A 251,077-nucleotide genomic window follows, 5' to 3' on the forward strand; every position below is an offset into this window, starting at 1 on the left:
AAATTTTGAGAAATTGGGAGCTACGATGAGTGTGAAGATACATTTTCTACATAGCCACATTGACAGATTCCCTGAGAACCTTGGTGATTTTAGTGAAGAACAGGGAGAAAGGTTCCATCAGGGTATAAGTATAATGGAAGAAAGGTACCAGGGACGGAGGGATTGCCACATGATGGCCGACTACTGTTGGAGCTTACAGAGGGATTGTCCTAAAAATCAATACAGCAGGAAATCGTATAGAAAACGTTTCACATAGTTTGTTACTTCATTGAGTACATATTTTTTAATTATTATGATCATAGGCCTATATAAATTTATTTTTATAATAATGATTGTAATCACAAAAATAAATATTAAATTGTTGTTGGAAGTTCATTTATATGTATGTCTTATGTTTCCGCCATTTTGGTTTAGTTGCATTTATTTCATAAATTAGAGCCAATTCAGGAAATATATTATTATATCATTATTCAGAAGCATGAAATTGACCTAAATTAGCTCTCAAACACTGTGCCGCAATTTCACTGTTCCCCAGTGTAATCTATCCTCAATACATTTCATGATTTAAGACAGTAGACGCAATAAGTTGAAAACTATATATATATGTATATATACGCACACACATATACATAGCCTATATAATAGTAATCAATTTATATCCTTGTACTTGTTTTATTTTTTTATCTTCATTATTTTGTATTGTGTATTGTATATCTTTATTGAATGTATTGTATTGTATAATTGTATTAGTTAAGTTTATTACTATGAATGAGTACAATGCCAGATTTATATAACGCTGTAATTGGTCATCTGCCTCTTGTGCTCTCAATAAATAAATAAATAAAGCACAACAATGCCCAAGCCGGGATTCGAACGCGGGACCCCTGGCGTCGTAGAACGCTGTGCTAACCACACCTCCACGGAGGTCGGCCATGAACATATCGTTTGAGAATGGAAACAACAGAAGCAGCGCTGTTGCCATTTCGCATTTTACTCCTAACTTTCTCCATATCTTATTAAAGAGGTTCGTTTTACACAATGTTCGTGTACAGATTAGTGAAACATTTGTTAATTCTTGTAGCCTATGGGGCTTGCATGACTGTTGGTTTCAGCACGAGGTTGGGAACAAATATTCTTTCTCGGGTATCTATGCATAGTTTTCAGACAGATCCGATACGGAAAAATCAGTGGATTCAGGCGGTAAAGCGAAAAGACTGGCCACAAACACAAGGAAATAGGCCCTATAGTCGACACTACATCACCGGAGCAAATCAAATGAAAATATTTTACGTGTTTCGAAAATTATAATTGTCTAACGAACATGTGTTGACTACGATATTTAAAAATTGGAACTGTTTGTAATCATTCAGAATTGCAAAAATTATAATTTTAAGTTAATTTAATGTAATCAATGTAAACTTTATTAGTAAAATTTTTACTAACTTCTAAAGTATTTTCTTGGACGACACTTGCAAAAGTAAATAATAAAATACAATAACTGTGCATTTCAGTATTGTAACTGTTGTGCTGGATATGCACTCGGCTTGTAGATCGAATAACATTAATAAATAAATAATAATAAATCTCGAATAAGATTTGTTTATTTAATTAGTTTAGTAATTATTTATTGTATAATAACATTTATAACAGTTGTAATTATTATTATTATTTCTACTTTTATTACTGGCCTTTACCCCCTACAAAAATTTCTGATGACGCTATCTCTAAGCCATATGATAAAATTAAAGGGGCTGTGTTTGACTACACAATGTCGAAAATTATACATTTTACTGTTGTGAAATTGAAGTATTTCAATGTTTATAATTTATGTAAGCTTTAATTCAACCTGCAGAAGTCTTAACACGAAACTGTTAGTAGAAGATCAACATTGTCTTGGAAAATAATACTTTTTTCCCGTAAATCTTCATCCAAAGGATCCGGGAAATTGCCAATCTTTTCTAGGTACCTTTGTTTCTCTGTATCACTCAAACATTTCAAGTGATCCATTTTGTATCCAATCTTTTGTAATAAAATAAGCTCGGTGACGATCTGATTCCACTTGTTAGATTGGAAAATTGCCCAAACCGGAAGTTCTTTCCCCGCCATCTATAATCGAATTGTGTGATCGATATTTTTTGTTTACTCAGGAATAACTCCCATAGCTTATCCGTAGTGTAGATTTCAACTTGGGGCTGACAACGCCGCATTATTTCTACTAGAAGGGTCAACGCTCTGCAGGCGCGGGAAGGGAAACAGCTTAGGCTAAACGCGGTTCAGAAATCCGGTTGTAACTGTCGATCATGCAACCCAACTTTCTTACCTGTTGTGCAGTGTTGCGCATCTTCAAGGAACACGACACGGAAATCTATCTTTCGATCTGTTCGAAAATGAAAGGCAAGCGTTGTTTCAGTACATTTTTCAGTACACTATTGTGCACAGTGGCAGCGATTAGGAAGAGCGTGTGAGGGGGAGGGGGCAGTTGGTTTCCACACTTTTTTGTCACTTTCGCCCGTGCACTATGGCTTACTACCCAGTCACCGCTACTGATTGTGCAGTCTCTTGGTTGAACCTTCGCAAGGAGCCATATCTATTCATTAATTACGATCGCCAATTGTACAGGAACAAAGGTCCCTTTTATTCTGTGTGCAATGCTTCTTCTTCTTACACATTCACACCATTGTAAATATACAATAGCCGAAGTATCGAAAATATATATCCCCTAATGTTCAATGATAAGATGATAAGACTTGACTTCAACGAATGAAATTCAGGCCTGCATCTTTTGGACACTGACTGAGCCCCTGTCGCCCGTCGAAAGGGGCTTTCATGAGGGCCATGGGGGCTCAGCGAGAGTCCAGGCTTTTCATCTCCTCAGCAGGAATCCGTTTCGAGAGTCTAACTCCGGTGGCAGTGTTCAGGGACATGTTCACACGCAAGTTTCAATGTTCCATCCCTACCGGTAGCCACTGATCATATCTTCCCATATTCGAAGAGGAACAAAGTGGAGACAATGAATATTGATTCTATGCAGATCGTTTTGTTTCAGTAGTAGCTTCAGTTATATGCTTTCAAATATGTTCTATGGTTACATGTTATATTTGTGGGGCCTCTTCGATGGCGTAGTGGCCACAATATCCGGCTTTCCTTTTCGGATGCAACGGATAATCCGAATATCTGGATAGAACAGATGTGATTACGGGTTTGTAGATTGATTGATTGATTGATTGAGTTGATGTTTTAAGTCCACTTTATGCACAGGCTAATTGGGACTGGACCTAGAGTTTAAAGTGGGATCCGAACCACTATGTGCCTCCAATGGGTATCGAACCCGGGACCCCTTGATTACAAGGCGACGACGCTAACACAGCTCCATCGCGGAGGGCCCAGCTTTGTAGAAAATCGGGACTGGACCTATTTTCAAGCGAGATGAGAACCAGTGTGAAATGTGCCTTCGCTGAGAAATTCTAACGGACGCATTGATTACAATGTAACAGTGTTACCACTAAGCCACAGCAGTGTCAGAAGTTACGGTAAAATTTGCAATATTTTACCGTTAAATTCCAACAGTCTGCCTGCTAATTTAAAAAACAACAGCTTTTTTTTTAAATTTTAGTATGAATTTTTATTACGATAAGGATAGAAAATAATTATAAATTACGTAGACCACAAATGTATTTTTAACAACAGAATCATTAAAATTACATGAATTTGAGCGTTAATACTTTAAAAACGACCTTCGTCATTTTTGACGAGTTGGATGGCAGCGGAAATTGACTTTATTAAAACCGTTATTTTTTCCAGTCAACATTTTTTTACAGTGTGAACAAGTCCTGGTTTTACGTTATCAAAACTATACATTGGCATTAGCTCTATCAAATTGTCTTTGATTTGAGCTTACGTTTCTCAAATTACTCTGTGATTTTAGGCTTGTTTGCATTATATTAATTTTCAAACCCATTCCATAGGTTTACTTTTCAAAACTATTCCATGGGTTCTTACTTTTCAATACTTCTTTAAGTTTTCAAAACAGTTTTTGTTTTACTTTAGACTTTCAAAAACTATTCTTTAGTTTCACTTTTTCAAAATTATTCCTTTATTCACATTTTCAAAACTGTTTTTTAAGCTTATACCTATACAAAGAAGAAACTATTCCATGGGTTCTTACTTTTCAATACTTCTTTAAGTTTTCAAAACAGTTTTTGTTTTACTTTAGACTTTCAGAAACTATTCTTTAGTTTCACTTTTTCAAAATTATTCCTTTATTCACATTTTCAAAACTGTTTTTTAAGCTTATACCTATACAAAGAAGAAGGTATTCCGTATGTGCGACATAAACGCAGACATACGCATCGACACGAACACAGCATACATGCCTAGCCAACATAATTAAACTATTCAACAAGATGGCGAATAATGAAATAGGATCAGTGGCGGTGATTAGGGAGGCCGAGGGGGTCAGTTGCCCCCCTTTTTGCCACCGCACTATGCTAAATCTTATCTAACAAGGTAAAGTAAACTGTTCTTGCCACTCCCCCCCCCCCCCCAATTTTGGCACCTTGCCTCCCTAGATTTGAAACCAAATCGCCGCCACTGAATAGGATATACAAAGATAAATCTTGCATGTATACAGAACAAAAGAATATCATATTGTTAATTTAACATATCTCGTGGAATTTATAAGTTCGTACGAGTTGGTAATATTTTGTACATAAAATAATTGTATGCGATTGTTTCAGAAAGAAGCATTTCGGACTTCAAAACTGTAAATTTTCAGCCATAAACTTCACACATGGTCTCGGAAAATATTCTGTTGAAACATGCTTTATATCAAAGTATGATATCTAGTGAACGATAGAACTTGTGTGTCAGACAGCTTGACCACTCTCTAAGACCAAGGCGAAATTTCTAAAACTTCAAAGCTAGAAATCGAATGACGTTCAAAGATGTTTTTTATATTTGGATACATGTTTGATAAATAAATGTGAAGTTTTTAACTGTCTCTATGTATCCAAAAACTCTAATGTAATATTATTATATGTTATTAAGTGCGTAATTTAAGCCGCAGAGAAGAATACGTCACAGAAACATGTAAAAGTATATTTACTTAAAAGTGAGTTCTGAATTTTTCCTGTTTTGTATTAAATTGCAACTCTTATGTCATAAAGAAAAAAATAGATATCCTGAAATACAAAATCATAAGTTTGAAAGTTAAACTGCATTAATTTTTAAAGCGAAGCTGAGAAAACAAAAATTGTGGGAGTTCCTTCCCCCATATCCACATAAAAAGTAATACATCTTTGAATACAGTATCGCTTTTATCCTTAGTTTATGCAAGAACGAGATTTGATTAGGATACTAGATACCTGGATTTTTCATAAAAACTTCACCTGGGCAAAATTTAATCGGTCATAATTACAGGAATTCCAAGTTTTGGTTCGGTTGCATTGCTTATTCAACACGAAGAGAAAAGTGGTGTCCTTTTCGTAAAACTCTCGCTTCTGAGTTACAGAGCGAAGAGGCAGCGACGAAACTTGTAATTAGTACTAAGGGCTTAATGAGGGACAATAGGGTGGGGGAACCATACCCTCATGGACCTCCACGGACCAGTGTGGGAGGCCGAGTTTGTTTCAATGAGCGCGGAATAAGTAGTAATTGTGACAACGAAGTTATCCTATAGCAATCGTTAAGCGAATAGATGGAAGGCTTCGCGGACGAGAGGTCCCGACTCAGTGCTCTGTTGGATGGTGATCGGCGCTGTCAGCCGCGTCAACGCCACGATCGAATCGGGATTGGACCTCTTCTACGTGCGAGCAAAACATGTGGATTTCCTTGTGGTTGGCGGCGAGGATGGGAATAGGATGAATGTTGCTGCCCTGCGCTTGTATTTGCGATCCGGATTGGAGATAAGGACGAAATTAGGATAAAACTTCTTGTCTACTCTTGTATTTGGGTTCTGGTTGGGGATAAGGACGAGCATAGGATAAAAGTTGCTTCTTTACTCTTGTATGTGCGTTCTGGTTGGAGATAAGGACGAGAATAGAATAAAAGTTGCTTCTCTGCTCCTGCATGTGCCCTCTGGTTGGAGATAAGGATGAGAATAGGATAAAAGTTGCATCTCTACTCTTGTATGTGCGTTCTGGTTGGAGATAAGGACGAGAATGGGATAAAAGTTGCTTCTCTACTCTTGCATGTGCGTTCCGGTTGGAGATAAGGACGAGAATAGGATAAAAGTTGCTTCTCTACTCTTGCATGTGCGTTCCGGTTGGAGATAAGGACGAGAATAGGATAAAAGTCGCTTCTCAACTCTTGCATGTGCGTTCTGGTTGAAGATAAGGACGAGAATAAGACAAAAGTTACTTCTCTACTCTTGTATGTGCGTTCTGGTTGGAGATAAGAACGAATTTAGGATAAAACTTTGCTCTTGTAAGTGCGTTCTGGTTGAAGATAAGGACGAGAATAGGATAAAAGTTGCTTCTCTACTCTTGTATGTGCGTTCTGGATGAAGATAAGGACGAATTTAGGATAAAACTTTGCTCTTCCATTATTGTATTTAGTTCTGGACAGATTTGAGAAAGGGATGAAAAGTTGTTCGTCTACTCTTGTAATTGAGTTCGGGTTGGAGATAAGACAGAAATAGAATAAATGCTACTCCTCTTCTCTTTATATTTAGTTCTTGTTGGCGTTATGAACGGAAATAAGATATTAGTTTATCTTCCATTCTTGTGTTTGTGTGTTGTTTGTGTGTCCTACTGTTGTAGAAATTGCTTGTTGGGGCGTAATGACCAGAATGATATAAAAATTACGGTTTCGCAGTTGGTGAAAGTCACAAGTTTCAAGATGGGTCTATTGAGACTGGTAGTTTGATACAGGAAGGATAATATTGACAATTTTACACTGGAAAGTATCGAATGGTCTTGTCGCTGAGGACCGTATTGACAAATATCCGCCATTTTTATTGGTCGGCATCGACAGAGGAAGCAATGAGGCGTATCCAAATAGGTGCCCGTTCTTCACGGCGCACGGGCGATGCGAGTTCAACGCGTGCGCCTGACGACGGGCAGAGACCATTGGAGTTCGCGGCGACGGGTGCGGCCCCATCTGTCGCGTTCATTGGCCACGAACCCCCTTGTCCCCCTCCGTGGGCCGTCCCCCCGTATGAATTCGATCAAAACCGCTGGAGCAGTGCACCGACACATTCAATCTCCTTTAGAAGATTAACCCGAATTGAGGCAAGGGGTAATTCAGCGCATTAGGACCTCGCGTTTAGTCGCAATCAAGCCAATCAACCGTTGCTGATTGCGCGTGACCTTCTCTTTCGCCGAGAGGACAAGAGGGGGACGAGAAAAAACAGGGGGCCCGGGAGGAAAACATCCAAACTGGAAGGTCCGTACGATGATTCCCTTTTTTCGGATTTCTCTGGGAACGGAGGGTCCGCGGTTTTGACGGCGAGGGCGCAGGCCGAATCCCGAGGGAACTTCCACTCCATCCAAGTCATGTTGGGACTCCAGCACTCTTCGGACATGCTGCTTCCGGGCAACCAGAACCTTTCCGTGCCAATCTTGGTGAAGAACCAGGACACCGAGCATGCGGACATTGGTTCGCTGACACCGGACCAAAAGCGGAAAGTCGAGGAGCACCTCCAGGAGCACCAGCAGCCGCCACCGGCACCACAAGGTAAGTTCTCGTTCAGTTTTTTCCAACTCGTCCGAATTAATTGTGGATGTCGTTGATCCTAGGCGCGTCAATTGCCAACAATTAGATGTATTCTCGTCCCCCCTCCCTCTCTGTCCCCTCTTTCCCCGCTCTTGTCCCTTTTCATCTTGCGAGGGGGACCTCTCGTTTTACTAATACACCCAATTTAGTCACTTCGCTCTCGTTAAACTTCAGATGATACAATTGCATCTATTTAACTTTCATTGCCTCAATTCGAAATTGTCCACTGCCAGTTCATCGCCATGTAGGGTCCGTGTTGGTACTCGAGTTTTCTTCAGAAGAATTTGCTTTTGACTTGTGAATCGTCTGTGCTCACTTAGGGAATGCTGTGAATTATTGTTTTGGTACGTGTGGTTTAACTTGAGTAGTAATGAGAGTGCGAAGTGATTGGTTTCTTTGAGGAAGTGTGGAGCTGAACTACAGCTCATGCCGCTTGTAAGTAAGAAGTAAATGATCTACAAGCATTTAACATTCACGGTGGCTATGAGTTAAAGCATTATCTAAAAGTAACGGCTCTAGGACATTTAGTAGGACGGAAAAGTAATGATATGATGAAATTGGTGACATGATACTCACAAAGAACACTCATGCCCAGGCCGGGATTCGGACCCGAGACCCCGATAGGACTGATGAGGCTTACCATGAAGAGGTGACGTGCAATTTTGAATCACTGTTATTTTCATTTAATATGGAAACCATATGCTATACTTACAAACGCTTCGACATCGATTTTCTCTCTCAATGGATGTGTCCTGCCTTCCCTCTCCCCTCTCTCTATCTACCATTTATTAGTGTTTCAATCCTTTCTATTCTCTCTGGCACTTCTTTCTTTCTCTTTCGGCCGGCCTCCGTGGCTATCATAGCGTGCTACGATGTCAGGGGGTTCCTGGATTCGAATCCCGGACTTGGCATGGCTGTGAGCATGAACGTCCGGAAGGGGGAGGGCAAATGGGGCCACGCCCCCTAGAGAAAATTAATGTTACCATAAAAGTATATATTTCATACATATATAGATTCATTTCAGCCTCAGTAGTTAATTATTGGACGGTGTTGCAGGAACATTATAACTTCAATCTGAAGAAGTGTTTTTTTTATTATTATTTTTATTTAGTGGGGACATTATTATGGCCGGGATTCAAACCTGAAATCCTTGGCGTCGTAGCGCGCTGTGCTAACCACTCCGCCACGAAGATGTGCAATTTGTGTACGAACAGAGCGCGATTCCGTCGACTTCTGTGTTCACATGTCGATCGATGTCTTTTTCTGGCCTCTCCGCTGACGCAGTGGTAGCTTGTTCATCTTGTAATCAAGGGGTCCCGTGTTCGATACCCGGTAGAGGCATATAGTGGTTCGGATTCCACTTTAAACTGTAGGTCCACTCCCTGGACTTTATAAACACCAACTCAACCAATCAATCAATCGATCGATTTTGAGTTCGCAATTAAAAATCTGTGTGATATTCTTCCAATGTTTTCTTGTTCCCTTCACTTCATAACACACTACTTTATTCTCTCCACGTTTCACTAGCGTCTATCTATTCCTTCAAGAGCAATCTATTTCTCCATCAGTTCTATTCCGTTGCTTTTCTCAGCCTAGTTGAAGTTATGGAGAGGAACACTTGATAAGATAAACAAAATAACATATGGGAGTACCCAGAAACTTTTCCTGGGGGTAAGCAAACTTTCTTTTTGCCAGGGAAACAAACAAATACTTTTTCCTGAGAGCAAACATTTTTACAGGAATGGTAAAGCTTTATTTTGAATTATTTGAAAAGGGAATGATATTTATTATACTTTCCACACGTAAAAGCACAATGGACAGAATGATTTTTTTTACCAAATACGGTAAGTGCCCCCTTGTCCACCTATGATACACCCTGACATTATTGCCTTAAACGAGATTCAACTGCTGACCTCATATCACCTTCTCTTATAAATCACATCCTTTGTGCAAGTTTGTGTTTAATTATTCTTGATTTTACTCTTTCAATTATTACATCACTTTTGTTATAATTACTTTTGGCATATTAATGTAATACACATGGGCAGATCCAGAACATTTCCTAGGGAGGAGCACAGATGATGAATATTTGAAATATAATGTGTAGATGATACCAAACGCTCCTATAGATTATTGGGCCCCGGGCGAGAACAGATTTTTGCACCCAATCCACCGAATTCGACATTCTCTTCCCTACTTGAGACAAGTCTTATTTTACTATTTTGCATACGTTTTCAATATTTCCACGCTAACTGTTCCCCGACCCCATAAGGAATCCGTATAACCAAAAAGATGTTAACGTTATCTCAAGAGGGGCAACACCTCTACAATAAAAGCTATATCAAAGTTTACAAAGGCAAAATTGACCTTTGACAAAAGATTCGAAGTGCGCACTGTTTGTTTCTTGTTGTTTAAGACCACTTTATGCACAGATAGGCTAATCCGGACTTGACCTACAGTTTAAGGTGGGATCCGAAATATAATGTGCCTCCACCGGGTATCGAACCCGGGACACTTTGATTACAAGGCGCCGACGGATTGTTTCTCTGTTCTTCTGAGCATGGCCGTATTTAGAGGGGGGGTTTCTAGGGTTCAACCCCCCCCCCCTCCGAAACTTCTGACATGTTGGATTAATGGAAGTTCAGAAACCAAAATCTGTAACAAATTTTCAATTTTTTTTCGAAGCATCACGAAAATACATTGAGACAATGTTGAAACGATCGAGCTAGAATTTTCATACATTTGGAATTCTGAAACTTGAGTGAAACAGGATTTATTCTCAGAATCGTAGCCCACCCGCGACCCCTCCATTATCACTTCTGCTGTCATCTTTCCAGTGTTGCTCCTGCGTCACAAGGAATATAGACTGAAGATTCCCTTATGATTGTCCCAAAATTCCATTTCCAGCTTTTAAATTCCCTGTCCGATAAAGTCAAAAATCCCCCTTGATAGGAGTTCAAACCTAGGATCTCCAGTTTCGTAGCGCATTACGTTCGCGATTGAGGTTACAATTCATGCACCAGGATAAGTTTTTAAAAAGAATAACTGGTTCCACACTTTTCAAAATTCCAAAAATTTAATTTTAAAGTCAAACAACAAAAACTTTATGACTTAAATTTCCATCTAACTTTTAAAGCTTTTCTCTTGAAGGTATCTAAAGTTTAATGACGAAGTATAATAATTGTGCATTTCAGTACACATTGTATGAAACGTAAAAAAAAAAAAAAAAGAAACTTGTGTTGGATATTCACTCATCTGCTGGATTGAGTAAGCCCCCTCAAGGATATAACAATAATATAATAATTATTATTATTAGTATTATTATTATGGAATGAAATTGTTTTATTATTATGAAATTTTAATTGTTATTGTACAATTATTGTTATTATTTATATTATTCAAATTTCTGGCGACGCCCATGGGAACAATTATGAATGAACCCCCCCCCGAAATTTTTTCCTGCCTACGGCCATGCTTCTGAGTAATTTACAACGTGCTACTAGACCGTGTATTGAGGACAGTTATGACGACACAATAGCAGTGTCTCTGAAAGAACAGCACTTTACTTCATTTTCCATTGTACAGTGGGATTCATGAGTATTACCTCGCAAATTGTCCATCACCATGTTCGTGCACTTTATTTGACCCAAAAAGAGCTTCAAGAATTAAAAAAAAACTCAAAACAAGCTGTTGACAAGTTCTGCACCAGGACACATAAAAATCCATCGCTTAAAAACTCATAGGATGTAAGATAAAAATTAATGAAAATGGTCATGGACAATTTGCACGGTAATACTCATGGATCCCACTGTACTAGATTATATCTGTGTCGGTGTTAAAATAATAATGCTAATAACATGACCCAATAAAAATATCTGACTGTCCTTCACTTTCAGGGGTGGTGACCTCTGGAGCACGAATGTTTCGCAGCAGATACCAAATGTTTTCAAAGACCGATTGATAGATAGATTTTGTTTATTTTCCTTAGCTTTTCTACCACTTTTGGCAAATCGCTGAGGTAAGAACGACTGAAGATATGATGAAATTGGTTAAGGGACACTCATAAACAACACCCATGCCTAGGCCGGGATTCGAACCCACGGACCCATATCGTCGTAACGCGCTGGGCTAACCACTACGCCACGGAGGTCGGCAATGTTTTCAAGACTCAGTGGCGTATGCTGAGTCCAAAACCTGGACTACCTCACTATGACACGTGATCCTAGGTTATGGAGGAAGAAAGAAGTCTAGGCTCGCGTAACCCCTGATGTAAGTGGTTAGACACACCCATTTCGGTCGTTTTTGACGTCTTCAAGGAAGCCACGTTGCCATCCCAACGGCAGGCAGGTTGCAAACTTCTAAGAAGTCAGGTTGCCAACTCCTAAGAATTTAGGTTGCCAACTTCAGAATCGCCATTATCTTCTTATAGAAATTAGGTTTATTCACAGTTTCTAATAGATTTTTCTTCTTTATTTAACCAAGTCAGGCTTCGCAGATGGTATAGCTAGCCTAGAATATACGCTCCTGTCAAGACTGATACTATTATTTTGTATTTGCATGTTCCTTATTTACCGTCGCTTTTCTGCCACCCTTTTTCTAATCGCGACGATGAAGATGAATTGTGATTATGAAATGACATTATGTTCAGGGCAGTGTTTGACAGGGAGTGAGGGGGAATCCCCTGAGGTTGCTATTTTTTGTAATTTAAAGGGGGAAATATATAAATATCTATAATGTATATGATATCCCAAATATTGAAGAGTAGTTACTGGAATTAGGCCCCCACGAAATTTTTCAAGGTACCACAATGATTATATTTATTTTCCTCTGCTGCAGTAAGAACGCTAAAATGGTGCTTTCTTTGTTGCAGTTCCTGTGGAACCATCTCCAAAGAAATCGGATTCGAAGAAGAAAAATGACAACAATGGTGTTAAAAAGAAGAAAACGAGGTAAGTGTAACTTTTAGCAGAGGTCGTGATTCCTTTCCCTCAGTGTTTGGAATCTTTGATTTGTGAACCTAACCTTACAGTTGGATATATATTGTTATCTTTTTATAGAAAATGTTGCTTAACTATTTAGTATAAAAAAAAAACTATTGATAGTGTCTTTTAATAATAATGTACTAAAAATGTAAGTTTATGTACAGTACATATATAGATATGGGAAAAACTGCTTAGCGGTAATCCCAAGTAAAATGTAAATAAATAAAGTGGGGGTGATTAGGGGGCAGTTACCCCCACTTTTTGCCCCCGCACAATTGCCTATTGATGCTAAGCCTTGTCTACCAAGAAAAGTAAACTGCCCTTGCACCCCGCCCCGTTTTAGCACCCAAACGCCGCTACTGACTATAAGGTATTTATCGCTCCATAGCCTGAAGCTCTATAACCCTATAGACAGTGACAAATGGGAAGAGTAAATATAAACCATCTCCAATTTTTGTCGTCTAAAATACAGTAGTTCCCTGTAGAATATTCTAAAAGTAAAAATATAAACCTTATAAGAAGCTATAGTGTGAAATCTACACCCGGGAGAACTGCAAAATATCGTTTAGAAATCTTGTTAATTTGCACGTCTGTAGAGAAAATTTACGCAAAGTGACCAGAATCACATAAATTCCCAGTTGGTAGTCACCCTGACACATGACGACAAGAACAGAAACATTTAAAGTTTCTAATATTTGCTATTCCGTGTTGTGTCGAAAAGGCAATTAAATCATGAACTGAATAGTACTTAGTACAGTGGGATCCATGAGAATTACCTTGCAAATTGTCCATCACCATGTTCGTGCACTTTATTTGACCCAATAACAGGTTCAAGAATTAAAAGAAAACTCAAAACAAGCTGTTGACAACTTCTTCACCAGCATACATAAAAATCCATCGCTTAAAAACACATAGGATGTAAGAGAAAAATTAATGAAAATAGTCATGGACAATTTGCACGGTAATACTCATGGATCCCACTGTACCACTGGAACCGCAAAGTGCTGCATCATAAATCAACTCCATGACCTTGGCCTTTCTGACGATTCCTGAAAGACAAGAATTTGTGTTCGTTAAGAAAATCCTATCCAGAGGTTCAGCTTTCTGGATCCACAGCTCCCTAAACGAGAAAATACATAATTATGCTAATGCAATTAGCTTACGTAAAACCTAATTCAATTTATGCTACTGCAATTAGCTTACGTAAATCTAATGAGACATGTTAAGTCATGCATGTTTTATTTTTAACATTTGTGGCAATTACATGTTCGTTAATTATTATCTGAATTAATTTCGAGTAATTTGCGTGTGGAATCTTGCGTGATACAAAATTGAATTGATTTTACGAATATTTTCTTGTGGGATTCAACGACAAAAAAGGAAAACGGAAGATTTTCGATATGGCATTATTGAGCGTGTATAGCCAAGATACAGCCCTTGCATGTCTACAGCACTAAACAGGAATAACACCTAGACGAGATTGGACAGACATGACTCGTGACAGAGAAAACATTCTTGTTCTCGGTTTTGTCGCGAATTGAACAATTTCTCTCTCCGATTCAAAGAGTCTCAATCTCGTCTGGACATAGAAAAATTTTAAAAAATGTTCATTAAAGTTTACTAAAAACATATGTTTTACACATTAAACAAAATGTTTGTTTCATCGGAAAATAAACACACAATATTGTATTGGCAATAGTTTCAAGTTTATTTTGTCATCACAGACATAGGCGTAGCAAGGGGTGGGCGAAGTGAGTGACCGCCCGCGGCCTCGCATCCCATGAGGCTTATACACAAAAAATATTGCAATAAATAGTTGTGAGAAAAATGTATGGAAAATGGTAAATTTTGTGGGCGATAAAACTACAACATTTTGTTTATATGAGGCTATAAATTCTAGTTAAATGTATGAATACGTCAAATATTTAGTATTTTAAATAAACCTGTAGCAATCTGATTTTTGAAGCCAAGCCGCTATAAATGAGTTATGAATAAGATAATTTCTCGTTGTATCGAATCTGTGATTGTTGTTCGTTTTATGCATTTTAATATACAGTGCCAGATTACCAAGTCCCTCGACAACGGATCAAAATTATAATGATCTGATCTTGAAAGAAAACTACAATCAGTTTTTTTTAAAATTGTTTCCAAAAGATAGAAAAAATGAATGAACTCAAAGAAACGAAAACTTTACATCAAAGGCTCTATAGAGAAAAATACTGTATTAGTCCTAATATTAATACGTAATCGGTAATTTTATTATTATAATTATTGAAGTTGGATAATATTTTGCTGACATATGCCTGAAGATTTTGTATAGATTCACATTGAGATTTCAAATTTAAAGAATGGATGGCGGCCTCACATTCTAATCTCGCCCAGGCAGGACCTGGCGATATGTAGCTACGCCAATGATCCCAGATATCTAGAAACAGCAAAAGAAAACAACGCGAAAATGTACGTGATTGCAAGGAATTCTAAACAGATGTAATTTTTGAAAACTTGCAATATCATAGCGGTTTTTCTAAAGGAGAGCAATTATCGAAAACTACTTGGCTCGCATCGTCCAAAGACCATCTCTATAAAATCGTTGCATTCGCCTTATTGAAAGCTTTTCCTGCTGTATAAATGAAATTCGGTACACTGTACATAAAGTGACAGAGCAAAACTCTTACGTAATCGCTTTACAAACCAGTGTGGAAAGGGAAAAAGGAACAGCACACATATTTGCCTCACCAAAATGTCTCATTTGCGATGCACCCTTCCGCGGTTCTGCTTGGTGTGACGCTGCTGTTTATGCATGAAATCAGCCAGATGACACAGGGGGCAGATGAAGCAATGCAAGGCATATCATTGCCCTCGCGGGAGGCGCAGAATGAATTGCAATTGTTCCGCCAATAAAAGGGTTGTCCAATGCCTTAAACGCTTGCTCATCTATCTCTATATCAAGGCTATCATCGTATTGGAAATTCCTAATTCTCGTTAGCGTGTTTAAAACGCCAAGTGCTGACATCTACCAGCAGAAGATGAACGCACAAACCGGAAATAGAAAGGATGGCATGACGTAATAAAAGGTAGGCCAATGCAGATAATCAGTGGTCACGGATAGATGACGTCACGTGGTGGATTTTTTGACAAATAATAGTATTGTAATTTTAATAGTTTTTTTATGCAATCAATTTCCCGCATAAGCGTTAACTTACCGTACGTGGAATTTACCTTGTTACCGATACGGTTTACTACAAATCGAGAAGAGAACTAGGCAGTGAGACCAGACCAAGATTATGCGACTTCAAGCAGACGGAACATGTCTCCTTGATTAGAAGTTATTTCTCGCTGGGTGGTTGCGTATATTCAGGATAAAATTACGTTCCTCGAGTTAGAGTGCCAGGCAAATTATGGAAGTCCTATGCTAAAAACTTGTAATTCATCTTGTAATTTTGTGCGGTATACAAACAACATCTGATTTGAATTGTTAAGCTCCAGTTTTTATCCTGTGGTTTACAACTATCATCATTCGTGATCATGGCCGTATTTAGAAGGGGGGTTTCTAGGGTTCAACCCCCCCCCCAAACTTCTGACATGTTGGATTAATGGAAGTTCAGAAACCAAAATCTGTAACAAATTTTCAATTTTTTTTCGAAGCATCACAAAAATACAAGGAGACAATGTTGAAACGATCGAGCTAGAATTTTCATACATTTGGAATTCTGAAAGTTAAGTGAAACAGGATTTATTCTTGGAATCGTAACCAACCCGCGACCCCTCCATTATCACTTCTGCTGTCCTCTTTCCCTTATGATTGTCCCAAAATTCGATTTCCAGCTTTTAAATTTCCTGTCCCATAAAGTTGAAAATCCCCCCTTGATAGGAGTTCAAACCTAGGATCTCCAGTTTCGTAGCGCTACGTTCGCGATTGAGGTTACAATCCATGCACCAGGCTAAGTTTTTAAAAATAATAACTGCTTCCACACTTTTCAAAATTCCAAAAATGTAATTTTAAAGTTAAACAACAAAAACTTTACGACTGAAATTTCCATCTAACTTTTAAAGCTTTTTCTTGAAGGTGTCTAAAGTTTAATGACGAAGTATAATAATTGTGCATTTCAGTACACACTGTATGAAACGTAAAAAAACAAAAAGAAACTTGTGCTGGATATTCACTCATCTGCTGGATTGAGTAAGCCCCCCTTAAGGATATAACAATAATATAATAACAATTATTATTAGTATTATTATGGAATAAAATTGTTTTATTATTATGAAATTTTAATAATTATTGTACAATTATTGTTATTATTTCTATTATTCAAATTTCTGGCGACGCCCATGGGAACAATTGTGAATGAACTCCCCCCCCGAAACTTTTTCCTGCCTACGGCCGTGTTCGTGATCCACACATTTTTGCAAGTATAAGTACGCCCCACTTGATTTTTCAGCAAAGATGCTCAAGCAGTCTCTTTATCAAATAATTACTTACAAGTACAAATAAGAACAATTCCACAGCACAAGCATTTACTGCATGACTAAGTACGTAATGGAAACACAATTGCTTCCCCATTCTACTATGTAATTCCATAAATCGCATATGTTGTTTTAATTAAATGTCAAGTCATAGAACCATATGTGGCCAGCATGCGAGCTTTTTTTTATATCCTAAGCTCAGTGTGGGTGGAAACTGCCCCCGAACGCCACCTGGTGCTTGAAAGGGGGATCGAAGGGGTGAACGAAGCCTCAATTCTAAACACGTGTCCATTAGCACCTTGTCACACATTCCATCTTGGCCATCATCTATTTTGATCGAAATGACAGCAAAATTGTGTCGCCTGTTGTCCTCATTTTTTTCTTTTGCGATGACTAAACGCAAGCCAACACCAGATCAGTGATGCGTATCATGTTTTGTACTGAAGCCTCGTTCTCTATAAACACGACTTGTTCATTTATCCTCAAAACATCTGATCAGTGATAGACAGATGCCACATTTAGGTTTTCCCGAAAACGTGATCTTGATACTCGTGAAATATGGATTTAATTGCGATGTAGAAACTTTATAGCCGCCCTCCGTGGCGGAGTTGTTAACTCAGCGTGCTACAACACCAGGGGTTCCGGCTTGGAAAAGCGGCCTAGGTATGGGTGTTCCCTTGAGTGTCCCAATTCCATCTGATCATCACTCATCCGGTATTTAGGTGTATGTAAACGTGACTGCCTCAGAAAATTGTCCGCCTCCCTCCTTCCTTTTCTGACCCTGATAAAGGTCGGGACTCGAATCAGGAACCTCCAGGGAGAGATCGAAAATCAACCACTTAGGCCACATTATAAAAGCAACAGTGAAGTATCAATACAGACAAGGAAGATGTCTACTTAACAAATTTCACTTTGATGAGATGTAAATAGACTAAAGTGTATTCATAAATTTAAAAAAGTTTACTTTGGTGTGATGGAAAAAAATATGGAATTTTTAAAACACACAATTCAATTGATTGATTGATTTGATTTATTTTACTTCGCTTTTCTCCCACTTTTGGCTAATTGCGAAGATGAGGATGAGTGATGACATGATGATATTGATCACAAACACCCGTGCCAAGACCGGGATTCGAACCCAGGAGTCCTGGCGTCAGGATGTGCACCAGCACCAGGGCTAGCGCGATGTGCACAGGACCAGCACACAATTCAACTGCTGAGTATTTGGTAAAAGAATGAACTATATTCGCAAAGATTGGGTTCTGCTGACCAAAAAAGAGATAGACTCCCCCTGTCTAAGAAACCCTATGTCAAAGTTGCCTGCCTTCCTGCATAGCGGGGACAAGTTAGGCCACTTAGGTGGCTCCAAAAAGATAATTTCACTTCATCTTGCTCAAAGAGCTGACCAAAGGTTCTCTCGTCTCCATTGTCCTCCTGTTTATAGGTCGTGCCAGAATCTAAAATCTAAGGAATACTTATGGGGTGGCAGAGCCTATTATGAGGATTGAGATGTTTATACCTAGTCTGGTCATAAATACTGTTACAAACTTTCGGCTTGGACTGTACATCCGGTAGTCAGGCTCATGGACCATGCTTGTGCTGAAGTTCACTCCTGACCATTGTGTGTTCAGCTGTGAAAGAGCAAGCGTGTATCTTCTTGTGCTTAGCATGGAGTGGGGCGCATATGAAAACAGGTAGCCGTAATTGCTCTGCATATGGTTGGGAAGTCATTCACTCAGATTTTCCATCCCCTAAAAATCCCGAAGACCAGCAAAAGGTTTGTGTATCAGACAATCTAGAGATTCACTGATACTGGTAGCATGAAAGATCGCCCAAGAGTTGGTCGACTTCACACCGTATGAACAGCTGCGGCTGTTAAAGCAGTGATGGCTCGTATCCGCCAAAAACCCATCCGGAAGCAAGTGATGATGGCACAGGAGCTGAACATTTCACAACAATCAATGTTCAGGGTACTTAATGAAGACCTTGCAATTGGAGCTTACCGATGGAGTACTGGAAATTTCCTAACGACACAAGTGAAGAAGCAGAGGGAACTGAAATCGAGACGGCTCATGCAGCGGTACGTTGCCAATGGGCATTTCAGGATTCTCTTCACTGATAAGAAATTGTTCACCACTGAATAAAGTTTTAACCGCCAAAATGAAAGGGTGTATATTTCAAACTCTCGAGAAGTTTGTGAGAGAGTTCCCAAAAATCAGAGATTCCACCAGTCCCCCTCAGTCATGGTTTGGTGGGGGGGGGGGGGAGCTATGAGAGTTCCACCAGGCCTCATTTTTGAGAAAAGGGCTTAAAAGCCGTGCGAAAGTGTATGTAGAAAGTGTCCTGGACCCTCTCGTGACACTGTTGAACGAAACAATGTTTCACAATGAATCCTGGATGTTCAAGAAATATTCTGCTCCAGGTCATGAGGCAAGGATTACGCGATGGTGACTGGAGACCAATGTACTCGATTTCATCTCCACTTTTGATTGGCCATCTGATAGCCATGATCTCAGTACCTTGGACTATAAACTGTGCCCAGAGCTAGAGGGGACTGTCTGCAAGAAGAGGCACCCTCTAATTGAAAGTTAAAAGCGCTACTTGATAGCAGCAGGGGCGGACTTTCCCATCAAGACCATCCGTGCTGCAATAGATGCCTGGCCAGGGAGACTTCGAGCCTGTGTGAGGGCGTAAAGTGCACATTTTGAAAACTGATTGGTGCTATTTGTGTGTAATATATGTAAGTGTAACATACTAAAAGAGCATTTAAAAATCTGAAACTACATTCAATTTATTCACAAAATAGTGTGTAACAGTATTTATGGCCAGACTAGGTATATTCGAAAGACGACAATACAATATTTGTATTTTTCCTTATACATAGTGGACAAACTTACTATTACTACTTGTTTGCAGTAAAGTCACACTTATGCTTATATGATTGATAACTATTCGCAACAGCTTTTTGTCTTGCACACATAATACATTAAAAGTATATTGTTAATACTTCATATCTATCTAAACATGTGTGTAATGAGAGCTCCCATACAGCTGAATGGTTAGCATTCCTGTCATGTGAGCAGCTAAAGTAGAACCAAGAACATTAGTACTTGAGCGTGAAAGGAAGATATGAAATATTTATCTTAAAGGAGGTGGGAGTTCCAAGATTTTGGTGTTGAATTGTGGAGCTACTTGAAAACAGGAAGTCCTTGAAGGGCTGTTGCACCAATGAGTTTAGTTTGTATGTGTGTACGTGCATAATGAAATAATAGCTCTATTGACTTCTGAGCAAAGTGCTTTGTAGGAATAGGGCCAGTGCTAGAAGAGCAAGAGAGAATGGAGAAAATTTCCATGAAACATTCCCAAGCTACGATAATTTGTATTGTCATCCCTCCTACTACTATGTTGATTCCATGTTGATCCATACAAGCATTCCCCACCTATCCTCAAACTTCACCAAGCATTTCCCCAGCTAGGAATTCCCACTTCTAGCACTGGATAGGGCTGTTAACCCCACCCTAACCTGGAGGAATCCCCCCCCCCCCAGAGCAAGTGGTTGTTTAAAATGCAGCATTTTTTCACCATGTCACACTGCCATTCAAGAGCCTTTCTGTAATTTATAGAGAATGAACCTACCCATGGTCATCTTGGCTCCCGTGGTGGAGTGGTTAGCACATCGTTCTACAATGTCAGGGGTCCCGGGTTCGAATCCTGGCCTGGGCATGGATATTTGTGAGTGTCCATTCATCAATTTCATCCCATCATCACTCATCCCCATCTTCGCAAATTAGCCAAAAGTGGCACAAGAAGCGAAGTAAAATAAAGCAAATCAATCAACCATGGTCATCTTCAGATCCTGATAACACTACCATGTTGGTAAGGGACATATCTGTACATTGCTCCTTGTCGGTCGTGATCCCTTGTCCCCTCCCTGGAATGCAGATGCTGCACTCTTGCATTGACGTGTGCCAGATCAGCAGTTGTGCACGTGGCGGCAACGACCCTAAAGAACAAGCGAGAAGAAAGCCAATATTCAAATACAAATATCACACTCCAAAATTTTAATTTTATCTCTTCTTTCTTAATGAATGAATAGCAATCAGTGTGAGCGCAGGATGCGGCTTTCTTTTGGGCTCCCTGCTCTGGTATTCCAGACTGGGTTCAGGACTTGTGAGTTGGGTTCTGTGGGTTTGATGAAGAAAATAATCTTGTATATCAAACCGCTCTGGAATGCCGGAACGGAATCCACTGCGACTCCGAGATTATGCATGCCTGTCTCACTGCCCGGGAAACGTTATTGAGAATGTTATTGAAGATGTTCTTCATGATGTTGTTAAAAATAATATTGTTAATACTGTCCTACCATGTAAACATAAGAGTCGAAATTAGAAACAGTACAATAATGGAAAATGTTATATTCACACTATTCACAATTGGTTTAGAAAAAAAAATGTGTACATGTAATGTAATGTCATGTCCTCAGTTCTGGATTCCAGAACAGAAATAATATCACATAAAGTATTGTATACATCAATTATATCATGTATATATTCCTTGTATAGCATTACAATTCATTATGATACCTATTTTAAAATGCAATCAAATAGTAATAAATAGAGGAAATAAAGTTGGGGGAACTGTCAAATTTGGAGCAACTGACGTTCTGGTATATTTTTAGGAACCAGGACAATAAGACCATACCCTCGAATGTAGGTGGGAGGAGCCGGGCTTACTTTGGAGGTTCGCCCTTATTACATGTATTGAATAGCTGTAATATGTGTATATTTTGTTGCTTATAGTTGATAATTGTCTAAATTATATGATAATGCAAATTCAATATGTAATGTAATGTAATAATGTAATAAAGGGAATTATTATTATCTGGTGATTATATGCTATCTGCCACTGCCATTATCTAAGGCTTGTTCCAGAGGGCCCATTTTTAGAGGATAAAAATTGTGTATAGTCTTATCGACTTATTGAAAATATAGTTCATTATTTGCATGTTTATTAAAAGTTTACACAACCCCTATTGAATATTATATATACAGTCAATTTTATTTTTAAAGTGGCTTCTGTTGTTCCGGCCATGTTCGAAAGTTGCAAGACAGTACTTGAAGCGAGTATGGTCTTGAAGTCGTGGACTGGAAGTGAAGATCTTTCGAACTGAACTTCGACTGCAGTGCCAAATACAATCAGTAGATATAACCAAGGACACATTTTAAATACTTGTTTTTCACCACAGAAATCACATAGCATTTGTAAATGCTCTAATACATACATTTCCACACATTAGAAGAACTGCAACAAACAACTTGCTGGCTTTCTACCTCCACGATTTCAAACAAATGAACAGCAAGTCCACTTGTCACGTGACCGAGTCTCCAAATTCGTGTGCTCTGCCCTGTGGTCTCGATTCCTCGTGAACTTGACGTTTTCTAACTGTACTAAGTGAGGTCACTTCCGTCAAGACCATACTCCAAGTATGTACTTTGTACGTTTCGGACAGAGCCTCTGTTTCTGGTTATTATCATTATCCATCTTTTCTCAAACTTACATTAAAGAGATATGTACAACCTTACATGGCTAATCACTGTACGCTAAAGTTCAGACAAACCCGAACAAAAGATCACAATAAAAATCAAAATTTAGTGTACTATTTTGGTAACCTCAATTTATGATTGGTCCCGCACAGTTACCATGCGGTCTAAGGCATCATGCTTTGTGCTCCGGCTACGGGACGAGTGCACGCTCTAGTCTCCCCAGGGAATCATAACAACTTTTCTCCTGAGATTTCGGCCTGTGCATGGGACTGGTGGCCATCCACCATCGTGAGGAAATTGGGAAGCTACGAATGAATAACATAATCCTATCATGAAAAACCTACGACGACGATTAGGGGTTCGTCGTGCTGACCATATGTCACCCTGTAACTGGTTGGATGAGTGAGTAGAATCATGTGGGAGTGAGGCTAGTGATCAGTCGGTAGGCCCAGACCCTCATTGAGCTGTTGTGCCATGCCACGGGTTATTTAAGATTGAATTCGACATGTCAGCATACACATATATACTCGTATAAAATGTACTAATGATTGTATCTTTTATGTACAGAACTACATTCACTGCATACCAGTTGGAAGAACTGGAAAGAGCATTCGAGAGAGCTCCCTACCCAGATGTTTTCGCGAGAGAAGAACTGGCTCTCAAACTTCAACTTAGCGAGTCCAGAGTCCAAGTCTGGTTTCAAAACCGGAGGGCAAAGTGGAGGAAGAGGGAGCCACCACGAAAAACCAATTACATGACTGCAGGTACGTTGTGTAATTATCATAATTTCCATTCTTTGTAATGTATAATAGTACCATAAAAAGAATTCAAAGGGTTGGTTTTCTGTGCAGTTAGAACAAGCAAGTAACATAGATCATCTTAATTTTAAGGTAATGTGACTGTATTCGGTCACCAAATATATTTTCACTGAATGGTCATTGAAAAAGTATTTAGAAGTAGGATAGTGTTTGAAGCGGTGTCTCCCCCAGTATGATACTAATTTCATAGTGTACTACTGGGTGTGCAAATTTAAGTGTTTGATTTGAGGGTGCCACCCATTGTTGAATTTGTGCACTGGTGCTGCAGAATATTTTTTTTTTTCAAGACTTGGGATCTGATGCTGGAGCTCGTGGATATTAAATTTATTTTACACTTTCCCTCACTTACTTTCTTTCTAGCTTTCTCTCTTGGTGGGTCAGTACCCAAACCCATTAAGTGGTTCACTTTCAATCTTGTCACCGAAGTTCCGAGATTCAAACCCTGGTTTTGGCGAGTGCCTCTTTATCAGTTTCATATAAACATTGCACGAAATCACACTCTGTCCCCACATTTCGGGCAAACAGATCATCAGATCCTGCGGCTGTGTTGAAAAGATACTGGGTAAGCACTGAGCATATGATCTTTGTCAAAGTGATTCAAGGTATGTTTATCATGATCATTTGAAGAATGTGTATCTATAAAATATTGCAACTTTCTCGCTGTAAGAAGACTTCTCATATGCTTTCATTAACACATGTGAATCTATTTGCCCGACTTCATGCCGTGTCTTCCTAAAGTGCACTGGGAGATGATGACATGAAGTTCAATATCATCCATTAACAAAAAAAATAGCAATACCAATAAATTTATTTTTCACTCACTCACTTCAGAGAGTGTAAAACTGTGTATAACATTATCTTTTACTGACTGCAGAATGCCACACCCAGAATTCAGTTGATGAAAAGATCTTTCCATAGAGAAATGCTTATGTTCTGTCTGGTTTCATAGCTACAATGCATGGTTGTTTGTTTAAATTCTCTGAAACTACAGTTCAGAGTGCAGAATCACTGCAGATTGGTAAGGGAGGAAGCGCAGACAGACAGCATGCATACTATATATATATAATGTCAATAAATATCTGTCAATTATTAAATAATTAAATTATATTATAAAATATGTGGCCGCGGTGGCTCAGTCGGTAACGTGTCTGACTACCATGCTAAAGGTCCCGGGTTCGATCCCTGGCCGGTTCAAATCCGGGAACTTTTCTAACGATGGAAGCGGCCCCGGCGCCCACCCAGCATCGAATAACATGGGTACCTGGGGGAAACCCTGGGGGGTAAAGGCGGTCAGGGGCGTGATGCTGATCACATCACCCCCACTCACGACCGGATCAAGAAAGTGTGGGGCGTTACCCCCACACCCCCTATACGCCTTCATGGCGTGGTGCTAAGCACAGGGGAGCACTTTACCTTTATATTATAAAATATATAATATATGGACTGCCCTTCATTCAAAATTCGAATGCAAATTCAAGATGTTAATATACTACCAAATGCTATGAACAGTGATTTGCATGACTAGGGGAGGGACAAAAGTTAACAAACATAAAGAAGATAACAGTTTCCTATCTAAAATTCACATCTAAATGCTATTATGTGTTTTATTTATATACATTGTGGTAGCTGACGTAAGGCGATGAAAAATGGAGAAGAAATAACAAGTCGGACTTAATTTCTGTGTTCTAGAGATTGCTGTGTTCAGTGTCCTTAGAGTCGATTGATTGAGTTGGTGTTTTGAGTCCACTTTATGCACAGTAAGGCTAGTTGGGACTGGACCTACAGTTTAAAAGTGGGATCCGAACCACTATGTGCCTCCACCAGGTGTTGAACCTGGGACCCTTTGCTTATAAGGAAACGACACTATTACTGTGCCATCGGGGAGGCCCAGTGTCCTTAGAGATGGGACTCTTTGTTGTTCATTCTTTGTGTGTGTTATTGATCAAGTATATTCGACTTCAAAACTGTTTATCTTTGTTGCTAGAACAAAAACTCCCCCCACAGGAAAAGTTTGGTGGGGGAATACCCTCTGTCCCCCCTGGGATTTCACACCCTGACTACAGCAATTCAGTACCTATGTGAGGCAAGAACAGGGATACGTGTACTGAAGACACTGATGTCAAAATTAAACATTAGTCAATTTGTTAGATTTGATTGTTATTTAGTATCTGCCACTTTTGGCAGAAAATGATGATGTGGATGATGAGTGATGACATGATGGAATTGATGAAGGGACACTCACAAAGAACATTATGCCCAAGCTAGGATTTGATGCCAGGACCCTGGTGTAGTAGTATGCTGTGTTAATTACACAGGTACAGAGGTCTGCTAAACATTGGTCAACATGGTCACATGCAATTTAATAGCAACAAATACTGGAATGAAGTATTGCATATATTCCAGTGTAAAATGCAATTGTTCATTTGATTGTGCATACACAATTTTAGGCAGAATAAAAATACATGAATCTAGTGAGTATCACCACAATGCTACTGCCAACACTGCAGCAACTGGAGTAGTAGAAAAAGATAGAAATGATTCAAGGTGAAGACTAAAACCTTGATCTTGAGCTGCCTCTAATCGCATTACAGACTCTTATTTGCATCCTGGTACTATCACTTTTAGTAATTTACCTGACAGATATAAATGTCACTGGCAATCATGAATATCTGGAATGTGGTTGAAATATACAAGATAAAAATAGTTTTTCAAGTGTATTGTGGCATTAAAACAACCCAAGTAACCAAAAGTGGTTAGTCCAACGTTGGGTCAACCGTACTGAAAATGGTTGGCAAAATGTAAGAACATACTGTTGGGCAATGGTAATTTTGACCATGCTTCCAATGTTGGCCCAACGCATGGTTTTTACATTGGGCCAACATATGGATTTTATGTTGGACCAAAGTACTGAAAACAAAAGAATGGATAGGTTTGTGTTCTGATATATACATAATTTATTGTGAAACCAAATATAAACAATAGTACAAATTATTTATGAAAATAAAAAAATAAAAAATACAGCACTTTCTCAGTCATATGACATTATTGTTTTCAAGGCACCATACCTTCAAGTGGTAGCACAAAAACTTTCAGGGGTTTACTTAGTTTTCCACCTTTCATGGAATTTAGTCTGCACATAACATTGCTCAACCACCTTCACAAGAATACCTGTATGAATGTTCTTGTTCTGCTACAGCTAAACAGACAAACAATAAGCAATTCCCAACACGTCTTTCATCCATGGTGGCGGACAAAGGACTGGCAAGTGATTGCAAGTTAAAAATAGCTTCTACTTTCATTAAAAATATATTATATTTCTGGTATGTGCTGTGACTGAAATATTTGAAAAGAAATACTGTTACATGTTATTCATTTTACACTCTAAAATTTACAGCAAACTCTCGAAAGTTGTCTTAGCATGAGAAAGTTGTTCTTAAAACTGATTTTGACTCACTTTTTCATGGTTGGGCAAACGTTGGCAACCACCGTTGGTCCAACGTAACGTCAACCTTTCCCACGTAAAAACTGACATTGACCCAACAGTTGTGGTTACTGGGGAAGGTCTGAAAGACCTATGTTGTCTACATGGCATGAAAGTTTATTGTTGTACAATTATGCCATGTCTGATAAATATTTTGTTGTTGCACATTGATACCATGTCTGATCCTCCTTTAAGATAAATGTTTTGTTGGTGTAGAGAAGGATGTATAAGTATTACGAAGCAAATTGTTCATCATCATGTTTATTCTATTTCTCTTACATAATGCGAGTTCTAAGAACTGAATCAAAATGCCAAACAAGTTGCTGACAATCTCTGCACCAGCATACAAAAAATCTATTCCTTAAAAACACGTAGGATACAAGAGAAAATTAAAATAGTCATGAACAATTTGCAAAGCAATACTTGTGCATCCCACTGTACAGTGATATCATGTGTGATTCTAACTTTTAAGATAAATATTTCTTATCTTCCTTTCAGGCTCAAGTACTAATGCTCTTGGTTCTACTTTTAATGCATTAAACCCACTGAACACATTCAATCCAGCAACGGATTCCTGGGCATATTCGAGCTCCTCGTATGATCCATCTCACTTGAACCTTATTAACCCCAATTCATACACATTCTCAAGCAACCCAAGTTCAGGATACTCTTACCCCATGCTCTCGCAGCCGATGACCATCAACGACTCCCTTTTCAATAACACAATGAGACCGACCGACTACCAAACAAACAACCCGATGCGGGAATTCCAGCAACCGGCAAACACAATGAAGAATATGGAGTACAGCCCAATAAGTCCCGGACCGGACAAGCTGGATGACGTAAGCACACTCCTGAGTGCAGTGAAGAGGGAACCCACGGAGTATGACAACGGAAGACCGAAAGAAAAAGAGCAGCAGTCATTTGTCACCCTGCCGCCCTTTCTCAACTGAGTTAGCTCAATTGGCTGCCATGTCCCCTCTTCGCACTTCCGGTTGCAGGTGTTGCGTTAGGAAAAACCAACCCCCTGATGCTTCTAATTTGTAACGTTACCTTCATATAGTGGAACCACATGCAAAAGAATCTGCATAGACTCGCGACTCCTGTGCATCGTACTCCCACGTGAAGGAGAGGGGCAGTGTGGAGCATGCTTCCTTATGGCCCGAGATGAACATATGAAGGGGAAGATGCATGAAGGATTTTTGGCTCAAGGTCCTTTTGTTTGTGGTCACTCTATACTTCATACTGTGGAAATAGACCATGTTCATCAGCAATTGTGACAAGTAGGAAGAATTCATGTCCTTGATATTCTGGAGTATTGCATATATTATAATTTTAAGAGTTTTGTGCACTGAAATTTTCACGTTATTTTACATTCAGTTATCATTAAAAAGAACTGCCAGTTTCGTGCAATTTTGCGACGCATTCCAACTACATCATATGTAAATTCTTGAAAACAGAAAAGTGATTGGATGAAGACAACAGACTATAAAATCTGCACATCTACTATTAGAAAATTAAAAAAATTATCTATTTTGTGCGACTGAAATTAAAACATGTTCAGAAAGTTTCAAAGTGGAATATACGGTATGCGCCAATATACAGTACTGAAACTCGCGCACCTCCAACATGCACGTGCGTTTGTCAATGGGGCATAGCTCCAGCCACTCGTGTTCTCAGTAGTAAAAAGGAAGTTATAACTCGCTAATAGTGTGTATGTTAGTGTTTCTTTCAGGATAAATAAACTCACAGATGACAACAATTTACTGTTCGTCTTTTAATTTCAGTACTGTATATTTTGGCACATACTGTATATAGGCAGGTACAGGTTTTGAGGTAGATAGGATTAAGTACCTCTTGCACTGTCAGTTTTACGAGATATAATTGAGAACAAGTAAACATTTACATGGGAAAATATAATGTGCGAGGCTGTTAAAATTATATTATAATTAGTTTATCTCGCACCGAAAAGCAATAAATATAGATCCACATGATGCCACCTGCTGACACCTTTTGGACACATCTGCATGTATTCTAGCTTGGGAAAGTTTTGAACAGGGCCCAGTCAACTTGGAAGACATTTAACATATTGGTTCCTGGTGAAGAAGCAAATGACGACATGTTATTTCTTCACCCCAATTTTCAGGAAGGAGGGGTAAGGATGAAGAAATGCATCCTGGTAATACTCGTTGTTTGTGTTCAGCATTTATCAAACAAAATCCCATTACTATTAGTTTGGCGACAGGCAGTTGTTCTCTAGTTTTGTAGGGCAAAAAAAGGCTCAACCACCTTCCTAGTTGATGTGGGATCTAACAATGACCTTCAACATCTCTGATTGACTTCATTATTATTTGCTAATTGATACGCTAGCTACTTTAAAAATGGTAGCCAACACTAAAAATTGCTCATGTACTTCAAATTAAAAATGCAGATAAAACAAATTCTTCCATATTGTATTCTATTTTGACTAATTTAGGGAAATTTCAATCAGAAGTAACAAGAAACACATATCACTTAGAAATGATATTCGATTGGTGAAATCCTCAAATGACATATGACATGTGATGCTTCTGTATAAATTCTCCAACATTTTTTACCCCTTTAGTCTAACCATGACAATGAGAATGAATGACAATTAGATGAATTTGCCTGGCTGGGACTCAAACATATATCCTTCAGCTCAAGATTGTGAGACAAATCACAACAACATTGGCAATGTTTACTTTGGCTGAACATGAAGCATTTCTAAATATGATAAGTTGATTTAAATATATCAAGAAGAAGAATCATCGTTAAAAGGAGAAAAGCAAGAGAACAAATTATTTTCAAATCTGGTCCAAATTTTAAAACAACAACTTTGTTTTCACTTTATCATAACTCTACACTGAAGTAAAAAGTTCTAAGACTTAGGAATGTTTAATTCAATAAAATTATGTCCGAAAAATAATAACTTGCTTCTCAGTTAGTATTCTCTCTCATATTACATCATCTCAATTCAATACTAGCTGCATAATTAATTTTTTCATTAAAATTGCTGGTCTAGTATGCAGGAAGTGTTTGACATTGATTAAAAAAAAAAAAGTATTTTGGGTGTATTTGCATACACACACCAAATGTTGTAAATAGTTGTTTTTCTTAAATGAAAAAAATGTATTTTGTTGTAAACTTTGAAGTACTTTAACTTTCCAATTGTGTATTTTGTTTGTGTAAATGAACAGGAGTGCATAAGTTAGAATCAATTTTGATTACGTACACTATTCAATCCTTGACATGGAAAATTTCTTAAGGGTTGTGTATAAAGATCATACTTATGCACGTTACTGTATCTTCTGGTGTAAATGACTATTTTTATTAAATGCTATCTTGGCATTCCCGTGCCTTACTTGTGTGTGCCTCAAATATATATGAAATATATTCCTAGTTCGTTTTACTTGAAATGCATATATAAATTTTTAAAATTCAGAAATTAATAACTCGAAATATTCTGTCATTCATCACGAAGGAATTTTGAGTAAGTGATGAGCTGATATCATTTTGAAACATAGTTGATATTCTTACTGAATCATTATAACACCATTAAGCCTTGTTTCCATGATATGAAAAAACTCAATATGCTGACCACGGCAGAAATTTAAAACATAAACTATGTTTTAAAACAAAATAAATTTCTAACTTGGTCAGCATATTGAGTTTTTTGAATCATTATGATACCTATACTTGAATATTGCAGGGGGAAAATGATATTGACATTGACCAATAACAATATAAGTATTAGTACAGGCCTGTTTGAAATACAACATTTGAAGTGCGCAAGTGCCTAACTAGTCGGAAAATAACTTATTAAAAAATAAAAATTGTGTCATGATAGAATTTTCAAATTTCTTACGATTCACGGAATATAGCAATTGATTTAATTACTTCAAATAACTTATTATTATGAAGTATTCAGTTCATTGTGCATCTATATTAACAAAATATGTATTTCTAGCTAACTAGGACTGGACAAGGCAGAAACTTAAAAAATTACAAACATGTATTATGTATAATAATAATGGTTGTTGTAAATATAACTCTTCATATACTCTTTCACAAAATTTTATCTTTTGTGGTGTGAAATGAAAACCCAAATTCTTTAAAACAACAAAAATTTCATTCTGTTCACAATGTTTTTGCAATTCTTATTGATCATTTGTTACTATGTATGAACAATATATCATGTTAAACCATAAACTGAACTTCCATGACATTTGTATATTTTCAGTGACAGATGAAAGTTTGCATTTTATATTTACTGTTTTTTTGTGATACTCTTAGTGAACAATATATATTTTATACTTAAAATACTTCTGCCATTTTATTTAACCTTTGGGGCCTGTTCCGAAAGTTACACGAGTTTAACGCGTTAAACGAGTTATGGTAATTGGCCGTCCCATAAGTGCTTCCGTGCATTTCGTGAGGTTTGTTATGCTGTCCATAAAGTAGCTTTCCGTGCACGGGCCAGGAGGCTGGTTTGTTCGGTGAGAATCAATCGTCTGCTGGTTGCAGACTACGTGTGTGCATGATGCACTAGTTCGGAGAATGTATTATAATTTTAACAGAGAGCGATATGAAGCAACATACACAAGATGAGTGTGTCTTAACTGTTCTTACAATGCGATTAAAATGAGTAACAGTGTCCGCAGTAGAGTTTATTTCTGCCAGGACATGCCATCCGATGAAGGCCATGTGGAAACTTTCTCTAAACAAAATGCTGTGCCTGCTCTTTCGTCCCATATGTCTGTAAATTAACTGGTTTCACCATATTCATGAGACTTTTGTTAAGACTTTTGGAACGCACCATTAGGAGGTTTTCAGCCATGCATTTTTCAAATGTGCAGTTATGTACAAATATAAATCGTAAAGGAGAACTAATGATTGCAGAGTTTTGAGACTTTTTGTGGGGGAGATTATCATGCTCTTGTGGGAAGTGAAACTAGTTCATCCTTCATCCAAATAAGGATATATAGTTAGAAGATGAAGATAAAATAAAATTTTCCCAGATATATTCACTTGGCAAGTTGAAATGGTCCACCTAAATCTAAATACATTTGTGCGCATGCGGGACATCAATATTTTACTTCCTGTGGAAGTCCCAGAATAAATCAAACATCAATTCTATATGACAAACAATTTTGTATATATCATATAATACGAGGTGGGGCGTAAGTTATGGCAACTACATTTTTTCTCAAAGTTAAACGGTATTACTCTAATATGATCGTATATCCCTGAAAACATGACATCCATAGTATGTGGACATGCCACTAGATGGCAGTGTGATGAACAGATATTGCACAAAGGGCAGTGGTAATTGTTGTCAACCGCTGATCAGCGGTATGAACAGTGTTCATATACCAAAATAGCTGTTCTTGGGGATAGAACTGTCTTAGAATGCCACAGGGTGCTGTTGGAAACTGAGGGAATAGTGTCCTACCATAGCTTGCACCTATTTTGTTCTTGTGATACTTATGTATAATTTCAGATTTTTAAACACACGTGGAACAATGTTAAACTATCCCACACCTGATACACATGATCTGCATTGTTCACACATTCCATATAATACACTGCTCCTTACCATTTGTATATTTTGATCTTCTCGCAGGTACTACATTCTTGCGAAAAAAAAAAAATTGTTGCCATGACTAATGCCCCAACCCTCATATTTGAAAAGCCTGTGCTTTCAAATTCAAATTGATTTCATAGCATGTGCACACACACACACACACACAGGGTGTTTCCGTGATCTTGATTCAAACTTGCAGGGTGGATGGATACTGACCGAAGTACAAATATGAGATAAGGATTGCAAGAAGTTCTGTCGCATCTGCTGTAACATCCCTAGATTCAATCTGACGATATCACAGGCAGCAAGGATTCTTGCCAGGAAGGGATACAAGGGGTCTCCCTCGGCTCAACACCCAATCGTCAATCGTTTGAGTGAAGTGACCTGTTGGCAAAAATCCTTGCTATGTCGTCACTGGGGCCGCCATTTTGAATTACTGTAACGTTTTCGTCAGAGTGCAACGATACACTGTAGTAATGTCCATATTAAATCTACAAGCCACATCTTTCAGCTGTCTTATTCCACTGTCATATAAAGCCTCAAATAGTTTTGGCTCATAACTTTTTAATTGTGCGTTTCCGCACCAGGGGTCCTTATCTCATATTGGTACCTGAGTCAGTCTCCATACATGCTGAAAGTTTGAATCAAGGTCACGGAAACACCCTATATATAATACACACATTGACAAAGTTTGAAACTTACAATACAAATATGCATTGAAATTGAAGTATGTCACTCCCCCATATACAAAAAAAGAAATGAAATAGGAAGAGCTGTTCCAGAAAAAATGATGAGAACCTTGGAACCACATGCCCAGCATTTAAAGGTTAATCACATTGTAATATCAATCTAGTAACTATCATTTCCAATTGTAATGCATTTTAATGTGTTGAATAAAGCATAACTCACATAACATGGCATATTTCCAGACAGGCAATGTTAACTTTGACACGTACCTTTACTTTCCTCAAGCTTTCACATCATGTAGCTTGCTCAGTGGACAATGTTGAAACATGATAAAACATAAAAGGTAGGTTAGGTGAGTCTCAAAATAGATAGCACTTGGTCTATCATGATGTTCACTCTTCCATGTCTGGTTGGCAACTGATCTTCAACCAATATGACTGCCAAGTTAGCAAGTGGTTAAAGATGGCAGCACTTCCTGGTAGGCATTTGTTTCCAAAGAGGAACATGTCATGTTTTTTTCCTGATGTGCTGGATTGCCTCCTGATGTACTTTTTGTCAACCTTAATCTAATGAACCAGAATGTTCATTTAAATTTCTGTTATTTTAGGAAATAAATCCTTCCTCATATTGAGGTCCACAGGTGTTAGAACTTTTAATGAATTTGTCTCAAATAAATCTGACGTTTGTTTCATTCCTTTGATGTCGAGTTTATGATCTTGGATTTTTGTACTGCTGTTTCTCTTACTTTGTCATGTGTATTTCTTTCTACAGGTGCAAAAATATACTTCTGAATTATTTAGTGGGCAGTCTCAAATTTTCAGACTGGCATGCCACTGAACCAAAAATGCATATTTCAGCCATACCACCAATTAATGTTATGGGGTTTTCAATTGTAAGATTTAAAAAAGCATGATTATTAGGGACTGGATTTTAAAGGAAATTCCTTTTTCTATCTTTCAATACACATCATGGAATAAATAACAACAGTGTTGATAATAATTATCTTCCACATAGTTTTGATTTCCCTTTTTTTAAGGGCACATTCACTTTCTCCTCTTCTATAAATATTTTTTCCTTACTGGTCTCTTTATTGACTAGTTTTCAGCCTACATTCACTTTTTTTCCTTTTTTTAAAAAAAAAATCTTCCTTGGTCCATTTATTGACAAGAAATTTAATATTTTGTGCAACAAACAAACAAAATATTCCACAATTGTCTATTTGTTGCAGCTTTGAGTAAAGAAAGAACAAGCACCATCCATCTTACCTTCCCTCCATGTGTGTTGGGAGTACGTTGCAGCGATTATTGCAACAATATGATCTGGGCTTAAGCAATAACAAACGCAATGTAAGGAGCACGCCTGTTGAGTTGAAAGTGTACTTATCTCCTAGATGTAGACTTTTATTGTGAAGATTTTTAGAATAGTTTTAACTTTACTGTGTGACAATGATGACAGTATTGAGTGTCAGTGAAATGGCGAACCCAGGTACAAATGGCAGCAAGCTATGGAATGTGGTAAGTTGTTTCAAGGAAGATTTCATCGAAACAGATGGTAAGATTATTTGCAGTATTTTACCTTTAAAAAAAACGGAAATGGAAAATGACTATAGTTTATTTTTCATTCCCTTTTTTTTTTGTCCTTTTTAGAGTAAATTTTTCCCTTTAAAATCTGGTCTCTAATGATTATATTGCCTAATACCAGTAACTAATGATTCTTACTGTGGTTTCAATCATGATTGTTTTATAATTTCTAATACATTGTCTAATTTATATTCTTTGCTCTTTACAAATATGTTATGTACAGGGTGGTCCAATGTGCTGTTAACCCCAGGTTGTTATCACAGTGTAACTAATCAAATTTGTTCTCTGGCTTCAGATGGCTGACACAAGTGACTATAGTGTGGACGAATGGTGAGCAACGTGTGTATGGACACATGAATGTCCACAGACCGGTAAAACAATAAGGGAAATTCAATATGGCTTCACTGCAAGATTTAACAAAGAAGACCAACCAACACTGCATCAATCTCACACAGAACATGCAGACAAATTGTTTGTGTCAAAAAAATGATGGAAGTCATACTCACCTTCTGGATTGCTAATTTCGTAAATTGTTCTGCAGGGAGGTAACAAGTCATTTGGACCACCCTGTATGTGTCAAAATCTCAACAAATAATAAAAAAGTCTGAATCTCAATATATGCATTTTTTACAATGGTCTTTAATGTAACTGGAGTTACTTTTTAACTTATGTTAAAGGGTATGTTATGACAACATTACAAACATTGCAGAGCAGAGAGAAAGAGGCACTTGCCCTCTCCCCAAAGGTTTCAGGTTTATTAAAATTTAAGGGATTATTGTTAACCTCCTTGGACTTGAGGTTCATATTATTCTTCCCCAAAGTTGAGCCACAAGTTACGCTGCTAATTACATAAAACTGTGACATCTCTTAGAGTTTGAATTTGGGGAATATACCATTGTCTCAGTGCTCTAGGAAATTAGATAAAAAGCAATAATCCTGTTCTGATAGTTGATCAACTTGCAGTTCTACTATTTACATTTTACTTATCTATTCAAGCTATGGTGGAGTGGTTAGCACAACTTGCAATGATGCCAAGGTTCCAGGTTTGAATCCCAGCTTGGGCATGGGTGTTCCTTCATCAATTTCATAACATCATCACTCAACTTCATCTTCACAATTAGCCAAAAGGTGGAAGAAATGAGAAGTAAAAGACACCAAATTAATCAATCAAACTTACAGTTTATCTCGGCCAGTGCTTATCAACTGCCAGGCCGTGGTCCAGAAATGGATCCTGGCATCAATTATAGTGGGCTGCAAGAGGTTCACCTGAAATTTGCCTCTACAACCTGGAAACATGGCCATTCTTTCATTGACGGTTCACCATCAATAAAGAAGAATTTATTTCTAGCTGAGAAACCCAAGCTGCTGACAGGGGACTGTCACTCGTGTAGCCTCAAATTTGAAGAACATATGTGGGAGCATTCTTGAGTTAGGGCCCAAGCTGGCAATTGCCTAGAAAGATGGCCTTTCGATCGAGTTTCCACTGTGGTAACAGAAAATACTGTCTCGACAGTGGTGGTAAGAGATCAAACGATCTAACCGGAAGATGCATTGCTTCCTGCTTCAAACTTTTAGAGCTTGATGGATGGGCTTCATGGTGAATTTAGTTTGCACAGCAATTTTCATTAATACATATATTGTAGTGTAATATTCTGATTAACTGGATTTTTTTTGGAATCCAAAACAGAACATGCCAAAAAATCAGAACTTACCAAATTGATTTAATGATATGGGCAAGAGAAAACTAAAAGATTCCATTAGATCCAATCGTTTTCAACTAATATAAACCAAATTTTATATATGACAACAAGCCTCGACATAATCAAACCAATATTATCTATGACTTTGCCATAATTTATTTATTAAGATTAAATTTCAAGTGTTCATATTAATTAACATATAAAGTTAAAAAGAAGTCATTCATGAGCAAGGCTCATCAAATTTAAAAAAACGAATTTACTGGGCTACGGGTCCAAGAAGGTTGAGAACCTTGACCTTGGCTTAACAACTATTTTTCTGAATATATCAATGAAGGAAATGGAAGTAAGGTGTCTTAATTTACTAAAAAATATCAACACGAATTACAAATTCATATTATTCTATATTCAAGTTATTCATACTTAAAAATAGTTTCTGTATTTACAACTGAGATTTTCTACATCATGCTATAAATAATCACACCATACAGAGTGAACAGAAACTATAGGGACAAACTTTAGGAGGTGATTCCTGACAGGTAAAGGAACAAAAGAGTTCATATCAACATATGTCCGGAAACGCATATTTGCCAAGGTAAATGTCACTGAAGAACGGTTCAGCATCAATGTTTGGGCAGGGATTATTGGCACTCACCTACTTGTTCTTCCACAATGCCTTAACGGACAGACGTATCTTGAATTCCTGCAGAACACATTGCCTCTCTTGCTTTGGCAGGTAATGTGGTACGACAGGTAATGTGGCTGATGCATGATGGAACAGCAGCCTACTTTTGCATTATTGTTCAACACCTCAACAACATCCTCCCCAGAAGATGGATTTGACGAGGAGGCCCTGTGGCATGGCCCACTTGATCACCGGACTTAAACCCCCTTGATTTTTACTTGTGGGGGCATTTGAAATGTGTTGCATATACTGAGTGAGTTCCTGATGTGCAGACCCTTGAACAGCGTGTCCATGTAGCATATGATGCTATTCGGTGCAGCCTGGAACATTTGAAAGAGGGAGGCAATCCATGATGCAACGTGTGCATTGCATCCCATGGAGGCCACTTTGAACACCTGTTGTAACAAGGATGAAAGTCATGCCATGTAATGTGTACCGGTACTAATTGCTTTATTGTAGACTCACCGTTCATTTCCGGACATATGTTGATTTGAACTTTTTTGTTCCTTTACCTGTCAGGAATCACCTCCTGAAGTTTGTCCCTATAGTTTCTGTTCATCCTATATAGTATAAATATATTAACAATACTACAAGTTAGAGAAGCAACAAATAGCAACATGCTATGTAATATATAATATTCTTACCTTACAGTGTATCAAAAAAAAATATGTTGAATGCAGGAATTCTGTGAAATTTCTAGAGGTTAATACTAATTTACTCACACTCTACTTTATACCCTTACAATCACACAAAAGAAATAGAAAGTGCATTTTGAAAAAAAAATTGATAATGATCAGCTGCAGATGGCAGATTAAACTGTGCCCATGCCTTCGCAATAGGCAATTGTTCTAACTGAATACATGGGAATTTTGATACTAAAGGGTGCGGCAGAAATAGTTAGACGATGTTTTTTTGCAAAATTATTGCTTTAATGAACTTTTATTAAAAAAACATTTATATGCCAAGAATTTACATACAAAAGCATTACATATGGTAATTACTTCTTGAAAATTATTTCACTGAGGTGTGCACCATGGGTAATCAAACAGATCTCTGCACATCGCCTCAGCGCACTCACAGCTCGTTGCACCATGTTGAGTGGGATTTGTTGGATTGCAAGTTGAATTGAGTCATGCAAATCCTGTAATGTTGCAGGTTTATTTGCATACACTACTTGCTTCAAGTAACCCCATAGGAAGAAGTCACATGTCGATAGATACGGCGAGCTGGCAGGCCAAGGAACATTGCCGCGACGAGAGATAACTCTTCCAGGAAACATCCTCCCAAGAAAGTTGATTGAAGCATTTGTCTTGTTGAAACCACACCCATGTAAGGCGACGCCGTCTCAGTTCTGGGAGAACGAAGTTTTCGAGCATGGCCACATATCAAGCGCACGTGACAGTTACAGTGTCACCATCCTCGTTCTCGAAAAAGTATGGTCCAATAATTCCATCAAAAGAGACACCACACCATACTGTTACTTTAGGGCTATGAAGGGGCACTTCATGCAGCAACCTTGGATTTTTGTTTGCCCAGTAACGGCAATTATGCTTATTCACACAACCATTAATGTGGAAATGAGCCTCGTCTGACATGATTAACCTGTGCAGAAAGTTAGGGTTCTCATTAGTCATTTGTAACACCCAATTACAGAAGTGAACGCGTTCATTGAAATCTTGAGGGAGTAACTTGTGAATCATCTTAATTGTGAATGGGTGGAAGTGTAGGTCCTGGTGTAATATTCGCCGCACACTCCTATCTGAAATGCCAAGTGACACCGCATGCCTACGAGCTGAATGCCTCGGACTTTGTTCCAATGCCTCTCGAACCATCTCTATGTTTCCTGGTGTCCTCACTGTACGATGACGACCTGGGGATTTCTTTGATGTTGCAGACGCCGAAGCTCGGAAATTCTTCACCCAATTAAGAATAGTTTGTCGTGTCGGTACTTGCCCATTTCTACCAATGTTAAAATGACGCCTGAACTTACGCTGCGTAATTGTTGCAGAGTCTTTGTTCTTCAAAAAACACTCCACAGCGAAAGCACGATGTTCGTTCAGCCAACGCTCCATGTCTACTGATGGAAGGATTACGTAATACTTAAAATACGGCGCATGCGCAATGAACATTCGACCAAAACTACATGCATACAAAATGCTTTGAACCACTTTACAAAACAAAACCAACAATGAACACTTTATTTATCGGGATACATTTCTATGTTCATTTTACATCGTCTAACTATTTCTGCCACACCCTTTATATTAAATCACTTGTTTATTTTGATTTTAACCTACGAAATGATTTCAGAAGATCATAGTTAATAATGAACGCTTTAAAACTAGAATTACAAAAGATAGGATCATCAGTAACAAGAGAAAATATCAGAACTCCAAAAAAGGTAATATTAGCTGTTTGTTGCTTGCAATATTCACAATTTAAACACTTTACATTCAAAAGGTAGTCTGCTTATAATTGATTTTTGCAAGAACTCCAAGGGGACCCTAAAAAATTCGAATTGTCCAAAATTTCAATTAACAAAAACATAAAATCATTAAAGACGATTTCGAGGAAAATGAACTACTGTTCAAATTTATTTTGATTTTAACCTACGAAATGATTTCAGAAGATCATAGTTAATAATGAACGCTTTAAAACTAGAATTACAAAAGATAGGATCATCAGTAACAAGAGAAAATATCAGAACTCCAAAAAAAGGTAATATTAGCTGTTTGTTGCTTGCAATATTCACAATTTAAACACTTTACATTCAAAAGGTAGTCTGTTTATAATTGATTTTTGCAAGAACTCCAAGGGGACCCTAAAAAATTCGAATTGTCCAAAATTTCAATTAACAAAAACATAAAATCATTAAAGACGATTTCGAGGAAAATGAACTACTGTTCAAATTATCCAAGTTCGAATTAAAGAGAGTGCACTGTATTACTTATCAACATAAAAAGAGGGGTCTCTGCCGAAAGGACTAAAATGTCAACCTCAGCTTTAAGTAGTACACACTGGGCTGCATTTTTTGTAGGCTAACGAGGGTCTGGAGAACTTAATATGTTTCTAGATAAAGAAATAACCTCAGTTAAAGAGAATAGTGAAAATAAAAACTGTACCAGATGGAAAAATTGAGTGCAAAATATATAAACCAGCAGGTCAGAATGTTATCTCTTCATATTCTGCCACTTATTCTAAGGGAGATTTCATACCGAAGCAACATGGCACATGTTGCTTGAAGATTTCACCAATCAAATGCAGGCTTGTGCAGCCTGTCATGCTACTATGGTGTCAACTGTTGGCTAGTTCCCAACCAACATGTGTTGCGTGTCATTTCACTTTGAAATCTCCCTAAAGAAAAAATAGTTCGAGTTTTTCAAAATTTAAAAAAATATACGTGGGTACGATACTTTTTAAATGATTTTTTGGACATTTCCCTACCAACCGCTAGTACACATGACCAGCATTGTAAATGCATTTTTTCAGTTCCATATGGTGTCCTCTTCTATTTGTATATTTCGAATTTTTGCACTGGTCCTGCATTCTCACAAAAAAAAGAAGTTGCCATGACTTTTGCCCCAACCCTCGTATATAGCTACGTATTTTGCATTTCTCTATGGCACTATTGGTAAGCACCTCTGTAAGGTATCGCGATACAACCGTTTACCCATGCTTCATGGGAAGACTAGATTCCACATCAGAGTATGTAACCTTATCAATCACTGACCACACACCATCACCTGAAAAATGATGCTCCCTTTCAATGAAATACAAGCACAACGTCAGGATGTAATCAGACTTCTCCCATCTATCGAACGGTTGTAGTTCCTCCTTGTTGGGCAATTTGTCTAAATGCTGCATTACTTTAGCCTTTGGGTACAAGACTATATGTAAGTTTTCAAGCATTTGTTTTCGACTAAAGCCCTGTTCTAACAAAAACAACAAAGTCTCCTTGACAAACAGAATGGGTATGTTGCACCAATATGGATGTTTCAAAAAAATATTCCGCACATCCTTTTTTGGAGCGATCAAGGTGGATGCAACCAAATGAACAATGTCGCTGCCTCTCGTCTTTTCGCCACCATCGTTCACAAACCTTTCGAAAATGGCCTGAGGTGCAGAGAGAACATGAAGTGTGGCACCCTTCATGTGAATGTTTTTCAGATACTGCAAACGAATGTTCGCTTGATTGTGATGGAACACTAGCCTCAGCACACGAGGGTGGTTGAGGTAAATGGTCAACTCCGGAGTCTTTTTCAGCACGTTCAAACGTTCCCTGACGCTGTCGCTCGCGAGCGTGAAGACCTGCAGGCATTTCTGTATGGCTTCGTTGGAAATTCCGAACTCCTTCAGGTACTGAGTTGTCTTCACCAAAGTCTCGGTTGGGGACATGATGAGCTTTGGAAAGGCCTGAAGGATGTCCCGGGTCTTCACACCTCCAATTGACTTAATGGTTTTCAGGGTGTTTTGAGTGTTCTCAGGATGGCTGTGTAAAAGGTATCCATGTTTCCTAATCTGAAAGAGGAAAAAAATGCTATAAAAAAAGCTGTTTTCATGCATAGATTCAATATATACACATACACACAAATAATACAAGGTGCATTTCAAAAGTCATGGCTGACTGGTGTTTGCCTCTCTGTAACAGTGATTGATTGATTTTGATATTATGGGCATATTAGCACATACTATTTTTGCCCATCACACAATACAGGGACAAGCCACTTAACTAAAACAAAATTGAGGACAGCCCCCCGATCAGACAATAAAATAAAATATGTCCATTAAAATTTCCTCCCTCAATTCTTAAAACTAATTTGTTCATCATTAGTTAACAAGAACTAAAACTACCGTTTCCGACAATAAAATCTCCTTACCTATTATAAGCTGAGTTGTAAAGGAGCACACAGAAGGACAAACTAAGGGGTGTCTCAGAAATATTTTCCTTTTTAAAATTATTAAAATAAATACTTAAAATTTCTGTATAAAGATAAATTTATTACCAAAAGAAAGCTTAAACATTGAATTTTTATTTGTGGAAAAGAGTATTGGACAAATGGTGATCAATCATGTTTCACATTCAATTATCCTTGAACTTCAGTTTTTGATTACTCGCCGTAGTGAGGATCCTCACTAACAGATCGGCCCACACGGTCAACGTTTCTGTTCGATCTTTATGACCTTGGACGTCCCGGTGGTTTACTCGTCATAGTGCTTCAGTGTCTTCAAACTTTCTCACCAAATATTTAATGAAATTTGCACTTGGGACGTCTCTCATTCCTGCCGGTACAAACGACGCACAACAATATAAGAATCTTTATTTTTATAAAACGCACGAACACAAAAAGCATGTTGTTGGCCCGTAAAGCGCTCCATGGCAACTAAATTTTAACAATGTTGCCAATAGTTTGCACTCTATCTCATTTCTCCGTAATGTGCGAATTGCCCCAGAGGGCAGATGCAAAAACGAAAATATTTCTGAGACACCCTTTATTACAATAACCAGAGTATGTGGTCACTTGTCAGATCATGTAAGATACTTCAAGTTTCGCACAATCTATATATTATTACAAAATCGGTCAGGCTTGATGTTCAACTAATTTTGCAATAATACTAAGTTCAGCAATCTTTCACTTCAGCCTGCCTTTTCAGCAATGAAAAATGTTAAAGAACTCAAAATTTAAAATTACTCTGTAGGTACAGTCCCGGGCGAATTAATCGGAACACAGCAATTACATCCAAAAAAAAATACATTTATTGTCTTACAACATAGAATACTTCAAATTTTTTCAAACACATTTGTACGTACATATATTCATTTTTCACATAAGGTACAAACAGATAATCATTTATAATAGTTAATATGTCCTCCTTGTTGTTTTATAACCTCCATTACACGTTTTGGCATAGATTCTACAAGCTTTGAACATATTGCATTAAGTTCATTGTCATGGAACCAAAAACGAACAAGAGACTCAATCACTGCTTGCTTTGTGGAACGGTTCAGTTTTGATATTCGTCGTTTGCAAATAGCCCACAAATTCTCAATTGGATTTAGATCCTGAGAGTTCCTTGGCCACTTTACCACTCAAATATTGTTGTCGCTCATAAAATTCTGTACTTTTTTGGCAGTACAGACAAGAAGCAAAATCTTGCTGGAAAATGCAGTCACCATTTGGAAACTTCTCATGGAGCACTGGAATAATTTTTCTTCTCAGAACATGTATGTATTTGTCAGCATTCATCATACCATCAATTGGCATTAATGATCCTGGTCCTTCATGCATGAAGAATCCCCAAAACATCTTCTTGTCAGGGTGTTTTATGGTTTGTTGCAGATGTGCTGACGTTACAGCTTCATTACTCGACCGACGCACGTATTGAACCCTCTGTCCCTGGACCTCAAAATGTGTTTCATCTGAGAAGACAACTTTCTTCCACTCGTCTGCTGTCCAATTTCGATGAGCACGGACCCACGAGAGACGTTTCTTGCGCATTGCAGCCGAAAGAAATTGTTTTTTTCACTGGTTTCCTGGCTTTCCGTCCAGCTGCAAGAAGTCTACGTCGTACATTGGAAACGTCCAAATGCACTCCTTTGTCCCTCAATTCCCATGTCAATTCCACTGCAGTTAAAGCTGGGTTTTGTTTACTTTTCCTGAGAAGAAATAGGTCATCATATGGCGGTCTTCTTCTTCCTCCCACATTGCCCATTTTTATTAGGTGAAATGGAACCAGTTTGTCTGTATTGCTTGATAATTCGATTTACGGTAGCTACAGCAACAGAGAATTTTGCAGCTATCTCCCTTTGATTGATAGACGTATTTTGTGATAAAGTCACAATCGCAGAACGTTTCCTAGGTGTTGTATCCATTGGCAGAATCTCACACACCTCCACCACAATTACCCTACTGATTATATGGAACAAAATACACTTACGAACGCATAGATATGTACACAAACGCAAAGGATCAACGCACGAGATGCCTGACAGTGTCAACAATGCTCAAGTTAATGCACAGAAAACGCGGGAGATAAAATTAGCCACCGTGTGTATATTGCTGCCACCTACTGGGAAAGTGCTGACAATTCAGACAAAAAGGAGCTTGTTCCGATTAATTCGCACAGTACTTTAACTTCTCACCGGCATAATACTATTAGAACTGTTGATCTGAGATGTACGCTAACCACTTTTAAATCAATAAACATGCTTCATCAATTAATACTACACTCGTTTGCATAGTAAAATCATAAAGACAAGACTAATGTAACAATGATTAAACAAATAGTGACTTCACACCAAAAAGCAGATTTTAGTAATCTTATCATCAAACGTTACTCTCATATTTTTACCTATATTTATTTATAATGTTACATGACCATGTACTGTTATAAAACAAAAGACAACATGACTCCATATAGGATCATCCTGGCTGTGGATCCGGGTACCAGAAACTTGATAGCCTGCAAGAAGCAGTAATGGGAGAGTACTAAGGAGAAGAGAGGTTGACTTTAGGGTGAACTAAATACCCCTCTGTAACAGTGAGTAATGATGGCTGCCAGAATTATCAATCCCGCTAGTTTGGAAATACGGTCCAATGATTGTAGGAAAAGTTCAGCAATGGTGTCATGAACGGAAGGCGATACAAATGTTCACAATGAAGAGGGTAGTGTTCGGGCTGATATCCTTATTGAGCAAGTGGATGCAAAAGTGCAACTAAATTGTTACTTCGCAATTATTGTTCTTGCCATAGAATTTCCAGAAATTTCACATTCTGAATTGTTACTGACACAGCGCACTATAGGGAACTGTACACAAAACTGAAGTGTTGAAAATGACAGAACTTCCAGGCAACACAACTTTATGTACAAGCATAATGCTTGTTCTGGGGTACCAGAAGTACTTGAAAAATAAGGGTAAAAAAATGAAGTAGATATGTGCATGTTTGTAACCACTAGTACACTTTTGTTACACTTCTTATATTATTTTTCATAACAAATCAGGCTTTAATTTTGAAATGCACCTCACATGCCCAAACAAACTGAACAACTACATGAAATATGGTACGAAAACTTACTGCAAAGTTATGTGCCAATGTCCTCAACTAAGGACAGAACCTGTGTCTCTTGCATTTCATTACAATACTCTACCACTGAGTTAGCAAGACAACCTCTGGCCTCACAAGTTTATAACTTATGGAGGAATCTGAGTCATGGAAATTGCGGGGACACCAGAACTTGGTTTGGTAGTGCAGTGGGATAGAGTACGGACACAAGGGCCTTGCTGAAGGCTGTTAACTGACGTCATTTAATAAATCTTGTCGAAGTTTAACAAAGTCTAACCATTTCGGTTCATCTTGAATAAGGATAGGGCCAGGACCACCAAATGTAGGGGACCAATTTTAAAGAAAATTACACACTGATGACAAAAGAATATCAGCATGTAAGACAAGTGACATCTACTAAAACAGCCTGAAATCAAAAAACACAAATATGAGCAAAAATGGTCATATGTGAGGAAGAGTCAAATGAAATTCTTAAAAGTCCATCAAAATTTATAGGACAGATTGTATACTGCTCAAATTTAGATGAGGTATAAACTTTTTTTTAAATGACCTCAAAGATGCAACACAGCTCAAGTGAGCTTCAAAACAGCCATCTTTGTCATTTTAAAGATGGCGCCTCCTACACACACTGGGAGCAGTGAAGAGCACTATATTCTTGTTCTCTGGAAGGATGGAACAAAAGTCGGTCCATTTTGTAAATGTTGCAGCAGATGACACAAAGTATGTATTTGAGCCAACATTAAAATTTGACTGATCCACCATAGTCGCAGATTTATTTCATCAATTAGACGTCATGGTTTTCTTGATGTTTAGGGCAAATGCCCTTTTCCCTCCATCTCAACACATTATACAATGTTAAGCCTGGTCCACACGATCGTGCCAGATGGATCAAACAAAACATTATGTGTACATGGCAACTTTGCATTTTGCATGAACTGAATGAGGTTTGACGACCGACCGAAAGACTGATGAGCTAGTTACTAGCGTTAATAATTTGCAGTAGGTATTCACATCCATACATTATTAATTATACGTATCCCCATGTTCCTGCCGTAATTTATGGAGCAAATTGACATGTGAGAATTCACCCCTCTTAAGTAACCACCCTTGAGACCACAGTGAGTGATGCGCATTTGCTTTTTCATTCTCACTGTACACTCTGAAATTATACTCCTCAATAGTGCTTCATTCATGTTTTTCTTTTCTTTTTGAGACCATTGAATAAAAGACTGAGAGAAAGCATGAATAAATAGTGTAGCTGCGTGTGTTGTGTCAGTCTTATCTGTCAAACTTACCTAATCATGCAAGACTGACGACACAACATTATGTGTGGACCAGGCTTTATTTGAACGAACATCAAACTTGACCTACCTAACCTACTCACATAAATATAGTGTTTTTCAAAATGTTTTGAATGATAAAAACTAAATATACAGTGTGTTTCAAAATGTTTTGAACAATAAAAACCAGTACCATGAGTAGAGGCACATATTTTTGGTAAATAAAAAAGCAAAATTTCGGAACAAAAACAGAGTCGATTTCGGGTTCAAAAGCAGTAAATAAAATAAAATTTCGGTGTTATAGCGGTGAATAATCACATCAAAAGTGCTATATAAAATGACATTTTGGTTTTAAAATTGTGAATATAATCCTACATTTGATTTAAAAACAGCACTTATTACACAAAATAAACTTATCTCTTCTAATAGCACATTTATGTAGTTATCAGAGTATTAAGTTTATTCCTGTGTAAAGGGGTCCATTTTTGCTTCTCAAATATTTATAGCAGAATTAATCAATTTTCCGTGAATTGCATAACTCACAGGATACTTCAGAAAGTGTTGCGTCGGTATATACACAGTAAATTTCGTGTTTAAGAGTATATTTCGCATTTTGCAGTTCATTTCACATTATTTCGTGACAAAACAGGGTAGGAAAAAGCACCTCACACCTTTCACAAACATGAAAAATGAACATTACAGCATGTTACTTCATATTTCATGTTTTCGTCAAAAACAAAATTTGCATGCCTCTAACCATGAGCAATACAACATAATCACAGATCAAATACAGAGGCTGTTCAGCGTATATTTGACCAAACGCGATTCCTTCCCTCTGCACTCAGAATGAACTCACCCCACCTCGGTCGGGTACGTTTGTCAGTGTAGTGTGTGAGCTGTGAAAGAGTGGTTGTGTTTTCTCACTGGGCCGAAAATCCCGCCCAAAACTGAGCCGCTTTTGGGAGGAGTGCGTTGTATAACTTTCCAAGTGTTTGCGTTTTCTCGCTTGGCCGAAAATGCTGCCAAAACAGTCGCTTTTGGGAAGGTTATGTTGTAGCCCTTTATGTCGCAAAGTTCAGTGTGTCAATGATCAGGAAGTAGTGTAAGAGCAAGAATTGTGACGTTAGTTTGACTTTATTCAAGAATGGGATTGGCAAGTATAAGGATTGCATGGCCCCAGCGTTCGGTTCTCCAACAAAGGGGACGAGAACACGGCCGTGCACACAAGCCACCACCAGTATGCAGGCGAAATTATGCAGAATGGCCATGCAAGAGAATCCACCAACACAAAGACAGATGGGGAATCATCTAAATATATCTTTGGAAACTGTTAACCGCACCTTGCACCTGCATATTGGTGGTGGCTTGTGTGCACGGCCGTGTTCTCGTCCCCTTTGTTGGAGAACCGAATGCTGGGGCCATGCAATCCTTATACTTGCCAATCCCATTCTTGAATAAAGTCAAACTAACGTCACAATTCTTGCCCTTACACTACTTCCTGATCATTGACACACTGAACTTTGTGACATAAAGGGCTACAACATAACCTTCCCAAAAGCGACTGTTTTGGCAGCATTTTCGGCCAAACGAGAAAACGCAAACACTTGGAAAGTTATACAACGCACTCCTCCCAAAAGCGGCTCAGTTTTGGGCGGGATTTTCGGCCCAGTGAGAAAACACAACCACTCTTTCACAGCTCACACACTACACTGACAAACGTACCCGACCAAGGTTGGGTGAGTTCATTCTGAGTGCAGAGGAAAGGAATCGCGTTTGGTCAAATATACACTGAACAGCCTCTGTATCACGTGAAATACATTCGAATGCATCCTTAAGTTTTCTTTGGAAAGGTCCCAGTAGTTATAAATTCTACCGCCAGGTGCCAGGCTGACCAGTTGTAAAATGGCTGACAGTGGTGAGGACAAAGCATTTTGCGAGAGTAGGTCGGTCGTGAGAGTGCAACGTCCGTTGTAATGATCCACCAGAAAATATCTCTATTGCATTAGCGCTGCGGTGCAAACGATTGATGCAAACAGGCTGAAACATGTCTCGAAGGAGTTAAATTACCGTGTTGGCGTGTGCAAAGTAACAAAGAGTGCTCACATTGAGCATTTGTGAGTTAACTTTGTGGAAACCATTGGCACTTAAACTTGGGACAGCTGCATTACGTATGTGTGAAATTGTATCTTATTTTGACAATCTGTGAATAAAATAAGAGTTGAAATTGTTCACATCATTTGAAACACTGTGTATAAGGAAATGAAAAATTTGTTATGTACAAAAATGCAGAAATCTGAAAAACTGTTCAGTATATGCTTATAGACATGAATGCAATTCAATCCATATTAAAATTGCACGTGTATCATGATATCACAATTACACAATAGGCCAGATACCTAAAATGATGCACATTTTACAAATTTAAAAAAAAAGAAAGAAAAATCACAGGACTGTAACACTTACCTTCTCTTTGGAAAATCCTATGTCATGTTCCAAAAGATAGAGTGTCTCGTTCATCAGCCTCAAACTCTTATGTTGCAGTCGTTTATAAGTCTTGAAGATATGATCCAATTCTTCCTCCGTAATGCCCAACCTGTATTGCAGATAGTGCCTGATTACTGCACGCTGTATCTGAAAAATTGACATCTCGTCTGGATTCGGAATTTCCTTGGCTACATTCTGCCTTACATCATCTGGTGCTTCCACACACGACAGCAAATTCTCAATCACGTTTGCATCTTCAGGTAGAAATCCATGTACCTTCAACAACCTAACATCCCTGTTGACTATCTTTGAGTACCTGTTCATAAAGCAATTAGAGAAGAAATAGGGGTTAGCCAATTCCAAATTTTTGCCTCGTCGATCACGTTTTGACATTAGGGTAACCATTACTTAATAGGGATTTCAGAGATTAGCCCTTTCCGGACTGGACTGAAAATAAAGTTTTTCCAAGGAGACATGGTTTTTTTTGCCATTTTCCAGAAAATCATACAAAATATGTTGTTATGTGTGTTTTTTTTCTGAAATCTACAACACATCATCTTTCCACAGATGTATAATATGTTACAATTTAAATACATTTTCTCGCATTTATGAATTTCTTCTGTAACAATTTTTTGAAAGTAAAAAAAACATTGTAATAAAAGCTACTGCAAACATCTTTTCAATGCATAATATAAATTGGCATCCTCCCAGCTCTGTCTAAGGCTCTAGAACATCTTATTAGTGGTCAAACCCGTGACTTCCTAGCACGAAATAACCTAATAAACCACTTTCAATCTGGGTTCCGTAGCAACCACAGCACATGCATGGCTCTCGTCAGCGTAACCGACGACATTAGGTTAGCCATGGACAATCGACAACTTACAATCCTTATTCTTCTCGATTTTACCAAAGCTTTCCAAACCATTGATCACGAAATTTTACTCGCAAAACTATCATCCCTATTCAGCTTCTCGAACTCTACGGTTAACTGGTTCCGTTCCTACCTGTCTGGACGTCAACAATGTGTCGTCGACCCACATCGAAGATCATCCTGGAAAAGCATCCCCTGTGGCGTCCCTCAAGGCACCGTACTGGGCCCCCTCCTGTTTACACTGTATATTAACAACCTCCCGTCGGTGCTTAATCACTGTAGGTATCACATCTATGCCGACGACTTTCAATTATACTTTTCTTTCCCTCCTCAAGAAATATTGAATGCAACCGAACGTCTAAACAACGACCTGAAAAAAATCAACAAGTGGTCTGTAGACCACGGCTTGCACGTCAACCTGACCAAAACCCAGTGTATGCTCGTAGGCTCCCCAAAGATTCTGAACAGAATTGACGAATTAAATCTCCCTAATCTTACGGTCAACGATAAACACTTGCCTCTCTCTACCACGGTTAAAAATCTGGGAATTACACTAAACAATAATCTTACCTGGAGAGAACACGTAAACTCCGTGTGTAAAAGAGCTTTCGGTGCACTACACTCTCTTTACTGGCTTAAAAACTTCCTCCCCGAACGTATAAAAACCAAACTTGTTCAATCTCTTGTTTTCCCTATTATTGATTACTGTGACACTGTTTACTCGGACGTTAATTGCGAGCAAGCTAAACGCCTTCAGCGAATCCAGAACGCCTGTGTCCGCTTCGTTTTCGACATAAAATATTCAGAACATTTGACACCGTATTATGCGAAGGTCGAGTGGCTGAAATTAAGTGATAAACGGATTTACCATAACCTTGTCCTACTGTACAAAGCCCTAGAAATAAAAGATCCAAAATACCTTTCCGGGCGGTTTCAATATCTTTCGGACTTTCACTCCCGCAACACCAGATCACGTGAAAAATCTCTGTTATCCATCCCTATCCACAGATCTAACTTCTACGCCAATTCGTTTACAGTTACCTCTGCAGGACACTGGAACAGACTGCCCCCCGAAATCCAAGCCTCCTCTTCAGTTGTAACATTCAAAAGACAATTAAAATTATACATGCTAAACAATTGGACCTAGATTAAATTCCCAGAAAGAAATACGTTATACATTTAGCCCACGAAATATGCTTTCTATGTAGGTACTTGTGTGTGAATGTGTGTTTGTGTGTGTGTGTGTGTGTGCATGTAGAAACTGTATTGCTTTTATTTTTAATTTCTTCTAAGCTACTTTTTTTCATTGTGTTAGTAAAATAATGAGCAATGTACGTAATTAATGGTTAATCCAGGGCTTGACTGCTCGTATTCAAACTGTATTGCTTTCATTTTTAGTTTCATTTTACTTTCACTACTTTATTTTTCTTTTATTATTTTATTTTTCATTTATTTTTTTAATTTTTTAATTGTATACAATTTACTGCAAAGAAAAAATGATCCCTGTAATTAATGGTTAAGTGGAAGAGAAGGCATTAATGCCTTAACTTCGCCATGTAAACAAAGTCGTAAATAAATAAATAAATAAAATAAATAAATAAATAAATAATTAATGAAAAATGGGATTGGAACTGTCACCAAATGTGAAATTTGAAAGACATGGTTACAACACACGTGCACAAGAGACATGGTGCGATTATAGCCAGTCGTTCATTCACAATACAGCCTATCTCCCATCTTATTGGACAGTGATCGTCCAGAAAATGTTAATCACTTGGAGATATCACACCAAAGTGACAAGCGACATGTTGCACAAGCAACAATTCCATTGGTCTTTCTTCAAATGACAGGCTACACATGTCTTTCAATGTGAAATCTCCCTATGAGTGAATAAATAAAGGTTAAAGTTGGCACAATTGTATCAGAAAGCATTGGTTCATGTAATCACAGATACCAGCTGATGCTTTTCTGGAACCATGGCACCTAGACAGGTCCACAAATTACCATGAAGCACTTTCACAGAGTATAAAAATCTTTGAAATTATGCAAAACACATTATTTTCAATAATTTTGGACCTCTGTGTTGCGTGCAAATATGGATCATGTAAATGAATGGCACGTATTTTAAGGATGTAAGGTACAATTTTGCCAAATGGTAAGGTACACAATATGAACTGTAATATTGACAACAAAAAAACAAACGAACAAACTCTGTTGAATTCTAGTGTCCTCATGTGGCAGTTGTATTAGGATTAGGACTTAGTAATACTCTTATAATACTAAAAAATATCATTGAATGTTAGGAACAGTTACCCAATCATTTTTGTGCATAGCGGCAAGTTTGAAATGCAAACACGTGAAAAACTCCCATCCAGAGAGGCTGCTGTCCCCTAAAGGTTAAATGATGGAAGTTCTGGTAATTCCAGAAATTTGGCTCAGTGGTAGAGTGCTGGAAAAGACTACGAGGGACACACACTTAGCCCACAGTCGAACCACAATCTTCTTCATTTGTAATAGCTAAGTCAGAATGAAAAAATGAGTTCTTATTGTACTTACATTATTAATATATTAGCATCCACAACAGGGAATCCACACTCTTTTAGACACAAGGTGTGCTGCTCAATAGTGACTGGAAGAATAATAAGGCACTTTGGATATTTCCGTACGCTTTCCTTATCTATGCCAAATTTCTGTAAACAAAAATTAATAATGTTTTAAAGAGCAGAAAGCTCTATTTTCTGCAAATTGTCCATGCAGCAACATTCAACCGAAGAATAAAATTGAATTTGCTAAATGTTAATTGAAGGGTCAAGGGAGAAAACAGGTAAGTCAATTTTCTGTTTTAAGTAGTGTTGTTCTCTCGATCCTAGAAGAAGAGAGGTATGGAATGAGGAAAGAATCACAACTCATTACCAATTTGCTTCTAGGATCAAAAGAACACCACTACACCACTACCTCACTTAAAACAGAAATTGACTTACTTGCTTCTAGGGATGGACGATGTCGGAAATTTGATATCGTGATATATTGTCACAGATGATATGATACGATATTTTTCCGTATTGTGATATTGCCAAATATCTTGACAATATATTGCTGACATGACATATCTCGCTAAAATATCATGACAATATATCACCGACACATTAAATATCACCAAAATATGATGATATATTGCCAACATAATATATATTGCCAAAATATCGTGACCATATATCGTATAGTTGATAATGCCTGGGCAATATTTTTTCAATATCCCGATATATCGCCCAACACTACTTGTTTCTTTTCCGGCCGACCCATATATTCTTCTACAATTCACTCTCATTAAAGTTCTCCACAATGGTTCATATGAAGAATTACTTTAAGTCCACTTGATGCACAGATAGGCTAATCAGGACTGGCCATACTGTTTAAAGTGGGATCCGAACCACTGTGCAATGTGCCTCCATGTTCACGTGAAGACTTCTTTGATTAACATATCACTAAAATGTATACAATGCACCTGTAGTTCTTTAATAAATCAACACTTTGATCAAACACACTAAAAGGGCAAAGGGTCGATGGAAAGACCAGAGTAGTGAAAATTGTGACAGATAATTATGATGACTTACATGTAAATGCAGTAATGCGTAATAATGTACATTTAAGTGCAAATCCAAGGAAAGGTGCTCAGTATACAGAATAATGTTCATAGTGGAACAGCTCATGAATTGTAACCAATTACTGTTTTAGTACTACATACAGAAAACCATTTGTTTTTGATTTTCAATGACTATCCTGAAAAAAGAAAATACAGGTTAATTATAAATGATTCATCAGGTTTTAAAGTGAAATATTTCCAAAACTATTAATATAATATGTGTGCGCTAATCATGAAACGAAAGAACACATCTGAAAGTTTAATTTCTCATATTTGTAACTTTGGCACCTGCGACAGATGGTAGCACAAACCTAGTTTCCAAAATGGCATCTATGCAGCAGAAAGCATTTTGGAATATAAGAAGTGTTTTTCCGTTGTTACCGTACAGTGTGCATTCCAGAGACAGTTTGCAACTGCACCGCCAGGTCACCAAAGCATTCTGCAATGGCTTCGACAGTTTAAGGAAACTGGCTGCCTGTGTAAAGATAGAAACCGTACCGCATACAGTTATTGCAAATAGGCAACCTCGTCAAATGATATGCATTTTGTATGGAGGACGATGGTTTTCTTGAGCTTCTGCTGTTTACTGACGAGGCGACATTCCATTTGAGTGGAGAGGTTAATTGCCATAATCATATCTGGGGTACTTAATAATCACATGCTACAGTGCAACATGAACGAGATTCCCCAAAAGTGAATGTGTTGACTGCAGTGTCTAAATCAGAGGTGTACAGTCCCTTTTTCTTCACAGAGAATGCTGTGACAGGTATGTCATTCCTCCATATGCTGCAGTTGTGGTTGTTTCCACAAGTGAAAGAGGATTTCAATAACTTCGTATGCCAACTTGATGGGGCACCGCCCCATTGACACACTGGGGTGCGTCGCTACCTGAACGAAGAACTTTCAAACTGTTGGATTGGTCGATGTGCTGAAGTGACTCGGCACCTTTCCCATGGTCTCCTAGATCTCCTGACCTAACAGTTTGTGATTTTTTTCCTTTGTGCCACCAGTACCAACAACTTTGGTTGAGCTGCAGGATCGCATTACAGCTGCATTACAAATTAGTAGGAATATGCTAGAGTGCATGTGGGGCGAACTAGACTATCGCATAGATGTGTGTAGTGTGACGAAAGGAATCCACATTGAACATTTGTGAAAGTATGAAACTTGGACAGACTCTAACTAACTAACTCTCTAGCCTTCTTAAACCCGAAGGTTCATGGCTGCAGCAACACAGGCCTTCCATCTGTCCCTATCTTGAGCAAGATCTATATACTCTTTTCCATCCCTACCAATTTCCCTTAGGTCCATCTCGACGTTGTCCCTCCATCTTCGTCTTGGCCTTCCTACAAGTCTCTTACCATCAGGTTTCCCAACAAGAATCCTGTAAACTCCTCTTTCCTCTCCCATTCGTGCCACATGGTCTGCCCACCTAAGTCTTCTTGATTTAATTATTCTAATAATGTCTGGACATGAATATAAATTATGTAGTTCTAAATTATGTAACCTTCTCCACTCACCTGTCTCCTCATCCCTTTTAGGTCCAAATATTTTCCTAAGGATCCTATTTTCAAATACTCTCAATTTATGTTCCTCTTTCAATGTAAGTGACCAAGTTTCACACCCATACAATACTACAGGCAAAATTACGGTTTTGTATATTTTAACTTTTAGTTTCTTAGATATTAAACGAGAAGACAAAAGTTTATGAAGAGAGAAGTAACATGCATTTCCTGAATTAAGCCTACTTTTTATTTCCTCTTTAATATAATTTTCATTTGTTAATATTACTCCTAAGTATTTGAATTTGGAAACTGGTTCAAACGAGTTGTTATCAATAATTAGATTTTGATTATTACCTAACACTTGGTTTTGGCCTGTAAGCATATATTTAGTTTTCTCTTTGTTAAATTCCAAACCTATCTCTTTAGCAGTTTTGAAAAATATTTTAGCATTATTCTTAATTGTATTCACATCATCTCCCAGTAAGTCTACATCATCTGCATATGCTAACAACTGAGTCACACCATTTAATTTTAGCCCTTCTTTAGTTTCTTTTACCTTCCTAACAGCATATTCTAAGGCAAAATTAAAGAGCAATGGAGATAATGCATCTCCTTGCTTTAACCCATCATGAATTGTAAATTTGTCAGACACATTAATACCCACACGAATGTTACTTTCTGTTTCACTGGTGCATTCCAAACTCGACTAATATATTATATAATTTATCTCTTTTGACCGAATCATATGCTTTTTTGAAATCAATGAATAGCTGATGGACATTTTGATTATATTCCCACTTTTTTTCAAGTGTCTGTCTGATATGAAAAATTTGATCTGTAGTTGATCTGTTGCGTTTAAATCCACATTGAAAATCACCTATAATTTCATTAGCACATGGGGTTAGTCTTGATGTGTTATATATTTTATAATGCAGACCTTTCTAACCTGATGAATCATTTATATAATACAAATGCATTTACATTTACAGTTTAAAACATATAATTTGAAAATTCTTAAGCACTTACCTCCAATGTAGCTGCAGCTTTTCTGAGGCGATCTGGATCCATCTTTTGCATAGATTTTGAGTTTTGCACAATTAAATAAGCCTGTTTATATGACACATCTGGAAGGATAATATACAGAATTACAAGGACATTCTACAAATGAACTGAATTTGAAGTACATTCCTCTGAATAAATTTTTAACAGTTACCCTTGAACTGAGCTGAAACCAATGTATTAGTATCAGAAAGTATTGGTTCTGATTTAATCACTGGTAACAACTGATATTTTTTTTCATTATATTTATTATTTTAGTCCAGAGATCTTGCAGTTCTGCAAAAATGCCACAAGTAATTAACGATCCTGGAAATTATGAATTGCATCATTTTTTTAAAATTTTACATCAACATTGTGTGGTATTCATTAGATAGCTATTTTAATATTCTGAATATCTCTTCCATAATCCAATCAACATTTTAAAGGGAAACTCTGGTAGACTCAAGTGGTATAATTGCATTGAAATACATATCCCAGGTGGACAGAATTAAAGTTCGCCTACTCAGAGCCATCTGGAGCACCGGAGCCACGGATTGCAGTGAAACTTCGTATGGAGGCTATGAAAACCATGGGAATATGAATGCAAAAAAAAAGTTCAAATTTTCACCACCAGAACCAGAAGACATGCAAAACTTTACTTTTAGTTTATGTCAATACAGAGGTGTTCAAAATGCGTACTGTCAATGTGAAGAGAAGACTAACTAACTAACTAACTCCCTAGCCTTCTTAAACCCGAAGGTTCATGGCTGCAGCAACACAGGCTTTCCATCCTTCCCTATCTTGAGCAAGTTCTATATACTCTTTTCCATCCCTACCGATTTCCCTTAGGTCCATCTCAACGTTGTCCGACTAACGTTGATTAAACCTGGCTGGTAACCCGAGAATGCTTGTTCGTAAGACAGTGTGATCAATCATTCAACAGTAGGATGTTTATTACTGTGCACCCGATTTCAGCACTACATTTCCACCTGGTGGTGAAATTTTGAACTAATTTTATTTTGTCAGCAATTCGTTTCCCCATTGTATCCAGAGCCGCTTTACGAAGTTTCAATGCAACCTGATGCTTTGAAAATGCTTCAAAGAGCTCGGAGTAGGGGAACTTTTATTATAACCACTTGATATATTTATAACTATTCTGAATGCAAGTTTTAACCATTACATTGACCCACGGCTTAGTATGAATGGGAATCGAGGAAAGTATTGGTTCAGAGTGGTAGAAGGTTAATCCTATATTATATTAAAAAAATTACCTATTGGTGAGCCCAACTTAAGAGTTCAGTATGGGGCTTATGGCGACAGTGTTGCCGCATGGTGCGCAGTAGAAGAGATCTCCAGCGCGCATCAAGCGTCTGCTGAAGTACACGCCGCAACAAAAGTTAGTGGTCAACAGGTACTGTTCAATACAAAAATGCATGACTTGGTGGGAAGCTGTTCATTCTTGCCGCTGTTGGTCCAGAATAATGACGGTCCGTGGAGGAAGATATGAAAATAACTTTTTCCGAATACATCTACTTTTCATACGTCTTGCTGTCTATTTTATCACATACGTCGGCAGTATTTTTTCTTTCATTTATACACAGAAAGACTAATCAGAACTGGACCTACAGTTTAAAGTGGGATCCGAACCACTATGTGCCTCGAACGGGTATTGACCCCGAGACCCGTTGATTACGAGGCGACGACGTTACCACTGCACCATCGGGGAGGCCTCTTTAACATTTTTCAGTGCACTGTCTTACTTGAAACAGAACCGTGTTCATTATACAGGCATACACCAAAGCAAATCGCCCCCCCCCCCCCGCTCGTCATCGGATTTTAATCGAGGGAATATAGTTCGACACCCAGTGGAGGCACATAGTGGTTCATATCTCACATAAAACCGTAGGTCCAGTCCCAATTAACATATCTGTGCATAAAATTGGATTCAAAACTCAATTAACCAATTTTTAGTAGAGGTGTGAAATAGATGAAGTTCTGTTGTATTTGTGTGAACAATGATTACAGAAAGAAAGAGAGATACGTCGGAAATATTCAATCTAAAATGCTCTTGCTTTGTGTCCATCAGTTAACGTTATTGCCTTGCAAGCAACAAGTCTCGGATTAAATTTACTTTAAGTATCTCATAAATCTATTCCCTATTTATGCATTTGCGTCAAACCTTCATTTATTATTTTAACTATCTGGAAAAGAACTGCCCGATCATTTTATTTAATATAATGCTATCATTACTTTTTATAATACTTAGTCATCCTTTGGGAAGAGCAAGTGAGCCGGGGGTCTCCCGCTAGATCTGCCAATGCATACAATACTCCTGTTTTCGGAGAATTACCCAAAATGAGAAAACGCGCACACAAATAAGAAACCACTTGACACCACGGAAGCCTATTCACAAACTTTTGCCTGGCCATTCCCCACCCCCTTCCCTCTTCCCAACACCTGTTTGCAGCGAGTGGCAACAGGCGGAAGGCTGTTATTTTTAACTCCCCAAATCGCGGTTAACACAAGAAAGGAAAGTGCCTTTTTTGAATGGTCTGAATTGTAAAAGAAGGTGTAGACCATCAAAACCTTACATTTCCTCTGCTTTTTGCATATTTATTATTTTCTCCTCGAATGTTAACGGCTTTTGTTTCTGACAGAAACACACGTTTGGGGGTGGTGATCTCAAAAGTAAAAGCCCATAACAGCCCATACTGAACTCTTAACTTGGTATCCACTATATTTCCTAATTACTCTATTACTTATATACAGAATGGTATATTTTTCTTTGACGCTATCAACATTTTGATCATACACATAGATATGTTCACCAGACTCAAATGCCAATTGAAAATTCATGGTAGTGGGTATTAGAAATGGAGTTACAAATATAAGTAGTGCCATTGCTGAGCTCCACACTCCCAGCCACACCTCAACCTTCACCTCCATAGTATTAACTGTAAACCTTTGGAACAAAAATTGAAAATAAATTACATTAATGTTTTTCCATTACTTTTGTTCATAAATCATAAAGGTAATGAACACAGTAGGCAAAATTCATGCGGTGGGCCTATCAGGCTCCACCCCCCCCCCCCTTACCCCAGATGTGTTTTCTGACATGGCATGCCAGTGACAGCATACAATTTGATGGCAATTTCTGTAATTCTTATTTAGTTGCACCTACATAAACAATAAAGGAAGTAGTGTTTCAATAACAACATGGTCTTAGCTTGAATTTTAATGATAAAAAATGTGTGGACTTCAGAGCACCCCCTCACCCTCTTCAGGTAAGTTTATTTTACATCACGAGTAAGCTACTAGAGTTAAGTTAGTCTTCACTTGCAAGTTGCATTGTGAAGAGTCAACATGTCAACCCGTTCACCAAGCTTTGACAGGTCAGACCACTAGAAATCATCACCAGGTGGCCGAACATTGGATCTGAGGATCATAGGAAGCTAAATTTCATACCAATATAATTTTAACTGCATATACTCATCATTGGTAGTTGCAACTTGTTTTGTGTGTCCAGTAATCGACACAGGTGATGAACTTGAGAGCACTCATAACAGTGTACTCATGTTGAACAAAGGACTAATAAATTTAGTCAATGTAATGATAGTGTTGGTGAAAACAGTAAAAAAAAATGAGCAACCATCAAGTAGGTTACAAGCCATTAATAAAATGGTCAAGACAACAAAGAAAGCAAGTCAGAATTGACACTCCCGTATCAAATCATAACTGACGCTCTATACCTGAATCAACTGTTTTTCACACAACCCAAGTCTGGTAGAATGTTACCAAATGTTTTCTCATACTTCTAGGCTTGCTCATTGACTTGTTTCTTGAGATCGGTGTGTTGGCTATCGGTACATGGTTGAAGATGGGAGCATTTGAAGTCGAATTATACTATTTTGGTGGCTAATTTACCCCATAACACTTACCTATTAACTCTGCCAATACATTTGGCTGGCCTCGCAACATGGCACTTGTACTTTTCTGGTGAAATTGTTGACACACAAGACATGGTAGTTTCCTTTGTAATATGGGTGCAAAAACTAATGGTTTAATGATACCTGCTCCATAGTGACAACACAACCTTTGCATCAGTCTAGTAAGCACTGAAAAGATAAATATATACATACATGTTTTATAAACAAATGCCTGCCAATCTTGAGATATAATTTACAGTCACTCATAAAACTGGAAAAAAAAACACCCATAACTTCCATAAAGAATACTAAAAAGCACTTGCCTTTTGTTTCATAGATTGGAGCGAATTTACAATACGGGAAGTATTTTCAATTGCTTTCAAATTCGGCATACTCACTAATTTTGGCCTCATAATCACGAATCTGCAGTTAAAATTTGGCGGTCATGTCTAGAAATTACAAAATAAGTCGAAAAAAGTGGATCCGTGAACGGAGTAAACACCCGTGATTTATGAAGAAAACAACTATTTTTTGCAATGATTAGCGTTTCAAAACTATGTTTATAATGACCCTTAATTTTAACTATGCTTGCCTAACCTAACCTAACCTTACCATGAATGGTTCGTGGGGCAAACATGTTTCCACCTTTACACAATTATTTTATTTGATACACATGCGACTTGATATGAAAGTTAAAAACCCAATATTCTCTTAATACAAGTTTTATGTTATACTTGCTTGAAGTTTCTGATGTACAAGTTAACCAAAAAAGTTCTTGCCATTTTTGAGCATCAGAAACAGAAAGGTATGTAGCAAATGTCACATACCGTTATTCCTCAAAGTAATCCCCATCAGCATCCAGCACCTTTTGCCAACATGCCTCCAGCTGTGCAATGCCCTGGCGATAAAACTGGGGGGGTCTCGGATGGAAAGAACTGCATGAGTGCTTGCCACAAGTCTGCCTCATTTGCAAACGATTTTCCACGAATATGGTTGTCCAGGAAATGGAAGGTGATAATCTGTTGGTTCAAGGCTAGGGAAGTACTGTGGATGGCACAGTGTCTCCCAGCCAAGTCACTGTTTGGTATCCCTGGCCACCCACACCACATGCAGCTTGGCATTGTTGTGAAGAAGCAGTACACATTTGCGATTAGCCAATGCTGGCTCCTTATGCTTCAGTGTCTGTTGCGCACATTCCAACTGCTGCGAGTAGAGGTCGCCAGTGATGATTTGGTTCATTGGTAGCAGCTCATAGTGCACCATTTCAGTTGGTGGTCCACCAAACAGAGCATGATCTTGCATGGGTGTAAAGGTGGTCTTGCAGTTTAAGGCACAGGGTCCCATGTTGACAAGTGTTTGGGAGAGTCATACAGGACTCACTTTTCATAACTGGTGAGCACTCGACAGACTTGCGGTGCCAAGAAAGCAATGAGAAACAGGCTGTTACTCATTGTTGCTTCTTGCCTTCCGACAGTGTATGAGGTACCCTCTTGCTCAACTTCAACATCTTCCCTATGTGGTGTAGGTGCAGTCTGGCTCTTTCACCGGAAACCTGGAAGTGGTTGCAAGCTCACCACACCTTAGGCTGCTGTCCTCCTGTATGGCTGCCTTCAGGGCCTCGTCATCCAGTACCTGTGGTCAGCCACTGCGGAGTTCTTCACAAAGTGAGAGATCTCCCGACCTGAACTTCTGGAACCAAATTGCTATCGGTGTGTTCATTCACAGCATTATCCCCAAAAGATTGACATATTCGGCGACTTGATTCTGCTCTGGACAAGCCCACCTTAAAGTCATAAAGCAGCCAACCCCGAACGAGCTGCTTCAATACTTCCATTTCTCTTCACCTCTGCTCAAGCTATGACTGCTATGAGTGTGCAATATGTCTGTATTGGCCAAGACCAAGGTCCCCACTCCCACCCCACCCACTTTTCCGGCACGTGGCACACATATTTTCCTATCAGTGATCAATTCGTCCCATGTGATGTTAAAAACGGCAATCAGCTTGTAATTCCGGAGCAAATGAAGAATATAGAGAGTTTCCAATTTCGTTAATTTTTGTATACTAACTAATTTGGCCTTCTAATCACGAATCTGTTGTTAAAATGCGAGGGTCACATGTGGAAATAGGGAAAAAAGCTGATATTGGTGGATTTTTTTACAGCTGTATCGCATTATTTTAGGAACAAAATTTTAACTAAGATTGCCTAATCTAACCTTACTGGAAATGATTTGTGGGGCTACCCGTGCATGGTTCATGGCAACATATATAGACGTAAGTGTACAATTTTTTCACGTGACCCCTGCATTTTAACAACAGATTCGTGATTAGAAGGCCAAATTTAGTTAGTATACCAAAAATTAACGAAATTGGGAGACATTCTCTGTATTCTTCATTCTAGCCGTAATTTCTCTAGTTATGGTTGCAATGTCATCTAACTGGTAGTTTTGATGCCATCTGACATGATACACAACAATCATAGCATTATTTATTGGCAAAACAATCCCAAAACAATTTCTCAAGTTCTTCATACTTTTCTATCAAAATGTGTGTAGTGAGTCTGAACTATTCCAACATAATTAAACATATTTTGGAGCGAATTTACAATACCGGACCCCTCCCCGATTTTTGTAATATTTCGCATACTCACTAATTGAGGCCTCCTAATCACGAATTTGAAGTAAGAATTTGGGGGTCACGTGTAGAAATTTCAAAATAAGCTAAACTGAGTGGTCTCCGATCGGAACAGAAACCTTGGATTTCTCCACGAAAACAATAGTTATTGCATTATTTTACGTAGAATGAAATTTATATATTCCTGATATTACTACGACACCAAATTTTAACTATGCTTCCCTAACCTAACTGTGAATAGTTTGTGGGGCTACTCATACATGGTTCTACGACCCCAAATTTTAACTATGTTTGCCTAACCTAACCTTACCAAGAATGGTTCGTAGTGCTATCCGTGAATAGTTTGTTGGCCTATTGCAATCACGGACCGATAAAAAAATGTTAGTTTCGTAGCACTGTAACGGCAAAACTTCCTCACTCAATTTAGCTTATTTTGAAATTTCTACACGTGACCACCAAATGTTAAATTCAAATTCGTGATTAGGAGGCCTCCATTAGTGAGTATGCGAAATATTACAAAAATCGGGGAGGGGTCCGGTATTGTAAATTCTAACCCATATTTCTTCCATTTTACAGGCAGATATGAACCCTGTACTTATCCCCGAAACTCATGTGAGCTTCATAGTGTGGAAGATATTCTGTTCTGTTTCTTTGGCCTTGTACTATGTACAAATTTTGTCCATTTTAGACATAGACTACTGTTACTAAATAAAACAAAGACTCAATGAAAATAATTACTTTTTGGCATTATAAACATATTCTTCACATTAAACTCACTGATCCAAGGTTTTTCAGGCACTTTTTGGTTATGACAGCATGTTCTGAATGTGCTCAGACTTTAGTATGCTCAATTTGACTGTCCATTATTGCAGGAAAATCAAAGCAAAATATTGAATTACCTTCCCAAGAGGCTAGCAATATGCTTTTCATATTTGGAAATGATGTGACACTCACATCTCATCTTTACTTCTCCCTTCATTATTTGCATTTAGAATTTGTATCTGTAGGTATATTTTACTGGCTTGCTTTCAACTGTATGTTCAATTTTGTCTACCTCCAGAAAATGAATGTTTTTGTTATATGCTGCATGTGTAACGTTCTTCAATGGAAAATATAAAACCACTAGGTACTACAGTATGTAACATTCTTCGAAAAAGAAGAAAAAACATCTTCGCGGATAAAAGTGAGTACTAGTTTCTCCGTATTTATATACTACCGCGTCTCTCTCTATTCCCAATTATGAATAACATTCTTATTCGTACACACGGATATTCAAAGAAAATGCTTTAATATCTGAAAGGAAATACACTCTTTTGAAATTGTTTCTTTACAATTCAATAACTTATATCATTAGGAACATAAAATGTTACCCAAATTCTGTATAACCAAGGACAATAATTAAATGAAACTGAAAGAAAAACATGCCATTTTTTGTACAACTTTTCTATTCATACACTTAATAATATAAAATAAAAAAGTATATTCAGAGCAAATTGACTGACAGTTCCAATACTTTGACGTATATCCTTAGGCTTTAATTACTGCTTGACACCTGTTCTTCATAGAATTAACCAGTTTCCGACATGTTTCAGAGCATATTTTATTCCACTCAGTTTGCACAACAGATTACAACTCTTCTTTGGACTTGACGCCTGCTGTATGGACTCGCCTCTTCAAAATTGCCCATAAATGCTCAATGAGATTTAAGTCTGGACTTTGAGCTGGTGTTTGTAGTAGTTTGGGCACATTCCAAATTAGCCAATTCATGTTAACTCACGCCTAATGCTTAATGTCATTGTCTTGTTGGAATCTGCAGATACGCAGCATTTCCATTTTTTGGGCACTCTGCTTTACATTGTTCTTCAATATGTCCAAATAGACATATGCATCCATGATACCATCAATAAACTAAATGGTACCAACACCTTTGGATGACATACAGCACCAAATCATTAATGACCCACCACCGTGTTTAACTGTTGGAACTGTGTTAATGTGATCATTGTCTTTATTTGATTTTCTCCAGACCCTATTTATCCCATCTGACCCGTATATATTAATCTTGGACTCGTCTGACCATATGACACTATCCCAAAATTCCTGATCCTTGTGGATGTGCTCTTTCGCAAATGAAAGTCTATTCCTGCAATTCACCTTATTTGCATACAGCCTCTTTCGTGCTATTCTGCCATGATATCCATGCTTCCACAAGGCATGTCGGACAGTTTGATCGGACATCATCTTGCCAGCAACATTTTCTACTAATGGTCGTAACTGAGGAACACTTAGTCGGGGGTTTTCTCGCACTCTTTTTAAAATAAAGCATTCATCACGTTTATTCAACTGTCTCTCTCTTTTGGTTTTCTCAGCACATTCTTTGTTGAACCTTCCTCTCTAAATTTGTTTACTATGGGTAAAAGTTTACTATCCTTCGGACACCTATAACTTCTTAGTTTCGCCAATTTTTGACATTTGTACTTACCTATTTGCTTCGCGGAACATTCCTTAAGGTGTATTGACATTTCTTTCATCAAAGTAATTGGAATTTTTCACATTACGACTACTTCATTCTCGTAGTCTTTTCACTTGCCTGAGCCACAACATGGCACGTACACCTTCCCACATAATCGCACGTCGTGCTTGTGTTTTGTCGATTTTCATTCGTTCTGCAGTGTTTCAACCTTCGGAACCCAAGAAATACACGTGAACAAAGCTCATCTGATCCAATGTGTATATATATATATATATATTGGCATTGTTTTACGAAGAAAATTGTAATGTTTCGTGGCGCTATCCGTGAATGGTTTTTGGGGCTATCCATCCCGGACTTGGTGGGAAATTTAAACTAAAAAATTATTACCATTTGAAATTTTTCAGTCCAAATTTCCCTCCGATTCCAGGCTCCGCCCCTGGGGTAATTGACCTAGCACCCTCGACCGCTAACGTGGCCCCGCCTCCACGGCTCTCTCTATAGAGTCCCTGTTAAAGGCATGTTAGAAATTGGCAAGAGTCAACTGCCCCCAAATGGGACCCAAACTTTTAAATTTGAAGCAATACGTTTCCAGGATACGGAAAACTTACCTGAATTTCACCACGCATCCACTATACGTCATATTAGGTATATACCCACGGCCCATTCCTTCTAATGAGTAGCTTACATTCACTGCCACATTTTCGACATTCCTTTCCTTTCTTCACGATCACATGTCCAATTAAATTAAAAAATCCACTGGATCTTCCACACCCGGTACGAATTTCACCACGCATCCACGACATGTCATGTTTCTAACTTTCGTTGCAAATACAGACAGTTCGAAACACTGGATACCCAATGAACATGAACAAAACACAATCACAATGCATGATGATGTACGAAGGTGTACGCGCCAAAGGCTATTGTCAGTCCGAGAATTAATTTTCAACAATGAACATGAATTTCCCCTTTCATACATTCCCAAATCACACAAAACACCTTCTCACAATACTACAGGAACTTATTGCGGTAAGTAGTTTCTTCTGTAGAAATGAAGAAATCTGTCTGAACAATAGTAATCTAGTACCATTAAAACTTTAATAATGTTAAGAACTTGTAACTTATAACTAAAATAGTAAACTACGTATTTTATTGTGAATGTTATACTACACCATGGTGAATGAATGTATGAGGGCCTCCACGGTGACAAGAGTGGTAACGCCGTCGCCTTGTGATCAAGGGGTCCCAGGCTCGGATACCACTTTAAACTGTACATCCAATCCCGATTAGACTATTTGTGCATAAAATGGACTCAAAACAACAAATCAATGATGAATGGAGGTATGAAAATATCATTCAAAATGAGCGGAATAAACATTATCAAAGTTCATGGCAACAAACTATGTATTTATTTAAAAAAGAAAAAAAACAATATCCAAGAAAAAGATGGAATGTTACTGTTCAATGTGTTACCAGGTGCGTCGCCTGATAATGTTGGCATGAGCACATGAACACTCATGTATATGTCTTAAATTACCGGTACCAGTTAGATAAGCCGGAGACACATTTAACTCGTTTATTTTCAGATAAAATTCATTTCTACTTACCTCATATGCATAGCGGAACATTTTTCAACTTTTGGATCACTTCTTTTTCCATGAAAAAAGCATTATTTTTAACATTATAATTATCTATTGGTCGTTGGTAATTCAGCGGGCAAATCTTTACTCACGTTGTCTATCGTCAGCTGATATGCAGTATCGTCAGCTGATGTGCAGTTTCCAAACTTATGAACCGATAAATGCCGCACAAACTATTCACAAAAGGTTTTTAAGCGAAAATTGATTCACAAACCATTCACGGAAGGTTAGGTTCAGTTAGGTTAGGCAAACATAGAAAATTGAATTGGAAAAAAAAAAACGCTCACACGTCATCTTGTAAAACTACCGCGTGGTTGTTACACTAACACTTATAAACCGAAAAATGATTGTTATTAATCCACAAACAATTCACGGAAGGTTAGGTTACGTTCAGTTAGGTTAGGCAAACAGAAAATTAAATTGGAAAAAAAAAATCCTGCTCACTCGTCATCTTGTAAAACTACCGTATGGTTGCTGCACTGACAGGAGGTTACGCAATCGAACACACGGAACATTTGATTCACGTAGTCGACGGTAATGGTGGCACGAGCTATCGTGCAACGGAGATGCATGAATGACGAAAAATATCTAACTTACAGGCCAAATAAGTTGCACGATTCGAAAAAAACAATTTCCGCAACTTCAGAAAGTCCACAAGAGCTCAATTCCATAAGTACTTTCTCGTCTTTTCTCATGTAAATTTCAAGAAATGTGTCTCCGGCTTATCTAATCGTTACCCTCTCACCTACATATTAAATGCACACACACATACGTAGCTACGCATATTTATTCGAAAAAAATACTATGTTTGATGTAAGAGTATATACACACAATTTACTTTGATACGACTTCTTTCACGTCTGATAACTTATATAGATAGTTGGTAACACTGACTACCATGGTGTTCCATGGAGGGCGTTGAACATAATTGTTGTGCATGTTGCATAGAGCTGGCAGCTATGGGGCTGTTAGCCACTATACCCGATGATGTTCACTTCGCTGTGCGAACACTGATGCAAGCTGCAGTACTTTTTACATTCAGCACCAGAGTGCAGGATATACAAGGTTAAGTCTAGGGGGACTAGAAAAGGTCTGTGCTACATGGTTGCAAACTTGAGCGAGAATTCGCTAAACCTGGCGGATTTTAAGGGAGAGAGGGACAATATCTCCTAGGTCCTTCTTGTATTACCTCAAAAATAGCGTAAATTTGGGGGGAAATTGTTGAAAATAATTTGAACTGTTATTCTCACTTTTTCATTTTGAAGATGAAGTTACAAGGGAGAGGAGTAAATCTGCATTCAGTACAAAAACATTATTGTGAACACTCGTATGCGAACCGCACGTGACGCCACTGTGTGTTACTGCACTAAAGAAAAACTTACTTTTATGATGTGTACATGCACTCAAATTTCAAGCAAGTTCTTGAACAGTCATTTGTCATTTGCATTCACTTGTTTTTTTGGTCTGTCGTCAGTGTTGCCCACCCCAACTACAGAAGCCCAATCCCATTCGTGGAATGCATTTAGAAACGTATTTATTGAGATTATATGGGCAGGGAATGTACACCGCATGTTAACGTTCATGCATCTCAATTCTTCAGGCAAATTTCATTCTATAATTTGAATTTGTAAAGGACGACCGACCGGATCGTGTTTTTTTTGTTTTTCTTTTCACACCCTGAAACAAATGAAGAGAGCGCTATGAGATGAGAATTTAAAAAACCCGATAATAACATGTGATAGAGATATTTTGATCATATGTTTGTACTTTTGTTCATATAGAAATTAACTAAATTTATTGAAATGCCTCCCAAAAAGGGCGGTGGTAAAGCAAGTGGAAAAGGGAAAGGGGGAGACGAGGAGAAAGGTTCTGGTGGGAAGGATAAAAAAGGTGGAACATCTGTAAAGGTATGTTGCAGGCTCCAAATTATAATAAGATCGAAGGAAATGTTTACCTCCTATTAAAATGCACGACAACAAGCTATGTGCGGCACATTAGTTCAATTTCTAAAAGTAGTTTACAATGTACTACTATTGTCCGTTCGCAATTGCATTTTGGTCTACCGCTATGATTGGTAACACTATGGTATAGGGATTTCATTCGTTCATTTCATTTTTTACATTCATACTTACCTATTATGCATTGCGAAACATGGTTTAAGGTGGGCTTTCGCTTTTTTCAAGAAAATAGCTTCAATTTTCCACATATCTAGTAGCCTAATTGTTGTTCGTTCCTCTCGCACAGAACGGAGAAATCTTGACTAGCCCGAACGGATTTCTTCAAATTTACAGGAGAAACTACTTACTGAAATCAGTTTCTGTAGCATTGTCGAAGTTATTCGAGGTATTTTCTTTCACGGAAACTGAAAACTTCACCATAGAATGCTGCAGAACAAGAAATTATCACTTTTTATGTAAGAAACTTGCATTTTCTGTAAACCGACAACATTTTGCCATTGTTTCCATTATCTACCTGCAGATTGCGTGAGCATCGAAAGTCACACGGTCTCGCCAGTGTTTCCAAACGTGCCTTTTTTTACAAGATTTTTTTTTCTTTTTGTTTGAACTATGCTTATCTAACCCAACCTTGTCGGAAATGGGGCTATCGTGGATGGTTTTTGGAGCTATCCGTCAATGGTTTGTGGGGCTATCGTGAATGTTTTTTTGGGGCTATCTGTCAATGGTTTGTGATGACATAATGAACACAAAAGTAGGTATTTTTCGGTTAAGAAGGTTGAAACACTGCATACCCACTCCAAATCTACAAAACTCAAGAATGATGCGCGATGATCCATGATGAGTGCACGCCATATTGTCTGTTACCCAAGTGGAACAACGAAGACAAATAATGACTCGTAATGTGAAAAGTTGACACTATTTTATGGAAAAAGGTATAACTTCACCTCAAAGAATCTTCCGCAATGCAGAATAGGTAAGTATCAATGCCAAAATGAACGAAATAAACGAGTAAGGGGTGTTCGGGCTATATCGCATAATTACCGGCGTGGTCGATGAACGGTGGGTTTGCAGTGTGGTAAGACTGCAGAATATGGGCTGCTTAGGAGGAACGCAGTTCATAATTTTTTGGTAATGTTTTGTAGTTAGTAATCGGGAAAAGTAAATTTGAAGGTGCGAAAATTTTTTTTCTTTGAAAAAAACTAGAAATACGTAACCAGGTTGGGCGCTCTTGGAAGGAAAAAGTAACATGCTGGCGCACATTCCTGCACAAATCTCGTGAAAGCAAAAAATGCCTACGTTGATAGGTAGCTAGGTTTAGTTCTCTTAGCCTGAATAATAATTTGTCATTGTATTTATGCTAATGAAACCTAACCTTGTAGGCATTCCTCGTCGAAATAATGAAAGTAACTGTGCGTAAACAATATGGATGCGAACGAATAGAGAAATGCATTGCTTTTAGTAGCAGGCAAAACATTTTTCATTGTATTTATGCTATTGAAACCCAATCTAACAGGCCTAACCTAACCTTGTAAGCATTCCTCGTCTGAAATAATGAAAGAACTGTGTGTGTGTGTGTGTGTGGAGAATCTGGAGCGACAAATCAACTCAAATTCAGCGAAACGAAGGGTCTCACTTATCGCACAACACTTGAGGAAACTTGTGTTCTGACATCATGGGGAAAAAGCATTTTTATTTTAGGCTAGCTTGGTTTAGTTCTCTTAGCCCAAAGAATAATTTTTCATTGTATTTATGCTAATGGAACCTCGTAGGCATTCCTCATCTGACGTCAGAACACAAGGTAGCAAAACTCTTGTGTGGAGAGGAAGACTCCGAAACAAATGACAGCAAATGTGCGTAAACAATATGGACGCGAATGAATGGAGAAATGCATTGCTTTTAGCAGCAGGAAAAACATTTTTTACGTGCAATAATATAATAGTAATCAGAAAAGTAACACCGGAAAATGGAAGTAGAAGGTACATACTTTCAGGGGATATAAATTTTGTTAGCCTATTTAGAAGAAAAAAGCAGCCCATGTTCTACAGTGAGACCTGCAGGGTTGCAACCTTCTTCATCGAAAAATACCTACTTTCGTGTTATTCATTTTGTATTTTTTTTTCAGGTTCGAAAACTCCACGAACCATTCATCAATAGCCCCAGAAACCATGCACACAAGGTTAGGTTAGGTTCTGTGAGGTTAGGCAAACATAGTTAAAATTGTCATGTTCTGGCAAAACAATGGCGAGTTTTGGAAACACTGACCGGTGGTTACGTCATTGACTGCACAGAACATTTGGTTCACGTAGTCAAACGTAATGGAAGCAAGAGCTTTGGTGCATTGGAGAGACATTAATGTCGAAAAATATATGATTTACCGGCCGAATAAGTTGAATGAAGGGAGAAAACATTTCCACAAGCTTTCAAAAGTCTACAGAAACTCAGTTCCGTAAGTAGTTTCTCCTGTAAATTTGAAGAAATGTGTTTTCCCTATACCATACTGTTACCCTATGATTTACTAATTTTCTCGCTGAACTTCAAATTGTTGGAAACTAATCTCTTTATTAGTCATGTCCTATCATACACACTTCCTCATACATGTTTCACAATGACTGGTCTTTCGTTGACTCTTGCGTTGGAAATGGGAGTAGTGCTGCTGGTAACAGTTCCGTATATCGGAGACACATTTCTTCATTTTTACAGAAGAAACTACTTACGGAAATGACTTTCTCTAAGGTTTCCAGTGTTCGTGGAGGTATTTTCTTTCATCGTGGAATCTATTTGACCTGGAAATCGTGTATTTTTCAAGAGAAATATCTCACCGATGCATAAGTGCCATTGCTTTCACTATGTGAACCGGATGCTGCATACGTTTGATGACGTAACCCCCTGTCAGTGTTTCCAATCCCATTTTTTTAAACTATACTTGCCTAACCTAACCTAACTTTATCGAAAATGGTTTGTGGGGCTATTCATCAACTACCCGTGCATAATGTACAATTTTCACACATGACGAACACGATAGTAGATATTTTTCGGTGAAGGTGGAAACACTGCATATCCACTACGGTAGTCAAGATGTGTCCACCATATTGTGTGTTAAGGAAGTGAGGGTAACAGTTTCATACATCGGAGACACATTTCTTCAATTTTACACAAGAAACTACTTACAGAAATGAGTTTCTCCAAGGTTTACAACGTTCGTCGAGGTATTTTCTTTCATCGTGGAATATATTTGACTGGGAAATCATGTATTTTTCTAGAGAAATATCTCACCGACGCACAATTGCCATTGCTTTCATTTGCTTGCCCTACGACAACAGGATGCTGCGTACGTTTGATGACGTAAGCCCCTGTCAGTGTTTCAAACCCCTCCCCTTTTTTTTACTATGCTTGCCTAACGTAACATAACCTTATCGGAAATGGTTCGTGGGGCTATCGGTCAGCTACCGTGCATAATGGTTCATGGGGCTATTTGTGAATGGTTTGTGGGGTTATCTGTGAATGGTTTGTGGGGCTATCCGTCAGCTACCTGTGCAATTTGCACACGTGACAAACACAATATTAGGTATTTTTTTGGTGAAGGATGTTTCAAACACTGCATGTCCACTATGGTAGTCAAGATTTGCAAGCCATATTCTGTGTTATGGAAGCGAAAAAATGAGTCAAAGAAATTACTCTCTATGTCAAAAATTGTTTTTTTTCTTCGTGTAAAAAGCATAATGGCACCTTGAACTATGTTCCGCAATACACAATTGGTAAGTACGAACCATGCGAAACACAAAATATACAATTTTAATGTGTCTCCGATCTATGAAACTGGTACCGAAGCAAGAAAAGGAATAACAAAAACTACTCTCTATGTGAAAAATTGTGTTTGTTTTCATGTAAAAAGCATAATGGCACCTTGAACTATGTTCCACAATACACAATTGGCAATTTCGAACCATGCGAAACAAAATATATGATTTTAATGTGTCTCCGATATACGGAACTGTTACTGTGCTGCCATGTGTGCAGTATCATTTTGCAGAATTGACTTCATTTATCATTATATTGTCCATCGCTTTGCATTGTTGAGGAAAATATAATTCGTCGAAATTATCCCCACACAAACAAAAAAATACACAAACTCTTAACAGCATTAAACCTAACACTCCTAATAGTTTTTCTTGTATGTTTGCATTGTAGAATTATTTTCCTGTGGTTTACGGTTATTACAAATATCTGATGAAGGGAGTGTGTTCTCCTGAAATGTCACAAAGAAAAACTGTTTTCTTATTGCCATGCCACATAAAATGTTCACATTACACAAAATATTCATAAACCATGCAAACTTGCATTCGATTTGATGCTTTTGGTGTTATAATTACCTCCTACATGCCAACAGTGTTACTATTTGTATGTTTTGAGTAGATTGGGGCCATAAAACTACCGTTGTATTTTCACACTTTCCTACCTCTCTATTATGAAACAAAACCAGACATCCTGTATGGTCACTTGTGCAAACTACATTTCACTACATTATTCCTTACAAATTAATACTTAGAATAACCTAAAGTGCATAAATTTGTTTCTTTGAACTTTAAGCTTACTTCCAGAATTGTTTCCATTATTGTAAATTGTATCTTACTCTTCGTCCTATAGTACCTATGAAAACATTACACACTTGGAATCATGGCCACTTGAACAAATTTCCAGTGCAAATAAAGGAAATAAATGTTTACAAGGTCTTTGTGAACTACCTTCAATGATTCATATATGAATCATTTCTCTTCTACTCTAGGTTATTACAAGCATAAAAACACAGTTTTTCGTTGTGACGTTTCAGGAGAACGGAACAGACATTTATTTTTAGTTTGACTAAAGATACAGTTATAACAATAGTTAAGATTTTTTTTTTAATAAAAAAGAGAATCAGTTATACAATAGATGTTGTCATTGTTACATTGTTGTAATATAGCAACATAACTGTGAAAAAACAAGCAGTCGTTTTTATTTTTATTTCAGATAAAAATTTTGATCACATTTTTATGAAAAAAAATATGATCAGGCAATTCAAAATCATCATTGCTTTCACAGAGTTTCTTGATGTTTTCTGTTATAATAGTAGTACGTGTGGACATATATGTCAAAGCCAAAGCCGCCCGATCATCGGAATCTACCTCATTTGCGAGACTTCCATACACGGACCTTCTTCCAAGAGTTAAATATAAACTTCAAGATAAATTGAAACAGTGGTGTATAGAACAATTTCAATCCACGGGCAACACATATAAATGGTTTGCAGAACATTCACAAAACAAACCTTGGTACTACTCATATAATTTTCCAAGATCAGTTATTATTTTTATAATACGTCTACGTACAGGTCATGTTCGCACTAATGATCATTTATCACAATTACATATTTCAACAAAACAAACCTGCACATGTGGAGAAGATAATCAAGATGCTACACATCTCTTTTTACAATGTCCTAATTTCGACAGAGAATGAGATGAATTATATAATGGTTTGCGTCGCCATAGAGTTCCATTCCCTACATATATTACTGCCCTGCTCACGGATCCCATTCCTCCCATCATATGGCTTCTTTATGGATATGCAAGAAGATGTAATTTGACGATCTAACAAATAGTATAAATAAATATCTATATATTTTTTTTTCATTCTTGTGAAATATAAGTGAATAGCGAACTAAATACATATTGCAAAAAAAACTCAGAAAGATGATTAAAATCGACTACCAGTTGATAGGGTCAGAAAAAGAAGAAGAGTATAATAGTAGTATTTCTTGTATGTACGTATTGCTTGCATTCTAGAATTATTTCATATATGTTAGGTTTATTGTGTAACATACATAAGGTTGAACATAATGTTAAATTGTGGAAACAAAAAATGGATGAATAATGAAAACTTTGTTTCCAATTTATTTTTACAGGCAAAAAAAATTGAAAGTTGTAAAACAAATGTAGTGTGGACTATTGTGTAACAGACCTGGATGTTCTCTACATTTGATCCTATCGTACTCAAATTTTCATACTGGTATGTTTGTGAGAAGTTAAAATATCATTAATTTACAACCATAAAAAACATATGTACTTGAATTTTATTTATTTGCATTTGCTTTGTGTTACAGAGCTGAAATTTAAAATTTTAAACTAAGAATAAATTCTCTGTTGAATGTAAAATAAATTACAATATTTTCTTTTGCCTTAAAAGGTGAGGCATATTCTGTGTGAAAAGCAGTCAAAGTCCTTGGAAGCTATGGAGAAGTTGAAAGCTGGTGTGAAGTTCCCGGAAGTAGCAGCACAGTACAGTGAGGATAAAGCAAGACAGGGGGTAAGTAGATCCAACTGTATGCCTTGATTTCTCCCCCTTGTTACCTTGTCCATTTGAGACAAATTTCCTTAATATTTGGTAATGTTGTCACATTGTAATTAAGGGGCTCCCACATTCGATCCATGGTGATGGCATGTAGTGGTTCAGATCCCACTTTAACTGTAGGTCCGGTCCCAATTAACATGTGCATAAAGTAAACTTAAAAACCTTTGAAATCAGGCACACATTTATTATTGCGTCAGTCAGGTATAAACTGGAATTTTGCTCTCATCTTTTTACACGAAAATATTGCAAAAAATACAGATTAATATTTTTTTCTGTATACATTCCACTACACTTTTGACACTGGATTGGTAATTTTGTAATGTCTGTGGCATAGAAAGACTGTGGTTGATGCCGAAACAAATTGCACAAGAAGTGCTCCAGCTCCTCATCTGTCCAAACAAATGATAACCTCAAGGGGGAGAAAGTTCAGGGCTGTATGCAGGATGTTCCAGGAGAGTAGAGTGAATTTTCACAAATTTTTCTTGTTTAGTCATTTGCTGATCTGCTTTAGTATGGTCTGCCATCAAGAATGTTTTGCTCCTCCATATTCCATACATGTTCATATCCACTTACAAACTTTTATTTAACAATAATATGTTGTGCAACTGATACTGACACTCATTGTGCTTGCTACTGACTCAATGTTTCAAAGGTGAATTTTGTAGTATGGAACGAGTCTCAGACATGCCCATTTCAAGCTGTGATTGGTCCTGAGATGCATTTGGTGGTACAGCTGTACGGAACAAATTCCAGTTTATATTTGACTGACCCATGTGTGAAGTGTGTAATAACATTTTCCATGCCAAAGAATGTTTATCTTAACAACAATCATGTGAAGTGATGTACAGTAAGGAGAAACTCTCAGAACCATAAGCTTTTATTAATAAAACAAGAGTACCTGTGCCATTTCATATGAATAGAGCCTGCTCAGACAGGAATCACCTAATTTCTCGATATTTGCTCAACAGTAAGTACTTGCGCATTTTGATATGAAAAAAAAAGATTACATCGTCAAAAATTGAGCAGGTACCTTTCACATGCTTGGGCCTCTTGTTTCTGGCGAAGTTTTTAGTTTCTCCTTACCTTTTTAATGTGTTGTGTCTGTCCTGTAGAAAAAGATATGGGTGTGCTAAAGCAGCAGAGCCTATCTGGCAAAACCTACCAATAATTTAATGCTAACACAAACATCTATGTTCAATATAAAAATTTATGAGGTGTATTCCATTTGTAGATATTTACTGAGGAATTTATCATAGTGGGGCAACACCAATTTATTTGTTGCTTCCTTGAACAAGGACTCATGTGAAGATGTTATCCGTTTTTTTGTATACAAGAAATGTGAAAATCAGCTGACTAATAACCAGATATGTGAAGCCTATGGTCAAGATACCATGAATGAATCATTGGTGAGAAAATGTATCGGACAGTAAATATCGTAAGAATAGGCCTGATTCGATGCTGTGTGTCTACCCATGGTCAGAGTATTGGCTGATTCAATAATTTGTGAAAACAAAAACTTTCACTTCCTTCCTTACAGCCAGAATACTCAAGACACCTGACGATCGGTACAGAAATGGGGTTTCCTTCTATGAGGAGTAATCAAGGCTTCCAGGTTCGGACCCTACTTAAAACTGTAGGTCCAGTCCCAATTAGCCTCTCTATGCATAAAGTGGAAAACTACTCCTATGAGAGGAGAAGGAAAAACAATTTCCTGTTTGATAAAGCCTCAATAAATATCAAAACAACAGAAAAATTATATAAGGAATGACCAATGTGATAAAAGTAAAATTCTTTGAAAATGCATTGTAGCTTTTTTTTTAATAGCCTAACAGTGACTGCTATCCAAATATTCCTTGTTTTTTGCCAATTAATTGTTATTAGATAGTATAAATGAGCAATTTTAAATTTGTTATAGTTACATATATACAAACTACAAAAAAGTCTCATTGTATTTGGCCATACTTATTAGAAAATTTGTTAAAAATTGGTTACAGGCACATTGGCACGTATTTATGTGTGCATATAGTAAAAATAGGTTTTATTTTCTAGGGAGACCTTGGATGGATGACAAGGGGTTCGATGGTGGGACCATTCCAGGATGCTGCATTTGCACTTCCTATTTCCACTGTTGCCAACCCTGTATACACAGATCCCCCTGTTAAGACAAAATTTGGTTATCATATTATAATGGTGGAAGGAAAGAAATAAACTTTTTGTACTTTTAATTATTGTATTATTAAAGTATAAATGCTGCATAAGGAAGCACATGTAAGTACTGGTAACCCGAAGAACCAACCAACATGCACAAAATCAATGTTGAATTTTAACATTAACTCCCCCATCAAAAGTTGCAAATTTCCTTACATTCAATGATTGTAAGAACAGTCTACCCCAGAGGATGCAGGAACGAGCAAAATGTACAAATTTATCCCAACACCACACAAAAGTTTCAAAACAAGAAGCCTGAGGGTTTATACACGTGTATTGTGGTGGTTGACGATGCGTTGCAAATTTAAGAAAAGGGGCGAAAATATAACGTGCAGAAGAAAACAGTCACACTGCTTACTGCATCTATTGCAAAGTAACCCAGTAATTCTTATTTTAAATGTGTTTTAGTCTCTTGGCAACATTTCCTTCTTTGCCAGTGTCCCATCGTAAGCACATTTCACATGTATATTAAAAATGGCAGAATATTGCACCAAATTATAAAATATGTATTTGAAGATATATTGAATTTGGGTAATTTTACTTATAAACCAACACACAAATACCAATAAAGTACTGATTAGTCTGTCCTATCCGTAATATATAATAAGCTTACCATAATACAGTGCCTTTTTTGGTCGAGTCACCAGCGGAACAGCGGTTAACGTGGCAGAAAGTAAGATTGTATCTGCCTGCAAACAGGATGCAATGTCTGCATAACTGGAACTGCTAGCTATGTAATGAAAGAAGCTCTTACAATTACATTGACAGAATGAAAATGAGCACAAACCTTGTTACAAGAGGTGTTGGAAATTATGTCCTTCTGTATCCACATATTTACCGCATATTTAAAAGGAAATTTTCACTAGCACGTATCAGTTCCTCTTCCAAAATTGCTTCAGTTTCCCTCCTTTCTTCTAATGTATGGTTTCAGGTTTGAAAGCTTAGTAGCTTGCCACGCACACAACATGAAAATGTCAGTTTCTTGTGCAAGGTGCAGGAGGAATTTTTGATCGTACTTCAACGATTCTTCTCATTAAGCACATGCTGTTTTACCCTTTGCTTCTTATCAAGAACAGACGCTGACGGGGCGCCGACTTGTCAAAATTATTGAGGGGGCTCTGATCACTGAAATAAATGAATGAATGACTCACTCCCTCCCTTTTTTAAAAATAAAACTTACGTCTTCGTATAGCAGTTTTTAAGCAGCTATTATATTCCTCATGCAAATGAAATGTAACATGAAAAACGTGTCTGTTTTTAGATAACAATTAAGATTTTTATTTAAAAGTAGGCTATGTATTTACATTAAGAGGCAAACATAGCAGTTTTATGCCGGCCTCGGTATCCGAGCATGTTGGGTGGTCGGCCCAACTCGCTTTGATCCGGAGGTTTCGGATTCGAGTCCCGGCGAGGGCATGGGTGTGTTTTAATGTCCGCAACAGACTTGTAAAGAAAGGACATGTGCCGGGTGCAAAGAACCTTAGTGTTGAGGTATCCATAAAAATAGCAAATATTTAACAGTTTTATTTAATTATTTACATAAATGCTAACACAAATCGCAGGCAAATAGTTTTCCTTTTTTGTTCTTGCTACAATATTTTACTTTTTAAATTTAATTTTGCAATAATAAATAAACACATAGCACGCCGTGCTTTAGCAATAATGCCTTTGATCATAGCCCTTCCCGCTTTCGCAATACAGACTTTTCATAAGCTTTCCTTGCGTACTTTACTGCAAGCCAGTGTTAAATAAACTCAAAGACTTTAGAATTATTTTCCCCTTATTCTTTGGACTAGAAGAAGAGATTTCAAGGATAACTAAATATCGTAAATATCAATATTGCCTGAAAGTCATGCTTACGACCTCAAATTGTTCAGAATTCACTAAACAACAAACATACTGGTATAATTGTCATATCACCTTGTTATTTTGAAACTCTTTTTAGTAAAAATGTTAACAATACTCATAATTATATAGTTAGTATATAGTAATAAGTCATGTGTTTTGCTGTCTCCGTTCATAGCCACCCCCCCAAAGGTGATGATTTAGCGGTCTCAGTCCCCCAAATTTGATGGTCTAGAACATTTCAAATGTGTATATAAAGTTAAGTTCATATTGCACAATTAAGAGTAAACTTTACAAGAGAAGCAAAATAATACATTAGATCCTCTTAAGCAACTAAGCAATATTATTTGAGGGTCTCTGCTCCCCATCATTAACATTGGGGGGGGGTTCAAGCCCCCCCCCCAAGCCCCATGGAGTCGGCACCTATGGACCCTGATAACCTAAATTTGTTCACAAGTATCCAAACACCGTCTCTGTGTGAAACAGGAACATCTGGAAATTCTGCTGCAAAATGTATTTTAACTTCCCTACAGTATTCAAATTTTCACAAATGAATGGCTTATTGCAGAAAGGGACCTGAGTCACTTATGCACAATTCCGAGAAAAACAAGAAAAATCGTATAATATTGATAGTGTAAGAAAGAAATGTACCGTTGTTGGCTCAAATATTCAGCATAATGAATAGTTAATTTTGCAACTCTCAATGCACCCCCCCGCAGTATGCTGCTAGAGACAGTGGAGATGAAAAAGTTGTGACTCCGGTACCTTTCTGCAATAAAATTGGAAACTGTGAGAAATAAGACGAGAAATATCCTCTTCATTTTGTTAGTCTGTTCTTCACAGACACCACACGTGTCTACCTGTGGCCTCCGGAAACGAAACGCAAAATTTTCCTTAAAATACTTGTAGTAGAAACTGTATTTTATTCTGGACATAGGGTATTTTTTTTAAAAAACAGTTCATACATCTTTTGAATCGACAGGTTTTCATGTAGGTATTTGATGTCTGCATAATGCCCACGTTTAGTTGGAAAAGACGCGATATGTCCATGCACTGCCTGCATATCCTCAGCCTTAATCATATTCCCACTTTTGCTCTGTGCGCGCATATCAGTAACTTCCGCAAACGCTTTATTCTTTTCTCTGACACATCATAAAGTCTGCAAAACGCCTCACGACAAACTTGTATTTTGCTACTTGCCAGTAGTACGTGGTACTTAAACAACTCTTCGTGTAATGTAGCATCTTCTTTGCGTGGACGATGTGTCTTAACATTTTCAACATGGATCATTCTCTGCAAATGTATATCCTATTCATCTTTACTTTGCATTCTATACAATATGTCAAAAATTGCACGTTGTTCATCTTCGTTAAATTGCTCATAACATTTTTCTGGGCACTTACACGGCGACCGCACTCTTTTCGCAGGTGTTATAACACCCTTGTAGTTCACCTACTCCTGTCCATTCACCCTTGCACTTCTAATCACATTTCTGTTATATGTTTCCGGATGTCGAATTCCTTTCCGACGCTTTCTTGGACTGTCAACGCTCACGTCACTAACACTACTATCGTCCTGCATATCTGTAATACAAGCAACAAAACCTCTAACAACAGTTGCCACCGCTCTGCACTAACACATATCACCCTCTACAGACCACGGCTACAGACGCAGTATTCTTACGGAAATCGCTCGTCACTTGTTTCAGAGTTGCCAATTTTATTTTCCACACAGTTATTTCTCTTTCTCTGTGGAAAGGGACCAGTGTCCGTCGCTACAGAGTAGCTAAGTTTATTGCAGAAAAGGACCCGAGTCAGTGACTCAGGTACCTTTCTGCATTAAAGTACACTTTTCACTGTGCATTTTCTTGGCTATAGCCTCGTGTGACTGACGTCCTTTCTGCACTAAAAGAGGAAAACAAAAAATACCATTAACTCCGATACCTCAAAAATGTGACTCAGGTCCCTTTCTGCAATAAGCTATTCAAATGTATTTTTTACTGGAGAGAGAATTAAAAAGCTGTGGGAGAAGAAAAATGTTGCCAACCATTGTATGTTAATGCAACTGTTTTTTAAAAAATAATATATACATGGATGAGTTAATAAACAGCTATACTAGAACTGGAATTTTACACTTCAAAAAGATAAATTGTGTTTACCAAGGTCAATCTTTATTTTTAACTATGCTTGAAAAATGCAAACATAATCTATACACAGGCACCAAACTTGATAACAGTCTCATACAAGTCAACCGAATATAAAATCATCACATTTACAGCAACAAAAAAAGATATAAAAAAAGAAAGTACACCAACTTTGGAATACAACATTGGCAAGAATATACTTACAGCTTGTATGCATCTATAATGCGAAATATTTGTGTGCAAAACTGAATTATTTTATAAAACAATTGTTTCTTCAAACATTTCTATAAATTGCATTGCAGAATAAAAACTTAACAATATACAGCATATTTAAGGTTTTATAACAAATATCTGTAACATTACAGCACCTCAGAAAATACTTTAATGTACAAAAATGGCTTCACCCAACACCGTTGCTTCAGATACATCTTACATTAGGCACACAGGAAGACTAGAGGTCACACTAACAAGAGAAAACTATAACTTAGGGGTTATGTTGCAACATGTGACTTAAGTGTTGCAGTTTATCTGCTTATGCTCAGTCCCATTGCATCTTTAAAATGCCGTCGTCCATCCAAGTACATCATAGCCTCTGAAAAAGAAAATACAATGCTGAATGCAGTTTATATGCTTTCTTCCAGCTTTTGCCTATACAACTAAACTATGACTACTATAGGTCTTTTCTACTGTTATGGTGGGTGCTCGATAAGCTGGCAAGGGAAGTGGGGAGCGGGGAAAATGGAGCAGACCAACCAGACAACAGTGCTGGCACCGAGAGTTACGTCGAGGGGAGGAACTACCATGCTCACCTCCTTCTACAGGCTGCTGTGTTTCTTATCGTGCTGGTCGCTCCTCTTATCACCTTATAGGGCATCTGCCTTAAGACTGCAAAAGAGCTTTAGAATGCTACAGGGAGAGTATTTCCCTCAAGCACCCAATAGTTCTAATGGACAATAGCTACAAAATTGAGAGCTCCTCACTCAACATGACATAATGTGTAAATAATGCTCGACCAGGCAAAACATTTGAAGCCCAGTAGTTCACACATAACTTCATTTGTCTGTCATAGTGGACCCTCTAATATGAAAGACGTGGTGAAATCGAAACTTAAGTGAACATAGTCATCATTTCCCTGTTAAAATGTAGTTTAGTCTATTTTACCAATACACAGTGATAAATGAAAATGAAATACATGATCGTGGGATGTAACTAAATGTACTCTTTCCTGGCTATCTCTGGAGCAGCAGAGAAGGGGGGGATCAAGTGGGCAATACGAAGCAGTACACGCTGCTGCGAAGGATGGTAACTGCAGTCACTTTTCCCCTCCATGTAATCCCATTCCCTCTCACGTGTTCATTGGTACAGCCATCTCGTATCACTACTTGCGCAGAGACTTGTTTTCGTTTGCTTGCTCCACGGATAAATGGGATATAGTATAGGTGCACATTTTTATATATACATATATGTTTCTAAGATTATTGTCACATTAAAATGATGTTTGATTATATGTTATTACTAGACCTCGGATTATTAGGTTGTAAAAAGTGTGCTTTTACGTTCCTAAAATAGGCTTTAAAAATCCTAAAATAGGTTCTAAAAATCCTAAAATAGGTTCTAAAAATTCTGAAATAAGTTCTAAAAATATTAAATTAGGCTCGAAAAATACTGGTATGGTTAAAAAAAAACTTAATGGTACAAAATTCCTGATAAGTACTGATTAGATACAATCGTTAAAAAATCACAAGAACCGTAAGAAGTTATAGTAGGTATACGTAACCAAATTTTCATTTGTATGCATCATTTTCAAAATTATCCACAAATTATTGCGATACTATATTTGTTCTATTAGCAAAAGTTACTTGTTGGCATGAAAAATGAATTAGTATGTAAAATTTGCTGCACAATATCCAGGAATTATGCAAGAATTACTGGCTCTGGAAATCATGTGTGAATTTTGGTAAAACATGAAAAAAAGATACAAGCAGATGTTTTATTGTATCTTTATCTTTTAATTATCTTTCAACGGAAACATAGTGGTGCAAATTTGAATGTTGAAACGTTATTTTGCAAGGTGTGAATGCCACAAAGGACCGAACTGACACGAAAGTGAGCAAGACCACATGGATCAGACAGAAGTTTGCACTTTGGACTATGCAGGCAGTAGAGGCAATTGGCTGCCAAAACTGGGAAAGGGGGGGGGGGCAAAAACAGTTTACTTTCTCTTAGTAGATAAGGCATAGTACGGGGGCAAAAAGTAGGAAGCAACTGCCCCCTCTAATCGCCGCCACTTGTGCACGCAACAGTGGTGTCAAACCTTTTGTTTTGTTTAGAGCTTTGAAAAACATCATATACTTGGAGGGGGAGGGAAATAGACAGAAAACATGTTTCAAACACACAAGTCATTGAATTGTTTTGTCACCAAACCGAGTAAATACCTCTGTGAGATATAAATATCCCGTAAAACCTAAAAAAAAAGATTTAATTTAGGCACATAAAACCTAAAATAGGTTCTAACAAGCAAAATAGGTTATTTTAGGTACTAAAAAACTTTGTCAGTTGTTGCATTTTGTAATGATAGTTGACATAACTTGTTAATTCTTATTTACCTGCAAAGGAAAAAATAGGTAAAAAATCTAAAATCCGAGGTCTAGTTATTACTGTATCGTATTATTTCACAGAATACGAGTATTCTTTTCCATAGTAAACTCATTTAAGTTATTTGGTATTTTGAAATGCTTAGGCAGGTCTTCAACATGGTATCCAGTGTCATATTTTACGTTTCGTTCTGTAGATATTGCATACTCTCATATATATCGTATTTGGGTCTTTCATAGTAGTGTATGAACTTATAATTGAGAATTGTAATTGCATGGAGTAATTTCCTTTCATGTAGGGGTTTTATTCTGCTTATTAGGCTCTGTAATACAGGATAACCTTGTATCATGCTCGAGGGTAGAGGACTCGAATGAATACTAGCGAGCAAAAGTTATCCCATGCAGGACTAGTGGCCACTTTTATTTACTTTTGCCTTCATAGCTAAACTAGAGCCACTTACATTTGCAGTTGTTTGATCTAACTTGGCACATGTTTGCACTTTGTATTTGGATAAATTTCTTGTTTTGACATTGATAGTATGGTACTTTATCATAGAACAAAACCTCCAAGCCTCATAAAATTATATCCTTCCGTTAAATATAAATGTGGAAATTAATCCATGTCCCTAACAAGTGAAAACACAATTATTATTCATACATTAAGAGTAAAAAAATAAACACGAATCATAATAAAAAAAAATCCATTCAAACTATACAGTATTCAATCACAAATTACACAAAGAATAAAGTTCTATGAACACAAAGTAACGAAACAAAAGAAAATGCTTCCTTTAACCATTTCTTCTTTTGACAGTAAGGGGAAAAATAAATAGTGATTTTCTTAGGCTTTTTTCACTTTTCAAGAAGTTTTAAACATTAAAAAACAGTTTGCTGCCATGCTTGCATATGCTTGTTTTGTCTTTTAAGCTTCTTGGAAAGCCTGAGAAGACCTAGGACCACTTGTAAGTACTTTTTAAAAATATTTTTACTATTGAATACTAGGGATGGACAGAATCAGAAATTTGATATTGCGATATATTGAGAAAATATCATCATAGACGATACAATACAATATATTTTCCATATCTTGATATCAGCGATATATCATCTCCATGATACATATTGCCAAAATATCGTCGTCCTAACACTATTGAATACTGAGATGTCTAATGAGGACTGGAATCAAAATTTATTCTCCTCTTATTTCTTTCCGAACTTTCAGTTTTTTCACCATGTTTTTCTTGTTAACAATAATTTCATATATTACAGGTGCAAAAATAAAAGTGTACCTAGAGTGCTTTAAACACTACCAAGTTAGGTACCCCATGTAACAGTTGGGCTGAAAAGTTCGTAGGCTAACATAGTAAAAAATATTTTTTTGGCAAAATTCGATTTTATTATTCAATATAGTTGCCTTCGAGGGCGATACAACGATTATAGCGGTCATACAATTTTTCGATGCCATTTTTATAGTACGATTTCTCTTTAGCCTCAAAATAGGCCTCAGTTTCGGCGATTACCTCTTCATCAGTGCTAAATTTCTTTCCAGCGAGCATTCTTTTAAGGTCTGCAAACAGGAAAAAGTCACTGGGGGCCAGATCTGGAGAATATGGTGGATGGGGAAGCAATTTTATTACGGTTGAATATCGCTAAACATTGCTCCGAATCATCAAAACGTTGTTGCTTTTGATCGATTGTGAGCACGCGCGGCACCCATTTTGCACACAGCTTTCGCATGTTCAAATATTCATGCACAATATGTCCAACACGTTCCTTTGATATTTTTAAAGTCTCAGCTATCTCGATCAACTTCACTTTACGATCATTTAAAATTATTTTGTGGACTTTTTTGATGTTTTCGTCGGTAACAGCCTCTTTGGGGCGTCCACTGCGTGCATCGTCTTCGATGCTCATTTCGCCTCGTTTAAATTTAGCAAACCACTTCTCAACGGTTGATTTTCCTGGTGCAGAGTCCGAATAATGTTTATCAAGCCAAGCCTTGGCTTCAACAGTATTTTTTTTCGCCAAAAAGCAATGCTTTATTAACACACGAAATTCTTTTTTTATCCATTTTTTCACAATAACAAAAGCTGCTTCACTCACAATGCTATATCTCACGAACTAATTATCCGGCAGCTGTGAAATTTATACACGTATCTTTTGAAGGTTAGTACAGTGGGATCCATGAGTATTACCGTGCAAATTGTCCATGACTATATTCATTAATTTTTATCTTATATCCTGTGTGTTTTTAAGCGATGGATTTTTAAGTATGCTGGTGCAGAAGTTGTCAACAGCTTGTTTTGAGTTTTCTTTTAATTCTTGAAGCTCTTATTGCGTCAAATAAAGTGCACGAACATGGTGATGGACAATTTGCACGGTAATACTCATGGATCCCACTGTACTAAGTAAAAATCACATGGATTTAATTCTAGTAATGCCATCTATGAGTCAGCCTACAAACTTTTCAGCCCAACTGTTACTTCTCTTCGAAATAGTGAAATTTTAAAAGCTGGTGTTTTCAATGTTTGCAAAACAAGCATTGGAATTAGGGATGTACCGAAGCGGATTACAGATGTATGAAAATCAGCAGAAATTGACACATCGGCAAAAATCCAATATTTAAACCGGTACAGATTATACTAGAGTTTTTACCTTCTAATAAGTTTTATATTCTAGTTTTGTAAGATTTATTGAAAATTTGGTTATGATTCGTCATTATTGTAGAGTTTTTGTAATAAAATTATTGCAAACTCTCATTCAGAGGATCAACTTAACTATAAATCGGAAATAAAACAGTACACTGCTGAACCAGGATCTGCTGTTGTATTGGAAATTCAAAAATGAATATTCAAACCTGAAGCAAGTGCTGAGAAAATACTTGGGCATACCTGCTGCGTCAGTATTCAGTGATTGAGTGTTCAGTGTTGCTGAACAGATTTGTGATAAGAGAAGAAGTAGGTTACTTCCTGAAGTGCTTCCAAATCTCATGTTTCTCAAGTTGAATCTGTAGAACAGGAATTCATTTTGCATTTCAAAGAACTGCTTCTGTACTAATGTTTAATCTCTTGAGAATCTATGTTCTTCTTAAAGGTTCACATAACATTTTGTAGATGCAAATGTACATTCGCATCTCTTGAGAATATATATGTATATACATATGATATGCAATAGAAATGTACATAGAAAATTTATTTTTGTCATGCTGAAAATAACATCCCATTTCTGTTTAATAATTTTATGTATCGGCATCAGTATCGGTTCCAAAAATTATCGATGAGTACATCGGCATCGGTAAATTTTCAGCTTCGTCCCTAATTGGAATCTATTTACATTACTTGGTTATATCACACTACAACCACTAGCCAACAGCTTATAAGTTTGTTTCCTACAAGAAAGGTTTAAAACAACAAATTTGTTAATAGTAAGTTGCTTATTCCACTAAGGTATATGCAGGGTGTCATTTTAATGGCACACATGGACTTCAGAAACGTATAGAGGACATCAAAACAAACACCTTTTCTCAGTAACATTTTTACCGTTGATGTGTTGTTTCGATTCTACAGTCATTCAAAAAAGCCCATTTTGCCAAATGTATGTTGGCAACCCAACATCGCATTTGTGACGTCATTTCCTGCGATGAAATAGCACACAGCAGTGTTGCAAGGATCACAGAAATGACAAACTACAAACAACATTATGTGCTGTAAAACGAAGCAAGGAGTGCGTCCAGTAGACCAACGGCAAGTGAACCAATCATACGAAAAATGGTAGAGAAACAATGTATTCAAAAGAAAGTGGTAATAATATCTGTAATATGGTAATGAAGGTGAAAAATTCATAAAATAAGAATTTTAATGTGTTGATGTGCTGAATTTCCCATTTTATTCCCGGACTTCTACATCAGGACACCCTCACATAAAATTATTTGAGTAAATCGTAACACTTACCATTGTAAGTTTTGGGAATAACTTCTGTCACAATATCAGGTGCTCTAAATGTATAATGAAATACATTTGAGGTGATTGTTTGCTCGAATCTTGGATCTGAGATTTCGGCTCTAACCATTACTTGAAAATATTCACGTTCCGTGTAAGTTACCTGCAAAATATTAAGATTTTTAAAGTAATATTCCACTTATGGTAGAATATATCATAAGTAGCATTATAAGAATGCACAGGATGTTCCAAAATTATCTTTACAACTCTGAAACACACAACACATTGAATTCCATGCTTCAAATAAGTGATATCAGAGTACACATCATGTTTCTCTTTGAATTCATGATTAACATTCATGAATTCTTATTTAGGAAGAGTTTTAAATAAGGCTTTTCAAGACAGACTGTAAACCAAGCAGATCAGGTGCTATTGGAATAAATTATCGAAAAAAAACATTGAGGCACAAAGTAGTACTTATTTCCATTCTGTGGTGAAGAGAAAGCAATGTTGAAAGAGAAACACATGGTTGTTTGTGACTTGAGAGTAAGGAAGTATTTATTTAATCGCAAGTATACAACAACGAATAGTGGATATTTGTGCATCATTGAGTGATGTGAGAAGAAATTAGACTCAACAACCAACCATCGAATATTTTTTTGTTGTTGGTCTTAAAATATATTTTAGATAAACAAAATATAAAAATCTACCTATGTATCTTTGGAAATGGTATTTTGTGTCATTACATCAAGTTCACAGTTTCTCTGGTGTCTCAGACTTCATTTGATTGATTGATTTGGTGTTTTAAGTCCACTTTACGCACAGTAATGCTAATCGGGACTGGACCTACAGTTTAAAGTGGGATCCGAACCACTATGTGCCTCCACCGGGTATCGAACCTGGGACCCCTCAGACTACATTTATAATACGAAGACAATACATCACACTTTCTTTGAGTTTCTGATAAGCAATCTTCCTTTGGAAAGAAATTATCATCTTTGTTACAGCTAATCTATTAATTTTTTCTTTCTATAAACACAGCAAACTTTAACTAAAATGTGAATATGTCACTGTTCTATCTTACAGCACAAGTTTATTTTACTTCTTATGTTCATTTGTAAATGTACAATTATAATTATTATCTATTTTTAACTTCAAATGTTACTGTTAAAGTTGATGTTTAATAATGTTTGTTTTCTCTTTATGATAAGTTGTATTACGTTAATGTGCTCTGCAACATTGTTGTTACTATCGTAACAGAGATAACAGTTGTTATGGAGTGTGATAAAAGTTTCTACCAAAAAGTGATTAGTTGCATTGTTTTGGTTATTTATGCAAATATTCAGGTAATTTAGATATGTAATCAGCCCATAGGAGTTTGGCTTCGCCTTCGCGAATTGTGAAAGATATTAATTCACTTACTATTCATTTTTCCGCAAAAGTTTTTTTTTCAGTGATCGATTTCGCCACTCGTCTGGTGGCTTCATCAGGCGTGAACTGTCTTGCTGCGGCTGGCGTGGTTCCTTCTTCTTCCATTTGTGCTTGTGGCGGAGCTAGTTGTTGCAGCACTTTCACTTTTTGTCATTCTCGTGCGGGTGTAGGACTTCCTTCTGTTGCCGCACCTCGGGGTTTTGGCGCTGCACAAGGCGGTTCCAGATCTTGTCATCTGCTTTCGCAGGGCGGTGTTTGCTCGCGTGCGCAGGCGGGCTTTTTTTGCGAACGTTTGGGAAAAATGAATAGTAAGTGTATCAGAGTTAATTACTTATCTCTGCGTATCCACCAAACTGATATCTTTAGATGCGATATTATTCAGTTAATAACTGTACACGAATTAATCATCGACGGCAATAGCACAAATTGTTGTCAATTTTTTCTTTAATAATCCTGAATGAATGCCGACCCAGCCAGAGGCAGGAAACGGCAAAGGATGATGACGATGATGAATCGTGGATGAGTGTGATTTGAGACATTTTTCAAATAAGAATATTGTTCAACATCTTTCACTTGGTTGTTTTGTCGTCTCAAGAATGCTGTTTCAATGACAACTTAATCATGTAGAGATGGTTTGACTCTCCATAAAACATAAATAAAATAAGATAGCAAAATTCTATTTTTTATGTACTGTCTTTTATATATTACTCTATTTATGCTCAAACAAATGGAGCAACCTCTCACTGGGCACTTTGTGTTCATGAATTTCTTGACAAAACCTTCCTGATGAGATAAATTGTAAAAGATGGTCACCCTGTATATCAATTGCTCTTAAACATGCACCTACAGTATTACACCTAATTGAAAAGGCCAGAGGGGCTAAAAATAAAAAAAAATAAAAAATAGAAAACAAACAGGAATTTTTATGCATATATACGTATATATACAGTCTCTAACAAAATAACTTCACCACTTAACACAATAGAATGCAGACTGTGTTTTAGGAGATATGTAGGCAATTATCCCGCTCATATTTTACTTTAGATTAATCCTGGGTCTTGTTTTATGTCTATATATGAAAAACCAGCTGATTTCAGGGCCATAATCTTGCCTTGTTTGCATGGTGAAGTGTCACTTTGGACTTTCCCCATGCCTGTACAATGGTCACAGTTACTGCACTTTAGTAATTCATAATAGTCCAGACTACCTCTCAGACAGTGCTGGAACACACGTTAGTAATCTAGCTATAGAGTGAAATCCATTACACAGATTTTCCACCCACTATTCACATGATTTCCACCAGTAAACACGACTGCACGTCAGGAACAGGCGCCAGTCATTTGCACACAAGACACCTGTTGGCAGAGAGTGGAATGAAAGACAGTAGTGTAAAATAACAAAAAAGAATCAAGGAACAATCCCAGGTGCAATTTGCCATTGTTTTGCACATTATTACAATGGCAATGTAAACATATTTCAATATTCCCCTCATTTGTAGCGGTGGTGGTTATTTTGTTACAAACTGTATATATGCATATGAAGGATATATGAGAAAAAAGAGGACATACGTTGGACACTTTGTGCTAATATTTGTGCATCCCACTATACATGTAAGATTTCTATCAATTAATCGAGTACTGATATAAAATTTGTGGATATCAATAGGGACAGCTACTCTGATATAGGTTAAATGGTAAGATCCAGATGGCCGTAATGTTTTTTTGCCACAGAAGAGAAACTACATTTCGAATTTGTTTTACAAATAAGATTGATTGACTGATATAATTGGTGGGTGCGTCGGCACATATGGCCATTTTGTACCCTTCAATGTATGCAGGGAAATACCCCCTTATCTAAAATTCTTACTTAGAAGTTTAAAACAAGGGATGTAAGAAGCCCCCCGTACAGGAATTATGTATTTATAATGAGAATATCAAAATATTAGATTTATGCAGACAATTATTCATTAGTTACACTAAATCAGATCAGCAAAATTACCCTCAATTTTACTACAAAGTCTTTATCCACTAACTAACTAACTAACTCCCTAGCCTTCTTAAACCCGAAGGTTCATGGCTGCAGCAACACAGGCCTTCCACTAACTAACTAACTAACTCCCTAGCCTTCTTAAACCCGAAGGTTCATGGCTGCAGCTACACAGGCCTTCCATCTTTCCCTATCTTGAGCAAGTTCTATATACTCTTTTCCATCCCTACCGATTTCCCTTAGGTCCATCTCAACGTTGTCCCTCCATCTTCGTCTTGGCCTTCCTACAGGTCTCTTACCATCAGGTTTCCCAACAAGAATCCAGTAAACTCCTCTTTCCTCTCCCATTCGTGCCACATGGCCTGCCCACCTAAGTCTTCTTGATTTAATCATTCTAATAATATCTGGACATGAATACAAATTATGTAGTTCTAAATTATGTAACCTTCTCCACTCACCTGTCTCCTCATCCCTTTTAGGTCCAAAGATTTTCCTAAGGATCTTATTTTCAAATACTCTCAATTTATGTTCCTCTTTCAATGTTTAATTTATGTCACTTTTCTACTAATTGGGTTAATCAAGACAAAAGTTTATCAAATGATGCAGACAAATTAATCTATCCCACTGCTATGTATTTCAAAGTTCAACTTATGTTTATTTATAAAAATACGAAATTTATAAAAAAATTCCCAAATGATGGTACATTAGGTCACATTGCATTACCTTTAATTAGCACAAGGTTAAAAGAAAAGAAACTAAAAAAAGATTGGAATATCAAACACCCAATAAAATAATTGTCACTCTTATAATTTGACACACACAGGAAATGCACTGCATCAGTGGCGAATTCTCCCATGTAATCTGGTTTACTGTCGGTAAACAAACCTTTTTTCATGGATATAGAAATTACCGGAAATTTCGAAGTTGTCGGACTTCTGTTTTTGTTTTACTTGCTTGCCTGTATTGGTGTTTACTTCTATTATATCTAATTACTATATAATAAATATATACAATAGGAATTGTTGCAGTAAGCCAGGTCAAATTTTCAGAATACGTCACTGCACTACATACAAATTCAAGTGAAAAAAGCAGGCTAGATGAGAACTCGAGACCCAGGTTCAAGTTTCACTTAAATTTCTACAAAGAATTGTCCAGTTTAAGAATCGTATTCATTAGAAAATAGAAACCTTTCTAATAAGAATCAATGTATGAAAAGTGCACAATATTCCTATATTTCACTAACCTGTGAAAACATATTAAGCATAGAACCTACTTCCACAGGATGGTTGAACTTTATGTCAGACATCTTGACTATTTGTGGGCGAATGATCTTGCTGGAAGAAAGAGTAGTTTGTAAACACAATATAAATTTACAGATGGTGATTAAAATAATGGAAACATCTTACCAACCTTGCTTAATACAGCGTGGGACGGTTGCAGTGCATGCATGTTCAGTGTTGCTGACCATAGGTGTTTCCATTATTTTGATCACCATCTCTATATGCACACACACATGAGCTTTTATTGTACCAAAACTGGACTTGTGAATTTTGGATTTGCATTCATATCAAGAATAATTTTTTTTAGAAGTATGCAGTAAATTATAAACTATTTATAGAAATATCATACTGATAACGTTATTGATAATTTTGCTGAAATTATAATTCTGTTTCTGACAGGATACTGATTAATTTGTTCCATCTCAACATTCTAATATGTCTGAAGTACACTAAAATTATAGTTTTGTAATTTTATTTTGCATCAATAAACATGGATGAGAAACTTACGAAATACGTACAAAAACAAATAAGTACCCTACTTTGGCAGGATCACAGATTCGGGGCCCCCTAATTTCACACCAAGAGAGGAAAACTCGGTATAGTTTAGCAAGTAACGGAATTGCACTATATCATTCCAAATTACAAACACAAAATTGTCTATATTGAAACAACAAGTCACAACTTCTTCCAAAAACTCCCCCCCCCCCCACCATTACATGTTGTTAATCTGAATTCCATCCCCAGGACAGGCAATCCTCTGCATGGTGAATGTGCACAGAAGCAGTAAAAGCCATAAGGATGAAATATGAAGTTCTGCTGCTCGGTTTCCTTAATGACAGAATAGTGACTGGAACGACGCACAGAACCCAATTACTTCCAGTTTTTCCAAGGTTCCAAAGTACTGACCGGACATCATTACACCAGCAATGCTGACGTGAAATTTTGTGCAAGGCACGGAATTTTACAAGAGTGATCTTCTTCATTTTTTTTACACTAGTACAAGAGCATCAATTCAGTTGGAAATGTTTTGATTACTCTTTCCCTTGTGTGTCACCAGAATGGACTTTTTTTTCACTAATGGGAACGAGAAACTTATATTTGGGCCACTCTTTACATTTCACACCCAGCCGACCTCCATGGCAGAGTGGTTAGCACAGTATGTTACGATGCAAGGAGTCCCGGATTTGAATCCTGGCCTGGGCATGGATGTTCTTTATGAGTGTCCCTTCATAATTTCATCATATCATCACTCATCCTCATCTTTACGATTAGCCAAAAGTGGCAGAAAATAAACCAAATCAATCGAGAAATTTCACATCCAAAGAACCTAAGACTCTATAAATGAGACTTTACTCCAAGAAAACTTAATCAACTTGCAGTAGTTGGCTGGACATTTTTAATAATGCATGCAGTCATGGACCAGAACTTGCTCTAGGTGCCTTGGTGTAAACTTACCTTAAGGTGAAGAGGGACAATTACACACCAAGAGCTCCCCTGTGCATGCTTAGCACCATGCCATGAAGGCATATAGGGGGTGTGGGGGTAACGCCCCACACTTTCTTGATCCGGTCATGAGTGGGTGATGTGATCAGCATCACGCCCCTGACTGCCTTTACCCCCCAGGATTCGATGCTGGGTTAGCGCCGGGGCTGCTTCCAACGTTAGAAAAGTTCCTGGTTTTGAACCAGCTGGGGATCGAACCCGGGACCTTGAGCATGGTAGTCAGATGCGTTACCGACTGAGCCATTGTGGCCACCAATTACACACCAGTTGTGCATTTATTTGAATATCGCCAGATTGGGCACTGCTATTTAAAAAAAGGGTTTAGTATGCAAGAGAGTATGAATGTCTCTCCATGTTGCAACTGGAAACTGTTTTTCAAGTTGATTAGTAAGCTAGACACGATGTTTGAAAAATATGATTAATAAGTATTTACAGAATCCCATGTATTCCTTATGGGAAATGAACTTCAACTTCAAGTTACGGCTAATCAAATGGGAGTTTTGACTTTTCCTTCTACTATGACATAGGTCAACATGTCCTTTTCTGTCCATGTACTTTTCTACGTCATTGGATGTTTGATATTCCCGAGCGAATGAATATCTCCTTGCCTCATACGGCCATCCTTGCAGTGTTGCCAAACCTGATGTGCATAAAAGAGCTAAATTTCAACATTAATAGAGCTAAAGATGACTTTCAAGGAGCTATATTAACTAAGGCTGCATAAAGTGCCTCCTAGGGTAATTTTAGGTGTCAGAGGGGCGGGGGCTCTGCTTTTACCGTTAGCTTTAAAGTGATGGCAATTTATTCTTAGTTTTCACCACCTAGGTTTGGCAGCATCACCCATCTCAATAATCCAATGATGCTCATATGAAATCGAAAATAAGGATTCTCGGATAACAATATTGTCATCTTCACCTTATGCACGGCACTGGGGAGGTAAGAGGGGGTGGGTGATGCAGCCTATATATGAATATCACATCACGTGCAAAACGTACACTCATGGCAAAAGTTGGTCTCTATGGGCTGGAGCCAGTGGTGGCATCATAGTGGAGCAGAGGAGGGGTGCCACAGTTCACAGCCAAACGAGTGCATGAAAGAGCCAGATCTGGCTCCAAAAGAGCAAAGTTGGCAACAGTGATCGGCAGCTGCCCCAACGAGAAAGACCTAGGGTAAATTGTCCCCCTCAACGAGAAAAGTGATCAAAATATAAAATGTTAGTACTTACCAAAACACATTGGCGAGAGTCCAGGCCAATTGGTATGCTTGTCGCATCAAGTACCCACCGAAAACTTTATTGTGGAGATTCTTGTTCTGCAATAAACAAGTTAGTGATAAACAAGAAAACTGATACCATCAAAAACTGTGAAAATAAGAGTGTCACTTAACATATTCGCGTATGTTTCGAATTCGTTTTTATTTTTACTCATCCGAGAATAATACACCTCTTCTTTTGAGAGCAAGAAATAGAGGAGGAGATGAAAGGAAGGGAGGGAGGGAGGGATAGAGAGGGGGCAGGGGAGAGGGAGAGGGAGAGTGAGAGAGAGAGAGAGAGAGAGAGAGAGAGAGAGATAAGGATAGTACAAAATAAAAATATCAACATATTTCAGGGTAATTCACTCTAATAAGCATACAGTTCATTTTTCATTCATGACTGACTAAGCTAGCAGACAGGTGGCGAAATCAGTCGCAAACGAAGTGTGTGGGAAAATGAACCATAAGCATATTACCTTTGTCTGCATATCTGCCAAACAGATATCTTTAGTTACAATATTTTAGGATGTCCCTTTATCTGTGGCCGTGCGGTCTAAGGAGCTGTGCTTTAGGCTCCGACTGCGGGAAGGCATGGTTTCGAGTCTGCCTGGGTTTCTCGGCCTGTGTATAGGAGTGGTGGCAACCCGTCATTGAGAGGAAATTGGGGAGCTACGAGTGAGTAGCGTAATCCGGTCTCGGAAATCTACAATGGCTGAGGGTTAAGCATGCTGACTGCACGTCACCCCATTAATGGTTGAAGATCTCCACACCTCTAGGTAGGATTGTGGAAGGGAGACTGACAGATGGGAGATAGGCCAAGGCCCTTTGAGGGTTGTCACGCCATGGGTTATTATTTCAGGGCGTCTCCAATTTCATCAAATCATAATTCCCTGACTTTTCCAGGTTTTCCAGACCTAGTCATCAGGGAAATTCATGTACTTAAACATTTGTGTAACAAGGTCACTACATTTAAGCTAAACACCACATTTAGAATCCCACTTACCCAAGTTTTTAGAATATTCACTTCATATGTTAAAAGTAATAATGAGATGGGAAATTGAACGGAAACTGATTGTTGGAGAGAGGTATCAGCAGTGAGTTTTTACATTAATACTTACCACATAGCGGGGCCTCACCGATGGCGTAGAGGTAGCATCGTTACCTTGTAATGAAGGGGTCCCGTGTTCAATACCTAGTGGAGGCACATAGTGGTTCAGATCCAACCTTAAACTGTAGGTACAGTCCCGATTAACCTTACTGTGCATAAAGTGGACTTAAATCACAAACCCAATCAATCAATCAATTACCACATACTGACTAATGGTTAGCAATCAATTTTCGTTTATTAAAAACATAACAATTACAGGATAAATAATACATACTTGCCACACAAACAAAAAACATTGCAACAAGGAAGTGGTAAATTCAAGCAGTCACTTACTGTAGTAGATTTATCCCTGTCATCATAATCAACCAACCGGTTGATAATAAGAACAAAAATTCAATAAAAGATACCAGTCATGCAATCCCTATTATTGTGAGAAGATGAACAGAAGTAGTAGACAATGTACAAAACATAGTTTCTAAAATTGTTCATTATTTGTTATATTATCAAGGTTCAATTATTTTTGTACCCCATTCCATTGGCTGTGATTTTGCTATACAGTAAGTACAGACAGAGGGAATATCACTAATCCATTCATGCACGTCACTAATTGGATGACAAGGCATTTAACTAGCTTAAAAAAAATAAAAATTCATAGTTACTCTCGCCGTTTACCCATGCTTCCCTGAATTTCTTCAGCATGACAATCAGACTGGGCAAAAAATCACATCCCGTTAACACCCTTGCAGGCAGTGGGAATTCTTTGTTTTAATTAAACAGTTGGATTCCCTGGGTCCATGCTGGTTCTGAGTCGACCATTCATCGGTGGCAGACTCCCCTGCCTGACCCTGCGCAGACTCGCCTGGTGCGGGACTGTGCAGCTGGTAGGGAGGACAAATCCTCGCAGAGCCCCAGGATGCATGTGAACCGAACCACGTTGGTTCCCAGAGCCAATCCTTGTTCCGAAGGTACAGATTCAGATTGCCAACTTCCCTTACCCACATTAGTTTATCATCAAGATGCTCTTAACCTTGGAGGCTGGATGCAGATTCGGGTTTCTATGCATCATGCCCCTTTGAGCACCTTGGTCATGGTATATGTTGCATCCTTTTTTTTTTATCGGTTCATGATTCATCCTTATCACCATGGCTAACCACAGAGAGGAAAAATATAAGTAGAAATATGAAAAAGAAAACATACCTCTGGATAACAAAATACTACATTATTCATTGCAGCACTTTCCATCCACATACAACTCTTTGGAATCACTCTTCGATGAAACGTTGGGTCCCTTAGGTCAACAGTCCTCAAGAACAAATTGTGAACCAATTTTTGTTCTTCTGCATTCGGGGAAACTTTGAACAAAGATACACTTTGCATATCTTGTCGGTGTCTTCTGTGTTCTGGAAGCGAAAAAAGGAAATTTAAGTATCATAATAAATTAACTTTACACTTACTTTGTTCTATTGAATTTCTGAAATATATTTCTATTGTTTCAAATAGTATTCCATCATGGGTAATAACAACGTTGTTAAGCAGCTGGTCATAACTTAGTTTTAATGTTTCTTCTCTTATACTTGTATTGTAAGATCTTCAGTGTAATGTCAAAATTTCTTGCAATAATAATAGTAATAAAGAATGGAAATGAAAATTTGATAAATTTACTATTTCATCAGTTTCCATTTCAAGTACTGGATATATCTATTGTGATTTTTTATAAATAATAATTGCCAGCCCAGATGTAATAGCCCAATTATATATGTTATTGAAATAATGAATGATTCTTTTATGTTTAACTCTAAATTACTTTTAGAACTATTTATAAATGTACATTAATTAGCCCTTCGTTTGCACATTGTCTCAGGGTACATGTATCTTAGTGGAATAGGAAAAATTTTATTAGCATTTTAGTAATAATATAAAATATAAACTAGATGGCCAGAGTCATCTAGTGTTTTATCGGTAACAGCAGATATAGGCATATTCGATGAATTGGTTTAATGGGGCAGGTGATCCCAGGTGGGACTGACATTATCCTTGCACAGAGTGCCTCTGGGGCTCATCCAGCTTCTAATCAATGGATATCTTCAAGGTAAAGGTGATCAGAGCATGATGCACATTACATCACCTCCAGTATGGCTGAGATCAAGAATGTGTGGAGCCCTACCTTGATGGCTCCTATGTGCTTTTATGGCAGGTGCAATGTTCAGTCTCATAGTTTTATCTGTACCAATACTTTTACCACTCTGACATATCTATAAATATCTTGTAATTTAGTGCAAAATTCTGCCATTTTCTTACTAACTTTATGAATATAAACATACGTGGGCTTTGTAAATATCATGTACTATGTTCCTTAAAGGAACAGATCAATAAATTTTGTATCAGAAAAAAATTCAGTGTAAACCTAATGAATAAATAATGGTTAGAGGCACATATTTTTGGTAAATAAAAAAGCAAAATTTCGGTACAAAAACAGTCAATTTCAGGTTCAAAAGCAGTAAATAAAATAAAATTCCGCTGTTATAGCGGTGAAAAAATGGTATATAAAATGACATTTCAGTTTTAAAATTGTGAATATAATCCTAAAATTTGATTTAAAAACTGCACTTACTACACAAAATAAACATATCCCTTCTAATAACACACTTATGTTGTTACCAGAATATTAAGTTTATTCCTGTATAAAGGGGTTAAGTTTTGCTTCTCAAATATTTACAGCAGAATTAATCAATTTTCCGTGAATTGCATAACTCACAGGATAATTCTGACTCCACAAAGTTTTGCGTTGGTAAATAAATTCCAAATTTCATGTTTAAGAGTCCATTTTGCAGTTCATTTTGCATAATTTCATGACAAAACAGAGTAGGAAAATGCACCTCACACCCTTCAGAAATGTGAAAAATTAAGATTACAATGTGTTATTTCACATTTCGTGTTTTCGTCAAAAACGAAAAATGCATGCCTCTAATAATGGTTTAATCTCCTGAAACATCGAATTTTAAAAATTAAATGTGACAGGATAAATACAGGGTGGTTCACAATGCACCATTTTGAAATGTACAAAATTCTTGATGGCTCCCAAAGTAGAGATAATGCAGGTATGACAGTGAGGGATGCCATTTGTGTCATCATTAAATGGTGGTCAGCCTCACATAGTGATGCTAAAGAGATGGCAAAATTTCAGCACCTCAATACCCCCTTCTTAACAGGTTGTGAATTTTTCCTGTACAGTATTTGTTAAACAAAGTGTTTGCCTGATGGCATAGTGGTCACATCATCATCTTGTAATCAGGGGTTCCCAGGTTCGATCACCAGCGAAGGTGCACTCAGTGTTTGGATCCAAGTTAGTCTACCTGAAGATTAACGTGGGCTTCAAACACACTGACAAAACTTTGACATGGTCACCACCAGTGGCGTAGCATGGGCATTTCAGGTGGGAACGCCAAGTCCAAAGGAAGGGTTGGCCCTTTTTTTACTTAATAGTTTACTTATAGTTGATTGAGTTGGTGTTTTAAGTCCACTTTATGCACAGTAAGGCTAATTGGGACTGGACCTACAGTTTAAAGTGGGTTCCGAACCACTATGTGCCTCCACCGGGAAGTTTACTTATGGAATTAGTCGCCATGGGTATTGTCTATTTGCCTGAAGTCAGCCGGGTTCCAATACAACATGATCCGTGTGTGTTGTAGCTAGAAAATGAGATGCCTCACTATGCAATAAATGTTTGGAACTCTTGTGTTTTATACCTTTTTATATATATATACATACATACATACACACACACACACATATATATATATATATATATATAATCAAGGAAACCTTTCGGCGTGACACAAGTAATTAAAAAACCTACCTGAATCACAAGCATTTCTAGAACAATAGTAGACGTCATTGTTGTGGGCTATCCAACTACTGATTGATTTGGTTTATTTTACTTCACTTTTCTACCACTTTTGGTTAATTGTGAATATGAATATGAGTGATGATATTGATGAAGGGACACTCACAAAGAACACTCGTGCCCAGGCTGCGATTCGAAACAGGGACCTCTGTCATCTAAGCATGCTGTGTAAAACATTGACATGGAGGTGGACGGATGATCCAACTATTGTACACTCTACTGATACTGACGTAACAGTGCCAATTAGTAATTCAGACCACTGTTTTTTGCATCTTGAGAATGCTGATAAACATTTTTAAAAAACATTGTCCAGAGACTGTTCGATGTTAAGAGTTTTGAAACGAATGCTAAAAATTTCCATTGACACAATATTAAGCAGTTACTGTTAGATACTAACGAAAAAATAATTTCAAAAATAGTTTTGCAGGTTAATTGGTAGAGCAGCCACAGGATGAACTTCTACCACAAGGACTTTACCAACTTGTTTGATAAAAACCGTATTGTTCTTTTAGTTTTTAATGCACATCGCTGTTCATGCGATAAATTACACAATGCAGTGGTCATTAATAAGTGGTATATTTGTGTTTGGTCAAGTTACGTCAGTTAATATTGCGTATTGTAGCATCACACAGCACGAGCATGAAGAAACGGGTAGAAATTCTGCCTAGAACCAATAAGATTGCCCTGTATGCTGGATCACAAGAGAGCCTTCCGAGCATGTTGTAGAGATTCAAGCATGCTTCCTGGCAGGCCGAGCCCTGTACGCCAAACCTTCTCGGCGTCCGGTAAGCAAAGACATTGAAAAAATGCTACAACGAGAGCTGTTAGTGGAGCATTGTAGGCGGATCGCGATAAATAACTATTACAATGCCATAAAGGTCAAACATATATATAATTAGTCAAGTTTTACTTTATATTTACAGCATTTTTTAAATTTTAAATCAGGAAACTCCAGGCATATGGGTATACTATAACCCTACGCTACTGGTCACCACACTTTTTTGACAAGTATAACTTTGAAGGGGTTGAAAGTTGTGTTTATCTTGCATCAACTGTTAATAATAATAATAAAGTTAGTGAAGAGATACAGAAAAGAATATTGGTAGAAAATCGAGCATACTTTGCAAATCTCACAGTATTAAAATCACATCTAATATCAAGATCAACAAAAATGAAAATATATAACACACTAATAAGACCAGTGGTAGTATATAGCTCAGAAAGTTGGAATATTAGTGCCAAAGATGCCAACAAACTACATGTATTTGGAAGAAAAATAATATGAAGAATTTATGGACCTGTCAAAGATAGAAATATCTGGAGAATATGCAATAACATGGAAATATACAATATATTAGAAAAGGAAGGTATTGTGAGATTTGTAAAATCAAATCGATTAAGATGGATTGGACGTGTTGAGAGAATGCAGGAATGAAGGATACCAAGAGCTATTCTCTGTGCCAAGATGGAAGGCAGAAGAAAAAGATTTGGCACATGATTGGGGATGACACATGGATATCATACCACGAGGGACAGTTGCACATGTCAGAAAACATGAGGGCAATGGTGTGGACTGCATTTGGCAAAGGTTATTTTAAAAAAGTGATCCTATGTTGTTTTTCCATTATTGCGAATCAAGCTCACCCATACTGAAAAACACAATGAATGTTTTAAAAATCAGCACATTTGTAATTTCATCGCATTTCAGTGATGAAAGCATCACTTTGACATCATCAACTGTCACCTTACTGCCATTTGTTTTTTCATCAAAGTTTTGTTTCAAAATGGTGGCGAAAGTTAGCTTGGTCAAGAGGTGCTAGTCTGGTTTCACGTGCCATAGGAAGCATTCCCCAGAACTTCTGAATTTGTAACTTAAGTTGCACGTGACATAAAAGCAAACATAAGTATAGGAGTTTATCACCCACACAGAGATAATTATCACTCTTCGGAAGCAATATTTACATTATGTATCTCTTTCCATTGCTTCTCTGTTGCCTCCTCAAGGTATATTGGTCGAAACTGAAGAAATTCTTGATAGATTGCACACAAAAACCTTAACGTGCTGTATTTAATTATCAAACAACACGTCTCTGTAACTTATGCATGTAAAACTCATAAAATCATACAACATACAGTGTTCTCAAGTCAGATGCTATCATAACAGAATACAATTACCTACAATTCCTAAAATCCAACCTGGGCCTCCGGTTTGGATCCTATTTTAAATTGTAGGTCCAGTCTTGATTAGCTTTACTGTGCATAAAGTGTACTTAAAACACCACCTGAATCAATAAATCAATCCATCCCTTTCATCCCCGATGAAAGAGGTGGACCGTGATGGATTTATCAATGAAATAACGAATGTGCGAAATGATCAATAAACATTGCACCAGTAAGTACTCATATACATTTGTTTTTCATTATAATAATTACACACATTTTAAAGCAAAATGAAGATTGCACCATTAGCAAGTAAAGTCTGCAAAAAGATTTTACTTACGCTCCCCTCTCTCTATCATCTTTCTGTCATTGTCGGTGACTGGGACAAGCTTGTTAACAACGGCTGGTCCTGTATTGGAGGAGTTTCTGGCAGCCATTAAGAAGGAGGCACTCACCAGCCTCCGCCACTTGTTGCCCAGGAACTGCTCCATCCAGATGGAGATCTCGAGCGAGGACTTCCCTACCCAGGACACGAAGCCGCACACACGCATATCTTGATCTGGCTGGGAGACAGAGAAAAGGGAATGTTTTAAAATCAGAATTGTATCGAAAGGAGACCTTCTTTTAAAATTTAAGACTAGACCGTGAGCATTGTGAAGGGAGGGTTGAATAGGTCAGTCAAGTTATACCCTGTCCCAACTATCTCTGGAGCAATGACACTCTTAGCATCTACAAGGGGAGGAAATCGAGTGGGCAGAGTGAAGCAGTACACGCTGCTGCAAAGGCTGGTAACTACAGTTGCTCCCCCCTGCCCTGCAATCGATTTCCCTCTCACGTGTTCATTGGTGGGGCCACCTTGCGCAGACTTGTTTTCGATCGCCTACTCCAGAGATAATGGGACAGGGTACAGTCTGTCTGCTACTTTTCAAGTAGCTTCTCAACTATCTTCACAATGCTGTGTTACCACCAAAACTCTGCAAATTATTGGAGATCAAATCTGGAATGGTTCACACCGAAGATGAGAGTGCAAACCAGTTGTCTACCCAGGAGCTCTGGTCTACTTAACCCCTTCCCTGTGTTCGGCGTAATATTACGCCCTTGGTCACTATAGCTTATTCTGTGTTGGGCATATTATTACGCCCACGGACATCTCTGACTGAAGTAACTTGTGTTGAACGGAATAATACATTTTTGTTGGTGAAACATATGTTTTCCTATTGAAGAAACAATGGCCTTTTATTTAGTCATGACTTTCAATGACGACAAAGAAGAAGAAGAAAAAGAAAAAGAAGAAAAAGAAGAAGTAGTAGTTCAGAGGAAAGTAAACTGTTTTTGTGTTATGCTGACAAAGTGCAAACGTGAGTTAGTTTGTATGCCGCGTTTAGTCAGTTGCTTTATGTACATATTTTTGGTGTTGCGTTATTTGAACTGTTGGTGATTTATTTTTTGGTTTTTGAGTTTGTGAGTTTCTAATAGTATTGTCAAACAGGATTATGAAATATTTTTTCCTTATCGCTCATACCTATTGAAGATAGTGCAATGAAACTTGGCGGATGCATTACGTATAGACCATAGTATTTTTCAAGGTACATTATAATTGGGTACCTATATCCAGGGCCAGTCCAGAGGGCCCCAAAGTTACCAAAAAAGATTTTTCGGAGGGAAATTTCCCGAATGATCCCCGATTAGTATCGAATAGGACCCCGACGCCTAACAGCACGAAGGGGAAGAAGAAGTAAGTAAGTAAGTATCAAATAGTATTGTGAAACAGGATTGCGAAATATTTTTTCCCTCATACCTATTGAAGATATTGCAGTGAAACTTGGCGGACGCATTACGTATAGACCATAGTATTTTTCAAGGTGGATTATAATCGGGTACCTTTATCCAGGGCCAATCCAGAGGGCCACAAAGTTACCAAAAGGGATTTTTCGGAGGGAAATTTCCCACATAATCCCCGATTTCCCTTTCCTCATACTTGATGTACACATGTGCGTGGTACCATTTGAAAGCCTGTTCTATTCCGAAGAGAAAGATATATGAACCATGATACTCAGATGAATTGTGCTGAAGCAGTAGCTACTTAAAAATATTACTACGCAAACTCAGAAAAAAAAATACACAGAACGGGAAACCATTTTGTCAGAAAATTTCACAGGGAAGGAGTTAAAAAATGACTCTCAGTATAATTTCAAGTTTTCAGTAGGCTGACTAACCTTCTTCATAGTAATTTCTCTCGCAGTGAAGTTCCCAGGCAGTTATGTGATTCCCAGGCAGTTATGTGATAAGCTTAATTTTGGAATTCTGTTACTCATATTGTGTAGAATGTACAGTCACAGACACTTCTGGACTGTTATGTCCACATTGAAATGCAGTGGAAATATGACTGTTCCAGAGACTAATAACTGGCATGGATTGATAAATTCTTTATCATTTGAGTGAAGAGTGAAGCTTGTTTTTGGAAAACTCAAATTTTGTGGAAAATAGCATGAAAAGTGACAAGAAAAAAATATGTGAAAAATGCCATTTTTTTTATACTGATCTATGTGTGGTGACCTTTTAAATCCAGCCCCAACAAACATGCATCAGTCAACTTCATTAGGCATTATACATTGTAAAGTTGCTTGGACAGCAGGAACAAGTGCCTCTCCAATGGTGTAATGGTAATGTTGTTGCCTTGTAATCAAGGTGTTCCAGGTTCGATACCCAGTGGAGGCACATAATGATTCGGATTCCAATTTAAACTGTAGGTCCAGTCACGATTAGCCTATCTGTGCATAAAGTGGACATAAAACAAAAATTCAAATGCAAATAGGAACAAGCATAATGCTGTACTTACCTTTCGAATAATATCAGTATCAATTTCAATTTGGTCCACCAAGATAGTGACAATTACATACGGTGTTGGCTCATCCGGAGGTTTTTTAGGGTTGAGCAGATGTCTGTGTGTAACCCACACTGGAATCAGGAGATAAATATACTTTTCACAGAAAGAATATACATTAGTAAACATAAAATTAGTGAATCTATCAACTTTTTGTTTTATAACAATGGTTTTACAAGTGTAGTAGAACTACAGTAGAACCCTGATTCATGTTTTTATATTTTTCACTTTGGTCACCTAAAAAATGTGAAATCAAGGTTCTACTATATTTTGGTTACATTTCAGGATGATGGGACTCAATGTGCTGACCACAAATCACCCAATGATAAAAGCTGCCTTGGTCCTCAACTGCCCTCTAAGGGCCAAGGTCTGCAAGAGCATTTTGAGTCTCATCGCCGCTTTCTGGCTTTTGAGACTGGAACCTGCTATTATTTTTTTTCAAGTGGCTTACCATGAAGCTGGGTCAGTGCAAAAATTTTGGGGGTTTCCACCAGGAAGCGAACCCAGGATGCTTTCACCAAAGACAAGAGTACTAACCATTTGACTATGAAGAAGTCCTTTATGGATATAAAATTCAATTATTTTGACATGTACCTGCACTTACTACCTCAAGACTTTCGCCATCCATGCGACTTCTTCCACTTGATAAACAAATACTTACCAGCATGTGTTGCCATCTTCAGACAACGGACATAGTGGCAGCCATATTGACTGAAAGCCAGTTGCCAGCCAGACAGGAAGAAGGTAACATCTTGACAGGGTAACCTCTTTTGACAGATATTTTAACCTGTTTTATACCTTTCAAAAATAATAATAATTTGGATTCAGTTCAAATCCTCCTGAAGAAGGCACATAATGTGGTGAAAGTCGTGATGTATGTCAAAATAAGTTACTTTTATATTCATAATGTTGGCATGTGCCACACACTTGGCTTTACTATGGGGTTTAGTTAGTTTGGTTCAGTTCAGGTGACCATATGCTTCCTTGTTTAGGGAGCTTTCGGACTGAAGTGATGATCGACACGTGTCACTTAAAACGAACCTTCAGAAATAAATTCAAATTTTTCACACCAGAGTTAGATGACAAACTGCACATGCTGCTTATCTCTTGTCTGCTAGCTGGACTGGGCAATTTTCTCAATAGCATGCACGCATCGTGTCACCTGTCTGTTGGTTTAAGGGGTGCCCACAGGGGGGATTCATGACGTGCTTGCATCATGGGAATTTGGGGAGGGGACAAAATCTTATAGTTTAGTTACCAATTCTATATATATTCACACGAAAATGGGGGGATTGTTTCATTTGATTGACTTGTTAGTGATTTTAGTTATGGTTATTAGTTTTTCTTCCTACCTGTGGGTGATCGCGGTAATTGGGTTGGAATGAAACCATCACTTATGCCTTTAGACTTGGTTTGAAGGGGGGAGGCATGCTGTTCACATTAATACAAGGTTAGTCAAGCAGACAAACTATAAAGAATAAGGTTGATTCGGTACCCTAACAATGGCAGTGAACCTGAGCAGTTTTGCACGTTTTATGTTAGCAAACATGCAAGTGAGCCGTGCTTTTTGTTTTTTAGTGTCTTAATTTCAACTGCAATTAAAGGATTCGAATATCGTGCATCTTTCAATTGTTGGCATCTCAGCCAGTGGTAAACTGTCTGGTGTTCCCCCCCAAATCGTTCATCAAAATCCCTCCCAAAATAATTGTTCATCATAACCCACCCCCCTCCCCACACACGCACACACAATTGTTCCGAGTCTGCTCGGAATTTCCTACATGCAGACTTCAGTTTTAGTGTTGGATGATTTCAGGCACAATTTGTTTCGCTTGTATGTCTTCCTGTGCTACGACTGACTGGATGATTGTAACATACTGTCAGCTTTCGTTGTCTAAAGGTAAAAAGGTAAAGTGTTCCCCTGTGCATAGCACCACGCCATGAAGGCATATAGAGGGTGTGGGGGTAACGCCCCACACTTTCTTGATCTGGTCGTGAGTGGGGTGATGTGATCAGCATCACGCCCCTGACCACCTTTACCCCCCAGGGTTTCCCCCAGGTACCCAAGTTATTCGACGCTGGGTGGGCGCCGGGGCCGCTTCCATCGTTAGAAAAGTTCCCGGATTTGCACCGGCCGGGGATCGAACCCGGGACCTTTAGCATGGTAGTCAGACGCGTTACCGACTGAGCCACCGCGTGATTAAAATAATGGAAACACCTTACTGTCACAGTGCACGAATGTTCAGTGTTGCAGCCCCACACAGATGTTCTGTTGCTGACCATAGGTGTTTCCATTATTTTGATCACCATCTATCTGTGTATGCGCACTGATAACCTCCGCTGCACTTAAACTTGCAGAACGATTACCAATGCAAATAAAATTGTGTAATTAATGATAATCGTTTTATTTAAAATAAATACAATACAGACGCAGAAAATCTCACTACTTCCATCCATGAAATCAAATTGTCGACATTCAAACAAAAATCAATTGCTGCATGTTTATCCAAACTATATTTGTGTGTGTGTGTGGGGGGGGTTAAGATGAACAATTATTTGGGGGGGGGGGATTTTGATGAACAATTTGGGGGGATGCATCCTCAGCCTGGGGGGGAGGGGTTGGACACCCCTTGTTGGTCTTAGATTTGTAGTGAAAGCTTCCTTGTAGACTAGAGGGGCCTGCATTGTTTGTCTCTTGTCACTTTGGTGTGAAACCCCCATGCGACATGTCACTTGTGTAAAAAAAGTTTAGACGAGTATTCCAAAATCAGAAACTCAACAGCAGTGGCACACACCCTCAACAAGTTCCTAAAATTTTGCACAACGTCCCAATTTATGGTCATTTTAGCTCTAAATTTACCCATGCAAGCCCCCCCCCCCCCTTTCTGAGATGGAAAATTCTGGACAGATTCCTGTTGAACAGTAATAAAAGAGTCTGGAAATTTCACTGTCCCTAATCTTGAACATGCCCATTCTTTCAGGTGAACATTTAGTTCAAGATATTGCAAAAAAAAAACCTAGCTAAAGGCATTTCCTATTTGTATTTTTGATAATTCATGTGACTTTTCAGACACTTTTGATTGATCATGACGATGGAGATGAGTGATGATTGGATATGTGATGAAAGGACACCCGTGGCCTGTCTGGGTCTTGAACCCAAAACCTCAGCCAACAAACCTGTCAGAAAATTTCCTTCCATTCCTAAACTTATAGAAAAGCAATTGTAGAAGTAACTCAATTTCATTACTAGAAGTAAGTGTTACTTTTGACTGTATTAGAAGTAACTTGTTATTTATGAACACTAGTTATTAGTTCAAATACGGCATATTATTCTTACCAGCAAAGTGGTCCATATCTTCCATTAACAACCCAGTCCTAATGCCTCCCATTGCAGTAACATATTTCTCTTGAAGCAGTGGATTAGAACTCAAAGGGACGATGGCCATCTCGAAGCTATCCTAGCAACAAGAAAACAGATATCACTCCTTAAGAAAATCATAACTTTAAAAAAAAAAACTTTTAAGTAAGCTTCTTTGAACTTACATATTATTACACAGTTGCAGTCTGATAATCCACAAGTTTTCCTGTTCTCAAGCTCCGTTGTGTGGAGGTTCTCCAACCCTCACCCCTTCCCTTCCTTCCAGTTAGAAGCCAAGATACCGGACCAAGGAATTCTTATGCATGGAAGTCCTTGCTTCCCTTTGGAAGAGACCAGTGAACTTTGTAAATAATCGGGCACTTGTGCACCGGAACATAGGAAATAAGAAAAATAGGAAATAAAGATCTTACCTATAGTTAAATTGAAAAGAAATTCATCTCCTTAAGCAGTCATCATGTATCGCTCAAAATGGAGCAACATAGAAATCCTGGCTTTACTGACCGTTTTTGAAAAAACTGAGAAATTACAGACTAAGATGAAAAAATTGACTTTTACCGATCATTTCCCAGCCCTGCTACAGTGTAGGACCTGGTCATAGCATGACCTCACAAACACGAATTCGTTGGCCAGCCATCCTGTAAGGGGGTTGTTAAGAATTAGAAACTGCAGTACTTCGATCCATGTTGGTCCCTTCGAGGCAGTTTTGTAATGAACCCTGGTCCTTTTCATGTAATACTGTGTTTTTTTTCTTTCAGGCGCTTCCAGTTCTAAAATAATATCAGTATTTAAGACTGTCCTCCTTGTACTATTCACTGCTGTGATGTAGTTTATTGCATGACTAGTAGTGGTAGTAGAATAATTTGACCAGTTCTGAACCCCTACTAGAACAATGTGAAGACCACGTCACAACATCCAATGCCTTTCTTGCCCAAATAATCCCTGTTGTAACTTTGTTATCCATGGTATATCAATCTCGATTTTCTTTACAGGTACCTCTCATAGATATCAATTTTTTTATGACCCCAAACCAGAGATACTTGGGCACAAATTTTGAAAAAATTAAAATTCAGCATTAACTAATAGAGGAAATTAGTAGCAGAGCTCAAATATTTTCTACTAAAATTTTGAATGTACAGAGTCCGGTGGAATGAATAGCCTGATTTGAGTCACGTAGTACGGCATCACTGTTGCGCCTTCGCAAAGACGTGTGTGCGCGCTGCATTGAGGAAGGACTGCCATTTGTAAGTATGGCCTTGTGGAGTTCGGAACATCGAGCATTCGCCGTTGAGGCGTATTTAAAAAATAACGAGTCTCCAATCACCGTGCAGCGGCTCTTTCATCGCCATTTCCATGTGGGCCGACATCAGAACATCCCAGATCATAGGACGATTGTACGGTGGGCGCAACAATTCAGGACTACTGCATCGTGCGCAAAAAAGAAAAGCCCGGGGCGACCAAAAAGACAACGGACCCAGGCGCGAGTGGAGGAGGCCCGTCAAACACTGATCCGAAGTCCTCGGCGTTCTGCTGCCAGAAATGCCTTAGCGCTAGGAATGTCAGATCGTTTCCCTGCGGCGCATCATCCATGAAGACCTCCACTTCCACCCCTACAAAATGCAGGTCGCACATAAACTAACCAAACAAGATAAACATGCCCAACGAACTTTTGTGTTCCGTTGCTTGGAACTTTTAGCAGCCGAGCCGCAGATGCGAAACAACATACTGATGTCGGATGAGGCTCATTTTGATCTGCACGGTGGTGTCAATAAACAGAATTACAGATACTGGGCGCTATTTAATCCTCGTTGGCTGCATGAGCAACCCCTGCACAGTGAACGTGTGACGGTGCGGTGCGGCATCGTTTGGCATCATCGGTCCATATTTTTTTGAGGATCATCATGGACGTGCGGTAACGGTTAATAGCGATCGCTATGTCCAAATGTTACATGACGTCCTCCTTCCAAGGGTGACCAGAGACATATGGTTCCAACAGGATGGAGCAACAGCCCACACGGCCCGCCGGTCCATGACTGTCTTGCGGCTCCATTTTCCTCGTCGATTAATTTCCCGATTTGGGGACATTCATTGGCCATCACGGTCGCCCGATTTCATTGCCCCTGACTTCTTCTTGTGGGGTTACCTGAAGTACGCTACACGTTCTCATACCGTGGCTGAACTGAAGGCAAGGATACGTACAGCTGTGGAGGCGATCCCATTGGACATGCTGGATCGGGTGATGCGAGCTTTTGTTCGCCGCCTGGAAGAATGCGCTGAACGTGATGGCGACCATCTGTCAGGCGTTATCTTCAAAACCAAGTAAAATGGCATATATGGTATGTAATGGCATCTATTATTCTTTGTTTTCAATGTGTGTTTCAATAAATTATTCGATTTGTTTAGACGTTCTATCCTTTTTATATCCTACTATTCATTCTGCCGGACCCTGTATGTGTTTCCTCTAAAAAAAATTAAAGCTCTGATATTATGTAGCTTCCCTGCTACAAAAATCCTAAACTTGGATTTTTGTTGAAAATTGAATATCAGTTTTGCCTTAGAGATTGTGAAAAAAGTACGAAACGTAAAATAAAGCTTTAAACGTACTGAAAACAATTGTTTCTTGCTACAGTTTTCTATCATTTTTCTTAGCTGAGTTATCATAATTATCACAACTGTCTGCAAAGGCCAAATATGACAGAAGTCATGTAACAAAAAATGGTCACCATTTTTAAACAAACAAAATAAAGTTTTAGGAAAATAATGCCTGTTTTGAATTACTTTTGCATAGGGGTTAGAACAACAAAAATATGATTTATTTTTTTTAAAAGATGATCAAGCAACCAGTGCTGTGCCATTCGGTATGGACTGACCCACATTCATTCTGGACAAAAAAAATGTGGTCCTAGTACAATTTCTGTGAGCTAAAAGTGGATAAACATCATAGTAATGCTTCTCCCATGTATTCAACATTTCTAACAATATTATACGTACTCATATTAGTGATAATTTGTGAGTGTTTGTCATGGGCCATTTGTCAAAAATATAACTGTGTACTAGTGGAAACAATGGCTCATACATTGAATACTGAAACCTGTGATATTTTTAAGATGAACAATATTACTTTCTGATTTTTTAATATTACATTGAACATGTATTGATCATGCTGTGTAACAATTTTCAGTGTGGTAAAACCTGGGATTTCCTATCAAACAATTACTTGAAGTGGAGTGTCTTTTTCATCACAAGATATTATCTTCTTTAAAGATTTTTCTACCTTATGAGCAGCTAAGAGTGATAGCACAGATATTTTCTGTTGGGACTGTCCTTCTCCTCTCCAACAATACTTAAATCAACACAATACCCCATATAGTTCCCGAGATATGACATGTTTTGTGTCACATGGTGGGTTCGTTCATCCATCGAATTTGTGAAAAATCTTCAAATTTTCGAAAATTTGTAACTTTCAACATATTTGTTGGACAAGTCTAATATTACATATTTGTCATATTGGATCAAGTATCTATCAGTAAAAATAATTGGAAGCAAATCCATGACAATGAAGCAACCTGCTCTGGGGAGTTCACGTGTATTGACCCATATACAGATGATACAGATATCCAGATAGTACAGATTTGATGAAGTGTTTGTAAAAAATCCATACAGTGAAATACAAACATGGAGAATAAAATAATATGTAAATAGATGGTAAAACAAATAAACAATAAAACGGTTGAGATATCTGGACATTTCTGATAATCTGGATAAATCAGATAATGTGAATATCCAGATAATCCAGAGAACGGATTTCAGAATATCTGATATCCGGATATCTGATTATCCACTTTTTTCTAGAGAAAAAAACTCCCTTACCTTATAGAACAACTCTCATATATAGATCAAAGTTCCCAAAATATATAATGTAATATAATATTTTCCATAACAATACAATATATTTTTCTCTTGTAGCAGTACATCCAACACAGGTAAAGAATTCAACGATTTACATCTGTGAATCTCATAATGTTGCTGACTAACCTTTGGTGTCCTAGTAGGCAACTCGTTCTGGGTCTCTGGCAAATACTGAAGTAAATGAGTCTTCTCTTGTGGAAATGGCTGGTAGCCTCTCTTCACTCCCATAAATTCACTCATTTTCAATTTTACTGTGAAAGAAGAAACTCATGTTATAAAATCCGTCAAATATTGATGTGCCCTAAGTTCAAACTGTTCAAAATTGTGTGTGGAATTACTAAGCAATATTCTTCTCCAGATTAGGGTTGGCTCGGTGGCAGAGAGTGTTATTCACCGAAGATATGGTTCAAGTCCTGTTCTTTATGAGTGACCCTTCATCAATTTAATTTAATCATCACTCATCCTCATCACTATGATTAGCCAATGAGACAGAAAAGTAGCATTAAATTACAAAAAATGACAACCTCAGATCAGGACGCCCACACATTTTTATGAAACAAATTCACTGATTTTTATGGATTTTGTTTTTAAAAATTACACAACATCAATGTTAGCTTAATAATAAAGAAGTGCTAATCAGAAAACCTGACTTCTAACCACAGCATTTGGATTCTAAAAAGACTAATTATTTCCACAAAACTAATGTCAACTTACGACAACTTTTTACGTCAATTTCGCTTAAGAGCAGTACACGTATGTTCTTGCACTATAAATTCCACACTGCTCAAATGAGAATTTTACAATCCACGAAACCTGATGGCTTATTTCAAGACTTGTATATTTTATAACTGCAAGTGCTATGCCATACATGCATTACGTAAACAAAATCAGAGATCTCTTTTATAGTAACCCTATTTGCCGACCTCTGTGGCAGAGTGGTTAGCACAGCATGGTACAATGCCAGGGGTTCCAGGTTCGAATACCAGCCTGGGCATGGGTGTTCTTCATGAATCACCACTCATCCTCATCATTGCGATTAGCCAAAAGTGACAGAAAAGTGATGCTAAATAACAAATATCAAATCAAGTCTTATTCCATATTAGTACAGTTCTCCAACACAAAAATACAAGGTCAGCCCATAAAGAAACTGAACTGTCAAAAAAAAAAAAGAACCCAACCAATTAAAAAGGTAACATATTCTGGAAACACTGCAAAGTATATCAAAACGTCCAATCAGTGCATGTTTCAACCTGTTACAGGCAGTCGGTGTCGGGGCAAGCGTGCATCAGATGTAGGTCGTGTGCAGGCGGCATACAAAATACGTGCACCAAGATGGAACAACGTAACAACATAAAGTTTTGTTACAAATTGGGCAAATCGTTTACAAAAATGTTACAGATGATACGGGCAGTGTATGGTGATGCAGCATTATCAAGAACCGAGGTGTATGAGTGGTACTATCGTTTCAAAGGAGGACGTGAAAGTGTCGAGGATGAACCAAGATCACGATGCCCTTCAACGTCAAGGAATGACGACAATGCACTGGTGAGAGGTGATAGACGTTTAACCACGCAGCAACTGTTAGACATGCTTCATATCAGCAAAGAAAGCTGTAGGTTAATTTTAACCAGGGACCTGCAAATGAGGAAAGTGTGCGATTCTGGCCAATGGTTGCTGTTACACGATAATGCTCGGCCTCATACCACATTGTCTGTACAACAATACCTTGATAAGCATTCAGTGACAGTGATCAGTCACCCTCCATATTCTCCGGACTTATCGCCTGCTAATTTTTTCCATTATCCCAAGCTTAAGATGGCTATGAAAGGATGAAAATTTGATGACATCGCAGACAGTAAATTTAATGTTACGCGTATTTTGCGAACACTTACTGTCAATGACTATCAACAGTGTTTCCAAGACCTGTGTTTGGTTTTTTTTTTTATGGGTGGACCTTGTATTATTGAGAAAGATATTTCTGCTACGCTCAAATCCAGCCAAGCAGTGACCATCATGAATACATTGTACAGTATTGCAGAATACTCACACTCGCTCATCGTCTGGGGTGGGATTTCTGGTGGTATCTCGGCAGAGCTCCCTGACCTTAGGACCTGAGTGCCCCCAGCAACTAGATGATTCAACCTTACAACTTCTTCCAACCCCTTGCTGTAAAACAAAAACAGATTCAAAATATTCAACTAGTAAGCTTCCATTCACTTTCAATGTATGACAGGGCCTCCCCCATGGTGCAGTGGTAGCATCTTTGCCTTGTAATCAAGGGGTCCCGGGTTCGATACCCGGTGGAGGCACAAGTGGTTCGTATCCCACTTTAAACTGTAGGTCCAGTCCTGATTAGCCTTACTGTGCATAAAGTGGACTTAAAACAGCAACTCAACTCAATGTATGACAATTTACTGAATTCTCTTCCTATAATTTCCAGATGACCATCTATTGTAAAAGCTACAAAATAGTATAATTTATAAACAACATTAAATATACATTTTACACCCACCCAGCCAGTGATGATGACGATCAAAGATTGTTACATAAAATTAAAAGGAGAGAGAGAAAACTGTATAAAACGTACACATCTATGTGTATTTCACATCAAAATTTTGATTTTGGTGCACATCAAAATTTTGATTTTGGTGCACATAAAATCTATTCATGATAAAAGTTGTGCAAATTACTCTCAAATTTAATATAAATATATTAATAACTTACATTTTGCGAGTATCTATGTTGCTCCTGCGATGTTTCGGGATGCAACTGTTCCCTTCCTCAGGCTGTTCACGTTTAGGTTATATATAATTCATAACCACGTCGACCTCTCCATAGGTACAGGATATGGGATTGGTAAAAGGTGTGTGGCTATTCACAGTTTTAAAGTTTTAACATTCCAAGGAGCAGTTTCTAATCGGGGAAACAGCATGGTACTATGACATGCACCTGTAATGGGTTTTAGATTTTTATTGTTTTTTAACCACACACCTTTTACCAATCCCATATCCTGTACCTATGGAGAGGTCGACGTGGTTATGAATTATATATACCCTAAACGTGAACAGCCTGAGGAAGGGAGCAGTTGCATCCCGAAATGTCGCAGGAGCAACATAGATACTCGCAAAACGTAAGTTATTAATATATTTATATATAAAATCTATACCCACCTATTTTTTCTATGAAATTTGGCACTTTTTTGGACAAAGCATCTCAAGAAGGTTACTGCCACCAGGAAAGAGATAGAAAGTGGGTTTGTACCTAAGTTCAGTCTGTCTTAAAATAAACAATTAACACTTTACATTGATAGCCTTATAACTTGGTACACACAGATTGAAATATATAGAAATAATAATTACCTTGTGATGCAACAGCCCTTGAGGGTCATGGTCTACCTACCAACTGCCGGACTCACTCCCATGTGTCTCACACGTCTCAGAGGTGGGTGACCATCCAAGCAGTTACGGGATGTTGTGTGTTCAGGATGATGAACCCCCGGTCGCTGTTGTACGTATCCATGACTGGGTTACGCTACTCATTCGTAGCTCCCAAATTTCCTCACGATGGTGGGTGGCCACCGGTCCCATACACTGGCCAAAATCGCAGGATAAAGTTGTTACGCTTCCTCCCCAGGAAACTCAAACCAGTGTGCATCCTGTATCCCAACCCCAAAGCCTGACACCTTCGACTGCAGAACACACACAATATGCACCGTGTTTCAAAAAGAATATACATATTACAAAGTATTATTTTGTCCAAACTATCGATCGCTGCACCCCGGCTCGGCTATTAGAGAAACGAATACATAGTCTAGTTTATATAATAGCCGGTTGATGTCAGTTGTGTTCTGTTTTGCTTGGTAACCGTCAGTTGTTTGAAATGGCTGCTCCGCAGCAGAAATCATTTTGTGTTCTCGAGTTTGCGAAGTGCAATTCCGTGATTACAGTGCAAAGACGTTTCAGGTTGAGGTACCAAATTGATCCTCCGAATGGATGGAACATTCGCAGATGGTATCGACAGTTTGTAGATACAGGATGTGTATGTAAAGGAAAGAGTCCTGGTCGCCCTCGTGTTCCTGAAGAAAATGTTGCACGAATTCAAACTGCTTTCCAACGTAGCCCTTCAAAATCAACTCGCCGTGCCAGTCGGGAGTTACAACTTCCTACAACAACAATTTGGCGTGTTTTGAGACGTCGGCTAGTTATGAAGCCGTACAAGGTCCAGCTGTTACAAGCTCTGCATCCTGATGACAAACGCAAACGTGTGGCATTTTGTAACGAGATTCTTGATGCTATTGACAATGACAACACTTTCGTACAACGCATCATGTTTAGTGATGAAGCTGCGTTTCATGTCAATGGTCAGGTAAACAAACATAATGTTCGCATTTGGGGCCTACAGAACCCACATGCATTCATTGAACATGTACGAGATTCGCCCAAAGTGAATGTGTTTTGCGCGATATCCCGATCATCTGTTTACGGCCCATTCTTCTTTGATGGAAACACGGTTAACGGTTAGCAGTATCTCTCTATGTTACAAAACTGGTTGTTTCCGAGGCTGCAAGAAGACAACTTCATTTTTCAACAAGACGGGGCATCCCCTCACTGGAGTCACCAAGTGCGTGATTATCTGAATGAAACTCTACCGAACCGTTGGATTGGTCGTCAAGGAGCTGGCGACTTAGCATGTATCAGCTGGGCTCCACAGTCACCGGATTTGACACCCTGTGACTTCTTCCTGTGGGGTTTCATTAAAGACAATGTTTATGTACCACCACTCCCACAGAACCTGGAAGAGTTGAAGAAGCAGATCCGTACTGCCGTAACATCAGTGACGAAGGACATGCTTGCCCGAGTATGGGAGGAATTTGAGTATCGATGTGATATTGTTCATGTCATTGCTGGAGGACATATTGAACATCTGTAATCTGAACTTGAGAGGTTCGTAAGTATGTGTGTCAAGTTTCATCTTCGTATGTCTTAAAGTTTAATAAATATATGCATGCGAAATATGTATATTCTTTTTGAAACACGCTGCATACTGTGTAGACATTTCAGTGCAGACTTGACCAAGACTCTAAACTGAGTATCTGGCACACAGTGTCATTGTTCTACCAGACAATTCCACAAAGGTGTAACAGCGACAGCGTAAAATCAGGGCTGGCTCGGTAGCTCAGTTGGTATGAGAGAGACTAAGGTTCGAGTCCTGTTCAAGTCTGCATTTTTGCTGAAATTTCTATGTTTTATATTGATTACATATTGGATTCTTTGCACCATTTCTTTATGTTTGATGATAGTTAGGTTCAGCACTCAAGTTCGGTCTTCTTCCAAAAATAAATATTTATTATTATATTGCTCACATTTTAACATGAAAAGTTACACAAAAAAATTGAACACAAGAAGACACTTTCAAGTCTGATTTTCCACAATATTGAAATGATTAAATAGACAAGATTGAACTTACCACTTGGGTATCAAGATTCTTCTCCATGGTACCCTGGCAGTGGCTGAAGACATCCTTCAGGCGTATTTTAAGATTACTTCAGCAATTATACCTAAAATAACAAACCTAATTCTGGAAGATTGTAACTATGAATTATGGAACAAAACAGATGTACATATATTTTTAAAAAAATTAATGTGCACAATACGAAATTAAGAATTTCATTGTAGAGTCAAATGTTGCATTTGACCCTCTGTACCCCCTGGAGAATGTGAAATATTTTGCGCGGTTTATGAAGATTTTTATTGTTCCTGAACATTTTCAGTTGATTTTAGCTCTCAGAAATGTGTTCTTGTGAAGTAAAGTATTTCTGTTACCTTACCATGTAGCACAACTGCACGAAGGCTTTGCGCAAGTGAATATAGCACCCAAAACGACTTTCTACAACAGCAGCTATAAATTTACGTAGTTGGGTTAGGATTGTTAGGTTTGATACTCATAGTTATTTTTGACGTGTTCTTTCGCTATTTTAATGTGCATACAAACAGTTTTTACTAATAAAAAGTGGTGAAAATACTCTGAAATTGCAGTTTTTAACTTCCATGGGCCATTCTTTGGCATCAAATATCTCCGTTATTTGTGCTTTTCTAAAGCTGGAACCACTTTTACATTACGTAAAACATTGAAATATGTCGATTAAAGGAAAATTTGATGTAATTCTCGAAGGGATACAGTGGGTAAACGACCCCGTCAAATCTACCTTTTTTTATTACAATTGTCAGACTAAGTAACAGGGTCTAATATGTTGAACGTACATGCGGTATTTACAAAATCAATTTAGTAATGGATGTATCTCTTCCATACATGTAAAAACTGTAGATATAAAATATTTTAATTAACTATAAAAAACCTTGAAATCAAAGTGAATACCATGTAGTAAAAAACTGTATGAATATAAGTGTTCATGAATTTGCAAATAAGACCCCCTGAAACTTACTTCATACTAATTAAAAACAGTATCCATGTCACCAATTATAATAATTAAACACCACAGCTTCTGTGTACTTACATATAAAACCGTATTTTAAAATTACATTTCAATTACTAGCATGGCAATATCAATAGCAGTTCTGCATGTTTAACAATTTCTGCAATTTATATTAGTATTAAGTACAGGTACAGACAAATATAGGGTGTGCAGTTACCGTAGTATCTGAAAATTTTTACCTGGCACCTGAATTTTCAAATTTAGTTTAAAAAAATATTTTATTGATATTTTGAGTTCCCTTATAGAAGTTTCCATTTCTTTTTTTAAAAAATAATGAGTACAGTATTATCTTTTTGTTATTTGTTTTTTCCTGTATTTTGGTGGAAAATCAAATACACACATACAATGCAGTTTCATAAGGATGACTGCGAGTTGACTGGTTGCTGTTTGGGTAAGTGTCTCTTAAAAATCAATTTCATTAATGCAATCATGTATTAATTAATAAGTTAGATGTTTTTAATGTATATTTATTTTAGTTGAATTCATGGTTTTCATAGCCTGTACTTGCAAAAGAAAATGGGGGGGAGTGGCAGAGAAAAGAAAGAAAGAATCTTATAGTTTTGTCAACACCTGATTAAGAAGTGCTTGGTTTTTTTTATTAGAATACTGGAAATGATTGTGGAAGTAGTCCTGAAGCTTGGAAAACTAATGAACGCAGTCAAAAGCTTCACTAGGTATTATTTACCACAAAAAATAGGATTTGAAAAGTTGCTTACACGAGCATTTGCACTTTTCCTCAAACAGCCATTCTTGGTTAATGGGTATCTAAGACACGAAGTCCTGATGGATTTTCAGATGAGGGTTTCTTCCTTGAGACCAGATATTAGGTGTTGGAAAGTGTCAGGTGTTGCAAGCATTTAGGGACATTACTTTAATGCTAAAAGCTCTGGTAACAGTTTCATACATTGGAGACACATTTCTTCAATTTTACACAAGAAACTACTTACGGAAATGAGTTTCTCCAAGGTTTACAACGTTCATCGAGGTATTTTCTTTCATTGTGGAATATATTTGACCGGGAAATCATGTATTTTTCAAGAGAAATATCTCACCGACACACAATTGCCATTGCTTTCATTTGCTTGCCCTACGACAACCGGATGCTGCGTACGTTTGATGACGTAAGCCCCTGTCAGTGTTTCAAACACCTTTTTTTGTTACTATGCTTGCCTAACGTAACCAAACCTAACCTAACCTTATCTGAAATGGTTTGTGGGGCTACCCATCAGCTACCCATGCATAATGTATAATTTCCACCGGTGACGAACACGATAGTAGGTATTTTTCGGTGAAGAAGGTTGAAACACTGCATACCCACAACGTGAGTCAAGATGTGCCCGCCATATTGTGTGTTCCGGAAGTGAAGAAAGGAATAAAAAAAAGAGCACTCAGAATGTGAAAAATTGAGTTTGTTTTCATGTAAAAAGCATAATGGCACCTTGAACTATGTTCTGCAATACACAATTGGATAACACTTTACTATACCGGAGACGGATTTCTTCAAATTTACAGGAGAAAGTACTTACGCAAATCATTTTCTGTAGCATTGTTGATGTTCGGCAATGTAGTTTTGATCCATTTTAATGCGAATGCATGTGGTTTTCTACGAAAATCTATTTCCGACACGCAGTTGCTGCTGCCGCCATTTGCTTTCTGCACGAGAGCACAATACGCTCTCGTATTGTCCGTATATGCCAAATTGAACGAAAGGAGTGGTTAATGGAACCTAACCTAACAGGCCTAACCTAACCTAGTAGGCATACCTCGTCACCGTAATTTTTCGTGGGGCTATCGTGAATTTTTGGGCTAATGTCAATGGTTTTTGGGGATACCCGTGGATGGTTTCTGGGAAATAAGGAACAACAGTAAGTACTCGTTAATGTAAGAAATAGACATCATTTTCGTTAGAAATTCATTATTTCACCTAAAGAAATGTTCCGCAATGCAGAATACTACGTTAGCAATGTAAAAAATTGCGATATAAATCATTGATAGGTGTCTCCGGTATAGTAAAGTAGTACCCACAATTGGTAAGTACGAACCATGGGAAACACAAAATATCCGATTTTAATGTGTGTCTGATTTATGAAACTGGTACTGCCTAACCTAACGAACCTAACCTAACCTTCCGTGAATGGTTTATGGATTAAAAACAATAATTTTTTGGTTAATAAGTGATAGTGTAACAACCACGCGGTAGTTTTACAAGATGATGTATGAGCGGGTTTTTTTCAATTCAATTTTCTGTTTGCCTAACCTAACTGAACCTAACCTAACCTTCCGTGAATGGTTTGTGGATCAATTTTCGCTTAAAAACCTTTTGTGAATAGTTTGTGTGGCATTTATCGGTTCATAAGTTTGGAAACACTGCACATCAGCTGACGATACTGCATATCAGCTGACGATAGACAACGTGAGTCAAGATTTGCCCGCCGAATTAGCAACGACCAATAAATAATTATAATGTTAAAAATAACGCTTTTTTCATGGAAAAAAAAGTAATCCAAATTTGGCAAATGTTCAGCTATGCATATGAGGTAAGTAGAAAAGAATGTTATTTGAAAATAAACGAGTTAAATGTGATTCCGGCATATCTAACTGGTACCAAATAAATATACACAGAGCAGTATGTGGAAGGTAAAATCATTCCCCATAAAACACACAGAAAGTAATCACTCAGCTTCAGCCTTAACAGACAAAAATAGAAATCGAACCATGTCATACTATTTGCCTTGTACTTTTGCAAAATGTATAGATTCCGACCAAGAGATCTTGTATAATATGCAAATGAGAAAAATATGACAACTTGTCCGACGTCATACTATTTGCCCTTGTACTTTTTGAAAAATGTAGAAATTCCGACCAAGAGATCTTGTATAACATGCAAATGAGAAAATTAAGATGACAACTTGTCCGACGATTGGGCTACTAATCATAGCATATATATTCGTTGCTTGCTTTTATGAAAAGAACTTGATTCGGTGGTTTCATCGCAGGACAACTATGGGTAACTATGTACTGTATTTACGAGATTATGAACAATTTACCTTTCTTTAAATCCCACGAAACATGACAACACACTGTCAAGTTCAGTTGAGCTTTGCTTACTACGTCAGTGTAACCAACCACCCAGACGTCTCGAAAATCCCACCAAGAATATGATCCCACCTCAAGGCTAAAAATATCCCGTTCAAGGTCCTCGCCTATCTGTACACCCAGGTGTTGCCAGCTGCATCGGAAGTAACAGCAGAAAAATAGTTTAAATTTGATATTGTTTACATATTCTGTATAAGAAAGGACGTATTTAAGGGGGGGTCCAGGCGGTCCGGATCCCCCGTAAAATTTATTAAGTACTAATAGTAAATAATGAAATAACTAAAATTAAATCATGAAAATATACTTATTTAATCGAGGGTTATTTATTTATCGACGAACTTATTGGAAGGCAAAGATTATATTGGGATCATACCAGTGACGTGCGGTGACTTCGACACTTGGGGTAGCAATCAGTGGCGTGCTCAAAAGGGGTAGGGGTTGGTGTGGCTCATACCCTTTCCTCCTTTAGTGCCCAGTATTCCTAAAAATAGAACGTCAATAACAGGAAAAGATTGCAAAATGATGAATGAGTACTAAAAAAGTACACGTAACCCCCATCCCCATTTGAAAATAAAAAAGATTTGATTTGACTACTAAGCGAGAGATCCTGGGTTCGAATCTCGGCTTGGTTATGGGTATTCTTTGAGTGTGTCCCTTCATCAATTATATTGTATCATCTTCGCAATTAGCCAAAAGTGGCGGAAAAGCGAAGTAAAATAAACCAAATCAAGCAACCAATCAATGATCTGACTTGATTTTTGTTACTTAGCGTCGCTTTTTCCTCACATTTGGTTAATTGCCAAGATGATACGATACATTAATGAAGGGACAAACACAAAGAACACCCAAGCCCAGGTCGGGGTTCGAACCGGAACTCCTGGTGTCGTAGCGCGCTGTGATCATCACTCACCAACGGTTGGATGATTTGGTGTTTTAAGTCCACTTTATGAACAGTAACAAAACACACTTTTTGTAGTTTCTTCAAAAATAATATTCATTTGGCTTCTTGAGTTCTGAGATACATTTTTCCTTTCAAATTATTTCATTATTCATTGCAGAGTACAACACAGGAACAAGAATGCAAGCTCATCACGGGTTCGAATCCCGACCTGGATTGTTCGAGGTCCCTTCATTAATTTCATTACATCATCCTCATTTTCGCGATAACCAAATGTGGTAGAAAAGCGAAGTAAAATAATCCAAACCAACAACAATATGAATGTGCGATCTCTTGCCCAAATATATACATCCGTTGAAGGCCAAGAGATTAGTATATTTAAAAAAAAAAGCACTACTAAAACGAGAGCGAGAGAGAGCCTGAGCAAATATTTGTAATTTAATCATTATATATTCCATATTTGAAAAATAAAAAAAAATAAAAAGTAAATAAAGAAAGCATAACATTATTGTCTGCACATAACACGTTCCCATTTCATAAATAATAAAACTACATTCCATATTATACATACATATTGTACAACGTGTAAAAGGTTGTGTAAATACAGAGAACATAAGTACTGCAGAAAATTTTCCCTTGAGTTCTTTAGAAGTTTTACAAAGGAATCGAATGGAAACCAATGCCCTTTCAACCATTGCAGCGGGGGGGGGGGGGGTGCGAGGAGGCAAAGGAGGTAGAGGCAAAAATCTTCCCTTTTCCTTCGGGAGGCCGTTTCTACCTGGAACTGCTAAGGCGGAAGAAGAGCGAGCTACACCAGTTTTGACCTCGGATCACACCGACGGACGAGAAGCGCGTGAAAAAGAAAGTGTTGCATATGAACTGTAGCTTTAATATGACAATAAATATTGTGGTTTGAAAATAATTAGAGATGTGAGATTGATTGATCTATCTCTGCTAGACTAGCTACTCCTCAGTGCACACAACAGCCCCCAAGGAACCGGAAAACAGTTGAGATTTCGGAGCACTAAATGCGCGTGCATCAGGCTTCGGTGCCATCTTGGCCACAAAAACAAACATAAGATTATCAGTAACAACAACATTCCTGTTGAATGTTAAAGCTATGAAGTCTGAAACAATGAAGTCTGCTGTACACCAGGGTGCGAAATCCTGGGGGGGATTTCCCCTCCACCAACAATCTTGGCATCAAAAATACACCCTCCCACCAAACATTTCCGGGGGGAGAGTTTTTGTTATAACACACAAAAGATAAGCAAGTACTTTTAATTTGAAATATACTTTACTAAGATTAATATCAAAAACACACAAATTAATGTATTGAATGCTTTCTCTCTCTCAAGCGATCATTAACAAATCTGCATCAATACGCATAATAAAAGTAAAACATAAAATGCAAAACAATAACAGGGTGACTACAAACAAGCAGAAATGAAATTCCCTGACTTTTCCAGGTTTTCCAGGACAAAATTTACATTTTTCCCTGACAATTACAAACTAAAGTATATCGATGTTTTTTCAAATGGAAATGATAAACTCATACAGATCCAGGTATGGATTTGTTAAGTACCAATATTATCTTCTATGAAATTGACTTAATTTCTCTATTCTCTATGATTTACATTCAAACTGCAAAATAGTGAATTTCAAAATTCACAAGCTAGGGAAGGATTACGGAATTTTATTATACGCAGTAAGTTTAAAATAAAATACTTGATTATTTTTTAAGTTGCGACTTAATGAGATGAGAGTGAAGAATGATTGATTAAGAAATACATTTTGTAATTTATCAGTCTCCTTACACATTCTCGGTATTATATGTTGATATTTCCACTGAGGTTTAGAACCATCTCCTTGCAAGAACCATGACTGCGGACTCATTTTTCGATGCATAAAGCTACTTCTCTCTTCTCTGTAAAGCATACAACGTAACTCTTGTATATAAGTGAAACAATTGAATTGTACAAAAGAAAATGTCATATTTCTTTCCTTACATTATCAATGGGATTTCTGCTTCAGTACAGTATATCAAAGTGAAGTACTGTGAAACTGACAACATGTAGTTATACCATTATTGCTGACTAAAAGGGTATGTAGGTATTAGAAATTTAACGCCAGGAATTTATAGAATTGAATTGTATAGGTACCTGATTTAGCTAATCACACAGTAAAATAGGAACACTCTGTTAATAACAGCTTCTGAAAGTTCATATATATGAGGGACGTCCTGAAAAAAGTTCCAATCGTGCCTGTACACAACACTAGTGGCCGTAGAGCGACACACACATGCGGGCAGGAAGAAGTGGCATGTAGCTGTAATCTGGTAAAGTGGCAATGCAGCCGTTTTAGGACAGTTCTAGGTTAAAGATTGCAGCTCTCACGCAGTCTCCATCGACTGCGATGTAGCCTACGTATAGTAATCAGATTATTGCACGCCCAGAATTCAGCAATCGTGTGAGGTGTGCAGACCGGACGTCGTGAGCGATAGTATGGTCAGACGATGGTGCAGACAATTCACGGAAGGCCAATCGAATGTGCACAAACCTGAGTACACGCGGGCCCTTTACATTACTTCAGGTGAGTGATCTTGGAACGCTCCCTGTACAGCCCTGGCGTTGCATGTACCGACTTTCATCTCTTTATTCAACTGAAGAGGTTTCTGGCAGGACAAGGATTTGACAGGTACACTGCGGTAGAGATAGTTCCAGTGTTTGCTGTCAGACACATATACCATGGGCATACAAAATTTAGTGCCATGCTACGACAAATGCCAGAACAACGGTGGTGATTATGCCGAAAATTAGGTTAGGATTCACTGTTACTAATGCAATAAATTACAACTGATATTCTCGTTTCATTTACGCCTAATCGGCAGGGACCTTGATTTTTTGTTATTTTCTTTCAAATTGGTGTATTTTTATTCTTTATATTTTCCGCAAAATTCACATTTTTATTTTAGTGCATTTTCTGGCAAATGCCTGAAATTATACCTTCATGGTGTTTTTAAACTACTGCTTCAAATTGTAAGTCACATGGCCTATGCCTCTTCGTGAGAGTTTAATATCTTGGAAGTTATTTTGGGAAAGTTATTTTCCATAATGCAATTTTTCCCGTATATACTGCAGGGTGTATAATGACCATAAGTGGCGACACACCGAAAAAAATTAAATCAATGAATCTCGCGTGACAGATACGGATATATTATTATGGCACCAAAATATGGCATTATATTTTTTTGATTTGTCAGTGTTAAGTTTCCCAAAATTCGTGTTTTTGTTTTAGAACATTTTTTCTGTCAAATATATCAAAACTTATAATTCCAATGTGCTTCTTAAATTGTAGGTCACATGGTCTACGTATTTTGGTGACAGTTTGATATGTTGGAACAGATTTTTGAGGAAGTAAAAGTAAAAGTAAAGTGCTCCCCTGTTCTTAGTACCAAGCCATGAAGGCATCTAGGGGGTGTGGAGTTAGGACCCCACACTTTCTTGATCACGGCCGAAGGTGGGGATAATGTGATCAGGACCATGCTCCTGGCTACCTTTATCCCCAAAGTTTCCTCTAGGTACCCGCTTGATACGACGCTTGGTGGGCGCCGGAGCAGCTTGAACAGTTGGAAAAGATCCCGGTTCTTCCCCGCAGGGGATTGACCCCGGGTCTTTCGCATGGTAGTCAGACGCCCTAACAGGGACGTAGCTAGGTTGATCAGTTCGGGGGGGCCAAATCTAAAATTTGTTCCTATGCAAATATTACCAGACAGTAAAGTTAAACAACTCTGTGTGATGCACACACACACACACACACACACACACACACACACACACACACACACACACACACACACACACACACACACACACACACAAATATATATATATATGTTTTATATGTACATTATATTACATTATAATATTGCTACATATATAGTGCATTGGTATATAAAACTACTACGAAGTGTATATAATATATATGTGAATACTGGAGGTCAAATAAACATTAGAGTTCAAGAATTTTCAGGAAGCAAATCAATTTATGAAAGTACTACTATTAAACTATTACTTTACAGTTTTTCTTAATGTATTTTACTTTCTGCCTGTCTCAATGACAACTTGCCTCCCCGATGGCGCAGTGGTAGCGTCGTCGCCTTGTAATCAAGGGGTCACGGGTTCGATACCCGGTGGAGGCACAAGTGGTTCGGATCCCACTTTAAACTGTAGGTCCAGTCCCGATTAGCCTTACTGTGCATAAAGTGGACTTAAAACACCAAATCAATCCAATCAATGACAACTTCTTTTTTATCGAAACTACTGTGGAAGTGCTAAGCTGATTTCTTGACATCTGATAAATTATTCTGTGCAGGATTTTTCCTATTTAGCTATTCTGGAGAATCCTCCTGTGGAATGCATTATTGTCTGTCAAGATATTTGATATTAAGTTTCCGGAAAGACAAAACTACTACATTTATTTTCAACACAGCTACAAATGCAACCATCCATCATGAGGATTCTTCCAAACCTACAGGTGAAAGGGCCTCGCCGATGGTGTAGTGGTAAGGTCGTCGCCTTGTAATCAAGGGGTCCCGGGTTCGATATCCGGTGGAGATAATGGCACAGTGGTTCGGATCCCACTTTAAACTGTAGGTCCAGTCCTGATTAGCCTTTCTGTGCATAAAGTGAAGACAACAAATCAAACAAACAAACCTACAGATGAAATCTTACACATATTCATTTTTCAGAATTTACGAAATCTGCTTAGCACTTTCAGAGGAGAGATGTTTTTGAAAATTCCTCTCTGCTGAGACATGCAAAAATCAGTACAACGATTCATTCTTTCAAGCAAGCAATAACAATATTACTTTCACGAGTCATCATGTAAGTAAACTGCTACATTTTCTTCGTCCTCTTGCATCTGCCCCGCCTCCCTCCCCCAAAGCCCTCCTGCCTCCTCACTCAAGTTATTCCTTGCTCGAGGGCACCGAGGTCATTGGACCGTTCTGGTACTTGGCACCCTGGATAGAAGCAAAATCTAGCAGAATGAACAAAATGAATCGGAAACAAAGATTTACTGGGGAAGGGAAAATTTAACCATATTTGCGTATTGCCTTCCAGAAACTGTGCTCTCAAACAGCAGGGGTACAACCCAGGGATAAGTCTTCTCTACCATTTGATTGTCATTTCCTTCCCTTTATCTTCTCCATCTTTCCCTTGTTCCCTTAAAGCAAGAAAGACCGCTCCTTGCAATTTGTCAGGTTCGACAGGTGACGACTGTCCTCTCGCAGGAATATTTTATGACAGGCAGTTCAGAGAGTATTTTGGACGCAGTGCCGCCTTTGGTTGTCCGCAACCTTCGCGCCAACATTTGTTGAACAAGTTTGTTGTATTGTCTCCATTCAAGCTTTGTGCTGGTCTTAGGACCGCCTTGTGCCTTGTCAAGACGTTGCTTTCCTGAATGTAGAAGATCGCGTTTTATTCGTATTTCTGGGCCTCCTCGATGGCGCAGTGGTAGCGTCGTTGCCTTGTAATTAAGGGGTCCCGGGTTCGATACCCGGTGGAGGCACATAGTGGTTCGGACCCCACTTTAAACTGTACGTCCAGTCCCCATTAGCCTTACTGTGCATAAAGTGGACTTAAAACAATAACTCAATCAATCAATCGTATTTCTGGCTGCGAATTTAGGCAGGGACGTAATGATAACAATAATAGGACGTTACAAAATCATATTAATAATAGTAATAATGATGACGCCTTTAACATTGAAATTATTTTCAAATTTAAATTCTAGCAGTATTCCAGCGCAAGCAGCACTTTACATTACGCGAGTGATTTGTAACTCTCCTCCAGACACAAACGTACGCAGGATTTTCTTTCGGAGGGGAGGTGGAGAGAGACAATATAAAATATTTGGTAATTACCACTTTTGGGATTCCTTTTTAAAGTTGTTCAAAGAGAGAAATGGTATCTATGGTCATTTTAGGGGGTGTGGGGATTGCACTTACCAATTTGTTTTTTTCCCCGAGTTCTTTACAGATTTCATTTCAAAATTTTGTTTTTCTCAAAGTTTCGGGGAGAGTTGTAGCCTCATCAGCTCCCCCATGTGTACACCAATGCCTCGAGATGTAATAGGAAAAATAGGACGCGTGCCACTTTTCTTTCGAAAATTGTGCACCTCTAAACTTGCACCCTGCATTATCGCAAAACGACGTTGGTGGTTTGTACAAGTGTCATGAAGAAACTGACTTAGGTATTTTCACACTTTGTTTATTTCTGTCTCAGTTCGTGTTATCAGTAGGGAGCGCGTTTATAATAGCCACAAACCATGCTAAATAGACAGGTAAATGACAACTTCAAAAAGCCCAAAAGTAGGTAGTAAATATCAACTTGTTATTACCTTTCTTTTCAGTTCATTTGTGAGTTTTCCTTCATTAATTGCCATTTACTTTTATTCTATGTATATTTTATTTTTCAAATTTTGTACCGCTTTTTTGTTACTTTTAGTTAATCGCAATGTTCACGATTATGAATGGCAATTAATGAAGGAAAACTCGCAAACGGCCATCAGAATTATATGTAATATGCAGAATATTATTAGCGACTCAAATATTCTGGTTTTTCTTGTTGTTTTTTAACATTCTCAAGAATAAATTCACATTTTTGCTTTATATTGCATATTTCTTATAACGACACGTTCACCACGGCGGGCCTCCCAGGTGTGGTTTACCACGTTCCCTTATAATCAAAGAGTGCCAGGTTCAAGTCCCGATGGAGGCACATTACACAATGGGTCGGAGTCCAATTGACATTATAAATCCAGTTCCAATTAATATATTTGAGCATAAAATGGACTTTAAACTATTTTTGATTACGATGACAAGTTATTGTAATAATGAAAGAAAATAATATCTCCTTCAGGATTCAAACCTAGGACTCAGTTTTACAGAAATTGTAATCTCTAGACCAGTGGTTCCCAAAGTGTGCGCCGCGGCGCCCTGGTAGGCTTACGGGGCCGCCGCGTGATGTTCCAATATTTTCAATGAAATTCAGTCATCGATATGATTGTTCCAAATACATGTTCTTATTTTGTACTTGTTACATAAAAAATGTTTCTGAATTTTAAATATGTTTATTTTTTAACTTAAGGCAAGCAACGTAAGCACACTAACAGAGCGTTACAAGTGTTAGATAGGGCCTCCCCGGTGGCGTAGTGTTAGATTTCGCCACCTTGTAATTAAGGGGTCCCGGGTTCGTTACCCGGTGGAGTCACATAGTGGTTCGGATCCCACTTTAAACTGTAGGTCCCCGTCCCAATTAGCCTTACTATGCATGGACTTAAAACATCAATTCAGTCAATCAAAGCAAGTACTAGATAGGCCTACATTCATGACGTAGGCGCTGTGGAAAAATCTTGAAACACGAAGGGCGCCGTGAAACGAAAATTTTTGGGAACCCCTGCTCTAGACAGTGGAGATTAGCTTTGTTCCTTCGTTCGTCAGTGCTGTATATATTTGTTAAAACAATGCAAATATAGGTAAAAATTATTTCTCCGTTCTGCAAGGTATCGGTAGACCGTTGACATCTGCTAGCAATGCCAACAATGCATTAGTGTACATGTTATTATCTCGGCTTCCACTCTCTCCGACATTCATTCTAAACCATGGCATTACTTATTTAATTTATTCCAGTGTTCGTGGCGGAGTGGTAAGCGTAAAGGGCTACGAAATCAGAGATCCCATGTTCAAACCTCCACCAGCCATTGGTGACTCATTCTGTTTGTCTATGCTCCCATCACTTTTCCATCCGTCCATCATTCATCAATCCACATCGACTTGTCGTAAAAATTAACCTACGAGGTAGAAAAAAAGTAAAATAGCCAAAATGGAAACCTATTGAATTTTAGCCGCCTCAGTGGCTGAGCACGTTAGCTCCCGAATTACGATTTTGTCCCCAAATGTTCTATGTCCTCTTCATGCACAAATAGGAGGCCAATCGGGACTGGACGTACAGTTTAAAGTTTGATCCGAACCACTATGTGCGTCCACTAGATATCGAACCAAGGATATATATGGAATTATATGGTGACGACATTACCACTACGATGTCCTCCCCTGGACAGGCAAGCGTGTCTTTTGTTACTGTCCATTCATTAATTTCTTGTATCACCGTTGCTGCATATCTTTGACGAAAATCAAAGTACATCCAGTGTTCGAATTAAAATGGGGGGGGGGGAGTTTTTAATTTAACTCCTGACCATGTAAAGAATTTACCCTCATAAGTATATTCTAGATCATATTTTGCCATTGCTCAGAATTTGACGCAATCATTTCTTTCAATTTCAAGTAAATGTTACATTAATATCAACATATATATTGTCAGTTTCTGAACTAAATTTTACATTAAAATTAATACTGTTGTTGGTTTGTAAATTACAATATATATTTAATGAGAAAATATTTCCTGATTAATTTGCCTTCCTCTAAGAAAAATAATGCTGATATTAAATAAAAGTCCACTGAGACGAGATCAGTGATTACTGAAACCTTCTACACTAATTGGAAAATTTGTGTTATTTACTTTGAACCCAAGAAATTTATATAAATCAGTCCGTATGTTTTAGATACGGGATTCTTGAAACCCCTCCGCTAGAGAAATTTCTGCCCAACGCAGTTGGCTTTCTATCAGGTACAATTCTCAAAATTAGAATAGGGAAGCTGTGAAATTTTTCCCTCACCATTTTTTCAATTTGAACACTGGATAAAGACATACACATATTTCATTTTTTAAATTTAATCTACGAACATACACACACACACACACAAACACACACACACACACAGCACACACACACACATAGCTATATATAATTGTTTTACAAAACTAATTGGTACTCACTTTGTAATTCGCCCATAGTTCCATGCATTTTAGATGGTATGACGTTCCTTTGTGTTCCTTGATTTTTTCACATGCTTTCTTCCAGTTGCGCATCCCTATTTTCCTGAAATTTGGTTCTGCATATCCTGAATCTGTGCCAAATTTACGGCATGGAAAACAAAAGCATGCGTCAAGTTCCACACTATATTCTAGCCACGGCGCAGATGCAAACCAGTGTTTTTGAAATGACCGCTTTCGCTTTCCGAACGTAGTATTTGGATAGTTTTGCTAAAGTGGTTGCCTAGGATTATCTACCCCAATATCAGTAATTGTTTTCACATTAGTACATTCACTTGTTTTGTCTAACTTTGGAACGTCAGAACTTGGACCAACACCCTCTTCATTGCCGTCATCTTCCACATGTTTTGAGATAGTTTTAAAATATCCGGTTTTGATAAATTTATCCATTCAAGATGGAAATGCACAACAACGCTAGAACTCTTCCCACACACGAACAAATACACAGTGACCGTAGGAACCCGATAGCAGACCTTCCTCGCAAGCAAGAACACAAAGCTAATCTGTGGCTCTGAAGCTGAAGCATAGAGCAATTTTAAATCTCAGAACAATGTCAGTACTGGAGAACTCTCTCCATAGCCTATGTCGCTCGACCACCTACTGTTGACTGCTCGGCCACGGCGGAGTCTTTGATTCCATCTGCATTGGAAGGGTCATTTGCAACAAAAGGGTCGGATCTCTGGTTTCCAGGAACTTAGGGCAAGGGTAATAACCTCTAAGCAGGCAGATTTTATGACCTTGGTTATAATCTGGTAAGCAAGGAAAGGGTGGAATTTTGCTGTCCTACATTTGCTTCCGAAGATTTTCTTCGGAACAGTGTTTCCAACTCTGCTACAAATTTACCAGAAAATAATATGTAGTATTAATTTAGGATAATTTTTAATCGATCAAAATTTTGTTTGCGGGGGCCAGAGTTACAACTGCCGGGGCCAAAGCCCCCCCAGGTCCCCCCTAACGACATTATTTCTAGCTTGACAAATGCCGATGGTGCGCACTTGGTAATTCAAAACACATCTCACGCGACAAACACGGAAGATGCGGCTCCCGTGTGACGGTAGATACGCATTCGATCTCCCGTTAGAACCCAGCCACTTTGCTCTGTGATGCAAATTCTTTTGATAGAAGTTTAAAAATAGGGGGAAATACATGACTTAATGTGGCTGTCGGAATTATTCCATGTATAAGCATTATAGTTTACTCTTGAATAAAATGTTGGGAAACTTGCACGTTCTATGTACACAAATATGGCACATTTTGTTTCTTTAAGCCTCGAATAAGACAAGACTGTTGGATTTCACAGAATTTTTCATGGTTTTAGGACATTTTTAAAACAAATCGCTAAAAACGCCAACAATTCGCATTTTATGCCAAATTCGCGTTATTTCGATATTTCGAACGGGCAAAAAATGTGTCCAGACATCACTGCACATTCATAAACACAAACTTCGCAGCAATTAACTTCTTTTCACGGTTTTCGCGTTTGCGAAAAATCAAGGTCCCTACTAACTGGAAATTACTTTCTGGGCACCCCTCGTATAAATCAGTAGATGAAAAGTGAAAATGTTGCAGGGCTGGCAGAGAAAAGTCAATTCTTGAAGAAAGTAATATGCTTTTATGATTGAATGATTCGAATAAATATGATATTAAAATATTTACGTATTTATTATTAGTATTTTATTTCATAATATTGGACAATAATTTCACTCAGTGAGAGATTAATGACCATCTCTCACGAGTTTAAGCGGACAGGACAGAGAGTGGCGTTAGTTTCATTGCAATACTAGTGTTGCAGTAAATTTAAGGTTGGGAGCATTCACTTGCCAGATTTTTATAACGTTCATCAATGCAGAATTATGTTTCACTTTTTGGTGATAGTATTCAGTATACGTATATCCCGTTTCGTTGGGTTCTTCTTGATATCTAAGAATAGTGTGCAATGTCATTGGAAACGTATGTTAACTTGTGCGAAACCAGTACCCTAATACGTCAGGATGATTAAAGAAAAGCTTTGTAAGCACTACTACATTAAATAAGGTGAAGTGAGCCAGAAGAGTAATAAAATTCCAGAAACATATTTGCAATCTAAAGCTCTTGTTTATGAATGCGATTTTTGTTGGATGTTGCAGTCCAAAGACTTCCAACAAAAATCAATTCCATAAGAGTCTCATGCATGCAATTTCTGTCGCATGTTGTAGTGAGATACTTTGTCGGGTGGCGATATTCGACAAAAATCGTGTGTATCAATGGAGCCTATTTGTTTCCATATTCCTTCAGTTTGTCCAACAGTTCTGTCCCCTTACTACTCTCATACAGACAAGAAAAAATGGTAATTCAATGCATTTTCCACGCAATATTTAGAGGCTTAATACATTTTTCGGCCCTTCCGGAAATTTCTCTCTCTCTCTTCCTCTCCTCCTGCCATCACTGGTTTCTGGTGCCGTGATTGTGTTGTGCATAAAAGGGGCCTAAAAGTTGAGGCCGAAACATAGCAACAAGATTTCCTGTTCCCGTGCACAGTTCCATAACGATATCTTAAAAAAAAAATCAAGTCAAAATTCCCTGACTTTTAGTAAAGGAATTAGTTAGCTGCTTTGAATATCTGATATGTATAAAAGTAACAAATTAATTTCCTTTATGTAATTAATAATTATATATTTTTAATTGAGGAGTAATTTATTTTTACTTTAAATAACATTACAAATATGTATATAGTATAATTTACACATGTTTGTGGGGGAGGGGGTTTGAACATTAAGAACTTTCTCTCCCCACCCCCACCAGTTTTCAATGATTTCGCACCCTGCTGTACACACTTGCAGCAAAAATGTTGTCCTGTGGGTATTCTCGACATTTCGCTTCCGAACAGATCGCTTACCCCCTTCAAGTCGTTAATGTAACCCTGAGGGTACACGTACCACAGTTTGAGAACCACTCATATAGAGAGTGAGACTGGGAATGTCACACCAGAATCAACAGAAAATTAAGTAATAAAAACAAAACAACAAATTCGTTTATTTTCTTAAAAAGCAAGCAACATTCAGTAACAACAATTACTACAAATGTAATTTTTAAACATGGTGGCGTTCGAAGGAGTAACGAGGAGTAAAGCCCCCCCCCCCCCTCTGGTAGTAATTTCTTTGGTCCTTGAGGGGTGCTATATATAATTTATATAATATCCAGTTACTTCAAAAGAAGTCAGTGAAATTTTCCCTGGGCTGGAAATTCTTCAAATACCACACTGTCTGAAAACAAGAAAACTGCCAGTGGCTCATCTGGCAGCGGTTTCAGTCGCAGTCAGGCCCATCACGTGTTGAAAATGGCGCCGACCATCTATGTACATCATCGCTTCTGTAATAACAAAAATTAATATTATATATATATATACATACATATATATAACAGTAGGTTGATCTAAGTAAGCGCATTGATATTGGCACGTGATTCTAGCCTTAGGTTAGAATATAAATCTGCAACACACTTCTTGAGGAATTCCACTTTAGAGTACCTATGCACTCAACTCGCAATACAAGATTATTTTATACAGAAAAACCTAGACTAGATATTCATGAAAGATCTATCTTTTACAGACTTGCCACACAATACAATGATCTATCATCAAGAATCGATATATTTTCCTCAGAGTTTGCCTTTCGGTCATCTATTAGAAGAAATGTTTGTAAATAATATCAAATAGTGCCATCCTTTACCTATTTTTTTGTAAATTTGCTATTCACTTTTGTGTTATTTTGTTACTTTTATTATTTCTTTAAATATGTTTTGCTTATTATTATTATCTTTGCATTTTCATTGTTGACAATTTCAGTGTAAAATGGTAAAATGGCCAACTGTGCTGTATCTGAAATTTTCTCAATAAATAAATAAAATAAATTCCTTATTGTGTAAGGAATATATATATATATATATATATATATATATATATATATATATATACAGGGTGGTGCAAAATTCCGTTTACAACGCTTGGGAGGTGATTCGACAAGTAAAAACAAGGAAGAAATGCCATGTGAAAAAATGTCGAAATCGGCACCGTTTTCGAGTGACAGGCGTGCGAAAATCGCCTCACACCATGTTTATAGCACAATAACTCAAGAAGGAAGAAAGATATCAATGTCGGAATAAAATAATACAAACAAAATCGTACCTGACGAATACAATGGTGCAGCAATTGAGGCCCAGTGTAAATTGCGCAAGGGGACTCTCAAAGAAAGTGGGGAATCCCTTGATGGACAATACAGGAAATTTACTACTATTTTCTACATAATGTTGAGATCGGAATGTAGGCAGTAAAAATGACGACGTATGTCCACATGTCCTACTACTGCTGGGACACCGTCCCACACTCGGGAAATAGGAAATTCACCCGAAAATGACGCTATGCCGTCAGATTACGCTGAGATTGATTTCAGCTAATTGATACAGAAAGCCCCACTAGAGGCGCTGTGGGAGTGTAGGTCACCTGTTACGTATTAGTGTTGGTGGATACTACGTAGAGAGTGTAGTCGACCGTTGTTCTTCCTGTCTGTTCTGCCTGTCGCAGCGTAGGGTTTAGTCTGGCGTGTGTGTGTGGTTGAATTGCTCCAAGGAATATGAAGCATGGCGTTCGTATCACGAACGTTTTCCCAATAGGCGGTTACCAGCACATGCTCTCTTTCAAAGACTTGATGCTCGACTGCGTGAAACTGGATCTCTACTACCCCGTAGGTGGGATTGTGGAAGACCCCGCACTGTGCGCACTGTGCAATTTGAAGAGGACGTGTTGGACGCGATACGAGACCGTCCTGACCTCGTCCTGACACCAGCACACGTGTCATTGCTCGTACGCAACAATCCCACCATAGCAATATGTTCCGCGTTCTTCAGGAGGAGGGATTGCACCCATACCAATTGCATAAGGTGCACTACATACTGCCCACGGACTTTCCCCTACGCATGGATTTCTGCCAATGGTACGTGCAACAAACTCTTGCCATTCCAGATTTCCCAACAAGAGTTTTGTGGACCGATGACGCAATGTTCACCAGAGACGGCATGTTCAATAGCCACAACAGCCACGTCTGGGAGATGGACAATCCGAATGCAATCATTGTGCACCATCATCAACATAGGTTCGCAGTGAATGTGTGGTGTTGCTTAGTAGGTGACCACTTGATAGGCCCGTAAATTTTGCCCTCTACTTTGTGTGTTGGGAATAATCGGGTGTTTCTACATGACGTATTACCTGAACTTTTGGTAAACGTGCCACTGGCAGGTAGACAACGTATCTGGTTTCACCCCGCGGCGCCCCCGCACAATTCGACCGGGGAGCCAGGGCCTTACTCAACGATATTTACGGCGATCGTTGGATTGGCAAGGGTGGACCTTTACCGTGGCCACCTCGTTCCCCCGACCTCACACCACTGGATTTCTCTGTGTGGGGAGAAATGAAAAGGCTCGTGTATGGAACCCATGTGGAAAGTGCTGAGGATCTCGTTGCTCGTGTTAGTGCCGCTGCTGGGACAATTGTTGACATGCCAAAGGTATTTTCGCTTACCAGACAATCAGTGCTTCGCCGATGCCATCTTTGTCTTCAAGTCAATGGCGGACTTTTTCAACAAAGTCTCTGAGTATACCGGTGTTTGTGAGCCCCTAACAGCATAGCATAGTGTCCTTTAGTGAAAGGTGCGAGTGAAGATGCTGGAGATCGCTGTACTTCATACCATCGATCTGCATGTGCGGAGGTTGTGCGCTTCTCAGTGGAATCCCTTCAAGATGTGCTGTGTCCGGAAATGTTACATGCCATTGTGTGCGTTTTCTCGCCATTCTCCTTCTTCATTCCTTCGAGGATTACCCACTTTCTTTGGGGAGCTCTCTTGTAGTATGTACAGCCTGACGACATGTGGCCATTGTTTAACTTTTGTTTTTTGTACTGCAAAGTAGTGTGTCAACATTAAGGGATTGAAAACGTTTTTTTAGTGTTTTCTCGTATTTTTTCCATTTGGAATTGTGTCCCAGCAGTAGTGGGACATGCGACAAATTGGTTTCTTTTCTTCTTCGTACCGCAATGTGAACCGTGTACAACAGGAAATTTGCAGTTATTTTCCTATTTCCCGAGTTGGGACGGTGTCCCAGCAGTAGTTGGACATGTGGACATACGTCGTAATTTTTTACTGCCTACATTCCGATCTCAACATTATGTAGAAAATAGTAGTAAATTTCCTGTATTTTCCATCAGGGGATTCCCCACTTTCTTTGAGAGTCCCCTTGCGCAATTTACACTGGGCCTCAATTGCTGCATCATTGTATTCGTCAGGTACGATTTTGTTTGTATTATTTTATTCCGACATTGATATCTTTCTTCCTTCTTGAGTTATTGTGCTATAAACATGGTGTGAGGCGATTTTCGCACGCCTGTCACCGAAAACGGTGCCGATTTCGACATTTTTTCACATGGCATTTCTTCCTTGTTTTTACTTGTCGAATCACCTCCCAAGCGTTGTAAACGGAATTTTGCACCACCCTGTATATATATATATAGGCCTATATACACACACACATACGTGTGCCGACTTCCGTGGTTGAGTGGTTCTCACTGTGCGCTACGACGCCAGGAGCACCGGGTTCGAATCCCGGGCTAGGAATGGGTGTTCTTTGTAAGTGTTTCTTCATTAATTCACTCATCCTCGCTGTTTCGATTAGCCAAACGTGGCACAAAGTGACGTAAAATAACCTAGAATCAATCAACACACACACACATATTAGTCTTCCCGATAGTCACCTTGTAATGGAAGGGCCCCGAATTCGATTCCTGATAGTGGTTTGGATATCACTTTAAGCTGTACGCCCAGTCCCGATATATATAGCGGATCTGTGCATAAACTTTGGACTTAAAAAAATCAAAACAAACAAGTATGTGCATTCAAAATTGCATTCATGATATATTTTGCAACATTTCGTTCTGTGAATGTAAAGTTCTGTGATAATGAACCTTCATTAGTAAGTCGATGTAAAGTTCTGTGATAATGAACCTTCATTACTAAGTCAATGTAAAGTTCTGTGATAATGAACCTTCATTACTAAGTCAGTAAAGTTCTGTGATAATGAACCTTCATTAGTAAGTCAGTAAAGTTCTGTGATAATGAACCTTCATTAGTAAGTCAATGTAAAGTTCTGTGATAATGAACCTTCATTACTAAGTCAATGTAAAGTTCTGTGATAATGAACCTTCATTACTAAGTCAATGTAAAGTTCTGTGATAATGAACCTTCATTAGTAAGTCAGTAAAGTTCTGTGATAATGAACCTTCATTAGTAAGTCAAACGGATACGTAAAAGTTAAGAAATAAAAATCGCGTTGTATAGCTCCAATATCCAGATAGTAGACAAGATGTTCTCCCCGTTTAGTGCGAATGGTGCAAAATGGCCACATGTACTTACGCACCGCTTACTTTTAATTCGTTCGATTCAATTCCATTTCAATTAATTACACAAAAATCCAGAGAAATTGGATGGTTATTTTTCCATGATGTGTTATCTACCCGGTCTTTAAAGGTGGATGAAAAATACAGAAAAAAATATACATGCTTTGCCCGTCAAAAGAAATCTTACTGCAGTAAATAACGTCATCAACGGTAGGCAAGTTGCGGACAATCACGTGTAACTTACCATTGTACGACATCGGGTAGATGTGGGGCACCATTTCTGGCGACTTAAAGGTGAAGTGGAAGACGTTGGTGGTGTTATGTTCTCCACTTCGCGGGTCGAACACCTCGGCATTCACCATTATCTGCATGTAGTTGGCGTCCGTGTATGTGACCTGGAAACAACAAGCAGATAAACAGACATTTCAATAAAGCGAACATTTTTCTTTAATGTTTATTCACATATATACTTGTGTACATTACTATCAGAGATGTGCCGTAGCCTGGAATCTAATCGTAAATTGCATTAGTTTAAATTTTACGTACTATACGTAGACAATCAAAACTGCACTGCAAATTAATTCGCAACGCTGGTTTTAAGGTAAAATATAGATAAAATCACGTGGCAATCGCGAGACAAAAATATTGCATTTTCCCATCAATCATAAGACTATTATACCCCCCCCCCCACACACACACACACTGGAACACGCGAAACATAACCCGATTACGACTACCTTACACAGACTTGCTCCCTTGAGTAAACTTAGAAATGCAACAGCGGGATGACTGTTTGCACAAGAAGTCCACAACACAAATACCTACAAGTGGTACGCGCAAATCGGTGCCAAACAACTTTGGAATCGGTTAATTAAACTCTCGGGCAGTGATTGTGATCATCGCCCTGAGAGTGCGTACTGATTACGTACTCGCGAATCAACATTTGGCATGGCTACAAGCTGTACCTACAACTTCCAACAACAATACGGAGAACCCACACAAACTGTTTCTTCATTGCATCTTACCATGATCTTACGACAAGACCATCGTAAATCATAACATAGAACCCTACTTCGAATAGGTGTTCCATTTCGGGTGTCAATCCCAACCCTGAGGGTATCCCCGAATGTCCATAATGTGGACACGTACAGTGGGATCCATGAGTATTACCGTGCAAATTGTCCATCACCTCGTGCACTTTATTTGACCCAATAAGAGCTTCAATAATTAAGAGAAAACTCAAAACAAGCTGTTGACAACTTCTACACCAGCATACATAAAAATTCATCGCTTAAAAACACATAGGATGTACGAGAAAAATTAATTAAAATAGTCATGGACAATTTGCACGGTAATACTCATGGATCCCACTGTACAGATTCACGCGGAAACAACATTTCCATGTAAACAACAAACTGAGAGACAGAGGCCAAAAGTGTAACACTCCTGCGAGGATAAAACTTCCATATTGCAAATCAATGTGAAAGTGAAAGTGCGTCGCACAAGTGCCCTAGGAAACAAGGAGGTCAGAGACAAGAAGACAGCAAAAATAGCAGTAATGATGGCTAGAAACTGCAACGGATATACGATGCGAGCCAATAGTAAACAACAACCACCACTCTACATTCACATGTAACTCTCGTAAATAGACATTACCCACGTCAAGATCCACATAGTTTTAGCAACTATTTTAGTAACGCTCCATACATATTACTAAGTTACTTACATATGCGCTCATACGCAGCAAAGATCCTACATCGACTGGCTCGTGGAAGTTTATATCACTGATATGACAAATGGATGGTATAAATTTGCTGGAAAAGAATACATTGTATGGTTATTAAAAACGTCCTAAATAAATATTATTTAAAAACTTGGATTCAGTTTTAAACAATTAACATAGATAATTTTGTCTTGTTGAAAACTCAAATTCTTTTTTAATTTTTGTTTTTCCAGAAACCAAATAGCATCAACAATTAATAAGTTCACATCTTATTTTAAATTCTCTGGCATTTACGATTACGTAATTCTCATGAACCTCAAATAATTGCTTTGTATTTTTCTGATTTTATCTGCTGATTTTAATCATAACTAGGAGGTTATACTATGGCATGCCCGGTGGGGAGGGGATTGAGGCTACATCCTCCACTGGCTCAGTTCTTCTCAACAGAAAAAAGAAAAGTAGAAAATAAGGAATTGCAAAATTAGCAATGACAAACTAAGAAAAAATGCATATACCATTAATAGGAAATTCCTGGGTGACATAGGCGGAATCTCGGCACTATTATTGGAGGTGAACAAAATATTTATATTTTATAGATATTCACTCACGAACTATTAAAAGTGCGTAGATACTTGTTTATCAGATATATATATATGTATATGCTTATTTTTTTAGTTGTGTGTTATCATTTACAAGAATAACGGTTATACAGTGGTCATTCTATTGTAGGTGTCTCAGGTAGTGTATTAGTAATGCTGTAATATTGTAATCAAAGGGTCTTCAGTTCGTTTCTTACTAGAGAAACATTGCACCGTGGTTCGTTCGGATTCAACCTTGTAGGTCCAGTCCTGATTCGTCTATCTGAGGATAAATCGGACTTAAAAAATAGACTTTCAGAATGAATGGTGATTAGATTAAATTGGTAAAGACACACTCACGTCACAAAGAACATCCATGATCATTACGGACGACAGAAAAATTTTGTCCAAAGAAAGAGAAGCAATACATTTGTTTAGAAGGGTATTATTATTATTTGCAAACAGCGTTGCCCCCTTTTTAGAAAGAAAACACTAATTTGAAGTGTTTGTGTTATTGCAACCACCCTGTACTATTCTTACTTGTAATCATAAGTCCATTATAATTAAAGAAAGTAACTGTGACTGAAATGAAGTTATTTGTGTGAAATATATAATTTTACACTGGAATTCATTTTCCCTGAGGGGGCTTACCCGATTACCACCGCTTTTGGCTGCCCATGACCCTAACTTGAGTCTATTAGTGGCGAGAGCGTAAATGTGTTGGGCCACTGAGGTGGCAGAAAACATCGGACTATATTTCCCAACTCGGCATTTAGCGAAAGAGCTCTAAAGATTTCAAGTAAAGAAAACATCCATTACAAACTGGTTATTTCCATAACACAATTGTTAGTGACAGTTCACCATCACGACAACTTGTGAAACTGTACCTTATATTTTTGGCAAGGCCACCTGATAAGGTTTGAAGTAAGAAAAAATCTCTTTAAAGAAGACCTTTTTAGAGGCTCTCAGGCTGTACCCCTTGTCTCAGAGCACCAATTTTAGTCTGCGTTTTGTTCTAAGTTCACTTTAATCAGGCTAATCGGATATGGACCTACGGTTCAACGTGTAATCCGAACCACAATGTGCCTCCCTCCACCAGGTATCGAATCCAGGATCCCTTGATTACAAGGTTACGACATTAACACTACACCATTGAGCAGGCAAAGCATCAATTTTAATAGTTGTGGCCATCCCCGAGACATCCAAAAGTGGTAACAATCGTCAAAACACAAGACTAAATATCTGTTTTTCCCTCTCGTCTAAAAATAAGCGATCATCACTTAAAAGTAAGTATAAATCTCCAAGTAACATGAGTTTAGGTGATTACAACTCCTATATATTAAGCAACAATCACTCCTTAAAACATCTAAATGTAATACTAAATCTGCAAACTAAAATCTAATAATAAACCTTCAATGAACATATTAGGCGAGAACTTTGTAACCTCAAAGTACAAAATCGTTAAGACGCCACTGGTTGTAGCTGGTATACTTTATGAGATACAGATGTTGCAGTAATCCAACGATGGCAGATGCCGACCTTCGCGGCGGAGTGGTTAGCACAGCGCCGTGCTGTGACGCCAGAGGGGTTTGAATCCCGGCTTGGGCATGGGTGTTCTTTGTGAGTATCCCTTCATCATATCATTACTCATCCTCATTGTCGCGATTAGCCAAAAGGAAAACGACGCAAATAGAAAATAAGTAGATGATGGCATTTTTCAACTTTGCTGATCAGTCTTCTTAAATGCATATATTCACAATTAAAGAATAGAAACACTGATTACAATTACCTTAACAACAATGATTAATCACATAAATGTGTCAAACCTGTATAAATATGCATTCGTCCAGGCAAGTTCATAAGCTTGGTTCATCAGAAATCCTCCAAATACTTTATTGTACAGGTTCCGATTCTGCAAATATATAATTTATGCTTAGAAAACATAATATGTGTGTGTGCGGATATATATATATATTTATATCTTATGAATACTTTATAGAAAAAACTCCCTTATTATAAAACTTTAATTTTGGATTTACACAATTTCCAATCTACAAGAACAAGACTTAATCTCATTTCTATAGACTATGGTTTACTTTTATTAATTGCTTGAAATGCCTGCATCAGAAATATCTGACTTAAGTAAAAGTCAAAGAATTCCCATGGAAAAGTTGGATAACATAATTAATTTGGAATAATATGAATGTGATAAGGAATGGAATATCAAAAATATATCTTACTAGTTGATCTATGACACAATATATTCGGTACTGGTATATAAAAAGATTATTGCTTGGGAGGGGGGGGGGGTTATACTAAATATAGCTGCCCAAGGTTAGGTTAAATTGGACATCAGGCTCCATTATTTTGTGTACTTTTAAGCTGGACGCCCACTGAAGTGTATGTGTAGAAAAGCGACAGACGGGGCTGAAACGACATTTAAGAAAGATGCAATCAAGTGCAAGCTCGCCCATTGAGGCAAAAACGCGACGATAAGGTGAGCTTTGCGTTGTGTTGTTCCGTTATATTTCAGGACTTATCAGGGCGACAGACAAAAGTATATGAAGATTCTCTCCTCATCCAGTTCTTTTACTGTCAAACATGCACCCTTTCTATTATACCTCGTCCTCCTCTTTTCCTGTGCTAACAATCAAAGTATAAAATCTAATCCATCATCAGAACAACTATCAATTTCTTCACACTCGTGACCTCTTTCCAAAGCCAAGCGCAACTTATACCTCATTCTGAAAGCTTTTGTGGGTGCCTAGCATTAGAATCCATACACAAGAACCAATACCTCTGGATGGCAGAAGATAAAATTAGTGACTGCAGCGCCCTCCATCCAGAAGCCGTTCTTAGGAAGTATTCTTCTATGGAATGTCGGATCTTCCACGTCGATGGTATTCAGGAACAAGTCATGAATTATGCGTTGTTCTTCCTCATTCGGAACGACTCGAAAAAGGGATTCGCTCTGCATTCTCAAACGCCTCTTCTTGTTTTCTGTACAGAGAAATATCGAAAGTTAAACAATGTAATAGAAAATAAAAACGGTAAAAATGCACCAATGGGTGATATTCAATTTGACGTCATCACGTAGTGTACTCTGGGAAGAAATCGGGCAAACAGATTCGCAGATGCGTGTGAGAAGCCTCCTCGAGAAAATTTGCATTTAACCACTTTACACACTTTTCACGGTTTCTGCAGGCTTCGGAAAAGGTAAAAAGTACTCATTCCTCATGTGATCACAATAACCATACCATGAATCACTTCGGCAAAGACCATACGCACAATGCTTACACCACGGAATGTTATCAACGCAGGAACTGATCTGCTTTCCCGAAATATGACGCAATGAATTGTGGGGGAAGTTGTTCACTTAATACCATCCATTGATGCTCAACAGAAATGTAATGCTATGTTGACAAAACTTCCAGTGTTATTGGAATCTTTCGTATATCTAATCCTTGCAAGTACAGAATCCACCTCGCTCAGATAGTTAAATACCAGTACCTATAAAATTCTATTTTTATTATTTATCGACTTTATAAGACTACAAAGGAACGATTACCTCATTCCTTTACCAGGATTTCCACATTTATTTCCTAAATTCACTGTACTTTCTAATTTGTAGTTTCATATTTGATTCTTTAAACAGTTTGGTAAACAAAAATAATAATATATTTTAAATTGGTTCACTAGTTCCATAATTAATTTAAAACCTAACACATTTATACTGCTTTCATTAAAGAAGCTCTATAAGTGAAGTAATGATTCGACAACGTTGCCAAATGAAATTTTAAAGTTACTCTGATATAACTAAGTGTATATTTGTAAAGAAGCAAACTTAATACACACCCTCGCCTCTCTGGAAGATGTCCTTTTCCTCTTCAGTTTCTGCAACCAGCTTGTTGACGATCGCAGAGCTCGTGTTGGTTGGGTCCCTTGCGGCCAATAGGAAAACGGCTTTGGTCAGCAACTGCCAGGAACCAGACAACTTCTGCTCCAACCACACGGTGGTCTCGATCGAGGATTTCCCAACCCATGACACGTGACCCGACAGTCGGATGTCCGCGTTGGGCTGCAAGAAAAAAAAGTGGAGTAATTTTCCTCAACAACACTGTACAGGTGACGACAAAAGTAACAGTAGGCAAGTATATGCGCATGCAGGTATATCACACTCATATGTTTCGATTCCAGGGGTGGGTGATCTGAGGTGAGAATTTTTCCGATCGTGTCCCTGTGGCTCTGGAGTCCACCCAGCCTCTAATAAAAATGTATACTTGAGGGCAACCCTTCGCAGTAAAAGCTGCCGGAGCGTGGTGCTGATCACATTACCTCCACATTGACTAAGATCGTGATTCTGTGGGACCCTACTTCCACCCGCCGTTATTTTATGGGTTGTTACAATGTGTAGGAACCAGATAACTTAGACTTATGTTGGCGATTGGGTGCCAAAACGGGGGGGGGGGGAAAGGACAGTTTACTTGGTAGACAAGGCTTGGCATTAAGAGGCCAAAGTGCGGGGGGGAGCAACTACCACCACATATATATATATATATATATACTGTACATATATATACTGTATATATAACGGAATTACCATTTCATCCTCTTGGTCGTGATTAGTGAAAACCGGGATGTCCTCCTTGAGAAGCGATAGAAGTTGGTCAGAACCTTAATTTTGGTTACATAAGCATGGTTGTTTCAATTTTTGGAAAGTAGTTACAAATCGAAATCAGATATTTCATATTGGAAGGAACACCACGAGATGGAAAGAAAGGAATTTCGGAAAAAAAAACAGCACAAGATCAAAGAATATAAATAAATTGTTGTAGGATAAATATCGACTTACAGGGAGGTTATCTAAGTGTCCCCCTCCGATTTTCATGAAACTTGGCAGGTGTATAGAGGGGCCCTATGCCCCCTGTTTCTTCCTATGCCATATTTACGTGGTTTTGGGGTCAGATCCCCACTTCAATTTCTCCTCATCTTGACATTTGAGCGGGGGGGGGGGGGGTTGCCCCTAAAACAGTTTTTTAGCTGAAACATAAAAACACGTATTTCTTCCTTTGGGCCCCTCTATACACCTGCCAAGTTTCATGGAAATCGGAGGGGGACACTTAGATAACCTCCCTTTTAGTGAAAGTAGAAATATGACAGAAAGATGTAGAAAAGATGAAAGTGGTGTATAAAAAGTAGATAATATATGGAAAGGAAAATAGAAGTAACTTAGTTTTCATCATTCAACAAGATGAAGCCTATAGTTAATCATGTAGCAATCTAAGCTAAGAGACTACTGTTATTTTTATATAGGTTCTGTAAGTAGTAAATACATGCATACATGTAATAAACGAATGCTTTAACAGTAATACTTAAAGTATTTAAAAATAAGGCTATTATCTTTCTTATTTAAAACCCTAAATATGCAACACGGTCAAGGTTCTTGTTGTGAATGGAAAGTGGGGGGGGGGGAGCCAAAAATCCTTCTCGCTCGGGTGAAAATTTTATCTTGAGCCGCCTCTGACACCTAGGAATTATTTCATAATTTTCTGCTGGATTTTGAATTATTAGAGGAAAAAGTCTAAATATGGCCCCCCCTTTTTATGTTGTCATTTTCGGAAGAAAAAATTAATATATCAAGCACCTGCCTTTAAAATGCATATCTATGAAACATATACTTACATGTAATAGCATGCTAAAGTATAGAAGCTCTCCATTTTTAAAAGAAAGCAATTTCCAAAAAATGTTAAAATGTGTATTTCAAAATTGTGGTCTAAATATGGGCTACTAGTGGCAATATCACAAAAAGCAATTAAAATAAAATAAAACAGTCATTTATCGCTAAAACATTATAAAATTCATATTTATGAATAATCTGTTGTTTTGAATATCACGCGGAATGGGAAAAATCGAAATTAAGAAAAACCTCCAAATATTTGTTGAAAATGTGATCTCAACATTAGACCTCATGTCATAGCCCATATTTAGACCATCACGCTATTTTTCTTCTTCAATTTATTTTCGCTCTCTGTGATACATATTTCTGAAACAAATCATGGCATTATAAAAGCCCACATTTGTTTTATGTACCGCTAATATCATGACCTATACAAAGCAGATGAGAATTCAGAAAACGCTGAGTTAAAACGTACCTGGACAAAGTTTTTGGAGGTCGCAATTCTATAACAGCGGCCAAGGCCGAAACTAACCACCACTTTCTCCTGCGAATTGGCGCCGCAACCTTTGTGCTTGACATATAACCAGTTCCAATAGTCTCTGCCAGGCTGCAACAGCCAGCAACGCTGATAACTCCAAAACCCATATTTAAACCTTCGCCCATATTTAGACCTTCTCCTCTATTATTATTATCCGGGGATCCAAGAGAATGTCCCCAGTGTAAAGGTGTGTGTTTTAACGCAGTTCTCCGAAACAACATTGCGTGCGCGTACACACACAAACACACACACCCACACACACACACACACACACACACATACACAACCCCCTTCTCCACCCTCATCTCCCTCTCCTGAAAGAATACTTCTGTCGATCATAAATGGCTTACCTTGGGGCTAACCTCCTGGAAATTAATTTTGTCGATGAGAGCTGTCACTAAAACATAGGGCGTCTCCATTCCCTCTTCTTGCTTTGGATTCATTATGTGTTTGTGTGCAAGGTACACTGAAATAAAAATAAAGGTACAGGTTATTTAAATTCTGAACAGAAAAGGCAGAACACATTTCTCAACAACGTTCTACTCTTCGAGGGTTCGTTACAACGATAGGGGTCCTCGAAAAACTTCATTGCATCCTGCACAATGTGGATTTCAGGTTGATTTAAATCAGATGATTTTCTTTTTTAAATCACTGATTTAAATCACTATAAAGAAATAATTTATAGAATAACGTACATAAGGATTTTGCAGATATCAGAATCACTTTTGGTGAAAGTACATTTATCTCGTAATCATCTAATGATGTTTATTAGGCTCAAGAAAGGGGAAAAAAATACATGTACTGATGGGGGTAAAGCTCGTACTAAAGGGAATGTAATAGGTGTATACTGTAAACACCCTTAAATTTATCTTGTAAAATCCAGTAATTTTTATAGGCAAAAACAGCAAACATTTTCTGTAGAATAATATACAAAATACTATTCATGTTAAACTGTAAATAATGTCATTATCTTTAAACTGTAAATAAACATGGCAGTTGATATTTTGCAAACAATAGTTTAAAAAAATTGCCAAAATTCATCTACAAAGACTATAAAAATATTTTAAGTTACAATTATATTGTACATCCAGAATGCTTTATTTTCACTGAAAGAAAAGTTACCGAAATTATTACAGTTTCATTAACACACTCAACAAACATTTCCATAGGTTCATGTATGCAGTATCTAACTAACTAACTAACTCTCTAGCCTTCTTAAACCCGAAGGTTCATGGCTGCAGCAACACAGGCCTTCCATCTGTCCCTATCTTGAGCAAGATCTATATACTCTTTTCCATCCCTACCGATTTCCTTTAGGTCCATCTCAACGTTGTCCCTCCATCTTCGTCTTGGCCTTCGTACAGGTCTCTTACCATCTGGTTTCCCAACAAGAATCCTGTAAACTCTTCTTTCCTCTCCCATTCGTGCCACATGGCCTGCCCACCTAAGTCTTCTTGATTTAATTATTCTAATAATATCTGGACATGAATACAAATTATGTAGTTCTAAATTATGTAACCTTCTCCACTCACCTGTCTCCTCATCCCTTTTAGGTCCAAAGATTTTCCTAAGGATCTTATTTTCAAATACTCTCAATTTATGTTCCTCTTTCAATGTAAGGGACCAAGTTTCACACCCATATAATACTACAGGCAAAATTACTGTTTTGTATATTTTAACTTTTAGTTTCTTAGATATTAAACGAGAAGACAAAAGTTTATGAAGAGAGAAGTAACATGCATTTCCTGAATTAAGCCTACTTTTTATTTCCTCTTTAATATAATTTTCATTTGTTAATATTACTCCTAAGTATTTGAATTTGGAAACTGGTTCAAACGAGTTGTTATCAATAATTAGATTTTGATTATTTCCTAACACTTGGTTTCGGCCTGTAAGCATATATTTAGTTTTCTCTTTGTTAACTTTGTTAACTCTTTGTTACATGTTAAATGTATGCAGTATCAGAAACAAAAAATGTATATTTACATGTACTTTTTATTTGATTTAATCAAACTGTTATAATATTTTGCAAGGCCGTTTACCAGATAAAGCCTTTCTATTTAAAAAAAAACATATATCTATATGTATGGTGACAACACAATACAAGCAATTTTAAGCCTTTTTTTCTTCTAAAAAATCGATTTAAATAAAAAAATCCGATTTAAATTTTAAAAATCACCAAAAATGTTTTTTTTTAATAAAAATAATTATTTTTATCCACCCTGACCCTGCATGTTTACACGCACGTGTCACATATTCACGGTTGCCACTGACATATTTTTTTCAATCGCGCAATGTACTTTTTTTAATACGTTACAGCAAACTATTTAACAAAAATAAACGCTGCACTCTAGGTGTTTATACTGATGGACAAAGGTTACGATGGTTGTGTGTGAAATATGTTAGGGTATGTATTGACTCAGTTCTCCACACGTTTGATACGAAAGAAACCCTCAGCGTATCTGCTGGCCCTGATTGCATAGCGTATTATCATAGAATACTAAGGTAACCTTACTATTCTATGGTATTAATCACTTTTATTCCGACAGATAAATAAGATCTAATAGCAACCATGAATTTGTGCCGCGTGGTTGCATGCAGGTTAAAAATTGTCGTTCTTTTAGGGCTGTTAGCGTCAAAACGGAGCGTCAACGAGCAAAACGTTACTAAAGGGAAATTTTCCTCCTTTGATGTCCTCTGTGCACGATAAGAAAGTTCGCCTCTAATGAAACGACTTTCCAGGTATCCCACAATTTGTGCATGAAATTATACTAATTTTCATTGTAAGATAAGAATGTGATTCACATTTTAAATGTGTCAACTGTTCATTAATATCTCGATATACCAGAAGTTTTAGAATGATTAATTTGAAAAAAAGAGTCGTACAGTGGGATGCGTAGGTATGGCTTGAAAAATTGTCCAAGACTATTTTCATATTTTTTTCTCTTGCGTCCTAACAGTTTTTAAGGAAATGTTTATTGTTAATACCGGTGCAGAGGTTGTCAGTATCTTGTTTTAAGTTCTGTTTCAATTATTGATACACTATTTGCATAAAACAAAGAGAATAAACAAGGTGCTGGACAATTTGCGTGGTAATACTTATGCAACCCCTGTAGAATCACTATACGTCATTTTTTGTCAACCGTCTGTTCACCGTTCTTCATTGATCTGACTGGATATAAACAGTGACGATAGTCTACATTCTATACGTAGACTATTTTATACACGTAGATAATGTAATCTATGTAAACATGGCGAAAGATGATTACTTAGCAAAGGGCGCTGTAGAAGTAATACAAAATTACACTGCGTATCAGTTGCTGATATGTGAGGGGAACTTTTCATACGCTCCCATCAAAATTCGAACATTTCCTCACCTAGAAAATAAACCTAACGTAGGAAATATTCTAGTATTTTATGGGAAAAAGACTAATTTTGCCTCACGACTGCCATCTGTTGTTCCTTTTGCATATTATTTATCTTCTTCCTTAGTTGATGATAGAAGAGAAGAGAAATTTTGTTGTAAATAGGATTGTTGTCAGTTCGTTAGGAACCAATATAGTTGAAAATGTCACTTTTCTTTCATGAAAGCCTTGAAAATTAATTCAAATGCATTTTAGATTGTCTACGTAGTCTATGTAAACTACAACCCAATGTAATCTACGCGTAGATTACGTGTAGACTACGCATGTAGACGTAAACTTGTAGTGTACGGCACATCACTGGATATAAGCCTTGACACATGAGCAAGGAAAGTGCATAATAGATCTATTCAGCTTACGTAACCTTAGAACGGGAGCAGCAAGTTAAGATAAAAGCGAATATAAACCACTTGCCGGCGAATATGTCCATGTCTTCGAGTAGTCTCCCAGTACGGACACTTCCTAAGAAGGTGATGTACTTCTCCTGCAGTTTGGGGTTGGAGCTGAGAGGGATTATAGCAGTATCGAAACTGTCCTGGAAAGAAAAGTCAACACTTGCAGATACATGCAAACTATGTATTTCCAAACAGGCCAGTGTGCTATGGCCGTACGGGTGAAGGGGGCATACCTTCGTTTTTACTGGGTCGCCCTTATGGTTGTGGTGAACGATCTACTATTAAACTAAGCATAGACAACGTACATGAAGCTTTAAAATTAATCTACGGCACAGAACAGACTAATGTTATTCTTTTGTTTGTCAAAACTTTATACATCCTCTACATAATATATTGTCGGCCTATGTTTTCTCACTATCCACTATTAACTTACCTAGATACATATACACCTTGGAACATGATCAAGGATTTATTTCTGTGCAGGGTGTCTCAAAAGTTAGGCTCCATTTCAATGAAGGAAGGCTGTAATTCCACAATATTATGTCAATGAATGAGCAGTCTATTTCAACCCCATCCCTCTCCCTCGTGCCCAAGGAAGAGTAGTGGAGGATTATAACCTTTCACTCAACATCTGTGAACAAGAACATCAAATGCAGGAAAAGATATCAAAATATGGGCCAGACTACTGAAAATAGAAAAGAATAAAGAGAGAAAACCTATCTCTTTACGGTCACATTTCCTTGCAAGAATTCTGGGCACGCCATTGCCTAGACATATGTCAAGAGATACACGTCGTCGTTCAGCGGTGAAGCCAAACAGTACGTTGACTGCGATGAAGTCTGCTGATGTCCTGATACGACTACATTATATCGTTTAATGAATCTCCATGAAAGATGTCCAAAGGGGTTAAATAACGACAGGGTGCGAAATCACTGCGAAGATTTGAGTTTACTGCTATGAACATGAACAATGATTTGCGTGGCTAAGGAGGGAGTGGCAAAAATTAAGAGACATTAAGAAGATAATAGTTTCCTACATAATATTCAGATCTAAATGCTACTACGTGTCTTATTAATATATTTGTACACTTTGCGATAGCTGACGAAAGGCGATGAGAAATTGAGATGAAATAACAAGGACGAATTTCTGAGTTCTGGGGATTGTTGGGTTCAGTGTCCTTAGAGATGAGGCTCTTTGTTGTCCGTTCTTTGTGTATGTTTTCGAAATGATTCCAGTGAAGTATAATCGACTTCCAAACTAATTGTTTATGTTTGTTGTTAGAACAAAAACTCTCCCCACCGGAAAAGTTTGGTGGGGGGAAATTTCGGGACAAGACCGTTGGTGGGGGGAATTCCCCCTGTCCTCCAACGGGATTTCGCACCCTGAATAACCATCTATATAGTTCATCTGCCTTTATTGCGAACATGGACTCAAGTGCGCAAATCCAGTGGCTTTGATTGATTGATTGATTTGCTTTATTTTACTTCAGTTTTTGTGCCACTTTTGACTAATTTGCGAAGATGGGGATGAGTGTTGATATGATGAAATTGATGAATGGACACTCGCAAACATCCACCACGGCGAGGCCAGGATTCGAACCCGGGACCCCCGGCGTCGTAGTGCGATGTGCTAACCACTCCGCCACGGGGTTTTGGATTGGATTGGTTTTAAGTCCACTTGATGCACAGTAACCACTATGTGCCTCCACCGAGAATCGAACCCGGGACTCCTTGATTACAAGGCGCCGACGCTACCACTGCGCCGGCGCATGTCCAGTAGCAAGATCGAGATAGGGCATATTCGCGTTTCTTAGGAAAAGTCACTGATAGTGACTAAATCACGGAAGATATTTCACGATTATATATTTTCACTTAACGACATCTCATTTTGCATGTGAACTACGAATTTAAGTGGTGTTATTTGTAAAAAAATATCGAATATTGCGAATGGAGGCTTTCCTGCATGCTCCAGAACACGGACCACGTTTTGATGTATCAGCATACTTTATTTCACTTTGCATGCAAGCGAAGGAGCAGTATTATTAAAAATATTGATAGTTTATGCCTGCATCCAGTTTATTCGCCCCCAGTGCACAAAAATAGATTCGTGCCCGTTTCGCCCAGTACCGAAAAACTTGTTTTATTGGCCCAAATGATAACCGGCGCCAGAACGGAAGTACCGTTTCGCCCGTTACCGTTTCGCCCAGAGGGAAATGTGAAAGTGAGAATTCCCAATCGTGTAGATCCATATATATCGAATTCACTCGCGATCTTCTAACAAATCGTACTGGAAATGCAACGAAGGATGTCGCCCAACTATTGTGTTTGCCTAACCTAACGTCACTGGCTAATACTAATGTTGATATTGTGTTTGTCCTGTGTATTCTTATATACATGTATCTGTATTCCTGTTATTTATGCATTAAACAATGCGACAAGGGCATGGCCGTATTTAGAAGGGGGTTTCTAGGGTTCAAACCCCCCCGAAACATCTGACATGTTGGATTAATGGAAGTTCAGAAACCAAAATCTGTAACTCTTTTCAATTTTTTTTTGAAGGATTACAAAAATACAAGGAGACAATGTTGAAACGAGCGAGCTAGAATTTTCATACATTTGGAATTCTGAAAGTTGAGTGAAACAGGATTTATTCTCGGAATCGTAGTCCACCCGCGACCCCTCCATTTTCACTTCTGCTGTCCTCTTTCCAGTGTTGTTCCTGCGACATAAGGAATATAGACTAAAAATTCCCTTATGATTGTCCCAATATTCCATTTCCAACTTTTAAATTCTCTGTCCGATAAAGTCAAAAATCCCCCTTCATAGGAGTTCAAACCTACGATCTTCAGTTTCGTAGCACATTACGTTCACGATTGAGGTTACAATCCATGCACCAGGCTAAGTTTTCAAAGAGAATAAATGGTTCCACACTTTTCAAAATTCCAAAAATGAAGTTTTAAGGTCAAACAACAAAAACTTTATGACTAAAATTTCCATTTAAATTTTAGAGCTTTTTCTTGAAGGTATCTTAAAATTTAATAACAAAGTATAATAATTGGGGATTTCAGTACACACTGTATGAAACGTAAAAAAAAACCTTTATGCTGAATATTCACTCATAATAATAATAATAATTATTATTATTATTATTTTGGAATAAAATTGTTTTATTATTATGAAATTTTAATTATTATTGTATAATTATTGTTATTATTTATATTATTCAAATTTCTGGCGACGCCCATAGGAACAATTATGAATGAACCCCCCCCCCGAAAATTTTTCCTGCCTACGGCCATGGACAAGGCTCCCCTTTCGAAGCCACACCTGATTATTTGGCTTTTTACTTTCACATTCAATCCATCTTTTAAAAATTCCCTCTGGGCGAAACGGTACTTCCGTTCTGGGGCGTGTTATCACTTGGGTCAATAAAACAAGTTCTCTCGGTACTGGGCGAAACATCAAGACACGACAAAATCGGCGTGACATTCCGTACTATTGCATACAGAACAGATATCACGAATCGGAAGAAGTTGCAAAGCATTTTAATTCACCAGCAGTACCAACTCTAGAGGCTGGTTTAAAATGACGTCATGGCTTAATCCGGTGAAAGCTGTGGTGGACATCGGTGAAATACGGAACGCCGAAGTATGCACCAGCCCGTGCACTGATGGAATCTGGTAAGCAAAGCGCCCATAGCAGTGTTGCCACATGCAGGGAAATTCGGACCGAAATTTTAGCCAGCCGGGAAAAGGGAATTTCGATGAAAAATACCACAATTGCAGGGAAATTTTTACAGTTATTACAGTTTATGTTAATTTCGGATTTCATATCCACATTTTTATGTTATTTATTTATTTTACTATTCCTACTTGTTACTGCTCCTTTAAGTTTATTGTGCGTTGCTTTTATGCATGATTGGATAAATAGTAACGAGGAAGTCATGAGGATTAACCATTAAATGGATTCCTGACCAGGATTCAAACCTGGGACATCTGGTCAGGAAGTGATGAAACTGAAATGTGAACAATTTTTAAAATATTTTTTTATTCAAAGGAATACTTAACTACGTATTACTACTGCTTCCACCACCACCACTAATAATGCTGCTACTACATACTACTACTACTAATTATTATTATATAATTTTCTTAGGTGAAGGGCAAAATTGGTGCAAAAAGGGAAATTTTACACCTTGGAAAGGGAAATTGTGCCCTCATATTGTGGCAACACTGGCCCATAGTAACGTCGTCGGCAAAATACATTAATGCACGTTTGTACCAATAGGAAGAAAAAAAATAAGAAAGAGAGAGAGGGGGGAAGAGAAATAAAAAATAGAATGGGAAAAAATACAAAAACGAGAAAGAGAAAGAGAGAGAGAGGGGGAGGAAAAGAAATAAAAATAAATAACAAGGAAAAGAAATAAAGGAACATGAAAGAGAGAGGGAGAGAAAAGGGGGAAAGGATCATAAGAAGAAATAGCAAGGAAAGAAAGAAATGAACATGAAAGAGAGAAGAAGAAGAAAGAAAAGAGACGCAGAGGGAATAAAGCATAAAATACAAAGGAGAAACACGAAAAAGAAAATATCACTGACAGAGGAAGTAAGAAACGCGAATAAGAAGAAGACGGAAAAGTGGAAACAAGATACAAGAAAAGAAAAATATAAAAGAGTTAGAAATAAAAGGAAGAATATGTGGGCAATTTTCCCTCAATGGCGGCCATCATCTTGTTTTTCGATATTTCAACTGAATATATTTTTTAAAAAATGAAAATGAATTACACTGTACCCTAGGGTGTCCCAAATGTTTCTGTATTACTCTTGTTCATAAAATCATAAATACGTGGTGGCCCTATTAAGCCCCACGCTTTTCATGTGTATTCTGGCTTAACACTCATGCTTGGTATAATTTTTGTAATTATTATAATTGCTATATAACTGCACGCATATAAAAGAAAGCATTGATGCAACATTAATAAGTTTTTTTTAAGGTTTAGTGAATGATACTGGTTCCTACTTTTTAATCATGATGGCAATTTTTGTAATTATTATTATTATTTTTACATATAAGGTTAAAAGGTAAAGTTCCCCGTGCATATAGCACCGTACCATGAAGGCACATTTAGGGACTGTGGGAGGTAGGGCCCCACCAGTGACGACGCCAGAAGGAAGCAGGGGAGGCGGGAACCTCTGTTGCCTTGTCCCCGTATAAAGCGGCTCTGGGGCTAACCCAGCCTATAATCACTGAGTACCTGGGCGAAATCCTGGGGAGTAAAGGCGGCCGAAGTGTGGTGCTGATCACATCACCTCCGAAATAGTCGAGATCGAGAATGTGTGGGGCCCAGTGACGGCACCAGGGAAAAGTGGCTGGAGGGGGTGGAAGGGGGGGTGAGAATATAATGTAGGGGACAGTCACAATAAAACGTATAAACTTATATATACTCGTATAATACACATAAATAAATAATAATAATACAGTAGTATTATTATATTAATGTATGGTGTTTTGGTTTTTGTCCTTTATTCAGAGTGGACGTTTACTGCATAAATTTAATTCTTGATTAAGAGTTTATCTCTATACGATTCGTTTTAATAAAGGCATTAATTCTTTTTTTATTCGTGGGAACTGATGTAAGTTGCGTTGTTTCTAGTGGCATATTTGAGTATTGGAAGAGAGGTAGAAAATGGTCTAAAATAGTCATTTATATTTTTATAATTCATCGTCTTTCTTGAGATGAAACTACTGATATAAATATTCAAGTAAAGATAATAAGATAAATGACGAAAAATAATGTTTCGAAGGGTTAAATTTTCACGCAAAATAAGCATGACGTTGGACGATATTAATTTTTTTAAGCATTAGAAACAACGAAAGTCATTTAGTGAAGTACAATTCTCCTGTAGGAGAATTGTGCTGTATGTGCTTTGGAGAACACATCGCCCAACTTCGGTACGTCCAGGACTTACTTGACATTTCTTCTCAAGAACAAACACACACACAAAAAACGAATCGTATAGAGATAAACTCTTAATCAAGAACTAAATTTATGCAGTAAACGTCCACTCTGAATAAAGGACAAACTCAAAATACCATATATGAATATAATAATAATACTACAAGTATTACTATTATTATTATATATTTATGTGTATTATACGAGTATCAGGCGCGTATATTCTAGGCTACCTAGGCTATCGCCGAAGCCCATATTAAAATACAGGAAATAATCGAGTAGCAAATTTAACCGATGCTTCACTCTCAAGTTACGACTAAGGGGGAAAGCGCTAGTGTAAGGTCGTCTTTATTTATCGCCAGGCTTCTTCGTCTGAGGATAAAGTCTTTGAACCAGCAGGCGGTCCTTTCAACCTATGACGTATTTGTGCTGGCAGGGACGACCTTGGTGGTCCCTGGTGCTGGCTTCCAACCCCAAGCGCTGGAGAGTGAAGACTTCGCTGCATCCTGGCGATATTGTAGTGTTGCCAACAATGGAAATACGAAATTCGCTAGATCGCTGGAAAAGAAATTATAGGCGGGGGTGTCAATGCAAATTATTCAAGCTAGGGGATGCCTCATGAAAATTACATCACCTCCCCCCCCTCCATCCCTTCGAGCATTGCCCGTCTCTCTTCCAGTTCCATGAATTTCGTCACATACAAGCATTATAAATCCGCCAAATTTAGTGATTTTCCCCTGAAGGTGGCACTCTGCTTCTCCATGAAATTCGACTGTGGTCGCAACCGGTCGCAGCTATATGGGACATTCTGATGACGTCAGCCATGTTGCCATCCTGTTTACTTCTGTTTCAAGCAACCCCCTCCCACCTCCCACCTCCCCCCGCTGTCAAAATGTCAAAACCTTCGCCCTCGCGGCGGTGGGGGTTTCGGCCCGAGTCATCCCAATGAAATACGTTTGGCAACATAAACAATCCATGTTGTCATAGCAACCATTCACGCACGTGTTTTCAACCACGCGGGTCGGTGGTAGTTTCCGCTAAAGGAAGGGATATATGGTCAAACTTGTTGTGTCCGAGATCCGAGTTCTTTGTGTCGCCCGCGATCGTGTTCATGGATGGGAATCCTTTTTTTTAAAAAAAAAAATCAGTGATCGAGGCCCTTTTGTTATGCTGTGTTTTTGACATGTGTTGTGTTGTTCTGTGTTTTTGTTCCGTGGGCGTGTGAAAATGGATTTAATCACCGAACTTGTCTCAAAGACGCCATTCTCACGGCTTCCTTACGAGGATAGGATGCAAATAATAGACAGGTAGGCCTCTTCCACCTCTTCCGGACCTTACAGTCGTGCAGAAAGACAAAAATAAGGTATATATTAGGCGTTTTCACGAGACCAGCTGCCAAAAATATCTTTGGTTTGCTTTTTCTACCGACAAAAGTCCTTAGAATACAACAGGATTTAGTAATTTAAACTATTTTGTAACTGCTTGCGATAAACACCAAAAATCACTTAGTCATATACATGCGTTCAGTAACTTACAGACATTCGGTTCTCAAAGAATTGATCATTCCTTGAATTTGCAAAAGAAGATTGCTGACAGTTTGCATAATGAAAAAGTGAAGGAAAACAGAATTATTATAAGAAGATTAATTGATGCAATAGCATTTCTGGGGAAGCAAGAATGTGCATTTAGGGGCCACAATGAGCAACACAGGGACAAGCGCGGCTTAGCAATTTAGCTATAATGTCTATTGAGATAGGGGTTCTAATCAACATCAGAAATTCATGTGAGGACACATTCTTCGATAAAGTGACAAAAAAATTCACGGAAAAGGAGAAAAGAATGGAGTTTATCTTCAAGTAAGGTAAGAAGTTAATTATTATTTCATACTCTCATGTAGGTCCTACATATTGCATGTTATAGACCGCTCCTCTTTATAAATAAGCATGAAATAGTTTATGTCCATTGCCTACTATTGTTGTTTTTAATGGCAAGATATCGATGTAAACAAAAAAAATCCAAAATGAATGAGGAAGAGCCCCCCCCCTCTTTTTTGCCGGATACATTTTCATTTAAAATTGAAACACTACTATATTTGGAGATAGCCCTGATCTTGGTCTCAGCATACGCCACTGACGAGTATATATATGTAGTGTTTTCTGACTGCCCCCTACAATATTTTCTTGCCCCCTTCCACCCCCCCAGCCACTTTTCCCTGGCGCCGTCACTAGGCCCCATACATTCTCGGTCGCGACCATTTCGGAGGTGATGTGATCAGCACCACGCTTCGGCCGCCTTTACACCCCAGGATTTCGCCCAGACACTCATTGATTTTAGGTTGGGTTAGCCCCAGCGCCGCTTTATACGGGGACAAGGCAACTTTACATAACCCAAGCCGAGAATCGAACTCGGGTCTCCCGTGTGGTAGTAAGACACCACCGACTTTTCAATTTTTTAAATTTTCTTTTCTAAGGAAGACCCCTAATCGGCAGACTTCCCCACACATCAAACTGATATAAATTATTCTCGATTTTTTTTTCATTCAGGACAGACGAACACAAACATCCATGTCTGAACCAGGATTCCAATCAGGGACCCCTGAGACTAGACCACCACTGCACATATACACAATAAATAACAAAGGAAACAGTGATTCAATAACGAAATGGGTTCCTGAAATATAAACCCCTCCCCCTTCCTCCCCCCGCGTCAGGTAAGAAGTGTTCTGTTCGGCACGGGTAAACTACAGGGTTAATTATAAGATTGTGTTGTTTGCAGAAGAATAAAATTGACTCGAAAAAAGCAAGAGACGCACAGACTACTTACCTTCATCGTCCGAGTTGGGAGTTCACTCTGGTCTTTTGGTAGAAATTTGAGGAGATGGCCTCTCTGGTGCTGCAGGGGAGAGTAGCCAGCGTTCAAACCTATATTCTCCACGAATTTCGTCATCACTGCAAGAAATATACAGAAAATAACTTCACTACTAAGCACTGCGCAAATTAAACTTTTTGCTTTGGGGGGATGTCCACTCCAAGGTCGCCCGCAGGATTTTTTCATAGCAAGATTTCACATCTTGCCCTTCAGTCATAGAAACTTGTATTGTTGTTGTTTTTGTTATTATTATTGCTATATTATTATTATTATTAACTACTACTACTTTACAAATCATAGAATTCAAATTGAATTTAAAATACTTTGGCACCGACTCCAGTCTTCTATCTAGATAGAAACTTGATTTGCGTTACTTCCTTTCTATAAACATCTATCACTTTGTTGATGAACAGTTCTTTATCTTCTTGTACTTTTTCACAATGCACAGATATCAAATAGATGTCACTTAATATAGTGCCCTTCGCGTCTTTACGAGATGAAGTGTACTGTAAAATAAGTAATAATTCAAAATGGTGTGGTGTAAATGATCAAAGTCAGATCCCGACTTCCGGAAATGATTTTCCGACTTTTCTAAATCCCGAACAGCCGCGAAATTTCAAAGGATCTGATTTAAAATAGGCTAATTCTTGATATTTTCTGCGCTATAAGCGTTTGAAATTTCTTGAAATTGACAGTTTTTATTCCAGAAGTGCAAAAACAATGACTTAAAGAGGAAATAGTGTTTACAATTAGAGATTTAAACCGCATCGGGAAATTTCGTCCCGACCAAATTTTTCCGTCCTATAGTTACGGCAGTCAAAATTATTCTAATGGCTCTTGTGAAAACGTTCTCTTATTATTTTCTTGGACTTGGCAGTTAACTGCGGTAACCGACAGCATGTAAACGGCAGAAAACAATATTCTTGGCAAAAAAAATATCGCTACAATTTCAGCATTCGAATTACATGAACTTTTTCCAGATATATCGTGGAAGGGGGGACAAGTGCTCACCCCCCCCCCCACCCCGTGTGTGTGATTTCATTTTGGGAAGTAGGTTTTTGGTTGTGAATCTGTTAGCAGCCAGTAAACTACACTGTTGCCTTGCGGTTCTAAGTACCTTGAACATTGGTTATAACCTACGTCATTAAATCTTGCTTAATACATTTATGACGTAATTTAGAAACAGTATATTTGCATTCTAAGAAAACCCAAACTCGTATACACAATAAAGCCGGTTTTAGACGAAAGCATTTCCTTTAACATTTTTGCTAGCATAAATGCTATGTAAATGCTTCCAAAAATCTTATAGCAGATAGCACTTTACACGAAAGCATTTCATGGAACATTTCGGTTAGCTGTTGAGATTACATTGTATGATACATACAGCACGATAGGCACATCGAGATACACCATATAAGGCGAGTGCACGGCGTTTACAATTGAAAAAAACAAAACTAAAATATTCTTCCATACGTGTATACAGTAAACGTTGTAAAGTATATATTTAATCAGTGCCATGCTTCTCTACCCAAAACCATTTAATCCGAAGCGTAATTCCTCTTGGTTGAATAATTATCGCGTTTTAAAAATGTGAAGTGATACGTTGTTTACATCTCACGTGGCCGCCATTACAACTGCACTCGTGATCTAGAGGTCGCTTCTGATTGGTTATGCTACGGAAATAGGACGGATCCAGCGGCGTATACTCTGGGTCATCTTGGTAATCGCAGATGACCCGGCTGTATTTCTTTCTTTTTTTTTAAAAAAAAAAAAATATATATACATTTCTTCGCAATATTCTTCCAAACCAATTTCGATGCATACATTTCTTCGCTTCCAGCGCGCCGCGAATGCTTCCAACCATTTGCCGCTGAATGTCCGGGAACCTTTCTCCAGCCGGTGGAATGACGTTAGGGAATCTCACCTTGACGTCATTCCACCCGCTTCCCTTACAACCCTTGGCGAGGAGGGAAGAGAAAGAAAAGAGGGGGAGGAAACTCTGCTTCTCAGGCCCGGCGATTCCGTGGCCAGGGTAAGCTCCTTCTGGTGAGAATCCACCGGTCTCAACCCCTAGAGTTTGCCTTTCCCTCCGCTGGCGACCATTGACCCTCCTCCACAATTCTCTCCCGAAGGCTATGTCGTCGCTAAACATAGAAACTGTGTTTTTTTATGGCAGGGACATTTCTCAGGAACGGGAATTTTGGGTTCACAAATTGCCTTCTGTAAGGGAAATAGGGAAAACACCCGGTAAAGTGCGAAGAACAGGAAAATATGAATAACATAGGCAAACCAATTCTACGCTAATTTTCACTATACATTTACTTCTGTCTTGCTGATGTCTGTTACATAGAAATTTATCAAAAGGAAAAAGCTTAAATATTGAAGATGAAGCAAACTAAATTAAAATTCAAAACTTAAGCAATTAATGCACCTATAAGCTGACTCCCCCCATTCTTGTATTTGCAAAACTAGCGATTGTTTCTTCTCTCTAATCTTCAAAAGCAGCGAGAGTACTTCCTTCACGGAACTGAATATTTTTTAAATGAAAAGATATAAATAAATTATATATATTTTAGTTAATTTAAGTTACTATTCCACTTTTTTAGATTAATAGTGATGAATATGAACGACTAAAACATATAAGGAACAAACACATCAGGCAGGTAGCCAGGTGGAGGACTCGGGGAGCTGAAATCCCCTCCCCGAAATCCTATATATATCTAATTTAAAAAGTGTATAGTGGTAATTAATTTTACTTCATTTGCAGGATTAAACACCTTGCATAATACGTTGTAATTATCTGAGATTTATCTTCAGAACTTCTACCCCCACTTTTTCAACTTTATGTAGCGGCTGCTAATAAGGGATGAGTACCCTCCTCTCCACCCCCACCCCGAAATAAATTTCTGGCTCAGGCCTGCACTGATTCGAACTTTTAAAACCTGTCATCGCAGGGAATTTGGAGCTCGGAAAGGGAATTTTTTTTTATCATTCATAGGGAATTTCATTCTGAGCCAGGAACACAACAGAAGTTTGGCGCGTGAAACTGAATGCGTGTGGTCGTTGGCTTTGTGCTGTGCTTGGTGTTTATTATTTATTTAGGTGTTAGTGTTTGTCGTGATAGTGCTGTGTTAAAGGATAATGGATGTGATAGAAGATTTGCTGGTGAAACCTTTTGGAACAAGATCTTTTCAGGAGAAGTTGCAAATTGTTAATACAGGTAGGCCAGTGCCATCGCTTGAACTTACTTCTATATACAAAGACAAAAATCGGGAATATGTGAGACATTTCTCGCAAGCAAATTATGACAAAACACCATGGTTGACAGGAAGTACAAGTGTTAATAAGCTTTTTTGTTGGCCGTGCTTACTTTTCGGGGCTGAAAAGAATGTTTGGACGCGTGGCGGATACTGTAATCTAAACAATCTTTGCAACGCTTGTGCCAAACATGAAAAATCAAAAAGTCATATAACTTCCTTTGTTAAGTTGCAATCTTTCGCACAGACACGTATTGACGTGCAACTGGACAAACAGCGTGCTTTGGATGTGGTACGACACCAGGGGCGGCGCCAGAAATTTTCGACCGGGTGGGCAGAAGCTGTATATTCATAAATTAGGGTGGACATGTAAGATCTTATATGAGTTTTACATGGACTTATGCCCCCCCCCCTTTTTCAACATATACAGGGTGCCCTAAAACAACTTCAACAACGGTTGGATGCTGGTAGATATATATATAACGATAAAATCTTGCTAATTATCAGGTAAATCAATTAATCTCCGTAATAAGCAATAACATGCATTGGATTGTGGCTGTTCACCGGGAGTTGGACGGCGGAGCGCGGAGGACTAGCCTGTTTCCCGAGAGAAGAGGCCGAGCCTCGGGTAAAGAAATATAAAAATACAACTTTAGTACCAATGGTCAGATTCAACTGAAATTAAAGACAGCCCAGCAGAAGATTATCATCGACGAAATAACCCAAGCAGAATTTGATAGGAGATGAATTAAGCCAGATATTAAAGATTAAACAGCGAGACTGGATAACAATAGCTACAGACTCCCTGGCACTGTATTCGGAACGAACGTGCAGGTTACAATAGGCCCGGTCTTTGGGTAACCTCTCTTCGAGGTGCTTTTGGAGAAGGGTCAAAGAACTCCGAATATACGGGCGAAGATAGCAGGAAAAAAGGCTACGACTTGAGGACGATTTACCAACGCTTGGACAGAGAGGGTACCGTAACGAACCTTTTGAATAGCAAATAAATAGACGCGCAGGGAAGCGGAAGACACAGTTTTACTCAGATTTTCTTCGACGTGTTATCGTGCACAATCTCTCCGCGTAAAGTATCCGCTTTGTGTGTCGCACCGTTCCGTGTTGTGTTTATTTCGCACGTGGTTGTTTACTATCAAGATGGAGTAGAGACAGAGAAAGGCCCCGCTGGGGGGCGTCTGACCTAGTTGCCAATCCTTGAAGATCCGGAGATCCAATCTTATCGCCCGGAAGCCATCTATTGACCACGCCGCAAACATCCACGACTCCACCACGAGGACTTTAGCCTGAGCCGACAAAGGTAAGCCGGAATGGACGTGAAAATGGATAAGCTTCGTTCGCCCCGTCGTGACATCCAATGAACTCGCTAATTACGTAAACATTACCAAGACATTGCTTATTACGGTGATTAAATTGTATCAACGATATTTTTAACATGTAAAACCGTACAGCTTTCATTTATTCATTTATCCAAAGTATTTAACATTCAGATTGTACGACGCTATAAATTGTCAATATAATTATATAACAGTGATCCTGGTTAACCGCAAAAAGTAACAATATAAAGATTAACATTCAATTACAACAACATAAAAGGAGTAGTGTTTAGTCGTACAGGTTAAGCTCCTACCGGAACATGGTTTTCCCGGAAAGCAAAAGTAAATGTCAAATTAAGAACAGTTTAAATCAATGTAGCTAACTTTAAACATGCCGCCGAACTATTATTGTATTAATTACTCATGTCTATTGGATTGCCGAGATATGAATGCGTGAGTGAATGTGAGAATGAAAGGGGCAATGATGTAATGTATATGCATGTGCTCTTTTATAGAAATTACAGTATATATAGAACTAACCCTGTGGTGTGATTTGTTCTACCCTATGTAATCTCTTGGGCTCCGACTGATGGCACTTACCCTGGGACAAAAGGTAAATAAGTTATTAATGATTGCCTTTTGTTTATTTGTTTAATTGTTTTTGTGGGTTTGACATTACCATTGTAATGTAGAACCAGATCGACGTCAGGCACGTTAAATTAAGTAGACGTAGGAGTTACATATATATATAAAACTTTTTCTCATACACATAACCTCGAAAGTGCTTAGTTTCCGATCTATGAGCGCTGAAAATCTAACCTGTATGTATGCAACCCAACTCACCAAACGATCACTCTGACGAAACTTCCAGGGACGCGTAGCAAGGACTTGAATTGAAAACAACAACTTGGGAGTCTTATCTGGCACAATACAAAATAATAATTAAACTTGAGATGTTGTAAACATAGGTGTGCGCAGACTAATTTATTTTGGGGTGCCTTAAGGGAAGTTTCGGTTACCTGGAAGTTTCGGTTACCTATCTGGACAAGGCGAGCCTAATTGTCGTAACTTCACGTTCCTTTTCACAGAAACTATTAGGTATATGAACATGAAATTTTAACATAGAATGAGCATTTGTTATCACTTTAGAACAGGTTTTACTATCACTGTGTCGATATATAAAGTAATGAAAGTAAACAATTGAAAATGATAAATACGAGGCTATATTTCTACAGGTACTATCAGCTGAATCACTCTCATGAAATACATCTGTAAGTTCAGTTCTACCGTGTTTTATAATGCAGATTACTTCATATTGCTGTACCTGGTCACTCGATAGTTAATGCCATGTGTTATATATCATTTTAAACCGTAGAATTCAGATGCAAGCAAAAATCTGAAAATTGATACACTTGTCATTGAAAGAGAATGGAAAGAGAGCATTCATGAAGTCTTTGAACATAAAAGTCTTATTGGAAATGTTGGAAGGCTGCATTAACAAACAAGTCGGTCCTCGGGAAAATAATAAGTAGGGTCCGATATGTGAAGGGGCTCTGCGATTTAAAAAGGTAAAAATAATTTCTTTACTACGTGATTACTGATTACTATAATAAACGAATATCACTTTTTTTGTGGAGAGGGAGAGACTCAGAGAGAGAGAGAGAGAGAGAGAGAGAGAGAGAGAGAGAGAGAGCTGGTCATCTCAAATGAAACGAAATTCCTTATTTTTTTACTACGGATATTATTTTCATTATTTTAATGGTAGTTCAACATATTTTTTAAATTTTTTGAGAAGACATTTTGGGTAGCCAGATACCTTTGGCAACCCTGTGTGCACACCTATGGCTGTAAGAAGTATTTACAGCATTTACAAACTGGCCAAGACAAAGAATTTCCAACAAATGCGGACTGAAATTCAAGACTCTTCATTCTAAAATGTTCCCATCGTATTTCGTGTTTTGCAGTACCAATAATCGTGAATCGTGAGATTCACGTACGACATGTTGATGAAATCGACGAACTGAGAAATGCAAACATAGTGTGTTCGCCACCTTGTTTCACACGCAGACTGTTATTTATTTATTTCTAAATGGTTAATCGAGTCCCTCACATAATACGGGGTAAACCCCTTGCTGAAAATAATGAATAGTAAAAGCTCTTGCAATAAAATGAAAAACATCGTTTAAACATTAATTAATTCGCACATTAAAACTAATCAATCCGACTTGGATAAAGGTGTCACTACATCACGTGTGCATTCCGAGCGCCCAATACATCTCAGTGTTTGACATAAGTATGGATAATGTCTTATTAGCAGAATTTAAAAAAAGCACGAACCCAGTTATAAATCAAGTTCTTAGTTCATTCTGCATAATATTTACCTAGGCTAAAAAAGGACATTTTGGCAAAATATCACCGAAAAGTAATAAATAAATAAATAACATTGTATGTATTATATTTCTATATTTTTGCCACATTTCAAATATCTATTTCTTTTCATTACGTAGCACATTTTCAAAGCAATTGATGCATTGTCCCTGTGAAGCCAGGAGCTGCAGCCTTCAGGCCCATAATCCTGTTCTAATCTTGATCATATTCTGCACAATTTTGCGCCTCTCATAAAGCCTCCTAAGCCTACTGGCTGCTTAATCATACAAGTGGACATTAGATGACAGTTTCTGTTTCAAAAGCTTTGGAAATTCCTTTCGCTTTCCAATGATAAAGCTAAGGAAGTTGACTTTCGTAAACCTATTCACTAAATCAGTGTTTCGGCAAAGGACAACAAACCTTTTTATTGAATGATAATATGTGAACTTGTCTGTAATATAGATAATATTCACAAGTAAAATATACATGGAGTGAACACCATAATAAAATTATTTATTTACTGAACCATTCGCAATTTCCCAAGTGTATATATTTATTGAATTTGATTGGGTGGACAATCGGGTGGGCACAGCAATTTTTGGGTGGGCAAATTGCCCACCCGTGCCCACCCCTGTCGCCGTCCCTGTACGACACAATGAAATGGTGAAGAGAAATAGAGATATACTAGTGCGCTTAATAAATGCAGTGTGTTTCCTCGCAAAGCAAGAACTTCCTTTTCGAGGCCATGGTGAAGAAAGTGACTCCTTGAACAAAGGAAACTTTGTAGAATTGTTGCAGTATACAGCCGAGTATGACTCGCAACTTGCCGATCACTTGCAAACTGCAACGGTCTTTAAAGGCACGTCTCCTCTAATTCAAAATGACCTTATTAAGGCAGTCTGTAGCGTGGTCAGTGAAGCTATAAAAGGCGAAGTAGACAAAGCTAATTTTGTAGCTATATTATTAGATGAAACAACTGACGTTACTAATAAATCGCAAATGTCAGCATGCATTCGTTATGTTGACGAAAATGGCCATGCACAAGAAAGATTTTTGTTTTTCGCTGACGTTAGTGCTGACCGAACAGCCAATGGTTTGTTCACGCTTGTCCAAGATGTGATACGAGACTACCGCATAAGTAAAAAACTCTGCAGTCAGACTTATGACGGGGCATCAGTAATGTCTGGAAGCACTAGTGGACTGCAAGCGAAAGTTAGGGAAGTCTATCCTCAGGCGCTGTTTGTCCATTGTCAGAGCCAAGTACTGAATCTTGTGCTTCAGCAATCGGTCTGCAGAATCGAAGAATGTAGCATCTTTTTTACAACATTATCTGGATTGGGTTCTTTTTTCTCTAAATCGACGAAAAGAACCCAAGGATTAAAAGAATTTGTCGCGAAAAAGTTGCCAAAAGTTGCACCTACCAGATGGAACTTCTCTTCGCGTCTTGTCAACACAATAAAGGAAAGCAGAAGTGAACTAATAGAGTTTTTTGAGAATATTGCCGAAAGTGCTGGGGAATGGGATTCCGAGACTATGCTACAGACGAATGGGTGCATTTCTTTCTTAAACAAGTTCCAAACTTGTTTTTTGCTCGAACTATTTTCCAAAATTTTTTCCTACACTGATGTGTTATACAACACATTGCAAACTAAGAGTTTGGACATAGCCTATTGTTCACAAAAAATTCATGACGTGATGCAAATACTTAAAGAAATGAGAGTTGATGGTTTTGCGCAGGTATGGTACTCGACTAAGAGAGAAGTTACAGACCTGGAAAGGAAACGAAAAAATGAAGACCCAGAAACTAGTTACAGAAGATTGTTTAATGAAGTGATCGACACATTACATGGTCAACTTTATGATAGATTTGGCGATTTTCATACATTGCACTTTGTTTCCCTCTTGGATTCATTTCAGTTCCCAGCGTTTAAGAGTAACTTTCCAGAAAGAGCTTTCATGTCTCTATTGGAAAAATATGGTGCACACTTTGATTCTGTGACGCTGAAAAATGAACTCACCGTTCTCTATGCATCTCAAGATCTCAATTTTACTGGGAAGCCAATTTACGAGATAGTTTCTAATATGGTAAAGAACAAACTAACTGTTGCCTTGCCAGAAGTATATAAGTAGGCAACACTCATTCTCACTATACCATCCACTACAGCTTCTGTTGAACGTTCTTTTTCGGCACTCAAATGAATAAAATCACTCTGCAGATCAACCCAAGGACAGGACAGGTTAAGTGGACTTGCTCTGCTATCAATTGAAAAGGAGTTGCTACGTAATCTTCGGAACAACCCCACCTTTCCATTTCATGAAGTCGTTATTGGGAAGTTCACCTCTCAAATAAGAAGACTGGAGTTCAACTACAAGTAATCGGGTCCTGGGGTAAGTTGAATTTTGCACTTAAATTAATAATGAGGGTTTCTATTTCACTAGTGCATGTCTTTCATTTTATATTTCACAGTTTTTTTTTATTTTGCTTTATAATACTGTCTTGTTTTATTATTTGAAATTCTACACGTATATTAAACTGCAATAATGAGAATTAATTGATTGTGGTCGCCACAACAAGACAAACATTCCCACAAAATATTCCTATATCCCATATGGATCCTGATATAAAATGCCCGGAAACTTTTGGAGTTTGATGATCAAGGGTCGGAGATTACCCACTCGTTAGAACCAGCATACGCCACTGGACGGATCCTATCCTTGAGAAATGACATGAAATATGCCATAACATTTCTCACTTTACACGGTAGCTTTTTGGTCATGGCACAATGCATTCTGGTGCATCAAGGAACATCAACTGATGCATTGACGTGCATCTCGACTGAAAGAAATTCTCACTTGAATCAAATGATGCACTTTGGTGTTTCTTTCACGACATACAAAAATGCACCCAAATGCATCAAATGTGAATCTGATTCTTTGAAGAAGCCATAAAACACACTTTAGTGCATCAATCGATGCATTCTGGTGCATCAATCCATATGATGCATTTAGTTCTCCGAGTGCATTCTTTCAATTCCATTTTCTTTGAGGGGGATAAAAATCCCTTGCAGGGATAAAGAAAATTTTCTTTTGCCGGGGATAAAATGTCTTGTGGAGGGAAATCCTCGGCACTCCCACCCCCGCCCCCCGATAATTCGCACACTGCTACTAGGGGATACAAAATAATTGCATAATTTCAGGCTTTGCGCCGCAATTGAATAATTAGGGCTGTGAGCCAATACCGATGTTGATGTATCGGTAAAAAGTATCAGTTCGAATTTATTTACCGATACCGGTCGATACTTTTCCGATATTTTGGTCCGTCACGGGCTCTACAAAAATGCCAAGCGAAACCTTCGAGGAGTAATTGCCCTGGAAATTATGCAAAATTCGAAGTTCCTTTTTATTTTGCACCGTACAGATTTTTCATCATTTTCTCGAAACTCAAAAAGCAGTTATCTTCGAAATAGGCACTTAGGCCTAAAATAGGCGAAAACAGCCACCGTAAAATTCATGTATTCCTCTCAAAAATGACTGAAACGGTTTTAATACGTAAAGACCTACATTTTCTGGACAAAGAACAAACAAATGCATTTTAGAGCAAATCCTCCAAATACTTAGGCATTACAGTGCATACAATTCAGTCCACCCAATGTTTTTCAAAAGTTGGCGCCACTTCTAGTAAGTAGCATCTGTGTGGCTCGAAGCTTTTCTTCGATAATCAATTCCAATAACACGTGTTCGGTCTTGAAAGGCTTTACTTCGAAGCGTTGCCACGGATTCGAGGAGAAACATGACGTGTACTCTGACGTCACTTCCTTTGGAGGTATAATTCAATCAGTTGTTCGAGAAGTATATGACCGTGTACCTGTAACATTAGTCCGACACTGAAAATTTGACCGTAACTCACCGTCTTGTATGGTTAGTTTTGGTTCGTCAGCAACTGTTTGCAAACGCCGACAGGGAACGCACGATAGCTTCTGGACGGTTCTGAAAGAAACAGAAGATAGGGAATTAGATTACGATTTGGCACACACAGTACATAATTTCAGAGAAAAATGCTAGGACTCGAACCCGAGTCTCTGGCAGTGGTAGCGTCGCTGCCTTGTAATCAAGGGGTCCCGGGTTCGATACCGGGTGGAGGCACGTAGTGGTTCGGATTCCACTTTAAACTGTAGGTCCAGTCCCGATTAGCCTTTCTGTGCATAACGTGGACTTAAAAACACCAAAACCGAGTCTCTGGCATACCGTACCATTTCTCTACCAACTGAGCTACCGAGTAAACAATGGCATTGCCTGAATTTTTGCTTCAGAAACTAAACGCACGGCCATGAAAATAGGCGGCTGGGCAGAAATGCGCTGGTGCCACATATGGGAAAAGCAAAGCGAGAGCGGGACAAAAGTCGCTGGTTCCCGCGCACTGTGTGGCAACGCCAACCGGGCTGTGTTGCCTAGTTAGATCGTCAGAGCGATCTCTCTCCGGGGCACGTTGTGTCATCCCTAACCTTTCGAGCAAATACTGTCAGTTTGTATCACATGGATTACAAAGACCAACTCTACAATGAGATCTTCCATTCTCTTAAACCTCCGAACACGCGGGATTGTGCTCCGACGTGGCAACAGCGCGAACTTCTGCCACCCGTCTAATTTCATGGCCGTCCGTTTAGGTCACCTGAATTCAAAATGCATGCGGGACAAAAACAGTAAAGTTGCAAGCATTGTAATTGAAGCTTGCAAGAAATGAAGTTCATTTAGTTAGCATTCTAACAGAATAACCAAAGTAAACATTGAAAGAAAATTACAGGAACCACACTACGTTTTCATATGCTACCATTTAAGCCACAATTTCCGAAATTCAAAAAAATATAGTTTTACGTGAGAGGCCACACAACATGAGTAAAATTTCCCCCTAACTTGAACGAGGCGTGGAAATAAATAACAAAATACAATAACTATAAAGTTCAGTGTGCTAACTGTATGAAATGCAAAAAGAAAAAAAAATAATGGAAAACAGTTATGCTGAATATTCACTCATCTGCTGGATATAATAATAAAAAAATTGGAATAAAAATGTCTTATTTTATTAGTTCATAATAGTCATTACGCTAGTGGTAGCGTCAAGGGGTCCCGGGTTCGATACCTGGTGGAGGCACGCAGTGGTTCCGATCCCACTTTAAACTGTAGGTCCAGTCCCGATTAACCTTACAGTGCATAAAGTGGACTTAAAACACCAATTAAATCAATCAATCAATCAACTCAATATTATATTATTGTTATTATTACTACTAATCCAGTTTCATCGATGGCCTGACAACCCCCCCCCCCCGCCCGTACAATTTTTTTTGGCAACGTCCATGGCTGCAAGTTTAATAAATGTATACAATGATGGTCTACAGGATGCAAGGAGACAACCGAGGCACTTGGAACTTTTTCGATAGCTTCTCTTCTTAGTCGCTGATTAGAAACCTGATTCAAACAGAATTCCAATTACAAATAACCCAAATTGTCCTGTGAGTTCCTTTACGCCGATTCCAATTTTGTATTGGAGCTGTAGGTATCATGTGAATGACTCGACAGCTGCTTCCAAAAACAAAAACAAATGTTGTTAAAGTGCAAATGCAATTTGATCGCCATTAAAGAACAGCCATGCCCTATTTAAGTTACTTAGCTATGCATATTTGGTATCTGTTATATTTCTAAATCTAAAACAAAGTTATATTCAAAGTGTCTATCGTGAAATCAATTAGAATACAAGCAATTGTTTTTTAAATTAACTGCTGTAATTTTTTGATCATACATGCAAGTTCTTGAATTATTTCAAGAATAATAGTAAACGAAGAATCCACTGTCATCTGACGAGATATTTTGGAACTGTTGCAATTCGAGAACCAAAAAATGCGTCTGCTTGAAAGAGATAATATCTTAAGGCCTGTTTTAGATGGAAATATTTCATTTAACATTATTGATTGATTGATTTGGTGATTTAAGTCCACTTTATGCACAGTAAGGCTAATCGGGACTGGACCTACAGTTTAAAGTAGAATCCGAACCACTATGTGCCTCCACCGAGTATCGAACCCGGGACCCCTTGATTACAAGGCGACGACGCTACCACTGCGCCATCGGGGAGGCCCTCATTTAACATTATTGTTAGTATAAATGCTTCAACAATCTCATAGCATTTTTATAGCAGACAGCACTTTTCAGGGAAGCATTTTACGTAACATTCCAGTTAGGATGTTAAGTCACTATCTCTCACCTATTGAGATATTTCTGTCTATCAGCCAGTGCCTGGTGCAGTTTACAATTTATTCTTGAAAATGTGCGCTGTATCCGCTATAACGTACCGGTATGTATTTAAGCAGCGCCATTGATTTGTACCTAATACCGTTTCGTAAGAAACGTTATTTACTCTCGGTAGAATAGTTACGGCTTTTAAAAAAGTACATTGATGCATTGTTTACATCTCACTCGGCCGCTATTAAATCTACACTCGTGACCTAGAGCTCTTCTGATTGGTTATGCTATGGACATGGGCGTCCGAAAGGGGGGGCAAGAAGGGGCCGTGCCCCCCCGGAAAATGAAAGTCAACCAAAAAAATATGTATTTCACACATAATTCATTTTAGCCACAATAATATGTGTTAATTATTGCGTGAACATCATAAATTCAAATTTAAGCAATGTTTTTTAGGGAACAACCCAATTTTGGGGGAAAATTTGCCTTAGTTTGCCCCCTCTGGAAAAAAATACCTTCCTTGCCCCTCCCTGGATGAAATCCTGCGAACGTCCATGGCTATGGATATGATTAGGAAATTAGGACCGACGTGAAACATGCCATGAAGTATTATATGGCATGAAAATGCTATAAGGTTTCATCCATCGACAGTGGTCAAGCTAAGACACCTGTCATGAGTTCGACACTCCGTCGAGACAGTGACGCAATTAAGGAGGAATGTTCTGACACACAAGAAAATAATGCTTATCACCATTTATTTATGGCGCCAGTAGGGGCAACCTAAGGGCCGGGTAAAGGGCTCGAGGCGTCGCACTAGGGGGCCCCAAATTAGGCGTCTCATTCGAGTAGCGCAAAACCCTTATTTCTGATTATATAAGCGTGGTTACTTGTTTTGTTTCTAAAAGTTAGACTTGTGTAGAGTAATTGAAGCTTCTGCTGCATAACCTAATAAGTATATTGAAAAACCATGTAGCAATTTAAGCTATTATTTTTACTTTGATATCATTATCTAGGTATTAAATAAATAAGGTACCTGAACCCAATATGGCCTACCTAAGGTTTGTGATTGTTTCTAATGGTATACAAAGTCAGAAAGATAAAACTAGTAGCAAGATTCAAAAGAGGGAACATTTCTTGGCGTTTACTGAAAATTTGAGTCAATTCCAAATAATAACATGGGTGCAGGGAAGATATTATTAAAAGGTTACGTTTAGGCCGTACTGGGTACATATATACCCAATATGGCCTAGTCATACATTTTACTCTTTCACATCAAAATATGCAACAGAAATTGCAAAGAAAGTACCACAATGTTGTTTTTATAGGTAGATAAGTGTATCGATACACTTGCATTTTATTTACATAATGACTCATGAGATTTGCACAAAGAAATAACATTGTTTTCAAACCATTAAACAAGGGAATGACGTGTCACAATTTGTTGCCAGAAGACCATGGATTACACATCACAGTCTGGACAAAAGAAAGGTCCTTAGTGAATTCCACACACACCACGTAAACATAAGATTAACAAATGCCACATTTGCGCATGTCTTTTACGATATAATCCTATGTAGGCCGTTGTTCTTTATCCCTTCGTTACAAACAGTAGGCCTACTTTAGATTAAAGTCTAGTCAAAGTACATTGTTGTAAAGTACACGTAGAACACAATCACGAGGTTCAGCAATTTCACTTCTTTGTCTTCAACTTACTGTACTATAGGTACAGCCAACAGGTTCTATCACGTCATTCCGACAATCTAAATGACATACCTAGGTACTAACGTCATTTGTTGAATTAACCATATAACTACTTGCTTGATTGATTGATTGGTTTGTTGTTTTAAGTCCACTCTATGCACAGTAGAGGACGGGTTGTGCTAATCAGGACTGGACCTACAGATTAAAGTGGGATCCGAACCACTTGATTACAAATCGACGACGCTACCAATCCGCGTAACTACTTGGAAACAGCAAATAGGCCATATTGGGTACTAGGCGATATTGGGTTCAGGTACCTTACCTACAATCAGGGTTGTGCAAGTAACATAACCCTACAGCTCTACAGCACCATGGCGGGCCTTGGCTTACCTACCGACTGCTGGTCTCCCTCCCACACTGTTCCTCCGTCACCTGTTATAGCGTGGAGGTCTTAGACCAGTATTGGGGTGACGGTTACGCTCACTCACTCGGAGCTTCCCAATTTCCTCACGATGGTGGGTTGCCACCGGCCCTATACGTAGGCCGAATAAATTCCGACCAGAGCCGGATTCGAACCTACGCCGTCCCGCAGCGAACGATCTCAAGACGAGTGAACGCCTTAACCCGCTCGACTACGGAGGAGGACGGGTTGTGCAAGTACGCGTATAAAAACGTTCCCTACATGACACTAAATTACGCGTAAAAACGTGTAAAGAACGTAAAGTACGTAGAAAAACAAGAATAAAACATAAAATTAAAATAAAACCTTTTTTGCGATGGTTATTGTTATGTATGTAAGTTGGCAGTCGCAGATAACAAAAAAAAAAGGCTTTAAAAACTTTCCTACCGAATTTGTATGTGCTCTTATATTGGAATTTTTTTACTACCATATTCATATTCACATCATAATTAGCCTAAGCAAGTGTACAATTCGCATGGAAAAGGAATTTGAAGCTGTTACTAAAACTTTAAAATCAAATCCAAATAAATCTCTTAGTGAGGGTGTGAGGTGGCTGTATAAACAATCTTCAGAAAATAATGATTTTGTGTTGAAATATGTAAGAAAGTTAAAGTTAATAATGTAAAATAATTAAAGTAGTTCTTATATTACTAATTTACAGATGAAAATTGTTTTTTTTTGACATCTGCGTAAAAAAACTACATTTCTACGCGAAGTAAATTACTAATAAATTACATATAATTTACGTATATAACGTAACGAGTATACTACCTTGCCAACCCTGCCTACAATAAATGAATTCCTTGACAGTAACACTTAAGGTGCTTTTTTTTATATACTGTGTTATCTCCGTTAACACAGTATATATATATATATAAAGTGAAAGAGGAGAGAGGAACACTCACCGGACGCAGAAAAACTTCAAATTTTCGTGACGGTATGTCAGATCTTCAGGAGTAGAGAGACTCCTGAACATGTGACATACCATCACGAAAATTTGAAGTTTTTCTGCGTCTGGTGAGTGTTTCCTCTCTCCTCTTTCACTTTTTATTTAGCCCTTGTGGCCCTCCTTCCTTTTATCCTATATATATATATATATATATATATATATATATATATATATATATGGTAAGTTTTACTGAGGGTAGTGGAAATTAGGGGAACAGGGTGGAAAGTTAGGGGGTGGCAGTGTAGAAATTAAGGGAAACGCCAAAAAAAAAACACCTCGCCTTGGTGAAAATTTTATCTTGAGTCGCCCCTGGGCGCCAAGAGGATAGGGGACTCCACCCTCCCCTCAACAAACAAGAAAAATACACAAATAAACGGTCCTGTAGCCGAAATATACATTCATTTTTATGATATTTACGGGTAGTACTAAAAATACTAGTAAGCCAAAAGAAACATAATTATAAGAAATTTTAATAACTTTACCACTTACTCTTTATGCTTCGCTCTCAGACTTCTCATCAATAATCTTGAACAAGTCGTAGTCATCTTTCAAAATATGCGACCTTCTCTTGGAAACCTGCAAAAAAATATACATAGCCTACATCTAAACAATTTCTTTATTTTTATTTTTTTAAAATCATAATTATTCGGAAGTTTAATCAACAGGAAGTATGGTATGCAATTTCCAATTCATTTTTTACGTCACATTTTTACCCATACAGGTTAATCGTTATGACTGCTTCGAACCCAGAAACCGCGATTTCTCGGAACGATACGTTAATCACTACACCACAGAGTCCGACAATACTCCCAAATGGGAACACAGTATTTATTATGTATTTAGAGAGAGACCATTGGAGCCCATGAACATTTTCCATGACGTCAGAAGCAATGCCGCCGACTTCACATGACTCATAGGGAGGGAGGAGTTTTGGTTAGTTTGTATAAGTCCACTTTGTGTATCCTCAGATGGACTCATCGGGACTAGATCTGCAGCTTAGAGTGGAATCTGAACCCCTGTGCATTGTGCCTTCGCCGGGGTTCGATAACGGAACCCCTTCATTGCAAGGCGACAGCAGTAAAAGTAGGGGAGAGCAGGGTCAAGTGTAACATTTTTTTGACAAATGGTGCTTTCTCTCTCAAACTATTGACATTTGGAGCTTAAGAATTAGCATGCAAACATGTTGTTATTTATATTATGCATGTGACGGTCCTGTGGATCCGCACAATATAATTAATTATATGTTTCTTGAAATTATTATTTTCATATTAAACAAGTCACTTTCAAATAACAGTTAAAAAATATATAATAACTACTTTGTACAACGTTAATTATGTTTTATGTTATTTATTGTGCTATACGCTGTATAAATGAGGTAATATTTGGAATTCTAACGTTCCTATAGCAACGAGAATCATTAGTCATTATGTAGCAATGGATATAATGGAATTGGAAATAGATAATAGTGAACTGTTTATTAGTCAGTTATTTTAATAATACTTAAACCCATAGAAGTTGTACCTTCACCTTCGCGTTATAATTCGGAATATTTATGAACGAAATGTAATCGTGCAAATGATTGATTAGTGAATGTCACATGCAGTTCGGATCCCACTAACTTTAATATGCTAAACATTATTTATATTTTAAATATGTGTGACAAATATTACAATGACCCTTTCTCGGGGGCAAATGCAACACATGAAGTATGTACCTAAATTTTACAGAAATACAAAAATATTTTGGTCACTAACGGCTAAGCACGTCTTTACCAACATGGATCTCTCATGAGAATTAATTCATCTTACCTCCCAGATGGCGTAGTGGTAGCATCGTTGCCTTGTAATCAATGGATCCCGGGTTCGATATCCGGTGGAGGCTCATAGTGGTTCGGATCCTACTTTAAACTGTAGGTTAAGTCCCAATTATCCTTACTGCGCATAAAGTAGTCTTAAAACACCAACTAAATCAATTAATTCCTCCAACCTGTTTGTTTTGCTTTGGTGCGACTATCTTGTCAGGCTTAGGGACTGACGATTCCTATTTAATCGACATTGTAGTACAGGGGATGGGCAAAAATATGGAAACACCTGCCCTCTTTGAAACACTGTCAGCTCGGACATGATTAGTATCAACTGCACTGCACGCTGTCTACAGCGGAACAGTCGACTCCAACCTGTTCGACAAGGGTTTTCCTCTTCGCACAACAGTTTTGCTACCTTGTGTTCTGACGTCAGACGAGGAATGCCTACGAGATTAGGTTAGGCCTGTTAGGTTAGGTTCCAGTAGCATAAATACAATGAAAAAATATTATTTAGGCTAAGAGAACTAGACATAGCTAGCCTAACCTAAACACGTAGGCATTTAGCCTAAAATTAAAAGGCTTCTCGCGTGACATCAGAACACAGGGTTGCTCAAGTGTTGTGCGATAAGTGAGACCTGTTGGACAGGGTCCTATCTCACCGGCGCAAAACAAACGAACGTCGCACCGCGTCCGATTTCAAGTGGAAAAATTGCATCGATTTCAATTGTTCCGATGTCGTGGTGTTTCCAAATTTTTGTCCATCCCCTGTATATGTCTTGACTTGAGGTTTGCTCCCCAAAGCTTCGAATATTCAAACACTTATCAACATTGTCTTTAATCTTTATTAAAATTCACAGCACACACTAAGGATGTTGACTTAGTCAATAGAGTGCTCTCTAAATACTTGGAGACGCAGTTAACTGAGTATATAAAGTCATGTGGAAATATATTTTATGGGCTTAATCCAAAAGAAGTCAGACATATTATCAATATGCAAAACAAATTCAGTATGTGTTTCCGTGCTGGGAAGATCGTCAAATCGCTGGTGCAGACTGGTTTACAGCATTTATAAAGAGAAATTTCAATTTAGCAATAAGGTCTCCATAGTCAAGTTGACTATGGAGACCTTATTGCTAAATTGAAATTTCTCTTTATAAATGCTGTAAACCAGTCTGCACCAGCGATTTGACGATCTTCCCAGCACGGAAACACATACTGAATTTGTTTTGCATATTGATAATATGTCTGACTTCTTTTGGATTAAGCCCATAAAATATATTTCCACATGACTTTATATACTCAGTTAACTGCGTCTCCAAGTATTTAGAGAGCACTCTATTGCAGAGGCGTGAACTTAACATAAATTTGGGGTGGGGGCAAGTTCGGCATAAACAATACTTTATATATGTAAATATGTTTCATATTACAAAAAAAGCGAATCTTTTAAATTGGAAATGCACAAGGAGTAATTGTAACTGCCCGAATTAAAAGTGTTACATTTGCCCCAACCTGCCGTCATATTGTTTGCTGGCTTCCAGCTACTAACCACGACACCATAAATTGATCATAACTATCTTAACAAATATATCAAATATTGGATATTGAAATGATATATTAAAACCTTGATCAGACGGCGTAGAGAAGCCACTATTAAAAGATAAAGGAATGCTTTAGGTTTTTGCTATGTTGAAAATTTTTAAAAATCCCAGCAATATCTGCAGTAATCACAACGTATTCAACAACTCTACATGAGTCACTCACAATTCATTTCTCCTTTCCACAGTTTGAGTAGTTTAAGAAAATGCCTCACGAGTACAGCACACCAGTGAATGTTACATTTGCCCCGCGTTAAAATTGACCCCGGTCTCCCCTATTTACTCAATAATGAAGGCTTGTGGGGAGAGGTGTGCTTTGAGAAATTGTATATAGATGGGTGGATAGATCGATAGACAGATAGATGTGAAGAGGGAGAGAGAGAGGGGGGGAAATACAGACACACAGTCATGCACTAGTATTCTATCAACATGACATCGGGTCTCGTTTTAACATATTTCAAATCATGAAAGTGATTTGTGCCAAGCAGCGGAGCTAGATAGATGATGAAAAAGAGGGCCTCCCTAATGGCGCAATGGTAGCGTCGTCGCCTTGTAATGAACGGGTCCCGGGTTCGATATCCGGTGGAGGCGCATAGTGGTTCGGATCCCACTTTAAACTGTAGGTCCAGTCCCGATTAGCCTTACTATGCATAAAGTGGACTTAAAACACCAACTCAATCAATCAATAGAAGAAAAAGAGAAGGGAAGTTCCGAGGATAAAAAACAAGTTCATAAAGTAAGGTAAAACTAAAGTGCTCCCCTGTGCTTTGCACCATACCATGAAGACGTATAGGGGGTGTGGAGTTAAGGCCGCACACGTTCTTGATCACGGCCGAAGGTGGGAGTGATGTAATCAGCAACACCCCCCTTAAGGCCTTTACCTCCCACAGTTTCCTCCAGGTACCCATATACCGTAACATATCCCATCGGTACGAGTAGAATCTTGTCAGAACCTGCTAGTAGATTTTGTTGAGGAAGAGGTTTTTTTTTTATGCAGGAAGCGGCCGAGGTTCGCCTTGAGCCAGGTGAATGAAAGGTCGGGGGCAACAGGTACACTTCGCAACATCTTATTTGACCGCCCTGAAAAATTTTAAAGTCCGGAATTCGTAAATTTGGCAGCATAGCGCTTCAGAACCAACTAAGAGTAGCCAACTTTGAAACATTTCTTCTTCCTGAATGAAAACGCTCGTGATTTTTTTTCATTCTTTCACATTCCATAAAGTAAAGATACCCTAAAGCAGTAATAAAATATATGAGTAGACAAAAAAATGTTAAGTAGAAATACGAATGTTGAAAATATTTCAAGATTCTTCGTTCTGAATTTGAAAATAGGAAAATGTATGTGCATTGTGAAACACTGAACAGGTTCCCATCCACCTGGAAAAATTTGCGGTCACATTTCAATGCAAGGAGGCAAATTTATGATGATTTTATGCGAAATGTTTAGTAAAGATACCTTGCACAACACCAAACGATTCTGCAAAATGTGTCTTTTCCTTGGTTCTTGGCGAAAAATGGTTCGAAACTCCGGCACAATGTTGTTTCAACTGAGATTAACGTGTTTTACTGAGATTTCTGTTAGCAATCTCCTGGAGTAGTTCGTTAGATGACAGCACTTTCATTTTTTTACTGTTTTCGTCAAGATCGAAACATCATAGGTTCAAATCCCACCCTTTCCTTATTATTTTTTCCTTTTTATTTACCGAGTACGAACTGTTCTAATAACGTAATATAATATTATATATTACTGTAAATATTTATGCGATGCATGATCAGTGGCGATGATTGGGTTTCAAAACTGATGGGGCAAGGTGGGGGGGGGAGGGCAAGGACAGTTTCTTTGCCTTGGTAGATAATGTTTAGCATAGTGCTTGGTCATCTGCCCCTCCACACTCCATAATCGTCGCCACTGTGCATGCCTCAAGTAATGCTTCTACTAATGATTTTAATCTTTCAGTGATTGGTAGGATTTTAGGAAATAGTTTTTTCTTTCATTCAGCTGTTATAAGTTAACACATATTAAAACTTACATGTCAACTTTCTGCATCCGGAAATGCTGGACATAAATCGCATAAATATCAACGGAAATATCCAAGAAACGTAGATATGCATTGTCGCCCAAAGCCGTATACTTCCCAAAAATAGGTTTGAATCCATGACCTTCCATTCCATAAGCAAACGATCCCCCTACAGTACGCGGTTCACATTATTTTATGCACTCGGTTCGGATCCCACTTTAAACTGTAGGTCCAGTCCCGATTAACCTTACTATGCATAAAGTTGACTTAAAACACCAAATCAACCAATTCATCTCCTTTCAGAGTGGGCCTTCTATGATATTGTAGTCGGCCAGCATCCGAAAATACAGTTCTGCTTCGCTTATACCAGAGTGTTATTGCATTTAATATTGTGACTAATTTTACTTTAAAACTACAGATTAAAGCGATAATAGTGTCCAGAAAAAGAACCTCAAAGTAGATCTTCACACAAAGTATTTTAATCCATTGCCAAATGTTTCAGTTAAGAATAATATTATTCTTTTCCATTGACCGTATTTTCGATTCATGGTAAATTTGCTAAAAGGACCATGTCAAGAAATCTAAATATGTAAGTTTTACTAGTAAATGCATTTAAAATGCACGAAACAACAGGGGAGGAGAAAAATAAACCTCAAAAATAAGTAAAAATGCAACAAAAACTGTTAAAAATACTGACAAATAAACTAAAAGCCAAAAAAGGCCGAAAAATGCAACAAAAAAAATGTAAAATAGAAAGTGTTTTCCGGCTCTAACTGAAGGGAGACGGACATGATATCAGGTTTAGCATTGTTTTTAAGGGTCAGAAAAAAGTTGATTTTTCATCAACTTCCGGACCCTAAGTAGTAATTATGACCATTGAAAAAGTTGAAGGTAACTTACTTAAAATTTTCTTGCTGAGGGATCGTATCGTCCCATATCTCCACTTCATAATAAAGAAAAACATCAAGTTTATATTTCGAAAATGACTTGGATTTTTCCACCACGAAAATATGTTTTTCATAGTTTGAAGTTCGTTAGTATTAGCTTTCAAGGTTTCAATTGTTTTAATTTCACACATATTTTATATTTTATACGTTACTCTCTCTTTTCATACAGTCTTTGGAAAAAAGCTGAAGTTTCTTGTCAAACGGGGTCTGGTTCAAATGACTCCTTTTTGCTCTCCTGTTCCCACTTTAAACAAACAACAAAATACTTCGTAACTAAACGATTGCTTGTTCAAAACACGGAATTTTTACACAATTTACAAAATATGACAAAACGCCAACATACATGTTCATCATTTTCCCTTTCAGCGTTTCTCGATTTTATCTGAATTCGTTTCCTCATGAATATTGCCATGAGGAAATTATAGATATGACATTATGTGTGAATTGGTTTCTTCAAACTGGTAGCAAATTTTAACGTGAGCTACCTGGAAAAGAGGTAGCGTGCTTGATTCTTACGAGGGAGGTCGAAGGTTCGATGGTCCACCTAGGCAGGATATTTTTTCAGGAGTATATCGTTGGGTGTAAAGTTTATCCACCGTGCTAAGAAGTTAACATTGGTCTCTGTATTTCAGGAAAGGAAAGGAAATAGTAAGAGAAAGTTATTTCGATGATAGGAGGAAGTCACATGCCACGAGGAATGCGCAGAATCAAGTTACATAGATCTAAGTCTGTAATGGTGGTTTCGAATATTGCAAAGTTAGTGCGGAAAGTTTGTTATATCTGATACTCGTACTTTCTGTTCAAAGAAGACAAACATTTTTGATACAAAGCAGTGACGAATTAACGATCATTATGAGGTTTTGAATTTTTTTTTGTCACTCACTATATAAATACTTATTAGTAGTTTCTTATCAAATCGGCCTTCGTCGCAATAACAATTTATTTATGTTAATTAGCGATTTACTATTAGTTTTAGGCGCGTGGTAAGATGGTGGTGATGGGATTGACAACAGTCATTACGAAGGAACGGCCATAAAATTACCAATCTTAGCAATTTGAACTCATTAAACACTCTCCTACGTTACAGTACTGCACTACATCACTACTTAACATAACTGTATATCTTTTTTTAGTATATCGAAATCAAATAATCAATATTTTAGGTGTCAGTGAAGAACAAACAATACATAACTTAAATAACATTACATTTTGCATCCTGAATACATGTATGTGATTTGTGAATTAATCATGATGTTTGTGTTAACACAACATATGAACAATAACTACTTGTAAAAAGAAAAGTTTTAATTTTAAATCCTGGAAATCTCCAACTTCTAAAGGGAAATATGCGCAGAAGGGACGTCCCTCAAGTGTGCATCGGATTCATTTTTTTTAATATTCTAATATCAACGGTATCTGTTCCGCAAACAAAAAAAAGAAGAAAAAAAGAAAGAGGAGAGGGTGGGATTTGAACCCGCGACCTTTCACGCTTGATGAAAAATTAGGAAAGTAGCACCTAACAAACTTTTTTTTTTTTTTTTTAAAGGAAAGCCCCTATGCGGAAGCTTCCCCCATCACACTTCATTCACTCATATCATTTCATTCATATTTCAATTTCAAGACTTTTCAGGACAGACAATCACAAACATCCATGGCCGAGCCGGGAATCGAACCCGGGACCCCTGGCGTCGTAGCGCGATGTGCTAACCACTCCGCCACAGGGGCCGCCCAACCAACTGGTCTACGTTAACTTAATGAAATTATACCCTTAAAAACATGTTGACGTTTATGAAGACTCCCACCTTCCTGTGTTTGAAGCACATTTTCTCGACACTTCGTGTAAAATATATGTTTTTGAGAACTGTTCGATATTATGCAAGGTATTGTAAATAAAATGTCGCATAAACTCCTCACAAAATTTACTTCTTTCTGCACAAACTTGATGGCAATTTCCTCCAGGTGGAGAAAAACTCTATTCAGTGTTTCAACCCCCCCCCCCCCCAAATTTGAAATCGAGTAAGCAGAATCGTAAATATCCTTCAAGGTTCTTTTTCCAATTTATTATTTCTGTTTGATTGTGTATTATAATAGCGGTTTATAGTTTCTAAGTTCATGGAAAGTGTTAAATTGAAAACCTATCACCGTAGCGTTTTTCGTCTAGTGGAAGGACCTACTCAAAGTTGGCTACTCTCACCTGGAGCTGAAGTGCAATGTTGCTAAGTTTACGATTTCGGGACTTAGAATTCTTTCGGGGCGGTCAAATAAGATGTTGCGAAGTGTACAAAACGGAAGGGAATCTAGGAAGCGGGGTCTTTTGATTGCGATTGCTGAGAGGAGGAACATCGCTAGGACAGAGGCTATTCGTACCGAACGGAGTAAGTCATCCCTCATCCTGTAACCTGCCATTCTCAGTCAGAAGTTTTGGGAATAGTACATCTGTTATATAATTTAACTACACGTTAGCATAGTACCTCACATCTGGCCCGTTTAGGGCCATCGCAGCCAGCGAGTGAAGTAGTCTAAGGATGGGCTACAACACCATTGGTTCGATCCCCAGTTCTACAGGGAAGAACGTTACGTGGTGGAGATGCGTTGTCTCTTTATCAGGTCCAATTCAGCTTGCAACGCGTGCAGCTGAGAATTGGCATCTTGATTAGTCCTAGCCACAGAGTTAGGAGCAACCGCCGCAGTGCTGACTACGGGGTTATGTTGTATAGGAATGCACAACTGAGCTGGAGCAGGAGACAAGGTTTCTTTCTGCGCCGTATGTAGGAGTTTCTGCACTGTTCTAAGGCGCATCAAGAATTTAGCTTTTTCAAACTCCTTTAGGTCTTTTAAAAGCTCCGGGAATGAGTACTGTTTCTTGTAAATTTCCCGCATAAATTCGGGTTGAAGACCTGCACTGATATATTTCAGTTGTTTCTTGAACGCCATGTTAGGGTCCATTCTAAACAGGAGGGTCTGCTGATCCCTAACATAAGATTATACCGGCTCGTCATCCCGGTGGAAGCCGTATCTTATTTGCTCCTCAATTTGCAGCTGATCGAGGGAGCCTGTGAATTCCTCAATCAGCTTTTTCTTAACATCGTCATATGTTGAGAAATTTATCCCTTGTTTCTGACTGAACCATCGCAATGCGGGGCCGCTTAGCAAGACTGGAAACAATTCACGATTCTTAGCCTCGTCCCAACTGTTCAGAATCGCCGCACTCTAGAAGCGTTCTATAAACTTGTTAACATCCTCCCTTGAGGCACCCTGAAACTGAATGCTTTCAAAAAGGAGTGGGTGGACGAAAGGTGTTTGAGCCATGGTGGGGGAATTGATGTGACTGATTGGAAGAATATGAGCATGCACGCGTGTGCGACTCCTAGTTAAAATGGGACTTCTGCGGGGTGTGGACGAAGCCAACTGCATTTTCGGCGAGATCAAGAAGCCGATCCAATGTGGTATCAAGCTCGTCTTCCAGAGCGCAAAACGACATGAACCATCACTAATAGCATTGACACACTTCGCGTATTAAACCCCCAAAAGAAAGAAACTTCGCGAATGGAAAACATTTCTGACATGTCACTATTTAATGGCTGAACTTATTTTCATTTCAGTTTCGAAAAAAATGGGTAAAAAGCCCAAGCATCTCTCCACGTAACGTTCTTCCCTGTAGAACTGGGGATCGAACCAATGGGGTTGTAGCCCATCCGTAGACTACTTCAATCGCTGGCTGCGATGGCCCTAAACGGGCCACATGTGAGGTACCAAACTAACGAGTAATTAAATAACATAGTCCCAACACTTCTGACTGAGAATGGAAGGTTACAGGATGAGGGATAACTTACTCCGTTCGGTACGAATAGACTCTCTCCTAGCGATGTTTCACCTCTCAGCAATCGCAATCAAAAGACCAAGCTTCCTAGATTCCCTTCCGTTTTGTACCTGTTGCTCCCGACACAAGTGTTTTCCTGTCAAGTTCAAAATCTGGACCATTTAAAAGCAAGGATCACTGAAACTGCTTCGTCTATCACGCCGGATGTTCTCCACCGTGTATGGGAAGAGACTGAATATCGTCTTACTTCTGTAGGGCAACTAAGGATTCACACATCAAAGTCTACTGAACAGATAAGAAACTTGGAGAGTTTATCTTTGCTTTGACGTATCGTTCATCTTTGTACCATGTTTTGTTCCGAAACTATGACTGTTTAAAACCCCACCATTATTTTACGGACACACTGTACATGAATGAAAGTGAGTCCATCATTTTTAATAACCCTGTATATTGGAAATGTAATACGTATATTCCACATTTTTCTTAAGGCTGGTAAACATTGGTCGAGTAAACGTTACATTAATGCTATTTTATAGGAAAGAAAATAATTTTTACCGCTCCCTGGAGAGGAGGGTGGGGCGGTGGGAGGGAATGATACAAAATTGTGTGTGTTCAAGCACGCCTATCATTTTACATGGTGCTTGCAAACAACATATAAATCTGCACGGACATCAAGCACCACCGGAATGGAATAATATGTTTATTTATTTTATTTTACTTATTACGTCTTGTTTATCATGGCGAAGTTAAGGCTTTGTAGCCTTCTCTACCACTTAACAATGTTTACATCGAAATTTTAGCATATGAAAGTTAGAAGACAACATTTAAACGATTACATACAAAGGTAAATATTGAAAACAAAGAAAGAAATATAAAATTACAAAGAAAAATTACAAAAATGGGGGAAAATACATACGGGAATAAAAGTGTAACCTATACTCACGCGCATACAACAAAACACACACACACACACTCACTATTATATTCATGACAGTAGTCAGAGATTTGAAATATTAAGGTTTTATGGTCAAAGCGATAAGTGATATTTTATGGAGCTTTCAGACCGAAGCGACACCAAAGTGATAAGCGAGAAACGACATGTCACTCTTTAGTCTACAAAAAAGCATTCACAGACCGCATGCGACACGATGCACCCCATTGAAAAAACGGTCTGGTCCAAGCGACACGCGTAGCATGGCATAGGAAAATCAAGGAGATCCAGTTTTGAGATAGTAAGAATGGTTAAAACCGGATGGAAATCTTGTACAGCTGCGGTCCAAAAACCTTTAGGTTTAGGTAGGAAATGCAATCCCGAGTAGACTAAAATAATCCCGTGATTTCGGGACTAGGGACTAATTCCGGGATCCCGATCTTTTATGCTGACAAACCACTTATCTTTAATCTTCTTCAGCACTTTCGATCCTTCCCTGCAGCTGCAAAATATAGCTGATATGTAACAAAAGCGCCATTGCATAACAGATGTATAGGCAGCCACAAGTATACGCAAAGCAAGAAATAAAGGAAGTTCTGCAGAGTGTTGACAGTCTTGACACTACTAAATATGCAATAATATTCTTATTACAAATACATTATTTTAAAGTTTTCCATTTTTGTGGAAATTACAAAACAATTTGTAGTAAACAATACCTATGAAATGATTTTTTTTTATTTGATTTAGTTTATTTTACTTCGCGTTTTGTGCCTCTTGGTTAATTTGCGAAGATGGGGATGAGTAATGAAATGATGAAATTCATGAATGGACATTCACAAACAACCAAGCCCGACCGGGATTCGAACCCGGGACCATTGGCGTCGCAGCACGATGTGCCTATGAAATGAAGTTAATCATATTACGTGTACAATGGGGAAAAAGATGAACTCGCAAATTTTATTATGAGATGGTTTTTATGCAGGGGCGGCTTAAGGGCCTCGGGGACACTCTCTTGATTAGCGTCAAGACCTTACTTCTCATTACACAAGTGTGGCTATTTGTTTGTTTGTTTTAGTTTATTTCCAAGTCCACTTTATACACAGACAGACTAATCGGGACATGTGGAGGCACAAGTGGTTCGGATTTCACTTTAAACTGTAGATCCAGTCCCGATTAGCCTTTCTATACATAAAGTGGAATTAAAACAAAAACATCAATCAATAATCGGGTGTACATGTATGTGTGTTTTCAAATAATGATATCAACAATTGCATGTGAACAATATTCCTCTTGTTGCTAAGGTTTTTAATCTGTATGATTATCATTCAAATTTCGAATGAGTTAAAAAGGGCATTTTTCTGGAACTATAAGAGTTGTGCACTGAAAAATCATTTGTAAACAAGCAAGGTGAACAGCAACGAGGACAATAAAGACTTAACACCAAGATAGATGGAAAGACTGTATCAATTTTGAAGGTACGTGAGAAAAGTAGGAGGTCATTCAAGAGAAAACATGAAAGTGTTTTTAGGGCTTGCCGATAGCAAAGTGGATAATGCTGTCAACTTGGATCCAAGAGCCTTTCTCTGCGTAAAGTGGACATAATCGGGACAAGATCTATTCATGTTAGTGAAGTAATAGTTCTTTTCAGCTAAAAAAAACTCGACGCAGAGCCCGCTTTCTATAAAGAACAGAGAGTGTAGTTGTTTTTTTTCCTTTTTATTGCATAAGTGTCAAAGTATATAAATTGTAATCTAATATTTAAAAGATATCGGCTCGACTTGCACAGTTATAAGGGTTGCTCAAATGAAACTAATACTTTTTCGTATCGTCGTAGCTTAAGCAGAGCTTTGTGTTTGGTCTGGTAGGTGGCGTTGTATGTAAGAAAGCATACATCGTATGCATACCTGGTATGGTCTGACGGCGCAGTGTGTTGTTTACATGTGCAGAAGCACGTTAACAGCACGGATTCGTCCAAACGGGCCCAGCGAGCAGCTATTCAGTTTTTGAAGGCAGAAGGTGTGCCGTGGTCTGCTGCGGCGTTTCCGCTGGAACGTCTTCGATCATCCTTCCTACAGCCCCGATCTCTCGCCCTGCGACTACCACATCTTCGGGCCACTAAAAAAAATATCTGAAGAGCCGCCGGTTCGCCAACGATGCAGAGGTTCGTGATGCCGTTGAAGATTGGTTCCGCGGTAGCGTCGTCGCCTTGTAATCAAGGGGTCCCGGGTTAGATACCCGGTGGAGGCACAACTGGTTCGGATCCCACGTTAAACTGTAGGTCCAGTCCCGATTAGCCTTACTGTGCATAAAGTGGACTTAAAACACCACATCAATCAATCAATCAAAGATTGGTTCCGCAGTCAACCACGGATGTTCTTCGCTCAGGGCATCCAGGGACACTTGCTTGAAGAGACAAGGTGACTATGTGTAGAGAATATGTCACCCATGGATCACTTTCATGTTCATATATTCCAACCAATAAATCATTACAGAAAAAACACAAGAGTCTCACTTTCATTTGGGCAACCCTTATATTAATATAAGTGTAGCTCCAACCAGCGATTCAAATTAATTACTTAAATTTCTAGGAACAAACATTTCATGCTGGCTGTACATAAGGGAAGGAAGCAAATTTGTTTCTTGCGGGGGGGGGGCCTTGACGATTTTCTTACGGCACTGAATAAACCATTGTACGATTTTCATTATTTAAATGTTTTGTATCAGTTTAATAATAATTATAAATATATATAATATTTAAATCCTCTCTCCAAAATAGTAGGTATGTTTTCAGTAAATATACAAGTGTTGTGTTTATACATGAAATACCAGGTATCGAAGCCGGTAACCTTCCATAAATCTTGCATTTAACATTCAACACGTTCTGCTGATTTCTCTTAGATATTAATACGATGTATAATAATATCATTGATTGATTTGCTTTATTTTACTTAAATTTTCTGCCACTTTGGGTTAATCGCAAAAATGAGGATGGCTGATGATATGGAACTGATGAATGGACACTAACATAGAACATTCATGCCCAGGTCAGGATTCGAACCCGATAAGTATAACATAATTGAATTGTAATGATGTGTAGCAGTGGCGTCTCGTGGCCTCAAATTTGGCCGGGGCTTATTTTTTAAAGAATTTAAAATATAATGACAATTCACATGATTACAAAAGAAACAGGTATTGTTGTGAAACATACCTTTCTACGAACGTTGACTCCTGTTCTTCTGCTCAGCAAATTTTGTTATTACTTTTTCGTTGAAGCCCTCTATGTTTGAAATGTATTCTATCTCTATTGTAAGCAAGTGCCAAGGCATTTGGTCTGTCTTGTCCTATTGCATTTCTTAAGCAGGTTTTAATACGCTTCAATGTGCTGAAACATCGTTCAGATTCAGCTGTTGCCACTGGAGTTATTAAAACTATGTTTGTCATTTTTACTGTTTCTGAAAAGGTACCCTCTAAATAATTTTAAATAAAAAATGAATGCAATCTACTGATAGAGTTTATGTTTTTCAACTCTTCACTACAATAAAGAACACGAAGTTCCCTCTTTAGTTTTCCCTCTTCTATGAAGGGATAATAAATCTGGGAAGATGCCTCTGTTTAAAGATTGTTCTCTTTCATTATGTCCTCGTAGAGCAAGTTCATGTCGACCACAGAATTTTAAGCAATCGATAATTTTATTTAATATATGCCTATTTTTCCGGACAAATTCATTGTGTCTTGTAATTGACAGCCTATGTCCTTCATCAATTTGTGTTCGAACATCAATCCTGCCAAACTCACTCAAACATAGCGAATGAAAGCCACCAAAACACTACAGAACATCACGCGAGATCGAACGCGACGGTCCAGCGCAGATAATTCTGCCGTGCAATGCGCGACAGAACTAAAGAAGCAGTGTTGCTAATGGAGCAGATAGAAAAATCGCTGCGGTGCGCCGATGCACAGCTGTTACGTACAACAATAAAATTAGAGAATTCAGGTCTATCTAACGTTGAGTTTTAAACGTCATGCATTATACCAGGACTAGGATTAATATGTACTAATAAGTGACTATGTATGTAGCTACATACATATGGACTAAAAATTCGCAAAATATGAACTAACACATACGTAAAAATTACCAAAAATGCTGCAAAGAAGACTTCTTCATACGATTCCTTATTTGAGTGATTTCAAACAAAATAAAAAAATATATATATTATTTTTCATTGCATTAATGCACTGGTGGCGTTCTAACTTTTCACTCCCAAAACCCGTATACACTGGTATGGAACTGCAACGGCAGATAATAACATGGCAACGTGTTAAACCGCTACAATTGCACCATAACACTCCTCCTGAAGCAGTATTATTATTTCCTCTCTGAGATCGGCGACAGTCGGTTGCCTTTGTTGTACATTTACAAAGGATGCCGGCTTCCACAACAATAACAAGTACATATACTGCCACTAGACGATAAGCTGCGCGGCTTTTTCTTTTGTTATGAACCAGGGCCGGCGCTAGTCATTTTGCCTCCCTGGGAGGTGGCGGCAGATGCCGCTCTATTTCGACCCCCCCCCCCCGGTCATTACGCAGCAACGGAAAATTGAAAATCAATATATTCCTAACTAAAACATCAAAATATAAAATAAATAATGAGACTTCTTATGCTATTTCAATACTATTCAGCGCAAAAGAATATCTCGCTCGATCACAGTTTTCAATAGGCTAATTTTTTTCTTCTCTTCAAATTTTGCCGCTCTGGACGATGGCACGGTTCGCCCTCCCCTTCCGCCGGCCCTGCTATGAACTTGGTCACCCATCAAAGCATGGCAATTTTAACACAGAAAACAATATGTATCGCATTAAGCAGCAAAAATGACAGCCTCCTCTATGCAATTTCTACAAGAACACGTGCCGGAGCCAGAGTTGAAATGATGTTGGAGCCACATTATTTATTTATTTTGAATAATTCCAAAATTATGATATATGAACAATTTGTTGCTGCTGTTCGCTGCTCTCTTGCCAAAATGCTTTATTGGGATGCTAACACCATGACTGGCTTCCTCCTTCATGAACTCGTGCACGTTGCTTAGAATTTCCCGAGCTTGGCTATGCAAGGTTTTTGATTTCAACTTCGACAGAACTGGAGGCATTATGGAATTTAACGTTCATTAGCAAACACACACTTTTACATACACACACGCAATACACGCACACAACGTCAAACCGGTCAAATACTTAGTATAAAATAAAAATATGGTGCTTCCAATCCAACAAAACTCACCGCTACTTTACCTGCCTTTTCCCCTTCCGTGACAGAAATAGTGCTTCATTATTACAGTTGGCAACACTAGTTACTAGCTAGCCAATGAACATGCACTGCATAAAAGAAGCAAGCACTACGCCGTGCTATATTGCCACATTAGCGTCCCTACCGAACGGTGGGAACCGCGAGCTGAAGCGCTATTCAATTGTTTTCAATGATGTTTGCGCGAGTGTGTCCAGGAATGGAATGACAATGTGGCAACAATAGCGAAGGTTTTCGAGCAGGGTAGAACACATAATGCTAAGAGAGAGGGAGACGAAACGAAAATTCGTTTCTACGCAACGGCAAATTTACGTGTGTGGCACTTCTACTAGCCCCGAATCACACTCAAATCCATTGCACTCTCCCCTCCTCTATCTGCTAGCATGTGACCTTCACTGTAGCGTAGGTGGGTGTAGGCCACGCCTTCCTTTGCGACGTGCCCCGGAAAGCGATAATTGACATCAATGCCGCTAGGAGCGCTGTCGTATCCATTGCAACAGACGATGAATTTACGTGGGTAAAAATCGCCTTTTAAAAGACTGTGTGATAGTTATGCGTTATGGTGATTGATAATTACGTGAATACGTTCGTTTTTCTTTAGGGGCTAAGCCCCGGAAGCCCCAAGGGACGAGACGCCACTGATGTGTACATTGTTATTACAGGCAAATATCTTTAAGTTTTGAGACCTCTGGAAAATGTTGATTGTAGTCCCCGTGTATACTGTACGCCCCGGGCCCCACATCAACCTAGTGCCAGCCCTGTGTCAAAAATTGTATTACTCCCTAGAGCTGGTCATAAATATGAGGTACAATATAAAGAGAAAAGGCAAGGAAATGATTTTTTGAAATCGGAGCTTCTGACGTCGTAGCCAACTACCTACGTCGCGGATGTCGGCTTTGGGGGTGTGGGGGGCTCCAACAATTAGTCGATCCCAGGACCGCTTGTACCAAGGGCGAGAGTTCGAAAGGATACGCGGACTACCGACCCGGCGAATAAAGTAGTTCACAATTAAATGGTTATTTCAGTATTTCTCCCCTAACATTGTTTTTTTCCCTTTCGTCCAAAGTTCGATCCCCACCCGAAAAGAAATTCCTGACTACGTCCCTGTCTAGGCAGCGGACAGGAATGAATGCGAAGACTGGAGTGTGCACATCTTTGGACAAGCCTTTCTTCAATACAAAAGCATAAATACGGTAAGTGACGCATGTATGTATGTAGGTATGATGATAAATGATTATTTTCAAGGGATGTTACAACCATAACGACTTCACCTAGTTGACGTATGTGGCAGCATGACGATATTTCCAAGCATGCATGCTGGCACTTTTTAATATGTTATCCGACGGAGAACGGATGTGCTAGTGGTAACGCTGTGTCTTGTAATCAACAGAACTCGGGTTCGATTCCCGGTGGAAGCTTGGATACCACTGTAAACTGTAGGTCCAGCCTATCTGAGCATAAAGTGGACCTCAAACAAACCTTGGCAGGGAAATATGCCAGTGGCGGCCCTAATTCTGCCCTGCGTGGTTCCATACAAGCAGGCTAAGCAAGTCCTCGACGAGCAAAGGGTTCATTCAGAAGGGTTGTCCGCTTGGTAATCCACACGTTGTGAAGGTCGACTTTCAAATAAATGTTACGAAGGGATTGTACTGAGACGAAACTTAGTCTCGATCTTATCTCGGAATTAGTGAGGAGATAAGACCGAGAACACTGATTAAAAATCGAGACGAGAACGAGATGAGACCCTTCGACGAGACCGAGAACGGAACAGGTGTCTGTAAAGAAGGGACAGGACAGACTGAAACTTATTCCCTGACAGTCTTCTCTCTCTAGAACCTTCAGTAAACTCCAAAATGAGAACTGTTTTGCTGTTGAACCTACTCAAACATTGAGACAGGCTCCACGTTAAACTGATCCATTGTTTAACGTTAACTTGAAGGTAAACGGACAACTGAGAGTTTCGAGATGATGAGACCGAGATGACCATCCTCATTCACGAGACGAGACTGGATAAACATGTTTTTATTTTCCTCGTAAGAAAATAATGGCCGGTTTCGACCTCCAGAAAGCTTTGCCAAAAAGAGTCAACCATGGTCGGTTGTAACGAATTCATTCCCTCCAAAAAGAGAGAAGTACCAACCAATGCAAAAGTCACCAAACAAGTTCAAGAAAGCCAAGGAAGAGAGAAGCTAACCAAGAAGAAATCAAGACACTTAAATCTTATTATTATTTATTCATATCACTGCCTAGTCAGGACGTGATGGCATGTTTGTTTTGTCTTCCATTCTTTCGAATATCGCCACGGTGCTCTTCGAAAGAAACCGTCTCCATATAGTTCATATACGTATATACGAGGGTCACTATTTATATTTTGAGCCTAACAATGAAAAAACAGGAATTTGGCATTAAAAACTGATTTATTGTTTTTCGAAGTATTCTCCTTTATGGTCAATACACTTTTGCATTCGTTCGAACCATTTGTCAAAGCAGTTTTTCCAATCTTCTTGAGACACCTCAACAATATGGTTTTTGAACGCATCAACGGCGTCTTCCGCCGACGAAAATCGTTGTCCACGCAATTTATTCTTCACATTCGGGAACAAGAAGAAGTCATTGGGTGTCAAATCAGGACTGTACGGCGGATGACCCATCAATTCGATGTCTTGACTATTCATAAAGTCGGTTGTTAGACGAGATGTGTGACAGCTGGCATTGTCTTGATGAAGAATGATCCGACGGCGTTTGTTTGTTTTCCGTATTTGACCGAAGACCTCTGGCAAACAAATTGTTGTGTACCATTCAGAGTTGACCGTTCTACGTTCCTCTAAAGGCACAGTTGCCACATGACCAGTTTTCCCGAAAAAACAGGCGACCATTTGTTTCGATGTGCTTCGAGCGCGAACAACTTTTGTTGGATTGGGTTCATCTTGAAACACCCATACAGTCGACTGCTGTTTACGTTCCGGCTCATATGCATATGTCCATGATTCGTCACCTGTTACAATCTTATATACGTCTTTTGAAGCACCACGATTGTATTTATTGAGCATTTGTTTGCACCAATTGACGCGAGCGTCTTTTTGAGTTTTTGTCAAATTGTGTGGGATCCAACGAGAACATACCTTTCTCACAGCTAAATAATCATGTAATATTTTATATATGCTGGTGGAACTAATGACTATGGTTGCCTCAATCTCACAGTATGTCACATGACGATCTTGCACAGCATCAATGTTTTCTTGAACAACAACTGATTTTGGACGACCTACGCGAATCTCGTCGGTGAGCGAATGGGGGCCACGATTAAATTCGTTATACCAGCGTTTCACAGTGGCAAAGGATGGGGCTTCATCGCCAAATGTGGAAGTAAGTTGATCGATGCACTCTCTTGATAATCCACGTCGAAAATCGTAAAAAATCATCGCACGAAAATGTTCACGAGTTAATTCCATTTTATTGTTGTCGCGCAATCTCCAAGGCAACATAAACAACACAAATCAAGCTATTGACAAAACATTTGAAGTACGTTATGGTCAATAATGCCAGACGATTCCGTGCAAACGTCAAATCGCGCCTAACTTCAATCCGTGTTGCCAAGGCTCAAAATATAAATAGTGACCCTCGTTTATACCAGTATTAAAATATCATACAGGGCAAGAATTTTCATTTTACACTTTAAAAATGAATCATTGTATCTTTTAGTACTTGCGAGAGGTGCTTAGTAAAACCATACGTTACATGCAAGTCTGGAGCTGAGAACAAACATGTTTTTATTTTCCTGATTAGGCAGCAAATAAAAGCCTACGGGACCTCCAGAAAGAGTTTTAGCCGGTTAGACCAATTTATTGCCTTCCAAAAAGATGCCAATGTATCTCGTGAGGTTGTACTTAAAATATATTTGTCACTATCAAGTCGTGAGAACTTTAGAAAAAGTTCAAAATCCTCAAAAATTGTGACAGAAAACAATGCGTTTTATTATTTTTATGAAGATTATGCCTAAAAATTACTCTAATTTAATGATTATAAAAGAAAATATTTATTAAAATAAATATTTAAATTTAGAAATTGCGCCATCTGTCGACAAAATTTTTACAAAATGCACGGAGAAAGTTTTATATTACTTGAAAGCCTCATTATTCTGAACAAAAAGAAGATACGTTTCTTTAATTTTTGTGAAATACATTGTATGTACGATTGTAATTGGTAAAATAAGATAACACATTGATACTTGCAATATATTTAAAGAGAGAGTTAGAAAATTCTTTAATATTTGTTTGAAAGGTAGGCTAATTTTGCTAATATCATAAATGATCCGTGGACTTCATACATTACCTATTTTGTGTTCATTTACTTCACTCGCAATATTATCATTTTTATAGCAAATTTAGCCTGTACTTATTGCTTAAAACAGTTATTGAAACGATTTGACTAATCGTATGTGCAAGGACAGTTTGAAAATCGATAACTAACTTACTAGTGTATAATCATCTTGCAATTAAAAGACAAATCATTTCTTCGAATTGTTTATTGAAAATAACAAAAAGTACATAAAATATGAAAGGGAGGAATTATTTTCCTTCTTGAGAACTGAATGAGGGGTGTAAAGGTCTTACAGTAAACGCACCCCACTTCTTTCCCAGTGCTCATATTAATGTTTTTATGGCATACCTCTAATGCTTGTTTTGCTTCTATTTGAGGAAAATTCCACGTGTCAGCGAGCTTGAACATCTTGAACTCCCCCAAGATTGAGCCTATCCGAGAAGTGCATGGTGCTTCGACCTCTGCGGCAGAGAATGTGCAGAACCTACATTCCAATCTGAAATCAGAGTTCCTGAAGAAGAGTGCCAATGGAAATATGCTTGCGATGTATTTTGAATGAATTTGTCATGAAGTTGGACAATAGAAATAATGAAATTATAAATAATTCCAGATGTATGTTCCTTCAGTAGTTATGCGAGGGTCATTCCAAAAACAAATGAGTGCAAGTGAATGTATATATGATAGGCATGAAGCATATGCTCGTATCATACAGCTTATGTTTATCCATATGTTTACCTAACCAACTGAGTTTTAGATGTAAGATAGGTGCAGGTAAATACGACACAATAAGGGTTTTGATTATTTATATACATATTTTGCAATGTAGCAGGCATTGTTTTAATGAGGGTAAGAAAAGAGTGATAGATATAAAGCGGCGTGTTTATGAACAACTGGAGGTAAATTTAGAATACAATTGTACCGAAAACTTGTTATAAGCACTTACAATGTGTTCACCGAATAAAAATGCTGTGATTACATTGCGTTCTCGAGGTAAGAAACAAAATTAAAAAGTCGATATTATGCAATAAACGAAATACAGAAATTTCAAATGTAGATGAGAACAATTTTAAAAAACCGAAGATATCAATAATCCAATGGAAATAATTGAAAAATTAGTAGTAATGAATATTAATTTCTCACATTTCAATGCATTTTAAAATAACAGTGTAAAGCTGAAGACTTGATATTAAAATATTTTTATTCGATATAAATGAATACAGGTGTATTAACGTCATACTTGGCACATTCAAAATTGTTCTACATCGCAGTCAGTCCACTGGCAGTTACTTCCGACTTCTAAAATTGCTTTCATAGATATTCAATTGCGATATATTGTATGGCAGATGTAGCTTTGAATATTGGTAATTTTTTTCCAGTGGCGGCACAAGGGTTCCGTCCCATAGCTAGATATTTTGGCGCCCTAGGCGGGATTGCGGTTAGGCGCCTTTCCCCAGGGGCGGCTTTAGAGCCGGGTGACCGCCCTCGTGGGAGCCAATCTGGATTTCCCCCTTGAGTAATGTCAGAAGCTTCTTCTGATTATATAAGCTCGACTATTTGAAAAGAGTTGGATTTGCATGTACAATAATTAATTTAAGTTACTGCTGCTTAACATAATAAGTATATTGCAAACTCATGCAAAACATTTAAGGTGATAGGTTATTGTCATTTTGAGGTACTACAGTAATTTTGCCTGTAGTATTATATGGGTGTGAAACTTGGTCCCTTATATTGAAAGAGGAACATAAATTGAAAGTATTTGAAAATAAAATTCTTAGGAAATTATTTGGACCTAAAAGGGATGAGACAGGTAAGTGGAGAAGTTTACATAATTTAGAACTACATAATTTGTATTCATGTCCAGATATTATTAGAATCATTAAATCAAGAAGACTTAGGTGGGCAGGCCGTGTGGCACGAATGGGAGAGGAAAGAGGAGTTTACAGGATTCTTGTTGGGAAACCTGATGGTAAGAGACCTGTAGGAAGGCCAAGACGAAGATGGAGGGACAGCGTTGAGATGGTCCTAAAGGAAATCGGTAGGGATGGAAAAGAGTACATAGATCTTGCTTAAGATAGGGACAGATGGAAGGCCTGTGTTGCTGCAGCCATGAACCTTCGGATTTAAGAAGGCTAGAGAGTTAGTTAGTTAGTTAGTTAGTTAGTTAGTTATTGTAATTACAATATTCCAGGTTTCCGGGCAGTGTTTACGAAACCAAATCACAATTGACAACTTGTTTATCGCCCCACCCCACCCTGTTGTTGATTATGCATTTTTTTTACGTTTTATGTTAGAAAACATGAAAGCCTGAACTACATAAAGTAAACATATATTGCTTAAATATGTCTGCATTATATTCTTCCGCAAATTTTGTCTGACCAAAATAATTTGAGTAAATAATTCGGCATAAAAGGGGGGCAAGGGGAATGTTCTACTTTTGGGGGGTAGTGAGTCATGGGCCTTGGGGAAGATGGGCATAGAGAAGTAGACAATTTCTCATTATTCAGGGGGGAAGTGATCCTCCCTTGACTCTTCCTGCGGAAGCACACGACTACATAAGCATTACCAGGTAATTTGTCCACCACCATGTTTATTCACTTTGTTTTAGGCAATGCGACAATGGCGTGCCCAAGGGAGGGTTGGTGGGAGTTATAACCCCCCTTTGGCCCAGTGTTCCTAAAAAAAAGAACATCAAATGCGAGAAAAGATGGCAAAATGAGGGCTGACTACTAAAAAATGTATACCTAACCCCCTCCTTTCGAAAATCCTGGGTACGCCACTGAATGCGAAGGTCAAGAATTTAAGTTTACAACCTCTGTACTAGTATCAGTACAATTCTATTCCTTAAAAACACGTAAGATTTTTACGAGAAAAATGAATGATAATAGAAACTGAAAATTTACCTGTTGATGTTTATGCATTCCACTGTATGAATATCAAAATGAACTTTGATCTGCAAAAAATATTCAAAACTTACTTCGTTTTTATAGTATTAGCATATTTACTTATTGTTTGAGGAATTCTTTCACACTCACACAGTTAGAAAGAATTCTTACCGTGACGCATCGTGGAATAGATATTTTATGTATAGTAGGATGCATAAATATTGCATGCCAACCTCCGTGGCGCAGTGGTTAGCAAAGCACCTACGACGCCCGAAGTCCCGGGTTCGATACTGGACCGCGGCATGGGTGTTCTTTGTGATGTCCCTTCATCAATTGATAATTTCATCATCCTCATCCTCGTCGCGATTAGCCAAAAGTGGCAGAAAAGAGACGTCAAATAACCAAATTAAATCAAACAAGCAATCAATAAGTATTGCCACGGAAATCGTGCATCCCTCCCAACAAGCTGTTCGCAACATCTGCGCCATCGTACGTCAAAATATATTGTTTCAAAACACGTATCATGCCGTACAAGAGGAAAAATAATGAAACAATAATTGACAATTTGTGTGCACTATTTATGCATCCCACTGTACCATCAGAGAACACTACAAACTTGGGGAAAAGGTGATAATTTACTTCGCTTGGTAACGCTGCGAAAGATTACGTCAGCCGACGAATGATTCGCTTAGTGGGTTGGTGTGAATAATCCCTAAAGAATCGCGACTCACAAGTGTTGCTAACCACTACTTAATTCCACTACACCTAGAGGAATTCCCAAAACTATAGGGCCTAATGTGGTGTAAAACAAAAACTGTTCTGGGCCTAAAAATTAAATAAGTTATAAAATGGAATCAGAGCAAGAAGTAACAAAAATTAATTTTGTCTCATATATTTCATTCATTAATTCTTTTGCCAATTGAGAGTATGATAATTTTTCGTCGAATTTTATTTCATAAACTGCAGAAAACAATTGACAGCAAGGTGGAATATATAGGGGAGCCATTCAGAGATATTTATAGAACGTAGATGACGTCACTAGATGTAGGCCTGTGATTTTCTGAATAATAATAATGATCAGGGTTCGAAATGGGAATTTTCACAAAACGGAACGCTTTGCATACGTTAACATGCTGTTGTCTGTTTTTTTTTTCTTTTAGTGATTACGATAGCGACGAGACGAAACGGGAAGTTTCCAGATATTCACGAACCGGAACGGTCCATTTCAACCCCTGGTTACAATATTAACAGTTATATGCAACTAATTTACCACACAAGCCTTAGCTTACATTCAATTAACCTTGAAGAGTGTTCACTGAAAGAGAAGTCACTTTAAAGCAGTCGTTTTGTGCAACATTGTGAGGAACACATTACTTTATTTCCGGATTATTGGGGGACTCGTCCAACCGCTAAAGACTTCCACCGAGGGTGCGACAATAAGTGTGCAACAGGATCACCAAAGAATGAGCTCACTCAGCACTATGTATTCAATTTTATACTTTTAGCACCCATTGCAAAAATAAACAAACAATTGCTGAGTCCAAGTGGAATAGTCATTACGGACGGAAGATGATTATAACATCAATTATAATGTAGACAGTGGCGGCGACTGGGTTCCAAAACTGAGGGGGGGGGGGCAGGCAAGGTGCCAAAACTAGGGGGCAAGGACAGTTTACTGTCCCTTGTCACGTAAGTATAGCATACTGCAGGAGCAAAAGTTGCAAAAAGTCCCCTAATCACCGCCACTGAATGTAGGTGTCACTACTGAAATCACGATGGTTCAACTAATACTAATGTGCTTTCAGGAATAAGGTGAATATTTAGTATTTGCTTCTCTTTAATGTGCTAGAAATTTATCTTAGCACTGGAAACCTTTTATTCTCGACAGGTGGCAACATTGTGACTCTCCAAGTACGCGACCCCTGAGTTTCGCTTGTAATCAAATCACTTCAATGACTAAGCTCTTTCTTAAATTCGCTTGAGGGAAATTTGAAATTCCTATCGCCTTATCTCGCTCGGGCTTTCCTTAGATAGCGAAAATCAGTTGTGTGGAAATCTCGTAATGTTTGTGTAGTATTTCTAACATCAAAACATCAAATAATTTTAACACCTAACTTTATGTCTGCCGGATTCCGTGGTGTAGCGATTAGTCAGCACTCTTTACGGCAAACCAATCATAGGCTGACCAGACATGTCCAGGGAGATGACTTCGGAAACTGTTCCAGTTCTTAACACTGGTCAAAATACATAATATTTTCCGAGTAATTTTATTTTATCATTGTCATCATCTGATAAATATAACAAATCGTACGGTCAAAGTGCTTTTCGTGTAAGATTACGTCTGTCAAATACTTCCGTTGAACATTGTGCAAGAATGCAGCTCTGACAATATTAATGAAAATTATGTTATAACTTTTTTAATATGAAAGATTCTAGGCCTGCTGATATTTGTGTATAGGCCGACACACATATCTCTGCCGCTATCGGCGCAGCACGACGCGAGAACCAGTGTTGCTAATCTGTTCGGTTGAAAAATCGCTACAGTGCGCCGAGGCACATCTGTTCGTACAACAAGGGAATTAGAGAACTCAGTTCCATCTAAACGTTGAGTTTTAAACGCCATGCATTATAACCAGGGCTGGGATTAATATGTGCTACTTGGCATGATTCTGTAGCTGCTGAATTGAAAACATTGAATATTAAGTGCTTAAACAAAGCATACATTGAAGAGGCTGAAGTCCAGTTTTGGCAGCATGTACTTACTTTTCACTCAAGCTTTCACCACATTATGTGGTTTCTTCAGGAGTTAGACAAGAATAGTCAAAGTTATAAATGGGAAAGGTAAGTTTGGTTAAAAAGATTCTTGTGATGAAAGCTTGAGTGAAAAGTAAATACATGACAAAACGTCATCTACTTAGCAAAATGAAGGCATGTGGCGTAGGTTATGTATGCCTTATGTGTATAAACTGAAGTGTCCCAGGTTTTTGCCATGAAGAATCTGGCCAGTCTAGTCACTCGCCATCTTAATGGTAATGATAATGATCACAATAAAAATAATAAGAACGAAGTTTTATTATAGTAGTACATATTGCGATAAAGTGATCCTTGTTAGTTTCATTGTAATGTAGTGCATGTCAGACCTGTTGCCTGTTGGTAAGGTAAGTACCCGTGCACCGTTTCACATAGGGGGATGTGGAGGTAGGGCCCCAGCCATTCTCTATCTAGGTCATTTTTTGGAGATTGTGATCAGCACCACGTCCCGGCCTCATTTATTCCTCAGGGACCCATTTATCTGAGGCTGAATAAAGCCTAGATCCGTTTTATACAGAAAAAAGGTTCGAAAAATGTCCAATTTAAATCACCGCCTTCGGAATCGAACCCGAGTCTTCCACGTGGCAGTCAGACGCCCAAAACACCGCGTCTTCAGACCTATAAGTAGGTCCACTATAACGTATTTCGTTTTATCATTTTGTGTCGCTCTTTTTAACTTTTGATCAATCGCGGCGATGAAAATGGATAATAATTACATGGAATTGAAGAAGGGGCATTCCATGTCCAGGCCAGGACTCGAACCTGGAACCATTGGTGGTAAGATCGTACGTCGATCTCTCAACACACTCGGGCATCAGCCTCGCATGCACACGGTACAGCCTAAAAAAAATAATTTAAAAATGCAGGCTAGCGATGTTATGGCACCTTGACCCCCCCCCCTCCCCAGTCATTATAATTATGTGTGGGTTCTGTGTTCTGCGACTAAAGTCCGCCCGGCCTAAGAATGGACTTGAGGAAACCCAGACTTTCCGCCTCCAGTTCAAGGGGGATAAAGCTGTGTTGCTACCGATTGATACACGCCTGATATTTGTCCAGTCGTACACAACACCTCTCGCATTTCAGGGAGAGGCAGGGAATCGGAGACCCTTTCGCTTGCTGCGCTGCGGCAACCGCCGTGCTTGACCTTGTTGGGGGTGCCACCTGTTTCGAAAATGAATCGAAAGGAAAAATTTGGCAACGCCGAACACCAGGAGATTTTCCCCTCACCACGGCAACTGGAGAAAGCCGATTGGTTCAGCTGTTCATGTGACCCTCCATGGCTTTGGACAGAAAAGGCAAAAATAGAATATTCAAGTCCATTTTTTGGCCGGAACCACTGTAGGTACTGAATGTTTGTGATTGTCCCTTTATTCAATTCAACCATTCATCCTCATCGTCGCGATTAGCCCATAACAATTTTAAACTGTATGGTCAGTCCCGAGCAGTGGCGTGCCCAGGATTTTTGAAAGCGAAGGTTACGTATACTTTTTCTGGTAGTCAGCTCTCATTTTGCAATTTTTTTTTACTTTGGCGTTCTTTCTTTTAGGAATACTGGGCCAAAGGGGGGTTATAACCCCCACCAACCCCCTTAGGCACGCCACTGGTCCCGAGTAGCATATCTGATTACACTGGTCTACATATGAAAAAAAGATTTCTGCTGACTTAGATATTTTAACTGATTCTATATAATTTGAGGTCGCTGATTCCAAATATGTAGTCAGAAAATGTGTATCACGTCACAATTTTTCACAAATCACATTTGAAAATTTTCACAATATTATAATACTGGGCTAAACTCCAACAATTTTTCATATAGATATCTGCACATAATGAAATTTCTTTTTCTGTTGACTTAGATATTTTAACTGATTCTATATAATTTGATGTCGCTGATTCCAAATATGTAGTCAGAAAATGTGTATCACGTCACAATTTTTCACAAATCACATTTGAAAATTTTCACAATATTATAATACTGGGCTAAACTCCAACAATTTTCCATATAGATATCTGCACATAATGAAATTTCTTTTTCTGCTGACTTACATATTATAACTGATTCTATATAATTTGAGGTCGCTGATTCCAAATATGTAGTCAGAAAAAGTGTATCACGTCACAATTTTTCACAAATCACATTTGAAAATTTTCACAATATTATAATACTGGGCTAAACTCCAACAATTTTCCATATAGATATCTGCACATAATGAAATTATAGGACTATACATAAGGTGGCGGAGCTGATAACAGGTATTAAGTTGCATTGTTTGACAAGTCACATTTCAAAATTTTCAGAAAATTATATCCGGCTACATTCCAACAGCACTTGCAAAGAGAATGCGACGTAGTCAGATGTTCAATCAGAGTATCACGTCACGTTGTTTAACAAACATACGTTTCTATTTTCTCAATAGGGAGTTCTTAATGAACAAAAAGTTTAGGTAATTCCGGCAAATTGATCAATTTGTTTCACGAGCACATACAGTCAGCACCTGATGCCTGTACTTATGCTAAACTTAACATACACCACAGAATAGCACAACATGCATACCTAACTTTTGAAACGTCACCAACAAATTTTCAACTAGAACCTCGTAGTTGTGCGCCCTGAAGTTTCCAAGAAAGTTTGTATTGACATCAGAAAATGCACAGCATACATCTTTCTTTGTGTGGTTAATTGTTTGTAAGAATTCTTCATCTTCCATTAGCATCCTTATCTGAGGACCATCAAAATACCTGCTTTTACTTTCTCATGCGTCAATGCAGGACATTTTGAGCAAATGTATTTAAAGCAAGCCCCATTCTTATCCAGAGCTTTTACATACTGCTTCATTAATTCCAACTTAATGTGCAGTGGAGCAAGTAACACTTCCTTAGGATCAACAAGCGGCTTGTTCTGGATGTTTTTCGCCCCGACTTCAAAGCTTTTCCTGGCAGGCCACAGTCTTCGTACCCGATGTTCGTTCCTTGCTCGACTGTCCCATAAATACAAAAAGCATGGATATTTCGTGAAACCTGCTTGTTGACCAAGTAACATTGAAATGACCTTGAGATCTTCACACACAAGCCAACTGTCATTTGCATACTTTTTTCTTTCGAAGCAGTTCTTTCATTGTTTCGTAGCTTTCCTTCAAATGTACGGAGTGGCCAACAGGAATGGATGCTAACTTATTGCCATTATGTATCAACACACACTTCAAACTCCTCTTGCTATCAATAAAAAGCCTCCATTCTTCTGCATTATACGTACAGCCGGCAGCCGACGAGAAGATCGCTGAATGAAGGGAGACGGGGCACAGAGGGAAAGGGAGGGTCAGGTTCATTTGCAGAATTTAGGGGTGGTTGGGGGTGGTCGGGGAGAAGGAAGTCTTGTTTTCTTCTTGGCGGGTCATTGTCAAGCTGACGAGAAGAGTTCTGGCGGAAGAGCACCTCCCCCACGCGAAAAAGTGGGGTCGCCTGGCAGTACGTCACACCTCTTCTGCCAGCGCTCTTCTCGTCGGCTGCCAGCTGTACATCCCATAGCTTCAATTAGTCCCTTCACATCTGTACAATAATACACATATTCTTCGTCCCTTTGAAAATATCTTAATACATGCCTATCTCTGTCCAGATACATGAAGGTTGTTCCAGACGCTAACATATTTCTTTCCTTCTTTTCTACACAGGTCCTGCATACTTTATGAGGTGCCCAGGATTTATCTTGGTCACCCAATTTAATCCCGAAATATGCACTATACGCTTTCCTTACTAAGTTAGTAATATTTGTCCTTTGTTTTGAGGTTAACAATGTTCGAATAACTGATTTAAATAATAATCACTATAATGTTCCATGTGCTGCCATCTTGTGACCTCTTTACGGACTACGTTGTTTCATTGCTCTAAATATACATCCCTAATATTAGATAATTTTCTATTTTCCTCCGAAACCTGACGTGATAGAAAAAAACGGATTTCGGTTTTGGATTTACCACCCTCGAATTACTAAAGAACAACCATCAGACTCCAGTCAGCAAAATGGACGTAGACCAGTGTTATAAAGTGGATTTAAAACATTGGTATGGTTGTACACGCCAATGACAACGGTCACACTGTCGCTCTGTAATCAAAGGGTTACGGGTTCAATACCGGTGATAGCACATTTTAAAGTGTTTCAAATCCCACTGTAGGTTCAGTCACGATTAGTTTATCTGAGCATAATATGGACTCACACTTTTTTTGCCCCATCAACAATGGAAAAATCCAAATATCCCGCGGCGATCATTAATTCACATTTGCATTCAGTGCTTTTATGAAGTTTGGTTTCGTAAACACTGCCCGGAAACATGGAATAAGCAAAGCAGATACAATTTAGTGCACCGGCAATAAAGTCGAATCATGCTTGAGCAACACAACTTGGGAACTCGAACTCTGTAGTGACTGAAATACAGCTATGACGTTTACCGCTAAACAGTACAAAGACAACACTACTATCTTAAAATACTCACTGACCTTGCAGCAGAAAACGCCGGCTCAGCTACGCAGACACAAGTATTCACCAACAGAGCACCGCGAAGCGAGTCCTGCGATCGATTTGCAGGGTTGCCAGAACTTAACTGCCGAGTCACTGCTTATCTATTTCGCCATTGGAGAGCGGTACGTTGAAAGCATATAATTTAATTTTGCTTGCTCATTGTGCCATCCTCGGGAAGAACCTGAATTACAGAGAGCATTTACTTCCTTTGGAAAAAGATTGGCAGGCTTATTTTAAAAGCGTAATGAAATTCTAATAGCTTGTTGCGTCATCGTCGGGAACCTGCTTAAACACAGAATGTGTGTTCCCTTCCCATTGGGAATTATTGAAGAACTATGCATTAAGAACACCCATGCCCATGCCGGGATTCGAACCCGGGGCCCCTGGCATCGTAGCGCCCTGGCCGACGCGTACTTCATTTTCGATTACTAGTTGCGCCATTATCACAGAACCCAGAGAACATTTTACCCTCTTTGGAGAAAGGATAGTTCGCTGGATTGCTGCGCCATCATCGGGAACCAACTAAAACACAATATTTTATCCCTTTGACAAAAGTGAATGCGTTATTAGACTATTATTGCCTTTTTTACATAGGCAAACGGACATAGTTTCTCGCAGGAGGAGAGCTGGGGCTACAGTCCCCTCTAAAATTGTGAGAAAATCAAAATTTTGAAAAAGCAGTAAAAAGCTCGGGAAAAACCAAAGTGTTAAATGCAAACACCCCTTAAAATACAGTTTTTGCTTAAACAGCTTTTAAAACGAATGGTAAAAATGGTAATTACGAAATATTTTATAGTGTATCCCGTAGTTCCGGTCCTCTGCGAAAAAAGAATTCTGCGTACTTGCGGGCAGTAAAAACCTTTCTTTTCACTTTCATATACAAACTGAAAAAATATATCATTAATTCTGTCAATTATACATATAATGTTTATACATACAATGAGGTCACCATGATTTAAAGTGTAATATTATCTATTCTTTGCACCATGAAATTATTATGTACAATTTCAACATACTGGTTCATATTAAACGAATTTTGCATTCGTTATTTTTCTGATTTTTTTTCGCGTAACCGGAATACCAGAGACACACAAGTTTCAACAAATTTGTTCAAGTTGAATGGTTACTGGAGTTTATCATTACACCTCAAAGGAGTATTAGAATGCGGTTATATCTCTACACAGTGGCGTCGCTAGGCCCTTTTTGAGGAGGCTTCAGCCCCCCCAATCCCTCGATAAGCCCCCCCAATTTTTAGCTATTATTACATACAGTATTTCGAGAAAACATATTTGAACAATTGTTAATGCAGGAACATACCTCTAGATACATATTCTTGGAAAGAATCGTTTCGTTGTGACATAATTGTGTCATGAATCGTGTGTGGATTGTGTTATTGATAATTTTGCAAGAAATTCGAACCGCAGAGTACAGCTGATACATAAAGACATAGTTCACCAGCATTAGAAAAACAGGACAAGAATATCCATCTGTTTTCATAAAAATTAATGCAGTAAGTCTATGTTAGTTTGAATTCCTTATGCTTGTTATATATTATTGTCTTATTAATCACTTCGCTATTTTCAAACATTAAAAATATTTACAATAGTAGTAAGTCATGTATCTGGTTGCAGCCCCCCCAAAGCAGATGGCCTAGCGACGCCACTGTCTCTACATCATCTCCCTGTATATCCATTCCCCTCTGAAGTCTTACATTGTCTGTATTGTGGCTCTGAATTAATGTATTGCAGACTATGAATTTCTAAATAGATTATTTTTCACAATTGTAAGTAAACAAGTCATATGAGTATAAAATTTTATTGAAACATTATTCAGAAATAAATATTTGTCCCAAATCTCTTGTATGTTGAAAGTACAAAAAATCAACAATATATAGAAGAAATAGATTTGAGTAAGATATTACAAAACAGTAAATTATAAATCTAACACAGTCACTTTGAGCAAGTCTATGCGTCAGTTAATTCATCACAGGAACAGTTTCTTACTAATCGCACATTTTGACGTCATTTTGGTTAAAATTCATGATAAACCAGTAGTGCCAGTTCATGCAGGTTGCTTGAGAAAACTGTTGATTGAGCACTTTTAGGTCGGTAATGTCACACACTTTCGTCAAGAGCTAGGATTTGTCGTTCGGTAGTAAATTTGAACTTCATACATAATTCGTTCTGTTATATCTGCAAGTTGGGGTTGGTAAAGCGAACGTAATTCAGCAACATTTCGTTTTCTTCGCATACGAAAGGTTTTCTGTGATGGCAAGCAACATCGTGCCAGTTGATTCCATCTCCATAGAAGTTGTTAAGAACAGCAAGGCAGTTCTCCTGCGCACCATTTTGTTGGATTGGTTCACGGTTGTCTGGTTGTGGTAGTCCAAGGCTGAAAGTATAAAATGCATGTTATAGCATTATAATAAATTATGATGAATTTTTATCAGCTGTCGTGAAGAAATAGCACATAAAGTAAATATATACAATGTGGTTCAAAAGTGTGGAACCACCCATATAATTTCTGCAGATATCACAGATGCAGTAGTTGGTATCCTATATATTACATATGTTTCCAATTATGTCCAATAATATCTGTAGAAATTATATAGGTCGTTCCACACTTTTGAATCACTCTGTATGACTTAAAGAAGTAAAATATGCTCTTTATTTATCTCAATAGGCTTCGTAATGAGCAGTACTGAATCTAAAGATTCTGTATAGCAGCGTCTTATTCAGTTTTGTAGGGGGCGAGGAGAGAGGCAAAAACGGTATCGCCACCATTGTACGCATGCGTTTATGTGCACACAGGCACAATTATCTTTATTTGCCACTGTGAAACTTCTGCAAAAACAGTGATGCCTTATACAACTTCTTTCCTCTCCTCTGAGTCCAATTCTATGTATAGAACACTAGCATCTAATCACTTATCACCATTGAGTATTTCTTTTAATTGAAATAGAATGATTGGAGAGTCCAAAGAAGAAGAAAAATGTAACTTGGCGCTCACCCTCCAGTATTGCTCCAATCGTTGAGAACTCGGTTGCTTGTAGGTGGAAGTTTCTTCAAGACGGCAGTCCAAAACCAACCGTTCTCTCGCAGTGGTTGCAGATCAGGTCGATCGCATCCCTTGAAGTCGCACAGTCTCCCGCTAGTCCAGATGTATTTCTGTCCGCCTGCGAAAAAGTTATATACAGTAGAGTGCACAAGTGATAGACAATCATTTCCATTACTTTTTCTTGTGCATCCTATGTGTTTTAAGGGTATGGTCCGGACCTCCCTCGATAGACATATCAAGTACTAAAATTAAATAATGAAAAAATACTTGTTTAGCATTTGTTGTATAAATCGAGGGTTAGTTATTTCCGCCGAACTTACTGTAAGGCAAGGAATATATTATGATCATACGGCTTTGGATGACAGGACCAAAGAAGATTTATGCGCACTACTACTTATAATAATATGCATAAAATATTGATCAGGAACTTTACTTTTCGTCAACTTAATCTAGCATCCTTTTTTGTGAATCAATAAGTAATAAATTAGTTATCAATTTGACATTAATTTCCTTGCCAGCACAGTTGCTTTTATCAATCTTCGAAATGAGACGGGGATGCGGGTGGGGGGGGGGGGTTATCCCTCGGCTAGTAAAGTTTTTGCAAAGTATTCTCCCAACTGTCTTATTGCCCCATGTTAAACTACAGGAGCATCCCCCAGCTAAACCCAGGGCTCGACCAAACATCTCCCTCCGCTAACATTTTTCACTACAATTGCTGTTTTTTCATAGAATTGTTGGTGATCTTAACTACACGTAAGCTAGACAAAATACGTGTTGTAATATGTCTATTTTTTTACCTATTCGTGTAATAATAACATTTCAATATTAAATTATTTTTATATTGTTATGACCAGACCTATTAATTATATTAACGTACTAACTTTTAACATTTATATATTTATTATTATTATATCTGAGATATTTGGTTCGTCCCCCTCAATACGTTCTTGTCTAATACCTGCCTAGGAAAATCTATACTTACATTTCTATACTAAGTTCTTTCGTGAAAGACATTTTAACCAACGGGAAAACATTGTTCTTACCTTCAACAATTCTCCTCTTTATCAGTTCATTTTCTGCTGGAGTTTCAAGGCTCACAAGGTCCATGCACATCATTCTGCAAATATTTCTGCCTCCCAGCCAGTCTTCTTCCTTCCCAGCAGTTCTAGAGTCAAGCCAGGAATAAAAGTAGCCCTTTCCATTGACCCTTTCGTGGATGATGCCTGGAGAAGTAATGGATTGAATTAGTAACTAGAATTAATACAATAGGACTATACATTGTTGAAGGACGCAGCGAAGTTAATTTTAAATAACTTGGAACTATTATTTCAGAGTATTTGTGGAAGAGCGGGTAGAATAGAGCAATCTAGGTTCAATTTCTGGGTTCGAATTTACAGAAAAAAATTGTTACGCTTTACCCAGCAGATTCGAACCTACGCGAGTCCCGTAGCCGGAGCCAAGTGTGGAACATGTATTATGTAACTATTTATTATTTAGGAAATGGAATTTCAGATTGAGCAAGAGTTTGTCCAGATTTTGACGAGTGTATGTAAATTTTTAGGAGGGGGGGGTAAATGATAAAATTTGAAGTAAACAATATTAATTAAATTAATCAGTGAACACATCTACAGTGGCTCATAAAACTGACAATGAATATTTAATGACCATATATACTGTACCGTTCTACGTTGAAGTGAGGTTTGTATGTGAATGGATGATTGCAGTATGTGATCTGTTAACTGTTCTCTTAAAATATTAAATATTATTGGAAATCATTTTCTGTTTATTGAAATTTCAACATTTTTTTTAAAAAAAATAAGAAGAAAAATCAGTAAAAACTTACGCTGTGCACATAAGTGTGGTTTGGGAGGTTCCAGAATCCTTCCTTGGACCCATCCGGCGATTGCCAGCAGCGAAAATAAGGCGAGACCTTGCATAGTGGCCTGAAAAAATAATAAACATTAGATAATTTTGCCTACATTATATGTATCGATGGTTCAGGACGATACTGAGAACAAGACGAACCTCTGGCAAATCGAAACTAGACTGAGACTTACTGTCCAAGACTCTCAAGTCTCGTTCGAGATTCTGACATTGGATTGAAAAGTTTGAATAATCCTAATTTACCTTACAATGCACTTCTTCATACATACCAAACGAACCTATACGTGTATTTGTAGATAAGTCATATTTTGTATATAGTTATTACAAAGTTAATGCATTAGTGTCGGTTGTAAGCCTATGCTACGTGGTGGCATATAAATCCAGGTTAAAACACACTTTTCCAAGGGCTCGTAGCGTCGAAACGATGAGTCAGACAGAAAAACGTTATTAAGAAAAATTGTTTACCTTAATGACTTCTATACCAGCAAACGTAAAAATCCAGTCCATAAAACAAGTAAGATGCAAGAGAAAAATTAATTAATATAGTCATGAACAATTTGTCGAGTACTTGCGCATCCCACTGTACAGTGTGGAGTAGGCTGCATAAATGTTACAAGAAAAATTGTCCATCACTTTTTTTTACGCAAAGTGAGGTTCAAGAATTGAAATAGGCCGACAACGAGGCAGTTGACAACCCCTTCACCTGACTCAGTACACTATCGTTCCATAAAAACACGTAGAACTCAAGAGAAACTTAAATGAAAATAGTGATGTGTCTAGTAATATTTATGCATCCTTGGAACTTTCGGTAATGATACTGATAAGCAAGTTGCGTCGGCGTTTTGTATCAATTCTTGAACCTCGAATTGCGTAAAACAAAGTGAATGAAAGTGGTGATGGACAATTTGCCTTGTAATAGTTTTGTAACCTACACCAAAATGTCCCACGACTGCACTTGAAACTTAAAATTGCCAGACACGAAGCTGTCTTACCTTTGTTCTTGGGCGAAGTGTGCTCAGAACCTGTCGTTCTCTAGCTTTTATACCAAAAGCATGCAACAAGGAACCGAAAGTTTCGCCAAAGTATTGCTTCCTATTTTCACATCGTCGCAACTCTTGCTTATTTCGGGAAACAAACAAGAAGGCTTTCTTGGTTTCCAACAAGGAAATTCACAGGCTCTGCATTTCTGAACGGAACGTCACAAGCAAAACACTTTCACCATTATCAGATTCTGCTAGATACACTTGTTTACAGGACAAATTCAAAGACTTTCGATGCAATTTTACAATGATCAATGCTAATTCAGGGTAAGTCTTCATGCCTTGGCTTGAATTACATAACTGGGTTGTCTGTCTTTAAAATGGAATACAATTTTACACACACCCTTACTCGGAAACGCACACAAATAATTTATAATTATATATAGAAGCAGTGGCGTACCCAAGAGGGCACTCCCACGCTGCCCAGCATTCCTAAAAAAGAACCTCACAGGCCGGAAAATATGGCAAAATGAGGACTGACTACTACAACAAGTATGCGTATCCTCTACCTTTTAGAAAATCCTGGTCACGTCACTGTATTGAGGATGAACTTTATGCCCGCAAATCAAAAACATATATGCCAGTATATGTCATCACCAGTGGCGTAGCAAGGGGTGGGAGAAGTGGGTGACTACCCGGGCCGTCGCGCCTGAAAGGGCCGCACGTTCCATGGGGTTCATACGAAAAATGTAATAAATAGAAGTGAGAAGAAAGGATGTAAAAGGCTAAGTTTTGTGGCCAATAAAATTACAACATTCTTTCTTTATCTGACTTTAAATTCTAGTTAAACGTTAGCCTATATCCGTCAAATCAGGGGCGTAACATACAGTTTAAAGAACCGCGAAAAAAGTAAAACTTATTGTCATATTTCTCATTATTTTCTTGAATGAAAAGCACTTTGCCTTTTCTTTTCTATTTTCTCTTCACCTTGCAATCCTGATTTTAACATTTTAACAATAAAGCACCTTCAACTGCCAGGAAGCAAGTGTGAGATGCTTGCGTTGTTTTCAAGCCAAGGAGGACGTGTGTAATATTAGCAGTGCTTCCTTCCTTGCTACAGTTCCAGATTTCAGCTCCCGGATAACAGAGAAACACATTTTCAGGGTGAATTAAATTATTAAATATCATTTTCATCAGTAATTTATTATTATTATTATTTAAATATGATAATCTGCTGACGTATCCCTGAATATTTTGTATCGATTTACATTGAGATTTCCAATTTAAAGAACGGATGGGGCCTCCCATTCTAATCTCGCCCAGGGCCTCGCAATATGTTGCTACGCCACTGGTCACCACATGATACGAGAAAGAGACTCGTCTTCTCTCGATACCGTCCCTTTAACCATATGATGAAATTGGTGACGCAACACTCGCAAAGAACACCCATGCCAGGCCGGGATTCGAACCCTGAACCTCTGGTGTCGTGGCTTAACCCAGGGACGGCGCTACAGGGGGCTAGGGGGCTGAAGCCCCCTCAAAACTGAGCTCAGTCCCTCCTTGTAGCCCGCCAGATTTTTATATTAAGGTAGACGCATTTCGACCGAAAATTAGAAAAACTAGAAGTTTCCTAACATAATATTTTCCATTATAAAATTCCCATTGGGGCAAGGTCATTATAATGTTCAAGTGCATCTCTTACTTTATTAAAATCACAAGGTTAGTTTATTACGATCTGTTCTAAAATCGTTAGTTGGAGAGTTGCAGATCTGTCTGGATCAACAAGGGCCTTGGTCATTTGATACTTTAATTGACCAATCATATGTCGTCACACTTGCTACGAAAGAAGGCATGGCACTCTGCTGTCTGAATGGTATATGGATGTATTCAGTGGCTGTGAAATTGTTTCTTTGGTTGGGTCTAACAGGTATGAAAAATGAATTTTTTTGTAAGTAGGAGGACGTTTAACATCGAAAGAGCAGACAAGTTTATTTTCTGTTTGTTAGTTCCTTATTCCAGTACCGAGTGTTGATGTTTTCTCATCCGTTTCATCGTTGTATCTGTCCTTATATCTGAAAATATCCGAGAGCGAGAGAGAAATTCTTAAATGTTAAGAATTAGAAAGATCAAAATTGGGCCTCCCGTCTCCGTGGTCCAGTGGTAAGCATAAGACTAGTGCTTTGAACCATGGGGTCCCAGGTACGATCCCAACTGAAGCAAGCGTATTTGCAAGTGACTCGGATTCTACTATAAGCTCTTGGTTTAGTCCCGATTAGCATTGGTGCATATAGTGAACTTTAATACAAATACGCCCAACTAAACACTGCAATGCGGTAGAAAAAACAGCACGCTTGGACAATTTTATTGCTCGTAGGACTAAAACTACTCATTTGTGAGGTTTCAAATTATTTTTTGCAGTGTCGTTATAGTGGCCAATTTCGATTCAGTGCAGGAATCTTTCTTTGAAGCACATGTAAAACTATTTATCCAATATTGATCAGCATTTATGCATGATATGCGTATATTCTTACATAAAATTATAATCTTCAGCAGTTATTTTCACTAATCATGTCAAAATGCGCGGTGCGAGATTTTCAACTGTATTCTTTGTTTTTACTTCAATGTATTTGTAGAGTGGAGGTGCATTTGTAGTGTGAAAATATACTGCAAGTGAACGGTATTTCTCTCATCTTCCCCATTTCTAGCCCTCTTGTATAGTTAGCCTTCTGCGAGACCTGAAAGTAGTTTCTGATTCTGCAGAAAACTGCTTTTATCCTAGTTCATTCTCTCATGGGAAAAGTACATGGATTTCGAATATATAACACTGCTTTTCAGGACCTTATTAAAGAAGTGAAGACATTTGCAGATGAAAATAATATTTCAAGCACCGTAGTAAATTACCGAAACTGAAAGCTTCCAAAATGGTTTCAGCATTGCGACGTGAAAGCAAAAGAGCAACGCGTGAAGAACATATTCAAGTTAGGTTCTATTTCCCAGTTCTTGATCGCCTAATTTCTGGACTAAAGGAAAGGCTTACTTGAAACAGTGCTGTGTTAATTGGAATTAGCGGTTTAAATTCAGAAAGTGCTGATTTTCTAAACTACCGAAAACTACAATCAGTCGCCGCTCACTGCTGTTGTGATTAGGACAGTTTGGAGAGTCCCAGTTAAAACTGACGCCAAAAAGTCATTATCTATCTATTCTGCACATTGTGAAAAAGCTTGCAAAGGCTGCATATAATTTTGCAACTGCTCTTTATGAGCAGACGTTCTTACTGTGGTTCATTTTCTCACTTCAGCAAGAGAGCATACACACTCTTTACTTAGAAATGCATGCAGTATTAATACGCATATCCAAAGTTGAGAGTGAGTGTCGTTTTTAAGGTGTATTTTGTAATCTCAATAGTAAGTCTGTGATATTATTCCATGAAATAATGGCTTAGAAAAATATATATTTATTGTGTTTTGTTTGGCCTAAAACATTCGTGCCTAAAAGTACTTGTGTGTGTGTGAAGGAACCGAATACAGTATCTTAAATAGTGATTTACCTTTGCGTCTGAATGTAAAATATGTCACTGGTAAAATTATACCAACTAACTAACTAACTAACTCCCTAGCCTTCTTAAACCCGAAGGTTCATGACTGCAGCAACACAGGCCTTCCATTTTTGCCTATCTTGAGCAAGTTCTATATAAATTAAATTATACCGTAGTAAAATATTATGTAAATACATTTTAGCCGCTATCAGTAGCACCCCTAGAATTTGACTCCGGAATCTGTATGCCCCTCCCAATTATTTCAGGCTGGCGCCGTCACTGGCTTAACCACTCCGCCACGGGGTTTGGCATCTCCCCATGGGTTTGGGAAGCAGTGAGATGGACGTTTTCTTTCCTTAACTGAACTTTTATCAAGGTCATTGCCCTACTTCGTCTGAGGGTGTACAGTGGTGGAAAAAAGTTCTTCCCCAAAATACTTTATTGGCAGTAAATAATGCCGGAAAGGTAGGCAACACACATTGCACCTTTAGGTGATCGGGTGATTCTGTCTGTCTCAAGGAGCAACTCGTCTTTCATGCAATAGCCAACAGACACAGGAAATGTAGGGAAGTCACGTGACTTGTCAGGTGGAATGTTGTTCGTCATAAAATCGCCTTTTCTCAAGCTAGGTCGCAGAACCGACAAGAGTTATAGCCTATGTCCGAAAATGATTCCCCTAAAACCGTTGAACGAAACGCTAAAATAATTCTTGCCTTAATTACAAAGGCTACTATACTATATGTGCCGCAGTAGCTCTGTCATTATGGAGTTTGATTACCATGCGAGAGATCTGAGTTCGATCCCTGTCTGGGGAAAATTGGAATTTTGTCCACCTCTTCAAGTGGCTCCGGCGCCCACCCAGCGTCGTATAAAGTGGGTACCTGTAGGAAACTTTGTGGGAGGGGGGAGGGGGGAGGTAAAGGCGGCCAGGGGCGTGGTGCTGATCACATTATCCCCACCTTCGGCCGTAACAAGAAAGTGTGGGACCCTAACTCCGCACCCCCTACACGCCTTCATGGCTTGGTTCAAAGCACAAGGTAGCACTTTGCTTTTTCATTTACTATATGTCCCGATTTTCTCGGAACAGAACTTTCTAATTTCTACGTGGACTTTCTTCCAAGTTCGGTAGGGATGTGAATAGGCTCCAGTTTTTCTTGACACAATTCATCCATGTTATATTCCGTTATAAAAACCACGGCCGATATCCTGTGTGTGTGTGTGGGGGGGGGGGGGCGCTATAATTCAAACATGTGAGGTGATACTTTTCTCACTACTCCATTCTCCGATTCTTCGTATCAGAAATAAATCTTAATTCCACACTCGGAAAATGTAGCACTTCCTACATCTTAGCATGCAAATATCTAGCAGCAAAGTAATGTGTAGGCACATAGTGGTTCGGATACTACTTTAAACTGTAGGTGCATTCGCGATTAGTCTTACTGTGCATAAAGTGGACTTAGACACCAAATCAACCAACCAACACAATCCCGTTATTGTTCAGATTATCGAAACCAGAAGCTTCGTCGCGAATAACATAAGCAGGAAGACAATTTGAAATTACCGAACAGAAACAGAACCTAAAACATAGAACGGCTAGATTGGATTAAATCGACGATACAGCACGCGTTCTGAAATGAAGAAGAATACGAAAGTTGAAGGACCTCGATACACACACTTTTCTTCCCCTCAATGGTAAGCTATGCTTCTTGCAGAGAAGCCTTTACATAGGCCTGCAAGGCCACGACGAGAAAGTGTTCTACATGCAATGACGGGACCAAAACACACGTCTAGTTTAATGAAAGCTGTGTTCCTCCTTATTTCGTACGTCATTGATAACAGGAACACGGGCCTCGCCTGCTAACCCTAGTTTCGTAGAGCAGATGCCTGTTTGCCACCCTTTGGTTCAGTGACCTTCGCTCGTAGTTAGCAAGAGTGAATGACTCACCAGATACTTATTGCCTGTGAGCTTATACAAGAATAGATATTTCGTTAGGGTCTGTAAGTATTGTTTCATCTGCAGTTATATCAGTTAACGTTCGAATTGTTTCCTAATGGTTACGTTATTTATAAATTAGTTCTAGAGAGTGAGCTTTCTATCTATTTGCACGAGGGGGGGGGGGTATACAGCCTGCATGCATTATGTTTTTCCTGAAACAAGAAGAAATTCCAAGACAAAAAAAGAGTCGTAGAAGAGTAGTTAACAAAAAAGAAAGAAGAAAACGAAAATGTAAATGTTTAAATAAATTATTGCATAGATCGAGTGAATAATATTTTCTCACGGGGCCTCCTCGATGGCGTAATGATAACGTCGTCACCTTATAATCAAGGGATCCCAGGTTCGATACACGGTGGATGCACGTAGTAGTTCGTATGCCATTTTAAACTGAAGGTCCAGTCCAGATTAGCTTATCTGTGCAGAAAAACTAAAAAAGAAATTGTCACAGTGTAAGAAAATTTCATCTTCAACCACATACAAAAGGGAATAATTTATTTCATGTTGGAGTTCACATTTATAGCATCTAACCAACACAATTATGGATCGCAACGTATTTTCTCAGATCCATTTTAATTATACGTGCATGATAAAATAACAGAAGTTGAGGAAAGAGAAAGCCAAGCGAAACACAGATGCCTTCTCCAGATTTTCAAATCTCGTTACGTAAGGTTCTGGGTAGAAGTCCCGGGCAAGCATGTTTTCTTGTTCTTGCCGTTTTATCTGCTTTATTTCATCATAAATCGTCGTTATGGTTTACCTACGGGGGGGGGGGATAATGACAATAATTGCCAATACAAAGCCAATAACGAACAGAACAACACAGTAGCGTACGCAGGATTTCATCAAGGGGGGGTTATATCTAAAACTTTCTCCAAATTCACATTACCATTGTTTTATTATACTTTAATTAAATAATAATTCTCATAATTAATTCATAATACTTATAATTAATTAGTTGAATTACTACTAATAATACTACTAATACCACTACTACTATTAAGTAGTAGAGATCTACATAAATATAGTATTTATGAAAGCAATAAAACAAAATTAATTTCTAGTAATTCGATTTTTAACAAATTCTAGACCATTTTTTCATTCTTACGAAATAATTGTCTACTCAACGCGATGAGACATTTTAAGTGCGAAGAAAATCCATAAAAACAAGAAAATATATTAAAATAAATTGAAATATTCAAAGTACGGAACTCATCCAAGAAGCTGCGGTGGTCTGGTCAGTAGGGCATCTGACAACCATGCGGGAGATCCGGATTCGATTCCCGGAATTGGTTGGAAATTTTCCGGCTTTGTCGCCGCATAAATATCCCCGATAATTCACATCTGGATTGTTTCACTGTTGTTACCAACAAAACATTTTACAATAGTTAAGCTTATTGTCGTTTGAATTCAGAAATTCAAACGTGCCGCGGGAAGGCGGACTGGTGACTGAGTTATTCTTGTCGGCCTAGCCATTGTCTATACATTATTCTGGTCATGAGTTGCTGTTTTAAGTCCACTTTTTGCACAGTAAGGCTAATCGGGACTGGACCTACAGTTTAAAGTGGAATCCGAACCACTTGTGCCTCCACCGGGTATCGAACCCGGGATCCCTCGATTACAAGGCAATGACGCTACCACTGCGCCATGGGGGAGGCCCTTGTTTATACATTAGCCAAGTTCAACGAACCAAGAACTTTCTTTAGTTAATGCTCATTGTTCACACACAAAAATACATGATCATTGAACATTGTTGCATCCGAGATACAAAACAACTTTTTTGCTCTTTAAAATCATAGTTGCCCTTATGTATTATTTTCAAGAATTCGTGTTTATTTTCAAGGCATTCACTCTTAAAGACGCGTGTTTGGAATGCTGTGCTTTTCTCCGTGCCGCATGGGAATAATAATTCAAATTATTATTATATTATTATTAGTAGTAGTAGTAGTACTGCCGCAGGTCCTTGACAGTGATAAATTGGTCATTTTTATTTTTTCCACAGCATTTTTCATAATATTTCAAAAGCTCAAGGGGGGTTTAAACACCGTAACCCCCCCTTGCGTACGCCACTGCAACTCAATTAGGCAGATGTTAAGAAAGAAACAAGACTTCACAGTGTCTCCGTCTCTTGGTTTCTCGAATTGAAAATTGCTCTCCCGTTCTCGGTCTCGGCTAGTTAAATATAGAAATCGAAAAAGTATGTGAAGATACATATATTTCATATATACCGGTTTTATAGGAGATTTCGTGAGAGATGAAATAAGTACTCTTCTATCATGTTTATTTTTATTAGTTTTGTTACGTAACATCACTTTTCTTCCTAGTCGCGGACGAGTGACCATTACGTGAAATTAATGACGAAATAATCAAAAATTTGTGACAAGGACTGTACTCAAATCCGGGAACTTTGGTTACGAGATCGAAGGTTGACCACTTAATGAGCTTGCCCACTGAGTCTGCTTAATGTTGCTTGTCAGGTAATTCGAAATGACTGTCAATATCCCACATTCATTATCATTTGTTTCATAATTTATCTTGTTGATGTGATTAACCTGAAGTCGAAGAATTAGTTGAAAGGCAAAAATACAAGATTGAATGTCTCTGATGTTACTTCGTGCCGAATAATATGACGTGATATTATGATATGAATATATTAATAATATAATATGCCTAGTCATTCCATTGATTGATCCCAATTGAGCACACAAAATATGGGATAATGTCCACTCCTAACCAACCTCCGTGGCGGAGTGGTTAGCACAGCGCGCTACGACAGCATGGGTACCTGGTTCGAATCTCGGCTTGGCCATGGGTGTTCTTGGTGAGTGTCCGTTAATCAATGTCATCATATCATCACTCATTACTCATCTTCATCGTCGCTATTTGCAAAAAGTGAAAAATAGCGACACTAAATAACAAAAATCCAATCAAATGGAACATCTTCACCGATTTAATTCTATACCGTACCAAATTCCCAGTTTATTACTGCTTCTTGCTTCATTTTACAGCATTTCAATTGTTTTCCGATTCGAAAAAAAAATGGAATGTTGAGCAGTTGATTGTGCATTGTTTCGTTGTTTGGATTGTTTAATTAACGTCGCATTAATTAGTTTTAGACCAATCGTGAGAGAGGGAATCGAGAGCAGAAAGGAAGGGAAACAGACAAGTTAGAGACCACGGCTCTCTTTAAAGGTAGCATTCCTTAAACACGACTGAAGTGACTGCAGAATATTATGGATAAAATTTGTTTCGCTTTTTCCTTTTATTTCTGTTTCAGTTATTTTACTTCGCTTATCTTCTTCTACCACTCGTATTAATCGTGTTGCTGAGGAAGAACTATAAACTCGTGAAATGGACGATGGGACAAAAAAAAATCTATGCCTCTCCCACGGTTCGAAACTGTGACCACAAAATATTGTCTTATTTTTAAAATTTACGCCAAATATGGTTTCATTCGTGTCTTTCTCAAGGCGTTCCACTGCCTCTCCGATGGCGTAGTGGTAACGTCTTCGACATGTAATCAAAGGCTTCCGAATTCAATACCAGATAGAGGAACATTTGGTTCGGATCCCACTTTAATCTGTAGGTCCAGTGAAGATGAGTATGAGTGATGATATGATGAACTGATGAAGAGACACTCACAAAGAACAACCATGCCAGGCCGGGATTCGAACCAGAGACCAACTCAGATCTTGTTAAGAAAACAGTTGCTGAAATGTTCTTCTTGAGGCCACGTAGTACCCAGCTGTTGTTTGTTGTTGCTGGGGCATGAGTCATGTGACTCATGCTATCAATGCTCAATCCTTCCCGAGAACTCAGATCCACCAGACAAACTTAAGCGAATAATTTGTTATTTGGGTTGCATAAACAACAAGCTTTAAGACGTTACGAAATTCTAGGTCCCGTGGCCCAGGTAATTCTTTCTCCGACTGTACATGTCTGTGTGTGCATGAGAGAGTTGGCCGTAAGATGAATTTGCAATATTCCAGAAAATGACTCGCATTTAGGAGTGTACTATTTAAAGTGTGACCTCTCCGTAATTAACAAATGCTCTTTATATTTTCATTTATATGTATTATATTGTATTTTTCTTCTTTTTATGTCGCTTTTTCCCTTCGTAACTGGCCATGATGACTGGCCATTAGATGAGTGCGTGAGAGATTGTTTGTTTTAAGTCCACCACTTTATGATAGGCTAATCGGGACTGGACATAAAGTTTTACAGTAGGATACGAAGTACTATGTGCCTTAACTGGGTATCGAACTCGGGATCCCTTGATTAAAGGTGACGACGTTGCAACTACGGTGATTAGATGAAGCGGCACTCACAAAGAAACACCCATGATCACGCTAGGATTGTTGATGGCGAAATCGTGGGTCCAGTACTCAACTCGCTCGGCAAATGAGGCAACAATAATAATAGTTGTTTATTTTAAAGTACTGAGAACAGTTAAAAAAGAAACCTTATACAGCACTACGTCACAAAGAGTAATATAAAATGATTAAATCATAATGGTTTTTACAGTAAATCTCATCTCATACCAAAACATAATATTCCAATGGAAGTCGTAGTTAAAATCATCAATTAATATTTTTATAAATTCATCACCATTTTTTAAATTTACTGATAATAATAATTATTTTCTTGTTTTGTATTTTGGAACGTTATATACTATTGTATTTATAAAGTATTCACTATCAATCCTATTTGACAAAATGTTTTGTATCAATAAATTAATTTTATATTTCCTTCTTGAGCTCAAGGTTGGTAAATTAAATACAACCACTCCATATAATTTTGTGATATGTAACTTTTCTTCATTTTCATACAAAGTAACCTAATAAATAATTTCTGAATTGATTCAATTTTCTCGCTGTGACTATTTGCTGCTACGTTCCATAATTCACTTCCATATTCCACTAATGGTCGAACCAAAAGTATAAATGGGAATCTAAAAGTTTCCATTCTATTAAAGGAAGTACAATTAAAAAATATGAGACCTAAAACCTTTTTAGCTTTTTTTTTACAAATTTCAATTATATATTCATCAAATAGCAATTTAGAATCAATAATTATACCCAAATCCTTATGACTAGAACAAATAGAAACCTTATAAGATTTAATAGCATATTGAGAAACAATACAATATGTTTTTCTCGAACATCTCAATAGTTTGCATTTAGCTCAATTAATTTGTATATAATTTAAGTCACACCATCGTACTACTCTATTAAGATCATCCTGTAATTTTCAAACTTCCGATTAATTTTTTATTTCCCTGAATACTTTTAGATCATCAGCATATAAAAGACAGGATGATCCTTTTACACTAAATATAAGATCATTTACAAAAATTGCAAAATACAATGTACATAATAATAATAACAATACTCATAGATAAATAGATAGCCTATATAATACACACATGGGCGAACACAGAAAATTTTCGAGGGGAGTCAAAATCAACAAATTGTGTCCTTAAGGTGAAGTGTGACAGTTTCGCACCAGTTGTGCATATATTTCAATATCGTCGGAATGGGCCACTGCTACTGAAAGAAGCAAAACAGGACAAAAGAGTATGAATTTCTCCCCATGTTGCAAGTGGAAACAGTTTTTTAAGTTGATTATTAAGCCAGATACAATCTGTAAAATATATGATGAATCATTATTTATAGACTTCCATGTATTCCTTATTCGACTTTTCCTAACACAAGCTAAATCTTCAACCTGTCCTGTTCCCGCTGATGTGTTTTTCTACACCATTGGAAGTTTGATATTCCCAAGAGAACAAGTAAAACAATACTCCCATAAGCGTAAAGCTAAGTTTTCTCCTCCTACGTACAACCATCCAGTGCACGGTTACCTCCCTTTTTGCCGAATGCCCTTTCGAAATTGTCCCTCTGCTGAGAAATTTCAGGAACTGAAGTGAGAAAATTAACCTCCGTTGACTCGGTCCGTTACCAGCTTCCAACATTGTCCTTAACCCTTCATTCTCGCTTTCAAAACAGCGATGAATTCGTAAACGTTCGGATTGTGTCTCTGCAGCCTTCTGTTCTGCCCTGAATGCCATCCTCCATATGATTCGTTGTTCTTTCCTCATCATTATTGAAATGGCTCCACGCATCACTGGAAAAAATAAAACTATATGTATCAATGAAGCCCAGGCAATAACACGAAAATTTGGGGTACCAATTATTACTAAAATATTTCTGACTCTATATACAATAGGAAGTTAGTTTAAAATTCTCTTCAATTGTTTATAAACACATAAAAATATCTTAAGTTGATATCGATGTGTACTTACGAGGGGAACAATGCACATGTGTCGTCGACCCAAGTTTCCACCATGTAGTTATGGAAAGAATTGCTGTTGGCCACCTCCGGAGCTTGAACTTTGCAGGAAGAGGAACACGTCCTCTATATTTTCCACCGAGACGAGGGGTAAGGCTGCAGTCCGCCGAATCCACGACCTGGCCCTCTCATCTTGTAAAGTGTTGCTAATCCCAATGCTTGAACCTTCGTCCATATACACTGAGTAAAGTGGAACAGGCATCCTAGGATGATGATGCCTGGAAGGACGCTTCGTACTGCGTGCAAAGCTCCTATTTCGAAATAAAGGACGATTTCAGTCGATTTGCATTTTGCCAATGCACTGGCTGTTTTCAATGGTAAGTCATCCCTCGCAATCTCCTCCCTGTAAATAATAAAAAAAAGGGATTTCATAAGTCTTTGCAAACCGAGAACAATATTATTTTCTTAATTTCAAAGTACAGATAATACTAATAGTTTCCTGACACCATAAACACGATAACACATACGGACACAAACCGAAAAACTAACAAATAATCATTCTGCGATATGAATAATACAAAACTTATCGATAAATCTTAGTAACGGGTTCCAACGGTTGTTTCTGCACTCTCTTCTTCATTCTGTCGACAACCTGTCGAGCTGCAATTCTCGCTACTTCCAGTTCGTGTGTATGTGTTCAACAACTGATGCCTTACAACCAGAGGCGGCGATTAGGGGGGCGAGGGGGGACAGTTGCCCCCCCAACAGTTCTCGCAACTTTTGCCCCTGCACGATGCTAAAAATCTTATCTACAAAGGGAAATATACTGTCCTTGCCCCCCTCCCAGTTCTGGCACCTTGCCACCCCCCGGTTTTGGAACCCAATCGCCGCCACTGTTTACAACCACTCCTACACTTCCAATATCTGCCCTCCACTCGTTTACAAATGCGATACACAAATCTTTCGTATGCCACAAGTTTGCCGCCACGTTTAGAACTTATAGAACCTGAAATTTCCCTGTGGAGGGAAAATTTCCTTCATTCAAAATATTCCGTTTCGCCGAATCAGGTGTAAAATCTGATATAATGCGCCCATGGGCCATTCGGCGAAAGCGGATTAGGCGAAATGGGAAGACAATCCAGCGCACAGACATCTCTGTCCCCAGCTTGCCGTGGGAAAACTTCCGTTGGGGGAGGAGCAGTTTACGGTCTTCCCTTCTGGCTGGACAAACTGTTCCTCCTGCCCAAGGGTGCTCCCCTAAGATTTCTCAAAAGAGTTAATGTAGTTCTAATTCGAATATTGAAATTGTAGCGATATTTTATAACAAAACATGTTGTTTTCTGTTACTTACAGGCCGTAAGTTACACCAACTGTTCTTACTATTATCATTATTATTATTATTTTAGGTAGGGTTACACTTAAGCTTACAGTCTATTTTACATTATAACTATAAAAACAGCTTTTTGTTTACATGAATTAATATGCGATACATATAGGCATGGGTCAACGGAAATAAAGAATTATTATTATTATTATGTTAAGAATACAATTATGGAAATTGTATATAGATATACAGACTATGGAAATTACAAATATATGTATTTAAAAAAAACAAGAATAAATATAGTAGTTGTAGTAATAATAATAACAATAACATTAATAAGAGCATTAATAATAATCATGATATAATAATAATAAAAGTTTCTATGACTGCCCCCTGAGAAAAAAACCTGCGGGCGGCCTTGCTCCTGAAATTACACTCCATATATATTATTTGACACACGAAATATACGTATATACATAGAATTAAAGACCGTGTGGCGTCATGCAGGTTGATTTGATTGAGGGGGTCAAATTTGAATGTATATATTGTATTCGATACGTAATATATAAACCATACTTACAATGTTTCTGGCATATTAAGTTTTCATTAATATATAGTTGTTATTAATACGCATATGTAATAATATATATATGGTGCACAATGGACATCTTGCTGTTGAATCACTGGTCGCTATCTTATACGCTTATCATTCGCGTTGAGGGTGCTCGTGTTGAACACTTCTGCACTGACAAAAACTAAAATAACGTTTTTCATGTTCGGCTTTCTGGTTGTTATTATTTCGGGGCCACCTGATGGTGAAAATTTGGTCTATCCCCCCCCCCATCAGCATTCCCTTCCTCATGGTCTCCATAGGCTCTATACCAAGTTTCACCACAATCGACGCTTCCAGTGGGCTCCAGAGGGTTCTGAGGAGTGGAATTTTAATTACAAGCACCCTGTATTTGCAGGTCTTATTACTAAGAAATCACGCACCTTCGGACCCATGTATGGTGGAACCACAAGCAAAAACCCTGCGCAGACTCGCGACTCTTGTGCACCGTACTCCCGCGTGGAGGGAAGGGGCAGAGTGGAGCATCCTTCCATATGGCCCGAGCTGAACGGAAGAAGGGTGAGACTATTCGTTGAAGGTTCTCTTGCTTGTGGTCGCTCTATAGATATTACCTTTTTTCTTCTCTATACATGAGGAATCCATTCCTGAAGTATTGCCGTTTATTTTTGTTACAACCTGTGTGTGTGAATAACTCAATATGCTGACCAAGGCAGAAATTTATTTTATTATAAAACATAAACTAAACGTAACGTTTCAACCTTCTAGCAAGGTCTTCTTCAGACTCTGTACCAAGTACAAATGTAACAAGGTACACAACAGGACGATATATATACACAAAAATACTCCCCTCCAGACTATTAGAAAGTAGTTCTGGAACAATCTAGCAGGTGGCTTTCACTTGTCAACTGTACTTTCACCTGGAAGAGAATGTGGTTAGACTCCTTATCTCACGCTCTATTTCCATCATTCTTCTTCCTTCTTCTCTCCTCTTTCTCTCTTGTCCTTTCCACTCTTTCTAACACCTTCTTCCATTCTTTGTTTAACTTCAGTCCCCCATTCCAGTTCATTGTGTCTTCTTCACCTTTCTTCTCTATTTCCTTGGCCTCCTTCCATTTTCTCACTAGTATTCTCTTCTCCCTTCCTATCTGCTTAGCCTCATCCAACTCTATGTCATGTCCTGTTTCTCTCGTGTGTTTAAATATCGCAATTCTCTCTCTCTTAAGTCGTACATCATCTCTATGTTGTTTGAACCTGTCTTTCAGCCTCTTTTTCGTTTCTCCTATGTACACACACTGACATTCTTTACATTTCACTTCTTAGATAATCCCTTCCTCTTCCTCTTTTCTGTTTTCATTTTTCTTGTTTGCATTCTTCGCTATTCTTAAGATGCTTCTCCCTCCCTTCCTGTAAGTTTTAATGCCCGCTTTTCATATCTTTTCTGTGGTCTTCCCCATACTCCTTATTCCAAACCTCCTCTCTTTTTTTTTCTCTTCCAATTCTCCTCTGCCACTTTTCTTCCTTCTTCTGTTTATGTCCAGTCTATCCTCCTTCTCATAGCCATTCTTTTCCAGCTGTTTCCATAAGCTATTTATTTTGCCTTCTTTTTTACATTCTTTCGTGCATATTTTCTTGATTCTGTCCTCCATAATCTTTGTTTTTTTTATTTTATTTTTTGTCACCTCACTTACATCACTTCTTTTGTGGCAGAATACCCCTGCTGCACACTTCTTCTGATGCCCCTCTGGAAATTTCTTAAATACCACACTGCTGTTTCCATATTTTTACTCGCGTTCGTTGGGACGAGATGTGGTCGTGTTGTGAAAACTTGTGTTAGCCAAAAAAATGAACGTTGCGATAGCGTCGCCCCCCCCCCGCCGGTTCCTTGTTTTAATCCGGCTCTCTAGATTACTTCCTACTTTAATCCCTCAAATCTCTCCTTTCACCTCACTCTGGGTGCCATGCGAGCAGATTATATTTGCGCCGGAATTACGAAAGGGGGGGGGGGTTCACATAACAATTTATATTTTTTAGTCCCTGGTTCGTTTACACATGTATAGCAAGTGAATAAACAACTGGTTCTAAATGGACAGTACCGTAGTTCTTGGAACATTTCTAGTGGGATTATATATATATATATATATATATATATATATATATATATATATATATATATATATATATATATATATATATATCGTTTCCATGTGTGTCTTGCATAGACCAAATTAACAAATCTCTAAATCAACATAATTGCTCACCTATGGCTTACACCATCGGCACTTCCTTTACAGCAGAGTTAGCATAACTATCTCTGCGGGCCTACCCTCAGCTTAAATGATATTCCGTTCATTACAAATGCGTTTCCTTACGCCTTCACTCTTTCTTTTGGGCATCAATTATTCAATACGGAAATATCCACATATTCAAAGTTTTTTCTAAAATGGGACTTGGGACAGCAACAGGGGTTGGCTTACACCAAATGCTACATTATTATATTAAGTCTACCCACCAAAAGTGGACTAAACTTGAGGAGACGTTCCTCTTCGTCGATCAATGGGGAAACAGTTTTTTTGCTAAAACCCACTGTCCTTCTTTATAGTCGGGGTAAACGTCCGTGGACGTGGACCCCGTAGCATTGGAAAATTCCACTGTAACGGTCTTTTGTAAGACAGCTAGCTTCCCCAATCGCGGACGTAAAAAACATGGGAATCTAATATCCAGCAAAGCATAATCCAATAAGCATATACACTTTCATGCAATAAAAACATAAAAGTAACTCATGGAAACATATTACTTAACCCTACACCTTGTAGCTGGCCAGCAATTAATTAATACAATATACAAAAACCAGTAATGGTCAATCCGACCATTACAACGGGGTAATGTCTGAGAAAAAAATCATTACTTATAATACTTTATGAGAATAATTGTGAGTTAGAAGCAATGACGGCGATTAGGGGGACTTGGGGCAAATACCCCCAACTTTTTGCCCCTTTTTTGCCTCGCACTATAGCCTCTTAATCCTAAGTCTTGTCTAATTAGAAAATTAACTGCCCATTCCCCCATTCCCCAAGGTTCGGCACCCAATCGCAGCTACTAGTTAGCAGTCTTAAAAATATTCCCGAATTAAACTATAGTATTATATATATATATTGTAATATTGGGTAATGTTTGTTAGAAATTTTAATTTTAATTTTAAATGAACTGAATACTTAAAATACTATTTTTATATTTATAAAGTTACTGGAAAAATTACAATTATACAAAATTTTATTAAATTTATTTATTTTATTTTATTTTATTTTATTTTATTATATATTAAATTCGATTATTATTGTATTTATATTTAACTTTGTCTGTGTCCCAAGTAGTACAGTCACGGACAATTCTGGGTTGTATTGATTCCATTGAAAGTCAGTGGAGTTTTTGCAATCCAGAAGTGTCCCTGACTAAATATATGAAACCGAATGTGAACATGCAAAGTTTTCCAAAATAAATTGGAGTTTTATTTTAAATTCTAAAGTAAAATTTAGAGATGCCACGGAAAAATTTCGGAGGGCAATGCTCCCTTAACGAAGTCATCGATGTCGTGTAATGTTTATGAGCATACGCGCAAGTACCGGCATCAGCGCTTGTCTCTCCCGGTGAACGGGTCCGCGACAGTCGCTGGAATCGGCTATTAAAATTACAGTTCTCATATTGTGTACTAACCTTGACTACAGAAGGTGTTTAAAATGATGTCCCTCTGCTGCAACACATTCCTGGCATCTCCAAAGGAAATTGGCATTTATACGTGCAAGTTCTTCTACTGTAATTCTCCCGATTTCTGGTACAATACTCTCTTTTAACTCACGGATGGTGTGTGGATTGTCTTTGTATACAAGCACGTATCCAGAGGGGGGATTAGGGGCCTCGAGACCCCCCCGAAAGTTTTAGGTTTACACTAGATAAAATGAGGTTTTTGGTTTCTTGTGGTGTGAAATAAAATAATGTGACAATAATTTAAGGAGAGAAATAATTATCGAGGCAAGACGGAGAATGTTCCGTAACCCTGTTATTGATAATAGCATGTATCCAAGATGGGGCACTGGGGGCTCGACCCTCTCCCCAGGAAATGTTTCAGTTTACGTTAGATAAAATTCGATTTTTGGCGTCTTGAATAATGTGAAGATAATAAATTTATAAATTTAAGAGAAATAATTATCGAAACAAGAGTGTTCTATAACCTTATTATTGTCAATAGCACGTATCCAAGGTGGGAATCAGAAGGCTCGAGCCCCCCTTCAGGAAGTTGTTCTGTTTACACTAGATAAAATTAGGATTTCGGCTTCTTGAATAATGTGATGATAATTGGGAGAAATAATTATGGAGGCAAGACGGAGAATGTTCTATAACCCTGTTGTTGATAATATTGCACGTAAACTTTTCTTGCGCTTTCGGTGTTGTCGCAGCGCACTTGAGCACTATGTAGAGACTTGTCAGCAAAGGTAGCGCCGCACGTGGGGCGATTCGTTGTAATTTCTAATCTCTTGAAGGCGGAAGAGGGTACGTTCTTGAATGAGAGAATGAGTCAACTACTGGCAATATTAACGAATCGTTTTACGTATCTGCGGAACGTTCTAGAATATAATTAGGATATAAATACGAGGATTCAATTTTTCGGTTGAGTAGAGAGGCAGCACTTTATTTCTACGCGTCAGCAAAAATTCGATGCGACTGGTGTTATGTTACATCCGGTGTAGCGGGGTACGAGCGATTTTATTGTTGAGTCAGCAGAACGTGTCTGATCACGTTGAAGACATCGGAAGCGGTGGGGGAGGGGGTCAATGGATTTGTCACGTTGTTTCTTGATGTATGCTAACCTAACACGTGCGTATGTTTGAGTGAGTGTGTGTGTGTGTGGAGGAAATGCTCGCGCAACCATTGCGTATGATGCAAACACATGAATAAATGATTTAAAGATGGCGCCGAAGCCCGAAAGCTTAGCGGCTAAGGTTATTGCTCTGTAAAACAAGAGGCGTCGTGGGTTCGATTCCTGGTAGAGTCAATATTGATTGATTGATAGATTGAGTTAGTTTTTTTCAAGTCCATTTTATGCACGGTAAAACTAATCAGGATTGGACCTACAGTTGAAAAGTGGTGATTCGGACCACTATGTGCCTCCACCGAGTATCGAACCTGGGACCCTTTGATTACAAGGCGACGATGTCAATATTGAATGGTCTCGATTAGCCTGTGTGTACATAAAGCCAACAAAATGGTTGAGTTCGAAAATCGAGTTGGGTTAGTGGTTAATGTTCTCACCTGGCAATGAAGAGGTCGCGGGTTCGATTCTCTAGGTAGTTAAATTAGGCCAATTGTTTAGTCCCGCCATTATAGGTCCCCGATTAGTCCATCTGTGCATAAATAGTTGTTGATTTGTTGATTTAGTGTTTTAAGTCCACTTTATGCACAGTAAGGCTAATCGGGACTGGACCTACAGTTTAAAGTGGAATCCGAACCACTTGTGCCTCCACCGGGTATCGAACCCGGGGCCCCTTGATTACAAGGCGACGACGCTACCACTGCGCCATCAGGGAAGCCGTGCATAAATAGTGTTTGAATAAAATCAATATGGCGGCCTTGGGTTAGTGGTTAATGTTGTCGCCTGGTAATGAAGAGGTCGCGGGTTCGATTTTCTAGGTAGTTAAATGAGGCCAATTGTTTTGTCCCGCCATTATATGTCCCGATTAGTCCATCTGTGCATAAATAGTATTTGAATAAAATCAATATGGCGGCCGCGTTTTGTGTTAAGCGGCGGCGGCGGCGGCGCGGCGCGGGGCGGCGCGGGCGCGGGGGGTGTTTTTTATTCCGCGAGATGTTTTAACCAAGTGGTTGAGGGTTCGATTCCCAATGTTGGTGAAAATTGGATATTCAATTGTATTTGTTTCAAAGTTCCGATTAGCTTTTTTGTGCACAAAGAGAAAATGAACTAATTGGAAATAGGATGTTTATGCTGTAATGAAAAGGTCCCGGGGTTCGATTCACAATGTCAAATTGGCTGATAATGATGTTGTTTTTAAAATAATAAAAAAAAGAAGTGTGTTGAGTCCCCATTAGTATTTATGCAGGAACAAATATTAAAAATCAAAACAAAATGCCTTTTGATTACAACGCAAAGATAAATTAGAATCTGTTGTTTTGCCGTGTGGGGCCTCAGTTCCGATTAGCTTAAATGCATAAAGAGTAGGTAAAATAAGCAAGATGGCCGTCACTATCGTTTTGTGATCAAAGAGGAGTCACAGGTTCGATTCAATCAAAGGAGGCAACATTCTATGTTTCAATTCCATGTAAAAGTCTAAAGTTATGTTTCGATTAACCTCAATGCATAAAGAGGAATTAAACAAAAAACAAGCAAAATGGCGACAGATGTGATAAAAGAAAAAATTGAATTAGTTTTTTTATAGTGACAAGAAAAAATAGCGAATCACTGTTAGAAATAGAATGAAAATAAAGATACTTGCCTTTGCGTGTCCAGCGCTGTGCAGAAAAGCTCTCATGCTTTATCTCCGACAAGTCCACAATACACTTTTTTTTTATTGTATAGTTAATTATTAATGTTGTTATTAACACAGATTCTTACCAGTGTGAAGAAAAGCTCTCATGCTTTATCTCCGACAAATCCACAATACACACTTTTTCATTATATAGTTAATTATTAATGTTGTTATTAACACCGATTTTTACCAGTGTGAAGAAAAGCTCTCATGCTTTATCTTCGACAAGTCCACAATACACACTTTTTCATTATATAGTTACTTATTAATGTTGTTATTAACGATTGTTACCAGTAAAAATATAAACCATGAGGATTTTTAAAGGGGTGATAAGTGAAAAAAAGCCAAGACATATATTTTATCCCTGTTTATTACCAATATTTACAAAATTCAAAAGAGCCGCACACACACACACATACATATGTAAAATGTTTATATTGTGTCACCAGTTTATCAGCATGTTATTTAACAAGTTTTTATTCTTCAAGTTTGTTCACTCACCCACATAAGGAATTGTGTCACTATCATATCCATTTTCTGCTGCAACCACTGAATTAAAATGTTTCACTATTTTTTCCACAAGCATGTTCTCGCAAAAAACAAACACTTCTTTGGAAAGTCTTTTTCCGTCGATGTTTTGTATAGACAAAGGCTCAGGTTTTGTACATCCATGTAGATGGGAAAGCACAAACTTCTCCTTATTACATGCATGGACAGGGGAAATATCTGTGCAACCGAAACATTGTTCGCGAAGGTCGAGAATGCAAGATTCCACACAGTTTCCAAAATATGATTTCAGATACGGCGACACTGTTTCACACATAACTTTCGCATGCTCGATGCACACAAATATCTTCATAAAGTTCCGCCACGAATTTCTGCGATGAACACTATCTCCAGGGAACCGTAAGCTGGTTTCTTCCTTATAATGATCTGACGGCGATTGTACAGTGTGGTTATCAGCAATTCATGTTGCTCACTTAGTGGGTAGGAAACACGAGGCTGCTCACCTGGAATAGCGATGTAATTGTCGATTACTGGAAACAATTCCTGAAGAGCGTGCCACTCCTGCAACTGTAGTTCAACACCGGCCGCCCCGCTTCTGTGTAGCCTGACCACAGGTTGGAAATCCAGATGAAAGGAAAGTCCGATTGAGATAACCTTTGTTTTCGAAGCATTCAAATAGTAGACGTGATCAAATAATATCGACTGGCGTATAAGACTAGTTACTTGTTTTTGTTCTTCAGGTAAATGCTGATCGCTCTCTTTCTGAAGAACCCCCTTGAAATTAGTGTACGGTTGAAATCTTTTTTTCAGCGGCATCGAAGTAGAGGATTCCATGACTAAGAACTGCGTGCAGGTATACATTTGAAGAAATGCGTGGGTGTGTTTTTGAGACGCATGCGCGCGTAGCATACCAAGCATGTGCTGGACAAAAAAGGTGGAGGGGGCGGGGCCTTACAAAGATCAATGGTGAGAGAAAAATCAGCAGAATATCATAAACGTCATATTGAGGAAATATTGGATAACAAATATTAATTAATTTAATTAAAGCATCAACCGCATTGTCGATCTGAAATTAGGTTTATAGACAGGGGGCAAAATGGAAAATAACGACGATGTTCTAGTATTGGATTGTTTCTGTATTTCCATCGGTATAATCCTCCACCACATTTGAAGCATACTGTTTTATCCTCTTTTTGAATGTAAAATAATCCTGCTTCGGACAGAGCTTCTACAAACGGGAATTCTTTTGATTGCCAGTTTCTGAAAGAGGACAATCTAGCATTGAAAGATCCCATCTCTGGATAATGCGTCATTGTTCTGTAAAGACACAAAACAAGATAAATATTATAAGTAAGCTGTTGTAAACTGTAACGCTACAAAATTATTAATATACTATTAGGACTATATGTAATTTGTATAAAATTTCAAACAGTATTTACTGTCAATATTTTCTAGTATACGTACCGAGTATTATAAATTTAATTTACGAGTCAGCAGATAAGTTGTTATAATATTGTCGTTTTTTATCGGTACTGGGAATAAAATTTGAAATTTATGCATGGGTTTACCAGAGGCTCTATGGAATAAATACAGAAAACAGTAATGCCCACAGTACACAGACCCGTAACTTTGTATCTGATGAGTGTTGTACGTATAGAATTTAGAGTTACTTTCCAAAAATCGCAAATGGTTATGCACATGTGGAGGTTTTCCGTAACTATCAAAAAATTCCCCCCCGGGAGTTACTGTCTATGTAAATTGCTACCCAGTGCTTCCCGGGGCTATCTTTGGGGTCTGTATTTACAATCAACGCTGCTGGTAGTTCCACATGTACAGGTAATTCATTAGCTGCGAAAACCCCCACATGATGATTGTCAAAGGCTCTATTTGATATTAACCCGTGAAGCAAATTTAAAGTCGACAGCATTGCTGGACACTAAATAGTAATATTGTGCAACTCACCTTTTTATACTTCAAAGTAGACGGTACACGTCACAATAGATTCCAGAACCAATTTGATCTGGACCACCAAGCTGTTTATCGTTTTTGAAACAATGGAGAGCTATCTAACACAACGCTGATGCTCGGAATATGTAGGCGGGTTTTACAAACGCGCATGCGTACAGTGTTAATGCTATCTGGCATTTGTTGTGCTGTTGTAAAGTGAATTTTGTACTGTAAGAAAATTGTCTGTATGTGTGTGTGTGTGTGTGTGTGTGTGTGTGTGTGTGTATATATATATACAGACACACACACATATTTATTTATTGATGAAGTATATATACAGGGTGTCATTTTAATGGCGCCCACGGACCACGGAAACGTATAGAGGACATCAAAACAAACAACTTTTCTCAGTAACATTTTCCTCGTTGGCGCATCGTTTCGGCGCTAAAGTCGTTCAAAAAAGCCCGTTTTGCCGCCTGTATGCTGGCAACCACACACAACATTTGATTGCATTTATGACGTCATATCCCGTCGTGAAGCGATGCGTTCCAGGGTTACCAGGAACACACATACTCTGTGAAAAATGACATAGCTACAATCAGCCACATTATGTACCGTAACACAAAACGAGAAAACACGTTCTGTAACCTAACAGGAAGCAAACAAACTATCTTTCTTTGTAGAAAGAAAATAGAATTCAAGTGGAAGTGGTCGTATCAAATTTTGTCTCAGCTTACATGTCAAATATTTGCAAATCTAGTTACCAAGTTGGCATCTACAATTTAGTCTATTCGTTCTTCTGATACTATAGTTGCCTGTTACACACTTAACAGATGACAAAATAGAAATGAAAGAACTCAAAATTCCAAAGGTAAACAACACATAGGTTAATATAATGTATATTCAGAGCATTATGAGGCAAGTGGCAAAAATGATTGAAAATACAGGGATATAAGTAGTAGTAATACAAGCTCGAAGACGACTATGTGCTTATCTATGCACCAGATACACATGTAATAGTTTGCAAATGTGAACAGGGCAGTATATTCGGTACTGATCCATCATTAGATTGTTACTGTGCTTGTACTTGTTTTAGCCGTAATGTAACAACTTGAACCTCGGATACTTCCGTTATTAGCACAAAAGTAGCGCATGGCATCTGGACACAAACCTGTAGATATCAACCTTCCAACGACATTTGCAAATATTTGACATGTAGTTGGGCGTAAACAGCCACGTGTAAGCTGTAAGTTCAATAAAATTTATTGTTTTTGATATTTTAGATGTAGGCTGAGACAAAATCCAACATTGACATTTCATTTTGATTACGTTTTTTTACCATTTCTCATATCGTTGGTTCACTTCCTTCGTCCCCGGAGATGACTGCTGATCTTCTGGCTGGTAGGCTTTGATGTTCGGTCTACTGGACGCGTTTCTCGCTTCGTTTTGCAGCTAATAATGTGGTTGGTAGTTTGTCATTTTTCACAAAATTTGTGTGTTCCTTGCAACCCTGCCGTGCGTTGTTTCGCCGCAGGATATGACGTTACAGGTACGATAAAATGTTGTGTTGGGTTGCCAGCATCCAGGCGGCAAAACGGTCTTTTTTGAACGGCTGTAGCGTCGAATTGATGCACCAACGAGAAAAATGTTACTGGGAAAAGTTGTTTGTTTTGATGTCCTCTATACGTTTCCGTGTTCCGTGGGCGCCATTAAAATGACACCCTGTATATATATATATATATATATAATACAATACAATATAATATATATATATATATGTAATTTGAAGATACAACATATCAGTAAAATCTAACAACTAGAAAAATATTCATAACATTCGATTTTTATATTATATGTAATTTAAAACATTCTTCACAGTTTGAGAAATGGAGTGCTTGTGGAAACACCCGTTCTCTGCAATATTGGCTGGTCCATCAGGATGCGGAAAGACATATTTTGTGAAGCATTTTCTCCAATGTTTACCCCAAATGGTAAATGTAAAATTCAACAATATGTTGGTGTGCTACGGGGAATGGCAATCTGCATACAATGATTTCCCTGGTTTTGTACAATTTCGGGAAGGAATGCCTAATATTGACCAATTTGTGCCAAATTCTGGACCTCATCTTATTATTATCGATGATCAGATGAGGGAATGCGATCAAAGAGTCACAGATTTATTCACAAAAGGGTGTCATCATCGTGATATTAGTCTTTTCTTTATCACTCAAAATCTATTCCATCAGGGAAAAGGGAATAGGGAAATATCTTTAAATAGTCATTATATTGTATGCTTCAAAAATCCAAGAGACAGAGCCCAAATTAATTATTTATCTAGACAAGTATACCCGGAGAATCCAAATTTTATAAAAGATGTATATTACAATGCCACCGCTGAACCCCATGGATATTTGCTGTTTGATCTGAAGCAGAACACTCCGGAAGAAGTACGTTTTCGGTCGCGGATATTTCCCGACGATGATATCAATTATGTATATATTCCTACAAAAAAAGCAAGCATAATCACTAGTCTTTTATTCTGTCATCATGGCTCCAAGAGTGAAACACGCTAAAGTGCTCCAAGTTTTGTCGGATGCTAAACCAGCTCTTCGCACAGCGATATTACAAGCTGCTGATTCTTCCTTAGTTAATTCAATCTGTGAGTGTTGTTACAATGTTCTAAAAGGGAATGTTCCTCTTTCAACACCTCAGAAAACAAGATTGAGCCGGTACAAGAAGGTGATACGTAATCTCTCTGCCAAAGGACACTCTACAAAGCAGAAGAAACAGATACTAGTGCAACACGGAGGATTTCTACCTGCGTTATTAGCCCCTTTAATAGGAGGTGTGTTATCAAGTTTATTTAAGTGAAAAAAAAATCTGAACATGGAGCATGCCAAAAAAAATGGTTATAATACCTCAAGAATTTATGGATAACATAAGACATCCTGTTATGTCTGCACCGTCTACATCCTTATCTCAATTGGATCAGGATATGCAAGTAATTTTGAATCTCAAAGGTCTTTCGGATGATGAAAAATGGAATCGTTACAGCATTGTGCTCCAAAAATTTCTGTCTATTACTCGAAAACAAAGAGAACCTGTGTCGCTACCGATTACAGAATCTACTGAGAAGTTGACTGATATGAAAGAAGAAATTCTAACTGCTACACCTAGCATGTATCGTAGAAAAGCCGAACTGTTGTATGAACGTCTTTTACATAATAGTAATATTGATTGGGATAAATATGGGGCAGTTTTTATTAACAATAATAAAATTGAAGGCTCAAATATTGTCGATCTAGTATCGGATATAATTCGACCACGAAAAACAAGCAATCCTGTTGGATGGTAACTGTTCAATAGAGCTCTGGCGTTATCTAATATTTCTCAAGAATATATTGGAAACCCCCGGAGACAGGAGTTTATTCAACAGATTGTTTTTGGCAACCCCGGACGCCATATTCCGCTGTCCGGAGCTAACCAAGAAGAGGCACAAGAATTAACAGAAGCAGAAGAAGAAGAAGAAGAAGAAAAGGAACCAATTTCTTTTGTATCATCATTTCCAGGGCATAAACGTAAACGTACTGTTCCAGTTTGGTCAAGATACAAACCATGAGCGAAAAAATATTAGAGAATATCTGGTACAATCCATCTCATCCAGCATCCTATTCTACAGCTTCAACACTATGGAAAGCTGTAAAAAAAATCCATACCATTGTCAGCAATCAAACATTGGTTGACAAAACAAACTGCATACACTTTGCATAGACCTGTAAAGCGTCGATTTCCGAGAAACTTTTATTTTGTGCATAATATCGATGACCAATGGCAGGCTGACTTGAATGACATGCAGAGTTCGCGGAATCACAACAAAGGGTACAGATATATACTCACAGTTATCGATATTTTTAGCAGGCATGCTTGGGCTGTCCCTGTAAAAAATAAAACTGGTGTATGTATAAAAAAGGCTTTCCAGCAAATTTTCAAACAAGGCAAAAGAAAACCTTTGAAATTGCAAACTGACAAAGGGCGTGAGTTTACCAACAGTATTGTGCAGGAATATCTCAAAAAACAAAATGTAATTTATTTTACAACAAAGAATCCTGATATTAAAGCTAGTATTGTTGAAAGATTCAACAGAACTTTAAAAGAACGCATGTGGAAGTATTTTACTAAGCAAAGAACCAGCTGTTATGTTAATGTAGTCCCAAAGCTTTTGAAAGCTTATAATCATAAAATTCACTCGAGTATTAAAATGGCACCAGCAGATGTTACTCCTGAGAAGGTTTTGAAAGTATGGCACAATATGTATGACAAAAAACTCAAATCTGATTCATCTCCACTATTGTCATTGAAGATGCCATTCAAAATAGAAGATACAGTGAGAATAACAAAAACCAAAAAACGCTTTGACAAAGGTTACATGGAAAATTGGACAAGAGAAATATTTGTGGTGGAACGTATTTTGAAAAGAAATCCTCAAGTGTATGAATTAAAAGATCTACAAGGACATAAAATCGATGGAACATTTTATACGGAAGAGTTGCAACTGGTCCGCTTACCGGATATGCATGAAATTGATAAAATCCTTGCGACCAAAGGTAAAGGAGCCAGTAAAAAGTTGTTAGTTCATTGGAAAGGTTACTCCAGATTATTTGACAGTTGGATTAGCGCATCGTCCTTGGAGTCAAACAGAGAGAGAGAGAGAGAGAGAGGCATAAATTTTTGTAGGTATTCTCATCAGTGGTACAAATAACCTTCATAACACATCATGAGAAAAGCAAACGCTTTCTACCTTACTTTGCCTAGTAACAGGTCCATGAAATATTTCCCAAATAATACTCTAACTAATTACACCACAAAGCTTCAGAACCGTGTGGAGTTGGACACCAACAAATGGGAGATGGCATTGGTAGAAGTGCATTATCCTTATTCAATACTAAACATTACAAGATTTAACAACTATATTCAATATAAATTTATGGATGATGTCAAATGGAACGAACTTCGAATATCCGAAGGCTATTACGCATCTATAAACAGCATTGTTGCAGAAATCAATAAATATTCTGAAACATTAAATTTTAGTCTCCGAAATCATCCTGCGTACAAACATGTGACTGTTGATATTTCTACCAAGCAGAGAAACATAAATGTACGATTGTCACCTCAACTGGCACGGATATTAGGTTTTAAACCGACCGATGATCTATCAGAAGTAAAAATTGGACGCTCGCCTCCAAATGTTGTGAGAGAAATTCCTTCCCAGATGTATATTTACACAGATATTGCGGAATCACATATGGTGGGAGATGCTGTCGCCCCTCTATTACGTATTATAAACATTAATCCTATGGAACATACTTTTGGAAGTGATGGTGTGCAAATTTTCGATTCACCACATTACATCCCAGTGCAGAAATATAATTTCGAACAAATAGAAATTGACTTAAGGGATAGCACTGGTGCACACATCCCATTCTCCTTCGGACTAGTGTGTTTGAAACTTCATTTTAGACGTTGTGGTGAAAAGCTCTGATTATGAATGACCCATATTTTCAATACTACCATCAACAAGCTGGATCTGGTGTGGGTAACATATATTACGGTGCTGCCTATCAAAAAGGACATGGCATTGGAAGTTTTCTTGGAGGACTTTTTCGGTCAGCTTTGCCTCTTATCAAGAAAGGAGCGTAAGAGCTGTAGGGAAAGAAATGTTAAAAACAGGGGTAAATGTGTTAGGTGATGTTGTAGACAAAACACCCCTAAAACAGTCACTACAATCCAGAATTTCCGATGCCAGATCAAATCTTAAAAGAAAAGCTGAAACAAAGCTAAAGAAAATGATTGGTTCAGGTTATCAGGGGCATAAACATTTCAAAAGGAATCACTCTGCTTCGGGACAGCGAACTGGAAGGACCGCTCAGAGAAAGAAGAGATCCAGTGCCAATACAAACACCAAGAAAACAACCAAACGCAACCGTAAGAAAATTCAAATAACATCAGATATTTTTGATTAGATATGGCGCTAATTAGGGAGAAATCATGTGAGTGTTTTAAAAGTGAATTGGATATTTTCTCGGTAAAACCTACTCAGACAAGCATCTTAGAACACCACACCATCGGATACAAACCTGTTAGTTCTCTGGCAGATAATGCCCCCACCGAGTTTGTAATACCTGGACATGGTGATGATTATATGGATTTAGCACACACAATGTTGAATATAGATGCCAGAATTGTAAAAGCGAATGGTCAGTTATTGCTACCCATTGATAAAACAATTGGGCCTGTCAATGATTTTCTCAATGCAATGTTCAGCGAAGTACAAATCTACTTAAATAACAAACTCATCTCGTTTCCATCTCACATGCACCCATACAGGTCTTATTTTGAAAAAGCACTGAACTATGACATATCTGCAAAATCACCTCATCTCCAAAGTGCATTGTGGTACAAGGATACAGCAGGCGCTTTTGATAACGTTTCGGAAGACAACAAAGGCTTTACAAAACGTAACCAACTAACAAAACAGAGTAAAACATTTGATATGTTTGGTTACTTGCATTCTGATATTTTCAATCAAGAGAAATTTTTGATCAATGGAGTGGAAATGCGAATAAAACTGATTCCTTCGAAAAACACTTTCTGCTTGATGGGATTAGATGACAGTGAAGCAAAGTGGAAATTCTGGATGCTACACTATATGTGAGAAAAGTATCGGTCAGTTCATCCATCAAACTTAGTCACAATCGCATATTGCAAAAACATACAGCAAAATACCCTCTAACAAGAGTACCACTTAAAGCTGTAACTATTCCAAAAGATATTGTTTCAAAAACAATTGACAATGTGATACTTGGACGTCTTCCGAAACGATTAGTTGTGGGGTTTGTTACCAACGATGCATTCAACGGCACTCTGTCTACAAACCCATTCAATTTTCAACATTTCAATTACAACTTCTTTACTTTATATGTTGATGGAGTAAAAATTCCCGGCAAACCACTTCAACCAGACTTTGAAAACAACAAGTACATAACAGCATATCACACATTATTCTCTGGAACAGGGATACACTATATGGATGAAGCAAACAATATATCGCGTGAGGAATACCCCCAGGGATACGCATTACTTGTTTTCGATATAACACCAAACGCAGCTGCAAGTGCCATATCCCACTGCAGTCTTCAACGGCAAGGGGCTGTTAGCTTGGAAGTCCACTTCAAATCGGCTTTGGAATCTACTGTGACTTGTGTTATCTACTCTGAATTTGACGCTCTCATGGAAATTAATAATCAAAGAGATATTCATCTGGATTAATTGTATAACAAGGTGAGTTGCACAATATTACTATTTAGTGTCCAGCAATGCTGTCGACTTTAAATTTGCTTCACGGGTTAATATCAAATAGAGCCTTTGACAATCATCATGTGGGGGTTTTCGCAGCTAATGAATTACCTGTACATGTGGAACTACCAGCAGCGTTGATTGTAAATACAGACCCCAAAGATAGCCCCGGGAAGCACTGGGTAGCAATTTACATAGACAGTAACTCCCGGGGGGGAATTTTTTGATAGTTACGGAAAACCTCCACATGTGCATAACCATTTGCGATTTTTGGAAAGTAACTCTAAATTCTATACGTACAACACTCATCAGATACAAAGTTACGGGTCTGTGTACTGTGGGCATTACTGTTTTCTGTATTTATTCCATAGAGCCTCTGGTAAACCCATGCATAAATTTCAAATTTTATTCCCAGTACCGATAAAAAACGACAATATTATAACAACTTATCTGCTGACTCGTAAATTAAATTTATAATACTCGGTACGTATACTAGAAAATATTGACAGTAAATACTGTTTGAAATTTTATACAAATTACATATAGTCCTAATAGTATATTAATAATTTTGTAGCGTTACAGTTTACAACAGCTTACTTATAATATTTATCTTGTTTTGTGTCTTTACAGAACAATGACGCATTATCCAGAGATGGGATCTTTCAATGCTAGATTGTCCTCTTTCAGAAACTGGCAATCAAAAGAATTCCCGTTTGTAGAAGCTCTGTCCGAAGCAGGATTATTTTACATTCAAAAAGAGGATAAAACAGTATGCTTCAAATGTGGTGGAGGATTATACCGATGGAAATACAGAAACAATCCAATACTAGAACATCGTCGATATTTTCCATTTTGCCCCCTGTCTATAAACCTAATTTCAGATCGACAATGCGGTTGATGCTTTAATTAAATTAATTAATATTTGTTATCCAATATTTCCTCAATATGACGTTTATGATATTCTGCTGATTTTTCTCTCACCATTGATCTTTGTAAGGCCCCGCCCCCTCCACCTTTTTTGTCCAGCACATGCTTGGTATGCTACGCGCGCATGCGTCTCAAAAACACACCCACGCATTTCTTCAAATGTATACCTGCACGCAGTTCTTAGTCATGGAATCCTCTACTTCGATGCCGCTGAAAAAAAGATTTCAACCGTACACTAATTTCAAGGGGGTTCTTCAGAAAGAGAGCGATCAGCATTTACCTGAAGAACAAAAACAAGTAACTAGTCTTATACGCCAGTCGATATTATTTGATCACGTCTACTATTTGAATGCTTCGAAAACAAAGGTTATCTCAATCGGACTTTCCTCTCATCTGGATTTCCAACCTGTGGTCAGGCTACACAGAAGCGGGGCGGCCGGTGTTGAACTACAGTTGCAGGAGTGGCACGCTCTTCAGGAATTGTTTCCAGTAATCGACAATTACATCGCTATTCCAGGTGAGCAGCCTCGTGTTTCCTACCCACTAAGTGAGCAACATGAATTGCTGATAACCACACTGTACAATCGCCGTCAGATCATTATAAGGAAGAAACCAGCTTACGGTTCCCTGGAGATAGTGTTCATCGCAGAAATTCGTGGCGGAACTTTATGAAGATATTTGTGTGCATCGAGCATGCGAAAGTTATGTGTGAAACAGTGTCGCCGTATCTGAAATCATATTTTGGAAACTGTGTGGAATCTTGCATTCTCGACCTTCGCGAACAATGTTTCGGTTGCACAGATATTTCCCCTGTCCATGCATGTAATAAGGAGAAGTTTGTGCTTTCCCATCTACATGGATGTACAAAACCTGAGCCTTTGTCTATACAAAACATCGACGGAAAAAGACTTTCCAAAGAAGTGTTTGTTTTTTGCGAGAACATGCTTGTGGAAAAAATAGTGAAACATTTTAATTCAGTGGTTGCAGCAGAAAATGGATATGATAGTGACACAATTCCTTATGTGGTTGAGTGAACAAACTTGAAGAATAAAAACTTGTTAAATAACATGCTGATAAACTGGTGACACAATATAAACATTTTACATATGTATGTGTGTGTGTGTGCGGCTCTTTTGAATTTTGTAAATATTGGTAATAAACAGGGATAAAATATATGTCTTGGCTTTTTTTCACTTATCACCCCTTTAAAAATCCTCATGGTTTATATTTTTACTGGTAACAATCGTTAATAACAACATTAATAAGTAACTATATAATGAAAAAGTGTGTATTGTGGACTTGTCGAAGATAAAGCATGAGAGCTTTTCTTCACACTGGTAAAAATCGGTGTTAATAACAACATTAATAATTAACTATATAATGAAAAAGTGTGTATTGTGGATTTGTCGGAGATAAAGCATGAGAGCTTTTCTTCACACTGGTAAGAATCTGTGTTAATAACAACATTAATAATTAACTATACAATAAAAAAAAAGTGTATTGTGGACTTGTCGGAGATAAAGCATGAGAGCTTTTCTGCACAGCGCTGGACACGCAAAGGCAAGCATCTTTATTTTCATTCTATTTCTAACAGTGATTCGCTATTTTTTCTTGTCACTATAAAAAAACTAATTCAATTTTTTCTTTTATCACATCTGTCGCCATTTTGCTTGTTTTTTGTTTAATTCCTCTTTATGCATTGAGGTTAATCGAAACATAACTTTAGACTTTTACATGGAATTGAAACATAGAATGTTGCCTCCTTTGATTGAATCGAACCTGTGACTCCTCTTTGATCACAAAACAATAGTGACGGCCATCTTGCTTATTTTACCTACTCTTTATGCATTTAAGCTAATCGGAACTGAGGCCCCACACGGCAAAACAACAGATTCTAATTTATCTTTGCGTTGTAATCAAAAGGCATTTTGTTTTGATTTTTAATATTTGTTCCTGCATAAATACTAATGGGGACTCAACACACTTCTTTTTTTTATTATTTTAAAAACAACATCATTATCAGCCAATTTGACATTGTGAATCGAACCCCGGGACCTTTTCATTACAGCATAAACATCCTATTTCCAATTAGTTCATTTTCTCTTTGTGCACAAAAAAGCTAATCGGAACTTTTAAACAAATACAATTGAATATCCAATTTTCACCAACATTGGGAATCGAACCCTCAACCACTTGGTTAAAACATCTCGCGGAATAAAAAACACCCCCCGCGCCCGCGCCGCCGCCGCCGCCGCTTAACACAAAACGCGGCCGCCATATTGATTTTATTCAAATACTTTTTATGCACAGATGGACTAATCGGGACCTATAATGGCGGGACAAAACAATTGGCCTCATTTAACTAACTAGAAAATCGAACCCGCGACCTCTTCATTACCAGGCGACAACATTAACCACTAACCCAAGGCCGCCATATTGATTTTATTCAAACACTATTTATGCACGGCTTCCCTGATGGCGCAGTGGTAGCGTCGTCGCCTTGTAATCAAGGGTCCACCTGTATTCGAGAAGACTTCCTTTGTTTCGTGCCGATATATGACAAGACAGCGGAAGCTGTGACAAGCATTTTTGAACACTTGTGAGTGCTAAGGCCTGAATCGGAACAATTTGGTGGGTTTCGGCTTTTATAAGAGCTGCAAACATGGGAGGACAAGACATGTTAGTGGTGTTCAGGCTCGAATCGGAGAGAAATATTCGAGAGCTGTCTGCGTCCAGTTCGCAGCCCACAATTTGAATATCGCGTTGTCGAGTGGATTGTCCATCCCGTGCACGTGTAACAGCTTCGTAAAAACACTCAAAGACACCATAGACATTTTTATGCCTGATGAGAAGAAATGGACAAACACACATACTGAGATGGTTCTGGCACACAATGTTAATGCATGGAAACAGAGGAGTCGAGTGGTAAAAAATGTTCAGATTTCACGTTCTGATTAAAATGACAGCCTTACAGTGGCGACGATTTAAGGGATAGTTGCTCCCAGTGGCGGTCCCTCCATGGAACAGAGGGAACAGGGTGTTCCCTCCTACTTACTGCGCTTTTGGGCTATTTAAATTAATTATATTAACATAATCAGAACACTTTTCTCTCGAAATCAACGTTTCCAAAAGTAACACTGAAGAAAATCTTTCACCGTGGCTGGACGTTTGTTGACGTCATCTACCCCCAACGCATCATGGTTCTCACCCCATGCTCTACCATGGTCTCTTAGTATCATGCCCTCTACTGTCTGAAGCCGAGTATTTCCGACCACGCGCGAAGGTAAACGATCCCCACGGCACCACGGAAGCTGAACACTCTAGCTGTTCCCTCAGAGAGATATTGCGGATTCGCTTTTCTTCCAGTTTTTGCTATGTGCTGAAGTTTAATCGCGTCACAAATGATACATTTGAGTGTAGAAAGTCTATAACTTCCTAATCTCGTTGAGAACTTGCGTCTGACATTCATAACGAACTGGAAAAGTCTTCTACAGTCTAAGCGTCTGCTAAATGCCTTGGCTAAACGCTGGGAAATAGCTTCCGAGGGAACAGCTCACATCCATCTGTTCCACCAACCCCAAGACCAAAGTTCCAAGGCATGCAGTGGCAGGACAAGAAAGCGAATGTTGCTAGTGTTGTATGATCGACCGGCTGAGGACGAAAGCCTTTAGTTCATTCAACTTTGTAGAAAATACAACAAACCAACACATATTCTAACTGAATTAAAAACTAAAACGAAATCATACAGAGCATTTTCAAACGAGTTACTACAACTCTGTAAGTTATTAACTGGATATTCTACCAGTGGCAAATTATATTGTTGTCCTTGTTCAATCCTGAGAAGGGAGTCTGGAACAGGTCGGGTTTTGTCACATTAACAACTTCTACTAACAGGGTGGCTACTCACTGGGAATTTCTTGAATTCCGGGAATTATGCGTGAATTATTGGCTCCAGGAGTTGTGCGTGAATTCAGCTTGAAATTTTATCTGTAGACATGAAAAATTGCAACTTTTTAAAATCCCAATTCCATTGAATTTATACATATTTATTAATGACCTGAAAAAAGTTTTTCACAGTTTAGGTTTTATTTTTATTGAGGAAGGTAAATAAAGCTGCGTGGAAAATAAAACAGAATTCTCTCAATTCATTTGCTTTGTTAGTGTTCTTTGAAGAACAATCCATCTGATAGACTGAAGATTATTGCAAGATAAAATATCTTGAAGTTCATTAGGTAAATTTAAAATTCCTATAGAATTAACAGTTTTTCGTAGATTCCTACTATTTCCCGTAACATATGTGACTTGTGTGTGTAGATGTATTTATAGTCCCGAGTAGCAGTGGCGTGCCCAGGATTTTTGTAAGGGAGGGGTTACCTATACTTTTTCTCGGTAGTCCGCCCTCATTTTGTCATATTTTCGTACCATTGACGTTCCTTTGTTAGGAATATTGGGCCAAAGGGGGGTATAAACCCTACCAACCCCCCCTTGGGCACGCCACTGCCGAGTAGCTATGTGAAATGACAAATGTAAAATCCGCGCCTTAAATTATATATATGTACCGTCCAAGTGAATTAGAATTATTGGATTCATTGGAATCGCACAAACCATATATTGTTAATATAAGTATTTGTTTGTGTGTATGTGTGTGGGTGGTGAGAGACTGTAAAACCTTAGTTTGAAATAGAGAAAACACCTGCTTGAATTTTTGTAAAGTTCGCTTTGAAAACCGGGAATTATACTTGAATTTTATTATGGTCCTACAGTAGCCACCCTGACTAATCTAGCGAACGTCATGAAAAACTCAACCATCTATGTGCCATTATTGGATTGAGAAAGTTTGAATTACAAGAATACTCAACTCTATGAAAAAACGTCAACTTAATCTACGAATAAAGAGATGAAACAGGTCACGACAAAATATTATTTTCTTTCTCTGATGACTCACAAATTTATATCAAATTTTTATTTGTTGCGCATCAACAATTTTATTTTTAATGTTTTCTTTATATTATATCACATTTGCGTTAAAATTATTATTGTCATATAATTTTAAAGTGCCTCATGTTTGTCACTTCTGACATTTCAATAAGGGTTGAATTTTTCTTGATCTATTGTATTATATTAAGACACCCATGCGATGGGGAGCAAGTGCAGGTGACCTGTTCCCCTGCCTGATTTATCACCGCACGCCACTGGTTGCTCCCCATTTTTTATTTTCTTGCCTCAACATTATGGCCTCTTAATGTTAAGCCTTGTCTACCAAGAGAAAGTAAACTTTCCTTGCAACGCCCTCCGCACACCCTCCCCCCTTCGTTTTGTTGGAACCCAATTGCCACCACTGATCTTGAACATACAATTGTGAGGTTCTTACTATACCCCTTAAAAAATGGTGTTGAGCCCCCTCCCCCCAAAAGGAATTCCTGGATACGTGCCTGTTTGTATACTTTATTTTTAGATTTCCTCATTTATCTCTCCACTTTTATTCAGAACTCACCCTGTTACTCTAAACGTTTTTACGAGGTCTAATATACTGTAGTAGTCCTATGTGGAACGGGAACACCAGGAAATTTCGTTGCAAAACGTCGTCGCACTTCTCCACAATTCCTCTTTCCGAAGTAACACTCGACAAGATAAATCCTTTGTTGTAATGTAAACTTTTGTCGTGCCATATTAAACGAACACGACACAACACAACTTCCGAGGGAGGGTTATACTGGCGTCAGTCTGCAACGTCAACAGAAAGGGAAAGAGATCGAAGGCAGGGAGTGCGAGAAAAACAGACTGTCGCGGACCCCGTTCACCGGGAAAGACAAGCGCTAACGCCGGACCGCTTGCCACCGAGTCTCGTAGCGAATGTCAGGGAATGCTCTAGAATGTTTAAAGCAGGGGTTCAAGTGCTGAAATGCATTTTGAATGCCAGGGCTAGAAAAATACAGGGCTCCTGAAAAAACCACGTGGCGCCTGAATTTTTATATTCAGTTCTATTATTTTTATTTTATATATAGACCTATATATATATATATATATATATATATATATATTATGTTTCGAGTTTGCCACGTTTTTTTAATAACGAACACAGCAGGTGTTCTTTTTTCTAATGCGTGTTCTCTGTATCACATTCACGTGTATCATTAAATGAGAATAATAAACATGCCATTGTAAATTTTTTTAGCCGAATTTTAAAATCTGCGATTTGGGGGGAGTATAACTTTTCGCATCTTTCTCTTCAGTCATA

General features: G+C 38.1%; 6 protein-coding genes across 13 annotated transcripts; 2 read left to right on the forward strand and 4 right to left on the reverse strand.

Annotated features, from left to right (window-relative positions):
* The first annotated feature begins 5,715 nt into the window (after positions 1 to 5,715).
* On the forward strand, positions 5,716 to 31,313 carry LOC145993959 (uncharacterized). The gene is made up of 4 exons (XM_083129954.1): positions 5,716 to 7,674; positions 12,584 to 12,662; positions 23,270 to 23,466; positions 27,500 to 31,313. The coding sequence occupies exons 1-4, from the start codon at positions 7,494 to 7,496 to the stop codon at positions 27,952 to 27,954; spliced, it is 912 nt and encodes a 303-aa protein (XP_082986080.1). The 5' UTR covers positions 5,716 to 7,493; the 3' UTR covers positions 27,955 to 31,313.
* An 8,096-nt stretch (positions 31,314 to 39,409) lies between these two features.
* mTerf5 (mitochondrial transcription termination factor 5) lies at positions 39,410 to 73,441 on the reverse strand. 5 transcript variants are annotated; one of them, XM_083129956.1, is made up of 6 exons: positions 73,361 to 73,441; positions 60,078 to 60,254; positions 56,128 to 56,225; positions 52,510 to 52,643; positions 49,062 to 49,398; positions 39,410 to 41,773 (listed from the first exon to the last, which is right to left on the reverse strand). In XM_083129956.1, coding segments are annotated over exons 1-6 (1,599 nt in total). In that variant the 5' UTR covers positions 73,362 to 73,441; the 3' UTR covers positions 39,410 to 40,921. The 5 variants fall into 5 exon arrangements, with proteins under 5 accessions (XP_082986082.1, XP_082986081.1, XP_082986084.1 ...); XM_083129955.1 differs by lacking the exon at positions 73,361 to 73,441 and adding an exon at positions 68,193 to 68,267; XM_083129958.1 differs by lacking the exon at positions 73,361 to 73,441 and adding an exon at positions 68,000 to 68,055.
* Positions 68,510 to 77,380, forward strand: LOC145993961 (peptidyl-prolyl cis-trans isomerase NIMA-interacting 4). Its single transcript, XM_083129961.1, has 3 exons — positions 68,510 to 68,717; positions 74,991 to 75,110; positions 77,205 to 77,380. The coding sequence occupies exons 1-3, from the start codon at positions 68,613 to 68,615 to the stop codon at positions 77,361 to 77,363; spliced, it is 384 nt and encodes a 127-aa protein (XP_082986087.1). The 5' UTR covers positions 68,510 to 68,612; the 3' UTR covers positions 77,364 to 77,380.
* A 3,922-nt stretch (positions 77,381 to 81,302) lies between these two features.
* Positions 81,303 to 122,345, reverse strand: LOC145994395 (acyl-coenzyme A thioesterase 9, mitochondrial-like). Of its 4 annotated transcripts, none has more exons than XM_083130513.1 (12): positions 122,213 to 122,345; positions 118,139 to 118,229; positions 114,720 to 114,838; positions 112,799 to 112,923; positions 108,725 to 108,845; positions 105,346 to 105,464; positions 102,847 to 103,069; positions 97,640 to 97,842; positions 95,309 to 95,394; positions 92,544 to 92,634; positions 87,896 to 88,046; positions 81,303 to 81,943 (listed from the first exon to the last, which is right to left on the reverse strand). In XM_083130513.1, the coding sequence occupies exons 2-12, from the start codon at positions 118,189 to 118,191 to the stop codon at positions 81,876 to 81,878; spliced, it is 1,359 nt and encodes a 452-aa protein (XP_082986639.1). In that variant the 5' UTR covers positions 118,192 to 118,229; positions 122,213 to 122,345; the 3' UTR covers positions 81,303 to 81,875. The 4 variants fall into 4 exon arrangements, with proteins under 4 accessions (XP_082986639.1, XP_082986640.1, XP_082986641.1 ...); XM_083130514.1 differs by having other exon boundaries at positions 118,139 to 118,243; positions 122,213 to 122,342; XM_083130515.1 differs by lacking the exon at positions 122,213 to 122,345 and adding an exon at positions 121,890 to 121,909.
* Positions 122,346 to 134,955: 12,610 nt separating this feature from the next.
* LOC145994396 (acyl-coenzyme A thioesterase 9, mitochondrial-like) lies at positions 134,956 to 207,980 on the reverse strand. Its single transcript, XM_083130518.1, has 12 exons — positions 207,910 to 207,980; positions 177,475 to 177,561; positions 171,549 to 171,628; positions 160,642 to 160,766; positions 151,886 to 152,006; positions 148,400 to 148,515; positions 145,690 to 145,912; positions 144,632 to 144,834; positions 143,661 to 143,746; positions 141,260 to 141,347; positions 139,778 to 139,928; positions 134,956 to 135,464 (listed from the first exon to the last, which is right to left on the reverse strand). The coding sequence occupies exons 2-12, from the start codon at positions 177,528 to 177,530 to the stop codon at positions 135,385 to 135,387; spliced, it is 1,329 nt and encodes a 442-aa protein (XP_082986644.1). The 5' UTR covers positions 177,531 to 177,561; positions 207,910 to 207,980; the 3' UTR covers positions 134,956 to 135,384.
* A 2,061-nt stretch (positions 207,981 to 210,041) lies between these two features.
* LOC145994397 (uncharacterized) lies at positions 210,042 to 212,095 on the reverse strand. Its single transcript, XM_083130519.1, has 3 exons — positions 212,032 to 212,095; positions 210,941 to 211,106; positions 210,042 to 210,322 (listed from the first exon to the last, which is right to left on the reverse strand). The coding sequence occupies exons 1-3, from the start codon at positions 212,093 to 212,095 to the stop codon at positions 210,118 to 210,120; spliced, it is 435 nt and encodes a 144-aa protein (XP_082986645.1). The 3' UTR covers positions 210,042 to 210,117.
* Positions 212,096 to 251,077: the final 38,982 nt, after the last annotated feature.

Source organism: Lepisma saccharinum, chromosome 10 (genome assembly GCF_977018435.1).
Source record: "Lepisma saccharinum chromosome 10, izLepSacc3.1, whole genome shotgun sequence".
Taxonomy (NCBI): domain Eukaryota; kingdom Metazoa; phylum Arthropoda; class Insecta; order Zygentoma; family Lepismatidae; genus Lepisma; species Lepisma saccharinum.

Coding starts and splice junctions, on each gene's coding strand:
- LOC145993959 (XM_083129954.1), top strand. CDS start 7,494: ATGTTGGGACTCCAGCACTCTTCGGACATGCTGCTTCCGGGCAACCAG. Junction 7,675..12,583: donor GCCGCCACCGGCACCACAAG/GTAAGTTCTCGT, acceptor TCTTTGTTGCAG/TTCCTGTGGAACCATCTCCA. Junction 23,467..27,499: donor AACCAATTACATGACTGCAG/GTACGTTGTGTA, acceptor TCTTCCTTTCAG/GCTCAAGTACTAATGCTCTT.
- LOC145993961 (XM_083129961.1), top strand. CDS start 68,613: ATGCCTCCCAAAAAGGGCGGTGGTAAAGCAAGTGGAAAAGGGAAAGGG. Junction 68,718..74,990: donor AAGGTGGAACATCTGTAAAG/GTATGTTGCAGG, acceptor TTGCCTTAAAAG/GTGAGGCATATTCTGTGTGA. Junction 75,111..77,204: donor AGGATAAAGCAAGACAGGGG/GTAAGTAGATCC, acceptor TTTATTTTCTAG/GGAGACCTTGGATGGATGAC.
- mTerf5 (XM_083129956.1), bottom strand. Junction 56,226..60,077: donor TGTATTGGCAGAGTTAATAG/GTAAGTGTTATG, acceptor TTATCCTTCCAG/ATGTGTCATATAAACAGGCT. Junction 41,774..49,061: donor TAGGATTTTCCAAAGAGAAG/GTAAGTGTTACA, acceptor TTCCTCTTTCAG/ATTAGGAAACATGGATACCT.
- LOC145994395 (XM_083130513.1), bottom strand. CDS start 118,191: ATGTCTTCAGCCACTGCCAGGGTACCATGGAGAAGAATCTTGATACCC. Junction 112,924..114,719: donor ACCCCAGACGATGAGCGAGT/GTGAGTATTCTG, acceptor CTTCTTTCACAG/TAAAATTGAAAATGAGTGAA. Junction 88,047..92,543: donor TGCTTAATATGTTTTCACAG/GTTAGTGAAATA, acceptor AATATTTTGCAG/GTAACTTACACGGAACGTGA.
- LOC145994396 (XM_083130518.1), bottom strand. CDS start 177,530: ATGACTACGACTTGTTCAAGATTATTGATGAGAAGTCTGAGAGCGAAG. Junction 148,516..151,885: donor AGACATGGACATATTCGCCG/GCAAGTGGTTTA, acceptor TTTTTATTTCAG/TGTACCTTGCACACAAACAC. Junction 139,929..141,259: donor TGCTGCGTATGAGCGCATAT/GTAAGTAACTTA, acceptor TGTTGTTTCCAG/GTCACATACACGGACGCCAA.
- LOC145994397 (XM_083130519.1), bottom strand. CDS start 212,095: ATGGACCTTGTGAGCCTTGAAACTCCAGCAGAAAATGAACTGATAAAG. Junction 211,107..212,031: donor AAAGAGGAGAATTGTTGAAG/GTAAGAACAATG, acceptor ACTTTTTCGCAG/GCGGACAGAAATACATCTGG. Junction 210,323..210,940: donor GATTGGAGCAATACTGGAGG/GTGAGCGCCAAG, acceptor TTATACTTTCAG/CCTTGGACTACCACAACCAG.